Source organism: Xiphophorus hellerii, chromosome 23 (assembly GCF_003331165.1).
Source record: "Xiphophorus hellerii strain 12219 chromosome 23, Xiphophorus_hellerii-4.1, whole genome shotgun sequence".
Classification (NCBI taxonomy): domain Eukaryota; kingdom Metazoa; phylum Chordata; class Actinopteri; order Cyprinodontiformes; family Poeciliidae; genus Xiphophorus; species Xiphophorus hellerii.
Window position 1 is genome coordinate 26,267,501 of NC_045694.1, and position 221,912 is coordinate 26,489,412.

The 221,912-nt window shown below is 41.1% G+C and overlaps 10 protein-coding genes and 1 long non-coding RNA gene across 16 annotated transcripts; 6 read left to right on the top strand and 5 right to left on the bottom strand.

Moving 5' to 3' along the window:
• Nucleotides 1-3,546: 3,546 nt before the first annotated feature.
• Nucleotides 3,547-15,125, bottom strand: LOC116714528 (SH2 domain-containing protein 4A). Its single transcript, XM_032555154.1, has 6 exons — nucleotides 14,897-15,125; nucleotides 12,113-12,466; nucleotides 8,482-8,596; nucleotides 8,169-8,280; nucleotides 7,866-8,070; nucleotides 3,547-6,303 (listed from the first exon to the last, which is right to left on the bottom strand). Exons 2-6 carry the CDS (start codon nucleotides 12,291-12,293, stop codon nucleotides 6,140-6,142), a joined length of 777 nt encoding a protein of 258 aa, XP_032411045.1. The 5' UTR covers nucleotides 12,294-12,466; nucleotides 14,897-15,125; the 3' UTR covers nucleotides 3,547-6,139.
• A 12,163-nt stretch (nucleotides 15,126-27,288) lies between these two features.
• Nucleotides 27,289-71,095, top strand: psd2 (pleckstrin and Sec7 domain containing 2). 3 transcript variants are annotated; one of them, XM_032554766.1, is made up of 15 exons: nucleotides 27,289-28,305; nucleotides 40,327-40,905; nucleotides 42,413-43,189; nucleotides 59,360-59,548; nucleotides 60,819-60,899; nucleotides 61,613-61,725; nucleotides 61,851-61,911; nucleotides 63,926-64,016; nucleotides 64,114-64,157; nucleotides 64,271-64,461; nucleotides 64,567-64,637; nucleotides 64,908-65,065; nucleotides 65,777-65,921; nucleotides 66,025-66,168; nucleotides 68,041-71,095. In XM_032554766.1, exons 2-15 carry the CDS (start codon nucleotides 40,517-40,519, stop codon nucleotides 68,254-68,256), a joined length of 2,670 nt encoding a protein of 889 aa, XP_032410657.1. In that variant the 5' UTR covers nucleotides 27,289-28,305; nucleotides 40,327-40,516; the 3' UTR covers nucleotides 68,257-71,095. The 3 variants fall into 3 exon arrangements, with proteins under 3 accessions (XP_032410657.1, XP_032410658.1, XP_032410659.1); XM_032554767.1 differs by having other exon boundaries at nucleotides 40,435-40,905; XM_032554768.1 differs by lacking the exon at nucleotides 27,289-28,305 and having other exon boundaries at nucleotides 40,517-40,905; nucleotides 61,851-61,909; nucleotides 63,927-64,016; nucleotides 68,041-68,256.
• Nucleotides 71,096-82,047: 10,952 nt separating this feature from the next.
• On the bottom strand, nucleotides 82,048-83,259 carry purab (purine-rich element binding protein Ab). The gene has a single exon (XM_032555159.1). It carries the CDS (start codon nucleotides 83,201-83,203, stop codon nucleotides 82,358-82,360), a length of 846 nt encoding a protein of 281 aa, XP_032411050.1. The 5' UTR covers nucleotides 83,204-83,259; the 3' UTR covers nucleotides 82,048-82,357.
• Nucleotides 83,260-87,856: 4,597 nt separating this feature from the next.
• nrg2b (neuregulin 2b) lies at nucleotides 87,857-164,232 on the top strand. Of its 2 annotated transcripts, XM_032555157.1 has the most exons (12): nucleotides 87,857-88,285; nucleotides 123,374-123,536; nucleotides 124,509-124,627; nucleotides 126,070-126,193; nucleotides 138,108-138,166; nucleotides 142,321-142,344; nucleotides 148,301-148,403; nucleotides 149,815-149,944; nucleotides 152,931-153,058; nucleotides 155,501-155,716; nucleotides 156,245-156,428; nucleotides 158,497-164,232. In XM_032555157.1, the coding sequence occupies exons 1-12, from the start codon at nucleotides 87,874-87,876 to the stop codon at nucleotides 158,977-158,979; spliced, it is 2,145 nt and encodes a 714-aa protein (XP_032411048.1). In that variant the 5' UTR covers nucleotides 87,857-87,873; the 3' UTR covers nucleotides 158,980-164,232. The 2 variants fall into 2 exon arrangements, with proteins under 2 accessions (XP_032411048.1, XP_032411049.1); XM_032555158.1 differs by lacking the exon at nucleotides 142,321-142,344.
• On the bottom strand, nucleotides 92,347-97,129 carry LOC116714532 (uncharacterized). The gene is made up of 2 exons (XR_004338072.1): nucleotides 96,626-97,129; nucleotides 92,347-92,594 (listed from the first exon to the last, which is right to left on the bottom strand). It is a non-coding gene; the product is annotated as an uncharacterized LOC116714532 (long non-coding RNA).
• A 632-nt stretch (nucleotides 164,233-164,864) lies between the features above and the next one.
• LOC116713952 (N-acetyllactosaminide beta-1,3-N-acetylglucosaminyltransferase 2-like) lies at nucleotides 164,865-168,550 on the top strand. Of its 3 annotated transcripts, XM_032554231.1 has the most exons (3): nucleotides 164,865-165,459; nucleotides 165,824-165,941; nucleotides 166,974-168,550. In XM_032554231.1, exon 3 carries the CDS (start codon nucleotides 166,978-166,980, stop codon nucleotides 168,388-168,390), a length of 1,413 nt encoding a protein of 470 aa, XP_032410122.1. In that variant the 5' UTR covers nucleotides 164,865-165,459; nucleotides 165,824-165,941; nucleotides 166,974-166,977; the 3' UTR covers nucleotides 168,391-168,550. The 3 variants fall into 3 exon arrangements, with proteins under 3 accessions (XP_032410122.1, XP_032410121.1, XP_032410124.1); XM_032554230.1 differs by having other exon boundaries at nucleotides 164,865-165,941; XM_032554233.1 differs by lacking the exons at nucleotides 164,865-165,459; nucleotides 165,824-165,941 and adding an exon at nucleotides 165,950-166,818.
• A 2,469-nt stretch (nucleotides 168,551-171,019) lies between these two features.
• On the bottom strand, nucleotides 171,020-174,719 carry eif1ad (eukaryotic translation initiation factor 1A domain containing). The gene is made up of 5 exons (XM_032554236.1): nucleotides 174,558-174,719; nucleotides 173,319-173,437; nucleotides 173,118-173,226; nucleotides 171,968-172,076; nucleotides 171,020-171,894 (listed from the first exon to the last, which is right to left on the bottom strand). The coding sequence occupies exons 2-5, from the start codon at nucleotides 173,403-173,405 to the stop codon at nucleotides 171,660-171,662; spliced, it is 540 nt and encodes a 179-aa protein (XP_032410127.1). The 5' UTR covers nucleotides 173,406-173,437; nucleotides 174,558-174,719; the 3' UTR covers nucleotides 171,020-171,659.
• A 1,328-nt stretch (nucleotides 174,720-176,047) lies between these two features.
• On the bottom strand, nucleotides 176,048-183,366 carry ctsf (cathepsin F). Its single transcript, XM_032554229.1, has 14 exons — nucleotides 182,974-183,366; nucleotides 182,168-182,278; nucleotides 181,631-181,712; nucleotides 181,002-181,063; nucleotides 180,829-180,901; nucleotides 179,088-179,201; nucleotides 178,795-178,943; nucleotides 178,595-178,691; nucleotides 178,393-178,473; nucleotides 178,149-178,268; nucleotides 177,576-177,640; nucleotides 177,358-177,448; nucleotides 177,194-177,252; nucleotides 176,048-176,598 (listed from the first exon to the last, which is right to left on the bottom strand). Exons 1-14 carry the CDS (start codon nucleotides 183,208-183,210, stop codon nucleotides 176,524-176,526), a joined length of 1,416 nt encoding a protein of 471 aa, XP_032410120.1. The 5' UTR covers nucleotides 183,211-183,366; the 3' UTR covers nucleotides 176,048-176,523.
• A 748-nt stretch (nucleotides 183,367-184,114) lies between these two features.
• On the top strand, nucleotides 184,115-195,345 carry aup1 (AUP1 lipid droplet regulating VLDL assembly factor). Its single transcript, XM_032554234.1, has 12 exons — nucleotides 184,115-184,375; nucleotides 185,526-185,663; nucleotides 185,763-185,913; nucleotides 187,230-187,417; nucleotides 189,220-189,292; nucleotides 189,686-189,759; nucleotides 190,005-190,071; nucleotides 191,061-191,163; nucleotides 191,251-191,388; nucleotides 192,305-192,444; nucleotides 193,739-193,827; nucleotides 194,932-195,345. The coding sequence occupies exons 1-12, from the start codon at nucleotides 184,335-184,337 to the stop codon at nucleotides 194,975-194,977; spliced, it is 1,248 nt and encodes a 415-aa protein (XP_032410125.1). The 5' UTR covers nucleotides 184,115-184,334; the 3' UTR covers nucleotides 194,978-195,345.
• Nucleotides 195,346-197,066: 1,721 nt separating this feature from the next.
• On the top strand, nucleotides 197,067-204,406 carry fnta (farnesyltransferase, CAAX box, subunit alpha). The gene is made up of 9 exons (XM_032554235.1): nucleotides 197,067-197,259; nucleotides 197,667-197,752; nucleotides 198,561-198,675; nucleotides 199,491-199,595; nucleotides 200,985-201,111; nucleotides 201,270-201,418; nucleotides 203,140-203,202; nucleotides 203,459-203,648; nucleotides 203,760-204,406. The coding sequence occupies exons 1-9, from the start codon at nucleotides 197,132-197,134 to the stop codon at nucleotides 203,901-203,903; spliced, it is 1,107 nt and encodes a 368-aa protein (XP_032410126.1). The 5' UTR covers nucleotides 197,067-197,131; the 3' UTR covers nucleotides 203,904-204,406.
• Nucleotides 204,407-218,160: 13,754 nt separating this feature from the next.
• On the top strand, nucleotides 218,161-219,892 carry tmem271 (transmembrane protein 271). The gene has a single exon (XM_032554145.1). The coding sequence runs from the start codon at nucleotides 218,708-218,710 to the stop codon at nucleotides 219,494-219,496; it is 789 nt and encodes a 262-aa protein (XP_032410036.1). The 5' UTR covers nucleotides 218,161-218,707; the 3' UTR covers nucleotides 219,497-219,892.
• The last annotated feature ends 2,020 nt before the right edge of the window (nucleotides 219,893-221,912 follow it).

Here is a 221,912-nt window from a genome sequence, read left to right on the forward strand (position 1 = left end):
TGTGTGTTGTTGTTGTTGTTGTTTATTTTTTTCCGGTTTTATTCTTCGAGCTAACTCCCAAACACACACACACAATGGTCTTCTTACATCTCCACGAAAAAAAAAACCTCTTGCTCATCTGCCCCTCAGGTGATATTTTGGTGACACAGAGGCCAAAGGGGTCTCTTGACCTTTGACACTTAAATCTGTTAAAGGTGGATACAGAATAAGCTGAAATCTCAAACAACACTAGGTCTGTCTCGTTTGGCTGCTTCCCGAAGCAGAAAAAAAAAGTGAGATAAACGTAAAAAAGAAAAAAAAAAGAGAGAGAGAGACGCATTTATTCTTGGTGATGATGGGTACGCAGAAATCTGTTAATCTTTAGCTCGCTGCTCTTTTTTTTTTTTTTTTTTTTTAAAGGCACGACGGTTCCAGGAAGTTAAAGCAAAGCGATAACACCTGCTGGCTGCAGGGATGTTTCATCATGGCTTGTCTGGAAGCCACCTCATGATGTCCAACTGACGTTTTCCCCTCCGTTACTAAGCAGGAACACTCTTTCACTACGCACTTCAACAACGGTTTAAATGTAATAGAACCCGGCGAGGTGTTTAAACATTACATTTTAATAAATGAATCTGCAACAGGTTCATCTTTACCAATGACCTTCAACTGTTGATCTAAATCAGCTGAGAAATGTCATGTTGTTAGCATTAAATTACATTGAGGATATGTAATATGTGGAAGAAAATATTAAAACAAATTGTGGATATAAAAAAAAAAAAACTTAATTACTCATCTAGCGAAACCCGTAAGTCAGAATGCAAACATAATGTCAGCTAGCAAGTGTCTGTCAACTCTCGGAAGCTAGCACAGTGCTAGCATGCTAACAATGGGTAACTGGCGTCGCAAAAACAATTTCAAGCTGTGACGTAAGACATGAGATGTGACACGTTGTTGGCCAGCAGCAAAAGAAAAGTTAAGGAGAATCTAAATATGTGAAAATAATATAAATCATGTTTTTTTTTTTAAATTCTCAATTCCATTTACAAAATAATACTTTCCACTTTGACAGTTTAATTATAAGCCAAAATTAAAATAATAATAAAAAGTTTTGTGAAAACTCAATTATTTAAGACAAAACTGAACTCATTAACAGGACGCTAACTTGCTGCATTCAGCAGGTTAGCTGCCAAGTCATGCTTGCTAGCCGTGTTGCCATGCTAACGGCTGCTAATTAGCACAACAGACAAACTTATGATGGGACTCGAGCTTAAAGCTGAGTTCAGCAGTGTCATTCATTTGCACCAGTTGAATGCAAGCTACAAAAAAATCATACATTTTCCATTTATGAAAAGTAATTAGATTTTTATCTCTTTTTAAGATGTTTATTGGAGGGCCTACATGCCACAATTGCCAAAAGTCTACTATGAATTCTTACAAGATTAATTTAGGTGAAGCTGTTTAATGGTAGAGCTTATTTTTGACTAAATAAATACAATTAAAAATCTGGGATTGACAGCAAGTCAAAACATTTGCCAGAATAGACAGATTTCTACCTTGTTCAGTAAACAAGTCCAAAGTCCAGTTAATTAATAAAATGTACTAGTTTTGCCTGAAATAATGAGCTCCTAACTGTAGCATACTGTCTGCATTAACATCTTGCGATCCTAATAACATGGTTTCAATGACTGACGGAGTTCAGCAGCAACAGTATGACGACAAGGACAAATTTGCACTATTTTCCTTGACTGAGTTTTGTTTCTTACCATCTCTTTTAAGTCACTTAAGATGTTAAACGACATTTGAATAAATTATTCTGCAACCTGGGACCATTCAGTCACCTAATGGCTGATTACTAGTGATTTAATCTCCCTTTGTTGGCATGCTTTTCAAAGCTGCTGCCAGTTTCTGCTCTGCCGACTCTCCCTCTGTCTGTTTAACCCTCATTCGGTTCCCACAACAACTGTCACAGCCGAGGCACTCTCAAGGCCAATTACCGTGACTGGCTATATCATATTTGAATGAGGCAATTTCAGTTCGAATCTTTCACTCAGCCGTTTGTGGAATTTGCTCTTTAAAAAGCTGCATAAACGCCTTTATTAATCACTTATTGAAGAAGAGGAATATGCCGGGCTAAGTGAGGGAGTTTCCCTAAATGTGACTTAAAAAGTAGTTTTGCTAATCCTACGTTGTTATGTTGTGTTGCGAAGTATCCCTCACTCTTACATGACAAAGATTTTTGTTAGACTAACACAAAGCTGTGGATAATTGTCAAGCGAATGTAAAACAAAACTTTTCTTTTTTTTTCCAAAAGAAAAATCTCAAAAGTGTGGTGTGCATTTGCATTCAGCCTTCTTTGTCCCAATGGTGAAAATGACAGAATCTTCCATTTATTTACCATTGAGCATTCGAAACAAAACAGCGCACATGTCCCTGAATACATCATTCACCTGGTGAAACACGGTGGTGGCAGCATCATGCTGTGCTGATGCTCTTCTTCAGCAAGGATAGGGTTGCTGGAGGCAATCAATGTAGCTAAGGTAACCCGAGAGGAAAGCCTTTTAGGAACTGCAAAAGAGTTGGGACAGGAGAGTAGGTTTGTCTTTTAGCATGCTAACTACTCTTAGCATAGAGCTAAAGCCACAATAGGATACTTTAGATCTAAAATCAATTAAAAAAGAGATGTGATCCTAGATGTGCGAAGCTAATAACAACAATCCTCCACAGACTTGAGTCAGTAGTCAGATTTTTATTTGTAAAACAAAAATGTCAAAAAGCCTGTGTCATTTTCCCTTCACTTTGTGTTTAAACCAAATCTGAGTGTAAAACAGTGATGTTTGTGGTTGTGATGTGACAGAATGTTTTTAAGAAAAAGACATTTTTCACAGTATTATAACGTAATTGATAAACTTGTTCAAATCATTAAATACTTTGTAATGACCACTCTTCTCTCTGATGTCATTTGTAGTTTCCCGAGGAGTCGCCAACACGACCTCAGCTAGCTACCTGCTAGCCCCCGCTAGCATCCATGGACCCGAACCATCTACAGTGGGCCAACTGCATTACAAGAAGTCAATAACGGGCACTTTCTAAGAGAACAAAGATGAAGCGACTCCTACAATGCTTTGCTGGGAAACCCAACACTGTCCTACTATATATAGCGGGGCTTTTCACACTGTGTGCATGACTGCTTGTGTTAAGTCACATGATTCAAGATATATGGGTGGATAGACAGGCTCACACACACACACTCACAGGCACACGGGCTGATGGCGTGGAGGAGGTGAGGGAATGTGGTGAGGTTTATTGAGTTGAGTGTGACGTTTTTCTTCCCGTGACCAGACTCTCATTTGCTCTGTCTCCCCAAGCGTCTCGGCCTCTGTCTCAGCCCAAACCACATGCTAATCAGCTCTCCGCGCCGTCCGTTTGATCTCCACCAGGCGCTTTTCTGATGCATCCCGCTGAATAGATAATCACTGTGCAAATCACCGATAAAACTCGGCTACGTTGTTGTCGCATCTATCTAAAAATTAAAATCTAAGAAGGGAAAAAACACGCAGAATACAGTTAACGTGTTACGATTTGTTCCTTTTTCCTGAGATAGACAACAGATAAATAGCACAAATACTTATATTTGGGTATAATACAAAAAAACAAACAAAAAAACAAAAACAAAACATCAGCAGAGCCAGCATGAGCAGGGATTCAACTGGTGACCAAGTAAAGTGAACACATGACCCACAAGTTAGGTAGTAACTACATCTCAAACAAACCATAAAATACAAAGACTGTTGCTTCTGTTCTGTGTGGCTTCACGCTTTTCACAGCTTCTAATATCTGATGGAGTGTGGCGCTGTCCACACTCGGGGTTCTGTTGGAGTCTGTACAGAATTTGCTAAACATGTTATGACAAAAATTATGCCAAGAAGATTTTCTTTCTTGGATGATAGGAATTACATTTTTCATTTAAAAAAAAAAAAGTAAAATAAACAGAACTATAGCTTCACCATATGGCTACACCTGTTCTACCACTCTCAATTTGTTTTTGTTTTTAAAAAAAAATCTGACTACAAATTTTGAAGTTTCAGATAATTATAGTTTGTACGTGAAGTCGCGAGCTCTCTGGGGCACCCTGCTGGCTCGGAGGTGTCATGTCTTGGGCTGGCTCCAGCACGTGATCACAGGTGTCTGACTCAGGTGTATGACAGGTGAGTGTTCAGGATTAAAACTAAACGTTGCGCCTAAATACACAGAGACTAGAATTTCTTGTAAAAAAAAACAAAATCCTTCTCAGTGGATGACAACAAGCAGGTATCATGAGCTTAAAGATTCAACAAGTTTTTATACAAACAGGTTTGCTTCTCTTTCTGAGCTCCTTTAATTACCCCAGCACAACTGTTTCTTTGTTAAGGATGAAGACGATGCAAACTGTGCTTGTGGTAGCCACAGCTGAGACAAGAAGATGAAGAGATCTCATCAGGCAGCGCAAGCTTCATGCCATCCTAGTGCAAAATATGTAAGTGTCTTCTTATTTTAAATATAGGCATCTTCAGGCCTGTATTCCAGTCTATAAAGTCAACTTCATTGTGGAGGTTTGTCCTGTTTTAACTATGCTAATATATCCCTTTGTGCCTCCCAGGCCCCGCAGTATCACTTGGCCGTTGTTTAATGCTAGCGTTAGCATGCTAACATATACAGGAGAATGACTGAATATGTAAAAATAATATGTAGGCATCCTCTTGCTTCACATATAGGCATCCTCAGGCACGTATTCCAATCGATAAAGTCCACTTTATTATGGAAATTTTGTACAGTTTTAACTGCTCTAACTTGCGTTTGTGCTTCCCAGGCCTTCTGTATCATTTAGCTAACACTTAATACTAGCGTTAGCATGCTAACACGTCCAGAAAATCGCATTTAACGTCATAGCTTGCTAATGTGTTGATTGGCTCACTAAACGACACCAGAAAGTGCAAATTTAAGGCTATAAATATTTATTTGGGAATGTCAATATCTAAAGTGCTGCTGAAATTTTCCCCATAGAGCAAAATTAAGAGAAATAGATGTCCTATTGAAAGTTTTCTTTATTTTAAAAAAAAAAAAAATCCTTTTCTCTAAAAGTAAAATGTGGTTGAAAAGTTAAAGTTGAAACTTGTTACACATAAAGAGATCTATTTTATAATATGGTTGAAAAGATGTTTAGAGTTGATCAATCGAGCCAACATATTGACATATTTTCTGGGCTAAATTCAGAAATTGACAGAGTAGCCAAACTCGTGTTGGGAGAGTTAGAAGATAGTGAGATTTAAGACAGCTTCTTGCTAACCTTGTATTAAACAACTTCCCTTGTGGCTGAGTGGCAGCTCAAACATGAACCATTAAGTCATTTGCAATGGAGTATGAAATATGAATCAACAAAGAGGCGTTGCTGTCCAGAAACTGCTCAGTGGTTTTGTTCTAACACTTGGACAAGTTCTTGAGCAATATATCTGGAGCCTCAAGGGCTCCTGATGAGCAGGTCGGTGCTTGTCAGCGAACGAGTGCAAGGGAGCGTTCCCTTGTGAATGTTGAGATGTGTAATTAAATAGTCTAAAATCCCTTTAAGGATAAAGGTACAAGAAGTCCGTTTCACTGTGAGTCCATTTGTTTTATTTCATTCCCAGGATCCGCTGAAAAGACAGAACGCCCAGAGCTTATATGAATATGAACATGAATGAATATATGTGACTGATTGACGCTTTTTGGTTTCCAACTTCAGCAAAGGTCATCCCAGTATAAAACCACTGTGTTTTTCCATTCAGCAGCGTGTTTGTGTCCACGTCCTGTGGACATGTCCCCCCTCAGTGTCTGCCTCGAGATCACAGACTCTGCGAAAATATAAGAGTCTGAATTTCAGTTTCCCCCACTTTAAGTACACAGTCTCGCTCTCCTCCACAGACGCTTCTCCATCTGCAGGTGGAAATTTTAAATTAGGTTCTTGGAAAAGTTCAAAAAAGGACACTTGTCCTTTTTTTTTTTTTTACTTTTTCTTTTGCAGTGTATTTATCCCCCACTTGGGTCCTCAAGCAGGAGTACAAATGAGCTGCGGTGTTTGCGTCAGCTCCCACTCCTCAGGGGTCGGGCGTGTTGACGTACGGGAGGCTGGAGACACGGCGGCTTCTTAATGGACCAGCGCCGTGCCGCTTTTCTGTAGATGAGCCGGTTTGACAGGAATGGGTGGTTTTTTGCAGGCGGGTGGTTTGCTGCAGGCATCGTCCGCAAACGCCTTCTTGAGATGAGCCACACGACCTTCGTTTTCTGACGTCTCTCTGCGCCACCGAGTTTCTGAAGAAAAAGAAAAAAAGAGAGAGCGAAAGATCAGAAGAGTTCCAGGAATTATTCCTCTGTTGGTTTTGACTAAGAGAAATTTCAGTTACGGTAGATGAGGAAGAACTGAGCAGAATAGTCATAACCTGGGTGAAGTTCAAATTACAACAAACCTTAATGTTTTTATAGGGTTTTTATGCAATGGGCCAACATAAAGTGGTGTATAATTGTAAAGAGGAAGAAAATGATGTATGGTTTTCTATATTTTTAGCAAATAAAAATCAGCAAAGGGTGGCAAGTCTTTGTATTTAAGGTGCCCATTCTTTTTGGCAAAATCACTCAAACTCAAACTGACTGGCACAATTTTCAAGTCCTGCAACCGAATTTCATTTGGATTTTGGTCTAGACTTTAATTTGATATTCTACTGCAACTCTGGCTACATGTTTAGGGTCCTGTTGGAAGGTGAACCTTCACTCCAATGTCAATACTTTTGTAGCCTCTAAGCCAAAGACCGGTATATCCGTGGTCCTCCACACCTTAATCATCTGTAGCCTCATTAGCTTAAGCCTGGTAGCAACCAGCCCCTTGTTCTACGCTTTGCTTAGTAAAGAGCATCTGGGATATTAAATATTGAGAAACATCACGTTCTGCAGGCGTGGCCTCTGTTAAAGTTTTAAATGTTATCTAATTGCTAATGTTCGGTCGGGCCGTATATAATGTGCCAGTTTGACGCTATGAAGCTTACCAGAAATTGCCTGCCCTATAAACAACCCACTTCCGAGAGAGAAGTGCCGATCCAAACGAGGCGGCTGTTTGTGTCAATTCAATATTTTAAAGTGTGACCAACACGGACTGAACAGCATTGTTCACTTCCTCCGCTGTCATTGCCAAAACTACAGGCAGACTACAGTTCAGTAGTCTGCACAGAAAATTGACGTCATTGTTCACAACTTCAACATCTGCTCGCTGATTGGCCCGGTAGCAAAACTACAGGAGGAATCCAAATAAATGGGAAAAAGCCCAGATGGGCACTGAAGGAAGATTTGCGTGGAAAGGCAATGACCAGGCAGCCTTGGCTGTCAATCAGGTTCCATATTGCCCTTCTAATGACCTAATTATTTGATATGGTTGTGATGAAAATGAGACTCCTGCTGTAATGGGTTTCTTCTAGGGTTGACCTGTATTTAAATCAATGAATGTCTCACTGTTGGAATGGTGTGTTCAGGATGATGTGAAAGTTAGAATTTCCTTCTTTCACATTGTTTGAGTGACTAGTGGCACGCTTCCTACATATAACTTTAGTTTTCATTTTGCAGTGTTTTCATCCACACACATTCACTGTGTATTGTGGCAACTTTATATGGCCTTTTTCTTGCTACTCTTCCGTGAGGACTAGAAGTGATTGTCTTGTCAACAGATTTCCCCACCTGAGCACACGATCTTTCCAGTGACAAGCTATTTGGCAGTGGGATACCTTGAAGTTTGTAGCTACAAATGTGAAAATGTTCAAGAGGTGTGTACACTTTAGCGAGGTGCTGCATATTTCAGCTCCTATAGGCAGGAATCATCCTTCTCTCACCTCCATCCTGTGGAGTGACTCTTTCTGCTTCTGACTGGTGGCTTTGTAGCAACAGGCTTCTACGAAAATGCGGCCTGTAGACGAGGTTCAGGTCAATTTCGTTCTCCGAGCTGTCGTCGTCGTCGGGGTCCTTGGGGTCCTCATCAGTGCTGCAGTCCGCCACCTCCTCCTCAGACGACTGGTTGATTAGTGTACCTGGATCCTCCTGCGTGTGATTGAGGATATGCTGATCAGAATCCAACGGCCGTTTTTGTATTCTAAAACCCGCCTCCCACATACAAACTCACACGGAGGGGGACTCACATTAACATCTGTGAGAGGGAGCTTGGCATCGTCTTTGATGCTGAGCTGCTGGGCATCACTTCCTGGCAGCAGGTCCGCCGTCTGGATGCAGTTCCTGTTATCACTGAGGAGTCTGTAAGGGAAAGATATCCATTGTTGTTTTTGCAGACCTCCCAGCTTACGGATAAATATTTTGACCTGAGCATAGCAAAACGGGTAATATTACAACCGTTAGCTTAGAATCATGTTATTTTAGAAAGCAATTTCTTTTATTGTTTTACATTTTTACTGCCCTATACGTTTCTAGATGATTGGCAGAGTTTTCTATTTCTACCTGTTCATGTGGTTCTGCAGAACCTTGGAGGACCTAAATTCATCCACCTCTCCGATTATAGTCACGCTCACATCGCCGTCCCGACTGAGGAGCCAGCTCACTTGTTTACTGGAAGCTGGAAACAAAGAGACAGAAACAAAAATGTAAAAAGTGGTTCATTTGTTTGTTTTCTACCCCCCCCAAAATTGAAGACACTCAGCAGGGTTCTGCCTGAAGCAGACCTGTCAATAGCTGATTTCAGCCAGCAGGTGGTGCTGTCGCACAAGGATAAATTCGGTGAAACCGAGTATGACAATACATTATTTGGTCATCTTGGTGTCATTACGTATTTAGCTTTATTATTCCTTGAGTTAATTGCCAGTTTTCTAATACAACATGTAATACACAACATAATTGAACCTGAGGTAGTAAAATAATAAGAAAATATAGGAAGTAAACAGCAGATGGTGTTTCTTTTTAAATTAATGTTTCACAGCTATTTTAAGTAAATAAAACATACGTTACAATTTTAAAAACTTTATAGATAAACATCTCAGTCACACCCTGGAGAAATAACAATAACGTAAAATTTTTCCCTTATCGTGACGCAGTGTTTAAAAATAAGCCACCCGTCACAGTGAGCGACAGCCCAGGTGTTTTCCATGACCGTACGGATGAAGATGAAACAACCTGCCGCGACGTCACAGACGGGGGGGGGGCGTGGCTTCAGAAATTCAAACCCAGAACGTAGCGCTGCGCCGTCTGCCGACTGAAACGCGGTTTAAAAGGCCACATAGAGCGATATGTTATCATCAGGGACACATGAGCGACGGTCACATGAGCTCTGAACGCAGATTTCCAACAAAGGAGGCCGTGTGTCTCACCGGCGAGCACCGCCGCGCACAACGGGGCATTGTGTGACGTCACTACAGGCATAAATCTCCGCGTAAACACATCTCCGTGTTACTGAGTTATATCAGTCAGATAGGGAGACAGAGAGGCCGTTTCCATTGCGTAACGGAGACCTACTGCCTTTGTTACCATCAGCAGGAAAAATGGAATACGAGTGTTGGGGCCATACTAAGAAAAATAAAGAAATCACGAGAATAAACTCGTGTAAGAATAAGAGACGTACAAGAATGAGGTTGTAGCATTATCAGAATAATGTTGTTGTATTGCTAGAATTTAATCACAATATTATGATTTTATATTGGTAATATTACCAGAAAAAAAGGGAAAAAATGGCAAAAAATATACTACTTTAAAACTCAAAAGAAAAACAGTTTGTATTATTTGGTAGTATTTCCAGAATAGAGTCGTAATGTTGTGACTTTAATCTTGTAATAACTTCTTCTGGTAATACTACAACTTTGTTCTCGTATTATTTCAACTTTATATTCAAACGACTTCTGACTACTGTGACTTCATTCTCATTCGAGTTTATTCTCACAGTTTTGAATTTGTTCTCGTATTATTTAGTCTTTATTCTCGTACGACTTCTCGTAATATTATTACTTTATTCTCAAAATATTCTGACTTTATTCTTGTATTTATTTTCCTGACAGTTTGGTATTTTCATTCATTACTTAGCAGAGAGATTGTAAAGTATCCAAAGTAATCTCAAACCTGTCAAATAATCTTATCTCAATAAACAACAGCGCTCCACTGAAAGACCAAACCCACAGTGAGACATGGCGGTGGCAGCATCATGATCTGAGACGCAACCATTAACAGCTCTAAATATCAGTTTTGACCCCAATTTATCAAATATCTAGTAAAAAGTAGAAGATGGGGGGAAATTTGGATCTTTTTCCCCTACAAATTCATAACAGAAAAAATACATTTTTGGACATGTTGAAGTAAAGGTCCGGATTAAAGTTAATTTTAAATAATCTGAGGGATGGTGGACAAGCGGGTGTCATGGCAACATGATTTATTTGGAGAATTTCTTCTGGGTAGAGAATACTACCAACTCCAACAAAGGAAGATTGAACGCTGAAATCAAATCCTTCCAGCAGAATTTTGTCTCTCAGTTAAATTGTATGGGATGAAGGTCATATTAAAAGTGATAAAAGTCTTTAAATTATTTATCAAGGTTACATTTTTTTAAAACACAAAAACATTAATTTTGTAAAGCGACCTAAACACCTTTTAGAGTGACGGAAATAGGTTTAACAGTGTCGTAGTGTGACATTAATAAGTCTAAACGAACATGTTGAAGCCCGTCAGTGAAGACGTCTAAGTGGAGCATATCTTCTGCAATGCTCACACACGCACGCCCACGCACGCACACACACACACTCAGTCTCTACTCAGGTGACATGGCAGAGATTGGGTAAACAAAGATGGTAACTTGATATGCGTTCTAAAGCGTGGCGACTCCCGAAACCACAGGGTTTACTCAATCTTCTTCAGCTTTCAGCCCACACAGCAATTGGGCTGCCGGAGACAGAGGCTTTCAGTTACACACACACACACACACACACCAACACACCCACACGCGCACCCCCACACTGTAAGTACACTCCCTTTGTGCAGCTGAACTAGTTAAGATGACAGCGTCTTTGTAAGATAGATCAGCACTTCTAATGAAGAAGGGTTGGGTTTGATGACTAAAACACAAGCTGAAAAAACCCCAAACACTTAATTTGATTGGTAACATTAGAGACACAACTCCTGCTTCATTACTTATGCACACTTTGAGTTTAGAAGATTACAGAATTAATTATTTGTAAAATAGCTTACAAGTGTCGTCTTCACAACATACCTATAGATTGCTTGTTGCACCCAAATATTATAAATAATAGATAGTTGGGGGAATTATAAAAACAGCTTTCTTGTTGTCATTGGTTATCCTCTGAACCCTAAAATGTCTTAAATAGTAACTAACTTTTAAGTTAAATTGATGTATTTTTCAGCCATTTTCGGGCTATTGCTGCCCTTTTGCTAACTGTAGCTAGTTATTGCAGAGTGGCATCTTATAACTTAGCTTTAGCTTAGACTGGGAAACTGAACAACAGCTGACAAAACATTGTTATTCAGATCAAACTAAGAAATAAACTAACTACAAGTATATATAACTTCAGCAATTTGTTTTCAAAGTCAAAACAGATTGACTTTTTGCTAGCTTAAAAATGTATAAAGCTGGGCTGTCAGATTTTATTAGCTCCTCTCAGACAAAAAGCAATGGATTGGTGGATTTAAGCGGAATTACCTTTCAGGCCTTAAGATAACCTTTAATTCAGTCATAGTTTTATGAATAAGGAAGTTATTTGAAGATTTTTTTCACTTCTAGGCAGTATTAGAAACGCCATTTTGAAAGTTACAGCTACAAATTGTGCAAAGATGTAGTTGTAGACCAGTAGGACATTTTGACAGTATGGTAACCTTTCAGTAAAAGTACAGCAGTTTTATTGCTCATGTTATATCTGTCTATGTAGATATATCTGTATAGATAGATAGATAGATCTATCTATATATAGACAGATCTTAAACAAACACATAGCAAAAAATGTTGCTCCTCCTGTTAATGCCTCATCCTTTTTGTATTACTGAGAATAACTCTTGCTCAGTATAGCTTACTGTAATTAAATCATGAGCTCTCCCCCTGCCAGTCTAACCGGTACGACATAAGGAGCACTGTGCTCCATACCTTTCTTGGGCTTTGTGTTCCTGTTGGTCCTCCCTTCTCTCTCTTCCTTCTCCTCGCGCACTCTCCAGCGCCGTACCTGCTCCTCTCTCATCTTCAGAAACAGAACCCTCTTCTGCTCCTCGCTGAGGGCCTCCAGCACCTCGGGGTCCACCCACATCTCCTTGAGGATCTGAGCCAGCATCTCGTCTCTCTGTCCGTCCCGCAGTCGCTTCTTCCTGAGTTCGAGTTCCCTCGGATCGGGGGAAGGAGGAGGAGGAGGAAGAAGAAGTGGTCTCCTTTGTCAGTTGTGTTTCTCTGGACGTGGAAGTCAGGAGTATCTGGATCGGTTTTGGCCGTCAAGACTTGTTGCCTTTGCTGTGAATGTTGGAGAGACAGAGAGATTAGATTGACTGCATTGTTCAGTCCCTCTCCATTCAATTGTGTTTTGGCTGGCAGGACACAATGAATCCAAGCAAATAATGCCCCCTCTGCCACACAAGTGTGTGTGTGTGTGTGTGGCGGGGAATGCTGCTGGGTTTCTAAACACTGAAAGGCAAACAGGGGCAGGTTCAGTATGTCAACACACTCACAGGGTGGGGTGCTAATGACTCCACATTATCTGTGAGTAACAGACACTGAGACGAGAAACCCTGTTCAATAATTTATTTCAACAGACATGCTTGGGTTTTTTTTTTTTTTTTTTGCACCTTATCGACCCACGTGACGCCGACGCTCTCTTCCAATCAGGAACTCCACAAGTTGAAAAAAAAAAAATCCAGGAATTGCCCCTGACCTCTTTCTCGCTCTCTGTGTGTGTGCATGTGTGTGTGTCAATAAAAGCAGTCTCGGTCTTGCACGCACTTTTGAAAAATACCCAACCAAAGAGCCAATAGGGTTCGAGTCTGTGGTAACTATTAACCAATCTACACTTGTAGAGGAGGCTGGGGGCAATATAGTTTCATAGCAAGAAAAAAAAATCAAAGATGAAAAAATTGAGAGCTTACGATGAATTTGCACATTTGTTTAAATGGGCAAAAAGTAAATTTAAAAAAAGAAATACAGTTGAATTTTTTCTGTGTAGAAACTCCCCATTTTATGTGTCTGAAAGTCTTCAGAGAGTTGATAAAGTCAGTGGAGCAGTTTGCCTCTCATAGTTTATATCCATATTTTGCACACACGCACTTTGCAATTTCATCGCTTTCTGCTTCCATTTTATCCCCATAAACAAATCATTTCAAGCCCATATACTAAAACCAATCCACATCAGGTAGCTCTGCTTTTTTTTTTGTTGATGAATTGTGGCAATAAATAGTCATAAAAGTCTTCCAGTCTAACACATAATAAAATTTATTATACATCATTTTCAGTAAACTTTGCATTACACCCCGTTTCCATTGATTATGGCTCCGATCCCGGGTCGGCCCCTGTTAACACTCATGAAATACGACAGATTACGATCAAACCGAAACATGCCACTTCCTATTTACTGGAGTCATATAATCATATTTCATCACAGCAGACTAGAGGTCGAATGCAGGAAAGCGATCGCAAATCACTGGTTGTCGAAGCCGATCCAGATCTATTAACACGAACGTGGGCGGTGTGAAACGTCCCGCTGCAGAAAGGTGTTGGCTATGAAACAATAAAAGCTATTAAAATTATACATTTTCCAACAGTCCAGAGCATTTCTGTGCACTGCCATCCAGCTGGCTTATACATTTTACTCAACCATTACAATAAAATAACTGTTTTAAGCATACATATGTATGTAAAAGTCTGCACAACATGGTCAAAATAGCAATAAGTAAACATCATATAGCATTTAAACAGCTGTAATTATTCAATTGTTTTAGCAACAGAAGGAATACACTGCAAAAACACAAAATCTTACCAAGTATTTTTGGTCTAGGTTCTAGTGCAAATATCTTAGTACACTTTAAATAAGACTAAACTAGCTTGCAAGTAACTTTTAAACAAGATCTAGGAGCTTGTTTTAAACATATAATTCCTGAAAATTAAAGGAAAAGTACTAATTTTAAGTTAAATAATCAGCTAGTGGAACAAGACATTTTTCCAGTATTATAAGTTAAAATGTCTTGTTCCACTGGCTGACTATTTCACATCTAGCTAGTACTTTTTTATTAATATTAATGAATTATCCACTTAAAACAACGTCTTGCTAAAAAGTTACTTGTAAGTTAGTTGTCTTATTTAAGAGCACACTCATACATTTGCAGTAGAAACTAGACCAAAATCAGCTGGTAAGATTTTGTGTTTTTGCAGTGTAATTCAAAGAAAAGCAGTCGGCTCGCTTTGAAGTCTCATGTTAAATGTATTTATTTATATCATGCCTAATCTCTACGAGCACTAAAACTGTATTATTTATGACACCCGTTTTTGTACATCAAGCACATAAATTCATTAGGAACCATTCAAAATCAAACTCCTTCGACTTTAGCTTAAATTTACCATTTAAGCTAAAAACATCCACCTGTGGCTCAGTGCCCGCGTGCTAATTAGTGCCGGGGTTTCTTTTTCTTTTTTTGCCTCCTGCCTCTCTCGCTTGGAGGGGACAGAAAAAGAAAGCCGGGGGAGAAGGAGGGAGGGGAAGAGGGAGGTATGTGTGCGCTGCATACAGAGGGGATAAACTTTGAAAAGTCTCTCAGTGTGAGCCAACAGCGGCCGTTTGAGAGCGACGGACAGGCGCGCGAGGCGAGCGGTAAATGAGCTCGGACGGACCGTGGAGCCGCCATGACACAACAAAGGAGACCGGGCCGAGAAAGAGAGGAGGGAGAGCGGACTTACTCAGCGTCTGCCAGTCGGTAGCATCTCCTCGCTCCGCTCTTGATTCCCGGTGCTTCTGCGGGCTGGGATAGATGGGTGTGTGCGTGGCGTGACAGAGCACGCCTCTCTCTCTGAGTGTGTGAAAAGCTGAGGTATGAAAGCTGAAGTTTTCTGGGCTGCATTTGTACTCACCGGGAGTGGGACGGGCTGGCAGTCATCTTTTCTTCCTCCTCCTCCTCTTTCCTTCTCGCATCTCCAGCTTGCGTCGCTGCAATGTTAGCTTGTAACTAGTTACATTTACTCTATTACATTTACTTTAGTCACTTTTTGGAAAAGTGTACTTTTACGAGTAATTTTTACTACCTTTATTGCCTTTGACTTGAGTAAATTCATAATGAAGTGTCGCTACTCTTATTTGAGTAAAATTTGTTTGAGTTTGTTTTCACCAAAAATTCCCCAGACGCAGACACACACCTGCATTCTTTGTTGGTTTCATAAGTATTATATTTAAAAACAGTTATTTGGAATAATGTTTCTTTTGTCTAATTTTGTCATTTTGTAAGTATTTTTATTTAGGCCCCTTAAAATACAAATATTTCCACATAACTTTATATTTTGGCGCGTCTAATTATGTAATTTTTAAACATTAAGTGACACTCGAGCAGCCTTTTTACCAAATACTTTTCTATTCTAACTTGAGTAATTTCTTGGAGAGCTACGTTTTACTTTTTACTTGAGTAAAAATATGTTGAATTTGTGCTACTCTTACTTGAGTACAATTTGTGGGTACTCTACTCATCTTTGAGTGTTGCACAGAAAAAAGATAAGGGGATAAAATGATCAAAATGGCACATGACCCGCCGTAAAACACTGGTGTGTTTTACTGCTTCTAATATTTCCATGCGTCACACAGGACAAAAATGTAATCATCCACACAGGGTCAGTAACGTTTCTCCCTGTAGAATCAGAGCAGAATCACTTCTTATTATTTCAAATCCGATCAAATTATATCTCCAAGGCTCACTTTTCTTTGATTTCCTTCGTTGTCTTCCTTGAGGGAAATCCTGCCAGATTCAAAAACCGCCGATCACAGCAACACATGCGCAGGAAGGAAGCATGGGCTGCTTATCCTTTGGGATTTTTTTCCGTCAACAGGTTGTTGACACAGTTCTGGTACCGGCGGCCATTGTTTTGGGTTTGCTCTGCTGCTGCCAGATCTGACAAGCCAAAGTGGATGGCGTGAATATCGGTCGCATACCTGAGAGTGATTAAAGCTATTCATAGCAAGACGAAGAAGTCACATGTTCATAGCCAAGACGGTTCCTGCAATCTGTCATTTAGTGTGTGACACAGATTGCATAAGTGCAGGGATTTTTTTTTTTCAGGGACTTTGAAAGGAGCCTGAAAAATGCTCCTTTCAAGCCATCATATAGTAGTACAAACTACTATTTCCCTTCAGTGTAATGTATCAGACACAGCAAGAGCTTAATCTGAAGGAAAAAAATCTGAAAAGAAAGTCACCTGAAGCTTGAAACATGAAGATAAACACACAGGTTTTCTTGTTGCTCCCATTTTGAAGAGTGCCCAAAGTAATTGGGTCTTTGTGTCATGTTATATTCAAACTTCAGGAAAACAGGAAGCTATACTGTAGACTGCTTCAAAATGCAGAGATGCACCAATCTTGTTTTCTTGCCAATTTCTGCTCTTCTCTGATCTCTAAAATGCAACGGTGATGCATTTACTGACCAAAAGCAGTGGGAGTTTTCACTTTTTATAGGAATGTAAATAACTTAAAAAAAAAAAAAAAAAGCTTCAGCAACCTTTCTTATAATAAATATTAGAAGATGTGACTTATGGACGGAATAAGTAAACAAAAACAACTAGTACTAATGTATCTTATATTGCTTAGTGTATAAAAAAGAGGACATTTCCTAAAAATACTGGCTTAAGCGATAGTGAATACATACATTTATTTATATAATATATTTGAATATCTTTCTACTGATCCAAATAAACTTGATTTATTGAACCTCTATTGTGGATCTATAAAGTTTGGGTTTTGTTCAGTTTGATTTAATGCAACTGGGATAAGAAATTACTTTATTCTAAGTCTCATGCAAATCTTTACCAGATGTCTAGATAAATGTAGAGGGCATTATGTTACAAAATGTTATAAAGATGCTAATTTTCCAGCTGCCTAAATAAGTACATTTCAATTTTTCAAGAAAATATTGACCTGGTGAAACAAATTAAGCTTGCGAACTGGTTTGTAAACGTTTTATCTTTGGATTCTGTAATTATTCATTGAAATGTGGGAAACACCTGACATCATGAGACCGGCCGTGCCAACACAACTAAAACAAATCCACCATGTGAGCTAACAAATAAAAAAAAAGAAATGTTTTATTTAAATACATTTTCTATGTTGTATTAATTTGGAATAACACTTATTTCTACATTAGAGATGCTAGCTAAGCAAATTAGCTTTCTTGCTAATCTTTTTCTTGTTTCAGTGGAGTAAAGGAGTGAAATCACCAAATGTCCAGTCCAGGAACATTCACTCTGAACCTCCACTATGTTTGACATTTCGCAAAATGAAACCAAGCAGCTGCCGCCAGTAGATAGCACAGAGTTTCCACCAAAACCAGTGTTTTCAGTGATACCAGACACCTGTTTGTTTACTCCTCAGTCCGCCACTAAGGGGGGGCAAGAACCTGGTGGTCAGGTCACGGATCTCGGACAGCAGGAAGCCGTTACTTTTACTGAATTACACTGATGTGTCAGGGGTTTTTATCTGTATTTACACAGATTAGGTCTACTGTAGTGTGAATTTTAATACTCTCCTAGGTATTAAGGTGAGCCTGTAAAACTTTCTGCGTGATTTCATTTATGAAATGCCACCCAAGTGAGGTCATGCTTCTTTATTTTTCTTTACAACTTTCTTCCTTGAGTGTTAACGCTATTTCCCACAAAGAAGTCACCTCCCGCTTAATTACCCACAGGCCAAGTTCACTCAAAGCTAAAAATGCTAATGACGAACAAGCAGCCGGGAAATGTTTTCCACCGTGCTGCTTCTGTCACTCTCATACCTTTCCGACACACCGGCACGAGAGGCACACCTTGGAAAAGTACCGAATTCAGTTGAAAAGAGAACAAAAAGATGAAATAGTGCGCCAACAGCACCCTCTGCTGGAGACAACCAGGGTAGCAGGTTATTTTGATGTAACGGGTTAGTTGAATTAGTTTGCCTAAAACTCCTTCTAAAAAAATAAAATAATCACATCCACATCTTTGCATTATTTATGTGTACTTAAACCTTAAAAATGGAATATTTATTTTTATGAATTACTAGGGACGTATTGCATTGAATAGTAAACTCCTGTTCACCTGTAACAATATGTGATTTCTTACTAATATAAAATGTACAGAATAAAAACAAAATGTCAGCTGGCATAAACAAATTGTATTTTCCTGCAGCTACACTTTATGACAGTAAACAATTATCTGAACATAATTTTTCAGATGGCTACTATTAGCATTTGCACTAGTATTTAATAGTAATCATAAATAAGCTTCTGGCATTAGTCTTGTAGGATTTTAGTCCATTTTTATTGGCTGAGATGATGCCATTGGTTTGAAAATGTTGGTTTTACACACTTTAAGCATGTGTAAAATGCTTGAAGTTGTACATTTTTGAAAATGCTGCTCATTTTCAAAAGAGTAGCATAATACTTTTACCATGCTTAGCAGTTGGATACATTTTCTTTCTATTAATATCCTCACTATAACTCCTTCAAACATATTTCTGGACACTGCATCCAATTAGCGAAATCGTTCTCCTCTAACCATAATAATTTCCCTCTGAATGCATTTGAGGAATGTTGGAAACTTGGTTTTTATACTTGATTCAAGCTTTATGTTCTGTAATCCTTCCATCCTGAAAGAAAGAACCGTTCAAATGGATAGCAGTACAGCCCTGGAATAATGACAACATGAATGATTCCTTTTGAACTTTACTTTTAATCCATCAAATTAGATGTGATGCTATTATATGCATGAAAGCCTTAATTAAAGCTTGTTCCACCCAGTCATCTGTTTGACCCACATCATCCATCAGCATTTTTTTTGTCCTTTTGTACTAGTTAAAGGGCCAGTACTATGTAAAATCGACTTTCTGAGCTTCACGTCATGTCATAATATTATTCCCTCATCAAGGAGGAATGTTGATTTAATTCTTTAATGAATTTTCTTGAGAAGTCCTTCAATCTGTATGGCAACAATTCAGCTGTGCAGAACGCCCAGGTGGACCTAGCTCCGCCTTCGAGGACGAAGCTCCTCCTCAGAGATGCTGTTTCCGAGTTTCCACCTCACAGAGCAGCTCTAACCCAGGGCTCCTCCTCTCAGCTCCTTCAGACTAGCCAGCAGCAATTTGCAAACAGCTGGTGGAACTGTGGAACTACAACCATGTTGTAATGACTTCCTGAAGGTGGAGTTTCAGAAAGAGCAGGAGCTTCTTAAAGAGACAGAGGCCCAATTTCAAGGCGCTAAATTACGAAGTCAAATATCTTTTAAGTCAAATTTGATATTTGTAGCATTTTCATAACAACTGGAGGGGACATACTGTAGCTACTTGACTGTGCTATAAAATGGCACTGTGTGCCTGGAAAACACTTAACACTGTCCTTTTAATATCAAAGCAGGATTAAGCACGGAATATTGTCTCTCCTCCCCAGGCTTACCAGATGCAGATTCTCTACTAAACCTAATGGGAGCGGCGAGGCGATGACAATCTACAGGTCTTTTTTTTTTCTTTTTAACCAGACTGCTAGCAGGTTAATCAGGTCAGATTTTTTTTAAAACCTGTTTTTACAGCTTGATTTATGTAAAAAAACCCACTCACACATGGCATAAAAAACATCGCTATGACCTTTCACCCCGGTAAGATTGAACATTCACTTTTCTGCGAGAAGGCACCGCTGAAACCGACCCCGCGCATACTGACGCTCTCGTTACAGGATGCAAATCTCACGTTTTTCATCTACGACAAGCCGCATACAATAAGTCTCCGGTGACATCAGCGGTACACGCAAAGCATTCTCTGTTAACCTTGATATTAACGGCGGGCGCCGTGTTCCTGCAGACCAGGATCACGGCCAATCTGATCCTCCACGGCGAGCAGCGACTGGTCTTCCCCAGCTCTCTCTCTCTCTCTCGCCCCTCAGCTTCCTCATGTTTAATGCATGTGCTGCAATACAGTCGGCTTTATGAAAAGGATAAGCATTTGTATACACACGAGAGATGGACGCGGTCAAACGGAGCATAACGAAATATCCAGAAAGGATCCACGGCCAGGATAAACTTAGTCGAGCCAAGTCCTCCATCACTTAACACCCTGCCACGACGGTGTGTTTTCAGAACAAGACGCAGGCGGCGTTTTGTGTAGAAATTTGCCATAAGACTGATTTTTACTTATGTTCCTGAATGTAATCCGGCAGATGCGTGCAGAGTTGTGCAGGATTTAAGAGGAGAAAAATGATGTGGGATCCTTCGTTTGGTGTAAGAATCTGCTTCGATTTAATGGATTTTCACGCCTGTTATAAATCCCACTGTTTGTAAATGCACCACAAGTCTAGAGCAAATTTCCAGAAAACTACAAACCTGCTGAAACACTGATTTCCTTTAAATCTAGACTATACCCCCCTCTTGTTTAGAGCTGGTATGTAATACTGCTTATTAGTTGTAAGTTATTTTTTTTCTTCTTTTTTTCTTAGTTAAGATATTTGCGCTAAACAAACTAAACCAGAAATACTTGGTGAGATTTTGTGTGTTTTTGCAGTGCGGATGGAAATTTGCACTCATCCGCCACTAAAGCTGTTCAGATTATGTGCTTGTGCGTGCCAAAGTGACAGTGATCCAAAACCTGATGCCAGCTGTAGATGAGGACTTCACTATCTGAAGTATTCAGACATATTCTCCCCAAAATCAGAGAACGTATGAGCACACAAAAAACACACTCCTACAGTGCAAAAGCACAAAGTCTTACCAAGAATCTTTGCTCTAATTTCAGGTTCAAATATCTTAGAAAGCTTGAAATGAGACAAAACTAACTTAGAAGTAACTTTTCAACAAGATATAAAAGATTAAGTCAATAATTTTTGAGTATTTATTTAAAAAAGTACTAGTTCCACAGGCAGATTATTTTACTTACTTAAGTGAAACAGTCTAATATTCAACAATTATTGACTGAAGCTCCTCTATCTTGATGAAAAGTTACTTGCACGTTACTTTTGTCTTCTTTCGAGTGTACCAAGATATTTCCACTAAAAGCTAGACCAAAACTACCTGGTAGGACTTTGTGTTTTTGCAGTGTGCCATGAGGCGGTTCCACTGGATTCCTTAAAACTCACATGTCTGTTAATAAACGAGCTGCCGTTCTGAAAGTTTTCAGCTCTTCAGGAGAGCTGCGGTCCTGTGGGTGAAGCATGTTATTGTGGGCTCCTTGTTTACAGCCTGGCGCGCAGCGGCGGCGACGACAGCGGCAGCCCGCTTCACCCTCAACGTGCTGACCAGCAGGCCCGGCAGATTCCCGATCTGCGCAAACACAGACACGTGCCACGTTTTGCCACCATGTTGTCAAGGTCACATGTGTTTTCTTCTTTCCCCTCGTTCTCCCCACACACACACACACAGATGCAGTCTCTCTCTAAGCAGGAGCTGAAAGCACTTCACGGTTTCTGTCCTGACTCTGGCGACTGCGTCTCCCAGTGGATCTGTCCGTGTAATGGGGAGTAGTAACGTGTCAGCTTTTTCATGCTTATAATGATCCAAACGAAAGGCGCGCTCGTATGGCAGTGTGTGTGTGTGTGTTTTTTCTGTTGCACACACGTCACCAGTGCTGACATCCTGCCCCCCACCCCTTCCTCACAGGCGGTAATGAATGCTGATGAGGTATAGTGGGAGGCGATGGAGTCGGACACAAAGGCAGCTAAATAACGATGTCCATCGTGAAGGTGGGCTTCAAGGTTTCACTTCTTTTTCTTCCCTTTGAAGCCGTCACATAAATCTTATTATACAAGGCCATCATGCCATCACCAGCTACTGAATGGCTGCTAAACACACACACACACCCCACTTTTCCCCAAGAGAGCATTTCTGAAAACACAACAATGCTCCCGTCTATTGTTTTGTGACATTCACAAACACGTTGTTATCCTAATTAACCTTTTTTTAATTTTTTTTTTTTTTAAGTCTTCTTTTGGACAGAAAGAAATGCCTACAGTAGACCCTCCAGGTCTTTTGTCGCTTGTACTGCTGCATCAAGCAGACTGGGGTCTGGGCCGTTTGGGGGCCGTTTGGAAGCACCCTGGGCTCTCTGGCTGTTTCAGCGTTGGCAGTTGTCCAGCTGCGGCAGGTACACAGAGTGGGGCTTTATACCGAAGTGGAAGCAAAAAAATAATACATTTGTTTGTTCATTTTTCCACAAAATTCATCTGGAAAGTGTGGCGTGCTCTTATATTTTGTATTCTCAAATTCCCCCGTTGAGTCAATACTAGAGATGCACCAATCATCTATTCCGATATTGAAAACAATTCTATATAAGGTATTGGTGACGATGAGTGCAAATGTATTCAGTCTGATTATTTATTTTACATTATGCTTAGAGTCCATAACTTCATTTTCTGAACCATTTGAAGGAAGATTTGTTGCAGTTTATCTTTTACATTTGAACAGTCAACTTATTGTTTTTGTCAGTTTCAGTTTCCTTATTATTTGTTATACATTGGCTCTTGTACTCCTGATTGCACTGACTGGACAAATGAAAGTTGTTTTTACATGTTTGACCAAGCTTGTGAAGCTATTGGTGTGTTAAAGTGTGACGTACTGGAGCAGACGTATCAAATGCATTTTTAATCTAGTATATTTATGTCTGTGTTCAAAACAAGAAACATTGGAAGTCTCTTCAGCAGAGCGTTTCTGTATCAGATCAGAATCGGCCGATGCCAAACCTCCGATATCAGTATCGGAAGGGAAATAAAAAAATCTAATGCTATTTGTTTTGAAACTAAAAACGAGTTTTCTTGGGTTCCTGGAGACTTTAAACACAAATCATCTTCAAAGCACATCGTGACTTCTGCAAAAACAAGAAACAACTTTGAAGAGAAGCAACTTCTAAGCATGCTGTCCTGAGACTCTGGGTTGAAAACGGCTCTCTTTGCTTCTGTTTATGTTCCGCACTTAAACGCATGTGGACACGTTTTTTTACATTTTTTTATCGTGTATTAAAGATGTCAGCGTGCTTTATAGACACTCAGGCTGTTATTGCTGTGAAGTTCGGGGATGAAAATCACATATACACATGCTCTCTGTGATCTGTGTGGGAGTGCGTGTGTGTGTGTGTGTGTGTGTGCTCCCCCAGCTGTCCCATAGAGCTCCCCGTCGTTCAGCCTGCAGACATTGAGGGAACCGGAGCTGCAAACTCTTCTGATCAATACTTGTTTGGAGGATTTCTCTGTTTGAATCCACTCAGCTGTGCAGCACTGTTTCATTGTGTGTGCGCGCGTGCGCGCGTGTGTGTGTGTGTGTGTATATTTCAGAGCCTGATTAAGAGCCCATGAGAGAGCACCGTTTGTATCTGTATCTTTTTAATGAGTTTTGCATGTAAGCATGTGCAGAGGAATGCTTGCTGTGGGATGAAGCTTGCACACACACACACACACACACACACACACACTCAGAGCCAGGAGTCTGGAGGTATAGAAGCGAAACACACACTATCAGTCTCGTCTGCCACCTCCCCCTTGCTTTGATTGTGAACGCGGTGTTATTACTTCACTATATTGATTTATGTCCTCCAAAACCTGCATTCAATTTTTTATAAACAAACACACACACAGACCTCACACGACTGCAAAATTACACACACACACATAAAAAAATAAGATGCATGCATCCGACGCTTGCAAATGCATGTCCTGCCAATGCACATTAACGTACTTATGTGCACCATTACAGGAGACCACCCCTCTTCCCGACAAAGCAGAACACAAGCTGTTTGCTTTTCTTTCTTTCTTTTTTTTTTTCCGTTTTCCCCCCCTCATCCACCGGTTTCTCCTCCTCCTCCCTCCATTGTCACATCAGGGATTTGCAGCGTTCCCAACACGTTGCCTCCATCAGGGCCCCGGCAGATGTCACTTAGCCGCAGACGCATCTCTTCATTTCTCCGCGTATCCATCCCTCTGCCTCTCCTGGGACGCAGACGGGGTGGAGGAGGAGGGAGGTGTGGGTGGAGAGGCAGCAGCGGCTGCGTATGTGGGAGTGTCTGACTAAAAGAAAAAAAAAAAAAACAGAAAAAAGGGGGATGGGAGTTGGAAGGTTAATGAATTAGTAATTAGGATTGACATTGCATCTTCAATGGGTTTCCAATAAAACTGCTAGTCAGTCTGAACTCCCTTTGTCATCTTCAGATGGCTGCGCTCCTCCTCCTCCTCCTCTTCATCTTTCTCCTTGGATAACCCCCCCCCCACACACACACACACACACCCACACACACTACCTGTGCTCCTTGGCCAACCTTGCCTCTCTAACCTTCAAAAACACACCCAACCTTTTCTGTTGTTATGCTTTACTTCTACCTTTCTCCTCACTTTTCTCATCTTCTCCATCTTCTCTCAGTCTTTGTTTTCACTTGCTCTCTTCGTCTTCTTCTTCTTCTGTGTCCTTCTATCGATCTCCTCGGCCCACGCTCACGTTGCATTAGAGCTAGTCAATGTTGCACGTTTGAGGAGAGTTGATAAGAAAGCGTATACCAGAAAGTCTTCAGCGGGGGGAAGATTCACAGGGTTCAGTATGTCCTGTGCTTCCGAAATGACTTTGAGCTAGAATGTGTAATCTGGTTGTTGCAACATAAAAAAGAGAACACAAGCATGTTAAAGTGGCTCTGGTTCTACTTGGACTGTAAATACGCAATTTATTCTCGATTTTATGTGAAAGAACAAAGAGGAAATTCTTAACCGAAACGTGGAAGCCTTCTTATGAGTGATTTCAGCAACTATGACATTTAAAAATCTGTAGTATAAGTAGTGTTGTAGTCAAGAAGACCACCTAACCCGAGACAAAGACCACTTTTTCAGGCCCAGACCGAGTCAACATGCTAGGTGATGTTAGCTTTTACGCCAGACTAGATGTAAACGGCTGACGAGATGAAAACTAATGCCTTAAAATATACAAAATAAACTGTACACGGGTAGCTAACTTTAGATAATATTGATTAAATATATTTATGATAAAGGCCGGGTACAGGATTTTGGTACAAAGGCAGGTAGCTAACGTTAGCTGGGTAGCTTTGCTAACACCTCCTTTGTCATAGCATATATATAAATTCTCTGTAGAATTTCAATTAATATGTTACAACAACTTTTAATTTCCCTGTGGGATCAATAAATTTTAATTTAGATTTTTTTATAATTGAATTTCTTAATATTGATAAAATAGTAGTAGATACTGGCAGATTATTTCACTTATAACAAGAGATTTTCCCCTTGTCCTATGTGAAATAATGTGGCTGTGGAAGTGTTACTTTTTTAAAAGGAATTATTTACTTAAAACAAGCTCACATATCTTGCTGAAAAGTTACTGGTAAGTTACTTTTGTCTCATTTCAAGAGTACTAAGACATTTACACCAAAAACTAGACCAAAAATACTTGGCAAGATTTTGTGTTTTTTGCGGTGTGGGCTTTGTTCCTCTGACGTTACTCTGGTTTGTATGTTTAGGGATGTCATCTGGACGGAAGGCGAACCTCTGCATCCCCACACCATGATGCTGCCACCACCACGTTTCACGGTGGAGATGGTGGAGTTTTTCCCACACAGATACCAGTTTGCCTGCTGGTAAAGGAAAAAAAAAGTTTTTCTTTTTATCTAGCCTGAGCACATTCTTCGTTTTTAGGACATATTTATGGAGTCATAACTACAGAATATCCCACATGAGCTGCACAGAACACTTTTGAGTGTTTTTATTTGTCATGCTTTATTCTTCTTGCACTAATTTGTCTTGTTTATGGCGTGACAAACCTTCACAGTAAATTCTGCAGAGTTAAATCAACGCTATGCTGAGTCCATTTGGTCTTTATCAGAATTGGTGTTAATTTAATTCTTTCCAGAGTTATTTCAACAAGAAATTGAGTAATTTTAACACTTGAAAAAGTTATAACTACTCAAACTATTGTTGAAATAACTGTAAGAGTTAAATTAATGCCAATTCTGAAAATTGGCATTGCCAAGTAGACTCGGCATTGTGTTGATTTAACTCTGCAGAATTTGCTGTGTTGGAATAGTCGAAAGGGTCTGAATTACTTTTGGAAACCACCGCATCTGAGCTCTTTCTATATTTGGGAAAAGCATGAAGGATGAAGGTGGCGCGACAGTCTGGTTTGTCGAGAAAACAGGGTACAGGCAGTGATTCTCACGAAATGCTGACAGGTAGCATTGCAGCGTTAAGATTTTTTTACATTCTGTTTGAAACGGTCCCCTGTCTGACAACATCGCTGCTTCATTCCAGCATCAAAGGCCAAATACCTTTCTGACGGCTCTCATTTACAGATGTCGCTCACGCGCACACAAACACTTTCTACATGTAGACAAAAACTCAAGACGCTCAGCTGATGCTAGCGCCGTTGCTTTTCGCTGAGAATGTCACATCAGGACTTGGATTTATCTTTGTTCTCCATGGTGAATGATTGTGCTCTTCAGTGATTTAATCAGCGACGGTTCTCCTTTTAAATCTTGCTCCACATGTAAAGACGGAACATTGGCAGCAGCTTTGTCGGGAGTGGGAACTCGAGATAGATTACAAAGATTAATAATCAAAAACAAACACGGCGAGTGTTTGATCTTCTGCTGCGTTTTACACTTGGATTCTTGGTGCTCAGTCGGGTCTTTGCAGCCAGAAATGAGACCCTAACAAAGTAGCTTAAAGTACTGGTAAGTAGCCATGATGTCTTCACACGAGGGCTGACCAGATTTCTGTCCATGCCAAGGAAATCACACAGCCTGGTACTGCCACCACCGCCGTTCAGGGTGATGTGCCCATGTTTTGTTTTTGTTTTTTTTCCCCCACACATTCCACACAAGCCAGAAAGTTATCATGTGACAACAGCAACGTCTTCCGCGTGTCTGCAATTTCCCGTACATGACCTTGTGGCAAACAGGAAAGGTGACTTCTTATGAATTTGTTTTGATGAGCTGCTTTTTGCCCGTCTTACGTAACAGAAAATTTCCTAGTAAAAATGTCTTTATAATATGCTAATGTTGGTGTGCTATGACGTAAGTAAAATCTGTTCACCTTTTTTGGTTGGAGTGTGACAAAATACATTCAAAAAGACTCTATATTGAGAGGGTTAGTGGAAACAGGATATGCTGTTTGTATCTTTTTCTTCTAGATCTCGGTGTACAGTCGTAGTGCTAAACCAGTCCTGCAACATTTAAACAGGACTGAGAGCGGGTAAGAAAAGGAAGCCATAAACCATCGAATGGAAACCGAAAGGTTGGATTTCGTTTGAATTATTTTACAGTTTATGTTATAAGTATGTCACATCTTTACGGCGTCAAGATACAAAGCTAAATGCAGGCTTTATCTACAGTTGCAAAGGTCATGTTTTCCCTCACAGACATACAAATCCTGTTCAAACCATGACCAGTGCAACATCCAGAACATGTCAGCTCCAGGACTTTAGACCTTGGACAGCTCTAGATTACTGCCAGTAAATCATCTGAATGTTGATCTTTTTTTTCTTCCTCATTGTTTAGTTCCAAAAAAACAACAAAAACGCCAGTTAATATTTTTTTTCTTAATGTGTCAAAATCTGGTGAAGAAAATGACTTTAGTCCATCAGAGGACATGGTGAAACACTTTCACGGTCCTCGGGCGATGTGTGAAATCTCAGATTGGGGTGACAGAGGACAGTGCAGACACGTGTGTGAACACAACTGATGGCCGGGTGCTAATCTGCCCCTCCAAACGCGTCCCGTTCACTCCGCGCTCTGACCACGCGAGGAGTGACGGCTGCTCCGGAGCTCTCCGTGGAGCAGCAGCGTTTCCATTTTCCGAGCTGCCACTCAAACGCGCCGAGGCTCCGGTGGAGAGGAGGGGACGGGGAGGACGCTCCTGTAGCCATTCATCGGTCCGCCGAGGAGCCGCGCTCCGCCGCCCGGACCGCCCGCGTGCCCCCGCCTGCCTGCCTGCCAGCCGGAGCGGAGGCGCGAGACTCGGTCATTCGGCGGCGGACGTGAACGAGGAGGTGGAGTAGGAGGTGGAGGAGGGGGCCGAGCGGAGGAAAAAGAGCCCGTCTGTCAGAGTTATTACCCGGTGTGGATGTAAAGAAGCAGACGAGGAGTCTCTCATTTCCAGTTCCTGACAGGACGCGTTTTCCCGGTGAGTGAGGATAGTTTATCAGCTGAAGCTACAGCAGCCGTGTCGGCTCTCTGTGTCTCTATTAACCGGTTGTTTAGGATGTAGCCCGTTTTATTTTAAGCGCCCCTCCACCCTCTAAAAAGTCTTCATGGAGGCTCGGGGTTTGGCATCCCTCCGTTTCCTTTTCTCTGACCAAACACAGCAGCGGCTTTCAGTCTACTCTCCTAAAGGACAGCAAATGAAAGCTAATGAAATGTAGCCTGGAAGATACGCACCGCCCGGGCCGTGGGATTTTTTCCCCCCTTCTTTTTATTTATTTATTTTTTTTATCGAGGTGTGTGTGAATGTGTGCTTTCTCCTGCTCCGTACCCCCCTGGAGAAGAGAAGAAGGGGAAGAAAAGCGTTTCCTCTCCGCTTTTAGGAGGACAAGTCGCTCTTGAAACACGACCAAGGTCTATTTTAGAGGATAGACACCGGCCTCAATTGAGCTTTAACAGTGTCTCCCAGCCATCCCGTTGTCATGGTTACTGGCTCGAGGAGGCTGGGAGAACATGGCTGTCTAGCGCTGTGGTCTCCCTTTCTCTCTCACACACACACACACTGGGAGAGAGACAGGCGAGAGAGTAGGATAATAACCCCGGTCCTGTTTGTTTAAGTCCGTGTATTTAGGAACATGTTTAAAAACCTTGGCGAATGCACTCTAAAAACTACTGGGCTAAAAACAACACAATCCTGATTACTTCACAAACCCAGACCTGGATTTAGAATAGAGGAGGACTGTGGGTCTGTCGCGATGATGATAGAAGTGAGCATAAGAACTGTTTATTACTTTTTTTTTTTTAGGTAACTGTATCAGTGTGGGCAGCACAGTGGCGCAGTTGGTAGAGCTGTTGCCTTGCAGCAAGAAGGTCCTGGGTTTGATTCCCGGCCCGGGGTCTTTCTGCATGGAGTTTGCATGTTCTCCCTGTGCATGGTGGGTTCTCTCCGGGTACTCCGGCTTCCTCCCACAGCCCAAAAACATGACTGTCAGGTTAATTGGTGTGATTGGTTTGTCCTGTCTGTCTCTGTGTTGCCCTGCGACAGTCTGGCGACCTGTCCACGGTGACCCCGCCTCTGACCCGGAACGTTAGCTGGAGAAAGACACCAGCACCTCCCGATATCCCCACATATGCTATACTGCTCTTGAAAGACATTCCCATACATGTATAATACGCTGCTTAAGAACTCCAGTCACATAAAGACATGATTTGTATCACTAAACTGCTCACAGTAACTGCTTTTAGGCATATGTTCTAATTAATTAAGTGGAGAAAACAGCAAAACTTTCTACTACGACAAGGACAGTTTTATTTATTTATTTCTTTTTAACTTAAGACTTTATCGTGACAATAATGAATCAAGATTCATCTAATCACAAGAAATTTAGCACGGTAAATGATACAATAAATACCAACCCCTAATATCGTAGCTATGGACTAGTCAGGTCCCGGGTTAACTTAACCCATGCTAGGGTTACGTTAACCCATGCTAGGGTTACGTTAACCCATGCTTGGTTTGAATTTTCAACCGCATGATGTTCCTCTCAGTTCATTCTTGTTTGAATCTGAATGAAAATTAAGTTTATTACTTAATAAATTCAGTCAAAACAAAGAAAGTTGTTAAAACACAACTGCAAGAAAACTAATAAATAATTCTAGCTTGTCAGCCTGTCTGTCGCCTGGACCAGCTCTTCATCCTCAGCAGGGTTCTGGAGGCTGCATGGCAGTTCGCTCAACCAGTCTACATGTTTTGTGGGCTTAGAAAAGGCGCTCGACTGCATCCCTCTGGGAATCCTGTGGGAGGTGCTTGCCTATAGAGTGGGCCCGTTGAAAGGTCCCAGTTAGGTCCCTGTACAACCAGTGTCAGAGCTACAGCCCATAAAGTTTATGGACAGAATTTCTAGCAGAACAGGATCCATTTTGGTGGCCTTCGGATGGGGTTTCTGCTTTGTGCAGAAAACAGTTCTGTTGGCTTCATGGAACCGGGGTCTCCAGTTTTCCACTGGAGCGGTTCGCAGCCAAATGTGAAGCGGCCGGGATGAGAATGAGCAATTCAGGGTCTTGAGTTGTAGAAGGGTAGAGGTCCTTCCCCAAGTATCTTGGGATCTTGTTCACGAATGAGAGAAAAATGGAGCTGGAAATCGGTAGTCGGATTGGTGCAGTGTCTGCAGTGAAGTGAGTGCTGTAGTCAATCCTCATGTCTACTCTCATCTGTAGTCACGAGCTCTGGGTAGTGACCAAAAGAATGACGTCACAGATACAAGTGGGTGGTGTCTGGGCTCTTCCTTAGGTAGGATGAGAAGCTCCATCATCGAGGAGGGACTCGGAGCAGAGCCGTTGTTTCTCCATGTCAAGAGGAGCCAGTTAAAGTGGCTCTGGCATCTGGTTGGGATGACTCATGGACACCTCTCTGGTGAGGTATTCCTGGCATGTCTCACTGGGAAGAGACCCAGGGAAAGACCCAGAGGAAGACCCAGGGAGGGAGGGACTATGTTACTCGGCTGGTCCGGGAACACCTTGGGAGCTCCGGAGGAGTTGGGTCCAAGTGGCTGGGGAGAGGGAAGTCTGGGTCTCTCTACTTAGGCTGTTGCTACTCCAACTCGATCCTGGATTAACCGGAAGATTGTGGAAGAATATCAAAACTACTGAAATAGCATCAATACTTCAAAAATAGCTAGATACTTAATTTGCCCACATTTTTCAGGTAATTTCTTTTTTTTATTCTAACACTGATATTCCAAAAATTAGACAAAGTTAAACCACTTATACCTGCCAAATTGAACCGTTGCACTTTTCCATGTTCATGTAATAAGAAATTTGAAAGGATAGATAGCATAAGTCCTAAACGTCACATTTGTGTTTTCATGTACATACATTTTTTAAAATGTATTTACATGTATTTATGTAAATACACACGTTTACATAAATACATGTACATTTATGTATTTATAAAATACATAAATGTACATGTATTTAATGAAAATACATGTACATGTGTATTACAAGCACTGAAAGAGACAAAATGCGAGTGGACAGTTGACCTTGATGGCCTGGAAGTGACACACTGGGGTGGAGCTGGGCCACTGTTAACGCTCCAATAGGCTTGCATAGTCAGACGGAGGCTGTGCGCTGGTGCTGTAAGCAGACACAGAGACTATAGCAAAACACCCTGGACTAGACCCAAGCTAATTTCTCCTTGCTTTCCTGTCTCAGGCTCACAAGTAGGAAATGATGAAATGCTTTACTTCCCCTCTGCACCTGCACCAGTATTTTTAAAGGTGTCTCTATATCTGCATTGTGTGTGTGTGTGTACTTGTTTATGTTGCCTATATACACCCACCAACCATCTGAAGAGCGATGGGTCTTGGAATTGAGCTTCGGTTAAGGTTAGAGTTAGGCAAATATACAGTTAAAGAAATGAATGGAAGTTAATTCAAAGGCCTCATATGAGTAGAAATACAGATGTTTTTTTTTTGTTTTTTTTAGGCTTTCTCATTTTGTTCTGCCCATTTTTCCAATAAATACTACATTACAGAGACCCGCTGCTCCTTATGTTCTGTTTTGGGTTTAGAGGTTAGGTGTGGGATTAGGGTCAGAGTTAGGCTATAGGAATCAATGAAAGATGAGTGGGAGTCAATTTATTAAATAAAAGATTATGTGTAAGACTATCAGAAAGTTGAGTGTACCTGTCAAGTGAAAGGAAAATGATACATAGTTTTCATATCTGTATAGATATATTTTTACAAACGAATATCATAAAAGCATTTCTTGCATTTATATACAGCAGTAACTTTAGATGAGAAGTTTAGAGGAAGCCATTTTGGAGATTACCTGTTTTCCACCATCACGTAAATGTCCTAATAAATGCCCTCAAAAGCTCCACCTGGCATGTAATTAGAGCCACTACATGGCTAATAAATGGCAGCGCCACCTGGTGTTTAATATGTATTACCACCAGACAATAATTAACCACCTGATGCTGCTTAAGAAACACCTGGTGGTGTAGCTTTTAACTCTGCCCTCCAATTTTGACAGCCAGTTTGTTTGAACAGCTTTGTAAGATTGATAGTAGTAACGTGCAAAAGTTTTAAACCAACACAAGTTTATTTTTAATTGAGCCATTATGGATGAAACTTGACAATTTCTCAATCTAAGAACCTCAAACCAATACATGAAGAAACCAGTTGAATATCCAGATATATCTTGTTAGATTATGCGTTCAAGCACAGATTATTGAACAGTAACAACCTGTGCCTTTTGTGACATAAAGAGAGCTTTTCTTTTGAAAAATGAAGTTCTTACATCTGCTGTTCTGACTTTTTTCTAGTTAAAGTTGAGAAAATAATTATAGCAGCCGTATAACAGCACTCTTTTTCTGTAATTGAATCTAAGCATAAACCCAGTTGTTCTGTTAAGTCCTCAGAGGTATTTCAGGGAACATTAGAGAACAAACGGCATCATGAAGACCAAGGAACAGAGCAGACAGCCCAGGGAGAAAGTTTGTGGAGAGGTTTAAAGCAAGTTTATGTTTATAAAACAATATCTCACAGAGCTTGGTTCAGTCCATCATCCTGAAATGGAAAGATTATGTCAGTATTGCAAACCTACCAAGTAGTAGTCATTCACCTAAAATAGCATGTTGGGCAAGGGAAGCATTAACCAGAGACGGCTTAGGTGGGAGACTTTATTCACCTACAGCTGATAATCATGCGACTTTCACTGATATTATTCCATATTGCATGTTTTCCTATTGTCCTGCGGTCCCAGTCTTGAGCTAAATGTCCGTGTCTCGATGCACAGAGCTGGTAGAGGCATACCCCAAAAGACTCGCAGCTGCAATAGCAGTGAAAGGTGTTTCTGCAAGGTCTTAACTCAGAGGAGTTGGATAGAAATGAATACCACACAGCTGTCAGATTTTTCTTGTTAGAAATTTGGAAACCTATGTATCATTTTATTTCCTCTATTTTAGTACCAAAAAAACCGAACACAGAACACATTATTTTTAGCTGCAACACAACAAAATGTGAAAAACTCAAAGGGGCATGAATAATCTAGTTAGCCACTGTGGAGGGATACAAAAAGGGAAGCACATTGGAGGTTTTCCTTTGGTGTCTTTAGTATGCAGATCTTATATTACCAATCATTTCACCTGGCAGCTCCATAAATTAATTTTGACAGCTAATTACTTCCTTATAGAAAGTATTTAGAGAGTCATCCTGGTGGGTCTTTGGGTTTACAGTGGCTGTAAACCCAATATCACAATATTGTTGTGATATTAGTGGCAACACTTGACCCGATAGACGTTCACTGTGGTTGCCTACATTTTTAATTTTCCCACCAAAACCATGTGGTATTAGCCACTTGTCATTGTTTTCCGTTTGTTGGCTATGAAATACGTATTTAAAAAATATATAAAAATGGCGTAATCATCTCGATGTTGGTGAGTGCACTAAAGCAACGCGTAGTGTTCATCGTACCTTTTGTTTTTGCTGCATGTTAGAAAGAAACTCAGTGAGCCACGCAGCAGAACCAAAAGAGCTACACACAAACATTTGTGTTTGGACTGACTGTGGGCAGCACTGTGAATGTAATGAGGTCAGACAGGTTGAATGTGGTCAACTGGTGGCGAACACTTCAACCCACGAAGAGAAACTACAATGATGTTTAGTAAAACTAGAATAGATAGATAGATAGATAGAGGATTAAGGAGATTAAGTCTTTTTAGAGCAAAACACGATTTTCTCAAACACCATATTTAGGCTGTAATTTGCTGTAACATTGCATTGTGTCAAATTTGCTGCTTCTGGATTTTATCCTGTTTGTCTCATTTGTTAAACTCTCTGGGAATCCAGGATAATCCCCATCCACTGCATCACCTGACAGCCAGTAACATCTAACTGCAGCGTACTCCCCACAGTGCCCTGCTTAAAGGCACTATAAACTCGTTGTTTTTATTGGTATAATAAATATTAAGTGGAAAATTCCTGAACAGTTACACAGGAGATGGTCTTTTATCGTCTGTTTTTCATCTGGGAATGACATGATTCCCTTTTGGAGTTACCCTCATTAGACCAAGTATTGTTGCATTTCCAGGAATCGCACTTCATAACTATGCAGTAGTGTGACTTACATCAGCAACATCTGTTTTGAACCGTGGGGTCATCTCGTAATGTAGTGGCTTATTATAAGGAACGGGTTCATTCGTTCAACTGGATCTACGTCCTCCATTCAGCTCAAATTAAAATTACACACCAGTTTTATTGGTGAAACCTGATCTAGATTCAGAATCAATGTGTCTTGAGAGTACAGTGCCCTGTGGTGCTGCTGGCCACCTGGTTACACACTCAACCCTTCAGTCTAACAAACTGTGTTCTGCACATCATGCTGACCTCATTATGACTTCTAGCATCTTAGTTACTACATCGTACATCACAACTGGGTTAAAGGCAGTGAAAGTCCATGCAAATGTCCAAATAGTATGTGAATGAATGGTATTTACACATATTAGAGCCTGCTTGGTGTCCAATGGATTCCTTGTTGCACATACAGATATTGAGATGTCTGATTGGAAATGAATATATTGAGCAGTTAGGTATTACTAGATATTTTAAATTCACAATCAATATTCCAGCCCTGTTCAGTCAGCATACAACCATTACTGTCTCACTTTGGTTCTACACAATACACCAACCTGAACATTTTAAAAAATGCTAACACTTTTAATAGAAATCATGTACTGTGATGATGACTAGAAGATTTGAAAACTAGTTTAGCAAAACAGTTAATGGTGAAATATTTACCATTTTGAACAAATGAAACACAGAACTGGTTTGTGACTTTAGGGGAGCTGTGACCACTGGACCCCCATATGGATGTTATATTTTGGACAAAGTTGAAAACATGTTGAATTAGAGCTTCTTTAAATCCATCCATAGTGTTAGTTTTGTTAGACTCTGGATCACTTTGACCCTTTTTCTCAATAATTGGTACCCTGATATTGTCAGTGTACAATATCATTTATTTCTCTCTCTACTTTCATTTTCTACCCGTACCAGTCACATAACTGTGTGCTTAAACAATGGCATAGGAGTTTATTTTTTGTTATTGTTGATAACAAAATTGACCCAGAAATTATTGCGGTCAATGACAATATTGTTGTTTCAAGAACAATTTCAAATACTATATTGGTAATGGCCTATTAATGCGAGTTTGCTCTCTCAAAGACTAATAAAGTTTCATTTTTATAAAGGACACTTAACCCTGGAACTGAAATATATTTTAAATATTCAAAATAAACACAACAACCAAAAACAATAAATGAAATGGAAGTGAAAACCACACACACAGCAGAAACCATGAGTAAAATGTGTTGTGATGTCTCTGTGAGCAAATTTCTCTTTCAAAAAATATTAATCACAAGAATGGAGATTATCAACTGATTTTAATTTATCATGTGATTAATTGATTAATTGCTTGTTGTTTGTGAGTATTTCCATAAATATTGGAGGTAAATCATCAGACCCTGCGTAAAACTTTACTTAATTCTGGGTTATTATCTGAAATTTTTGCATTACGATGTATTTCTCTTCATTTTGGTTCTAATCACCTTCTGGCTTGACAGATTATGACCCCTAATGGGATATTATTTATTGGAGTCACATAACCACACACAGCTACAGAAGACTGTATATAGATTATAGAAAATTACTTTAGATGGGAGATTAATCACAGCAGGTGTGAGATGTCCACCTGGTCGTTATGGTACAAAATGACCGAAACACGTTTTTCTTTCATGCACTATAAACAATAAGACTGTCTTATGTTTTGTCCACATCAAAATGACCAATCTTATTTTACTTTAGTCTAAATATTTGAACACTTACATCTTTTTGTGAAAAGAGGGAAATTTGCTCCTCAATGTTTTTTTTAAAATTGCTTTGTAATGGCCGTCGTGCCTAAATCGACATTAGATTAAATAAACTCTGAAACTCTTCCAGATGAGCTCTGAGATTTCCCCCCCGAGCTGCTCTGGTTTCCAAAAGCTTCCAGTTTCATTACTTCTGTAGCGTTGCCTTTCTGCTGCTGCCTGTAGAGACCAGTCATGCTCATCAGCGGGGGATTCTCAGCGGACTGCGGCACGCCATCTCACAGATCAATAAATTAGAGCACGGTGTGTGTGTGTGTGGGTGTGTGTGTGTGTGTGTGTATCTGGCTCTATTCTTGGAGTGGTGTGTGTACCTCTTTCTCTTTGTGTGTGTTTCTGTTTCAGGAAAAACTAAACTGATGGCAGTTTGGCCCTTTGTGCTGCAGCGGGTTTTATGTGTTGTGCTGGTGTGCTGTCCGCATGATTGGCAGGTGGTCTGATTCCAATTAAAGGAAATTGATAAGGCTTTAGAGCCTTGGCGTTTGACTGACAAAAGTAGAAGGCGCAAAGTCCTTCCTGTCTGGCACACAAAGATGCAGCCACACACACACGCCCACCCACACACACTCCCTCTCGCCATCTCTGGCTGCATTTTCTACTTCCGTCCATGCGGGATGCCTGCGCACATCTGCGCTCTCTCTCTCATTTCTGCATCCAGATTCGTACTTCCTCTCACTTCCACAGCCTTTCTCTCTCTTTTTGCTTTTGTTTTTTTTTCTCCACCCCGTTGGATAAGTCCCATTTAGCTCAATCAGAGCTAAATGGGAGGCTGAGATGGAGATGAGAGAAAGCGGAGTTAGGCTGTGTGAGATAGCAGCCAACCTAATGTGAAACAGATGAAGAGGGCAGAGTGGGAGGAAAACAGGACGCAGGAGACTCAAAGAGGGGGAGAGAGACAGAGACGGAGAATTCCCACTTACCGTGTCTGGTTTCATAACCGGTTCACTGTTTCCATTTATGGCGACGTGTCACTGCTCCACTTGCGCATATCTGGGAGTCCATTTGACTGCATGTTAATATTCCTCTTTGAGAAGCAGCAGAAATGGATGCAAGTTGCTGATGTTTGGGTAGAAGTGGTTCATATTAGAGCCGGGCGATACGACTTGAAGTTTTATTGCGATATTTTGCTGCTCTATTGTGATAACAACAAAAGTGAGGACAAGTACTATTTATTACATCTTTTTTAGGTAACTGTGTATCACAGCAACTATAGCTTCCCAAACACAAACACTGCTGTTGAAAAACATTCCCATTTGGGATGTGCTTCTTTAAGACACCAGCCACATGAAAAAGTGTGATTTATATCGCTGTAAATTTATTGCCATTCATTGATGCTTTCATTGAACAAACAGTGGAGAAAATAGTAAATCTGTCAAACCCAACAAGAAGGACAGTTTTGGTGGAGGTTTAAACATCCTTAATTGGAGTTTATCGTGACTACAATCAATCAAAATCCTAGGAATTTATCACGATAAATGATAAGCGATACGATAAATGCCCAGCTCTGGTTCACATGCAGTGAAGTCAAGTTGGGGACATCTTTTGAACACTGAGTACCTGAGGTTGGGATTATGCTGAGCTCATCCTAATGCAGCTTTTGAAGACAGTCAGAAGATACTAATCCATGAATGATTTAGTGCCAGAGACACTTTTAGACTCATTACGCTGAGAGGAACTTTTCTCACTGTGTGAAAATGCAGTTAGTAACGGCAAAAACGAGTGACGCTTCTGCAGATGGCGTCCACTAAAAGCATCTGGTTGCAAAATAGATAAATAAATAAATAAATAAAAGGAGGAGGCTAATCGCTGGTTATGGATTCAGGAAGAATTTGTTTGAGCAATCTGCCAGAGTGTCCTTTGAGATCAGAGCAGCATCAGTTTGAGAGAGGGGGATTAGAGGACTCATTAGCAAGACATAAAAGCTCGTAAGTGTGATATCTTTATTCTGTATCTCATCTGTGTTTTTTCATCGGCGTGACGCTTGAGAAAGCAAAACGTTCCACTCTTAACCGGGAGCTCGAAACGAGGGGACCGATTTGTTAAATTATTCCAGGCTTCTGCATAATTTGCATCGTCACTTTGCAACTCTGATGAAACATTTAGGGGGGGAGGAAGCCTTGGCAACCTCGCATTCAAAGCGTTCGCAGGATCAGAGAAGCGAAACCGGTTCACATCCGAGCCCCTGCGTATCCCGCCGCTGCATGTTTTGGACTCAGAAATGCTAGAAATGCTCCTGAGAGGCCGCAGCGATTTGTTGGCAGATTGGGAGAGTTTGTTCCAGACGTACCAGATCCCTACCTGCGTCTGCATGCAGCCAGAAAAAAAGGCTCGGAGTGGCAGTAAATATTTTACTGCAGTTCTGCTCAGACTCCCTCGTTGCAGATGAGTCAGCAGAGATGAGAGAGGATCAGGCAGATAGAGTTGCTTCGCGGCTCTACTTCAGCCTGTCAGCGGACTGTTGTAATTACAAACACACTGTTCAGTCAAAGTTCAGACTGGATGTTCTTCGTCTTTACCGTCACAGAAATAAAAAAACATCCAAAAGAAGTTTGAACTTCACTTTTATCTTCACAACATATTGTTTATTTCTAGCTAAATACCAAAAACAATATCAAACCTGGGAGAAATTGATCCGATACAGATGCAAAATCTAGATCAGGTATCTGTGACAGTTATTTAGATCTGCAGAGTCTAATTCTATGTTTTAAACTGAAGAAATTAACCCTTTATGACCTAAGTTTCAAATCTCCGCCTGGATATTTTTGCTTATTTTAATTGTACGCAGTTCTTTAAATGTCCTGTGAGTAAATATTTCTGCCCATTTATCCGTAAGGACTGGTACTTTCAATCTCTACCAAGTTATTTTAGCAATATACTGTCTATTAAAAGAGTGCCCATCAGAGTTATCAAATAAATTTGTAATTTAGTATATTTATGGCTGTGTGTTAAACAAAAAAAGAAACGTTTGAAGTTGATTCAGCTGTTTTTCTGTATCAGATCGGTATCGGGTGATACTAAACCTCAGATATCTGTATCGGAAATGAAAAAAGTGAATCGGTGCATCCGTAAATTTTAACAATCATCCCAGTGTTACCAGCTTAGCAACTTTGTTGCTATATTTATCAACTTTTCAGACAAAAAAAACGATACCTTCCAAAATTGGATGTAGAAGGTCAGACCTTTTAAAAATCAGTGATTGGCCAGAAAACTGCAGTCGGATCACCTCTGGTTAAATGTTAACTGCAAGGTTTCAGACAACAATTTAGGACATTAGCTCCCATTAAAAAAAAAAAAGGCAATTGTGTGAGACACATTTTAATGTTTCTGCCAAAGTCCAGCCTTAAATCCAGTCTGTTACAGAAGATGCAAGTCGATGTTCACAGACGCTCTCCATCGTGTCTGACGGGAGCTTGAGTTGTTTTTCAAAGAAGAATGGGAAACGTTCAGTGTCTGAATGTACAAAGATGCCTCAAAAGACTTTCATCTGCGACTGCAGGGAAATGTTGTTCTACAAAGTATTGCCTGAAGGGTTTTGAATATAAATGGATTCTGCTTTTGACAGGTTTTTTATTTGTCAAAGAAAATGTGAAAAGCATTTTTAGTTTTCCCTCCACTTCACAATAATCCACTACTTTATGTTGGTCTGTTATATAAAAATCTCAACAATATTTAGGTGCATTTTATGCAGAAATAATTCTCTAAACGGGTTAAACTGCTGTGATCATAATGGAGCTAAATTGGAGCCATAAAGTTTGTTCAAGATAAAAAAAAAAACAACTTTAATCTGAAAAGTAGTTTTGAAAAAAAAAAAATAATTTTCATGTTCTTTTTTTAGTTTCAAAACATTTTTTTTAAGTTTTACATTTTTATTTAAAACCACTTAATTGTTTTGTTTCAAACCTTTTTTCAGTTTCAAATCTTTATTTTCAGTTTTTATTTGTTCATTTTCAAAACTATTTCATTTTCAAATAGTTTTTTTTTCAGCTTCAGATCTTAACTTTTCACTTTCAAATATTTTGTCCAGTTTCAAAACTTTCTTTTTCTTGTGAAAAACTTAATGGCTTTTTTTTTCTTTTTTAGCTCCATGGATCACCTCTGAACGCTCCGAAGAGTCACATGTAGTTTATCTTCAGTCTTTCTCTTCAGTGCAGTTAGCGTCTCTCTCCTCTCTTTCCTCTTTTGCTCCAGCTGCTTCCCTGGCTGCTGATTTGCAGTGCTGGTATTTATCTGCAGCCAGAGTGGACTGCTGCGCCGCTCTGAAAAGGCCACCATGACCCAGGAGGGGCAGGCTCTGCCCTCTCCCACCCCACCTGAGAACACGTCGGAGCCCGACACGACCGCAACCACGACCGACCCACCTGCGGAAACGCACAGCGAGGCAGTGGAGGACAGGCCAGAGGCCGTGGAGAGGGACAGTACAGAGGAGAGGCGACAAGAAGAGGAGAGCATAGGAAGAGAGGAGGAGGAGGCACAAAGTGAGGGAGAGGGGAGGGCAGAGGGAAAAGATGAGGGAGAGGAAGAGGAGTTAAATAAGGAGGAGGAAGGTTCAACTGAAGAACAGCATCATCGGAGCAAAAGAGGAGAAGACGAAAAAGGGGACAATGAAGACATGCAGCTATCTGCAGAGACAGAGGGAACTAAACCTCAACCGACTGAACGGTGAGTGAATGAAACCATGCGTGTTTTATAAATAATGTAGATTGGTGTTAAATGTTTAGAGTTTATTAGCAAGTACTTGTAATGTGGGGATGTAATGAAGTATTTAAAGGGCCAGTATCGTGTAAAACCAACTTTTTTGAGCTTTGCATCATCTTATAAGGTTATTGCCTAATCTAAAACGTACCTGGAGTGTTGCATGCTTGAGAAATCATTTATTCTCCATGGCAACCATTCAGCTGTGCAAAACACCTGGTTGGACCTAGCCTCGCCTTTGAGGCGGTTTCCAAACTGAGCTTCCACCTCACAGAGCAGCTCCTCCACTCAACTCCTTCAGACTAGCCAGCAGCAATTAGCAAACACCTGATGGAGCGGCGCATCTGCCGAGCTCATTATAGGAGCAACTTCTTAAAAACTTTGTTAAAGTGTTCATAGGGGAGCCATGTTGTCTTGACTCCCTGATGGTGGAGTTTCAGAGAGATAAGCAGCTTCTTAAAGAAACAGAAGCCCAATTTCAAGGTGCTAAATTACAAAGTGAAATTTCTGTTTATAGTCATGTTTGATATATATATATACTGTATATATATAGGAGTTTTTATAACAACTGGAGGTAACATATTTACTTGATTGTGCTGTAAAACGGCATTATGTGCCTGGGAAACACATTACTCTGCCTCTTTAATGTTGCTGTTTCCTCAGAAAGCCTCTTGTGACTGATCTTTTTATTGGAAATATTTTTTCTTCAAGAGGTGTTCTCTATGTGTTTTCCTCACACATTACTAGCCTGAAGTGCGTCACTCACTGTTTCTAACAGAAAATCTCCAACCAATTGAGCTCAGAAAACAATATAAAAAAAACTGACTCATCTTAAAACCACTTGTCTTGTTGTCTTGAAAAGACAATAAAGATTAGGAAGCTGTGGATGAAAGAAAGTGAAATATGAATTATACTTGAGGTTTTTGTTGAATAAATTGGAAATAAACAAGATAGCACACCAACGGCAAAACAGAGTTGAGATGTGTTTGCATTTTGCCAAATCCACATTAAATTCATTTTCTCCCCCCAAAACTCTAATTTTTTGGGATAAGACCTGAAGTTAATTATTCCATAATCAAAAAAGAACTGTAATTTTATCTTTCATAAAACAAATTATATTCCCAATTCATGAACAACACAGTAGAATATTATTATTTTAAATTACAGCAGTGGCCGCTCAGATGTTAATTCAGACGGATGACATCACTGTCATGAATGATAAGGATTTCATGTAAAAAGAATCCTTAATTCCTGAAACTAATCTGCTTTCAAAAAGTTCCTACCAATTCCAGTCAGACCAAAACTGCCCACTTTTCCACAATTTCTGTCACAGCAAGAACAGATGTGATGGTTGCCACTGGACTCCCTCCACCTTTCAAATGAATGAATATTCTTAATGGAGCAAATGGAGCAAAAATGGAGTGTCAGAATAAAAGAGGTCATCTCAAGATATTTTCTGATTTTCTTTTTACAGGCTTGAAAACGGTACGAGCGGGAACGATGACGGGGACAGGCTCGGCGAGGAGGACGGCGGAGAAGAGAGGGAGGGACGTACCAACCTGGATACTTTCAGCTCCAACTTTGAGATGACTGTAGAGCAGGCCGACACAGAGGAGGAGGACGAGGACGAAGGAGCCCAGGGAGACGAAGAGGAAACGGAAAACCAGGACACCTTCAGCTCGGCGTTCGAGCAAATCGTGGAGCAGGTTGATGCGCACGACGACGAAGAAGAAGAAGAAGAAGAGAGAGAGTTGGAGAAGGAAGATAAGGAGAAAAACAAGGTGGTGGACAACAAAGATGGCTTCAGCTCCACGTTCGAGCGCATTGTGGAGTCCGCTCTGCTGAGGGGCGGCACGTGCTACAGCAGCCTCGACTCCCTGGACGTGCTGTCGCTCACGGACGAGACGGACAGCTGCGTTAGCTTCGAGGCGCCGCTGACCCCGCTCATCCAGCAGAGGTCCCTGCTGCAGGGGCCCGAGCCCCTGGAGCTGGAGCTGGCCACTGTTCAGGAGCAGGAAGGGGCCGAGCCTGGAGCCGACGGCCTCGATGGCGACGACACGGCTGGCCAGAGCGCGGCACGTGCAGGTGGAGCAGGCGGCGCTGCGGGGGGGAGTCCGTTAAGGATGACCATACCAGGCAGCAGGTCGGAGTTCACGCTGAGCCAGCCCGGACGCTGGGCTATTCCCAATGGATACCACTCAGACTCCCAGGGAGCCGGGGAGCGCACTGGAGCCATGGTCAGCTCTGTCAGGTAAGGACGAGGCAGGTTTCACTCTGTAGCTTTTACAAATGTGAAGGTAGAAGGATAAAGGTTCCCGGTTATATTCAAGAGTTTAAATTTGGCTGCTGCAAACCAGGGCTGGGCAATAAATCTATAATAGTATTTATATATAACATGATAGATGCTCATAATACATATCAATGTATTATCAGCCTGGCAGGCCACCAGGCTTAACTTGCTCCCCCAGAAGAGCGTCTGGTGAAACGGTTTTAAGCACAATGGCAGCATAGTATGGTCAGCATGTGAACATATAGGAGACTGAGGTCAGAGGTCATTTTTTATATGCAGGAACTCTAACCACTGACTGTCTTTACAGAGCTAAACACTAACAATAACAGTAAAAGTGACAAGTCATGGATAAAGGGTAAAAAAATTGCACACACTTTAATTAGGATGAAACAACTGAAGTGCTAAAAAATATATTTTAATTATATTTTTTTTATGTTTGCCTTTTCTAAAGCTTTATGATTGAAATTCATCTCTGTTCCTGGTTCTAGCTGATGTTTTTTTAAAGTTTGGTCCCAGTCAGTAGAGCTGCATCAGAATGTAGAGGCAAACTCCCAATTTCTGCTTTTTGACCAGCAGATTTGAACTGATTCCAATTTCCTCTTGAAGAACTATAATATATGAAGATAAAAAACAGAGAATGATTGTTCCAGCTCTCCTGCCAGGAGTGGTTATTAATTATATATATTAGGAGCAGCTGTGGTGTCACGCTGCATGTTCAAAGAGGAGTCACTGTAACACAGGGTTTCACTGTCTCATACCAAAGAGGAAACCTTTTAAATGGTCTGTAGTATCTTTTATTAGCAGTTAGCACAGTTAGCGTGACCAGCTTTAATAACTGTAGATTCTTATATTAATTCAGAGATTTCCAAACCCAACCCAGTATCAATTGATACTGAATGTAGTCTTTTCCGTCTCTTAGAGATGTGGTGTGTTTACTGATCAGTGAAAGATAGGATATAGGAATCTCCAACTGGTTGAGCTGAAAAAAACAGTTCTCAGTCACCAGTAATTAATAAAAATAAAATGTGTTGTGGGAGTTAGTGGTTATGTTTGTTTGAGTTGTGTCAAAAGGATCAGCAGGCTACATGTATTAATCAGAGATGTAGAAAAGTCTCTAGTACTCTAATAATCTCCTAACTATGGAAATTTGAGTTGTGTTTTCTGTCTTGTGAGTGTAAAAGTGTTGATAATGTTTTATTTTTCTACTTTTTCACAAAAAGAACAATCTTAAGACCATAAAAAATGATTGTAATGCCCTTCTTTTCTGTTAATGTGATATATGTTTCATTTTTATCAAACAAAATCTGCGCAGCAGACTGGCAAAAGTGTAATTAACGTGTTGTAACCTTGACTCAACCAGCAGGTGGCATTAGTAAAGTGAAACCCTGCAAGTGGGTGCTTAGAGAGAGAGAAACGTGTGGGTTGAAGGTGGATATGTGCTCTTCTTTTCTTTTCTTTATTTTAAAAAGCAACTAACCTTTCAGTACAGACAGATCAATCTCACTTTTCTTCAGGCAGCTCTTGGAAAAAAGAGCTGCTGAAAGCAGTTCTCTTTTCAGTAAACAAGGAAAATGTAGGTCGACTTCACACATCTTAATGTCTTTAGTCTTTTTTCTTCTTTGTATATTCACGGCTGTGCTTTCCTTTGGCAAGTAAGAGCTATATATTGGCTCAATTGTGAAAGACTTTAATGTGAAAGTAGCTTTCTAAAGAAGGGCTTTTTGCATTTGAAAAGAGAGAAGTTGGTGACCAGCTCATCTTTTTACTGTCTATTTAACCACTTATTATATTTGCAAAAATGGTAAGTGGTACTAAATCGATGAAGATGTCCTGTATGTAAGTTTAGGATCTGCAGAGATATGGTCAAAAATCAAACTGTACTTTCTGAAACCAAAGGTGCTACAATTGCAGGGAGTCTAAAACACTAATCTAAGAATCTGCTGAACCAACATGGAAGCCATAAGCATGCCGGAGGAAACTCCATAATGCAACGAAAGGCGATGACAACATGAAGCACTCGACAAGGAGCAGCAGAGAGAGTAAAAGTCAGAGTCAGAATGTTAAGTAATGAAGACCAGCTGTACAGGAACACACAGAAAGAGCGAATCAAAAACAAACTACATGAAACCAAGGCAGATTAGCCAAATAGAAAAGGGTTATGGTTAGGAATCGGAGGAAAATGGTAGCTAAAAGCACAATGCAAAAGTCTCTAAACCACAATGTTCTCGTATGGTGGAGGATCCTTACAGAGAGAAAATCTTTTGAACTGGTTTAACGATTTTCCTCTGCGATCGTAAACTCATCCACTCTGAGCATCATATGCAAAATCCCCATGGGACTGTGGGAATACAGCAGCAGCTTACATTACTTCCTTACGTATAATTACCTTAATAGCCCTAAAAGACTCGAGGAAGACGGCGTAGAGCCACCAGGGGCGGGGGTGGCTGTGTGGGGCAGGGAGGGAGGCCGTAACCAGAACCATATGGGGAAAACCTTGCTGCTTCACTGCGACTTAAGGCCGTAGGTCTTCCTGGCTGGCATTTCCACCGCCTCTGAAGTCTGTTTTCCTGCACTGCACGGCTCCTGCAGTTCCAAACGGACCACAACGCCAAACAGTCCCTCCGACATGATCTGCTCAGCAAACCGTGGGGATTCGCCCGGCGGCTCTGGCCGACTCCAGGCCTCTAGACGGCGGCTCTTCTCTGCTCCCGGGCTCTCGTCTCCTTGTCGATCCAGTCCGCAGACGTTGTTCTTTAAGGACGGCCTGGCTTCCTGACCACCAGCGCCAGCCTCAATGAGCTATTGTTTGTGTCATGACATCATCGTCTTCAGCCTCCCCTCTGCCTGGCGGGGTCTCGGAGCGAATGTGAGCGATTATTGCTCTGCGTTGGCCATGCTTTGCCAGATTTTGTGCACTTAAATGTGGAGTGGATACATCTGTTTGGCAGTGTTAAAGGGAGAATATTAAAGACTCAACAGCATCCTTTTTCACATTGATCCCGGTTCTGCTTTGGTCCTGTTATAGGATTAAATGGGGAGCATTAGCAGTTTTTGAGTAAGTCAGGTTTAGTGTTGTTGGTAGTATTTATTAAAAATTTGTCTCTAAGCCTTGTCGCAATAAGCCGTTAGTCAATTAATTAACAGTATAATCAATTAAATTGAGCTTGATGGTTTTCATTGTGATGATTAGTATTTTTTGAAGCCTAATGTTTTGTTTACAGAGACTTCGTTATCCATTTTATTCATGGTTTCGGTTGCATGTGGTTTTTATTTCTGTTACATTGTCATGTTTTATTTATTTTGGGTTTTATAAAATATCCTCCAGTTCCAGAGTTAAGTGTTATGTAGAAAAGTTTATTGGCCTTTGAGAAGAAAAACTTGCATTATTACGCCATTATCAATATATTTCTTGAAAATGGTCTCAAAACACCAATATTATCGTTTATTGCAATAATTACTGGAACAATTTATCATCCAGTAAAATGTATTATCATGACAGCACTTTGTGTCTCGTTAATGGAGATCTGCAATGCACTGACCTCGTTATGAACTCCAAAATAAGGGTGGAAATCTGTTACGATCTCACGATTGGATTCCCGTTTTTAGGACCACGATTCGATTCAATTCTTTCATAAATGCTTGTTTATTGTCATAAAATATAGCCTATGTTCTCCATCCACATAGTTTTTTGTATTTAAAAGGATATTCTTTAGTTGGACTTTCTTGTAAATGGGCATTATAAGACGTCAGTGATGTTTATTTTAAACGTATGACTTGCACTGTTACAACATTTTGAGCTTCCTTTTCTGTCACCCTGCTGTTGCTGACAGTCTCACCTTCCATTCATTTCTCCTCTTGAGATAAAATGGCGTGACAAGGCTCATCTAAAATCACCTACACTCCCCCCCTCGGCCACAAACACACCATCCTCCACTGTTTATCGCATCCCACTGTTTTCCATTTTCCCTCTCAGTGTTTTTCTTCTGCTCCTTCTGATCCTTCTTTCCTCTCCTCCGTTCTTTCCAGTGGCTAGCCATTGGTTGCACATCTCGGCTCCCGGAGCGTCACGGGCAGCTCGTCTTTTTCACCGCAGGACAGAGCGGCTGTGCAGCAATAGATACAGTGTTTTTCAAAGATATGTGTAGCCTTGAGCTTTTTCACATTTTATCATGTTGAGCCGCAAACATCAACGTGTTGTGTTGGGATTTTATGCGATAGATCAGCAAACAGTAGTGAGTAGTTGTAAAGTGGAAAAGAGTGAAAGTGGTGATAAGTTTGCATTTTATTTTGTTATCAACCTGCACAAAACCTCTAGCAGGTTTTCTTCCTGGACTGTCCTGTATATTGCTTCCCATCACCCACAGGATGATGCTCCCACCGCCATGCGCCACAGTGGGAATGTGACAGCATCAATAGTTTTTCACCACAAAAAGCGCTTTGTGTGTAAAGTCTCGCCTGATCAGGACACCTTCATATCCTGTGAGCCCACATAATTTGAGGGAAACTCCAAACATGACTTTTCAGGAGCTACTTCTCAGGTAAACGGTGGTAAAACCTTTTCTTAAAGGGTAAATAGAGGAGTCATATTGTGACGACTTCCTGAAGGCGGAGTTTCAGAAAGAGCAGGAGCTTCTTAAAGAGACAGAGACCCAATTTCATGTTGTTAAATTATAAAGGGAGATTTATTTTAAGTCATATTTGATTTAAACAGTATTTTTTATAACAACTGAAGTTAGCATAATTATGTGATTGTGCTACAAAATGGCACTATGTGCCTGGACAATACATAATACTGCCTTTTCAATGTCTGTATGTGACATTAATTACTTTTACTAGGATTGATTTAATAATTTTGCTTTCTCCTAAATAGTGTCGATTAATATGACTGTATATACGACCATGCTAAGAAATGTTTTAAAAATTCAATTACAGGAATAAAGTAATAAAATTACAACTTGGTTCTCATAATAGTTTTACTTTGCAGTCTTAATGTTATGACCATTCTCATAATTGTATTTTTTTATTTTTTGTTTTGTCTCAGTATGGTCCTAATACTCCATCATAGATTAATAAATGGTGCAGAGTTTTTTGTGGTTTTTTTTTTAATCCCTAGAGAAGGGAAAACAGCCTGTAAAACTAGCAGATCTGAAAGGCTGTCCTCGTCAGCCGCCGTGACAAACAAACACCAGCCATTGTTCTGGCCGGTGGCCACATACAGAAACACAAAAACACGGGTCGTGAATGAATTTGCCATTTCCTTGAGGAGACATGCAGCTCTGGATGTGGATATTTGACATTTGGTAGAACGTGCGATGACGCCGACTGAATATCAATCACACAACAGCTGAAGTGTGTGTTTGCAAGAAATCATTAGCATGCAGCGTGAAGCAGTTGGAACAGCATATGTGACTGATGAAGCTGCAGAAACTGTTAGGGAAGGATGATACTTTAGTTTTTTTTTTTTATATAAATGCGCCTCCACTGAATGCCTTCAGGATTCTAACCTGGTTGCAGTTTGGCTTCTTATTTGTACCAATTATATGAAACTTTGCTGCTGACATTAGTCACAGCAATTTACACTCCGAGATGAACTACGGCTCACACGATCACATTAAACACTAAACTTTTCAGGTGTTACTATTAGCACACACACAGACAGATGCGTCTCCCCACGTTTCTCGGGTTTGTTCCCGGTCGGTTATTTGCGTGCATGCGTTGCGTTGCGTTGCTGCATGCGTTCCTCCCCGCTGCCTTCCGAGGCCCTGCAGATCAGAGCGCCAGGCAAAGCAGATGAAAGCCAGGCGCAGTTGTTTCCATATCAGAGGAGCAGCTCTGGCGTGTGGACTAATCTCTTTCATGTACGTGGAGTGAGAAACGCACATCGGCATAAAAGACTCACGGGCCGGCAGCAGCGCTTACGTAAACAAGGGCTGCGCTTAATTCGCTCACATCCCGAAGCTTCCTCAACGACACACATAGGAAGTGTCTCTCTCCCTCTCTCTCTCTCTTTCATGGCATTACTTAGGAAATAAAAACCTCAGCATGGTTCTATAGCTGAGCTGAAACATCCTGCAGATGATCTTTTCCTGGCTCTCACACAGGCAGCTATATAGACACACACGCACACATACAAAGACACAAAAAGATGACTACACACTTTCTTTTTTTCTTTTTTTTTTTGTTCCAAAAACATGCAGCAGCACAAAATTTCCTTCCAGCCACTTCCCGCAACGCACACAGTAAGGGACTCATTTCAACGCTGGCAGATTTAGCTGTCTCTATTTATAGCTCGACTCCGTGTTTAATGACACATCCCACATTCTTACTGTAGCAACGACTGGTTTGGCTGGCTGAGGTTCTTCCCACCGCAGCCCGGGACGCTGTTCACTGTAAAAGCGTGGCTGTTTTGGTTTGTTTGGTTTGTTTTGTTTTCCCAGAGGTTAATCTCTGCGAGTCAGACGAGGCTGCCGTTCAGCGTTTCACCCAACACAATCCCACACCTGAGCATAATTGGTCTCACTCAGCCAAAAGAGGTCACCATTGTTCATTGTTTGCAGCTAAGTGGTGATGTTGTGTTGCTGTGTCTGTAAAGGGAGACTGACAGAGCGAGACGGAAAATAGATCAACACTATGGTGAAAAACCAGGTTTGCAGGTAAATGGTAGAGCTTTCTTTCATTGTGAAAGTGAAACGTTTTTGTTGTTTTGAGTTTCATGGCAGATACCAGAAAAAGCTTAGCACTTGGCACTGAGGATTCTTATTATTGTCTGTGATGCAGAATTGATGTTAAAATCCTCTAATTAACAGCTTCTGTTCTTAGAGAAATTTGCTTTTCTTTAATTAGGGATTCACTGATCCACTTTTTCACTTCTGATACTGATATCTAAAGTTTAGTATGGCCCTATACCGATCCAATACAGGACAACAGAGCTGAACTGACTTTAAATGTTTCTTTTTTTAAAAAAAACAGGGACATAGGTGAACTGAATTACAAATGTATTTGCTAACTCTGTCCCAGTAGAGCACACTTAAACACATCAATAGTTTTACAAGCTTGATCAAACATGTAAAAATAACAAAACTTTCATTCTTCTGTCGGTGCAATCAGGAATTCTAATGTAAAGTAAAATAAGTAACAAAGCATAGAATTAGACTGGATAGAACCGCCCTCATTGTATGATGCTCAGTCTACAATTTTTTTCAACATCGGGCCCAATTCAGATATTAATATCAAATTGGTTTGTCTCTTATTTTTAAAAAATTGAACAAGAGTGCTTAAACTTTGATTCAGTTCATTTCTGTATTCCTCTAATTCAAGTGTAAGTGTGTAAAAGCGAAGCTACAACAATTTCTGTTAATTATGAGAACAAAGTTATAATATTAATGGAAGAAAGACACAATGTTACCAGAAAGCTTGGATAATTGTTTTTCTCTATTTTTTGTGTTGGAGTTCTCATAAAATTGCTTCTTCATTCTCCTAATATTATGACTGTACTCTTGCAACATTGCGACTCTTTTCTCATAATTTAAGAAAGACTCTTTATAATTCTTCGTAGAGTTACAGCTTTTGTTTATTTTGTCCAAATAAACAAAAGCTGTAAAACACGCTTGTCAAACAAGATGCCAGCCCTGCGTGCATTGACGCCAGTCTGAGCTACGGAAACCCGAAGAGACCAAAAATCCTGATATGTTTTTTTTTTTCTCCTTCCGAAATTAAATCCTCAAAAACCAAAAATTTGATTTATCACCCAAGCCTAATTCCTGTCCTCCATACTTTGACACACACCACCTACTTGAGGGTTGTTGCAGACCACATACCTTGTGAGCATCTCTTTTCTTCCTCTTTCTTGATTTTAATCAGTTAGCGGTCAGGGTTGCTGTGATCATGGATATATTTGCTCTTACATAAAGAAAAATGCATCACATTGTAATTTTAGTAACGAATATCAACCCCTTTTTCACTCCCTGTAAATGACTGGTGTCAGTGTACATTTTAGAAAAAAGCCTTAATCACAATAAATAGACCAAAAGAAAAAAAATAACTACATCCAAAAAAAAATGTATCAGCACCAATTTAATCTCATATATGTCTGTGTTCACTGAAAACACAGGCAGGTGTCAGAGTCTATATTGGATATAATACAGATGGAGCCAAAAGCCCAAAAACGCTCAGATTGCTTTCGAATAAAGCTTTACGTCATGGCGATGTTGTCTGGCCATTTAAAGCAAAAACATGGTGTGAGGACGACTTTATTAGGCTGCATATGATTTCCGTAACTTCTTCCGGTTAAGCAGGAGACTTTTCCTATCTGACGTCTGCTGTGAAAATAAGCTGTCGTCGGGCAGGTCTATAAATTCTGCCGTCTGGTCTATTGTCAGTGAGTGACAAAGAGTCGGTGAGTCACGGCAGACTGACTTGTGACCAGAGCTCAGCAGCAAAAACCTCCACATGCTCCTTATAGGTGGCAGACGGACGATTTGAGACGGACAGAAATCTTATTGTGACAAACTTTACTGCTTCATTTAAATTTGCATTCAGTGTGTTTTCAGTGAAAAGTGCTCTGATGAAATGAAATGACTCGTCAGTAAAGATAATGGAAATGAACTCGATGAGGAAAAACTGGATTTGTACTTGCGATGCCATAAATCGATGCGCTGGCATCAATTCAAGCTGAGAAGTGTCTTCAAGTGGACAGGGCCGCTGATTTCACTTTGTCATTCTGACTGAACTAGAAACGCAGAATGATTTATTCCAAAATGAATCATTCTTCTGCAAGGAAACACTTGCACACTGCAAAAACACAAAATCTTACCAAGTATTTTTGGTCTAGTTTCTAGTACAAATATCGTAGTATACTTGAAATAAGACAAAGCTAACTTATGAGAAAGTTTTCAGCAAGATATAAGAGATTAAGTCAATAATTCCTTAATATTCATAAAAAAGCTCTAGTTCCACTTGCAGATTATTTCACTAATAACAAGAGGAAACTGGCTTGTTATAAGTAAATTTATCCGCTAATGGAGCTAGTACCTGTGCATCAGTATTAATGAATTATTTTCTTAAATAAGCTCATATCTTGCTGAAAAGTTACTTATGATTTAGTTTAATCTTATTTCAAGTGTGATAAGATATTTGCACTAGAACCTAAAAATACTTGGTAAGATTTTGTGTTTTTGCAGTGTTCACATTAGTCATTAGTTATCGTAAGGTAGACTCACACAAAGCTTTGCCTAACATTATTGATATAAATAATGGGATCAAAGCATTCTCGAAGAGCAACTGTCCCCAGTGATCCAGCAGCAACTCAATAGTCCATGGGGGTTTTTTTGTTTTGTTTTTTTGTTCAGCATGATGGAGCACTCCGTCATGAGGCAAAGTGATAGCTAAATGTCTTTGAATGTCGGGTCAGTGGCCGGGAAAGTCCCTTCAAGAACCTGATCAATATTCAAACAGCCAGTCGTCGAAAAATTAATAATACAATAAACTGAAATTGTTGCTTCCTCCAAGCACTGATAAAGTAAGACAAGTCTCCATCAGTCAGTATTTGTGCCAGTTGCTAGTATCCAGGTCCAAAAACTGACACTTAAGACATTTTGCATTTGCTCTCTCCTCTCACACCTGCAACCCGTTAGCTCATCAGCCCCAGTCTGTTGTTCCAGTGTTCACTCTGCCAGTATTTAAACACCTCTCACTCTCGCTCTCTGTAAACCAGGGGTCTCAAACTCCAGTCCTCGAGGGCCGCTGTCCTGCAGTTTTTAGATGTGCCACAGGTACAAAACACTGGAATGAAATGGCTTAATGACCTCCTGCTTGTGTAGATCAGTTCTCCAGAGTCTTAATGACCTAATTATTCTGTTCAGGTGGTGCAGCAGAGCCACATCTAAAAGTTGCAGGACTGTGGCCCTCGAGGACTGGAGTTTGAGACCCCTGCTCAACAGTCCCTGTTTGTTGCTCCCTGTCACCGCCTTGGTTTTGTTAGTTCATGTTTATCATTTTGTCACTAAATAATTCACAGCCACTCGTTGCCTCTGCCTGCTCTGAATTTGGGTCCATCGTCACCACTTCACACCAAGACTGTTTTATTTTGTTGAAATGAAGACAAAAATGGCTCCTTGGACTGAAAAGGTTGTAGACTTCAGAACTAGACCGGTCTAACCGACTTTGATTAAAAACCCTTTGGCTGTTACTCTGGCTGTATTTCTGGTCATCCCGATGGAACGTGAAGGTCTTTTTTTTTTTTGTGCTTTGCTTTTCGTAAAGGTTCTAGTTGATTGTCTGAGCTGTGAAGAGAGACTGGAATCGAGTGGAGTGGTGAAGGAAGGCAGGGCTCACTGGGGCAACAGCCCAGGGCAGAGAGTTTTGGGGGTGGCTAAAAAAAAAAATGTCTTTGTTGTTGTATACTGTGCATGTTTTACATTCTACCTCATATTGATGTCAATGGATTATTTTGCATGTGGTATTTTATTAAAATATTGCTGGATTTAAAAAAAATATTTGAATACTCTCATATTTAAAAAATCTATTTTTGGGGGGTTGCCAACATGGAGCCATCTGCTAGATGTTTGAAATGTTTTTTTGTTTTGTTATTTTTTCGTGATGGGGTACCAAAACTGGCTCCAGCTCAAGGGCTAATTTAAATTAATTTAAATCCAGCCCTGTAGGAAGGCAATCAAATACTCAGCAATAGTAGCACGATTGGATGTTTTCCTGATATTGTTCGTCCTCATTGCTTATTAGGTTGGTGATTTTTAATACAAATACCGGCCAGTATTTTTTTTTTTTTGATTGCGCCTCCAAACATGCAGAAAAAGCAACGTGGTATCCAGAAGTCGGGACACCCCGCGCACACAGACCCGATCTGTTGGCCTCTAGTCTCTACATTTTAGCGCAGAGGAAGTTGTGCTGGCCCGGACACACAGGGCCATTGTAAAGCCACAACTACGAACAGCGCAATCCCGTCCAGCCGGTCGCTCCGCCTCCAACATCCTCTCCTTTGTGAAGAGTCCACACCGACCAAGAAACTTCAAGGAAAACCTCTACAGTACGACCTCACCCCCCCGCCTCCTGCCGCAGCGCTAACCCTTCAGGTTGATCGGGAACCGTCCGCGCTTTTATCCTGGGATCCGGTCGGTCGCTCAGCAGATCGCTTGCAGCTTGACGTCAAAAACCCGCAAACCGGGACGATGCCCGTTTTCCCGGCCGCTGGAGGATGAGGGGGTCGGTCCGCAGCGCGCCTTCCCCCGCTCACTTCCAGGATCCGAGATGTGGAAGGAGGAATATGATGTTCACTTCGACTTCCTGCTGCAGCTCCTGTGAGTTTCGCGTTAAGATCCGTTTGATGGGTTTATAGTTGAGGGGAGGCGACGTTAAAAAATAGGATGCCCCCCAAAAAAAAAAAAAAAAAAAATTGAGAATGAGTCAGTAGGTCTGCTAATATTTTACTGGGATCACAGAGTAACCTCTGAATAAACATTGTTGACTCTAACACAATGAAAAAGCAATGATCCTGGTGTATAACTAAGCTGATATTTATTTTTTATATAGAGCTATTTATCCAGATTTATGACGCTGTAAGACATGAAAGTGTTTATCTCTATTAAATCACTCAAGATGAGAGCTGCAGGCTCTGGCTGCAGCTCTCATCAAAACAGAAATCTCTGTATTTGTCGGGTCATTACTTGATTATTCAGATAAAAATCATTGCTAATCACATGTTTTCAGAGCCTCGGGTCCAAGATGTATAACTAATTTAAGAACTAGCAAGAATGGTACTAAAGCTTTCCATAAAATGATCAAATATTCTGTAATTTGTATTTAAACTTTAAATATTCTTAGGAATTCACCACATTTAATGCTGCACCATCAGATTTGACTAGAAATAAGTTAAAAAAGAACAAAGAACGGTTTATGTGAACAGTGGTAGACGTTGCCATTAGCAACTCTCTGTAAATCAGTCTGGAGGTGTTGCTTGTTTTGAATGTTGAGGTCCGGTATTGCAGCAGCGTTTCCACATAATTACATCTACAAGCTGCAACATATCACATGCAACAACAAATGCATGCTGTTTTTTCCCACAATGCTTCTGGTTTCCCTATCAATCATTGTTCATGGGGAAAAAAAGAAACCATGTGAATTGTATAACTTGGCCAGTTCCCTATTGGGGATTATTTCTCCACACACACATCACCTTTTAAAATGCCACGGCGACCACCATCCACCTCCCTCCCAGTCACGCCCACTCACACCTTGCATGGCTTTTTTAGGTGTGGGTGCCGGCGGTACTCTGCAAAAGATTAGCATGTGAGTCACAGGCGTGCCTCTTCATGCTCTCTGACTCTGACACAGTCACACACGCACGTGCAGACTGAGCGGCAGCCACGGTAGCTGAGTACGCTTGGCCTCGGGGTACAGAATTGTGCTTTTAGATATACTAATAGCGTCGCTGTGTGCCACTTGGCCTTTGGCAACAAAAAAGTGTCTGGTCTCGAAATCTGAGTCTAATTCTTTAATATTGTGTCCAATCTCCATCGTTGTATGTGCGCGCATCATGTTTGCCCCATGACTGATATCAGTTTTGAGTGATTTATGAGGTCTCTCTGAAGCTTGGGAATTAATATGGTCAGACAAGCGAGAGCAATTTCTACTGCAGGGACGGCTTAGCAGTGACCTCTTTTTATTACGTTTGTGGTTACTCCAGTGATCGGAGTCTGTAGCTGAGGCCCAATGAGTTCAGGGTGTTTCTGTATCTCTATATGGAGTTTATATGAATTTAAAGACTAAATAAGCAGCAGTCCCTACAGGTTTTATGCTGCAGATTGGAGGGATTCGCTCTGTCGGCCTCCGCCCTGTTTCACGTGTCTAGAGCCTCTCCGCTGGGAGCATCACAGGAAGCGTTTAAGTCCCATCTCGAAAGAAAATCAGATGACTTCTCCTCCACTCCAAAGACCAGTGGGTTTTCTTTTTAGTTTTATTCAAGCCTCTTGGAAATTCCCCACCCCGTCCCCAAGGCTGAGCTCACGCTCTGTTTCTACCGCCTCTATCCGCCATCTCGACACGGTTCGTGCGACTGATGCTTCGCCACGATAAGGTGGAGGAGTTTACAAGAGGCAGCTCATCGCTATGCAGCCGTTTATGTTCCCTGGGGCTGTGCTGATACGATAAATAACTTTTTTCTAAGTCCGAAGAAGTAGATGAAGAGCGACACTCGAGTGAAACCTTGCAAAGAGCATCAACATCCAGGCCCTTCACGAAGGTTGTAGGTCAAGTGTCTTAACATGTCATTAAACTTTCTATCCTGTTGCACCAGGATAGATTGGCCTGTGTATGACGTCAGGATTTTATCTGAGATCCACGTTTGCACGGAGACGTCCCCCAGTTGAACCGTAACATTTTTGTTGCGATCCAAACGCAAAAATGCTACACCTGTGACCGGCGTCTCTCACACCGGCACTTTCAGAAGCCAAGAGTGTAGCACCGTTTCTGTAGCACCCAGTGCCGAGGCGAGAAGGAGGCGTGAAGGCGCAGAACGCACGGCTGTGGCACTCATTCTACATGTGGATGGGCGGATGACAACAAAAACAATGGCGGCTAGCGTTGTGCTGCTGAACCTGTTCGGCTTAGCACGATTTCTGATGAGGAATGAATGCGAGACATGAGCATCTGGTTCATTACTGTTTACAATGAAGTGGAAGGTAGAGGTGGAAGGCACTGATCAGTGCACAGTATCAATACTCTCATTACTTTAGATTACTCTCTAGCTTATATTTAGGAACTATGGAGTGCTCACTATTTAAACCAACATACTTTTTATATTACTTTGTAGATTATTATACAGAGAGACTCCTATTCTTCTAACCCATAAAAGGAATTAGACCAGAGGATTATATTTATCTAGCAACACTGAACAGGAGTATCTGGTTTATATACCTTGGATCAACATTATTAGATTATTTTTCTTCTTTTGCACTTTCCTTTGGCTTGTTTTATTTTATTATTATTTCCTTTTAATTCATGTAAAGCACTTTCAGTTGTCTTGCTGCTGAAAATGTGCTATATAAATAAAATTACCTTATCAAACCAGTACCAGTATGGGACCAATACTGATTACTGGATGCGGTAGTTTAGTTTCAGATTAAATTTTTTTCCAACTCTATCTCAAAAAAGATTAGCCTTTTTTTTGTTAAAGTATTTGGTTCTGCAAAGTAGTGATTTTGGAGGAATACACATTTATTTTTATTTGTAGAACATTTTGAAAACAATGCATTGTTTTCCTTTTTACTCCATAAGTATGCAGTGGCTTTGTCACTTGATAGTCGCAGTAACATAATATAGACGTTTGGGGTTTTAACATATGAAAAAGTTCAACATTTGCATTAACACATAAACAGAAGAAACATTCTCTGCCATCTTTATGTTTCTGTGTTACGCTCCAGCCATTGTTCTGCTTGGACAGGCTACTTAGCGTCAGCTGCTTCCGTGGTAGCCATCTAATCAGCCGGTCTGTCATGTATTGAATTTGTCATGGTAATGAAATTTGGCTGATCAGATTAAGCAAGAAAAAAAAAACCCACAAAAAAACATCTGAATCATCTGGTGAGAATGCCGGTAGGCATGCTCCAACAGGAAATGAGGAAACGCCAGTCAGATTAGTGGAGGTGAATAAATCTGTGCCATTTGTCATAAATTGGTAAGCAAATGCCAAAGCAATGCCCTGCTTACGCTCACTCTGTGTGGCGTTGACGTTGAAATAAAGCGCTGTTAACACACAAGTGTGTAATCCAGAAGAAAGCTCTTGGGACACAAATCAAGTTGCTTGGTGCAGAAGTAATTAAAATAAGAGCATTTTTCAAACTCGCAATCGAACACAAACACGGCTTATTAAAATGTCCCTGAAAAGGCTCATTCACTTCCTGGTTGACTCAGCAGTGAAGCACGTTGCAGAGTAAAGTGTGTAATGCTCTCTGACTGCAGTTCAACATCATTTAGGTAGGTCATAAATAAACAAGCAGGGCACTAATTAATACTTGCACATTGATTCTCTGTTTACTTGACAACAGCGTAACAACTGTGTACAGTATGAGGCCGACCCGCAAACAGTTATTAGAACTGAGCTGCTTAGCCTCTCTGTGTTTTAGTTTACAACAGTGCATGGTTATTGTAACGCGGGACAGGACGTCTGAAACGGTGTCGGTTGCTTTTCTTTCTTTTTTTTTCCCATGCTTTATTTTCCAGGAGCTTTCAAATGTGTTTGTCGTGTTTAAAACGAGCTTTAACAATTAATAGGTGTCATTAAAATCCAGCGGAGCAAAAAATAACTGACAATGGAGATGTTTTTATGATTCATCCTTATCCAGCCATTCGCTGGAACGATTATATTGTCTAAATTATGATGTATTACTCAAAAAAAAAAATCGTTTTCGTCATCTTGTGGAGCTGTCATGTTGTTGCAAGCAAATGTGTTTATTTACAGTTTTCCTGCTCGTTTGTCTTTGTTTTCCCTTCTTCAGTGCTTTTACGGGATTGGACGTTTTGTTTTTCACTTCGCCAGACAGTCGGGGGAAAAACACAAATTGAACGGCTGAATAGTTCATTTTGACTTTGAGTGTTACCCTTAAGGACAGTTTCATGGGAGCTGCTGAAGTCAGCATGCGCGTACGTCTTGTTACCACCTACTACTACGAAGCTGCTGCTGCTGTTTTCACCTTGCCGTTCTTGGCACAAACCCGTGTGTGTGTGTGTTGGGGTGTGTGTTCCTGCTGTAACGGGAGATTCACAAAAAGCATAGTCGTTGGTTCAGAAACCTGGCAGGTGTCTGACATTATCAGGAAAGCTTCATAACAGTCAGACTTTGCAAGTGTGCAGCTAGCATCACCGCTAAGGTCAAGTGTTAGAATGTCTCCCCTCCGACCTAAGGATACTTTGACGCTGGAGGTGGATGGATATGTGCACCTGTGTTGTCCTGTGCTTTATGACACGCTACCTCCAGGCAACGTCAGGCCAGAACCGGAGGAAAAGGCATAGAACAAATCTTGAGTGCTGAGGTAAAAAACTGTTTTCTTTTCATCCCGTTCATTAACTTGAGCTCTTGCATCTGTTGTGTGTGTGTCTGTGTGCGTATGTTGCCTTTCCCAGCGATGCCGACCTGTCAGACGTGCCGTCTGACTTGGAGGAGAGCGATCTGGGCAGTCTGGAGCGCGGCAGCACCGACACTCTGGCCAATGGCTGCCGAGTCGACAGCGAGGCCGCCAAGAGGCTGGCCAAGCGCCTGTACCACCTGGACGGCTTCAAGCGCTGCGACGTCGCCAGACACCTGGGCAAAAAGTGAGTCAGTGTAACACATGGACAGATAGCAACCAAAAAACTGAACTCGAGGAAGAGTAGCACTGCTTCAACATGTTTTCACGCAAGTTAAGGTAAAAAGTAGCCGTCCAAGAGATTACTGAAGAGTAAAAAAGCATTTGGCTACTAAAGTACAGAGGAACTGATCAAAACATCAATCATTTAATATTTAAGAACCAGATGGACTGAGATATAAAGTTATGTGGAAATGTTGGTACTTTAAAGACCAAAATTAAAATAATTCCCATAAATGACATGATTACAAAATAATAGAATCAGGCAAAAAAAAAATAAAAAATTTCCAAATCAATTTTTTTTTCCAATACGAAACTTTTAACTTGGTTGTTCCTTATTCAGTGAAGTGACTCACAGTGGCTAGAAATTTTACTAAAGTAAGAGTAGCAATACTTCATATCAGTTAATCAATCAAACTTGATTTGCATAGCACGTTTCAATAGCAAGTCAGTTTTTACATCATAAAAACACAAAAATCGACAAATGAAACATTTTACCAATTGCTGTCAGTACGGATAAAAAATTACTCAAGTAAATGTAACTAGAGTCTCTCAAATAAATCAGCCAACTTTCCTTCTGGAAGAGAAACATATTCTTTGGAGAGTTTATGAGTTAAACCCCTAATTGATGTTTTTGAAAGTGTTTGTATATGTCGTGACATACACAATGGCAATGACTGAATTAACACAAGGGATAAACTAAAATGGCCGGGCATAATGAAACAAGCTATTAAGAAATGATAAAATTGCTGAAGCTACAAGTCCGAACACCTATGGACCATAACGGCTCATGTTGTTGAAGGAAATACAAAAGAAACTCCATTTGCAATTTGCCACAAGCCGTGTAGGAAACACAGCAACATGGACGACGACCCGCTCTTGTTGGGCAGGTGAGACCAAAGTTTAACTTTTTCACCAGCTCACAAAAAACCCCCGCATGTAATGAAAAACTAGCACTGCACATCAACAGAACAAAAACAAAACTACTTCCTTTCTGACGAGACTTTAATGATCTTAGATTCATGCATTCGTTCCAGCTATCATTTCACAGATCAGCACCACATTGTGTTGGTCTGTTCCATAAAATCCTAGTAGAAAATACGTAGAATCTTGTGGTTCCAATGTGGAGAAACTTCAAGAGATTTGAATGTTTTAATAAGAAGCTACATCCTCCGCAGCCTGGTGTCACGTTGACCTTCTGATGCTGATTATTTCTCTCTCTCTCTTTCTCTCTGCAGCAACGAGTTCAGTCAGCTGGTGGCTTCAGAGTACCTGAGTTACTTTGATTTCTCCGGCCTGTCCCTCGACCGAGCCCTGAGGTAACACTTACTCAGCAAATTTTAGTGGCAAATGGGTGACACAGAAGACCTTTGCATACACACACACACACGCCTACACACACACACACTAGCTCTGAGCTAATCACCTCGTCAGTGTTGACGTCAATCATCCTGTGCAACTTACGGTACATTAGGGCTGCAGCTGATGATTATTTTAGCTACTGATTAATCTATCAATTATTCTGACGATTAATCGATTATACTGTTGATCAGTCAATTAATCGGATAAAAACATTTGGCACATTCTACAGATTTTTCATTTAACCACTTGTGCGTTTTCCTACACAATACTGGAAATGCATTAAAAGATGAAAATAGTATTGCTTTCTTAGTGAGTTTGAACCAGGTGAAGCTACTTGAGAAGTTTTGGCTAAAAGTTATTTACAGACAAAGATTTATTTTTTTTACCCTCAATGCAAAATGTATGTATATTTTGTTCAACTTTGGCTTAATTACTGCTCTGAATGTGCTTCTTTTTTTAAGAGTCTATAGCGATTGATTACTAAATTAATTGACAATTGTTTCAGTAATCGATTAATCACAATTAATCCGATTAATCGTTTCAGCCCTACAGTATATCAGACGTGATGTAGGGTTTTCAGCTCATGGTAACAGCGGCTGTAGTTCTCATTATTGAAATTAGAACAGATTAACATCAGTTCTGATTTCATTGGACTGTTTTTATGTTACAGAAACTTCTTAAAGGCCTTTCCATTGATGGGGGAAACTCAGGAAAGAGAGCGGGTCCTCGTCCATTTCTCCAGACGCTACTGTCACTGCAACCCACTGACGCCCACTTCTGAAGGTTTGACTCAACCTGCCTCATTAACACGTTCGGGATTTGCCTTATTTTATTTACAGAGCAATTCGACTCACTTCGATCCCCCGACATCGACCTTCTTCTTCTTCTTCTTCTTTGTCTTTTTGCAGATGGAGCCCACACATTGACCTGCGCGCTAATGCTGCTCAACACTGATCTACATGGACATGTACGCACCGTCGTCTTCCCGCCTCTACGTTTTTGCTGATTTTTAATTTATAAAGTCTTCTAAACGTGATGCAAAATATCTGAGATGACTTACCGTCAGGACGGCATGTCCTTGATGCGTTTTCTGCATTTCGTTTTTTTTCTACCCGTCTATCCTTTTTGCTGTTTCATTCTCTCCTCCTCGGCCTACTTTATGACCTGCTTATGTCTCGTCTAACGGACCCGTCTCCTGTGTGCGGTGTGAAAACTGGAGCGCTGTCAGTTCACAGTTTGCCTCTCCTTGGCCCTGCTCTTCACTTCACTTCTACCCTCACTAGCAGTATTAACTAATATCCTCTCTGTCTTTTCAATTCCCTTTCCTCCTTTTCAAACCCTTCCCCCTGCTAACCAAATCTGGCCCCTGGTCTCTCTCTGCCCCTGCAGGTGGTGAGTATACTTACCAACTAACACTCTACCTGTAGACGTGTTGCCCTCCTTTAACCAGCTAAAATGGCACAGATCACATTTGTTGGTGTCCCCCAGTGAAGATGTGTGAAAAAATAAGTTCTCCTTTTATTGAATTTTTGTCTCGAAATAAGACAAAACTAACCTGCAAATAACTTTGCAGAAAAATATAAGAGCTTGTTAAGTCAATAATTCCTTAATATCAATGAAAAAGTACTATTATTTCATTTATATTTTGGAAAAAATGTCTTGTAATAAGTGAAATAATTTGAACAAGCTCTTTTCTTTCTGAAAAGTTACTAGGAAGTTTGTTTCGTCTTATTTCTAAGTTTTCTAAGTTATTAAACTAGAAGCCAGACCAAAAATGCTTGGTGATATTTTGGGTTTTTTTGCAGAACAGACTAGAAGCTGGTAAACTATATACAAACACATCTAAACTTAAGAAAATCCAAACCCAGCACGAGACAGGAGAAAGTCTGAGACATTAAGAAAACAGGTATTAGCTGTACTAGCCAGAATAAAACAGGAAGCTGCAAATAAAAAAGACGACTGTAAATGAAAGAAACGTAGCTACATAATAGAACAAACCAAGTCCAACACATGATGGTGACAGAGGATAGTCCACAAAGACTGGACTCTGACACAGTTTTACTTTAAATATGCACAGTGAGGACATTTTAGAAGTTACCGTTGGAGAACCACGTATCCATAGCGACCATTTGATGCCATCTAGAAAAGAGAGTGGGGATTAAATATTCATCAATCAGAAGTGAGGACTTTGCTAACCTTCAGTGTGTTGTCCTGCTGGTGAATTTCAAGATTCAAAACTGGTGATTTTGTTGTTGTTTTTTTTTGCTTTTATTAATTTGCTTTCTCTCCTTTCCCCCACTAAATAAATCTGGTCAAATCAAATGTTTCATTTTCTAAAACGTTCAGAGATTAAACTACAGTAACAGATGAATATATTTTTTGCAGACATTTCATTGAAGTGAAATATTTTTAAACTGCATAGCATACAGCAAAGCCTATAATTAGTCATACTCATGTTGGAATTAGTAGTTTTATTTTTAAATTTGACTAACAAGTTGTTGTCTTCTTAATTGCGTTCTACCAATAAACCAGAGTGCCAGTTATTGTAATAACTAAATACCTAAACCTGAGTATGAATCCATTCAAATCTCATAATTTCTTTAAAAACAGTAGAATTGTTACCTGAGATTTACTTTTTCATCTGTGTTCAGATAGTTTGACTGCAGTTACAAACAGCTCTCTCTCTTTAATGTTGGACCATAATTACTTGCTAACACTCCCTCTGTGGTAGGTAGCTGCTAGCTAACCTCTTATGAAAGCAGACGCGCTGCTGAACTCTAGCAGCTTAACACTGCCACCCAGTGGGGAAGCTGGGAAACTGCAATCAAGCTGAAGGGGGAAAAATGAACCACAGAAAATGCCTTATCTTTACATTTTCACATATATTTCCACTGATCTGACCTTCATTAAGGCTGAAAAAATAACTCTTCAAAATAAAACTTTATTGACTCAAGCTGCTTGGTTGCTTTTCCTCCTGTCCTCAGAACATTGGGAAGAAGATGTCTTGCCAGCAGTTTATTAGTAACCTAGATGGCCTCAACAACAGCAATGACTTTCCTAAAGAATTATTAAAGGTACAATAAGCTTTTATTTCTCTTTATTTATTATTATCTTTCCCACCAGAACTGAAACTGAAACAATGGATTTATTTTCCTTCTGTCTGTGTCACAGGTCCTGTATAACTCAATCAAGAATGAAAAGCTGGAGTGGGCAGTGTGAGTTCACCTTTTAGAAGTATTTTTTGGAATATGTAAGCTTATTTTTATTTTTTTGCTTCTTGGTGTGTTTATCTCAATGTGTGTGTGTGTGTGTGTGTGTGTGCACGCAGTGAGGAGGAGGAGCTCAGAAAGAGTCTGTCAGAATTAGTGGAGGACCAGTGTGAGGGCGGGAGCAAGCGTGTTGCCAGGGTGACGGACGGCACTAACCCCTTCATCGCCATTCCCGTTCAGCTGAACGCCGTCACCTACAAACACGGGGTGCTGACGCGCAAGAGCGACGCCGACATGGACGGCAAAAAAAGTGAGAGCGCCCACGAACCCACCGGCGAACCGCAGGCGACCAAAGATCTACATTCACTGACCGTTCAGTGAAACAGATTTTTACTCTAGTTTGTTTCTCCTCCAGCTCCGAAGGGGCGGCGGGGCTGGAAAAAGTTCTACGCAGTCCTAAAGGGGATGATCTTATATCTCCAGAAGGTACCAGATCTCTTCCTCTGCTCCGTTGCCATAGAAACACATCCACCACCGCAGCGACAGCCGTGCTGGATGCTGCGATCTGCTGCGGTTTGTGTGCGTGTGGTAGAAAATGTGTTGAGACAGGGAGGCATGGCGTGTTTGTCTCCCTCTGCTGGCTGGACGCCTGCACTGACCACATGTTCAGTTGTTTGACTTCCAAGTAAAGCTGGTAGATTTACTTTACAAAAAAACCTAATTATTAAACTGATTTCCTCTTTTGTTTTTTAACAGGATGAGTACAAACCTGACAGTGACATTTCCGAGGCGGACCTGAAGAACGCCGTGAGGATTCATCACGCTCTAGCCACTCGTGCCACCGACTACAGCAAGAAGCCCCATGTGCTGAAACTGAAAACTTCAGACTGGAGGGTGTTTCTGCTGCAGGCCCCGTAAGAAACAACTCAGACATGAAACTAAAAAAACATCTGCAGGGACTAACGTGTTGATATTAATGAATGTTAAAATAATTAACATCAGCTCCGTGGAATTTTTTTTTTTTTTTAGAGATGCACCAATCTGATAGTAATATCTGTATCGGTCCTGATATTAAAAATGTTCTAGTTCGGATATTGGTAACAATGTTTCTATTAAGGACAGATCTAGTCAGTCTAATTCTATGCTTTGTTCTCTGAGCGACGTCATGATTTATTATTTATTTTTACATTATATTTGGGATCCCTAACTGAACTTTCTGAACCATTTGATAGAAGGTTTGATGCTGTTTATTTTTACATGTTTGACCAAAGTAGACAACCTGTTGTTTCACTTTATTTATTTCACATTGTCTGACTGAACAAATTAAAGTTGTTTATAAATATTTGTCAAAGCTTATCAAATAAAATCAGCACATTTATGTCTGTTTTTTTTCTTTTTTTTAAAAAAGAAACGTTTTAAGTCAATTCACCTGTTTTTTTTGTATCAACTGATATTAAATCTCAGATATCGCCATCGGAACTGAAAAACGTAGATCGGTCCACCCCTAGTTTTTTTTATTTTATTTATTATCGTTAGTTTTTTTATGTTTGAGAAAAAGCTTCTAAAAACTGGTGCTGCTGATCAAATACCGGTCAGGTCATTTTTATTCTCCGTTCTCTCTGCAGGAGTGAGGAGGAGATGATGTCCTGGATCTTCCGGATAAACCTGGTGGCGGCGCTGTTCTCCGCCCCGGCTTTTCCCGCCGCCATCGGATCCAGGAAGAAATTCTGCCGGCCCATCCTGCCGTCCTCGTCCACCAGACTGAGCCAGGTACAAAGGAGCACGCCTGATTTACTTTGTTTGAAACACAGCGTTCAGCAGCTAATTTCTGAGCCTTTTTTTCTTTTTTCCGGGCCGTCTTTGGTTGGTGCAGAAGGAGCAGCTGCTGAGTCACGAGAACAAGCTGAAGCAGACGAGTTTGGAGCTGGAGGAGCACAGGAAGCTGCAGCCTTCGGGCGACCCAAAGAGCCGCGACCGGGAGGAGTACCGGCTCAAAGAGCACTACCTCACGTACGAGGTAGCGGCTTCCTGCGGCGCTCACCGTCTGTTTGATCAGCTTCAGCAAACAGGAACCAGAGAGATTTCTGTTATTATTTGATCAGCGACAATCCCGGGTTGTCTAGAGCGCCTTGAAAAAGTATTGGGTTCAACATTTTGTCATCCTTTACCCACGAACTTCAATTAATTTTAGGTCATAGATCAAAATCAAAGCAGCACATGACTGTGAAGTGGAAGGAAAATAACATAATTTTCAACCTTAAACGGAAAACCTGAATTTAAAATATAAATCTTAACAGCGCGTCTTCCTGGGTCGGTACTCTGCAGAACCGTGTTTTGCTTTAATTAGAGCTACAGGTATTTTGGGCTATATCTGAAGACATTTATTTATCCATTCATCTTTACAACATATTTCTTTACACATAAGTAAAATGTCTAAACTGTTCCATTGTAGATCTGGATGTCCACATGTTTCAGGACAACTGTTTTTTTTTAGTTTAACCAATTTGATTTAAAAAAAATTACTTGACTTGTTTAATAACTAATTTGAATCTAAACAATTGGATTTCATTTTTTTAACCCTGCTTTAAACTTCTGAACATCTTTCTGTTTCTGGGCATTCTAAGCAAATAATCGCATCAGACATTTTTCTTTTTTTTTGGTTCTGATTAATATTTTTGTGAAGGTCAGTTTTGTTTTTCAGACATCCCGATTCATTTTATTTATGATTTCAGTTGTGTGTGGATCTTAGTTTTGTTTGGTTGTTGTGTTTTATTCATCTCGGACGTTTAAAGTATCGTCCAGTTCTAGTGTTAAAAGTTCTTCACAAAATTAAAGTCATTGGTCCTAGAGAGGGAAAACTTGCGCTATTAAGCCATTATCAATACATCAGTTGAAAATGGTCTCAAAACAACAATATTATTGTTTATCATCGCAATAATTACTGAGGTAATTTATTTTCCAGCTAAATTTATCATGTTATGACCTTCATGATGCTGTTTTATTCTCTTAACAAGCGTCTGAATTCTTCACAGATCAGTCAGTTTATACTGAAATAAAATTACACACAGCTTTACTCATTAGGCGACTTCTGAACCCCAATTAAATTTAGGGTTGTCAGAGTAAACGGGGCTGATTGCAAACCCGCAACACACTTCAGATTTCTGCATTTTGTAATTGTTGCATCGTTTTCCTTCCACTTTTCATACAAAGTCCTGATGAAATACTTTGAGGTTTGTGGTTATAATGCGAGATTGTGTGAGAAGATTCATGCGGTGGGTGCTATAAATGTTTAAATACAATTTGTAGCCTCACAATATACGCCTGGGAACATTTCCTATTTGCACAGTGGAGTTGACGTATATAACGTTTATGAAATAAGTTTTTCTTTTACAAATGGTAAAACTGTCACCATGTCATGAGTATGATCTGTGGGAAAAATGTAGCTCCTCTGCCTAGTCCCAGCATTAACCAGAAACAACTAATCAGAGTGAGGAGGAGGGTCTTAATGCTGTCAATGAAGCTCATGTACACGCTGGTCACATACACGAACTCTCTGCTACCCTACAGCGTTGGTATTCCTCATCACGAATGCTAACGCAGATAAACAGTTTTCCTGTAAAGACAGGTTGTTTCTTTCTTAACAGCGCATTCATGAGGTTGATTAGCAGCGCTAAGACCATTCTCCTGATTCTGATTGGTTGTTTTTGGATGGAGTTGGGCATTTCTTCAGGAGAGATTATACTATTGTGACACAGTGACCGTTTTTAACAAATGTGTAAAAAAAAAAAAACAACTGATTTTTAAAATAAGTTAGCTACTGTAGCTTTAAGTTGAGTGATTCTGATTGTTTCTGAACCCTCTTCTCTCCCCCTGCCCTGTCTCTGAGCAGAAGACTCGCTACGAGACGTACGTCAGCCTCCTGCAGGCCAAAATCTGCGCCGAAACGGACGACCTGGAGAAGATCGAGGCCGGCGTTCTCGGCGGAATGATGTCGGATGCTAACTTGGCGGGACGAGAGTGCGTCCTGCGGAAGACGCGCTCCTCCCCGTCCATCAGCCTGTCCCACGCCGGCCAGAACGGGAGGCTCCCCGGATGCACTGTTTAGTCACTAGCCTGTCGTGTTTCGTGGCTCCTCGGATCTCCCCCTCCCCTCCCGGCGAACCGTCCCGCTCCCTCCCAGATGTTATTAAACCTGATGAAAATCCTGACCTTGAGCAATAGTTGAGGGAAGCTGCTGTTCCCTTCGTTCTCTCAGCTCCTGTTGTCGCACATTCGGCGCGATCCTAACTGTGATCTCTGCTTCGAAGCAGCACCGTCAGTATTACTTTTTATCAGCTCAGAGTCGGGCAGTTGTCTAGTCGAAGTGCCATTAGCTCGGAGAAGAACTTGAAGTGGTTTGAGTAAGTCGGAAAGCAAGTCGGAACTGTCTGGTTTTTATTTTCTGACCTTGTGCTTCAGTCCTGAAGTGAGTCGGTGGGTGTAGTGAGGTAGGCGCGGTACCGCTGTAGCATTGGACCGTTTTCACTCATCTTGACTCATCCGGGCATGTGTAGCGAATGGACCTACAGTACGAGAAGACTGTATTAACTCAGAAGGATAAAGTCCCTAATTATCATATTTATTTATTTATTTGACTTTATTTAGCCCAGAGAAGGTTTGTCGTCCTGTTTCCGAAAGGTTTTTTTCATGTCTCTGGAGGATGTAAAATGGGTAAAACTGTTCCTAGTGAGTTGCTCTACTATGGAGCTGGAGGTTTAGTGCCTTACTGGAGGGCACCTTGGCTCAGAGAGATCAAACGACTGCTTAAACTGCCCAAAATACTAACATTGGTTTCATATTTTTCACATTTTCAGGAAATAAAACGGGTCATGAGAAGTGCTGATCGGATAGAAAGACCATCCCAGCTGTTATCCTCTCACTGCTGCATCTCTGTCCCAATTGAACAGAAACAATTCTGCAGCTCTCTTGGAATTTTTTAGCATTTTGTTGCGTCGCAAACCTCAGTGCGGGTCGTCGGGATCGTCTCTGATAAATCACGACGCGTTTCGTGCGTATTTGTAAAGTGGGCAGTAAACGACGTTCTGAAATCTAATTCTTGCTCCTTATTTCTTTGTAAAATGGCTCCAGATTAGGTAGAAACCGGATCATGAATGCAAATTGTTTTGGGCCATATTTATTCCCTCGTTAGAAGAAAGTTACGCTACGTTACGCTTAATATTTTTGGACTCGATTGAGGAAAACAGGAAAAATATTTTGTCCGTTCCCAGCAATAAAAACAAGATGTAGGTCAGTCTGCATTTGAAAACAGTTGCTGTATTCAACTAAGTTTCAATACAACAATTAAAAGCGGAGGTGGATTTAGAGTACAACGAGAGGAGGTGTCCCTGGTTACCATGACGACAAAGGGAAACCAGGTAGCTTGGAAAAGATGATCGCTTTGTGTAGCGTCTAACACTTTTGTGAGCAGATTTCAATTTAAAAGTGGTAGTTTTGTTCTAATTTACATCAAATTGTGGTCGCACAAAATCTGATTCTCACATAGAACTCCAATTAAACACACTGAAGTTTGTTGCAGTGACAAAATGTGGAAAAGTTCAAGAGATAGAAACTCTTTAGCTTGGCGCTGCAACAGAATATGTCTGGCTGTTACAAGAGCAGGACAGGAAGGTGTGGGCGATGCAGGTCATGTTGGTCGTTGTGTGTGAATGTGTTCCAGTTGGCATATTGAAGCTAAAAGCAGCTGAAGGATTTTTTAAAGTAAAATACCCGGGTCTCGTCGTCGTACGACGAGCTGATTGAGCGCGTGTGACTTCCCGCCGGCACAGTCAGGCCTGCGTCTCTCCAAAGCCTCTCCGGCCTTTACCTTTGTGACTGAACATGCACTATAACCCCCTCGGATCTATCACCTGTCATAACTTTCTCTGGCCTGTTTCCAGTATCCAGCACTGACTGAAGCTGACGTCTCACTTCGGGGAAACGGAAACCGGCCGATTTGTAGAGCGGAGCAGCGGGACTGCTCCAGTTTCGTGTTTCTAAGTCGATAAGCCCGTCGGTATCCGGCAACATAGCCATCAAAACACTTTTTCTGTTGGTGTGAAGCGTCTTCTAGGAAAAAGGGACTAGTTTAAGTTTCTTAGTAGAGACCAATAACAGGCAAAGCAGATCTACGGCTCATGTGTTTTTAGTTTTTTCCCCCCCCAAACCAAGAGATAAAAAGCAACCCAATGGACCTGAACTTCCTGGAAGAAGACGACGGTCGTTGGAACAGGAGATGCGCTAGTACATCTGTTTGTGAGCACCTGATTGGACTGAACCTAAGCTCCCCCAATCACACACAAACATGTTTTGTTTCCCCCCAACGTAACTGTTTATGACACAACTGTAGATCAGTAACTTCGGTATCCGCTGACTCGACCCGGATGCGGTTCACGTTGGAAACGCCGACCGTACGATCTGGACGCCTCCGCCGCGTTGGAGAACCAGGTTTGACTTAGTCCGGGATCCTCGTTTGGGACTTTTGGCTGGAATAACCCGGATTCTCTTTCAGACTGAAAAGCATAAACCGCTGAAGAAGAGCCGTGCTTCCGGAGGAGGAACTACCCGTTTTTAAAGCCGTTTGGATGAAAAGAACCGCTTCGTTACAGGGAGACTTCCCCGGCGTAGTCCCTTTGTCTGGCTGTCGTGCTAACCTTCGATTCCTCGTGTTCTAGGTTCTAGGGTAGGCCTGTGCTGTAAAATAAGGTTGTGACAAAAATAAAAAGTGGATAAAAAGAAAAAAAAACCTGACAACTTTGGCACGTTGGTGTCAGAATTTGATCTGTCATTTTTTTGTTTTTTGGTTTCGTTTGTATATTTGAACTTTTTTGACAGAATGCGCATACTATGTAAAGGACATATTTACTGAATATTTAGTCTGTGCTTCATAAAGTAAGCTTTTATACTTACTCTGGCTTGACTTTATTACCACCAACACAGAGCAAAGCAGATTATTAGATTACTGAAAAAGGTTTAGGATTTCTTAGAATCTGATTTGTTTTATCGTGGAGGAAACAGTGTGAGAATTGGTAAGTGGTTGAATCATGGGTACGCACAAAAATAATGCATTATATGGGATATAATGCATATCTGCTAAAAATGACAGATTAAAAAAAATTTTTAAATAAATACTAGAATATTTCTTTTGAATTTGAAGCAAAATATTCTCTTATATTTAAAGCTGCTCGCCAGACATTGAAATATCAAATCCATTCACTTCACTTTGGAAATAGTTTCACATAGTTCATACATATACTGTAGCTGTGTATTTAAAATATATTTCAACATATTTACCCCCAATTGTAAAGTAATTCCAAACCATTTAATTCAGAGAATTTGCAATCACTTTCCTCAAAGATTCAAAGGGGATTATGTAAATATTTCAGCAATACTCAACCTCTTTGTTACCATATAGGCTACATATAAGAAAATCCATAACAAAGTTGTTCACCCAAAGTTATGTTTACAACAATAACAGCGGTCCAACATCACGGATTTTTTTATTTTGTTTTCTATAAAAATTGAATTGCCACAAAGCAATTAATTTACTAGTCAGTGCAGAAGAGTAATAGAAAACCAAACGACATGCCGCTGTTTCTGTGTAACAATCATTAATCAGACGTGTTCACGACAACAGAGTGGGCTTCAATCAGGGACGTCACTCGTTTTGTGAAAAAATGTGGTTTGAAACGGGTGTTTTTTTTAACTTTTATTTAATACCTTTAATTTCACAAATCTAAATGCTGGCTATAGAGAGTCTGTACATCTGAGTGAAAAGGCTCGCTCTAAATATTAAGTGAACACTGAAAAGTTAATTGGAGAGAAGAAAACATACAGTGAAGCACAAAGATTATATAAAATGCTTTAAAATGAAAGTCACAGGGACTTCAAGGGAAATGGAAAACTATCAAAGAAGAGCCAAAACAGTAAAGACTCAGCTGACGGTCGCCTCCAAAGGTGGTCATGGAAACGTCTGCAGCCTACCTGTGAGTGTTGACCTCCCTCCTTTGTCGCTTACCAGGGATGATGGTGGCAGGTTGGTTCCAGAACAACCAGATAAATGCTATGAAGCAGCCAGCATACCTGGACCTCAATCCATTACGAAACAAATGGGTTGACATCAGAGAATCCCACTGAGTGTGATACATAGTGATGGAGTGGACAGTTCGAGTTGCTCTGGTCCTTTCTCAGAGCTGAAATCGTAATAAACGAGCTGCGTTCCCCCTCTTTTAAAAAAATACTCCTTTAGAAACTTGTTTTCCCTTCACAGCTGTAAAGTTCGGGTAGAGTTTGTCTCTTAAAATGAGCTCCTTCAAGAATAATTCCAGAGTTTAGTAAGATTTGCCCCAGAAAATAACTAAAGCAGAGGAAAAAAAAGAGTAGAAAATAGCAACTGGTGCAAAAATATTTATTATTCCTAAACAGTCTATTTAATTTATGATGTAGCAAACCAGAGATATTCGTTTTGAGATTTATAACTGCGGATTACTCACTTGCCTAACCTGTCGCCTACATTACCCACAATGCACCTCGCTCTCCAGCTAGTTCGGCGGGGTTAGCTAGCTAGGTTAACTAGCTAGCTGCTCTGGTTGGCTAGTGTAGCTAGTGCTCTAAGTCCGTGACGCTGTAGAGCTGGCCTAATTATTGTATTTGCTCTTTCGCTCATTTTTCTTCCATCAATTATCAACTTGAAGTAAATTACTTATAAAACTCGGAGTCTTTCAAGTGTAAGACATGTTCAAATGAAGCTGTAAAAAGTTGCATTTTAATAAGTAATTTGCTTATTGAGTTTGGTCACGAGTTACGTCTGACGTTTGTAGAAAATAAAAATGAAATTCATTTTCAAATATGAAAGAAAATTTAGTTGGGTGTCAAAAATATTAGTGAGAGCTGAGGTAGTTTGTAATACTTTATTCAGTGTCAAGATGCTTCATTGTATTTTTTTTTTTTAAAAGTTGCTTCACCAACATGTCTTTCGCTCAATATTTGTCCCATAGAAACCTGTTTATTCCTTTTTAAACTCAACAAACATTAAATGACTAAAGCTTTTATATCACTGCCATGCAAATGTTAACCTGTAGCATAAACCCAGGTGTAAAAGTCATTTTAAAGTAGGCTAAGGCTAATTTCTGGTATCACCTTTAGCATTGTGGGCTAGTGATTTAATAAAAGTAACTGCACTTGTGTTATTTAATTATGCAAGGTATGATATACATGAACATGTTCTAATAGCTTTTAATAAAACAGAAGCAATAGAGCTACAGCTTTGGAAAGAATTAAGAGAAAATGATCCGTTTCTCTGGTTTTACTTTTTATAGGTATATGGTTGAGTAAAATGAACATTGTTCTTTTGTTGTATGAGCTACTGACAGCATGTCTCCAAAATTCCAAGCAAAAATGTAGTGTTTATTTGCAGATTTTTTTTTTAATCAAAATAGCGAGACAAAAATTTCAGCAAAGAATTTTGCCTCGAAAGCTGCTAAATTTCTTACTGTATCCAAGTAAATATGTTTATTGCGTGCACCTTTTAGTAATTCAATGGTTGAGGATGGATGGTTTCCACATCCACATTAATATTCACAGTTCTTCTCCACTGGGAACATGAATTGTTTTTCTTCCAGACGGTTGGAATAGGCTGACAGTGGACTCAGACTGACCATGTGGCTTTAATTGCTTCTGGTGCACTGACCTGTTGCAGGGAGAAACGTCCTTTTCCTGGATGATACCGCTCTGTCAACAGTGTGTCCGCTGTCCTGCTGTGGCGACAATGTGACACTCTGCCTTTGATTTCCCGGGTGAAAATTAAAAGCACACATGTCCGCAGCACTGGGTTAAACCGTGATATTGGAGAGGGGTCAGAGCCGTGAGCTGAGGTAGCCTCAACCAGTCCAACTTAGCTGGACATTTGCAGCACATTCCCCTTCTTAAAGGTGTGGCATGGGCTTGTTTGAAGAGATGTTCTGTTCAAAGGTAGTTAAGCAGTTAATGTCTCACCTGCAGGGGATAAGACTCTGAGCATCATCTTTTGGTGTAAATGCAAATTAGTTGGATGCTAACTGTTAGCATAAGCAACAAGGCTGACTTTTACCATCGTAAAGAACTCTGGTCTCAAAACTTGAATAATAATAATACCAATACTTATGTATGGACTGTTAACTTGTTGCTATGTGTGCAGTAGGCTGCATTTACCATGAATCAAGTGATTATTTACCTGATAAAAGAAGGCAAGAGGACGTGCGCCACCAATTATCGTCCCACGTGAAACGTGTTCTGTGAGTAACTGTCTGATTTATAACGTGTTGTGAAAATAAAATAAAACATTCTCACTTGAAGTTCTACGATATCTCGATTTTCGGACATTTGTTCTGACCGGAACATGTTCTGTTCTCAGTTTGTTTCACACAGGATGATCACCGGTGGCGCACCACTTCCTACCTCCATTTATCATGTAAAAGAAAATTGTCAGGTTCATTGTGAATAACCATCCAAGTCAAGTCAAGTGCCTCAATCCACAATCATGGAAATTTACGCAAAACCATTGTTTTATGCTGTTTCTTAATTGAGTTAATTGCAAAAATGCCAGTTGCTAACTCCCACCTGTAGGTGGCAGTATTTCTTACTTCTACGACACTGCTGCCACATCCTTACTTGATGTCAAGTTATAGTCTGTGATCGATAAACAAAAATCAAGCTACTGAAGTTGTTTAAAGAATAAAAAAGATTTTTTTTTTTTGTATCCAGTCTGCTTGATATTTTCTTTCTCATCTTTTTTTGTAAGGGGTTTTAGTAAGGGAAAATTTTTTTTAAAATTCACAAAATTATTTGCAAATATTTCTAAAGTTACACCTCAGAATCAGTGATTTTGATTAGAAGAAAAAAAATCACAAAAACAGCCGTGAAATCCCGGAGGGACACACTAATGCAGACGGACACCAAACGACGACTCTGCGTTACCCACCGCAGATAAGATACTGACTGCACACGATGCTTCAACGGAACCTCACCTCGAGAAACCCCGCACCATCCCTCCCCCTGCCCCTCCAAAAGCAACACTGTGGACAGTTTCATGTACACAAAGGCAACCCGTGTGAGCGGATAACCGTGGAGTCGAGACAGTTGTGCGGAGACGGGGGACACGTGGAATGACATTTTATTGCGCGATTAGTCGTTTTTCAGACAACAAGGCTCCCAAAAAGAAAACATTGAAAACAAACAGCAAATGTACAAAACAGCACACCCTTCTTTTTATTTGCCATCAACAGAAATTTAATAAGGTTGCGAGAGTACATAACAGAAAGTAACGGTGTGTGTTTGTGTGTGTGTGTTTGTGTGGGTGTGTGTGTGTGTGTGTGGACGCGAGGTGTGATGACGTTGAGATGAATGGGACGAGCTTGATGTCAAAAGCCAAAGTAAGCACCATCGTCATGTAGTCAGGGAAAGGCCATATTTCAGTAAGAAATATCCTAGAACGGGTGAGGAGAGGTTAAACATGATACAAGAGGGTTGTTATCACAGTTTTCAGACATTTTTTCTTCTTTTTTTTAATACCAACTAAAGAAAAAAATCAGAACAATAATTGGTGTAGCACTACTTTATCATGCAATTTACTTTAGTAAACCTTCTGACACACAGACAAAATATACTTCAGTAAGTAGAACTCAATACATCTCTGTCCAGCAATAGTCACAAAGCCTGTAATTTATACTCTTTAAATGTGAGATCCCTATCAAAAATAATATGCAGATTTTTTTTCCTTTTTCTTAATATATCTAAAGTGCAAGTATTCTGGGTTTTTTTATTTTTTATTTTTATTCAATGCTTTCTGTAAGTATAAAATACAAAGGAAAAAAAACAGCAAGATGTTTTTCCTGTTTACATGTTATATTTTCTGAAAGGAGGAGCATCATATATAACAAACCATATATATATATTTATATACACACACATACACGCACGCCCACGCACGCACGCACGCCCACGCACGCCACAGATAAAATATGTTTGAAAGATACAACATATGATCTCAAATGGGGATGGGTAAAGGGATCAAACGGTGTCATGGGATATGTTCATTGTGCATTGACCCCCCCCAAACCCCTCTTCCCCGTTCGGGTGACCCCCCCCCCCCCCCCCCCCCCGCCCCCACACACCCGAACGAGGGTCTAGTCGTTCCTAACAGCATCGCGACACTCGAAGGAACGTCTCTACAACTATACACAACAGTAGCCTGTACAGTCTGCAGACATCATGGACCCTACTGCTTTGTGCGTGTGCAAACCGAAGACGTGCCGAATGGACCCAACCTCCCTACACCCCTTGCACTCCCAGCCCCCCCCCGGTCCCGGCCCCCATCCACACCTGTCAGGGGTTTTGTGATGAGTCACATAAAGTGCTTGGCTTTGACAAGAGGTTATGATTGGCTGTGATTTTAATTTATTTGTCTTTTTGATTGTTCACTGGGAACTCCATAAGCAAACAAAAAAAACAACAAAGAACATTTAGTTGTTGGAAGTTTTTGTTTCTTTCTGAACTTTTATTTTTGCAGAAGCAAGTCGCCGCCTCCTGCATGTGTTCTTTTTTTTTTGTTTGTTTAATCTGATTTGGAGGTTTGTCGTTGGGCCGCCGGTAAGAGATGATGAGCTTTCAGTAGAAATGTCACCAACGCCACATTTCAGTCAGAGAGAGACGATCGGATTGGTTTCATTTAAAAGAAAAAAACATGCAGCCAATATCTCTAGCCCTGCAAAAGTCCTACATTGATTACAGCAATTGTAATGAATGTATTGGTGTTATCCATTAATATTAAAGTTGGGTGATAACTAGTTACATTTACTCGGTTGCATTTACTTGAGTAACTTTTTTGGGGGGGGAAAAAAAATAAATTTTAGGAGTATTCTTAATATGCTGCACTTTTTATTTTTACCCCGGTAACTTTATTACGAAGTATCGTTACTTTTACTTGAGTAAAATTTCTGGATTCTCCACCAGCTGAATGAAAACAAACATTTTTTTACCCCACAAAATTTCACCATACTCGGACACACCCACACGCACACGCACACACACACACACACCTGTGGTTCTTGTTAAAGTTTCACAAGTTTTCAATTGAAAGAATTTTGTTTGGAAAAATGTTTGTTTTGCCTGATTTTATTTATGTATTTATTTATTTGTAATTATGTTATTGATGTGAATTATTTTCAGTTTGGTCTTGTAAAAAAAAAAAAAATTCACATAACTTCATATTTCAGTCCATCTGGTGATGTAATTTTTAAATATCAAATTGATTGATCATTTGAACAGTTACTCAGTACTTTAGTAGACTTTTTTTTAAAAACTTTTTTTCTTTTACCTGAGTAATTTCCTGATTGGATACTTTTTACTCGAGTAAAAATACATTAAAGTAGTGCTACTCTTACTTGAGTACGTATCTTTGGTACTCTCCAATCCTCTGGTATTTTGATTCTTACAGAAAGACTTAATAAGCAAAAACAGTAGTGCTTACTGCTCAGAATATTTGAGCTTTTTTTTATTGAGATTTCTTGGTGGCGCTTCATTAAATGAGGCTTAGTTTGTTCCAGCTGAATTGGTTCTGGTGGGGGGGTTTTTTGGGGGGGGGAGGGGGGTTTCCCAGCCATCTAACTGGCAGTGCACAGCAACAGGTGTGGGTGGGGGGAGTGCCACAGAGCAAAAGACATTCACTCTGGTACTTTCTCTAGGATCGTTTTTTTCAAACATCAAAACAATAGCAGCTGGAAAATCTTCCGGGTTGGAAACCTTAAGTCTTTAGACCCGTCGGCCGTTCCCATGCCTACTTGTTGCCAAGCGTTCTGCCAGGTGTTCTGTCCGGATGCAGACAACAAGCGCCGAAAGCTGGAGTCAACTTTGCAACCTTAACAACAACAGCCAGCAGGAGGCTAAGTCCTTCACTTTCCCTGTTTTTGCTCAACAAGCATTGCATGGTTCAAGAAAACAAAAAGCTCATTTGACAAAGAAGCGCTGCGGTCGATAAACACGAAAAGGCCGGGAAACGGCGCGTTAGAGGTGCTGCTGCGAGGCCGCCTGGAGTTTAATTAATCAACCCATCATCCTCATCAATGCTAACAGCTTCGGCGCACGCTGAACTTCGGCGCAGAGCCTGACCACTGACACACAAAAGCAGCAGCACACAAAACGCCGGCCTACCATTTTGCATCCCCAAAAAAAGCTCTAATCTGGGCAACAACATAGCTGCAAGGTCACTCCGGGTTTGTTTTTTTTGTTTGCTTTGAGTCCGTGTGATCTCCCGTGAAATAAGAAACCAGAATCAATCAGCAAAAAAAAAAAAAAATCAATCCCACGTGCGTCCCCCTTCGCCTCCTTTTTTGCCGCGTAATCCGACACAGAGCCGCGACCCAAAAGAAAAAGGGGCCGAGTCACGTTTCAAGACAGAACCGCTCTGTGACAAAAACACAACTGCCCCCCCGCGGCGCTGGCCTGTACGGTATACGTGTCTTTCAGAAAGAAAAAGGTGCAAGTTTCATAAAGTCTGAGCAGGTTCAGCCTCTCATTAATGGCTGCCGGGGAGATGCGGGGGGCGGGCTGGGGGGTTAGCTGTGTTGCATGAACCTTGCGGAGAACTAAATTTAATCAAGCTAAGGAGAGAGTACTTTGGAGGATGAGTGCTGCCACACAACAGAGAGTCTTGACCCTCAGGATGAACTCAGACTGACCTCAGATGTGCTTTGTCGGGCACACAGTCATCGGTGGCTCATGTTCAATAAATACCGGCGTTTTATTTATTTTTTTTATCATTCACAAGCCGGGGTGATGAAATAATCTCTGCAAGCGAGAGAAAACGGTCCTGCTAGGATCTGAAAGGCGGCTGCTGGTAAGCCCAAAGCAGGGCAGTGCCAGGCTTTCGTCGGGCCTTTCATCGTCTCTCTCTCTCTTTTTTTTCTCTCTCTCCATGAGCCAAAATGTCTTTACATGAAACAGGCGGCGTTATCAGAAGCATCTCTCTCGGATGCCAGAAGGGTGATGAATCAAACACAACTCCGCCTTTTTAAAAACAAAAATCGAAGCGGACCCGTCGTCGTCCTGCTGCCGAGGTGTGTCTCGACTTTCCCCGACGCTTTTTATTCCGGCCTGTCTGCGTCCCCCAACCCACCGCAGCCACGTGACGGGATCAGTTGAGCTAGCCGCTGTGTGCCAACTGGCCTTGCATAAACCTGATTGTGATAGAAGCGTTCTTAAGTCAGCACAGAGAGACCGGACCGGACCTGGGTAGAAGAATCTGAAAGCTACGTCCGACGGACATGCTGTGACCCTCACCGCAGCAACGACTGGAAACACCCTCCCTCCATGCTTTAGCTGATCAGCTAGCAAAATGCTTCCAATAATCAAATAAAAGCCCAAGCTGATTTGTAGTTCACCTGTCCTGCAGTCGACCGTTCCCAACAAGCTCTCACTCCAAACACACAGCTTTCCTGGCTCCTAGTGACAAGAGGCCTTGTGCAGTTCAAGACACCATTCAACATACTTTAGAGATCTCCCAAACACTCAGAGAGCAACGGGGGGCCTCAGCAGGGGGAGGCTGGATGTGTGCTGTCAGCCTCCTCTGGACCCCTGCCTTCAAGAAGCGGTTGAAGTCCAGCGGAGACCAACGCGGAGGGTAGGGGGGGGGTCCAACATTACCACGGATAGGGGCGGTTGTGTGTCTGCATTGTGTGCATCCGAAGAGGAGCGAGGAGGGGGCGATCTCATTGGTGAAGGACACATGAAAACACTAAACTAGTGTATGCGCACCAAAAATAAAACCCAGACAAGGCAGCCTACCGGTTTTACAGAATGGGAAGGGAAAACGAGACCTCACTACGACGTTTTGTCAGCTTGAGCAGTCTTCACATTTGGGAAATATAACGCAGAAGCATCGACCTCTATCTTCGTGCTCTCGAATATCTACCGATCACACAGCCTGTACATCTTCTTCTTCGTCTTTTTTTTTGTTTTTTCTTCCTCTTTTAATAGTCTGTACACTTGATACAATGCCACCATTGGCACGTACACAATATTGCACACTAATATGAAACGTCCTACATCAGCCAGGCGGCTTCTTCTCTTGCTGGGAAGGAGAAACCCGAGACGTTTTTGGACAATGTATACGTGGAGACATAAACAAGGAAGACAGAAGAAAAGGATAAAAAATAAAACAAATTATGCAAAAGTGACATGTTATGAGTGGCGAGAGGTCCCGAGGACCCGGTCAAGGGCTGTAGCACCATGAAAAGATAGACACTGCCGGGGCCCTCCGTTGATAGGCCTCTGCATCCTCTGGTCTGCACTCACACTCTCTGCATGGGGCAAACTTCTCAGCTCCTACCCGGCAGCTCTTCATCCTTTATTTTATTTTATTTTTTTGTCAACATCATGGTGCATATAGTTAGCAAAGCCATCTCTTGGGTCTTTCTGCTATGTCTACAAGATGCCACACCACTAGTCGTATAGCAGAGGGGTTCCTGAGCTCCCTGTTGGCATAATACAGTGAGCACCCCCTCGAATTTCATTGGCCCCAACCCTTTCCAGCCACCCACCGACCCACCACCGCCGCCGCATCTGTCCATCCCTCACGTCCCTCTCAGCTGACTTTTGGTGTTGCCGTGCTCCATGCACCGCAGGGGCGAGCAACCCGCAGCCTCCCCCGTCGGTGAGTAGGATATATATATATATATATATATATATATATATATATATATATATATACATATATATCTCTGCCTACTGTTAACAACACTCGTAAATAAAAACATACAACGGTCGAGGTCACAGACCATCCATGTGAGAACACGTAAACGAGTGGAGTGTATAAGGCACGGGTCGTAATGACGTCAGAGAGGATGCTGTTGCCTCGCCGCGCGCTGACGCGTCTCACTTTCTTTTTTTTCCTTTGTTTTGTTTGTTGTTGGGTTTTTTGTTTTGTTTTCTGCGTCTTGTGCTCCCACAACTGGACCTTTTAACCTTTTTTTTCCCCGCTTCCCCCCTCCCCTACCCCATCCAGAGGAAAGAGCAACAAAGTAACAAATAAGACAAGAAGAAGAAGAAGAAGAAAAAGAAAAAAACGTTACCCACTGAAAACGTGGGTATCTTAATAAGGATTTCTTTTTTACAGCTGATTCACAAAATCATAATTAGTACATCTAAGTTAGCACTTTTCTCCTTTAGGTTTACATGGACATGGTGCAAGAGAGTTGATATTCAATAGAGAAGCTCAGCTTTATCCCGTTTGCTTGAGCCCCCGAACCCCCCCGACCCAAACCCCCGAACCCCCCGACCCAGCAAGGGGGCTTTTGAATTCTGTCTCAAACCTTTTCCAGGATTGCATGATAGAAATACTGTCGTTAGCTGACCATGCGTCCGGTCAAATCATCATCTACTCCACCAACTTCTTTACAAAGCATGAGCCTACACACATGCTGACAGGTGTTTACAAGCCTGCAGTGCTTCTTATTCAATAAGAGTGCTTTTATATATATATATATTTATTCTGCGTACCTTTTTTGTTGTTTTTTTTCTTCATATAAGTAAACTTTACATCTTCTGGTTTCTGATTTTGGTTTCATAAAATCCATTGTACATTATATTCTCTTTGTGCTGATGTCAAATATTAATTCAACATGAAGACTGTCGATTCATATAATAGACCTCTGTGGTTTTTCTTTTCTTTCTTTTTTTTTAAAACTTTGATTAAATCTTAGTATATATATATATATATATATATATATATATATATATATATATATATATCGCAGGTTGAAAACATTTACTTTTCGAAATAGCTTTAACGTGTGCAAAATCTGTCATCGATAGAGATAGACTATAAACACTCTGTTCATTGTCGTTTAAGTCAAGTAGGAAACAGTTTCATATCTTACAGTTCGGTCCTTGATAGCAGCGGCTTACTGTTACATGGGTGGTAAGTGGGGTGACATCCAGTAAAATGAGCGAGGAGGCAGCAGAGGTGCTGCCATGTCTGTGGAGGTTGTGTGTGTGGGGTGATTCCCTTGGAAAATCTCGATCTATTTTACAGTTAAAAGTCTGGTGTGTGTTCTCCCCCCACCCCCTCTATCTTTCTCTCACACAGTTCAGATTTCGACTTTGCTTGGTTCACCTCGGCTCCTCTTTAAGATCCCCAGTCAGTCGTCGTCGCCGTCGTCCGCGCCGTGCGGGCCCTCAGGTAGCAGTTCGGAGGCCCGCTTCTCTCTACTCCGCTCCTGGATCTTCCGCATCTCCTCCGCGTATTTACAGAAGGTGTTGCCGAATTTGGACCACACTTTGCAGGGCACCGTGATGGAGTTCCGGTACGTGGGCTTCACCTCGCTCACCCGCATGAACACGCCGTACTTGTTGGAGCCCACGTCGAAGAAGAAGCGCTTGTTGTCGACCGTGAGCGAGGTGCCCTCCGGGAGCTCCGCCGGCTCCTCGTCCACGCCGTAGTCGTCGATGAGTTTGGCCAGAGCGTCGCGGAACTCGATGAGACCCTGCGCCGGCAGAGCGATGGTCTGGCCTTGCGCACTTCCCAATCCGGGGCCCCGATTAACGGTCTGCCGGATCCTCAGGAACCGCCCCCTCTGGTTCTCTTTCAGATCCATGTAATATTTCCGATTCTCCCGCACCAGGAATTCGCTTTTCAGCGCCCGCCGCGGCTCATCCTGCACCATGTCCGGGTTCGTCGGGCCCAGCTGGGCGTAATGTTCGATAAAGTCCCCGAGGTAGTCGCGGAACTCCACGGCCACGGACATGGAGAGCGTGAGGCGGCTCTTGTTCCCCCCAGCGCCGACCTCGGCTATCTTTAGGAAGCGGCCTTTCACATTCTGCTTCACGTCAAGGTAGAAGCGCTTGTTCTGGATGTCGACGCGCTTGGAGGCGAGCTCCTCGGTGTCGTGCTGCAGCCGAGACATGGCGCCCATCGCGCCCGGGGGCAGCGAGCCGGGGCCTGCGATGGGCCCTCCGTGGTCACTGCCACTGTCTCTGTCCGCCATGATGCTGCCTCCCTGCGTTACCTTCCACCGTCTCCCTCTGCCTGCTGCAACCTCGACTGCCCGTCAAGCCGCTCCGCTGCTCTATCGCGAGACGACAGAAGGGCAGGAGAAAAAAAAAAAAAAGAAAAAGAAAGTAGCAGGAATCTGTGCTGCGTTCAAGAAACACACGCTGCTTTCGCAACACTCAGCAGACGTTTTAGCTTTTAATAAAGCCACGTACCGCGGAGTAAAGTCAGCTTTGGTCAGAATCCAGCTGAAACGTCGCAGTAAAAGTTTCGCCTTAACGAGATCGGAGGGGTTCGTCACATGTGCTGCCCTCGTGTTTTGGTGTCTGAAATCTTCTTTGTCCTCGTTCTCATTCTGAAATCCGATAAAAGGCAGAGCCCGGACAAAGCCTTACCTGGTGGTTACCGGACGGGTGTTTCAGCACCAAGGACAGCCGTTCGGGGCGGTCAGCACCACGGACAGTGAACCCGCACAGTCCCAGTGGAGGCGGATGAAGAGCGGGATGAAGGGGGGATTTGTGAATGAGTCCGTGTGGGAGTCCGCGGGGCGGGGGGCCCGATGAGCTGCGGAACATCATGAATTATTTCACTCACATTTTTTTCTTCTTCTTCTAGCTGTGTCATTCTTAGGAACAGCGCAGTTCCCGCTTGCCAACATTAATAAATAGATTTTGTGTTGGAAACGGATTTATTTTTGTTAAATAAACCAAACCTTTTTTTTTTTTTTTTTAGTTTCGGTTGTACTTTAATTTGACATGCGCATTTGCTACCTTTTTGAACCTTGATCTATTTCTTTTTATGCACGTTTTATCAATGAAATTGTTCACATGTTTTGGTAGTTTGTTTTGTTTTGTTTCAGTTAGTTGAATATTTCAGGTTTTTGTGATCTTAGAGTGTACTCAGATGTTTTCAATTTTTTATTTTATTTTATTTTATTTTTTTAAAGAAACCTAAATGATCTATTTCTATATTTTGGACCTCGTCGTGAGTTTATAACCAAGTTTTGTGGATGCAAAACAAGCCAAAATTATCACCAAACAGATGAAGATGCTACTTTATTATTATTATTTATCATTATTATTCTGTAACTGCAAGTTTACCACGTAAGTTGATTGAGAATAAATTCTCATTTTCAACAATGACCTGGCCATGAAGCAATAAAATATAATAATATATTATGATGGACTTCAAATCGTTGTGAAATGCCTTCACAGATTGATGGGCTGCAACAGTTGCCTCTCTAAAGTCACAGCGTTTGTCTCAACAGGAACACCTCCTCTATAACTTTATATGTAAGCTAATTAGCTTTGATTAGCAGTTTGCTTCTTTTCTCATTAGAGTTTTGACAATCCTGGAAACTATCATTTTCACATTAGTAAAAAAAAAAACTTTTCCGAGAGTCTGATTGGACAGGGTCTGTTTTGTTTTGTTTCTACTGATGACGTTTTTGCATGCCTGATGAAATCTTTAGCATCCTCCTTCTTTCCTCGAGATATTTCTGTAAAATAATGTGGTTTTGTGGCGAGTTCACATTTGATCAATTTGCTCCAGCCACGTCAAAACGTGGCTGAGCTTATTTCCAGATATATGTATAAAACAGGAACAATGCAGCATTTTATTGAGACGAAAAGTACAAACAAGTAAAGCTAGCGTTTGCACAAAGATGATGATTAATAAGTGTAATTTAAGTATTGAACACTTTGTGTCCTTTAGTTAGCTTTAGTCTGTGAGTATTGTCAAAGTTTCATCGATCAAAGGACAGAAAATTGCGCTAATATTGTAATTAATATTTTTAAATATGCTATATAGTACCACCGCTGCTTTTTCGTCTCTTTTCAAACGAGGCCTAGTCTCTTGCTAGTGACTAACCATGGACAGGAATGCTCTTGCTAAGCTAACGCATTCCTTTTCGGTTGAGCTTTAATTAGCTTCTACTGGAAGCATGTTAGCTCCCGTTTACCCACCATCTACATTTAGATCTTTTTTTAATATTATTTTTCAAAACAGACAATCCAAGAGTTTCTGTCCCTGAACTAACAATTTGAATTTCCCATTTGGTAACCTTTACCGTAACCCTAGCGACGCTAACAGTGAAATATCAGCAAACGGAAAGGAAGGAGAGCTAGCGTTGTCCTAGCACATACGGGTGCCAAAGAGGGTCAGTACAGTCAGACGTGCATGAATTGGATTTTTTATTTTATTTTATTTGAAGAAACAAACGCCGAGTCCGATTGTTCTTTAGAAATGAATAACACATTTATGTGAGTTTATGTTTGGAAGTGAGGAAATATCAGAAGGCGTCCAAAAGAAACAAAGCTAACTTAATTGGTGATTGACATGGGTGGAAGATAATCGCAATATTATTTTTAGACCATGATATGTATTGTAATTTTGGTATCATATCAGAAGAGATTTTATCTTACAAAAGAAAAATAAAATTTCTTACTTTCGCAAAAGAACAACCTCCTACTTTAGCTTATAACAAATGTTCCGCGTTCTAAATTAAAAAAAAAAAAAAAGGTTATTCCACGCTTTTGAACTTTATCAAGAAATCAGATTTGGACCTTCGAACATGACATTTGAGAACCGCTGATCTACAACAGCGACGCATCACATCAGAATGTCAATCAAAAGTTTATTGGTTTCAGTTGAAATAGTGAAACTCCTGCGGCTTAAAACACACACTGAGGACACTGAACATGTCCAGCATTTGTTTATGTTGATTTTGGGTGACGACGGTTTTACAGTTTAGGAAAATCCAACATTCATTTTCCCAGAAAAGTCTAATTTAAAATGAAAGTACATTTACTCAAAATGCGCTGGATGACGTGTTTTTTTTTTTTTTTTTCTGGTCATACCGAAATAGATGTATTTCGCAAAACTTGCAACAGAAACACGTGATCGACAGCCTGACGTCACTGCTGGCGGGGAAAAGATGAAGTCGCTCCCAAGTAGGCGGGGCTTGTCGCGCCCACGCCTGAATAAGATGCCGATGTCTGCTCTGATTGGCTGATAGATGATGAACGCTTTGGCTGAAATATGAATATATCTCATGTATCTATTAACAACATGACTTTATGACTTATTGCCTGAACAAGATTGAGATGTTAATTGAATTTCCTATTTAACGGAAACACAGCGATTACAAAATTGTGTTTTCTATTTTACTTTATTTTTATTTATATTGTTTTTTGTTTTTTTTTACATTAGCAGAATATAGACAAAGACTTGCTAGTGATGCTGCTTTCACCCATACCTGCACACTTCCTTTTTAGCCAAACTTTTTCCCTCCACTCAACTTTCCAAGCCCATTTTTGGATACAGAACTTATTAAACCTTGTGTCTCCAACTGATTTGGGTGGAAAAGCGGGGATTTTTTCTTAATTAGCAGCACGTGAGGAGCGGAAACGCCTCACGGCCGCAGACAGTGGCAGCTGTTGAAAGGGTGAACTGCAGTGACTCGCGTATTTCGGGGCGTGCTCATCTTGTAGCGGTGAGGACCGAGAGAGAGAGAGATGGGGGGGGGGGGGGGGGCGGCTGAGTGTTTCTGACGTGAACGTAAAGATGAAGTCCTGAAGCCCCTCTGCACACATCGGGGGGGATCCATTGAGAGAGTTTCGCAGCGTTAGTCATCCTTACAACCATCCGCAGCGCGTGCGTGTGTGAGTGTGTGTGTGCGCGTCTGTTGCGCGCCCTCCCCGTGTACCCTGAGACCCACAACTGGAGGGGGAAGGGGGGGCACGGTCGCACGCCGGCGGAGGGCGTTTCGCCCCGGGTTGTCAGGCTGTTTGCGCAGGACGTGGCGGGCCGGCGACAGGGCAGGTGATGTTTGCTCACGTCAGCCGCTCGCGTTTGATGCGGGGCGCAGGGGACGCGGATGGAGGGCGCGCGCTACTGTTGCACCGGATAACTGCTGCTGCTGCTCATCCTGTCCGTCTGTCCCCTCTCCCCCTCCCCACCCCTTCTCGTTTCTTTTTTTTTTTTTTTTTTTTACTTATTTTTATTTATTTTTTCTTTTAGCTTGTTTTTGGACCAGCGGAACTCTTGAAGAGCGAAAAGACGCGGGACTACAGGATTTATTTTTTCGTATTTATTTATTATTTTTATTTTTAGGCGCGTGTGCGTGGAGTGCGCATCATTCCCTGTGATTCCCCCTGTACGCGCAAGAGAGGCAACGCGCCCACCCATGCGATGCTAGCCTATTAGCTGAAGAGAGAGGCAGAGGGAGAAAGAGAGAAAGAGAGAGAGAAAGAAGGAGAGAGGTTTCAAGTCCTGGATCTTATAGAGGCGGCTAATTTACGAGTCTTGTTTTGCCTTTCAGGAAGGGGGAGGGGGGAAACCGGGAGAGATAAGAAGGGGAGGGTGGTCGGTGAAGGAGAATGCAGCAATCACATTTTTAAGCATGCAGAAGCGGGCCGTTTCCGGTTCCTAGGCTCGCCGTATCATCAGCCCCCATCCGACGCCAAGCAGCAGCCGTATGGGGAAAGCAGAGCCAGACCCAGATGGCATGGACACTTCCACGACGTCTGCCGCTCTGCCCCGCCTGCCCTGCCGGAGCCCGTTCGCTGCCGCTGCAGCCGCTGCCGCCGCCGCCGCCGCCGCCGTCTCTCTCCTCCAGCTCGCTCCGCCGCCCAGCAGCACTGCAGCACAGCACAGGCTGACGGCATGAGGCTGGATCCGGTGCATCTCTCCATGCTGGTCATCGGGGTCTCTTTCGCCTGCTACGCCCCGAGTCTCAACTCCCTCCAGGACCAGGCGTACCGATCGGCCGTGGTCATCGAGGGCGAGGTGCGCTCCTCCCCGGAGAACGTCTCCGCCAGCGAGCCCTACAGCGTGAATGTCAGAGTGCTGGATGTGTGGCCCGTCAACAGCGGCGGCCTCGAGAGGGAGCAGCTCGTGACCGTCGGGGACTTCGGCTCCGAGACGCCCTGCACCACGGTGGAGAAGGACCACAGGTACATCTTTTTCATGGACCCGACCGCCGAGCCGCTAGTGTTCAAGGCGTCCTACGCCCCCGTGGACGCCAGCGAGCCGGAACTGAAGAAGAATGTGGAGAGAGTGCTGTGCGAGGACTGCGGTAAGTTTAACTCCCCACCCGACATACACACACCACCACCACCACCACCCACTCGTTTCTCCTCAACCTCAACCTCAACACAAACACCCCCTTTATACCTGCCGTGCACCTTCAGGTGCCACGGTGATGTAAGGCGATCTGTGGATGCCTGGCGTCTGGTCCGCACAAGCTTGTCAGCGGGGAGGAGGAAGTGGGGGAGGGAGGGGGGGGCAGAGACGCCGAACACCAGAAACCTCCACAAACTCCAGATTTTTTTTCTTTTTTTTTGTCCGAATCGCGAATGAGAAATGAGCGACGGGACGCGCCGAGCAAAAAGTTGTAGATTCCAGTTTCGGTTCCGTGTCTGGCGGAGATGCCGCGTGTCACAGAGTCGGACCAAGTGTGCCAGAATCACGAGACGGACGCCTTAAGCCTCCTCCTGCAACTTTTACACGGCTGCCCTTTCGTTGGAGCGGCTGCTGTCGGATTTGGTGCTAAAATGGTGCAAGTCCTCCAGAGCTCGTCGCGACGGCAGCATGTCGGTGGAGGCAACTTGTCGACAGCTTCTGCGTGTAAATATGACACAAACGTGCCTTTGTTTATTACCCTTTACATCACAGAAGCTGTCGTACATAATGTCTTATGATTAAATATGTATAAGAAACTCCCAGTATGTAATAGTGTAGTAGAAGTTTACGTTAAAACAAGAGATTTTGTGGGGAATAGACTCAATTCTTCTCAAATTTCTCTCTTTTTTTTTCCACGGATGGGGATCAGCTAATTAGCTCAAAAATGAAAAGGCGTGTTTGTTAAAAGCAAGGTTGGGATGAAAACAGCTGACACCACGCAGTTAAACAAGACAAAAATAATAACAATAATAATAAAAAAGCTTTATATTCTCTATATGTAGCATGCAGAATAAACACGGCTGCTGTCTGGAGGCAGCAATACCTCCAGAAAAGCTCACTCGGATGTCTAAACAAAGGATTCAGCGAGTGTTTGAAATGACAGCTCCTCGATCTATTTTTACATCGGCGACCTGCTAAAATTATCAAGCCTTTAATCCGTTTTGACAGCCGCTGTTGTCGTCAGTCTAAATATATTTCCGTAAAGGAGGCAGGAGTTCAGGAGAGGAGCATCTACTCAGCAGATGTTAGCTTCAGCTTTGCCTCTTTTTTTTCTTTTCTTTTCTTTTTTTTTTGCCCCGTGTGTGTGTGAGAGAGAGAGTCCCTGCAGCTTGGCTTTGTGAATAATGCATGTTTTTCACCACAGGAGTAACACACACACACACACACACACACACTCACATGAAGAAGCAGCTTACAGCGGACGCAGAGTGAATTAGTGACTTTATCACCCTGCAGGATGGCAACAAGTGGCATCGTTGCAACTTAGGGTTTTTTATTTTACCTTCCATATTAAAGTGCTTTTAGGTTGCTGGATGGTAAATGAAATCATACAGGCGTAAACAATAACATCTCAGTTAAAAATAAAGGTTATTGCTTTTAAGTTTCGCTTTACTTTTAAAGTTGACCAGAGCTTTTCGGAGCTTCTTAATTGTCATCGCTGTATGTACACGTGTATATGAGATGATGCTTTTAGCCGCACTTTTAGGTTTTCAAAAGTGCAGGGGATGTGAGTGGATTGGAAAGGGGTTGTGGCGGGGGATCACATCATACAGTAGCTCCAAAAAAATATAGAAATGCTCCCTGAACGGCACAAAGCAGTCATGAATACTTAAAGGGGCAGAGTTATGTGTTTTTCAGGCACATAGTGGCATTTTGCAGCACAATCAAGTTGCTAAAAAATGCGGTACACTGCTGTACAAAGTCAGTTTTACTTTGTAATTTAGTCTCTGTCTCTTTAAGAAGCTCCTGCTCTTCCTGAAACGTCCGCTTTTAGGAAGTCATCAAAACATCACTCCTCTGTTAACCCTTTAACGTCGTTTCACCAGCAGTAGCTTGTGTAGTGACTCTAGCAGATGTGCAGTTCCACCAGGTGTTTGCTAATCCCTGCTGGCTAGTCTGAAGGAGCTGAGTGGAGGAGGGGGGCTCTGTGAAGCTCTGAGGAGGAGCTTTGTCCACGGAGGTGGCGCCCGGTCCACCCAGGCGTTCTGCACAGCTGAATGGTTGCCACGAGAGATGAACAATTTTACATGATATTGCCACTTTGACTACGCATGATCAGGGATCAGAATTCAAATGTGTTTTTCTTAAGCTCCCAAGTTTTGTTTTGTAATTTCTGTCACTTCCTGGAATATTTTTACTTGTTGGTTGTGACTGGGGATTGGATGAGAGCGATCTGTCTATCGTTCGCTCGTGATGTGGTTCTGTTACGTACTCTGCATACGTTTTGGCCTTCTTGGTGTTCCATACGTAGGAGCCTGTGTAGGAGACGTAAATTTAGTGAGGTAGAAAAGCTCAACGCTACAAACTATGTGTTTGTTCACAAAGATGTACAGTATGTGCGCATAGCAGTTTCAACAAGTCTTGCAGATTTTGAGCAAAGCTGCATGAAAAGTGAGGGTGTTAAAACTCACTTTAACCCCTTTGGGATTTGACCGCCGGTTTGAACAGGACCTATGCTTCACTTTAACCCTCTGGCAGAATTAGCAGGATGTTAAGGCTGGTAAAAATGTCCAAAGGTCATTGTAAGAGAACTGCCATCTTGGGTCCACCAAATCTCCACAACAACAACTTAATGTCCACTTTTTGGGGAGAAATGCCAGAGAAAGCCTTTTCCGTCCTACCGTCACAAACGGAAACATGTGGAGTTTGTTGAACTCTGTAGTACTGTAACTGGAACAATGTGCTAATTAGATTACAGTTGAGCTTCTTGGCTATGACAAAAGTCGAATAGCTTGTTTATATCTGTCCAAACAGGCTTTTTATAGACAACTTTTTAGCACCGTTTGTGCTCGGCCGGTCTGTCCTGGTGTAGCCCCACAGAGGTTGGAAAGTGGACTTTTTAACTGATTTAAACATTTAACCTAAACAAAGACGTTTAAGGTCAGGCGAAGTTAGTCCATTTCATTAATCAACATTCTTCTTTTAATCTTTCACTCTTCTGCCACATTTCCACATTGTCGTCTTATCTGTGTGGATTCAATGGAATTTCCTAAAAAAACATGGATTACGTTACAACTAAGAAATATCGTAGGGTTTGGGCGATATGGAATTTTATCACGATATCTTGTGACGCCGATAAATATTGTAACTTAAAAAACAATTTATTGCTGACTTTTTTTTTTAGATAACTGTGTGACTGCACAAGCACAAATATTGTTCTCGAAAAACATAAAAAATAGGCTTCTTATGATGCCACTCATTTCAAAACGTGTGATTTATATCACCGAGATGCACAGTATCTGCCTTTAACTTTTTTTTATTTTTTTATTTTTTTATTTACTGATATTTATCGACGCTCTTGTGGAGCCAAAAGTGGAGAAGATGGCAAGAATAACATTTGAGATCGAACTTTGACTAACTTTTTATTTACCGTTAGTAACTGATATCTGCCATGACAACAATAAATCAAAATGTCTCATCTTGATAGGAAGGGGGGAGGGGGGAGGTTCTGCGATAAATGACACAACAAATGCCCAAACCTATAACAGTAAAACAGTTTGAGGATCTCTGCATCCTGATCACATGCAGGGTATAGCCACAGTTAAAGGAGTTGAAGGTCCAACATATTTATCAGCATGGAAAACTTGTCAGGAAGAAATGGAGTTACTGCTACTATTATTAACTATCTTGTCACATTCTCACATTACTTGAGAAAAACATTAATTGCTGTTCTTTTATATCGTCTTAACTATTAGCTCTAATCCTTTTCCTTGTTCTCGTCCTTTTCAGCGGCGTCTCTCTCTGTTGCAACAACTTTTTGTTGAAATAAAATCCTCAGTTGCGTCCACGACGTCTGTCTGTGCTGAGCTGAAGTCAGAGACGATCTAAACTATTTCCATCGCTCTAATTTGTTGCCTCTTCCCCCGACGTTTTGGGTTTTCATCCTTTCAGTGCCTACTCCCTGTCTTCTCCCTCCGTCTCTGCTTCATTTCTTTCCAGAATAATTGTCTCTCCAATAAATTAGCCAGTTTTTAGTGCTTCCTTTGTTCCTACGGAGGACTGGTCCTGCCAAGATAGGCACTAAAAATCCAAATAAATAAATGGCTTGATAAAGTAATTAATTCATCTGACAAACACTGCATATGAAAAATAAATATAAGAGCTTTCCCAACTCCTCCTCAAGTTGACCAATAGGAGGGAAGGTGACTCTGCATCTGACCGGGCTCCTTTACCGTCTCCTTCCTCCTTTGTCACTTTGCCTCCTGCGGAGAGTCAGAGGAAAGAAAGGAAATATGAGGAAAAGAAATATGTAAATAAATGGACAAAGGAAAAAATTGCAAAGAGATGATACTGTGTGATTTATAAAAGTGACGGCAAAACAAATTAAAAACAGAAAATGAAAAAAATGAGGAAAGAAAGAAATATTTAAATAAAAAAATCTTTAAACGAACTGGATTGGAAATAATAAAAAATGTGATAATACCAGGATACATGATCTATGGAATAATGGAAAATTCAAGACATTTGAGGACTTAAGAACACAATATGACATTGTCTCCAGGGACTTTTATAAATATCTTCAAGTACGGCATTACGTTAAGGCAAAAATGGACTCACTTGAGCTCCCAGGGGATTATTATTTACTTGAAAAAACTATTCTTGATTGTCATAAATGTGGGAGATTTGTGTCAAGATTCTATGCTGAATTACAAGCCCTACGGAAAGATAATATGGAGAATTTAAGATCAACCTGGAACATAACTCTGAAAAGTACAATTGATTCAGAAGCATGGGAAGACATTTTGACTCTGCCTTCCAGAATCTCAGTATGTAACCGTTATGAAGAAATGCAATATAATATTTTACATAATGTATATATACTGCTCAAAAAAATAAAGGGAACACTTTAAGTGTTAAACACCTGTTTAAGTGTTCCCTTTATTTTTTTGAGCAGTGTATATCTCCCTATATATATAGCAAGTACATACCAGGAAGTTCTCCAAATTGTCCCAAATGTAAAGTAATTACAGGGACTGGAATTCACTGTTTATGGGAGTGTAAAATTATAGAGGCATTCTGGCGAGGAGTATGTCGAGAAATCAGCTCCGCTACAGGACAAACACTTCTCCCTAGTCCAGTCCTGTGTCTCCTTGGGTTCATACCCAGTCACCTGGATACTCACAAAGAGACTGTGCAATTCCTATTGATGTTGGCCAGAAAATCGATAATGCTTAAATGGGTTGGTTGTGATGCCCCTTCGATCCGGCTATGGAAAAACTTACTTTCTGAAGTTGTTGTATTAGAAAGATTGAGATACTGTATGAATGGGAAATTCTATGCTTTTAAAAACAGATGGGAACGTATTCTTGAATACTTCAAAATTTCAAAATTAAAAAACCAGTCATGAGAATCCGAATGACGTATATGTTTAAGTTTATGTATAAATTGGTTACGTTTCTCATACGATTTCTGTAATTTATGTACACGCCTCCGGTTTTGTTTTCTGTATCAGTGCTGTATAAGTTTTGTCCTGTTATTGTTCTTTCCTTTTCTCTTTTTGTATAAATGTACAAAAAAACCTAATAAACATAATATAAAAAAAAATGTGATAATGCTAAATTAATACTTCATACTTTTGAAAATTATAAGAAAATATTGCTTTATCACACACTGTATAATCAATTAAATTGGAAAAGTTTTATTATTTTATTTTTAATTTACAAACATCATTGGCACCTGCACTGGTTCTCCTGGAGTTTTTCGGGAGCACGTTCCCCTTCATCTGATAGAAAAATAAATTCATATTTTGACAAGTGGTCCACGTTTCCATTACCTAACAGTTGAAAGCTTTGTTCAACAGTTGTTGATTTACTAGCAAAAGACATAATGACGCAACAGAGAGAGGTAGTAGTTTAGAATGAGGAGGACCTCATTATCCTCACATAAAATGGATAAAAACTAATATAGTCAGCCACATCTTTAAAAAAAAAAAATTGTACACACGAGGTCGGATTCAGAAAAGTTTTCGTCCACATGAACTCGCACAAATCTGCCCCTGGGTGTTGTTTTACACATGCCACACCCGTAGGGGGCAGTGTAGCGCAAAGCTTAAATCTGCCAGCCAATCAGATGGCTTCAAAAACCCATAGACATGAATACTTTCAAAACAGCCACGACTTCCTGTTGGGAATAAAACATGGTGCCAGGAGGTTCATTTATGTGAACAGACATATGGGTTGAAGTACCTTTAAATAGCATGTTAGAATAGAAAGTTACTAAAGCATAAAAGTATGTCGATTGGGAATCTTGTCAAATCAAGTATGTGGATATTTGGGCGCAATATTTGTCGCAGGCCAAGGGTGTAACTTTGTGTTGCAAATTGGTGGGGAGGAAGAGGAGCGGCAGGGGGCTCCTCTTACTGGAAGGCCTTTTCTTTTATTGGTGCTAAGAATAAGGCCAAAACCTACATGTTAATGCCAGACAGTCTTATTGAATAAATTAGGATTTACGTCCTGATCAGGCTTGTCAGATGAATAATACATTTTGAAAATTATCTTTTAGGAGTAATTAAACATACTACGAAATATAAATATATTAAGACATACGTAATCTAATTAATCTATATAATGTCTTTCACTTGGTGATGGATCTGCTGACAAAGGAACTTTTCAATCATATTCTAATTTATGGACTCAGCCTGTATTTGCTGAATGCTTCCCTACATTTGAAAACAGTTTCACAATTCAGTAATATTTTTTATAAAGAATTATCACATAGTTGCCTTTTATTGTCTGATTTGATCAAGTGCTAAAAACGTCAACAACATGAGATTCTGTAACAATCAAAATGTTTTTAAACATTTCAAAAGCAGAATAAGGAACTTCTGTGTAAACCAAATGAATCCTTGTAAAAACAAACTGTATTTTTCAATGATGTGATTCTGACTCCACAGCTGTCCCTCAGCAGGTTGGCTAAACCTTTTTGTCCTGCTGACTTACACATAGCAGGTGATATGATGTGTCTTTAATATAGCAAATAATAAAGACGGAAAACCTTTGTTGGGTCTGGTTGGAGCAGTTGGTGAATAGAGTTATTACTGGATTCTATCAAATGTGGCTTAAAGCTGAGATGCTGATGTTTGGATATGTAAAATATATATTATCTCTGCTAATAAATCTATAGTTTGGTTTCTGTCAGCTCTAGAAACAAGAGAGAACAAAGCAAATTTCTCTTTATTATGGTCCATAATTTAATTTTACTTAATAGGAGCCATGATTTAAAATGTAACAAACTTTGGTTTCTATATGCTTAATGAAATATTTCATCCTATTTGATGATTGCTCTGAATATCAACACGTCCTACGATCAAATGATGTAATTTGTCCGGGGGGAAAATGTAGAAAAACGGGTGACTGTTATTTTTTTCTGTCTGTCAGCTTTAGATTAGTGAAAGATTAGTTCAAGTGCATCAGGAATTAACACAAAAAAACCACAAAAAAGGACATACAAACACCAAACAGAACATTCTGTCTGTTGCAGATTTATGTTTTTGAATTTCCATTTTGCAATCACTAGGAAGTGATCGCCTTAACATTCGCGGTGGTTGATTAGCTAATTTAAACACCTGCACTTCTGATGATCTGTCAGAAAATCTATGTGGGTCGCCTTATTTTGTGTTAATTGAACCAAAATACTCCGAACTGCGCAGCAAGAGTGCATGTTAAGGTGATAAAAGTTAAGCTAGCACAGCTAACCGACTCTCTCTCTCCACTTTCTTTATTTTAATTAAAGCTTTTTACTGAAATGTGATCCCTTTGCACCTTGTTATCTTGCTGTCGTAGTGTTGACAATATCAAAACTTTGGGTCCCCTTCTCAGATTCTTTGCTTGATTGTGTCATTTCCCCGACCACCGATATTCCTGACTCGATGCAAAGCAACAGCAAGTCACGTGATGTCCAATCCACTAGATCGCTGAGTGGACTTGCCGTTTACGTTTTACACAGGAATTTTAAAAAGCACCACCTGTCTGTTAATGCTTTGAGTACAACGTGCATACATAGATGAAGGCACATAAAGAAAAAAAGGTGCAGGAAATATTGGTGGGGACACGTCCACACCAGTCCTTCAGGAAGTTAGCAGTAAACGCTGGCAAACACAGCCAATTCAAAGTCAGCACTAATTTAAAACAACACCAGCTGCGGGTATTTTGAGTTTGTGCTACCTTGAAGCTAAAAAACACCAAACAAACAAAAATAAACTGAAATGATTTGCAGATCTCGGCCTTCTGCTTACTTGAGCTGAACGCCGGACTGATTCTCTCGCTAGAGTACGGATCGTCACGGAGCTCTGCTGCATTCCACTTCTTTTCTTTCTAATCTCGCGAATGCTAAGCTACAGCTAAAATGTTCGTTTGTGAAAGCACAAAACAATCCCTGACATCCCGAGCGCAAGGCAGGTCTCCTCTGATCACGGCTGCTGGCGTGCCGTTTCAGATGCATTGACAGTTTGTTCCTAAAAATAGCTTCATCTGATGCCCAAACATGTTCCTGTCACTGAAGCCAAATCTAACGCTGCGTAAACTCCCTCCCCCCCTCTCTCTCTCGTCCTGCTGTAGCCGACTGTAGCTAGCGTGTGAGGTTCAGCTTCTGCCTGCCCTTCTGTCAGTCACTCAAAGCGTGGAGCAGAGGAAGGAGACGGGCTGAGGGGTCTTTAGCTTTAGAAACTACAAAGACATGCGGCAGTAACTTTCACTCATAGCGAGGCCTTTGCTACCCCGTCAAAGCTGAAGACACAGAGGTCAGGGGTGAAACTACTGTACGTGTGTGTGTGTGTGTGTGTGCGTTTGTTTCTAATACCTTGTGGGGACCATCTTTCTGACATATACTACGTTGTGGGGACACACTCTTTGTGGGGACTGAAGCCTGGTCCCCACAAGGGGAAACGCTGTTTTTGGGTAAGGGGTCAGATTTAGGACTAAGGTGTGAATTGAGTTTTGGTTAGTGTCAGGTATGTAATGGTTAGGGTTAGGGTAAAGTTAAGGATAAGGTTTACACTGTAGAAATGAATGGAAGTCAATGGAAAGTCCACGCAAAGATAGCTGGGCAAACATGTGTGTGTGTGTGAGGGGGGGGGGGGGGGGGGGGCGCGCGTGTGTGTGTGGTTCATGGATTCGTCTCAACACGTGCACAGTATGCACTGTTGGTCCAATTTATTCCGAAATGAGATGGAAACGCGTCCTGATCCACGCATTCCTGTGGGGTTTAAAATATACACTCCCCGCAAAAACAGAAACTCTTACCAAGAAATTTCAGTCCAGTTTTGTTGTGTAAACATTTCCGCACACTTAGAAATGAGACGAAACTTAATCAGCTGACTTTTCAGCAAGAAATAGGAGCTTGGTTTAAGTCAAGAAGACTTTCTCAATGTTGATGACAAGGTTCTAGCTATACTTGAAGTCATCTGCCAGTGGAACAAGACATTTTCCCTCTATTATGACTTATAATAGGGGAAAATGTTTTGTTTATCTGATAAAATTAGATATTAAAAAATATTTTAACGACTGGTCTGTGATTACCTAACAGTTGGAAGGGTTTGGGTTAGCAAGGGTTAGGTAACCAGCAGTTGTTGAATTCAACAAGTGTTGGTTTGCTAGCCGTCAAAGCAACAAATAAGAGACATTTTTCCCATATTATGACTTGTATTAGGTAGATAGTTTTTTAAATCAATATTAATAACCTATGCAGCTATACATATACATATTATTGAACTATTTGTTTTGATTTCGTGCTGGCTCCTACTAATGGTGATAGTTTCTGCTAATAGTGTTGCCTCCTGCTAATAGTGTTAGCCTATGTTTTTAGTATTACCTAATACTAATGGTTTTAGGTCCTGCTAACAGAGCTAGTATCTGCAACTAATGTTGGCTCCTGCTAACAGTGTTAGCTCCTGCTAATGTTGTTAGCTCCTACTAATGGTGCCAGTTTCTGCTAATAGTGTTAGCTTGTCCTAATGATGTTAACTCCTGCTAATGGTGTTTCTGCAGTGTTCAAGATTTCATGTTATAGACCAACATTATTGGTTTTGCAGAATTTTGCTGAGTTTAGATGGGAAGCATCTTTGAAAGCCAGTTTCCCAGTTCTGTCAGATCTCTGGACGAATGAACACATGAATATGTTTTGACCTGAGCTATTCCAATGTCGATTTAGTGTTGTTGTCCTGCTGGAAGTTGTTAAAATACTGTAGACTGTGTCTTCTTTTCCTCTTAACAGAGTTATGCACCAGTGAGTTGGTCTCCCCTTTAATAAAATATGTTAGTTTGTGGTTGTGACGTTACAAAACGCAGGAAAGCTTAAGGAATCAGAACACTTCCCTGAGCCCATATGTATAATCTTCAAGCAAGGTTTAACGTTTATGGCTGTCTTTCATAATCCAACCATTTCTTTTCAGTGTTTTTGATCTTTGCTCTTAATTTACAGAACTAATCCCTTCTGTTACTTTTTTCATTCAGTGCTTTTTTCTCTCTTTCTTTTTGCAATCCAGGAAATGAGCCTGCAGCTAAAATAGATATTTCTTTCTCTTCTTCACTGATGAGTGATTCAGTCTCCCTCAAGAAAATATCACTTTTTCTTTTATCGGAGCTTTTTTTTAAAATCATGTCTGTGTACTACAGGTGCAATTGTTTTACATTTAGATGATTAATTTAGAGTTGTATTGTCAGTGTGCACACTAGTTACGTATCCAGTTTGACAATGATGGAGATTTACTAAATTTACTTAAAAATAAGGCTGGTCTTGCATAAGTAAAAGTTAAAAAGTCTTATGTTCTTTATGAAGCCCAAATTTGAACAACACCCCTTTTTTTTTTAACAATTTACGAGGAACATTTGGTGTTTTTGCACAAAGTCTTTGTATCAACTGGAATTTTACTCAGTATTGCTTCAGAAAGGATATTGCTGGTATCAAACATCACTAATATTTGGAGGCGTGGCCAACGCGGACTGGACGGCTTTGTTTACTTCCTCTGCTGCCGTTGCTAAAACCACAGACTACAGTTCTAAAACATCATTCACAATTTCTCCTTCTGTTCGCTGATTGGTAGAATTGTACCGGAGGAATCCAAGTCAATGTGAGAAAGTCCAGACGGACAACTGGAGGGAGATGAGAAAGCGATATCCAGGCTAGCTCCATGGCAAACAGAGGCTAAAAGCTGAAGGGGGTAAAGCAAAAGCTAGCTCTTCTACAGTTAGCTTAGCTAACTGTAACGCTTCCTTTCAAACTGTTTTTGATATCTCTGTGCTTCCTCTGACTTTGTTTTGAAATCCGCCACTGACAACGGAAATGGCTAACTTTGACTCTTTCTTTCTGAGAACTAGCCACCACACCAGAGTGTTGCTATCAGTCAGACCTGATCGCACTTAGCAAGGCGTGTTCATAAACTGAAAAAAGAGTGGGGTTTTTGTGTTTCTGACCAGCTCGTTTCTAATCGAGCAGAAAGTTCTCTTGATTGCGAGTCACCGGCTAATTTCTGGTAGCGTCTGTAATCGTGGCCTACAGATCTGCATTTCACTTCAGGCTGAACCTGGGCTGCTATGTGGACAGCATGCTGGCATAAACCTGCATTCAGAGAGACTCGCTGGTTCGATCTATGACTTGATGAGTATGTGTGTGTGTGTGTGTGTGTACCAGATTTTCATATCTTTACGAGAACCTATTTCTGTCTACAATGTGGGGTTATGGGGACCATTGCTCCTTGTGGGAACATTTTCTTGGTCCCCATGAGGGAAATTGTTGCTTTTGGGTTAGTGGTTAGGTTTAGGGTAAAGGTTAAGGTAAGGGTTAGGTATGTGATGGTTAGGATTATGGGTAAGGGTTAGGCTGTAGAAATTAATTGAAGTCTATGTGAAGTCCCCACAAGTGATGAAAACACGACTGTGTGTGTGTATGTGTGTGTCTATGCACGCACCGCCTCCCCTCACTTGTCTGCCTCGTCCTTTCTGCCTCTTTGTTGTGTTATCTATGTCTATTTCAGATCCCCTCTGTGTGTCGCTCTCTCTTCTGTTACCCTTTTCTTCTCGTCTTGCTCACTGTCCTAGTCTCAGCAGAGCACACACACGCCCCCCTCCACACACACACACACAGCAATGCCAGTTAGCTGTTGCAGTTGCTGCTGTGCTGCAGATGCCCCAGTGTGCTGTCATTAGCAGAGAGATCTGGGGCTGCTATAAATTATGCACGCAGAATAACAGAAGGCAGAGGAATTCTCCACTGCTGCCTGACTGCATGCATCTCTGTGTGTGTGTGTGTGTGTGTGGGTGTGGGTGCGTGTGTGCGTGTACCACAGGTGGATGTATAGGCCACGTCTCAGCCCAATTATGTTCTCCTGATGTCATAATGATCAACTCCGTTTGCCGAGGAGTGTGTATTAGCGCGCCTCTTTGTCACACAGCTCCCTCCTGACGCCAGAGTCGTGTAGCTTCATGTCCTTCAGTTATTCAGTGTGTTTCCATGGATGTGTGCATGCGTGTGTGTTGTGTTGTCTGTGAATAATGTATCAGCACTCATCTTTTTCAGCAGTCAGACTTAGTGGAAAACTCCGACACACACCTCTTAAAGGGACGTTGCCACATGGCTTTGTTTGTGAATGAGAGAGGTTTTAGTGTAACCCCCCCCCCCCCACACACACACACACACACGTGCACAGATGAACTGCACACACCACCCATCCCATTTACTGCATCAGTAACAGTGCTCTTTTCTGACCGGGTGGATTTGTCTGATGTTTTTTCCTCTTTTTTTCTTTTCTTCTCTTCTTTTCTCAGCAGAGATGATCTCTTCGTAGAATCAAATTCCAAATTAGAAAGCGTTTGTCTCGCTGCTGCACGTAAAGCGTTTTAAGGCGACAGTTTCAGTTAATCTGAGACATCTTACAGTTTTCTTGGAGAGCCTTTTTATTTTCCTTTTTCTTTTTTTTCTGATCTTTTGGCATTCTCCTCCGTTCCCATCTCTGCTCTGCCAGACTTTAAGGGGGTTGGCGTTCAGTCAGCGGAGCCGGATATTTGTGAAGCTAGCAAAGTGACATGTTCTGCTGCCACTCCGGCAAGGACTCTATTTCTGTCAAATCCCCGTTGCTTTTGAGCAAGGCAGTCCGCTGACGAGCTCTGACCCAGCGCAGTTTCCAGACGAACACAATGTGCAGAGCTGTGGAAAAAGTATTTGCTCCCCCTACAGGCTTCCTGGGCAGCTTTGTTCTCACTTAAAGTTTCGGATCATCAAACAGATTTTAATATCGGTTAAAAGATAACCAGAGTAAAACAATAAATAAAATGCAGTTTGCTAATGAATAAAAGCGATCCACACCAACCTGACGCTATGTGGAGGGAGTAATTGCACCCTAGGCATAATCCTGTCACAATAATTAATAAATCATCTAATCGCATGAATTAAAATGAGCGCCAATAATTTCCATTTGTTAAAGAGATGCTTCAGTTTAAATATCGTCGAAAAATCGGCTGCAAACATTTGACGCCCAGTACTAAGCAGTTAGTTTGCACTACCTGCCACTTTTGCCTGTTTTCCAGGTGTTATTCTTTTTTAATTACAGAAACGTCATAATCCATTTTAAATAATGCTGTTTTGTTTATTTATTTTAGATATTTTCTTGTATGAAACTTTCTTAAGAAATTGAAGAGTTTTTTTTCTCTCTTTCTTTAAGAGGTTGCACTGGCATTAACACCCCATCACTAAATTAGTTAAAAATGGTTTCAAAATGTCAACATTCCTGTAAACTCTTCAAAATCTGAAACCGTTTCAGGCCCACCTAAGCATAAAAAACGAGTTCTGGCCTCCAGACACAAACATCTGTAATAATTGTCAATAATCTTTTAACATCGTCGTCGAGATTCTTACCTTTGCAAGATGGTTTAATTACTTCTGAGGGTTTTATAACACATTTGTCCTGTTTTAGGTCACATACAGCTTTTACTTTTAGTTTTTGTTAAGATCATCGTGTAAAAAAAAAAAAAAAAATACAGAACCAATTTCAGCGACTCATTCGTCAGTCTGGAGGCATTAATGGAGTCTTGGCCCCTAAATATGTCTGCATGCGGCTACGGCTGCTCTGCCTGGGAACCAGGATAAACATGAGATCAACAAAGTATCATTAATGTTGACATGTAGCAGCGACAGCAGCACCGTGGTTTTACAGCCAGCTGCTGGTCATGTGTTGAGCTGACAGAGAGGAGCTCAGCTCAGCTGTTATGTAACAACTACAGAGGCTGAATCTGCCGCTCTGGCAACAAATTCAACACAAATTGTACGATTTGAAAATTCACATCCACTGATTTCTGAGTGTGTTTTTTTGATTTTTTGCAAAAATCGTATTTAGTTTTGTCAGTGGTGGTCAAATTCATGTCTTTGTTATAAAGCAACATGTCGTCCCGTCCTTCCAGCTTATTTGAGTCTTAACGGAATAAAAATCTCAAACTGTTGCAACGTTTTTTTCTTCTAAGTTGCTCCAATAAAAGCACGAAAACAAACGACAGAAAATCAAATATTTCAGCATGGATTTGAACAGAGATTGTTTTCTGCCAGTTTCATCCAAATATAAATAGTTACTGAAATGTTTCCCACCCATCATGAACAATGTTTCTTACTGTTGAATGTTTGACTTCTGAAACCTTCCACTCTAAGGTTTCCTTGTCAAATATTATTGCTGATGTGTTTCCATGTTGGCATTGTATTAACCCCATCTGCCTAAAACTCCTGCTTGCTAATGGCTCATTAGCGAAGTGTTTTATTTAGCAGCAACTAGCGGCTAATTTTCCTCTTTAACCCTACTGAAGCGGTGAAGGTGCACTAACTTTCTCCTCACCCATTTCTTTTCTTTTTTGGCTTCCTCTTCGATGAGGAAATAATGGCCGTCTCCAACTTGCTCTAGCTCACTTTAACTTGAGATCACGTTTCAATAATTTAAGAATGGCATGAAGACCAGATTGTTTTTTTCCCGGCCCCTTTTCATAAATTTTGCATGTGAAAAATCTCTTCACCATGACAGTAGGAGCCTTGTTCTCCATGGAGTCTCCTTCACCCGTTTTTTTAAAATGATCCACGACTAGTTGAACACGTTGGCCTAAATATGCTGTAATTTCCCAATGCGTAAAAACTCATGATTGTTTCAAAAACTGTATACCTTTATTATGTTTTTCACCTATGGATTTTCACATATGGATTGGGGGTTTAAATTTTTTCGCCTTGGCAATGCATTCTGGGCTGACGACGTGCGTAGGTTAAAGTGGACTTATGAAAAAAACACAGGAAGTTGGGGCGTGCTGTGGTGGCGCAGGGGGTTAGCACCCCCCACGTTTGGAGGCCTTAGTCCTCGACGCGGACGTCGCGGGTTCGACTCCCGGTCCCGACGACCTTTGCCGCATGTCTTCCCCCCTCTCCTCACTCCCCTTCCTGTCTGCCTACTGTCGAAAAAATACGAGCCACTAGCGCCGCAAAAACTCTTCGGAGAAAAAAAATGGGAAAAAAACCCCCAAAAAACCACAGGAAGTCAAGTTTGTGGAGGCTAACGTTACCGACATAAACATCTGGGTTGTTTCATCTGCTGTTACACAAGAGATATCTGCTGAAATAAACAGCCATGATTGGCTTCTGAGCTACTTACTTGGCCCATGCTAGAGCTAGTAGGAGCTAATACTATTAGCATTAGGTAACACCTTTAGCAGGAACTAACACAATTAGCAGAAGCTAGCATCATTAACATAAGCTAACATTATTAGCAGTAGCTAACACTATTAACAAAAGTGAATCGTTTTAACAGGAACTTATTCCATTAGCAGAAGCTAACATCATTAGCGGGAACTAACACCATTAGCAGTTGCTAACACCATTGGCAGAAGCTAACACCATTAACAGAAGCTAATACTATTTGCAGGAACTAACGCGACAGTGAGGCATCTTTAAATCTTTGTAACATTCTAATAGGGCTGTTGTAAAAAAATATTTTAGTTATCGAGTATTCTATAGAATATTTTTACGATTATCCGAGGAATCGGTTCTTTCTCTCTCTCTCACTCTGTGCCATTCCTACCTTTCGCTCCAAAACCGTGACGCCGCGATTCTGACACCAGAAAAGCTGCCGTAGCTTTTCTGTAAGCTTCAGAAGCAGAAGTAAGAGCGCTGCCCTCCACAAATAATGATCCGGGCGGAACACGGTGCGCTACATAATAAAACATCATTTAACCAAGCTTCGAGGCAGACCAATTTTCCTCGAGGAATTTTAATAATCGAGGTACTCAAGTCATTCGAGGAATCGTTTCAGCACTACATTCTAATATGTTTGAGAAAATGTTTTGATTCCTATGCTAATTGTGAGCAGCTCTAGAGACTCTTTGCAGCATACTGTTGGACTGGCATTTCCTAGCAGCACCAACACCAATCTCTCCTCTTCCTCTGTTTGGTCCTCCTCATCTTCATTTCTTCTCATCATTTGTCCATTACGTCCTATTTTAATGCTCTCTGCTTGTAATTGAAAGAGCTGAACTTTACTTGTTGGACGGAGCTAACGAATCACGACCTAGCATATGTCATGATGTCAGTGCTTTACTATTTAAACTCTGTCTGTACTTCTATTAAACAGAAAGCTCTATGGTAGAGTCGAAATGATAAATCGGATTAATCGTGATGAACTGATTATTGAAATAATCGTCAACTGTTTTAGTCATCGATTAATCGTTAATTGGAGTATAGACTCTAAAAAAGGCCATTTGATGAAAAAAACAGCACAGTCAGAAATATACAAGTCAAAAATGTAGTAAATATATTTAAGATAAAAAAAGAACTTTTATCTATAAATATGTTTGACCAAAAATTCCCAAGTGGCATCGTCTTAGTTTCAAATTCACTAAAGGAATGCTGTTATTGTCATTATTGTAGACAATTAAAGTTTTTTCCTTATTTAAAAAAATCTGTTAAATTGCTTACTTGCTTCTTTTAATGCATTTCCAAAAGTGTACAAAAAATGACCTAAGTGTGTAAATGAAAAATCTGTAGAATGTGACGAGTTTGTATCCGATTAATCGATTAATCGTCAGAATAATCGACCACCAAATTAGCTGCAGCCCTACAGTATGCTATCATACCGTACCGCATAGGCGTAACTTCCTGAAGGACTGGTGTGGACGTGTCCCCACCAACTCTGGCATGACGGGGACAATCCCCACCAATATTTCCTGCACCTTTTTTTCTGTATGTGCCTTCATCTATGTATGCACGTTGTACTCAAAGCATTAACAGACAGGTGGTGCTTTTTAAAATTCCTGTGTAAAACGTAAATGGCAAGTCCGCTCAGCGATCTAGTGGATTGGACATCAGGTGACTTGCTGTTGCTTTGCATCGAGTCAGGAATATCGGTGGTCGGGGAAATGACACAATCAAGCAAAGAATCTGAGAAGGGGACCCAAAGTTTTGATATTGTCAACACTACGACAGCAAGATAACAAGGTGCAAAGGGATCACATTTCAGTAAAAAGCTTTAATTAAAATAAAGAAAGTGGAGAGAGAGAGTCGGTTAGCTGTGCTAGCTTAACTTTTATCACCTTAACATGCACTCTTGCTGCGCAGTTCGGAGTATTTTGGTTCAATTAACACAAAATAAGGCGACCCACATAGATTTTCTGACAGATCATCAGAAGTGCAGGTGTTTAAATTAGCTAATCAACCACCGCGAATGTTAAGGCGATCACTTCCTAGTGATCGCAAAATGGAAATTCAAAAACATAAATCTGCAACAGACAGAATGTTCTGTTTGGTGTTTGTATGTCCTTTTTTGTGGTTTTTTTGTGTTAATTCCTGATGCACTTGAACTAATCTTTCACTAATCTAAAGCTGACAGACAGAAAAAAATAACAGTCACCCGTTTTTCTACATTTTTCCCCCGGACAAATTACATCATTTGATCGTAGGACGTGTTGATATTCAGAGCAATCATCAAATAGGATGAAATATTTCATTAAGCATATAGAAACCAGTTTGTTACATTTTAAATCATGGCTCCTATTAAGTAAAATTAAATTATGGACCATAATAAAGAGAAATTCGCTTTGTTCTCTCTTGTTTCTAGAACTGACAGAAACCAAACTATAGATTTATTAGCAGAGATAATATATATTTTACATATCCAAACATCAGCATCTCAGCTTTAAGACACATTTGATAGAATCCAGTAATAACTCTATTCACCAACTGCTCCAACCAGACCCAACAAAGGTTTTCCGTCTTTATTATTTGCTATATTAAAGACACATCATATCACCTGCTATGTGTAAGTCAGCAGGACAAAAAGGTTTAGCCAACCTGCTGAGGGACAGCTGTGGAGTCAGAATCACATCATTGAAAAATACAGTTTGTTTTTACAAGGATTCATTTGGTTTACACATAAGTTCCTTATTCTGCTTTTGAAATGTTAAAAACATTTTGATTGTTACAGAATCTCATGTTGTTGACGTTTTTAGCACTTGATCAAATCAGACAATAAAAGGCAACTATGTGATAATTCTTCATAAAAAATATTACAACATTTTACAATATTACGGGACGTTGTGGGCCGGTGGGCAGAGTACTTCGAAGACCTCCTCAATCCCACCAACATGCCTTCCACTGAGGAAGCGGAGCCTGGGGACTCTGGGTTGGGCTCTCCAATCTCTGGGGACAAGGTCGCCGAGGTGGTTAAAAAGCTCCTCGGTGGCAAGGCCCCGGGGGTGGATGAGATCCGCCCGGAGTTCCTTAAGGCTCTGGATGTTGTAGGGTTGTGTTGGTTGACGCGACTCTGCAATATCGCATGGACATCGGGGGCAGTTCCCCTGGATTGGCAGACTGGGGTGGTGGTCCCCCTGTTCAAAAAGGGGGACCGGAGGGTGTGCTCCAATTATAGAGGGGTCACACTCTTAAGCCTCCCTGGCAAGGTCTATTCGGGGGTACTGGAGAGGAGGGTCCGTCGGATAGTCGAACCTCGGATTCAGGAAGAGCAGTGTGGTTTTCGTCCTGGTCGTGGAACACTGGACCAGCTCTACACCCTCGGCAGGGTCCTGGAGGGTGCATGGGAGTTCGCCCAACCAGTCTACATGTGTTTTGTGGACTTGGAGAAGGCGTTCGACCGTGTCCCTCGGGGAGCCCTGTGGGGGGTTCTCCGGGAGTATGGGGTACCGGGCCCTTTGATACGGGCTGTCAGGTCCCTGTATGACCGGTGTCAGAGTCTGGTCCGCATTGCCGGCAGTAAGTCGGGCTCGTTTCCGGTGAGAGTTGGACTCCGCCAGGGCTGCCCTTTGTCACCGATTCTGTTCATCACTTTCATGGACAGAATTTCTAGGCGCAGCCAAGGTGTTGAGGGGATCCGATTTGGTGCCCTTAGGATCTCGTCTCTGCTTTTTGCAGACGATGTGGTCCTTTTGGCTTCATCAGATCGTGATCTGCAGCTCTCGCTGGAGCGGTTCGCAGCCGAGTGTGAAGCGGCCGGGATGGGGATCAGTGCCTCCAAATCCGAGGCCATGGTCTTGAGCCGGAAAAGGGTAGAGTGCCTTCTTCAGGTCAGGGGGGGGTGTCCTGCCCCAAGTGGAGGAGTCTAAGTATCTCGGGATCTTGTTCACGAATGGGGGAAGAAGGGAGCGGGAGGTCGACAGGCGGATTGGTGCAGCGTCTGCCGTTAAGCGGGCGTTGTACCGGTCCGTCGTGGTGAAGAAAGAGCTGAGCCAAAAAGCGAAGCTCTCGATTTACCGGTCGATCTACGTTCCCACCCTCATCTATGGTCATGAGCTTTGGGTCATGACCGAAAGAACGAGATCGCGGATACAAGCGGCCGAAATGGGTTTCCTCCGTAGGGTGGCTGGGCTCTCCTTTAGAGATAGGGTGAGAAGCTCAGTCATCCGGGAGGGACTCAGAGTAGAGCCGCTGCTCCTTCACATCGAGAGGAGCCAGTTGAGGTGGCTTGGGCATCTGGTCAGGATGCCTCCTGGACGCCTCCCTGGTGAGGTGTTCCGGGCACGTCCCACCGGGAGGAGGCCCCGGGGAAGACCCAGGACACGCTGGAGGGACTATGTCTCTCGGCTGGCCTGGGAACGCCTCGGGATTCCCCCGGAAGAGCTAGAAGAAGTGGCTGGGGAGAGGGAAGTCTGGGCCTCCCTCCTGAAGCTGCTACCCCTGCGACCCGACCTCGGATAAGCGGAAGAAGATGGATGGATGGATGAAAAAATATTACTGAATTGTGAAACTGTTTTCAACTGTAGGGAAGCATTCAGCAAATACAGGCTGAGTCCATAAATTAGAATATGATTGAAAACCTTTGTCAGCAGATCCATCACCAAGTGAAAGACATTATATAGATTAATTAGATTACGTATGTCTTAATATATTTATATTTCGTAGTATGTTTAATTACTCCTAAAAGATAATTTTCAAAATGCATTATTAATCTGACAAGCCTGATCAGGACGTAAATCCTAATTTATTCAATAAGACTGTCTGGCATTCACATGTAGGTTTTGGCCTTATTCTTAGCACCAATAAAAGAAAAGGCCTTCCAGTAAGAGGAGCCCCCTGCCGCTCCTCTTCCTCCCCACCAATTTGCAACACAAAGTTACACCCTTGTCGTACCGACCAAGGTAAATAAAAAGAAGTCGACTCTGAACCAACCTCCTCTGCTCTTCATCCTCCCTCTGTCCTGGTTTCCATCAATTATTACTGTGAAATGAAAGTTTTCATTAATTTTAAATCAACTTGTAATCTAAACCCCTCGCTCCACACTGCACACGTCCACACTGAGAAAAAGAAAGTGAACTGTGACCCTTACATTAAGCTCCGAGCATCATTTCATTCACGCTGTGGCTCCAGACTGGATGCGTCCTATTAACAAGGTGTTAAGAAGATCCCAGAGTCACGAATGCTGTCCTTTAAACCAATTAGGAATGACAATGAGCCTGGGACCGTCTCGTTGTACAGTCTGTCCAGAGACAGTTGGACTCGCTCGCAGTAGATCCCTCGCCGTGCTGCTCTCTTCATCGCGTCAGAGACGTGTGTTCTGATGGAAAGCGCTGATCGGCTTCCTTGGGCTGCGCTATAGGCTGCCTGAAATCAGCTTCACGCAGCAAACCGTTTGTTCACAGCCTCGTTTGGTGCTGCCAACGTGCAAAGACGCCAGGGTGAGACGAGATCCTCGATGAGTGACTTTCGGTGGACGGGGCATGGCGGGAAGGCCAGGGAGGTTTCACTGTTCAGCAGCGGCCTGTCGAACGACGATCAGAGTCACTTCTCCTGCTCCTGATCCAACATGTAACTTCGTTTTTAGCACTTGATCGGGTTTATGGCCAAGGATTTTCCGTACGCTACCTGACATTTGCCAAACATTTCAATCTGGAGAGACTCAGACGGAAAAAACAGCGATTAAAAAGGTTTATTGACATGCATGAATTTAAAGTTCTTTGGCGCTCGGGCCCCGGCTGAGGACATTGAGCTGTGAATTGCAATAAGCTCGGATGAGCATTCCCCATGTAGGTTAGGAATGTCATCCCCCGGGACCCGACACTGGTGGTGGAGGTCGGTGAAGGATGCGAGCCTGAAGAGTGGAGGTGGAGAAGGGGTGGAGGAGGGTTGAGCGCAGCTGGAAAGCGGAAGATGCCATGAATGGGGGTCCTTATCAACTGGGCCTTGGTCGGTGATTGGACGTGACGTGGCTTGGTCCAGCGTTGATAGGTCGGCGGCGATGAGCGGGACGCGCCGATTGGATGATGCAGGTGGGGCTAAAGAGTCTTCCAGTTTGAATTTGCGCCTAGGCTTCATTTCATTTGGCCTGGGTGAAACCTGTTGGACACTGGGGAACAATGCGGTGGGGTTAGGTGCAGTCAGACGTACATCTCTGTCAAGGTTGGATTGTGATTTCATGAACCTTGATGATGCAAATATCCACGCAGGTTTTTTGGTTTGGGCCTTTTCATTATTAGCCTAACTAGAAGTTCAGTTTAGTGTGTCATCTGTGTCACTGTCTGTAATCTCAATTTATCTGTTTTGTCAAAGCCTCCTCTCTGGTGTTGGGTTCTTTAAAAAGGAGCAGTGGTTGATCGAGAGACGACGTCTTTAGGTAGACTCTCGTCCTAAAGACGCTTCGCCTCCCTACAGAGGACAGATCTGATCGATGCCTCGGTCCTCTTATCGAGACAATTGTGCCTGTTGGTCTGGGTTTCCAGCTTGCGGTTAAACGTTGTGCGTTTGGCGGTTTGGTGGTTGGACGGCGGGCGTTTTGGACGGGAGAAAAGTGAGGATCGGTGGGGTTAGAAAAAGAAAAGGGAGGGCAGGAGGGACGGAAAGGCGAGATGCCGGGATGAATGAAAACAGAGGAGGCAGAAGTCAAAGACAGAATGCAAAGTGTTGACACACACACGCGGGAAAAAAAGAGCAGGTAGAGATATGAAATGAAAGAGGGATGAGCGGAGGACTGGTGGAAAGCAGGATCACTTGCAGAAGACTCCTGAGTGGAGAAAAGGAGAGATAGAGAGAATAGCTTTTCTCCACCGTTCTGCCCGCAAGCAGCCCTTCATTAACTACTCTATCTATCTATCTATCTATCTATCTATCTATCTATCTATCTATCTATCTATCTATCTATCTATCTATCTATCTATCTATCTATCTATCTATCTATCTATCTATCTATCTATCTATCTATCTATCCCTGAGTCTTTCTTTTCTTCCTGGCTGTCTCACACCCACAGTCCTTTTCTCTTGACTGTACATCTAGAGCAGAAGACAGCCCCTCTCTCTCTCTCTCTCTCTCTCTCTCTCTCTCTGTATGGCTGTGTGTAGTTAAATGTGTATATCTGTAAGAGGGGAAAAAACCCTGATTTCTGCTGAATCTAATGTTTTTGTGTGTGTGTGTGGTTTTTTTTTTTTACCTAAATAGATCTCTGAGCCGCAAATAGAACAATGCACAGCAGCCAGGATAACACACAAGGTCGGGTCGGTTTGTGTTGTTTGTCAAGAGTCTTGGAAAAAAAAAAACCCAAGAAGGTATAGACAAGGGAAAACAAAGGAGGGAGTTATTGACAGAAACTGTTGAAAGCGCACACACACACCCACACACACACACACACACACGCCAATGCACGTGATTATTTTCTTAACTATGTGTGTGTATGACAGCCTTTGCACACATTCTTACTTCCTCACGCCTACAGAGGGTTGCCCGGGGCTCGCTGTTAGCCGGGCGATGCTGCATGCAGCCTGATGTGGCTGCCATCACTCACCACACACACACACCAACACACACAACACACACACACATTGCCTTTCCTACTTCTTCCACAATCTTATTTTCTACCTTCTTTCTTTCCTTCTTTCTTCCTGCCTGCCATCCTCTCTCTCTCTCTCTGCCGTGCCCTCCCCGGTTTCTATGGTGACAGCTGTGCGCTGCAGAAATCACGCTGATTGGAGAAGGAGATAGAAGGAGCTTCTCTTCCTTTGTGCACGCACGCACGCTCGCTCACGCGAGCGCGTCGCCTCCCGCCTCACACGCACGTTTTATGAATGTACTCCGGTTCCTCCCGCGGGGTTCAGGCATGTCGTCGCCGGGATGCCAAACACACCTAATCGGCCATGGCATCCATATCGCTCACTGTTATTGGATCATGCTAAGCGAGAAATTAGATCAAGTTTTTGTTGACGCTCGCTCTGGCGGACAGAGACGAGGCTTGAGGGGGGAGGAGTAGAGGCAGCGGAGCGAGAGAGAGAGCCGACCTTGAGAGGAAGACCTCTTGACGGACGGCTGATGGGAGCGCTGGTCACGTTTGATTGGACGCCGAGGCAACCTGGTCACAGGTTATTGGCCAGACACCGTTTCATAACCTCTCGGCGTTCCCGCTTCTTCTTAGTTCTCCACATCACTCAGCGATACAGACAGCTCGAAACTCACACACACACACACCTCCCCCCACACACACACCGTCATGTTCAGCACACGTATATATCCAGAGACAATCACACATCTCCATCAGTGCAAACACTGAATCCTACCTGCTTGGATTTGTGTGCCTCGCGTCATGTACTGGTGTGTGTGTGTGTGGGGGGGTGTGGGTGGGTGTGTGTGTATGTGTGTGTGTGTGTGTGGGGGTGTGTGTGTGTGTGGGGGTGTGGGGGTGTGTGTGTGTATGTGTATTCACTCCCTCCCTCACACTCAGCGGTACACATTGGTGGTGCTGTGGGAAAAATCTTTGCCGGGGTGTAAATTGCAGCTGCAGTTCGCTGAGTGAGGTCCTGCTACGGCTTGCTGGCTCGTCTGGGCTGCGTGTGTGTGGGATGTGTGAATCTTCTCTAATTGGGTTTGTGCACATGTGTGTTCAGAGTCGCTCTTTCATATTTTCTTCTTTGAGGCGAAATGTTTAGCGCGGACTTGTTTTTTTTTTTTTTTTTTTTAACACTTTCAGTGTTAAGAAGTCGTAATATTATGTTTGTCTCCCGGTCTGAAAGTTTTTATCCCTGAAATGTTCATCTGTAGGCTTTTTTTTTTTTTTTAAAAAAGAAGATTTACCCAACTCAAAACACAACATCTTTCTCCTGTTGACTAAGTTCTTATTGCTGAACTGCTGTGCAACTGTTAGCATGTTTGCTGTCTGTTCTGTTGATTGGGCTTGCAGCACTTCAGGCTCCAGTTGCTTGTCTGGAGACACAACTTGCGGTGGAAAGTTGTTTCCCCCTCTTTATAAACGTTAATGTTTTTGCTTTTAACATCTTTGAAATGTAATGGGCAGGTTTTTTTCCACCCTCGCCCCCAGCAGACGGTAATCTCGCAGAAACGGCTGTAGGGGTTGAATGATTTCATATTTTCTAAAGTCACGATTAACATGATGAAAGTTGAGTCGACTTAGTTGCTGTGACGTCACAGAAATGGAGTAGAGAAGACTTTACAGCGAGTCACAGGGCCGGCTTTATTAGCTTTATTCACTGCAAACATAATTTTTTTAAAAAACGGGAAAAAATCCGCTTGGACAGAAGTCCATAAAAGCAGAACCTTACCCCGGACAGCTGTGGTCTTCTGACTGATTTGTCCGAAAAGTCGCAGAAAGTCAAGCCTGACTTCCCCCCGCTCACACTCATATGCTCATCTTGGACAGCTGCACCAACAGGAGTCAAATTATTGATCACAGTTGTCCATGTTGGAACATTACAAGCTGCACGTTTTATAACCCGGTCACCGTTGGTTACGGTTAAATTCAGCAGAGCCAGGCTGTTGGACCCGGTCTGCTCTCATCAGTCCTGCTCCCCGAGCAAAAAGAAGAACTTCAGCTTTGTCTGCATTTACTTTGCCTCTGGTTCATTTGTCTTAATTGCTGTAGGTGACCAAAAATAGCGGCGTTGTGTTGTGTCTTCAGCTTTGACGTTTGTTTAAAATAACCTTACGAGAACGACCTCTTTATTTCCCACAATGCTGGACACATTTGTAAGCATGTTAGAATATGCAACGTGCATACAGCTTAAAATTGAAATGAGTTCGAATCACACAGAGAGTTAGCTGTAATTCGGTTTCTCTGACCTTTTTAAAATCATTATTATTATTATTATTATTATTATTATTTTGGTGTATGGAAGTTCATTTTGATTAGATTTTCTTAGCTTAGCAAATTCTCTATTATTGGATGGAGCTAATTGCTAATCAGGTTCATCACCCAGCAGGAGACCAAGTTCAAGAAAGTCTCCATCTTGAAGAATGTTCCAAAGGTAAATCTTGTTCCCTGTGTTTATCTGAACAGACAAAGGTTAATCCATCATATATAATTACCCGTCACTTTAAAAGAGACTGGTGGCCGCTTGCTACAGATGAGTCCTCATAAATACATGAAAAAGAAAAGCTAGATTGGACTCATGACATTCAAGCAGATAAAGGTGCATACGACGGTGGTAAAGGTAAATTTGATTAGATAGACATGTTACCGGGTATTTCTCTGCATCCCTCGTCTCCTTCTCATGGCTGTAATGACAGCTGAACGGGGGGGCAGTGGCTCCAACGTCCTGATCATGTTAAAGTAAAGGAAACTCGTACTTCTGCTATTACCGGAGCCACTCTAAGAGCTTCAGATGGCAGTGATATGATTCTGAATATGTCCACTTTATGAAGCTGGATACAGCAATCACAAGAGGGACAAATGAACATCCGGTGTGTTATTTTTAAATTACTGCGACCTGTGAGCGAAAAAAAAAAAAAAATCAACAGTTAGCTTTTTTTTTTTTTTTCCCACATCCTAAAATGTGACGATAATGTTCTGGTTTTTCAGTTGTCTCTTTGAGTTTTAGGTGATTTAGAGATGGCCTACTGTCTGTGATCGGTCAGCCAGAAGATTTTTAAAGTGTAAACACGAAGAACAAAAGCTGTTCACAAAAAGCTGAGTTTATCTGTGGCTATAATTTTAAAAAATATAGCGAAGAGATTTCTGACTCGACTAGAAGCGTCTCCTCTGGCTTCAGGAAGCTAACGCCATCATGTAAACGATCATGTAGCTCTTTTCACATTGTCTCTTTAAGCCGTTTCACCAAAGATCCTCAAAACTTCACACTTAATGAGTTATTAAAAACATTCAAAGTAATTTTTGTCTAGCCTTCCAATTGTTAGCGGATGCTAATTATTTGTATCAGAAGTAGAAGCAACACAGTGTCAACTGTGGGTCTGAGAGAATGAAATTGCTGCAAAAGAAAAGTTTGACTTTCGTTTTAAGCCAAAAACTAGATGATTATGCAGTTTCCGTGGCTAGCGCTAGCTAAAGACGTCAGTCTCTATAATGCAGTTTCCGTGGCTAGCGCTAGCTAAAGACGTCAGTCTCTATAATGCAGTTTCCGTGGCTAGCGCTAGCTAAAGACATCAGTCTCTATAATGCAGTTTCCGTGGCTAGCGCTAGCTAAAGACGTCAGTCTCTATAATGCAGTTTCCGTGGCTAGCGCTAGCTAAAGACATCAGTCTCTGGAGAACGTACATCCTCACCTAAGATTTCTTGGCTGTCAGCATTTTCAAATCCAACGTTTTGCATTACAGAAAAATGTCTTATCTCCAAAAGATAAAAGTATTTTTTCTGTACCCTGTTAGCCGTCATCTGATGAAACTCTCCCTCATTCTCCAAGGGTGCATTCACACCAGCTCTATTTAGCCCGCTTTAATCAGACTCTGGTTCATTTGTTTAGAAAGTCCGGTTCGTTTTGGGAGATGGGAATGAATCGAACTCTGGCCCATGTAAAAACCATTGCATTGATTCAGCTGAAGTGAATTCTGGTGAGGTTTGAATACAGGCAATCGCTAGGAAAGCAGGAAACGGACTACGGCGCTTGGCATTCTGGGTAAACACAACCGAAACAAACATGCTTGTCTTGTGCTAGCGTGAAAAAAAACGTCGTCTTTTACCAGAGACAAAGCAGAAATCCAACAACTCCAAAAGATCTGATGCTACTCCATTGTTGTTTACATTTCATGAAAGAGGCAGTTGCACTCATGTCTTCTTCTGAGGTTTTTGTGTTGTTTCCTTCAGTCGTTCTTGGTGCAGCGCCCCCACAGGCAGGGGAGGGAAACAGGTGTTTCAAAAGGGTTTGGTTGGTTTGACACAGTGCAGAGTGAAGGCAATTAATAGTCAGAATAATCGATCGAATAGTCTGTTGCTAAAATAATCATTAGGTGTAGCTCTAAATCAGACCAGGACATTAATTTTTACCCACTCTTTCCTTGCTGCTAAATAAACAAGATTCATTAATTTGATCATCTTTTTTAAGCACTAAATGTTTTCCGTAGAGGGGTCTGTGTGGAAGCAGACTGACCTGACACCTTGAGACAGTTTGTAGGAATCCATTACCAGACTGACTGGTTGTGAACAAGGCTGGATGTACGGTCAAACTGCATGTGTCCACCCACCCCACCTCCTCTGTGTGCTAACCTCCCACTCATAGTGTGTGTCACCAGACTTCGGGAAAAAAAACCCTCCCGTCTGCGGAGGCCCTACATTTTCAACTTAACGCCTCACTCCGTTAACTCCCACACGGATTTCAGATGAACCCTGTGGTCTTGGGAGACGTCAGAGCTAGCGTTGCTGCAGGATTTTTGCAGTGCTGCATTGCTACAGTGAAATCATTCATATAAAAAAAAAACAACAAAACAAACAAACTGTAACTCGGAGCCATCCAGACTTTGAAGCAGAGTAAGAGCAGCAGACTCTTTACAGAACTCTTTTCACGTTCGTGTTTGGCTTCCAGCTGCCGCCGTATCTCAGTGCGGCCTGTTCTTCTTCGTGTGCGTCTTTGTGGCGGGGGTTTCTTTTTTGGGTGGCATTTCTAGTTAACTCTTAATCATTCCTAATGTATTTACTTACAGCGAAGCTTTTCGTAACTTGCTTTTGAAAAGTGCAGCACAAAAACAAAGATTATTATTCTCTGAGGTATTTTGTCATCGTGAAGCTAAATGCCAGATCCGAGCAGCTGGAATAAGCGAGATGTCGCCTCCTCCCTTTGTAGAATCTCATCTCTTTTCCACATATGGTACATTGTTATTAGATTACAGTTGCCAGGATTTCCTAATTGTCTCCAGCAAAAAAAAAATAAAAAAACACACACACACAAAAATCCAAAGCAAAACACAGGAAGATCACAGAAAGCAGGCTGCTCCGTGCCCTTTAGAAAACTATTTGTCACGGCGAGACTGTAGACAGCAAATGAGAAAGCTCTGCTTTTATTCATATTTACCAAAAATAATAAAAATGCTAAAAGCTCATTTTTATTTAACATGCTTTCTATGATTCCTTTGGTCATTCATAGCAAGCAATATGCGATTTTAAACAGCCTGAAGGAAAAATAAAAATAAAAAAATAAAAATGACAAATTGATTAAGAAAATAAATAGATAAAATAAAATAATTTATTTTTTAAAAAAGCCATCCAGAACTGATGCCCAATTCGCCTTCTGAATTTGTATACAATTCAACAGCTTTTCATTTCTGTACATATTTGTTATGGAATGTGTCTCCGTGTCCTGTTTAAGAAAATTAACCGGCTTGTTCAAGAAATCTCCTTTATTCCTGGGAAACGCACGAAGAAAGCAAAAAGCTTTTGCCACAACGAGAAGCCGCCAAAGGCGTTAGCCTGAGGAGAAACGTAAAAGTCAAGGCTACGCAGACGATCTCAGGACTTATCTCTCAGATTCTCCACCGAGCGGCAGGAAGGACGAGGAGCTGAACTCGGGCAAGATGCCGAGCAATAAACTGTACAAACAAAGGATCAGAGCCATTTCTGCAGCCTTTGAAACAAGCAAAGAGAAAGGAGCAACGAAGCTGTTGCACTTTATGAAGGAAACTAAAACACAGGACCTAATATGTGAGTTTAAGCAAACACTCTGGGTCAGGGGTCTCAAACTCCAGTCCTGGAGGGCCGCAGTCCTGCAACTTTTAGATGTGTCTTTGCTGCACCACCTGAATAGAATAATTAGGTCAGTAAGGCTTTGGAGAACTGATCTACACAAGGAGGAAATTAAGTCATTTCATTCCAGTGTTTTGTACCTGTGGCACATCTAAAACCTGCAGGACTGCAGCCTTCTAGGCACGGAGTTTGAGACCCCTGCCTGGGTTCATTTAGTCAGTTTTCTGGGAGTAAACAAGTTATATTACAATATTTCACCAGAAACTCTCTTTTACAGTCTGCGTTACTAAAAGAGGTTTGGTAAGATGTTGGGATAATAATTGATGAAGCGGCATATACTGTATATTTGGATAATATCAACGCACATTTCGCTGAACATAAAGTTGCAAGACTTTTGAGTTAAAACGTTTTCACTAACTGTACTCTGATCAGTGACGTGCGACGAGGTTCCTGACTGGCACCGGCTTCTCTGGAGTCTGATGGAAAAATACCAAATAGAAGATGAGGTATTTTATTTTTGTCTTTGATTTAAATATTTGGTTGTTTTAAAGGCTTTTAATTGTGCTTTTACCAATTCCACGCGGTTCAACATTACAGAACTTTCTCTAGCAAATTTTTGGGACTTTTCAAACCCGGAAATGTTCGAGTTCTTTCTAAAAATTTCTGAGATTAACGTAGAAAATCCCTGAATTTTTTTTTTTCTTGCAACTTTTCGACTTTTAATTATTATTTTTAATTTAGTTATTTTTTTCTAGAAAGTTTGTGCGATTGATGTCAAAATTTCAGGGTTTTTTTGGGACAGAAATTTAAACCTTTTTTTCTAACCATAATGGCCGTAACACGCCGCCGTTACGTGTTACGTAGGTGGTCGGGGTGATTCAGGATGAAGTGTAGTTGCGTAATCTGGTGTAATCTGACGCCTGCAGCAGTGGGCCTGCCATGTTCTTTAAGTTGCTCAAAGGATTTTATGATCACAGACACTTTTGTGTCAGACTTGTTGTCGTTTAACCCCTTATCCATGCATTTCTTGGGGAATGGGAGGATGGCGTACCGTGTTGTGAATCTGAGTCAAGATGGAGCTATGTTGATCCGCACAGATCCTCAGGTATGAGGCGGAGACGTCACGGTCCGCCGGCGCTGAAATATTACATCCTCCTGCTGAAAAGCTTCTAGTTACATAGCTTCTCTTAGCTGCCTCCATCTCCTCGCTCAGTTTGTTCACACAGGGCCTTCGAGTCTCTTCCTTGCTCTGACGCAGTTTCCCCGGATGTGAAGTGAGCCGGTTTATTATCGTATGCGTGGAAAGTCTCGGCGCGGACACACAAGTCCTCACAAAACCTGATGAATGACGTCACGGTGGACAGATGGACAGATAGATTGGGTTCTCACCTGAGGTTTTGAGTCCCACTGGAGGAGACGGCTGGCCAGACACGGGACATGCTGAAGGAACCTCGTTGTAGAAAACCTGTTTCCATATATTCAATAAAATGTTACGAATAAGAGTTATTAATGAAATGCAACTTGGTAATATTTTTGCTGTCTGTTATTTAGCTTCCTTCAAGTTGGAGGAGGTAAATAGCGCCCCTTATAGGCGAAACAGTATGGACAATTTCTTGTCTCAGCATTTTATGTTGTGACAAATTGTTGTTTTGAAGTATTTCAGTATTATGTGTTTCCAAGGCACATATAGAGACATTTTATAGCCCAGTCAAGTGACCATGTTACCGTCAGTTGTTATGAAAATGCTGCTTATATCAGATATGACTTAAAAGGAGTTTGACTTTGTAATTTAACTCCTTGAAATGGAGCCTCTGTCTCTTTAAGAAGCTCCTGCTCTTTCTGAAACTCCGCCTTCAGGAAGTTGTCCCAACATGGCTCCTACTATGTTGGGACAACAGTTGAAGTAACTCTTCAACAACATTTTTTTTACCAGCGCTGCTCTGAGAAGTAGCTTCTATTATTAGCTCAGCGGTTCCATTATATGTTTGCTAATTACTGCTGGATAGTCTGAAGGAGCTGAGTGAGAGAGTCCAGGAGAGCTAGGTCCTCTCCGGCGATTTGTTCAGTTGAATGGTTGCCCTGGAGATGAAAGGGATTTCTCAAACATGCGTGAAAGAATCGAGGCGACACTCATGTTGTCACGATGTGACGAGGGAATTGCATTATGACATGATGCAAAGCTTAAAAAAAAAGTCGATTTTACGCAATACCAGCCCTTTAAAAACGAAAACACGCTGAATGTTTGCGCTCAGAACCGAAGTTTATGTTTGACGAAAGCACCAAACAAAGGCGGACTCTCAGCGATCACAAACGTCTGCTGTTTGTGGGAACGTCGCGGTTCTTCGTTTGTCTGCAGTGATGATGGAAAACGACAGGCAGACAGAACCAAAGTTTTACATCAGGATTTGTTTTTAAAGTGATGAAGTATGCAGCTCGCTCCACCGTGAATGTAGCTCGTCTTTGCAAGGAAGTCGAGGTAAATGTGAACATTTGTGGTCTGGAGAAAAACAGACTGAAGTCCAAATCCAGCAACCAAAGCCACACTAACACTGTGTCCACATTCATCCGTCTGTCCATAGACAGATGCATAATTGTTATATTGTTGCTTAAAGTAAAAAAAACAAAAACACTTGTTTTGTTCTTATTTAATGAAAGGTACCAAGCTGACTTTTTGTGATTCTGCCTGAATTAAAAGGGATTGTATTGATTATACCACAGCAGAAATGTGACCGTTTTCATATTTATTATAAAACCTTACAGTAAATTACCCTACTTTCAGCTCTACATTAAAATCTGTCATAAATCATAAGTCATGTATGTTGTTATGCTAATTGTACTTTTTTTTTGTTTTATCTCTTCCATCAACCTGCTGGGGAGCTACAAATGGAGATTAGCCTCTTTGGCTAAATCTCCCATCTTTACATCATGTAATCATGATGATTAATATCCATTGTCTCCTTTTATGAAATAAATAAAAAATAGAATTTCTTTCTAACCTTATTTATGCTACAAGACAAAAGGGACTACTTCAAATATCTTTAAAATGAAGTTACTTACTTAACAAATAACCAATTTATCCACCACCTGAGTCCTAAAAGTCAAACAGTCATTTGAAGGTTTCAAAAATCCTTTAGCTTGTAAAACTGTTTTATTTCTATAAGCAACAGCAAGTGAAAGACAGCTTACCGTCTGAAGCATAGACACGTTAAAATGTTTTTTTTTATAAGTTCATGTCTGCATCAAGCCTTAGTGGAGATCCACTGAACGGAATCTGGTCCCCGAGTCTGTGACATCTGGAGTCCCGCTCAAGAAGCTGCTAAAATGCCTGGCAAATTATTCAGCAAAAAAAGGGGGGAAAAAAAGATGATGGCTTTGACACTCGCTGCTGCAGCATAACTCATTCTGGGCGAGGAGTCGTGGAGGCAGAGCGAGTCAGCATGTGGTGAATCGAAGGTGATTTACTGAGATGTGATGTGGATTTATACATCAGCAGTAAGAGTCTGTGACAGGACTAACGCTCACAAAATGTGACCACTGGATCCCAACGATGTGCTGCTGCTCATTCGTTTTTTTATTAATAATCCTGTTAAAGGGGACCTGTCATGCAAAATTCACCTTTTGCACATTTTGAGTCTCAACTGCTTCTAAAAACAGTCCAAGTGCTTAAAAAACCCTTTTGGCTGTTCTTTTGGCGAGAAGTTTTTTGGTGTCTGGAAAACGAGCCGTTACCATTGCCTAGCAACCCAGGCGGAGCCCCGACACATGTGTTCAGCTGGTTTTACCACCGTACAACGGCTGCTGGAAAAGACACGTGTTTTATTGTCGACTTACCATTCCGAAACCACTTGCAGCATTTCTGTTGATTGTGCAGGAAGCTCCACTTCTGCTTTTCAAAGATGCTTGGTCATATAATTGCGCACTGGTTTGCTGCCATTTTCACATGCGAGTGTAAACGTTGTGTTTCTTATTTGGATTCAAAGTGACAACAGGCTTGAAAACAGCTCATAGACAGAACTGGCCAGACGAAAATTTCACTAAGACTGATTTTGTGCACAAAAAAAAAAAATTAATGTAACATGTTTTGTATAACCCATCAACCTATCCTAACCTGTTCAAGGAAGCGCCTTTAACAAAGTCTTGTTGAACTAACTGCAAGTTGTGTAAATAAGATTTTCTTCAAAAATTAAATTGGTCTACTTATGGGTTTTTTTTCTAGCTAAAGTCCAAATTTGTGAAGCGCTGACTCTGCTGACTAAGAGTTAGTAGAGTATTAAACCTGAGCTGAGGATCTCTGCAGCTCCCCCAGAGTTACACATGCACACAATGCTTCCCAGGATTGAATTTGTGAAAAAAAAAAATTAGAAAACGATGTCAAATTTTCCAATCACTTCATCATTTTTGAACTACTTTGTGTTGGTCTCTAAAGTAAAATCCCAGTTTAAACACACTGCAGTTTGTTGCGGCAACTTGACAAAAAGTGAAAAAGCTCAAGCCGTGTCAAAAAGTTAACCTGAAGCAACCGACACATTGAACAGCAAAGCAGTGATTGCTTAAGGCTGCTAGCTTAGGCGTGTGTGTGTGTGTGTGTGTGTGTGTGTGCGGGTGTGTGTGTGTGTGGACACAGTAGCGTTGTCAGCATATGTAAGTTGATCTAAGTCGCTCGCCAGCTTGTTGTAAATCGTCACTTATTTGACAGATTTTCCTGTCAGACCTTCAGTTCCACAAAGGAAAACGCGCATCGGCTCACATGTGCTTGAAATGTCGAAAAATAAACTCCAGACTCCATTTTGATACGTGTTCTGCCAATCCAGCACTTTTATGTTTTCAGTGTTGTCACGATGTCTAATAATGACAATGTGTGTAACAAAAACAAACATTTAGCCACATTTAGTTGTTTGTTTTTTGGGGGTTTTTTTAATCTCTTTTGCTTTTAGTTATTAATAATGAGAGCACGTCTGGAAAGTAAGAACATTTTGACAAATGTTCGCCTTGTAGCACTCCTTAATAGGCTTGATTGAAGGTTAGAAAGTAGAGCTGGCCGACACCGACTTTACGTTTTATCACGATATTTTGTGGTAGCATCGTGATAACGATAAAAGTGACGATAAGAACCGTTTATTACTTCCTTCTTTGGGAACTGCATGGCACAGCAATCAGACAACTACAGATAACGTTGTTGGAAAACATTCCCGGGTGTAATACCTTTATTTAGGACCCCAGCCACATAAGAAAGTGTGATTTATATCACTAACCTGCACATATTAACCACGTCCAATCACATTTTCAAATGTATTGATATTATTGACGCTCTCATTGAACAAACTGGAGAAAAACAACAATGCTGACACAAAGGGCATAATTTAATTGGATTTTTTCACAGCAATAAATCGAAACGCTTATAAGAAATTTATCGCGATAAATGATAAACGATATGATGTATGAAGTTCTTCTAAAAGTGGTTCTAGTGCTTAAAATATTTCTTACACACACACACACACACACTGGTAAAAAGACAGAGCAATGAAAACCTTTAGTTTGTCAATGACGAAAGCTTTTGATTTTCCATTTACGTGTTTCCTCCTCTCCGTCTTTGTGTGTGTTTTCTCTCTTTGCCTGTCCAGCGTCTGCTCCTAAGCTGAGGCCGATGCGAGGCCAGTCTCTGCCGGAGGGGGGCAAGATGTACTTGAAGTGCGAGGCGTCGGGGAACCCCAGCCCTTCCTTCCGCTGGTACAAAGACGGACGCGAACTCCAGAAAGGCAGAGACCTCAAAATAAAAACCAACGTGTGAGTGTCTGAGCGAGTTCAGTGTGTCTGGATATCACCTGGAGGAAACGAAAACGGAGACACCTGGCGAGTTCATCCTCCACCAGATGAGCTGCTACCGATAAAAAAAAAAAAAAAAAAAAAAGGAAGGGTGTTAGTCACAGTAAGATAATATAATGAAGTATTAGGGCCAAATTAAGAGATTTTTAAAAATGTATAACGAGAATAAAGTCATCATTTTACGAGAGTAAAAGTGGAATGTTACCAGAAGAAAGTTGTGAAAGAATGAAGTTATTTTAACGAGAGCGATTAAGATCTCTGATTCTGGAATGGTTTCCCCCCCCCAACATTATGCAGGTGCTGCAGACGCTGCTTGTTTAACAGAGGCCTATTATTTGTCATGTGGTCGTCAGTTACTAAGGCTACGCTCACACAGCAGGCAAATGAAAACTAAATCGACTTTTCTTTTCTCTTTTTTTTTGCCCAGATGCGACCCATATTCAACTTTTTCACCTCAGTCTGAACGTCTCAGTTCTGATTTTTTCACCCTCCCAAAAAATCTGGTCTGCTCCACGTCCTTATGTGGTGGCAATTCGGACACGGCCGGTTTCAAAGTGTCCGCAGTCTGAACGGGCCGCTTTGGGATCGTAAACTGTTCACACAGAACTTGCTTTGCGGTCGAGTTTAAAAAAGAAACAAAAAAAACCCCCGGATTTCAGCAAAAAAACCAAAAAAACCAAATGGGAATTGCGCATCAACACCTGCTGTGTGAACGCAGCCTATGTGTTCGGTGGTTTTCAGTGTCAGTTTAGCTGCGAAACTGGTGAATAATAGTGATCATAGTTCCTCCATGAATGATTCATATTCTCTGGAATATTTCAAAGTCTCTCTACAACCAGTTTATGTGCCAGTTGCTAGAAAAGAAAACGTAGTTTTTCATTTTACTGTGACCAAGAATAACTGAGCGTTTCTCTTGTCTCTTCCCCTCTGAAGAAAAAATTCAAAGTTGCAGATCACTCGTGTCCGTCTGGAAGACTCCGGCAACTACACCTGCGTGGCTGAGAACTCATTAGGACAAGAAAACGCCACGAGCATAATCACCGTGCAGATCTGTAAGCACCGGACCTGGGCGCCTTCGTTCTGCATGTCTGTCTGCGAGGCAGTGTGTGGCTGAAATACGACGTAAACATGTCGCAGGGACAATGGAGAGCTGTTGATGAAGGGGTTAGAAGTGCATCGGTTTGGGTCGGAGCGGCGTTTTGACGCTTGAACTTGTCATCGTTTTATGTAGAATACAAAGTGAAGAAGCGCATTCGATCGAAGGAGTCAAACTGCTCTGAATTTGATTGAATCAAACTTGACTGCTGCGGCTTAATATGTGTTTCACTGAATGTACAGAGACCGCCAGACATTTACATGAACGTTACGTTCATTTTAGCTTCTCAATTAATTGTTTTAGCTGCAAATTTGACTGTAAGGTTAAAGACTCGCAATTTCACTGAAGCCAAGCTGACCTTGAATGTGATGCTGGCTTGACTCCTCCACACACGCTGGATCGATTTCATTTGAATGCGACAAAGCACCTTAATAACAAACGTACAACATTATAAAACATAAAATCACCAGGACTTCCGTTTGTAGGCCTACCTGTCTTTGTCTCACCCGACCAGAATTTGTTTCTCCAGAAACTTTTTGACTCGTCTTGTCTGGCAGCTGAAATTCTGCTTTTTCAAATTTACTGGAGGTGTTTTGTTTGCCGTTATAATTGGCAAAATTATTTATTTCTAAGTGATAGAATGAGTTTTACAGTAATATTCTCGAGGTGTGCTAACTGCTAAGCGTCACTGTCCTTTTTCAAGACGCGTTTTTTTTCTGCCGTTTTCACTTCTTGGTTGATCTTTTGAGATGTTGTACGTAAAATTATTTCCGTGCGACCGCATCTATTTTGAGAAGTGCAGCAGTCTGTCATGTAGCGAAGCGACCCGACGACATGACGCCGCCACGCCTTCGCTAAAAGGAATAACAACATGAAAAATATACCTTCAGCTGAAAATATTAATTGACTCTGGAATAAATGTGCTGAAAAATGTCGTGTTGAAAGTGAAAATGGATTCACTGAAACTTAAAACAATAACAACCAAGTGTTGTTGTTTTTTTTAAATCGGTGCTACTGTTCAAATGATCTCGCCGTTTTGCCGCCCATCTCCAAAATGCTTGAATTTTGCTGTGGGGAAAAGTGTACGAACCCCGACAAATTGCTTAAAGGCACAAAAATCTAAATGTATAACTTCTGACTTGCGAGAGAAACGTCTCTAAAATATTCCCGTTTTCAACAGGTTAGCAAACAGAGTCGCTTTGTGGTCCTGGCCGACCTAAAGCGGGAAAATTTCAGTCTGACTTATCGTCGGAAGCCAAACGCTGTGCACTATTTTATTTATATTATAGTCTGTGAAATATGTTTCAACTGCATTTTCAAAGTGTCATTATTAAACAGCGCACACACCTGGAGTGCTAACAGCCCTCTGTGTCTTTGTTTTGTGTCAACCCTCGCCAGTGACCACCACCACCCCATCTCCAGGTGTGAGTCACGTGAGGCGCTGCAACGACTCAGAAAGGGCCTACTGCGCTAACGGAGGAGACTGTTTCTTTATACACGGTTTTAACCAGCTGTCCTGCAAGTAAGTCCTTCCTTTTAAAACCTTCAGCCTCCATCTCTCCACCCCGGTGCCTTTCATCCGTCAGTGTCTCTGCTGGGTCCCCGGACCACCATGCTCTCCGTGTCATGCGTGTTAAACGGCGCCACCGTGGCTCAGGGGGTCAGGTTTTCCCACTCACCGGGCTCTCATGGCAGCTTGCAGTTGCAGAGGTTAAATGTTCATACCATACGCAACCAGAAGTCTTCGTTCCCCGCTGCAGCGGCGTGGGCGTTCTGGAGCGCTCTTCACCGCAGAAGTGTTGGTGTGGATGTCTGGCATTCTGGGAAATGGAGTCTTTATCTTCCCGTTTAGCATCCAATACGCTGGATTTCGACGGTGGCCGATCGACTTAGTGAAACATTTAATCATCAGTCAGCAGTGTACATTTAATCGTCATAGATGTGAATGTGGTGTTGATGCATTTAAGACGTTTATTTTTCTGGTATGACCTGATCTATCTATGCCTTCCCTAATATTTTAGAAAGCATCACCTAAACCTCGCATGTGTAACTGTTGTTGGATATTGACCTCTCTTCGTTTCAGAAATATTGGAGCTCGTTTTAAATGATGGTCTCCCTGGAACAATAGTTATGGGTTAAAGGTCACGGCCTTTTCAGAAGCTTGTTTTTTTTTTGGTCTGTTTTATACTTTAAAGCTGTTATATGTAACTTTTATAACAATATGTTTTTTACATATTTGTTAAAACTGTCATTATGTCATGACATTATAGTATGTGACAGATAATTCGTAAAAATACATTTCTAACTAGAAACAGCCAATCAGAGCCAGGAGGAGAGTCTTAGCGCTGTCAATCACCCTACTTTACATAGTGCTCAAAACCTCACCCTTGCTCTTTGCTAAGCTACAGCTAGCTCACCACAACGAAGCCTGTAATGAATGCTAATGCTAGTTAGCGTGGCAACCGATGATGGTGGACATATTGTTTTCCTGTAACGATGAGTTGTTTGTCCGCCATTAGCACATTTAGCAGCACGCACATGAGGTTGATTGACAGCGCTAAGACTGCCTTCTGGCTCTGATTGGTTGTTTTTGACTAGGAGTGGTGCATTCCTTCAGACGGCAAAGGTAGCACTGGGAGGAGGTGGAGGACATCGATCTTTTCACAGATTATCTGTTTCATAACAAACTGTCACTTCATAGTGACAATTTTAGATAATATGTACCAGTAGAGCATTTAAAAGAAATAAAAGTTAACCCTATAAGTCGTAAACGGAGCAATGGGAATCCAGCCAGATGTGCAGTACTGTAATTCCTCCACACGTTGCGCTATCTGAAAATTCAGAAAGGGGAGACGTTGCGCTTTCCAGCCGATATCGGGTTATTACGGTAATTTCACCCTCGCTGTAGCAGGAAGTGAAATTAATCTGAGGGGCGCTCTTTTAATAGACGGTAAATTGCAAAAATAACTTGCTAGAGATTGAAAGTTCCAGTCGTTATGGATAAATGAGCAAATATATTTACTCACAGGACATTTAAAGAGCTGTGTACAATTAAAATAAGCAACAATATCGATTAAATATCCCAGCTTTAAAGCAAATGCTAAACTACCTTCGCTGTGGACGGTGACACTGGTGTTGCTAGAGCGGCTTTCATTTTACAAAAGACTTGAAGCAGCTTCAGCTCTGTTGAACATTTGTGGACTGAGCTTAAGATTGTAGCTACGAAGCTAAACAATTTAAATGACGTGTACCAATTCTGGCAACAAGAGCGGCCAAATGTCCAACCAGAATTATGCCAGAAGCTCGCTGGTCTTTTCTGAAAGAAATTGTGTTTTTGGTGCTTGTTGTGGAGGATCTCATCTAATGTGTTTGAATTTTTAGAAAAAAGAACTCAACAAGGTCAGATTGGTACTCCCTGTCCTTTGAATGGTTCATTCGAAAAGTGATTCTTAAAAAAATAAAAATCACTTGCATGACATTTGCACCTGTGGTGGTGAATATACAGTATATGTAAACCATTCTCAGGTACTGTAGCTGTTCTGCTTTAAGGGATCCCAGCAGGTCCGTGTCAGGTTGCAGGAAGCGGGTAACGTTACAGTAAACTCTCTACAATGCTACTCTGCTGGGTGAAGCAATGAAAAGTTAAACAGGGCGTCCCGCTGACACGGAGTGTTAGCTGCTCTCTCTGCTGGCTTGTAACCAGGAGCCACTTTGCGAGCCGAGGGCAGCGCAGAGGACAGAGCAGGAGGCAAGGCTGTCAGATGACTCGCTCCTTCACCTTTAACTGAGAGTTGAGCCACACCTGCGAGTTACTCGGTCACTGCCAGCGTAATGAAGCTGTGTCTGTTGGACAACGGCGAGAAGTCCAAATTAAAAGTGTTAGATTTTTTGTTTTGGCTTAAATAAATGTAAGCCAAGCACGGGTTTGACGAGTCTGTCTTTTTATTTGTCGTGGCACACGTGATGTTAGTCAAAAGCACATTTCTGATGTATTTTGAGAAAAAAAAAGCACAGCATATTCCATTTTTTATTTTTATTTTTTTGTTCGTTGTACACACGGCAGCCATCGATTATCAAAAGTGTGTACAGTAGAAACAGTGTACGATCGTTTTAACGGAAATTTAGGCCTGTCACGATAACGCGTTTTGACAGCCGATAAATTGTCCCAGAAGTTACTGCGATAAACGATAATATTGCCATTTTTAGACCATTTCTGTCTAATATAATAATAATAATAATAATAATAATAATTGCAACAATGTGAGTGCACCCTCTCAAAGACTAAACAAAATCAACAAATAGACAAAAAGGTAATACATCAAAAATACCAAGACATTACACAACAATGCATTTTGTATTTTTGTGTCATTATTCCTCATCTGATGGTGTCATTTACACATTTGAGATATTTTTTTACTTACTACTTTTGTTAATTATTTTCACAAACCTCTGTAACTTATTCACATGAATAACTTTAGGCGTTATGTTTCGGAGCTGCAGATTGGCTAATAAGGTCACGGATCGTTAAATTACATGTAAAACCTACTTTGCAGTCAATTCTGCACCTAAGGTTAAGCGTTAAGACACTCAAATTAGTTCACAGTCCATTAAATTCATCTCCAGTTATAAATTTGATATCCTAAAAAAAAATTGACCTAACCTGGACACGGAGACTTCCCTGTCAGGTCCACATAGTTCCTGCACTTGTGAGTGATCCAGTCCTCCTTGTGTAGAAACAAAACTGCGAGCAACTTTCTCTGAGTAGGAGGCGTCTTCTCAGGAAGCAGCCATCAGACTGGTAGGAGTTTAGAGCAGCAAGTGCAAGAGTGTCTATTAACTGAGTATTAAATGATTCAGCGGTGACTTAGATTGACGTTTTACACAAAAAGGGAAAAATGTCTGTCTGCCTGAAATTGGAGAAAGAAAAAAAAATATTTCTCCAAAGGAAGACAAAGCAATAAACTGAAAAACAATCATGCGTAATCACAGCTAAAAGTAATTACTGACATTACAACATATGACATTTTGTATTATTATCTAAAACTAATAATACAAAACCTGAAATATATTAAGAATTTTAAAATTTTCTTCTTTTTTTTTTTACAAGTTTGCATTTCAACAAGACATTATAATTTATATTTTCTATACTGGCCTTAGATGTTGTATGTTGCTCTCTCTACTGTCCAGGTTTTATTTTTGATCCTATTTGTGTTTTATTTGACATAAATTATTGGTGGAAAAATAAGAGAAAACATGAGGACAGGAAAAGGAACTGCTGCGTGAACAGTCTTCGCTCACTTCAAAATAAGAGCATGAACATGAACATCTAGCTAGCTGAAGAATTCTTAAAAGATTACAATCAAAACTTCGACACAAAATGTCAAACTTTATTCAACTGAAAGTGTGTAAAGCAGCAACGTAAATCGGTGCTTTTTAATTTATCCAGAAAAGTTCATTCAGAGGAAGCCCTAACCTTGTTAAAGTTTGCAAAAATGCTAAAGCACTAAGCAAAAAATTAGCTCATTAGCGAAAATCTGCACATCTCTGCTAACAAGGAATCCGTTTTCAGTCTTTTTCTTATTGTACTGTCCTAAAGTTTAACAAACAATCTCCCTGAGGGCTCGTATAGTGTGAGGTTTGGCACCATGCTAACTACCACCATGCGTGCTATTGTGGCGCTGCCCACGCTTGCTAATGATTGGTTAACCACTGCATGTGATTAGCAACATCTAGCTGCTACTTCCCTTCTTACTTCCTGCAGGAGGTAAGAAGGGGTGTATGGTGTTTTTCCATGACTGTTTCAACAATCATAGATAAAGTATTTCTTCCATGATTGTGTATTATGAGGCATAAACAGGAAACGCATGAGATAGATAGATAGATAGATAGATAGATAGATAGATAGATAGATAGATAGATAGATAGATAGATGCCTTTCTGTTTTTTTAACTTCTTGGATAAGACAGCAGAGTCGTAATCTTTAAATTCCAAGCTGGATCATTTGGAAGACGTGTAGCGTTTCCTTCCCCCGACTGAGTGGAGAACAGATGGTATGTAAAGTCCTGTGTGATCAAAAGCTTTATTATAATTCTCTCTGTACAACTGAACACATCTGAGAGAAACTCGTCCTTAGATCCGCTGTAGATGTCTCGTACCTGCGCTCGTTGCTTCCTTTGCTTCCTTCTCTCTCGCTCTCTCTCCGTCCCACGTTTCCCTCCTTTCACTCGCTGCCGTTGTCTCCGCCTCCCATCTGACATACCTTGCGGACACTGCTGAAGGATAATTCAGGATTTATTCTGGTGGTGCTGACAAGCAGAAAACATAGTTTGAAAGGGTTGACACCCAGACGTTACGGGCGTGTGGGGGGGTTTGGGGGAAGAGGTGAGCGATTGCACGGCCTCGTGTGCGTATACGACTCCGCTCTGTGCTCAGCATGCTGCACGGCCAGGAACCTGCAGGGTTTTTTTTATGGGACCCAGCGTGGGTTTCTCGGCTCTGTCATCCTTTGTTGGCCCGTCTGCCGGGGTCGCTGGATAACAGGATGTAAATAAGACCGCTGTCTGTAGACTGTCAGTGCTGATTGCTCACTTCAGAGATATGTAGACCCTAACTCTCCCTCTTGTTCTGTCTCTCATGAATCTGCACAACTGCTGCAAATCATTCCAGCGCATGGCACTGGCAGGCCGCAGGAATTTATGATAGCTCTGAAACTTGAGGGGGTATTTTGTTAGCTGTTTTACTCCCATCCTCCAACCTCCCCATCTGGGAAAACATCTAATATCCTCTTCCCTAAAGGGCAAATTATTGCTGTACAGCAAAATGCACTCTGTAGGTTAAATTGGAGGACAAACGATGCAGAAAGAGATTGTGTTTAAAACACAGGTGAAAGTGGAGAAGAGCTCATTAATGGATTTCACCGACTTAACATCCCTTTGCGTTCATGCAGATGCGGAGTTTTGCAGAAGCGTTACTCAGATTGGGAAGTGTTTTCTTGATTTGGACTGACATCACTGGGGTTAGCCCTGCTCTCTTCCTCTGGTGATTCTAGACTAGCTTTGAGTAGCTTTGTCCTAGCAGAGGGTTGACAGTGATCCAGGCAGAGAGAGGAAGTGACAGCTAAAGCCACGTCAGCAGGACTCGTTGCCTTGCCAACATCTAGTAAAAAGTACGTAAAGACCAGCAAACTGCTCCAGGAAACTCATTTTGGTTGATGTTTGCTTCACCGCTAAATTCGATGCTAGTCCATTTCTGGATATCCTCTCAATCATCCCCACCACCTCACAGAGATAATTGTGGCCGAATAAAAGTGACACACTCCCTACCAGACGTAACAAGAGAGAAATGACGGTTCAAACACGGTACTTATGCTAGCTTTTAGCATAACATTATTGCGAATGCAGGATACAGGGCCTTGTAAATGGATTAAAGCTGCGTTTCCATCACAAATGTGCGCAGAGCTTTGTCGATATTCCGCTAATGTTGATGAAACAAAATTTCACAGTTGTGGTGTTGTTTAATAGGAAACGGCACTAAGACACGGCACTGGGGTTTGCCTCAGAGTCCGAAAAGTAGTGCGACGTAATCCGTACGTGACAAAAGTGTGTTGAACAGTATGTGGCTTTTTGTCTTACTTGAAAATGAAAATGGCAAGAAAACGTGATGCAGTTTGGTTACGCAATCTCACCATCTAATCAGTGACCAACAGTTCCTGAAGTTTCATTTTCAGCCCGATTCAGCTTGGAAACGCAACAAAGTTGGTTCAAAAAAAGGTGCTGGTACCATATAACCGTTACTAGTGGAAATCCCTTGTAGCAGAGATAAGTTGTGGTGCTGGCGGAAAAGAGTATTCAGTTTTGTCTACCAACTTTTACTCTTTGCGTCAAATAAATCTGGTGATTTTTTGATTCTGAACTTAAATATGTGAGTTTGTGGAAGATGAAATTATTACAATTGTGAAGTTGTAAGTTGTATTATAGTATTATTCAGTTTCTCATATCGCCAAGAGTTGAGTAGACAAGGTTTTTTTTTATAAGGTAGCCCTGGAGTGGCAGCTAAGCACCCTGGGAAATAGTTCCCACTCCAGGGTAACTATTTCCCAGGGTGCTTAGCTGCAGGTTTTTGTACATTGTTTTGGCACCATGAACGAGATGGAAGTGTTTTACTTTGACCTGCCTTTTGTGTGTTTTTAAGGCAAATATTCATTTTAAAGCAGATGTCAGCCTGCAGTGACGGAGGTGACAATGTCTTCAAGATTATCTAAACTTTATTAATAAAACACTATCAGATATCTGTTCATGCAGGTCAAATCCTAAAATAAGAAGCTGTTTTTTTGTTTGTTAACCCTCCGGGGGTCTTTTTGTGGGCTCTGGTGCCCCTTATATGACAGTAGGCTGACAGGAAGGGGGAAGGAGAGGAGGGAAGACATGCGGCAAATATGGCCAGGTCCAGGAGTCGAACCCGCGACGGCCGCGTCGAGGACTCAAGGCCTCCAAACATGGGTCGTGCTAACCCCTACGCCACCGCGGCACGCCCCACACGAAGCTGTTTTGACTCGATGACGTAAATAATACAATGAATGGATTTCCAACTACCTAGCTAAAAATATCTAATTTCCTCTCAAATGTCATTAAACTCCCTTTAATCCAATATACAAGCGTTATTAGTTCAGGCCAATATTGATGCCTCAATAGAATGTTGGTGCGCACGTTTATGTTGGGATTAATGAGGCTTTAATCAATTGACGGAAACCGAAGAGTTTGCCTTCGTGTCGTCCAACGAAAAAATGTGCTTTACTTTGATGGGCTCTCTGCTCATTTTCACTTATAAACAGTTAGGAGGGAAACTAGGAAGAAGGTTTAGGCAGGTAAAGAAAGACTAGAGAGAGAGAGGGGGCTGCTTCACCTCTTTCTCTCTGCTCTATTTATATCTCTGGGAAATTGCTGAGTGGGCTCTACTGAGGGTTTTTGCTGTAATTGATTCAAAATGCAAGTTCTCTCTTTCTCGGTGAGAAAGAGGAGCGAAGGATACCCAGTCAGTTTGTGCAAGAGGGCAAGAGGAAGGTCCTTGCATTTTAATCTGGATAAATGTGTTGACCAGGCACTACATCAATGGAATAAATACGGCACGGGTTATTACTGCCGGGGGCCGGATGGAGTTGCCGAAGAGCCTCTGTCATCATCGCTGGAATAGTGCCACGTCAACAGTATCAGAAGTACTCTGGTCAATTGTTGTGATCCATCCAGAGGATAATGTGCGCTGCAGTCGGATCAGATTCTCTAAAGCGTGCCCGTCTTTCACTCGGCTGCGGTACGAAGAAGAAAAAAGGCGCCTCGGTATCAGTTGCGGCAGGAAAATTGATCAAACCAATTATGCAAAGCGGGGTAAGAGCTATGACATGCGTTACAGCGTAACGTTCGTGATGATTTTTGATTCACATTCAGATCTGTATTTATGTCCCAACAAAAACAACAACAACAACACACCTACAATTAACATTTAGCTGGAGGACGTGGCACTAAATTCCCCCGTGCTTCAACCAACGGAGGCTAAAGAACACATACCTTGTCGATCAAAGACATATGACTGCTGGTATGGCTAAAAAGGTGAACAGTGCATAGTATGTGTGAAAAACACAATGTCCAATTGTGAGGAGAAGTAAATTAGCAAAAATTATAAGTAAATAAACCCTGGGTGTTTCCCTGCATGTACTTGAATCAATCTCCTGTTTCTTGTGATGCAGTGAGGAGTCCTGCTTGTTAGTTTCGGCGCTGTGAGTTTGATAGCTGATAGCTGATGCCAGGGAGAGAATAGCCGATTCGCACCCCCCCACCAACCCCCACCCTCACTTGCACTATTCGCTGACAGCTCGCCAACCATCCAGAAACAGAACAGCACTTTCTGCAGCTGCATGTAAACTCCTGTTATTGTTCGTGGCCAAGAAATCCGAAAAAAAAAAAGATCCATTCCAACCATTTTTACGCTCACACTCTGTGGAGAGCTGTCTGTGTGTGCATTTTATTTTATTTGCGCTGTTTGGTTTTAACCCCATTTGAAACTCCTTAAGGATTTTAACTCTCCCGCGGTCATAGTGCAAAGCTCGGTGAAAATCGCGGCAGGTGTCACGGTCGGACATCGCTTCCTCCGTTTCTGAAAAACGCTACTAGTATTTTTGTTCCCGAAGCCACAAAAAAAAAAAAAAACGCACGTCGGGTCAGTGTAACCCATCCTGGATGGTAAAAAGCTCACGCCATCCCTTCTATGGACAGCGCGCCTGTACACTGAAGTTCTATCACTGAGTGAATTTATTACTGAAAGCACTAAAACCTTCATAATACAAATCAGTTCTGCTCTTTTGAGTATTTTGTCTTTGTAGTTTTCGTAAACTTTTCCCCTTTGGTTTTCCAGCAGCAGAACCCCAGGGACACCATAGAAGTAAATAGAAACCCAGCAGAAATGTATGCTAAGGGTATATTTGTAACTCGAAATAAACGCTGCGTATGCCTTCCTGTGCTCTCTCCAGTGAAAACATTTTAATGTGGAGTTATGGGTTTCTTTGCGATCAAATGCTCCGTTTCCTCGTGGACAGCCTGATAAATCTAGGTTAAACTCTGAGTCCGCGTCAAAGATCTTGTTACTGTAATGGCGTTTGAGTCCGATTGATTTGTTATAACGGTACACTCAGTGGTCACTGTTTGCAGACGCAGCATTCAGTCTCTGCCCTCCCTCGTAGCTGGGAGAGTGTTCAGAAAAGACGAGGCTGTTCGAACGCACCAACCCGCTCTGGTCGCTAAATGAAAAGAATAGAGCAAGGTGAGTATAGGCAGTGGATGTCATGGTCCAGGACATAAAGTTTATTTGAGGGCTTTTCTTGTTACCTTTAATCTTAGATGAGCCATGAAAAGAGGAGCAAAAATTTAACTGGGCACTTTTCTGTCCTTGTAATGTTTCTCTGGCTTTTAAAGAAATCACTATTGTAAGCAGAAATGTTGTTTTGTTTTTCTTTTAAATATTTTCTGTATATTTTGTCGTCCGGACAGTTTAACAAATTTTTGGAAATCTTTCAGGTTAAAGTAAAGAACTCGCAAGTGAAATGTTACATCTTGGACATTCCAGGGTTTCCCCCAGAAAACTTGCTAAGCCCGGTGTTTGGGCGCCGGGGCGGTCATTCATCCAGCGGCCCGTCGCGTTTTTGAGTTAATAAATGTTTAAAGTTGACAGGGAATTTGAAAATATCATTTGATTATTATGTATTATTGGGAGATTGGAAGATTAACACCTGAACACCAACTATAAAGTCTTTTAAAAAAAATGCACACATTTTAAAAACACATAAATAAATAAGCAATGCTAAGCCTGGTGGGGGCACAAGTAAAGCCTGATGGCCCGCCAGGCTTATAATACACTGGGGGAAACCCTGCATTCCCTACGTTTGGGATTTCAAACTTTTGCAACTGTCTCACCTGGCAGCAAAATATTTGCTTGATTTCTTTCTATAAATCACAATAATTTTTCAACTAGCTTTACCAACAGTAAAAAACACAGCTTAAGTCTAAGGATCATAGCTTTCACATATTTTATACTTAATGAGTGAACAGTGTTTTGTTTTGTTTTTATCTTGTCCAAAGTTGAAATCTGAAAAAAAAAAAAAAAAAAGACACACAAAGCGAATCTCAAGGGCGACAACAGACTCTTAATTAACCCATAAGTCAGTGGCCATCTAAGAAAAGACTGCTGGAGAACTTTCCAACTCCAGACATAGACCCATAGATTTCCTTAATTATGTTTTTAATGCTGTCTGAGAGGCAGTCGCTTGGAGACCTAACAATCAGGCACAATGCCTATGGTTTTAAGTCCAATGTGCCTGGACTGATGGCTTGTCGCAAAAATTGTAATTCAAAGTACTGAAATTCTGCCAACCTTCAGGTACAGAAATTATGCTTACTCCTTTTAAATCATTTTGACTACAGAAACTACCCAAATGACTGGTGAGAAGTTTATATAACCCCTAAAGTTTTGACCTAAAAACACAAAAGCTGACATAACTAAGTTTAAATGGCCACTATAGGTAAACAGCCTCAATTGGGAGCCAGTGTGTGCTTGTAATTTTTGTGTGTGTATAAAAGGTCGTTGAGTTACCGAGTTAAACGTTTACTACGGTGCTGCACTGATGCTGCTGCATTCAGGGTCAAAGGATCTGCAGGAAAAGGCAGTTGAACCGTATAAAACAGGAAAAGGACATAAAAAATATCCAAGGAATTGAGAAATCCAACGAGCAGCGATTAAACTCTAACTAAAAAGTAGAAAACGAGGGATTGTGTTGAAGCCAAGCCACGGTCAAGGAGACCAACACAACATTTCGGCCACAACTGCCAGGGAAATTTGGAAGGCAAACAAAAAAACCCACAAATATCTCCAGCCGACATAAAGGACTGTCCAAAAAAAAAAAGTGCCGTGGCAGTTTTAAGATGCACAATAAGGCCATTTTTTTCTTCAGGCTTAAAGAAAAGAATGGGCTGCATGAGGCGAGACGCCAGAAGGAAACCATTACTACGTCGGGACCAAAAAGCAGCCAACTTTTCAATAAGCCAAAAAAAAAAAAAAAAGCGTAGAGAGACGAGCCTGAGCGAAGGAAGTTGTAAAATACAGGAGGAAAAGTCTCTCGCTAGCTCAGAATCAAACAAAAGCATGAGTGAAAGAAAAGTTTTAGTTTTTCTATATAAATTGCATAGAGGTATGAAGTAACATACTGTATGTAAAACCAACACTAAACTTCTGCGTGTGACACAAAAGAAAGCCATTATACTTTTATGTGAAGTGAATGCTAGAGAACACATCAATAACTTGTTCATTCAAACTAATATCTCAAAACTATAAGGGATTTGAAAAAAAAAACGCCATTAGTCATGTTTAAAGACTTAGACTTAGACTGACTTTATTGTCATTTTGCATGCACAGGGTGTATACAGAACGAAATTTCGTTGCATACGGCTCAGGACAGTGTTTTGAGCTTCCAAGCTGGAAAGACATTATTTCCAGTTAATTTACAAAAGTTTCTTGTCTTAAGTTCAAGTGACAGAAATAACAGAAGGGAAGTGCAATTTCAAAAGTAAAACTGTGACTTTAAAACAAAGCAGCGTTTTGACGCATGGAGTGAAACTGGAGCAACTTGGATAAAAATGCTCCGCTGTGAATCAAGTCAAAACACTTAAGAATAAAGTCCTAATAATTTGAGAATTGTCACACCAGTAGGGAAATAAAATCGTAATGTTACAACAATAAAGTTTCTCTGTAGTTGGTGGTTTGTGCTGTTTCTAATCCCTCATCTCTGCTCTCTTTTGTCTCCCCTCCCACTCCCTCCTTTCTCCCTCTTTTTGTCTCTAACCCCCCCCCCCCCAATCCCACTCTCCTCCCTCTGTGTCCTGTTTTCGCTCCATCAGGTGTCCCAACGACTATACGGGGGACCGCTGTCAAAACTCCGTCTTGACCAGTTTCTACAGTACGTCCATTTGCTCTTGTCTGTCTCCTTCTCACTGAGATGCTGCATGCCACATCGGAGGGGTTGGATAATGTGTGTGTGTGTGTGTGTTTACTAAACTGCTTCTCTGTTTCCTGTACGTGTGTGAGGGTGTGTTTGCATGAGGTTTTGTCTCCCCCCCCCCCACACACCTCCCTCCACCCTGTTTTTCTCCTTTTCCTCAGGTGATCTGCAAAAACCCAAAATCTTACCAAGTATTTCTTTTTCGTCTAGTTTCTGGTGAAAATATCTTAGCACAGTTAAAATAAGACAAAACTACCTTACAAGTGACTTTTCAGCTAAATATGGGAGGTTTTTTTAAGTCTTTTTTTTTTACTTATTGGGTTTTTGGGGGGGGTGGGGGGGGTTAACCAGGATTTTTTTAAAAATCATTGAGATTAAAAATTTCTTCAAGGGATTACTTCACTTTTAACAAGGCATTTGTCTCAGTAAAATAATCTGCCAGAGTAACTAGGCATTTTAATTTGTAATATTGTTGTTTTTTTTTCTTTTGGCAATAAAGAGGTTTTTTTTGGGGGGGAGAAAATGACTTTTGGCACAAAAATGACATAGGCTGTTATTTTAGGAAGTCCGATTATTTCACTTATAACTAGAACTTTTTCATCAATATTAGGGGTTTATTGACTTACAACAAGCTCTCATATCTTGCTTTAAAGTTACGCATGTTAGTTTTGTCTCGCTTTAAGCGTACTGAGATATTTGCACCAGGAGCCAGACCAGAAATACTTGGTAAGATTTTGTGTTTTTGCAGTGAATCTGAAACAGCCGGCGTAGAAATGTTCTGATTTTCATATTATCCTAGTCATGTTCATGCTAGCCTGCATGCTTGACATCGCATCGATTAAATGTTGAAAACCTGAACTGAAAATGCTACGAAAGGTTATGGGTTTGTAAGCAACAGATTTAGTTCATGTCTGCTTCTGTAATCCAGACTTACAAGAAACAGAGAGCCGACTCTCTAAAGAAGCTCGAAGTTGCTTTTTTTTTTTTCTTTTCTTTTTTTTTTGCCCAAAATGTTTCATTGCTCGTCCATGTCGATGCTCCGTTGGTGCTGGTATCTTCCTGCGTGCGCAGTTATTGGGCAAGTCTTGTTTTTCAGGACTGTTTTTTTATTAATCACCGACTAGAGTGATCTGTGTTGATCCAAAATGGCAACTCACACCTCAAACATGAGTTTTCAAGAAAGTGAAGCTTTTGGCTTTTATTAGGAGAATATCTACACTATTGCCGTGCAGAATTATTATGCAACTAAATGAAAAACCGACGTCTTCCCACCTTACTTTTTGATTTTCGTCGGTCTAAGTGAGACTTTTAAAACAAACATCTCAAAACTTTACAATAAGCATTTCTGGCATTAAAAAAATCAGTTTTAAAAACCTTCCCACTGGAACTAGAGCTATTTCATCAATATTAAGAACTTACTGATTTAAAACAGGATTTTGTATCTTGCTTAAAAGTTACTTGTAAGTTAGTTTTGTCTTAATTCAAGTGTATTAAGATATTTGCACAAAACACTAGACAAAAGTATTGGGTAAGATCGTATGTTTTTGCAGCGAACTTGACACTCATCACCTGCTAAGTTTAAATGCATCAAACATTCAAGTTTATCCAGAAAATATGTTTAAAAATGATGATGTGGTCATACTTGCCCAATAATTGTGCACACAGTGCAAAGCAAAACAAAAACAATCTGTCTGGGAAAAGCAACTTTTCTGTTCTTCCATCTGGCCTTTTAGGCATCATAGTGAGTTTTTACTGCTTTGATGGGAGATTTAGCTGCAAAAGATGTTTTTTGTTTTTTTTTCCAAGAGATTTGTATGAATTTGATCCGGGCAAAACCAGAAATCCCCAAATTCAAGTCTTCTGAGAAGTGCAGCACACGTACGTGCGTTTCAGAGAAACCTCTGAAGTGTTTAGAACGTGAGGGTTTAATTCTTCCACTGACGTCCACGCAGGTTGAAAACCTCAAAATGATCAGAAAAGTAAAGCATCCTGACCTTTGGTTTCCGCCGCAGCGTCCATGGATCATCTGTTAGAACGGCTGCTTTTACAGCATGTGGTTTGAATGCTGCTTGATCATTTCTTTAAACTTGTAACGTCTTCGGGAATTCTCATTTTGGGCTCATGATTACAGTGACATTAATTTAAATGAGTAGTTTCACATTTTGGGAAATCCCTGAAAAAAAAAAAAAGTGAGCATCGTCTAATACCTCAGCCAGGTTTAAAGTCCCGTTAGTAAAACTCTGCCTCACTTCCCTCTACATTTAAAGTAATATGTAACTTTTATGAAAAATATGTATTTTTACATATTTGTTAAAACTGCCACTACGTCCTGACGGATAATGTGATCGAGCTCCTCTGCCTCCTCTTCGTAGTCCTGCAGCCATCTGCAGAAAAACACAGCTCGGTTATAAACGACCAATCAGAGCCAAGAGGAGGGTCTTAGCGCTGCCAATCACCTTCCACGCTTCCTCTCTGCTGAGCTACGGCTAGTTCCCCAAATCGGAGGCTGGCATGAATGCTAAGGCTAGTTAGCATAGCCACTGACAAACAGCTTTCCTGTAACGGTAAGTTAGTACGTTGAGCAGGGTGTACACGAGATTGATTGACAGCGCTAAGACCGAAACAAAATCTGCCGTAGTGTGAATTGCACACTTCTCATCCCAATGTACTTCAAAATAAGCGACACTCGTACTTTGTAGACGGGACGGGAGCTTAGCGTGACACCAAGTCATCATTCAACCAACGAAAACTGTGTTACCAGCAGGTTCAGAACTTCAGCTGGTTCTGTTTCGGTTTCATCCAGACTCGTCTGGACTCTCGGCAAGAACGAGACGACGGATGGATTCCCCCAAAATGTTGGACTACTCCTTTAAATAACATTGATGCAAATGGGGTGTGCCTTGTTGCTTTTCCTGCGATTGCAAGGACAGCTTCAGAGTGAGACGCATTCAGAGTGGGCAAAACTCACACGAGGAGCTTTACGTTCTAGCTTGATTCTGAGTTTCATGTTGTCTTCGCGTTGCTGTCCAAGCAATCCCAGGAATGAGACCTTGTGTTTCCAGAAGCTCCATGCCATACCGTCCTGGTCTGCTGTCATGAAAATCTCTCAAACATTCGGAAGAATTCGAAACTGGCTTCACGTCAGAAGATGTCGGAATTAACCGGACGTTTACCTCACACCCAGTCACCACGCCGTGTCTGCATCTGAAAACCTGTCTGTGTGACTTTTCTTTTTCTTTTTCTTTTTTTACTCTGTGTTGGAGAAGATTCACTCTCAGCCATTCGACCGGCTGAGCTCTTCCTCCCTCCCAGTAAAACAGTAAAATTGGGAACTCTGGGATGATTTTTCCCTGTAAATTATGCGCAGGGTTATAGACAGCTGTAAGCAGCAGTAGCGGGACAAAGAGAGGTACGCTGCGGTCGATACGGAGGCACACGACTGCCATTAGTCGAACGAGTCACAGCACTCACCCCCCATTTGCTGTGTCAGCCTCATCAACTGTAGCGTTTGTGTGTCTGTGTTTTGTTTTTTTTACGTTGGAGAATAACTCACTGCTTTTTTATATCTTTTGTTTTCTTGTTCTTCCTTTCCGTCTGTGCTTTTACTTTTGTTTTTGTTTCTTCATTTGTTTTGTATTTCTGTCCGATGTCGTTGGCTCCAGAAATGAGGTCTATTAACTATAGCAGTAAGTGACGTGGCTTCTTGTCTCGTTGTCGTTTTTTGTTTGTTTTTATTTCATTTTATTTCTTTCCAGTCTTCCCGTGCGTCTGCATGCCCTCTCCCCGCCTGCTGCTGGTTTCTCTTTCCTTCAGCTTCTGGTTCATTTTCCTCCCTTTCGCTGCACATTTTCTGTTTGCCTTTTTTCTTTCTTTCTTCTTTTTTTTCCCCCCTCCTCGCCCACTCCTCCTCCCCGCCCCGTCACTTCCGGGGGTCAACCAGCTGCTTTATCTGTCCGTTACTAATACGGTACATTCGTCGGTCCAAACGACTGATGTGGAAATTATAATTTGTTTAATGTATCTGCCTCCAAAGTGGACTGCACAGCTGACCATGTGTCTCTTTCTTTTTTTGTTGTTTTTTTTTTTACCACGACAACTTTCTGTGCTGGCAGATCTTTTCAAAAATGGATTTATGGGTATGAAACATTATTATTCATTTTTATTGTGCTTTAAATGGCTTGCCGAGTTCCTCTCACAGTCTCACATTACTGTAACCATCTTCTTTCCTGAACCAACAGCTGGGTCTCTCTCTCTCAACCTGTCCGTCTTTTTTTTCCCCTCTGCCCACTAACCTGATTAGAAGAAGAAACCTAACCTCCTTTCTTTGCGTCCATTCTGCCCGTTTTAACCTGACAACTCTGGGAAAGCTGCCGTTTTACACAAGGAGACGCGTTAACGACAGGAGAACAAAGTGTTCACACCCTTTGGACTTTTACATTTCGTCATGCTTCAGCAACAAGCTTCCATATGTTTTTATTTGGATGTAATGTGATAAATCAACACAACGTAGTGTATTGATGACGGGAAAAGGAGAAATATGCGCGCCTTTCATTGTTTTCTTTGCATAACAAAAACAATTGTATGTGACTGAGGCAATAGTGGCATCCTGAAAAAGGGGGTGAGGGGCCCATGGCCCCATCTTGAAAAATGTTGGCCACCCCAGAGAATCTTCTCCAGGCTGAAGAAAGGCAAACTGTCTTCTTCTTCAACGAAGACGTAAACGTAAAATCCAATAAATAAACGTAAAATAAATAAAACTAATCACGATTAACATATGTATGTATATAATTTTTACTTCTTTTTATATATATATATATATATATATATATATCAATGCTGCACTAATGATTTTACTGTCCAGGTCTGGCCACCCCTTTGAAAATTTCCATTGACCTTTAAGTTGTGCAATTTGAAATTGCGAAAATAAATTTGCTCTATGGAAACGTGTACATTTTGAAAAAAAAAAAAAACAACTCCTTTTTCCTCCTTTTTCAACGCAAAGTTTGGCGCTAGGATGAGGTGGTTTTCCAGCTGTAGGAAAATCTGTGTATTTTCCTACAGCTGTTTTTTTTACGCATGACACGTGACCGACAGCCGGATGTTACTACTGGCGAAAACAAAAAAGAAGACAACAGGAAGTGACAGGAGGATGATCTGGAAACTGAAGATTTTGCGTCTTCCTTTTTACAAAGTAGCTCAAACTTAGTCCAGCAAATTGACTGGAGCATCAATTTTTATGCTTTCATTCTCATTTGGAACCGGGTTCTGACGTCTGTCACGTGAACATGCTTTGATCTAAAACCGTTTTATTTGACCTCTGGCTGAAATCCAAGAGACGTTGTCCTCTGCACCGGTCTCAAGTGTTTTACGGTGTCTGAGAGTATGGAACTAAATTAGTGGCATAGTTTTCTTTAAGGAAAAAAAAAAAGTTCAATCTGAAAAGAAGTTTTGACTTTTTTTTTCAGTTTCTATTTTGTTTCTCCAGTTTAAATTTTTTTTTCTATCAAACTTTATGACCCTAACTTAGCTCCATATGAGAGGCTTATACAGCCGTGTGATGTGCAGTGCTAGTTTTCCTCCGTGGTTAGCTGGGGTTTTTCTGTAGGTTATGCTCCTGGAATCCGTCTGGCTTCTCCTCCTTCATGGCTGCTGCTGTGTGGGGACAAAAATCTCTGCAGCAAAGTCCAAAACGGGATGAAAAACTGCGAAATCAGACAAAAACACTAATATGATGAGGTTGTTCCATAGTAGTTACAGCTTAATAGCCACAGAGTGCCACTCTAAACTGTATATAAATTTTAAATGAACTGAATTACTTAAAATTGATTTTCAGAACTTTTTATATTGTTTTATATCCTGATGCTGCTTTAATTTTTCCACAACCTGTCAGCTCGGCCTTAAAGATGCTGTTTGTTTTCTGACGCTCTCTAGCAAATCACTTTACACACATCAAGTTCTGAAAGTCATGCATTTCCCTCAGTTTTATTTGGGGATATCAGAGTAAAAGGGGGCTGAATGCAAACAAACAGTTCAGATTTTTGTTTGTAAGATGAATGACATTTCACAATAGTGTCGTTTGCGCTGGTCTTTCTCGCAAAAAAAACCAAAACAAAAAAAGCAGCAAAAGAACAATGAAACGCGACAGCATGTGAAAATGTCCGTTGGGTGTGAATATTTTTGCGACGGAGGTGAACGTAACAACCGGATCAAAATTTTTGCTGACGTGGAAGCATTGGCCCAAAACAGGAAAAAAAACAAAACAATAAAAGGAAGTTTCAGAGTCTGCCTCGTCCCCTGGGCTTTGGCAGTTTTGGCCTCAACAGCCTGCCGTAGGACGCCAAGCTGTGAGTATTTTCTCTGAGCTTTGCCAGAAGCAGGCAAACAGCTTGGCGACATATAGGCTGTCCTTATTATTACGCCCTTGACTGACTCTCTGTCAGAATCGAGAGCTCGCCTCTCCTAAGTCACAACTGCTGTTCGGCCACTCGACGCACACAAACACACACACACAGACCCACGCCCACACGTACACACACACACACACAAGGCCCCTTGATCAGGCCCTGTTTAGAAACTCTCTTTGTGTCAGTTTGTGTCCTTTTTTTTTTTAGTTTTTGCAGAATGTGATGTGACAACATTCACAAAACACGAGACATTTTTGGCCAATACGTTTGTCTTGAATCATCAAACAATAGATAACAACTTCCTAAGTTTTCCACCATATAAATGAAATTTTAGCAGCTGCGTTTTAAAAAACTGCGAGCCTTAAGGGACTGTAATCTAACCAGAACTAACATAAAGGACCTCTATAATCCAGTTAACTGAAAAGAGGACAAAGTCAGGTCACTATCTGCTTCCTGGGAATTAGTTTCTCTCCTGACGCCTCGTCCCCTTCCTCCTCCTCCTCCTCCTCTTCTTCCTCCATCCTGTGTTTTCTTCTTCTTCTCCTCCTCCTCGTCCTTCCTCCTCACTTTGATTTGATCTTTGCTTCCAGTCTCTCCCTCTTCCCCTCATCATCTCCTCTGCTTGTCGCTCTCTCCATCATTGTGTCGTTGAGCTTGCTGTTCAGACACAGAGCGTTACGCCAGAGCAGCAGCCAGACTCGCCTTCAACGTCGTCACAAACTTATTCCTTCCAAAATCGCACACACAGTTTTTATTACATGTACTGACACCCATGGTGAAGCCAAATTAAAAAAAAGCCTTAACATGACTCCAGCTGTTATATCTGCAGCATTTTATGATATAGCCGTTTTAACAAACTCACCAATGACTCAATTGGAAAATATGGGAGTCCAGAAGGGCCGCAATTCAATGAGACTGCTTAAAGGGGTGGTGCTATGTAAAGTTTTTTGAGCGTTACAGCATGTTACGATGTTATTCCCGCATCAAAAACAGACATGGAGCGTTCCCGTCATTCTTTCATTTAATCTCCATGGCAACCATTCAGCTGTGCAAAACGACTGGGTGGATCTAGCCCCGCCTTTGAGGACAAAGCTCCTCCTCAGAGCTACACTACACAAATTTCCAAGCTTCCGCCTCACAGAGCAGCTCTCCCCTGTTAACTCCCCCCACTCAGCTCCTTCAGACTAGCCAGCAGCAATTAGCAAACACCTGGTGGAACTGTGCGTCTGCTCAGCTCATTATAGGAGCTACTTCTCAGTTAAATGCTGGTAAAAACGTTGCTAAAGGGTTAATAGAGGAGCCATGTTGTGATGACTTCCTGGAGGCGGAGTTTCAGAAAGAGCAGGAGCTTCTTAAAGAGACAGAGGCCCAATTTCAAGGTGTTAAATAATGAAGTCAAGTTTTTTTTAGTCATGTTTGATGTCATTTTAATAACAATTGAAGTGAACATAGTTACTTGATTGTGCTATAAAACAGCACCATATGTCTGGAAACTACATAATAGTGCCTCTTTAAAGGTGGAATGGATCCGTACAAATATAAAGCAAAGGCATAAAGGATTAATTAAAGTATACATTTAAATTTAAATGTACACAAAGCATATGCAGTTATTTTATTGTCTACGTTTTATTTCATTGTATCATTAATTTAGAGGCTCAGATTGAGTGGGCGGAGCTAACTGGACTAGAACGTTTATCTTAAAATCAATATGAGTAGGATGCTAAGCGATCTCAAATATACATCCAAAGCTTATTGTTGAACAACTGCAACAAACACGACAATTTTGTGGTCAGAACGTCGCCATAACAACCATTTATTTTAAGGCTTTCAGACAAATCTGTTATATTTATGTACACTAATGCAGAGAGAGATCGAGATGAGATTCTGCAACATGTGGCAACCAAGACTAAATACCAGAATGAGCTGCTTTTTCAGACAATATTTGACAAGTTTTTTTTTTTTGCTTGTTTGTTTATTGTTGTTTTTTAGGAGCACAGGCCACATGCTCACCACAAAAGCTTTTTTTTTTTTTTTTTTTTTTTTACAAATGTGGCAAAATTGAAGTAAAAATAAACAGGCCAGGAAGCATTATCTGTCCAAAACACAAGTTTCTTTACTCTTCCTGCTGCATTTAAGCGACTCATATCTTCCTAGAGCCACAATGGACACAATCAGGCCTATCACAATAACAAAGTTAGAGATAAATTGTCATAGAAATTATTTCAGTAAGCAATAATATTTCAGTAAAATGAAAAATGTCATTTTGAGACCATTTTTAACGATATAATTATGCAAGTTTGCCCTCTCAAAGACTAATAAACTTTCATTTTGTACAGAATACTTCCCCCTGGAACTGGAGGACATTTTATATAACCAAAATAAATAAAATGCAATAAATAAAACTGAAATAAAAACCATACGTAATCGAAACCGTAACTAAAATGGATTATGAAGCCTCTTTGAACAAAATTGCCCTTCAAGAAATGTTAATCCTTGTGGAAATTGCCGAGCTCATTTTAGTTTATCATGTAATTAACTGATTAATTATGCAGGTCTCATAGGACTGTGATGGTGGGGAAGAGTTAATGGTACCAAAAAACAAAAATAGCCCATCTTTGTTAAGACTTAGTTAACATTAAAAAAGCAACAACCCACATATGGTGTTTATTTATTAGTTCTTTAGGAAATTATCATACTTTTTCCACATCGTTGCCTGTTTAGTGAAATTAATAACCAAAACATATTCTGCTCCTACAACATCATGATCGTTAACACTGTAAAAACACAAAATATCACCAAGTATTTTTGGTCTAATTTCTAGTGCAAATATTACTGTACACTTCAAATAAGACAAAAATAACTTTTCATCTTTATAAAGGAGCTTGTTTTAAGTCGGTAATTCCTTTAACATTGATGAATAAGTTCTAATTTCACTGGCAGATGAAACATGAGAAAAAATTATTATATGTGAAATAATCTACCATTGGAACTAGAACTTATCCATCAATATTAAGGAATTATTGACTTAAAATACGGGCACGTATCATGCCGAAAAGCTGTTTGTAAGTTAGCTTTATCATATTCCAAACTGTCAAGAAATGAGACCAAAAATCCTTGGTGATATTTCGCGTTTTCTCAGTGAAATTCATCTACGGTGAATTAGAGTCCAGACACTGGCTGCTGTGGCGTTAACAAACTGTGTTTGTCTTTTTAATCCAAATTTGTATCATTTTAAAATGTTTGTTTTTTTCTTTTTTTACCTGGAGGATTTGTGTTCTTTTCATCCCATCCATCCAGGCATGTAGTCAGACGCCGGTCCCCGCATCACGCGTGTCATCACATCCCCGCGGTCATGTGCAGCTATCAGATAGTCTGGCGGGACGCCCGCCGGGCGTCGTGCAGCTCAGACGTTGGGAGTCGCTGTGTGTGTTGTGGAAGCTGGTTATCGCAGCCGGCACCGTTAGGTGTCAGACATGTGATACGAAGCAGCGGGAGTCGTTCAGACAGCGCAGGGGGGGATGTGATGTAGAGAGGAATAACAGTGAGAAAACCTGCTTCTGTAGTTACCACAAATGGAGTAGCACTCATTCGCTGTGTGTGTGTGTGTGTGATCTCCAATGCACGGACGTTTGTGTGTGTGTGAACTTTGTGCGTCTGCTTGTGTGCGTGCGTGTGCTTTCATCCACAGAGGCGGAGGAGGTCTACCAGAGGCGGGTGCTGACGATCACAGGCATCTGCGTGGCCTTGTTAGTGGTCGGCATCGTGTGTGTGGTGGCCTACTGCAAAACCAAGTATGTGTTCGAAGGAAGGATAAGCGCTCTCTCCTTACATGAGAAGGACTTTGTAAACCCTCCTGTTAACCCCGTATGAGGTAGCAGCAGTGATAAGCTGCTGCATCTGTTCCCGATGCGGTGGGAGAGAAAGGAGAAACATGACCGCACTGCAAAAACACTAAATATTACCAAGTGTTGTTGATGTAGTTCCAGTGCAAATATCTGAGTACACCTGAAAGAAGACAAAACTAACTTTATAAGTAACTTTTCAGCAATATATGGGATCTTGTTTTAAGCTAATAATTCCTTTGTATTGATGAAAAAGTTCTAGTTCAACTGGCAGATTATTTCACTTTATAACAAGACATTTTTCCCAAATTGTACGGGAAATAATCTGTGAATGAAACAAGCACTTTTTCATCAATCTTATGGAATTATTAACTTCAATCAAGCTTCATTATGGCCATAGTAGATAGAATAAAAAGTACATTTCCGCCAAAAAATCTCTGAAATTTTAAGGTTATTCTCTGAAATTTTCAAGTAAAAAAAAAAAAAAAAGGAAATTGCTGAGCTCCCAAAATTTTAAATATGCTAGAAACAAAATACAAAATTTTGACTTTAATCTCAGAAAATGTTTAGAACAAACAAGGAAATGTCTGAGTTTGAAAAGTCAACAGAAAAATTGTTAGAAAAAGCTGAGAAACTTTCTACAAAAAAAAAACTTTGAAACTGTTGAGTTTGAAAAATCGAAAATGTTCAACTTTGAGAAATTTTGTGAGCTTCCAAGTTTTTACTAAAAATTTTCTGAACTCAAATCTGACGAATTCTGAGGTGTTTTTTGGCAGAAATTTACTTCTCCCTTTTTGTTTTTATCTACAACAGTAGCTTAGAAACCAAGTTCTTATCACCTGTGGGTAAGATACTGACTTCTTAAACCACTCAGCAAAGCCCCACTCACAAACTTTCTCTAGAACTTGGAAAATTAGAAACTTTAACTATTCGTAAAAGTTTCTACACTGTACGTATTGTCAAAGTCTTTTTTAAATAAAGCTGCTACTTCTGCTGTTCTTGCTTGCTATTTGGTTTGCTGACGAGGGATTCTGGACGCGTTCTTCAGTCAGTTACAAGCATCATTCTTCAGTAAATCCTAGCAGGTCTTTTCTGTGTGCGGCATTAGCTAATAATGATGTTTGCAGCATTTTACAGTAACGTGCAGCAGAAATACAAGAACATGTTTCATTTTCAGATGAAAACAATACTCTAGCACGACAGCTTTGCTTAGAAAAAAATTATTTCCTTGCAAGACGTGACAGAAAAAACGCAGAGAGCAATAAAAACGATTCTTGAAAACAGAGCAGGACGTCGGGGGAAGGGAGGGGAGTAAAGAGTTTAATGCTTTCTGTCGTCTTTACACATTATTTTTCTCCAGGAAGCAGAGGAATCAGATGCAGCGTCACCTACATCAAAACCAGAATCAGTTCGTGGAGCAGCCAAACCGCGTGCTGGCTAATGGTCCCAACCACCCTGGGCCCGGTCCGGAGGAGATCCCCATGCTCGATGTGAGTCCACACAGCGGGAAGTACAAAAAAAACCCACATTTTTTTAAATACGCATCAGGTAGCCACAAGCTAGACACAGGAAACAAAATACAGGAAGAAAAATCACCCGGTGGAAAATCTGAAAACTAATTAGGTTATCTGGCAACAGGTCAAGTAGCATGATGGAGTGTTAGGAGCATCGAAGAGAGGAAGAGTCTGTCAGGAGGGGGCGTGATGAAGAGGAAATAGCCACTCTGGAAGATTTCACGGGCAAATAGTTTCATAACTACAGAATAACGTTTTTCGGCGTGTGATTTGGCGGCGGCGGGGGGATTTTTGTCACTTGCGGCAGAAAGACGCCGTTGGAGAGTCGTGGAGGACGGAGCCGAAGAGTGGAAACGAACGGCCGCGATCTCCAGGTGGTCGGGCAGAAATTCATCGGCAACAGACCCGGTTCAAAAACCAGAAAACGACCCGAAACGTAAAGCTGATGATCACGGCGCACAGACACAATATCTCACCGAGGATTTCTGGTCCAGTTTCTACTGCAAATACCTTAGTACACTTAAAATAAGACACATTTAACTTTTCAGCAAAGTAGGAACTTGTTTTAAGTCAATTATTCCTTGATATTGATGAGAAAGTACAAGTTTCAGTGGCAGATTATTTGATTTATAACATAAGAATAATGCCTTGTTATAAATAAAATTATCTGCCAGTGGAACTGGCACTTTTTCATCAATATCAAGGAATAATTGACTTAAGACAAGCTTCTGTGTCTTGCTGAAAAGTTACTTGTAAGTCAGTTTTGTATTATTTAGGTGTACTAAGTTATTTGTACTAGAAATACATGTCAAGATTTTGTGTTTTTACAGTGTATGCCATCAGTATTCGATCCCTTTATCTTTTTACGTTTTTCACATTACAGCCACTAACACCAGTGAATTGCTTTGGGATTTTATGCGACAGATCAGCTTGAAGTGATGCATCATTTTTGAAGTGCGCAGAAAGCGATTCATGGTTTTTAAAAAAGTTTTATTACTAAACATCTGAAAAGTGTGGTGTGAAGATGTAATTTCCTCCCTTTATTTTACGAAATCCAGAACGAGGTTCCTCCTGACGCTGCTACGTTGGTACACAAAGTCGACCTGTGCGTAATTTATTCCCGTATGTTCTGCGAAGGCGTCCGAGGTTCATTAGAGAGCAAACAGAATCATGAAGACAGTGTGGCGGTGGTAGCATCATGCTGTGGGACGCTTTTTTTCAGCATCTACAGAGAAGCTAGTTAGTGCTGATGGGAAGCCAAATACAGGGAGATGATGGAGGGAAAAAACTCTTACAGGCTGCAAAAGACTTGAAAGGAGGTTCAACTTCATTGAAATCTGTTTAAAAATCTGCAGTAAGATTAGAAACGAGCTCTTCAGAGACGGTCTGAAACAGCTTGAGCTGTTTTAAATGTTCAGTGTAAAGCTGGTGGAGACGCACCCCAAAGGCTTTCAGCTGGAACTGCAGCCAGACCAGCAAATTATCCACAAAGGACAGGGGTGGAGTCCATACTAATGCCTGATTTTTATTTTCTTGATGTGTAAAAACATAAATCAAATTAAATCAAACTACTAAGCAGTTTTCCATTTCATGGTCATGTGGCACTTTGGATTTGACCGTCATGTAAAACTCCAATAAAATACTTACATTCTTGTGGTTGCAACATAACTAAATGTAAAAAATTAAATAAAATAAAATATAATCGGTTGGTGTCTAGCAAATCAAGCTAGATTTTTTTTTTTTTAAAACGTGCAGCTCTGCAAAAAAATTGAGAGACCACTTAAAAGAATCAGTTTCTCCGATTTTACTCTTTATAGGTCTGTGTTTGAGCAAAATGAACATTGTTCTTTTATTCTATGAACTACTGACAGCATGTCTATGAAATTCCAAGGAGAAAGTTAGTGTTTATTTCCAGAAAATGAGAAATGGTCAAAATAGCAAAAAAAGATACTTTTGAGAATTATTTTTCTATTGATATAATTCTACACTGCAAGAAGAGTAAATTTCACCCAAAATGTTTTGGTGTAGTTTGTAGTGCAAATATTGTATTACACTTAAAATAAGACAAAACTAACTTACAAGTAACTTTTCAGCAGAATATAGGAGTTTGTTTCATGTTGATGTAAAAGTCCAAAAATATTTCATAATTCTATATCAATATAAAGGAATTATTGACTTAAGAGAAGTTCCTCTATCTTGCTGAAAAGTTGCTTGTGAGTCAGTTTTGTCTTATTTCAAGTGAACTAAGACAAACTACACCAAAAATACGTGGTGAGATTTTCTGGGGGGTTTTTCCCACGAAACATGAATGTAGCGTCACGTTAAAAATAGCCATTATTTTATCTCTTGTTTGGAGCTTTTACAGGGTGTCCACTCTTCAGCGAGGCCTGCAGCAACCTCTCAAATAAGAGCAGATATATCATTGTGTTTAATTAAATTTTACTGCCCTTTAATTATAATTTTGGTGTCTATAAGAAATACCCCGGGAAATTCATGAATACTAAAGCAAGGACAAAGGAGGCAAACTGCGCAGTAAGCCTCGGCTGCCTGCTTAGCCGCTGCTGCTGATGGAGACTGTTTCACTTTGGGACTTAAAATTTAACATAACAATTAAAGTTCTTTTAGCCCTCAGCGCAGCTCTGCCTCCAAGAGGGTGTTTGTGTTAATAAAACTCTGATCCGCTGACAACACGGGGGAAAATTTAGTGCCACATGCTTGATAGATGTTAAGGAGAGAGCAGAAAAACACCTACCGCTCTCCTGGAGACAGAACGGCCATGAGTCAGCAGCGACGGAAGCCGATAAAACGCCGAAGCATCTCCTTGTAATTGCTGTCGGATTTACATTTGTGCAATTTGCGCGTGTTAATCGTCCGCCCCGCATCGCCGTGTGTATTTTTTGCGCTTTAGAAGAAGGGAGGCAGGAAATGCAGGAAGTTATTGTTGTTATGTTTGACTGTGCAGTACATCCCAAAGAGCGTCCCGACGACAGAGTGTGTGATCAGCCATGGAGCTGAGGGTGCTGGCAACTATGCAGGCAGTCGAATGTCAACCCGCTCCCATCACTCCACCACTGCCTCACATGGTTCCAGGTAGACCAAACACACACACACACACACGGATGTTTGCGCAGCTATCGTTGCGGGGACTTTCCATTGACTTCCATTCATTTCTACAGCCTAAACCTTACCATTACATCCCTAACCCTAACCAAAACTCAATTCACACCTTAGTCCTAAATCTGACCCCTGACCCAAAAACAGCGTTTCCCTTTGTGGGGACCAGGCTTCGGTCCCCACAAGGAGCAGTGTGTCCCCACAACGTAGTATAAGTCAGGAAAATGGTCCCCACAAGGTATTAGAAACAAACACACACACACTCACGACGCGTGCTAGAACCCGGACACAATAAACGCAGCCAAGTGTGTTGGCAAAGGCACCAGCACTGATGCAGCAAAATCAACCAATCCAATAAAAGTTTTGTACTTTAATAATAAATAAACTGTGGCGTATTAAAAGTTTTTATGTTTTATGGAGCAAGATCAGTGCCAAAATGATGACAAAAAACTTTTTATCTTGAACTATGTAAACCAAGAAAAAAAATGTTTCAAAACCAAAAGAAGTAAAGCCAAATTTGATATTAGTTTGAATGAAAATGTAATTCCATGTAGGGTTATAGTATTAAACTTTTTATATATGGAGGCCTAACTTTAATATTTTACTATGTAATTTTTTTTGCCAAAAGTGATTTTTTTATTTTTATGTTTCCTTTGGTCTATATCATCTTTTGGCAAAAACTGAAACAGGCGGGTGGCGAAATATACAGTAAATATTTCTCTAGCAACTTTCAATTTTATGTTTTTTACATCTACATGCTTTTTTACACTTTCAAAATGTATTTACTTGTAAGTTTAATGTTTCTGTTTTTCCAGAAAGTAGGATGTCTGCAAACAGACTGTGGTTTGTAAGCCTGGCAGTTAGCTTGTAGAGCTAACAGCGCTACGAGCTAATGTTGTCTGTTGTGGCACTATTTTACACAGTATCAACTTTTCATCATCGCTGGTAGCTAAACCTAATCAGCAGACAAAGACTTGTCCCTCTTGTCTCGTCACAAGAAGAAGATAAAGGCGTCTTGTAGCAGTCTGCTAGCTAGAAAGCTACAAACACCACAGAGCTGTTAGCTTGTTAGCATGTCAGCTTGTCTTTATTTTGATGTAGCTCAACTACAGTTTACAACTGTACTTTTCCTAAAGAACACGTTTTGGTATTAAAAATAGTCTGATGCTATAATCTTAAATATGAAGCCTAGGCGCAAATTCAAACTGGAAGACTCTTTTATCCCCACCGGGACCCGTTAATTGAAGCGACCTGCCCACAATCGTCGACCTATCAACGCCGGACCAAGCCACGTCACGTCCAATCACCGACCAAGTCCCAGCTGATAAGGACCTTCATCCATGGTGTCCTTCGCTCTCCAGCCGAGCTCAACCCACCACCACCCCTTCTCCTCCATTCGCCCGGTCCTGAGGCCCGCACCCTTCTTCAACCTCCACCACCAGTGCCGGGCCCCGGGGGATGACGTTCCTAACAGCATCGGGGATGCTCATCTGAAGCCTATCGCTAACGCTGCGATAACCGTTATCCCCAGCCGGGGCCCGAGCGCCAAAGACTTTAAATTCTGTTTGTCAATAAACTCTTCTAATTGTCTTCTCATCTCCGTCTGAGTCTCTCCAGATTGAAGTTGTGTTTTCACTAACTGTAAGCAGAAAATTACAATTAAATAACAGCAATAAAGACTACAAGAATTACTACAAATATTTAACATAAGAAATACACTTAATGAATCCATCCATTTATCCATTGTCATTATCTTGTTGTGACTGATATCGATATCTTTGGGTGAGAGACTGGATCCACATGGACAACTTTTCATTGATACTCTGATCTACTGAATATGACAATATATTTATTTTATTAGCTTCACTCCCTCTAACTTTATTTTTTTTTAATTCATTTATTTATTTATTTTCATTTCGGAGTTCTAGATCAGAAGTTAGCTTTCAGCTTTAGCTCTCATTTCTGTCAGTTTTCAACCATTTATTTTCAAGTTAGCAAAGATCAGGAGGACCAAACGTGGAGAAGCAGCATGCAGCTTCTGTGCACCACAAATCTGGAACAAACATCCGGAAAACTGGAAAACAGGCGAAACACCGAGTTCCTTTAAGTCTACTCTAAAAACCCCAACAGTGGCTTTTGAACCATAACGAAACACTGATCAACGTTTTGACGCCAACAGTGCCGTAATGACGGCACTGTGCAAAATGTGACGTTTCAGTTGTTGATGACGTCGTATTTTTGTGTTTTTTATGATGCGAAGCACTTTGAACTGCCTTGTTGTTGAAATGTGCTACACAAATAAACTTGACTGATTGATTTGATGTTATGGCCCTAACCTGTCGCCATAGATTTTAGACTTAACACAGCTCAGCGTTGCTTATGCCGCTTTAACCTTTCACGCCCGATGCTAACCTGCAGACACGAGGAGCAGACGTGGAGCATGGAGCGGACAGAGAGCGTAAACTCAGACTGCCAGTCGGGCGGGCTCTCCAGCTCCGTGGGAACCAGTAAGTGCAGCAGCCCGGCATGCATGGCGAGGCGGGCCGCCAACTACGGCTGCACAGGCGTGTCAGGAATGGGGATGCAGTACGGGGACTCTTACGACTCTCTAAGAGACTCGCCTCACAGTGACAGGTAAAGAAAAGCTTCTTTTGGGACAACGGGTTCAGAATACTAAATCATTAAGCATCTGTAAAACTGAATCAACAAGTGTGATGTAAGCAAGAGCTGACATTGACATGATTTTGTCTATATTATGAAACATATACTCATTTGACACAGTGCAGTGTGAAAGCAAAACTCAGCAGCTTAACATGTAACAAATGTTGCACCTTTGACCCCCAATGGAACCGAGTCTGCCGCACTATCAGGTGTGAAAACACCCAGTGTCTGACGTCTCTGCAATGTTTCCATCCAGCTTTCTGTTTTGTTGTTCTCAAACTACCGTAGTAGAAACACACAACTCGGTAAAAGTTACCCCAGCTCGCACTTGAATTTATAGTTACACAAATGTAGCAATAACTGAAGGATAAAACTAATTTATTACAGTCATGGGAAATGTCTGCGTTAAAGCACTTACTCATGATTTGAGAGTCAGATTCATGTTTTCTGCTGCTACAGTTACTGCTCTGTTTGCTTTTCCTCTTTATTTTTCCCATCCAGATACGTGTCGGCGCTGACCACGCCGGCACGGCTGTCTCCTGTGGAGTTCCACTACCCGCCTCTGCCGCCCCAGGTGCCCACCTTCCAGATCACCTCGCCCAACACAAGCCACGCCCTCTCCCCGCCCCCTGCTGCCGCGGCTTACCACAGAGACGACGACCAACCGCTGCTAAGATGCCCCGAAGTACGTAGGCAGACGTGACGCACGCTTAGCGATGTCATTAGGCGGTAGCAGGGAAAGAAGACGGGGAACAAGAGACCTCTTAAAGTACATTACTGTGATGTGGAAGACAAGGATGTAGGATTTTCAAAATTCTTTACAATAAAATCCGAAAACGGTGGTTTTGACTTCTGTATCCGACTGACAGAAACGACCACCAGGTCACGTGTGCATGTGTGTGCGGTTGGCAATAGTCGCCTCCCTGTTGCCAACTCAGCAACGTTGTCGTTGTATTTAGCAACTTTGCGGGCAAAAAAATTGGTATGAGCCCAAATCAATCTTTTTAAAGATCGGTGATCGGTTAGAATAGTGTTTTTCAAAGTGACGGGCCACCAGGGCCCGCTAACGGCCTAAGAAAGATGGAGGAAAGATGAAGGGGGGAAAATATGCAAAATTAAAAATATTGACTAAAAAAAAGTCTAATCAGAATTTTTTAATTCTAATTTTTTATGTTGTAATCTAAACTATTTCTCAATCGTTATTGTAAAATAATGTTATTTGCCACGCTCATCTTTTTTGCTTGGCTGCCAGTCAAATGTATGAAGCTGCTTTTTGTTCCTCCGGCTAGCACAGCTAGCTTAGACAGCGTTGCTAGCAAGTGTGAAATGGAAAAAGTTTCTGACGAACAAAAGCCAAAGGACCCGTCCAGCTGCCCGGCTGTGGAGGACACTGCTGCAAAAACCCTAAGCACTCGCGGGAAACGAACATAGTAAAACATGAGGCAGCATTAAAGCAAGATTTGTTGGTAAAATACTTTCCCAAGCTTCAAACATTACAGTGACCGGCCAGGCAAGGAGAACATTACTAGAAGAATTAGCCAAGAAGTTTTGTTTTATCTCTTGAGGAGCAGCAGAAATCCACAGCTTAGGTGGGAGGACTGGCCGACAGGCCGACTCTTCTCTCATTGGACGAGACCAACTGTGAACTTTTCTGCCTTACAGGGCGAACACCGTGTGGCAGAAAGCCAGCACTGCACATCGCCCTGAACACACCATGTTTATGGTGAATGATGGTGGTGTTGGTAGCATCATGGTTTGCTTATTTTGTTTTTTAGCAGGAACAGGGAAACTTTCCAAAGTTATTGGGAAAATGAATGGAGACAAAATACAGGGGCGTACCAGAGGAAAAAGCCTTTCTAGAGGCAGCGACAGGAGGTTCACCTTCCAGCAGGACAACAACAACGCTAAACGTACAATGGGATGGTTTCAATCACAGCATGTCTGTGTGGTACAATGGCCTAGTCGATGCACACAGATTGTCTCTTTCCTTTCTGATAAAGCTTGAGCTACTTAAGAGGAATTAGCTAACATTTTAGTCTGTAGATTTAGGCCTGTCGCAGTAAACAATAAACCATTGAATCTTATGGTAAAATTAAAACGAGCTCATTAATTTCCATTTGTATGATTTAACATTTTTCTCTCTTTCTACTAAAAACTGAACGATAAAAGTCTTCAGTCTGGTGTTCTGGTCTCAACTAGCCCTTTTGGTGAAGGACAGTTTTGTGTACAAAAATAGACTTCATAATTCATTTTATTTATTTTTTGTTTCTCTTGTTTTGCTTATTTATTTTTGGATATTTCAAATGTTTTCCAGTTCCAGTGTTAAAAGTTTCAGTAGAATTTAAAGTTCATTGATCTCTGAACATGTTTTTTTTTTTTTTTTGCATTGTTATGCCATTATCATTATATTACTTGAAAACCTCAAAACATGATCGGTTATCACAATAGCCACTGGGATGATTTATCGTCCAGCAGAATTGTCTATCATGACAGGCTTAAGTAGACGTAGAGACGTGTCACAAAAGACTAGGAGCTGCAAAAAAAAAACTTGGAATACTGTGAAAATATGTATTGTGATTAATATTTTTGTCACTCACTGCTTTATATATCGCAAATACGTTGAAGTTTCTGCACCCATTTAACATTTCAAGGATTTCCAGATGTTCAATATTTATCGAATATTTTAATCGATTAACTGTTTCTGAAGTTTCGTTCTCAGATGTCACTGACTCGCTCCCCTTGTTTCGCATCAGGACGGAAGTTTATACAGGCAGCCCAGACGACCCCGGCGGCCCTACCTGACAGAGAGCACAGGGAGTCTGCCGTCCAGCCCCTACCACCTCCCGGACGACGAAGCCTACGAGACGACGCAAGAGTACGCCTCCTCCCGGGAACCCATCCGGAGCCGGCGCCGGCCGCGGCGCAACCGCCTCAACGGACACGCGTCCCAGCGCTCAGCGGGCTTTCGGGACTACAGCTCGCAGAGCTTCAGTCAGTCTGAGGAGGAGGAGGACGAGGAGGAAGAGGAGGACGAGGACGCTGACGGGGAGAGCACGCCTTTCCTCAGTATGCAGAACATGAACATGGACCAGCCGCTGACCGGCTCGGGGTACCGCTCGTCGGCCGGCGCGGACACACGGACTCACCGCGGGCTGAGTCGGCCGAGCGCGCGCAGCAACGGGCAGAGCCGCAGCTCCCAGTCACAGCGCTCCAAAGCCGACAACATGCCCCTTTAAGACTGGACCTCCACCCGTAAGACCTCCCCCCCCCCGTCCCGTCCCGCCACGACCCCCGCCACCTCACACACCTCCTCCCCTCCTTCCTTCACAGAACCAGTGGACTAGAGACCTGCACCTAGGAGAAATATTTTTATTTTGTATAACAGACAGATATTCTAAACAAATGAAATATTTATTTTCATTTCAGCAAAAATTGTCTACTAGCTAACAGCAAAGACTTTTTTTATAACGGGGGGATATTTATATGTGAGGTTTTTTGATTTACAGCATTATGAGAGATGAAAAAAGGAGAATTACGTGCCAATTTTTTCACAAGTTAGATAAATAGAATAATATTGTGGTGCCTTTTGCTGTATGCTGAAGTCGGAGGTCCCATTGAGTTTTTGTAGCTTTTCTTATAAAGACTCCTCATTTTTATAGAGACCAACCCTCTTCCTTCCTATTGCTTTGGTTTGGGTTTTTTTAATTATTATTATTAATTATTATTATTATGTTTCGCTCTGATTTGGGATCTTCCTCTTTTTGAACTGTGATCTGATTATGTCATCATGCAATATCGATTCCTTCTGTGTACAAGGTGTCTGTTTACACGAGTTCGCCCCGCGCGGCGGTCCAGCCGGGTGTGCAGGGTGGATTCCTCTGATGAACACGCATCTGTCATTAGCCGCGTCCGTGTCTGCTGCCTGTCACTCATCTTGTCGTAGTTTCTGTCGGAAAGAAGGGCGGTCAGGTGTTGTATGTAGAGGATCGGCGATCTCAGATGTCCGTCTAGATGTTCAGGGTTCTGTCATTACATTAGTGTGGGTGTGGGTGTGAGAGAGAGATTTTCATAAAGCCTAGTTTGCGGCCCCTCACCTGACGCGTCCGCCGGTCGCCAAGCTGCCAGAAGCTCCACTGCACTGTAAGCGGCTCCCTCGCGCGAGCCAGGGAGCCGCTCGACCCGAACTGAACCCGACCAGTTCAGTTGTAATATCCAGCCTGACTCTGGCCTCCCGTGGACTGCCTGCCCACCTCCCCGCCCGTTTCCTATGCCAGCAGCTTAGAGCCGCACTGTGTCTCAGGACTTTCCCCCATCGCATCACAGCCGAACGACTCGCAGCAGACAGCGCCTCCCCGGACCCCTCCACCGTCCCCGTCATCCCAGTCTCAGATCAGTCCACGCGGCCAGACCCATACCACCGCCCACCCGCACTCACTTCCGTCGAGTTAACAGAAAGAAGAAAGGAAAAACAAAATCATAGCCACAAGTTTAGGGCGCTGAAGTTGGGAACGGGATTGGAAATTCAGAGATTAAAAAGAAAAAAAAAAAGATTATTAATATTCAGAAAGTTGTATGTATGTATGTAAGTGAGCACGTGTAGATGTTTTGTCCAAAAACGTTGGAGGTGAAGTTGGAGAATGCCGTTGTGCTGAGGGCACATCCGGGGCCTTGCTAGGAATTCTGCCGCACGCCACCCCAGCACCGAGAGGATGACGTCATCCCGGCTCCTTACTCCTACAGGTGCAGCTCAGAAAATTACAATGGTTCGCTCACTAACTCAATTCAAAAAGTGGAACTCATATATTATGAAGAGTCATTACACACAAAACGACGCATTTCAAGCATTTAGTAGCCTGGTCGTTGCCTTCTTCTGCTTCTCCGCTCCATTAAAATCTCGCCGCAGACAGTTCTCCCGTTTACCAGGTTTACTTCCGGTAGAATTTCTACTGGGCCAATCGGCGAAAAGAATGTGAAGCTGTAAACAATGACGTGGATTTTGTGCGTCTAGTCTGCCTGTTAGCGACTGGGTAACATTTAAAATGTCATCAGAGTCCATGCCCAACTGAATTTTGGTGATTGTAGCTTAATGCTAGCCACAATAAGCGCCTTGTTCCGTGTTATTTGCTTCGTACAGAGCTGTGCTGCGAAGCGAGATCGTAATTGAGCGGAAATGTGCAGGAAGGTAATGGCTAGGCTAGCTTGCAGCTAACGAGGGCCCAAAATGTTGGTTTCCAAAATTAGAATATCACAGAAAACAATTTGAAAAGATTTCAAATGTAAACATGTTCAGCTCCCTGTCGGCTGTGAAATGTCAAGTCAATGCTAATCTTTGAACAACCTGTTTTAATCCCGCTCTGAATGCTGCTTTAATTGGGATCAAGGGTGTGGAGTTTACAGAGCGGAGCAAGCTACTACCTTGACATTACCATCTCTTTATGTTATTATTTTTTCCCATATTTATGGATCAAATACCCATCTAGAGGTTATTCCTTTAAGTAATTAGTGGGCCAGTTAATAGGAAGGTATGGCAAGCTTCCAGTTTCGAGGAGTTTGTCTTGTTTCCATAACGGTTGCACATGTCTATAGACATGGTGTATAAAAGCATTCAGCATCCATCTTTTGCAAACAAAAAGACATCGATGGCAGCCAGTGATCAAATTGTGTATCTCACATGCAAAAGTGATGCAGGAGCGTTGGCATCATGTAGTCATATGCCAATAAAACCAACGTGCTACGGGAGTACTATGTTATGGCCTTCACAGTGAACTTCTGACTCGACAGTTGTCCAGCAACGACCATCAATGAAAATACAAAAGGTGCTGTGCATTTTGCATTTCACTTTCAAGTCAATGTCCCAGAGTTTGTAGGAAGAATAGAGAGGCTCAGAATCCACTCTGCTTAAGGTCCAGAGTGACGTTCCTGCTGATGTGAGCCTGCTGTGCTTTATCAATTCCAGTCAGTACAGAATGTCTCCCATTCTTATTCATTTTCCCGCAGGACTCACACCACACTTTAGAAAGGGCTTACAGGGGCAGTAGCCCAGAGGCCCCCAACTTTTTTGGGGGGAGGGGTGCCCCACCCAAAAAATTGGGGGCACCCAAAAATCTTGGGCACCCCAATATATATTTTTTTCTTTAGTTACTGAATGCATGTTTTGCAAACACTACTTTATGTAGAACACGTAGGCCCAAGATTTATTATTTTTATATTTGAACATTATAAAGTAATAGCAGATTTGTTTGGGAACAACATGGAGTTGTTGGCTAGAGGACGTATTAAACCTACGATGCATCAGTTCATACCTGCTGGTGTTTAGGACTACCTATTGATTCACTGTAATTTGCATTAGTAATTGAATATTTCCTTATCAGATAGGGTACCAAAACTGTCTCCAGCCCAGGGGCGCACATCCTTGTAAATCCGGCTCTGGGCAGGACTTGACACCCCCCCCCCCCCCCCCCCCCACACACACACACACACACACACTTCCAGTAGTACCAACACCTGCTTTAGCATCCATGGTGCGACTGCACCAGGCTTCCATCATTCCATCATTCCGCACCGCATTGCTGCAAAAGAAGTCCAGCTCAGCTACTGAATGCATTCACTCTGCGGTACAAGGGCAACCTTCTTAGAATATGGTATTTCAGATTTTCTTTTAATTGGTCTTATGGCATATTCAAACTTTCCAAGCAACTGAAATTTGGTTTTTCATTAGCTATCAAAATCAACAATAACAAAATGGTTGGACTGCATCGCTCTAGCCTCGTTTCTGCTAGAAATGGGCGCAAAACTCTGTCGACATTTCTGCTCATGTTGGAACAAAAACACCCCACAATTTTGTAATTGCTGTGTTTCCATGGAATGAGAAACGCAATTAAAATAACATGTGAATAAACTTGTTCACATGAGTCGTTAGAAACATGCCACTACTTCCTGTTTTCTTCTTAGTGTTTTGCGCCAGTGGTAACGTCCAGTTGTCGATCTCATGACTGGTGTGACGTGAATAGCGTTCCCATCGAGTCACGGCAGTTTTCCAAAAATAAACCAGCTTTGATTCGGTCAAATAAAACAAAAAAAATACCCAGAGCGGCAAAACGTTTTATTTAAAAAGCGAGAGTTGTTTTGTTTTTTTTAAAAGGCGTGTTGAGCAAATTTATTTTCGAAATGTGAAACTGCGCAATCATTGGTCAAAGGAAACGCAGCTTCTGACAGACTATATGAGTTTCACTATTGAATTCATTTGAATGACGTTTGAATTTACTGAGATGCACCTGATGGTTTTGTCTTTTCTTTTCCAAACTTCCACGTGTTTTCGTCACGGTAGCGGGTGGCACAGCTTGGACGTGAATTAAGAGGCGACAAAGCACACTTGTGTGGCGGTGTGTGTGATAATCCAGGTTAACACGTCCTCAGTTGTGATTCCGACATTTCGATCGCCTGAGCTACTTTTGCTTCGTCATGGCGCCTGACAGAGGTTGTTGTTGTTGCTGTTGTTTTCCCGCCGTCATGTCTTCCTCTCACCCTCTTAGGACCTTCCGAAAGCAACCAGCGGAGGAGTTAAAACCCCCTCGTCTGGAACACACAGAGCAGCACACTCACATTAGGTCGACCAAAACTCTTCCACCCCTTGGAGACTCTTTGAGGATGAACGTCACTGTGTCCCATAGAACTCGTTCCCCTGTTTAGGTTCCGTTTTCTTTCCTTCCACAGACGATGCATGGACCAGACATATAGAGTATCTTTAAAAAAAAAAAAAAAAAAAAAAGACCAAAAAACAAGGTGACAAATCCCGCTCAGAATCCCAGTAGAGGTGAATCATTTGGGTATTTCCCCCCCCCAAAAAAAATGTTCCGCTTATAGTTCTATCGTATTGTCACTGTAATCAGTCTGGGATTTTACAATGTGGAAAATCAGCAAGTGAGGATAGTGTGCTTCTAGAGCTAGTTGAAATGTTTAACTACTTCTCTCCCCCGTCCCCACCCTGTTTCTCCTCACCCTACACTTCCCCACCCACCTGTTCGCATTTACACACACTGACACACACCCCAACTTTAATACACACACACACAGAGAGAGAGAGAGAGAGACACAGCCCTTCAACGTTTGTTTGTCAAGCAGTTTGTCTTTTTTACCTTAAAACTCCCTCTCCTTTCCCTCACTTCCAGCTCCACCCTTTTCTCTCCCTCCTCCCCCCCTGCATGTCCTAGTGGTACTGGTAGTTGGGTGCATGGAAAAAGCAGCAAGCAAATTGTTTTTCCACTCAGTTAAAAATAAGAGAGAGAGAAGAATATTAACAATAAACGAGTAAAAAAAAAAAAAGTCATAATTTTAAACATCCAGCAATAAATTCCCCTTCTCTTCATGTCCATCATTCTTGGAATATGCTAGGAAATTTTTTGCAAGTTTTATCAAAAACATACTACTTGTAAAAGAAGAAAAATCCAAAATCACCCCTTCATATGGAAAATAAAACTTTATTCCTACAATTTTGAAAACGTCCTGTCATCTTTGCAAAAGTTGCCAAAATCTAGACTTGAGTCTGGGGGGTGAAAAAAAAGAAAAATTTAAGAATGGGGTTCCAGTTTCAAATTGCATCACTAGAGGGCAGTGTTTACCTTGAGCATAATCTGAACTGAACTCTTGGTTCATGAAATGTTGGTTACTGAAGTATACACTATTTGTATTCTTCTTAGAAATGAACATTTTCAGAACAGTTTGAAAGCCTCTGATGGACAACTGTTCAAGAAGAGTTATCTTACATAGTGCAAGTAAGCAAGTATGCCTGTCAGGTTTAGATTTAAGATGATTTTTCTTTCGGCTAAGAAGTTTGTTTCTGATCAGAAATCAGATGAAAATCTCACAAGGAGTGGGAGATTTTGGGGAGGGGGGCAGTTTCGACCCCCCCCCCCCCCCCCCCTGCCCCCAATCTTGGAAAAGTCTAGAGTTACTTTTTCATTGCAACTTTTTATTTTTATTTTAGAAAATTTTTGTTGCCAAACTACATCACTTTCTAGTTTTCAGTCAAAAGGTTCACTTTTTCACACTTTATGCTACAGCCTTATTCCAAATTGTATTAAATTAATCTCTTTTCTCAAAATTCTACACACAAAAACACCATCATGACAATGTGGGGGGAAAAAAAAGTTTTTGAGATTTTTAATTTTTTTTCACATTTATTAAAAATAGAACACCCCATTTAAACGGTCTCGGTAATTACACTCATGCTGTAAGACGTGGTTTTGAGGAGCACACCAGCATGGACTGGGCTCCTGCTGATTCCCCCTGAATCTCGATCCAAATCAGTAAATGTGGAAAAGGCCCCGCCTCCCAACCTGCAGCACATAAACAATGTCCTGCACTGGTGGTTAAAACCTTCTGTTTTGACACCAATAAACCGTCTCAGTCACGGCTACAACATTCTTGTTCTGGAAATTCCCATGGGCTCGGTTTTTCTTTCTACAAGTTTCGCAACACAAGTATCACAGGGTTTTTTTTTGGTTTTTAGGAGGGAGGAGGGGGGACAAACATTCTAAAAATCTGTATTTCCTGATTCCTCTTCGCCCTGCAGAGTGCGTGGCTTTGGCGGGAATCTGCTCAACGGGATGACGTCTCTCCAGGAAGACGGGCCTACTTGTTTGGCGGGAATTCAGGTTTCTACAGGAGGAATGCCAAGGAGGAGGTTTCTTAAGAAATGCCTCCCAAGATCTCTAATTGTAAGCTGTAAGACTCCTTTTACAATTGGATGATGTGATATTTCAATTATTTAATCGCTTTGCCAAGTGCTATGACCAAATAACACAACCATGCAGAAGCAAACAAAGAGCCCTGCAGGGAAACCCCGTCAATCTTAGAAGTAAAATCTAACAATGCAAATTGCTGTAAACTCTATTTGGAATAAAGACGACCCGACAGCTGCGACTGCGGTTCAGCTGGCGGTTTCACCCTGGGCCGTCAGTGTCGGAGATAGAAATCACAGAGCACTCCTTGCTCTGTGATTTCTGCTGGCCAGTGGGTGTATCCACCAGCAGCCTGACAAATTCCCAATCATCCAAAGCCGCCTCACAGGTTGGTTCTTAGTTTCAGGCCACACTCCCTGCGAAACATCTCCACCTCACGCCCGCGGCGCCAGTGGGAGCTCTGGCCCCAGCAAACGGATGAGTTTTCACTGCGCGAGGAGGTGCTCCGCTTGAAACGGGTGAGGAAACCTTTCATTCAGAGTCGCACAAAGTTTGGATCGTCAGATTATTTCTGTTAGAAGTTAGAAAATACCTCAGGAGTATGTTTTACACTTTTACGGTGCGTGGAGTATTTTGTTTTCTTTTTTAATATGTGACTTTACACCAGCTTTGTGAAACTGAAGGTGTGCCTTTACAGCATAGTGGATGTCACAGGCAAGGTGATGAGGAAAAATCAACTGTGAAATAAAAGCTCTACTCTTTATTTGTAACAATTCCACCTTTTTTAGTGTAGTTTTTCCTGCTAAGGTGACTCCAAAATATCACTGCGCTCTAAATGTGAATTCTCTTGTTTTGCTACTTTGATGTGTTTTCAGGCTTCTTTGTGTTTTCAGCACTTTGGAAAGGTTTACTGTGAACATCACCTACAAAGCAAAAACAAATTACAGCTATTTTGATTTATTTATTTCCCTTTGGAAATTTTAAAAAAACACTGAAATCTGCAGTCTGGTTAAATTACACAATTAGTGCTTTAAACACATTCTTCATTTTTCAGGAATGATTCTAGAAGCTAAGTTAGTCCAACATATGCCCAGTTGTCCAAAGTGATTCACTGTTTTTTTTTTTTGTTGTTGTTTGTTTGCTTGTTTGTTTGTTTTTCCATATTTTGCCACATTAAGATGATAAATCTTAAAGTGTTCTGTTGGGTTTCTGTAACAAGCAGCAGATTGTAGTGAGTAATTGTGAAGAGGAAGGAGAAGTTTAATTTGATCAGAACTGTAGTGAACAGCTCAATTTAACTCAAAAATGACTTATTTTTTTCCCAAAGGGAAATTAAATGTTGCAGCTCTTATGATGAAAGCATCCCCAGAGAGGCAGGAAGGATCTGCAGTAGCAGTCAGTATTATGTATTGAATTTTTCCAGAATGTTTGACTAAACGTAACATAATTCATGTTATTGTAACTCCAAACGAAGGTAAATGTGGAACAGTTACTATCAAAAGAGTCTAGCGCTTTCTCCAAACTAACACAACTTTTCTATTCATTGTCAGCTGGATGGCACGACGCTGCTGTCGCTTGAGAAACATCTTGATCTGCGTGTGTACGCCATGCTGCTGCCTGACCGCGCTCTCCATCTACGCCGTCGTCACCATTTCCCTGCAAGTGAATTCAATGATGTTGGGACACGTCCCCATGGTCTCCCCAAATCTGGCGAGCCCCCATTTTGTAGCCGCGGGTGCTTCGAGAAATGGCAGCAGTCCCTCCGTCCCTAAAACCTTCTGGAAACGACATCTGCGAAGCGATGCCTTGTGGAACCGGCTCCAACGGCACGTCGACCGCCGTTTCAACCCCATCGTCCGCAAAGAAAAGTCCGACACGTTGTTAGAACGAAGTAGCTTTGACGAGTCTCTGCTGCCCCAAAGCTACTTTGAAGTTACGGGCATGGACAGCGTGAGGGAGAACTTTGAGAGACTACCAAAGCAGGTAGGAGAATTTGCGAGCAACATGCACAAGAGGAACTACTCTATCCTCATCCGACCAGATGGAGAGTGTGGAGCTCAGTCAAAGCAGGAGAAGGAGCCTCCGCTGATTCTCTTTGCCATCAAGTCAACGGCGCTAAACTTCAGGAACCGACAGGTCATTCGACAGACTTGGGGTCGGGTGGGATGGGTGGAGGGACAGAGCATCAACAGCAGCGACGGTGATATGGGCGGAGGATACATCCGAAGGGTATTCTTACTGGGCAAAGAAACCCCAGAAGACCTGGGTGTAGACATATCCCATTTACTAAGAGCAGAAAGTAAGCGTCACGGAGACATTCTGCAGTGGGATTTCAAAGACACTTTTTTCAACCTGACTTTGAAGGACGTGCTCTTCTGGCGCTGGTTCTCACGCCACTGCAGTAAGCCTCTCTTTGTCTTGAAGGGAGACGATGACGTCTTTATCAACACCCCAAAGCTGATCAGCTACCTCCAGGATCAGCTAGAGGAGCACAGATCCCGCAACACCCTGCATGAGTTCATGGTCGGCGAGGTGATAGGGTCTGCTTTACCCAATCGAGTGAGGAGATCAAAGTATTTTATCCCAGAGGGCTTCTACAGGGGGCTCTACCCCATGTACGCGGGCGGAGGAGGGGTGGTGTACTCGGGCGAGTTGGCTCGACGCCTGCACAACATCTCTAAAACAATTCACCTGTTTCCTATTGACGACGTCTACGTCGGAATGTGCATGATTCGGCTCAACGCCCATCCCGTCCACCACCCAGCTTTCTGCACCTTCGACTTCACCGAGAAGGAAGAGGCACAGCCGTGTTCGTACCACACCATCCTTCTGGTCCACAAGCGAAGCCCCAGAGAAGTAGTCGACCTGTGGGCCAACCTGAAAGACACGAGAGAACAATGTCAGGATGTACCTCTGAGGGCGGTCGAGAAGAAAAAACAGAGAGCAACGCCACCACCGAGTGTTTAAGCGCAGCTCAGGACTCTTATCTGAAAAAACAATGTTAAAAAGAGTTCTGATCAACTGTGACTGCTTCAATGTGTTTTCCACACATTGGAAAACTTTTCGTTTGTTCATTGTACTTCCTTTTGTTGGGTTATTAAAGTAATTCCAGGAGTTCCACTGACAATCATGGTTTCTTGAAATTACCTAAGCAAATAGATATTTGTGTTGTACCTCTGGAAAGGTCTTTGGATGATCCATCGTAGGAGGTTGGGTTTCGTCCAATAACCGGTGGGTTGCCAGTTCGAACCTCCCCCCATTTCAGTCATGGTGTCTTTGAGCAAGACACTTCACCCGCTTACTGGTGGCGGTCTTCAGTCCCAGTGGCCCTGATTCAAGAGCAACTTTGCTAATGCCAGCCTCTTTTAGGGCAGCTACGGCTACAATATAACTCACCACCATCAGCGTTTGAGTGGGTGAGTGACTGACTGTTGTGTGAAGTGCTTTGGAGCCCTCAGACTTGATAAAGTGCTATACAAATGCAGGTCATTTACATTTTTTGAAAGTTTAAATAAAGCATGAAAGATGAAGATCGATGGTGATTAAAAGATAAGGACAGTTACCACTTTGAAGGGATTTTTAGGAGCACTAATACTCCCCACTGGATATTTTGGGGAGTATACTCCTAAAAGTGGAATTTCCCCCCCAAAACCTAATGAAATTACATGATCTCCGTCACAATATAACCTTTCAGTTCAGAGCTTTAAATACTCCTTTAAGAAACAATCACAGTCCAACACAGACAGTTATTGCAGTGAAGTGTCTTTATCACGTCGTGGAGTTTTATTAACAAGTTCCCCTCCCGGTTAACACGACCTTTTCAGAGCAGAGAGTTACGGTTTAGAGGACTTTCCTCCCCACTGCGCCCCGCCTCGGAGGAAAGAACTGCTGTGTTCGCAGAGATCAGCCCTCTGATCACATCACAAAAAAAACTCTGTCAACGCAACAGAACGTCAGCCGTAAACAAAAGGCTGCATTATGCCAGGAGTTGTTTAACACAATACAGCTTCTTTGTGAGAAACATTGAGTTGCTCTTCTAAGAAATGCTCTTCTACCTGTGTAAGAAGCTCCAGCACTCCCAGTGTTGGACATTTAAAAAGAAAAGAAAAAGAAACAATTTCCTTTTTCCTCGGAACAACAACTTGTTCCTTTATTGCACAACCTTCGTGTGAATCACAGCCGTTATTGGTTTTTATATGCTGGTTTTATCTAGTTTTTCCCATTATTTTTGAGTTGTTGCAGGCTTCTGCACAGAGCCAATTTCTTTCTTTTAAAACGTTCAATTAGGTTTTAATTTAGCACCGCCTCTGTAGCTGGAAATTAGAGTTCAGCGTCAATAACCATGTGTTCTTAAACTGGACAACAATACTCTTTGGTAACTCCTGACACACCGTCCAGGCTGCGTTGCTCATATAAACTGTATGAGTAGCCGCCGCTGTTTGAGTTAATGCAATCAAATTAAAGATCTGAACGATTACTGTCCATTTTAAAAATGATACAGGAAAAAAAACCTTGTATTTTAAGTGGAATCATGGAGCTTTGTCGTGAGTTTAAACATTTTCAGCTTCAGAATGAGAAGCGTTTACCTAATACTTGAGATACAACGAAGGCTGACATTTGGGGACGAATGCACAAACTGGATTCACTGGTTCAGCTGGATTCACTGGTATTTGGAATTCTCTGATTCATGGAGAAATACCTCGGTCTTGTAGGCGCGTGTAACAAAACCCACAGCATCATTGCTTTCTTGCATCATCGTTGATGGTTACATGAGGAATGCTGTTTACAATAGACGCTAAATTACTGGTAATAGTAGCGAGTTTTGGTCACGCAGCGTCAGAGGGAATGTCTCTGCTGAACCTGAAAGTGCTGCTGGGTCAGAATTAGCATCACAACCGAACAGCTGGAACTGAGCAGAACGACTTGCGTTCATTTGATAATGACAGCATCTCCGATAAAAAGGTGACAATGGCATGTTACATCGCCCAACAGTTCACCAGCTATATCAGTTTCAATTTTGTCTGCAGTAACTTTATCAATGTATATTTTTTCAAATTGTTTCTAGATATTTTTATATTCAGTGGGACATATTTTGTTATCGTTTTAACAAGTGATACATAGTATCATTTAGCACAATCGAGTAGCTTGCTATTGCCAGAGGTAATTTGTGTTGCCTTCAGTTGTTTAGAAACAAAAATGCTGTACATATCAAATATGACGTAAAAGAAATTTGACATGGTAAATTAACGCCTTGGTTTAAGCAGCTCCTGCTGTTGCCTTCAGAATGTCACATTTCTCCGTTTGACATCGTTTTTAACCAGCGCCGCACTGAGAAGCGGTTCTTATGCTGAGCTCAGCAGATGCGCAGTTCTATCAGGTGTTTGCTCATTGCTGCTGGCTAGTCTGAAGGAGCTGAGTGGGGGAGGGAATATGTAAAGCCAAAAAAAAAGAAGAAAAAAAAGTTATTTTTACATTATATTGCCCTTTATAAATCCCCCAATTTAGTTTGGTTATTTTGAAGACACCATATTTTAAATGTAACATGATCCCCGATAGCCAGGATCGCTGATCAAACCAAAGTAACTGAACGGTAAACACCTGTTGGTAAACACCATTTATTGAAGTAATATAGCCATAACATACAGTAAATCATAGAAAATCATTTTGAATAATTGCCTATAAAAGCAACTAGGACATTTCCCTGTCTGGGACAAATAAAGTTGGCCCAAATCATCTAGTGGCAGGTGGCTCCTTTTTGAAACTTGACCAAAAACAGGAGAATGGCAAAGGGGCAAAGTAACTATCAAGCTGACAAAATATGTTTATTTCATTAAAATATTGTTTACACTTTTTATTGATTTATTTATCCCATTAAAGCAATAACTGGAGATTAAATAAATGTTTTACTCTATTGTTGCAGTCGCAGTTGAGGACTGTTGTAGAAACCGACCAGAAAAAAACGAGGCTTAAAAGTTTTACTGGGAATTTAGAAGGAAAGACAGGAACATATCTGGTGCTTCTTCTAGTTGTATTTCAGTTTCACTGGAACATTTTAGATTGTTTTTGGTAGAAACAGCAACAATTAGGTTCACTGAAGGAGCCCAGCCACTCCAGCCCTCGGCTGTTCTCTCACAGCTGGCCTGCAGAGGGAGCCGTTGCACAAGAACAAACGTTTGAAATCATCGTGGAATCAAGATCAGTCGGAGAGTCACTGGATCTTCCCAGCTCACAAGCTGCTATGATCCATTTTCTGTCCTTTTCTCCTCCTCGTCTTCTTCTTCCTCCTCCTCAGTGTCGTCCTCATCTTCGCTTTCACTGTACTGGTAGTTACAGCGGTTTGTGTTCACAAAGAGGTCACTGTCGTCGTCTTCGGAGTCGCTGCCTTCCTCTTCGTCGTCTCTCCCTTCCGCCTCCGCTTCCTTGCTGCTCGTCTTGCCCTGCGATGACGGCTCCTCCATAAAGCCCTCGGGCCTTAAAGGAGACACTTTGTGGTTTAGGAGGCGTCCGCTGCTCTCCTTCTGAGGGAGTTTGGGATTCTACTTACCAGAGTTGCTGTTTCTGCAGGTACTGAATGTGATCTTTGTAGAGAATGAAGCTGATCTCTGCCTTCACCTTCTCCCCTTCTTCAATAGGATCCACGATGACATAATCACCTGAGAAAGAGAATTTAATTATCCAGGAAATTCATCTATTAAAAAAAAAAAAAGGATTTAAGGCAAATATTAACTTACAGTGATCGTAATTTAACTTATTAACACAATATAGGGTATTCCCCTGTAATACCCATATTCCCAAAACAAGATATAGCTGCATTTTGGTTACAAAAGTGCATAAAACTTTGTTGATATTTTGCTAATGTTGAATACACACAATTTTCACAATTGCGGCATTTCTTTTAAATAAGAAGCACAACTAAGATCACATGTGAATATGTTTGTTCACATGATAAGTCGTTAAAAGCGTGCCTCGCATCGTTCTCCTCCCACTTCCTGTCGTCTCCTTCATCTTTTCTGCAGTGACTGCCTGTAGCAACATCCAGTTGTTGATCATGTGACGCAAAACAAAAGTGTCTCCATCAAAGTTTTGTGAAATGCGCTAATTTCAACATGACCAAAAACGGCTTCATCCCAGCTCAATTTTTTTTTTCTTTTCTAGGAATTGTGTTTTTTCAAAATTGCTGCGTTTCCATTGGGCGATTTTTTTTCGGAACTAATTTGCGCAATTATATAATTGCTGGAAACGCGTCTTATGTTGACACACAGGCATATCTGCTGATCTTCATCATTTTTTTAACACATCAGTCTCACTCCAGTAAAGAAAACTGGGTCGCTATTACCAACAGATATTTATTTCCATCATTACGCCATTTGGTTCTGGACAGGGAGGAAGTTGGTCATGGATACTTGGGTCATGTGACAGAGATAGTGGTGCAGAACAGGATTGTGGGGAGTTTAAATGAAGCAGGGAAGCAATGTCAGTAGTGTGAATGTTTCCTTGAAGATGTTGAAAGGGTAGTAAGATATATATAATGTTGGTAAATATCGGCCATGACAACAATATTATCGGATATTGATATTGGCCCAAGGCTAGATTGAGTATATTTAAACACAAATCGCCCCATTAAGCCTCTTTAAATACTCATGAATGGCTCAGTGACTTCGTTTTCAGAAAAATAATCCTACTCTAGAAATTACCTCTCTTGATCCAGATGTTCTTGCGGAACTTGGTGGGCATGCTAACCAGGAACGTCTCGCCCTGAGCCGTGATCGTTTCGTGGAGGTTGTTACCGCGGCTACCAGTCACCTGTTAAGAGCGTGCAGGTGGAGAAAGGAGATAGGAAATGGTTAAAAGGTCCTCCTGAATGTTGTTTCTGACCTGCACATTAATATGTTTACCTTCACAATTTGCTGGTTCTCCGTGGGGGTGATGAAGTCTCCCAGAACTTCCTTCACAACATGTTTGCGTTTAGTGGCCTGTGACATTTTAAGTTATGGGTAGCAGTTTCCTTCGCCAGCTTGAGGAGAAAACAGAGGAGAAAAAAAGAAATTACAAAAAAGTCAGAATAGATTCTGTACTTGTTCTGCAGACACTTTAGCACACTTTGTCAAACTCTTAATTCTCAGAAGGGGAAAACAAAATCAGTACAGGTCAGAGGTTGCGTTAACGGAATATTTCCCAGCAAGTGAAGTGCTTGGAAATTAACTGGAGTCATTTAATTTAATTTATTATAAGTTATTGTCACTATGGAGAAAAAAGTTAGATGCATTTATCTGCTTTATGTGTGATGGGATCTGGATTCACGGTTCAACAAGGTGAATATTAACTGAACCACATAAAAATGCGGCTAAATAGCCTAATGTTACTATGATTATATTTTGACGGGTAAAAATAGTACATGACCGATTGTTTTCAAATGCTGTCGGTCAAAATGACGGAGAACAAAAAGGTATAGCGCGACCTCTGGTACAAATAGAGATGGGCATAACTGTATGATTTATCAGATAACAGAAAGCAGATTTAAAAAATTAGTCATGTTGAAATGCTACTACTAATACGTAAGGGTGGGCGATATGGTCTTTAGAGTTTTATCACGATATTTGCGATATTATTGTGACGACACAAACTATTTGTCACGTCTCTTTGGTAACTATATTGCTGCCACTGCAAGGGACAACATTCATGGGGCAACAAACACAAGTACTGACATAATTTGCACATGGCTGGTAAAAAATAAAATCACAAGAGTTTGACACACCGATAAATTAATAGACGTGTAGACTTAAAGAAAAGCTGGATAACTACATTTGGAAACTCCTAATTAAATGTTTTCAAATTAAACGGAAATCCTTTCATAGTCCGCAAATTGCATGATTACAGAACGTTGTACTACACCTGGAAACGTTGCTGCACATTAACCAAACTTAGTTAGCTATGCCATATCAAAGTGTCGACAACTACAAAAAGTTACAAAAGTGATTTTAAAAAGCAAACACACTCGAAAATGCTACCTTTGAATGCGGTCATATTCTTAATACCATAAATAATTTATTAATTATAAGAAGAACTTAGCTTGATATGCTAGTACTGCTAACACTGGCTATGTTGAAAGCTACTCCTTGTATTTCCGCTCCTACCTTGAAAACTACAAACAAAAGTCTCGTTTCAAAACGAAGTATGTTTCCTAACAGCGACAAAAAGAGGAGCAGAAAAGCTGAGCAGAATAACAGGGCCTTTTCTACCAATGAATATGCCACATGCTATCGCGTTTTCCGAAAACACCAGAAACAAACGTCTCACTTCCGGTGTTAACGTGCTTTTTACTTTCAAAGTAAAAGCACCATGATTTTATTTACCTTCTTTTTAAACAAAAAAACTTTGCTCTTTTGTCGCATGCTTTTCTGATAATTATGAGTACATTGAAATGAAAATTCAATACAATAGTAATATATTGTCCTCCATTTAAATATTAAACATTATTGCGAGCTGGGAAACAATTATTTTTATTTTACAGGTGTCTTTCTGCGGAAGGAAGGTTTATCTGTTTCCTGGGTAATTGTTACTTTGCATTATGGGATTTGCATTTCTTTCAGAAATCAGAGCAATGTTCAAGATCACCAACATTGAAATGCTTGTAAGACGCAAATAAGTTTCCAGAACGGGTGCTGGGGCTTCCGAGTCCAAACGCAGAAATGTTAGGTTAATTTATCTGTACTGTATAGATGTGGGTAGTAAATACCTACAATTACCTCAGTACCTTTTGGGTACAGGAATACTTTTAGAAGCAGTTTTTACTACACCCTACTTCTTACTTTTGCTTGAGCAATGTTATTGTGAAGCATTTCTTCTTCTATTTGAGTAAAATAGATACTCAGGCCTTTACTGAATAAAGAACAAACATATCTTTTAAATACAACAAACACAGATCTACCATTAATGTGAAATGCAGACATCTCGTTTGCGGACAAGCTTTGTTGTGCTGATGTAATTTTGTATCTGCTAATGGGGCATTTGGAGATTAAGTGAAGATTCAGTTAACACCATGCATTGTCACTGGAAATACTTTTTCTTATTCTGTGGATTACCTGCTGTATTAGTGTCCTAAGTTTTGTATTTTTTAAAAAAAAAAGTTTAGCATTTCTTCTGCTTAAATTTGTTGTTTTGTAATTGTCATTTGTATTAATTTGTACTAAAATACCAAAATTTGCGCATAACTTCATATACTTGTTTCTCTTCCTACATAATTTGTAAATATTAAATCACATGGTATGATCAGTTACTTTGAGTAGTCTCTTCACAGAATACTTTTTTTCTTGAGTAATTTATTGCAAAGCTACTTTTTACAATTACTTGAGTGTAAATATGTTGAATGCTTGTGTGAGTGTGTGTGTGTATGCATGGTTGTGTGTATGTGTGTGTATTGCCTTGTGATGGACTGGCAACCTGATAGCGCCTCTTGTCCAAGGACAGCTGGAGATAGGCACCATTTAGACTGGGTATAGACGACGGATGATAATAATTCACTGTGTCCATTCATGATTCCAAATGTCTAAGCAAAGTGATTTATTTTGGAAACTGGAAGAACTTTTTTTGAATTCCCACATTTTATTCAAACATCGTTTTTTTCCCACTCTCACAGCAGTTGTTATTGGAGTTTAATAGTCCTGTGCAAACCTTTCCTTGGAAACAGAAATCTCAATTAATACCATTAGCACAACAACAAGTAGCAGAACTTTAAAAAACAAAACAAAACACTGAGTAGACATGGTCTAAGTTTCACAATACCTCGAGCACAAGCACGTTTATTGCTAGTAGAGATGAGTTACAACCAATACTGCCTCTGCTGAAACAACGGAATAAAATGTGCAAACGAAATCCAGTTTCAAATTACAGCAAAGTTTCACAGTAACATCAAAGCTAACGTCAGTAGAGCTGGTCTGACAGAGTAGATTGGCGTGAGGTGGGAGGAATGACGGTAGAATGCAGCAAATGGTTTAACGGAACATTGTTAGAACTTGGAAGTGTCTTCACTTGGATCCTCATGCAGTTTGTTCCTGTGCGTTTCGTGAGCTGACATAGTTGTACCAGATACAGTACAGAAGATTAGTTGACAACAGCTGAAGAGCACATCTTGTTGATTCCACATGCATTGGACCCCCTGTAAAGGTAGTAGTAACCCTGCAGAAGAGACAAACAGAATACAGAAAATAACGTATTCTAGTTTAATGCATTATGACATTAAGCAGAGTTATATTTACACCAGACCTTGACATATTTGCAACACGGTACTGGATTCATTTATTGGTAAAGCAGCTGAAAAAGCCTTGAAATAAATTGAAATTTTATTGCACTAGCATTACCTCCTACTGAAAAAAGAGAAGAAGAAAAAAATCAGTAAAAAGACAAAAACAGGATGGTAAAGTAAATTATATAATTAACCACTGCGAGTGATGCTGGTACTTACAAAATAGTGCCGCTATAATTGTTTGTGTGCTAAGAGAAATGAACTATCATGGAAAAATGTGTTATTTGAGCAAGAAGCTAATAATTTGTTATTTGAGTCAGGTTGTAAATATTAATTTATATGAAGCAAGCCGACTGAAATTCAGCGCTAAAATATCGTCCGATAAGGAAATTGGGGCTGATTTATCAGTGCACCTGCAAAACAATATAAATGTAGGATTCTACACATCTGCCAGCATATCTGCATTCCTGTATCCTATATTTAACTTGAATCAAATAAAGCTAGTGGTAGATGTTGTTATTCTTGTACCTCCTCTCCATAGTCCTCCCCCCAGCTGTTTTTGATGGCCCAGAATGGGATGCCATTTCCTGGAAGAAGAACATCATAATGAAAACAGTTTAAAATACCCTGAATCACAAACTAATATCAATAGATGTCATGAAACTACGATGGGGGAGGTGTAATTTACTCACGTTCGCCATATCCCACCATCAGCACAGCGTGGTCGATCATCCACGGATTGCAGAAGATCTTCATTGGGTGACTAACACCCTTTCTATAGAACTACGGGAATATAAAAGACAACCGTAACTGTAAAGGCAAATTTTACTTTTTGATAATACAGGGAAAAAAATAGTATGAGTTCCATCAGACCAAACAGAGAAATGAAATGAGGAAGTAAAGTACTCGCCTGCATTGCAAAGGCATTCAGAGCGACAGAAATTGGTCCTTTCTCTGCCAACCAAGCAGCAATTTCTGAGAAGAACAAAAATAAAGCAGTACAATATTTGCCTGCATAATGATACTTTGATGCCCTACTCGCAGAATATTGACTCTCTTACGATATGGACTTGCGGTTTTATCACAATATTTTGCGGTACTATTGTGATAACGATAAAAGTGACGATAACGGTTTATTGAATCCTTCTTACTTCTACTGTGTGTTGCAGCAATTATAGGCCCCACAAACATAAATAATGCTCTTGAAAAAGCATTGCCATTTTGGGATACGCTTCTTTAAGACACCAGTCACGCAAAGAAGTGTGACTTGTATCACTAAACAGTAACTATTCTCAAATTTATCAGTCTTTATTGATGCTTTTATGGAACAAAGAGCGAAGAAAAGAGTAGAACTACAAAAGTCAAAAATAAGAACATCATTAATTGGAATTTATTGTGACAGAAACAAATCAAAATTCTTACCACGATAAGAAATTTATCGCAATAAATGATAAACAATGCGATAAATGCCCCCATTGCTTACCTTTTTCGTCTTTGGAAATCTCCAGCGAGCTGTTGATGTAGGCAGCCACCTTCCTGTCAGTGAAATCACACGTCTGCTTGTGTCCTTTGTAGGAGTAATCTGTTTCTGTCTCCAGGCCGCCTTAATGGCACAGGAGAGACAAACATACATGAAAAATATATATATATAACTTAAGCTTATTTAAACTTAAATCCTCCCTTTTCAATTTTCTGTTTGTTACTGTTCCCGTGAAGCTGTTTCTTACCCAGCTTTTCAATAGCTTCATAAGCGTTTGACGGCAGTCCACCTCTGCATGCCTGGTCCATTCCATCACAGTCAACCAGCTCTGCATAGGAGAGTGTATGAGTGTATGATCCATTGATTTAATGGAAAACTGACTGTTTTCATTGCATTTCGAAGACTTCAGTGGTGAGCTTTTTCAGTCAGAATCTGTGAGGATGAATTACCCTGCTCTGAAAGTGACAGCAAAGTCCCATTTTTCAGGAACCACTGGCCCTCGATGTTTCCTGTGACAGAAAACGCCCAGCAAGATCCACACATGCCCTACGAAACACACACAATGAGGGTTCAAAAATATCCCTGCGCTACATAAATTTATGCCCAACAGGGTGAGCCCTCGGTTATTAACTCTTCTGCTTGGCATCACCTGGTTCTTCACAGGACTAACGGCTCCATGATCCCTCCAGTCCCAGCTGTCAGGGGCGGGGCCTTTGGCAGTGGGGGCGGGTTTCATTGGACGATGAAGGGTCCACTGACTGAGAAGCGGGTTCAGGTACGTGGAACGAAACTCCTCCTCTGGACGAAAACAGATGGAGAGAATACAAAGCTGAAACGTTTGCGATACCGGAAAAACGTCGAGTTGACGCAGAGCTGCAATGTTAAAAGCAGAACAAAGATTTCCTCGTCGGAAATAACCAGACGGCGCCCGGTTGCACGCACCAGTTAGGTCGCTGAACTTGGTAACACCGTACTCAGCTGAACCTTGATCCAAAGTCTGGAGCTTCTCGGCCGTTTTCAGGTTCTCGTGAAAGATCCGTAGACGCCTGTCAGCCTCTGTCGTGGAAACACACACAAAGACAATATTTGACATCCCAACATGCAATGTCAGATTAATACTTCATGTGATTTCTGTCTATCACTCTTTTCTAATCAACCTTTCTAAATACTACCCAACAAACGTTTGTCATCTTCTTTGATTAGCACTTCAGGTAAGCTAATCATTGCCCAAATTGAGCCCAGAATTTGAAGTTTGAGATTTGACTCCTTTTGGCTTCTATGTCTTGGCTAAAGTTCTACAGTAATTAAACTTTACTGTTGCTCCACGCTCCTTTTCCATTAAACTTATGTATTCTGTTTAGGGCTGGATGATATGGCTTAAAAACATATCACAATATTAGGGTTTCATATTGGTCGATAATGATAATTATCTATTAGTTTTTTGTTTTACATATCTGAAATACTGCCAACGGGTGACGTGATCTTTCTTGTTTCATCCAGTTTCGTCTGGATGTGTTGTACTCATTTTCTTCCTTCACTCCTCGCCGTTGTTTTCCAATTTTAAGCACTAAGCAGTTATGCGGCACAGTGGAAAAGCCTGATATTGCTGCTGCTCAAGTTCCTCAACAGCTTGTTGCTAGGTAACCAAAGAGTAAGTGAGTTTGTTGATGCCACCAACATTATAGCTGGTTGTGAAAGGTTGAGCAGCGAAAGCCTTTCCTCCGCTTTCGTCTCCCAGAATGCTGTTTGGTTCTGGATCGGAGGTCAGTGAAATTATTGTATGTTGTATTGGACATATTATCTACAGACACTGATCAAGTATTTATCACTATATATGATGTTATTGATGTATTGCTCTTATCACACAGTGGAGAAAATAGTAAAAATAGCATTTACAATTATGTCAGTTTTTTTTTTTTACATCATTCATTGAAATTTATTGAGATGACAATAAATCAGAGTTCTTATCATCAGACATTTTTACAGTAAATGATAAACGATACGATAAATGCCCACAGCTAACTCAGCGGTCAAGAAAATGTGGATAATCACAGTTGCTGCGAAATTTTATAAAGTGGATAACTAGTTTTTCAAATAGTGGCAAGTTAATTTGGACCAACTTTTTCCTCTTAAAAAAAAGTAAAACATTATTTGAAAACTGCTTTTAATAATTTCTCTTAATAAGATTACTTTGACCCTTTAGGATTTGCGTGTTTAACTTTCGCACAGCATTCTACGTATACATGGAACTGAATGTGGGCTGACTTGTGAGAGTGTTTTCCCTTCGGGGCGAACACAATGAGCTGCAAGCACAAAAGGTTCAGTGTCTGTGCACCAGAATGTGACTCTGTGTGTGTGCGTGTTTGTTTGTAATACCTTGTGGGGACCATTGTCCTGACACATACTACGTTGTGGGGACCCACTGCTAATTGTGGGGACCGAATCCTGGACCCCACAAGGGGAAACACTATTTTTGGGTCAGGGGTCAGATTTAGGAGTAAGGTGTGAATTGAGTTTTGTATAGGGTTAGGGTTAGGGTAAAGGTAAGGGTAAGGTTTAGGCTGTAGAAATGAATGGAAGCCAATGGAAAGTCCCCACAAAGATAGCCACGCAAATGTGTGTGTGTGCGCGCGTGTGTGTGTGTGTAGGTGCTGGATTGTGTGAGCGTGTGCAAACCGCTCACCTTCCTGGCTGCTGTAGACCTTATTGTATTTAACTATGAACTCTTTAAACTGGCCCAGCAGCTCCACGGATTCCTACCACAGAGAGAACAAAGAGAATAAACGACTGCTGGGGCACGCGGCGAAACACTGACCAGGCCCTCATTAAGCTGCTTTTTTTTTTTTTTTTTTTTACCTCTGAGGGCTGGACGGTGGATTGAGCGTCCGCCTTGTTGGGCTGTTCTGAAGCTGGACCAACTGAAACAAGGAGAGCATATTAGTTGATAAACACGTGCTTCAGTTTCCCGTTGTTAAATGTCGATTTATTTTAAAATCAACAGCACTAAGTAGCAGTAATGGAAGCTTTAGCGAGGTGAACGCTAACATTAGACATTGACTCATCACCCTTTACCTAATTTACCTCATTGATCCCGGTTATGTAACATGAAGGTCAGATTGAACAAACAAGACCGTGCTGAAAATACGAATAAGGGTGATTTTTGTTTGTTTGCTTGTTTAATGTTAATGTGGATCACCTGATATTGCAATTAGCCTAAGAATACTTTAGCCAGAGAAAAAAAAAGACCTGTGTGTGTAATTTGGTTTTGCTCTCTTTCTTTCCAGGTTTTGTTGTTGCTTGATGTAGGAAACCAGGTCTCTTTTGTGCATTAGATCTTGGATCTCAATGAGACAACATGTATAAATAAATAAAAAATATATATACAGAAATGAAAAAAATAAGATGAATTAATAAAAATAAAAAAAAAGGAAAGATGAGATCTATAAGAAAGAGCGATCCGCTCGTCTGGTTGCTGACTGACCGACCTTTAGGCTGGCACTTCTGTTTGAGGAGGGTGGTGGTGGCCTGCCAGGGAATGTCCCACACTTCAAACACACACACTTCAGTCTGATTCAGGAAAACACACCAGAACAAAAAAACAACAGACATTAATATCATCAGAATCATGTGCTTGTTCATGTCCTGTAAACGCTAAAAATAAGGAAACGAGAGGAAGTTGCTTGTCTGTCTTCATTTCTTCTCACAAACTTTACAAATTACTTCAGTTAAGTGAGTGTGTGTGTGTTTCACTTTGATTTATTATTTTTTAATTTTCTTTTTAAATTTTCTGTCATAACTGGATTGTAGAAGCATATATATATATATACATGAGAGTTGCACAAGCATGCCCAAAGCTACAGCCAGTCATGTCACAAGACTAGATCAGTGCTGACATTTCTGCCTGAACAAACACGAGGCACTGCTGCAACATTAAACAACACAATCAGTTAGACATTTGGTATCCATTCCATAAGGCTGGCAACTTCCTGTTTGTTGCCTAGTCTGTCATTCTCACAGCGTACCTTAAGTTTCTGAGGCTCAGGATAGAAGTCACAGGTCCTGAGCATGGCAGCTTTCTTACACTGGGTGTTGCTCAGTTCCAGTGTTAAGGTGTAGCGGATTCCCTTCACCAGCTGCAAAAACAGATGACAATGTAGAATTTGCAAGAAAGAAAGGTAGTTCTCCACAAAAAAGGATTTAGAAACCGACTGATGTTGGGGCTGCGCAATTTACTGCAAAATTAGTCACTGCAATATCAGTGTTGCATGAACTACTTCTTAAAATGCAAAATGTGCCTGTTATTAGACTCCAAAGTGTTAAACAAGATGCCAGGCAGTAATATTTATTTGTTTATTTATTCAGACATAAGTTCTTGAGAACGGTAAACATTTTTAGCAGAAAAAAAAAAGATATTTTATTTTAGGAATATGGCTTCTCTGGTGGTGGTGTGTCGATGATGCGCTGATAAATCGACCCTTCCTGTTAGGAAAAGACGCTTTTAAGAATTGAAGTTTTACACTAATAGTACGTCTATTTCACATCATTTAATGGGTAATTATTATAATCATAATTAGATAGCTTTTAAATAAATATATTCTTTAGGAAATGTACATCAGCATCTGTTCTGTACTATGAAGTTTGTGCTTTTATTTTGAAATGATGGATTTATCCTTCCGTCTAGACCTCACGTATGTTAATATGTCGCAGGGTTAATAATCGTTGTAAACACAGACATTTAATAATACTGAACTGACTCTTAAATGATTAAAAGCACCGATAAGACTCAATAATTTAAACAATGAAGAAATAATTGTTTTTAAGTCTTAACCTGTTTAGTGGCAGAGACGAACCGGCTGACGCGGCGGACGTGCATAGCGTTGGAGCCCCGGTTGTATCGCTCCTCCGCGAAAACCAGAACCTTCTTCAGGTCCGGGTCGGACTCATGAAGCCGGATAGGAGAGCCGGGAGGCCCGAACAGAGGCCGGTCGAGGTCTTCACCCAGCCCGAACACCGAGACCAGGGCCAAGCAGAGGATTAGAGGACAGCAGCGGACTCCGACCCTCATTTTGACTCCTGAGCGCTGGCAGAAAGAAAAGGGACCGGCGTTCAGCTTGCGCTGGATTTAAAAGCGCTCTGTTTGTTTTCCCAGAAATCTAAATCAATAGCGGGTTAACTGCGGCGATTGCACAAACGAGTTGCTCTTGTTGCCAAACAAACTGGACCGCATGTGGGAGGAGCCTGCGAGATTTAACGAGAGGATTTTGTTAAAGGGAAAATGCCCTTGGCCGCCTGGGGAACACCAGGGGGCGATAGAGAGCCTCAGCTAGTTGGAGAGAAGAAAAGGAAAATAAAAAGTCTTTTTATATACATATATTAACCGTAATGTTTATTTGTTTCCATAAACAATGTGTGATTTACAGGGTGTTCATGAATCATTTTCAACGATATATCCAATAATTTATTTACAGTGTATAAAATAGTTATATTTGCGATCTGCAATATTTGCACATTTTTAGGAATACATTTCTTGAAAAAACAATTGATCAGGAGCGAACTCAAAGTTCTGAAGTGGTTCAAGGTATTAACGAGTTATGAATTAGTTACTCGTTTAATTTCAAATTGAACTACTTACATTTCACTAGGTTTCTTTTATATGTACAACATGTATAACATGTTTTAATTTGCCTTCTGATTTTTGTGTAATTTCAAATCTCCCAATTCAAACACCAGAGGGAGACAAAAAGTCCCTCGTTTTTTTTTTATACCACACTTTATTTTGAAATTAAATTACTTGATCTGAAAAAAAAAAACCCACTAGAAATTAATAAAATGTGTAATTTAGAAATACTGTACATAAGTCCAAGTTGAACTTTCGGAGTCTAATCAGTAAAAACCCACAGCTCAACTTAAAAAACAACAACAACTTTATTTTAGAGGTTCCTAACAGGAACTGTGGCCATACTACAGGAAGTAACATCTGTTGATAGCTGCTATGCTAACCTACCTAGCCGCTCGTTCTGTCTGACTGTGTTGCCAGTTTATCGATTGAACGACGAGGCTAGCTGGTTACCAGTTCACCCAGTGGAGGACCATAGCGCTGCTGTGAACGTAATGACTCACCCATATTTAGAGGTCAGGTGGTATTCTTAGCATTAGCCTGTGTGCCAAGCCAAAGTCCGACAGGCAGACATGGAGACTCGGGGGATTGAGGACATGTTTGACTTTCGTCGGTAAGTCAGCTAACGGCAGGCTAACTAGAACTCCCTGGTTAGCCAGAACAAAGCTAACGAGCCACTGGTGGAGGGGCTGTGTTCCTCATTGCGACAATGTTTTATGAAGTTATCGGTGACGGATATGTGATACATTTACAGGTCAAACGTGTCACAGGGAGTTAAAACATTCGAAAAGAAACACGATAGGCTAATTAGCCAAGTAGCAGAGACATCATGTTGCTATTAGTTACTCTGGAACTTTATTTAGGGTGCACGTCCCAACACTGGTAAGGATATGCATCACTATTTCATTTAGTTAGATATATCAAAAATAACGCTGCCTCTGTTGAAGTTTGTGTTCATGTCCACCTGCTCTAGGAAGTGTTTAGTTTAGGTAAGTTTAATAAACGTGTTGTTTTACTGTTGTATAAAAGGAAAAACTACTTCTGTCACGCTTCAATGAGAATTTGATGTCAAAGAGCTGCACACGAAGGACACGTGTAACAAGTTATTGGAAATGAAAGACAACATTCAGTAATGTCTTTTCAAATGCTGAGTCTGCTTCTTTTCACATTGGTGTGCGGCCATGATTTTTTTTTAAAATTGTAAATTTCTGCTTATGTACTTTAGTGTCAAACTTGCAATAAATGTAACTTCATGACTCGCTGTCAGGCCCAATTTACATCTGGAAATGTATGAGCAGGTCAAACCAGCGCGGGCCAGCATGACGGTAAATCAGAATGAAATGTATTTGTCAAGTTTGAGGCACATACGAAGAGTTTGACTTCAGTTCTGCTTTGCAAGCTTTAAATGGAAATATCTGTTGCAAAAATAAAGGTGTTTTTTAATGAACTTATTTTGTAAACAAGTGTATACAGTCATTTTCAAAAGAGGGAGTGAAGTTATTTTATCCCTATTGATCAACTGTAGAACCACGGTAGGAATGTCAGCCATAAATCCACAGTGAATTTTATTAACACATGAAAACGGTCCTAAAAGAAACGGGGAATTTTGACATGAAACACCTGGAGACTCGCCCCATTTTAGTCCAGCAGGTGTGTTTGCTTACCTGCGGCATTTGTAAGAAGTTAGCCTTGACTTAGAGATGTTAGGTGTGTTTGATTTCATTTGATTTTTCTCCTGTGGAATTGAAACAATCTGTGTGCAGGTTTCCCAAAGATGCCGTGGCTCTCCTGCTGTTGCTCATCTACTCCCCAGTTGGCGTTTGTTTGATGCTGATGCGGATTTTTATCGGCGTTCACGTTTTCCTGGTCAGCTGCGCAATCCCAGATAGCTTTGTGCGGAGGCAAGTACCGGTTAAGGTGGCGTGCCTTCGCCATTGTTCTTAATTGTTTTCTTTTTTCTTCTTTAATCTGTTGGTGTTGACATCTATTTTCGCTTGCAGGTTCGTTGTCAGGGTCATGTGCTCGGTCCTCGGGATGCACGTGCGACAGAGAAATCCTCGCTCCCGGGATAAAAACACCAAGCTCTGCGTATGCAATCATGTGACAGAGTTTGACCACAATATTATCAACCTCCTGACCCCCTTCAATACTGTGAGTGTTCAAGTTTTACTTTAAAAAAAAAAATCAGAAAAGGGGTAAAAAAAAAAAAAAATGTATATAATTTTTTTTTAACCCCTTTTCTGATTATTGATCGCTTTTTCACTCCTTTTCATCTCCGCATTGGGGCTGCAACTAACGATTGTTCTAGTAATCAATTATTCTGACGATTAATTGGATAAAAAAATTGCTCTGTAGATTTTCCCTTTAAGCTCTTTTTATACATTATTAGAGATTAATTAACAGATGCAAATAAATAATTTGGCTCCTTTTTAAAATATAAACATTTCTTGCTTAAAATGCAGCAAAGGAACCACAGCAACAAAGAAATGTACTTCTAGTGTCAATACAGTGTAGGGCTGATCTGTTGACTATCTCTTGAATAGAACCAATTAAGTAAATAGCAAAAGGTGTTTTAAAGGGAGATTTCTTTAGCACAATTTGAACCAAGTGAAGTGTCAGTTGTTTTCATTTTAAATGCAAAATGTTAATATTTTTTGTAAAGTTTTGTTTTAATTGTAGGTTTGTGTTCTTTCAGCAATTTGCCTTTTTTTTGGAGTCTCTATACTCCAGTTAAGGATTAATCTGCTACTAAGCTATTTGACGATTGTTTCAATAATTGATTCATCACGTTTAATCTAATCGATCGTTTCAGCGGTACTCGGCTTATTTCAGTATATTGTTCAGTCTGTCCATAAACGAACTGAGGACACCAACCAATCGGATGCTTAAAGGAGAAGGGATAAAGAAAGACTGCATGGTTTTAAACAAATGTTTTTTTGCCAAATAAAAACCTGGCATGCATTTGCCATCCCAGCCCTAGCTAAAACATGTAGGATTTCCTTTCACTTTCACAGTTATGGGCTAGTTTGTATTGATTCTGTTACATCTTATCTGAATGAAACACACTGAAAATATGCAAAGAAATGAATTCTTTCGCGAGGCAATATGTATGCACTGTGGGGTAAAATGTAAATTTTTTTTCTGCGATGTGTGACGAAGCGCTGCAGCGGTCGGGGCCGTTTTAATCCCTCAGAGGTCGGGCTTAAGGGGTTTAGCTAATAAAGCGTTGCAATAAAAGGTCAGAAATGTTTGAAAGGCTGAAGAGACTCTGCTTTAGAACACAACGTGAAGTTTTTTTAAATCTTAGCTTTAAGTGCTAAAATTGATGAAAAAATGTAATATTTATTGCTGGTTTCATGACACTGAAACGTGCTACACAAGTAAACTTGACTACATCTGCCATGTTTCGTTGTAAGCGGTGAGTCCAGGCTTGGGTAAGCTTGATTTGTTGTTCCTCTGCTCCTCAGCCCCAGCTGGAGGGCTCCACGGGCTTCATGTGTTGGGCCCGGGGCTTCATGGAGATCCACTCGGCCTCCAGCCAGGAAGCGGTAGGAGAGTCTCTCCAGAGGTACTGCTCCGCTGACGGCGCCCCGCCTTTACTCATCTTTCCCGAAGAAGACACCACCAACGGCCGCGCCGGTCTGCTCAAGTTCAGGTCCGTCTGGCTTTCTGTTGCTTTTACCTGCGTGACCGTTTCCTCTAACCGAGGCCAACCTGAATCTTGCAGAGGAACACGAATATTCACAGCATTTATCGGCACGTTTACCTCTGTTAATTTTTTACTAGAAATGGTAAGGTCGTCTTTTACTGGGAAGCTTAAAGCAACTTCTCATTAGATTAGTTTTTTCCCTCGCAGAAATGTGGATAAATATTAGGACTGCAACTTACGATGATCTTAGTAATCGATTAATAATGCAGTTATTCTGAAAATTAATTAGATAAAAAAAGAACTGGCACATTTAGCAGATTTTTCCATTTAAGCCTTTTTTTTATACAATATTAGAAATACATCAAAAGATGCAAATAAACAGATAATCCAATTGCTTAAAAAGAAACTTTATGTTGCTTTAAGTGCAACAACACATTGTTTCATTAGCTAAAAAAAATACTTTTAATATAACATGAAAAGGTCAGGTCTTTCTGCTTAACTTAATATTAGTACAGTGACTATAGATTACCTGATAACTGGATATCAAAAGCCGCTTAAAGAAAATTTGTTTCTTTTTCAAATTTTTTCTTTACAGAATTAGAACCAGGTGAAGATAAAACTGACACTTGAGGAGTTTTGGGTGGAACATATTTACAGATATATATATATTTTTATCTTAAATGCAAAATGTGTGTGTATATATTATATATTTATATATATATCTTTTCTACAATTTTGGCTTACTGCCCAGAATATGTTGTTCTTTCAGCAAATGGCCTTTGTTTTGAGTCTGTATCCTCCAGTTAACGATTAATCGATTGCTAAATGACAATAATTTGAATAATCAATTCATCATGATCATATGTATGGAATAACACGTATGCTGGCTGGATTTCTGTACTGGAGCCGATTTAACCTTTGAACTTTGCATTAACATACATCCTGCACTGGTTGCTAGGGTTACGCCAATAAGTCGGTGCTGATTTCCTGAGGTTTTGGCGATCGGCTGATGCTTACACGCGAAATCAATCTTTTCTTTTTACTGATCTGCTCCACATCTGCAAGTGTGTAAAAATCAGCCACTGCTTCTTCTCTGGTGATTATTAATTAGGCTTGGGGAGCAATTACTTTTTGACATTGGTCCAGGTTGGTTTGTGTTGCTTTATCCCCTCGATGAAAGAAATCATTATCCAAAAACCACTTTGAGTCGGCTTATCTTTGTCCGATTTTAAAATCTGCTTAATGTGAAACGTCTAAATGGAGCAACAAGGTAAACGCTGCATGATAACGACATTATTTTACCATCAATTAGTTTTCTGTTTTGCATTTTTTATGCACTTCTGTTTTAAATGTTTGTTTTTTGTTGGGCTTTTTTTTAAAGGAAGCCGTGTGATATTGTATCATCTAACCTTTACCTCAAGGTTGACAGAATACTTTGTAGCGATTCAGAAATGTGAAGGTTGGGTTTGCTTCTCTCGACGCTGTGCCTCAGCCACATCCAGGTGCTTCCTGTGTGGGCGCCCGGGCTTCAGTTTCCTTTTCCAGCTCAGCGTTTCGGTCACTTTACTGACTCATCCTCAGCTCCGGTATCGTGAGCCGTCTAATCAGCTCTGCTGCTGATTTCAGTCAGAATCTACTCATTTCAATTTGCCGTCTCAGCCATCGATAATGAAATGAGCAAATAACAGTTTGTTCATGTTATCAATGGGACATGTATTTTAATGTTGTTAATATCAGGAGGAAAGTTTTCCAAATAGTGTTTGCTTCAAAGTAAATGTGTATTTTTGTGTGTGTGTTTGCTATTTCAGCTCGTGGCCTTTCACACTGACTGAATCTATCCAACCTGTGGCCTTACGGGTGTCCAGACCTCTGCTTTCTTTGGTAACCGGATTTTAGACTTGTGTGTCAGGTCAGAATAGATGGAGAACATTTGCCAACTAAATCATCTGCTGCTTTATTAGCGTCATTTAGCTTATCGTCTTTCAGGAAATCAATAAAACGCATCTTGAAGCGGTTAAAATCTTCAATGAACAAAATATGACTTTGTTCCAAATCTGATGATATTACACATTTGAAGTTTAATCTGATCTCAGTGCTAAGAATAATCCAGTCGGGCGTTACGGAGAGCTCTACCAGCTCCATGATGAACTCCTTCAATATAAGTGAGGATGTTTGTATACAGATAATGCAGCTTCTCTGTGTAATCCTGGTCATTTTTTTCACATCTGTAAAGATAACACAACCGTCTTTGATGTGTTTCGTTTCTTCCAACAGAGCACAGTAGAGTCCAGCTGGCTAACAGACCTCCTGTGGACATTTTTCTCTCCATGTACAGTGTATCATGTAAGGTACTACATATTTTATCACTACTTACATCTGTTAGACAGGGATAGGGCCAAGGTAGAAGGCAGTGATGGTTCCATGTTGCCATGGCAGCACTAACAGCCTCTGGCTCACCTACTCAAAACTAGTAATGCTGGATACCCAGCTGCAGCGTGAGATAGTTTGAGAATAAAAGTTTCTACAGTAAGTATCGACATACTTTGCGTTCTGACTTTAAAAATAAGGTTTTTGACATCGCCTTTTATTTCAGTTGGCTCCCACCAGTTTCCAGACAAGATGGTGAATCTACGCAGGAGTTTGCCAACAAAGTCCAAGAGGTAAGACTCCCTCATTGGAGTTTATGAACATAAATCACACGTCTAAAACCAAAAGTGGAATTTATTGGACCTCCAGATGCCTGGCAAGCAGATTTAAGATGAACGGGCATTTAACACCAGGTGTCCGCGCATTTTCAAAAAGTTTCAAACTTGTTTCTCTGAAATGAAAGCCTTAAAAAGTCTTGAATATATTTATATGAATTAAAAGCCTTCAAAAGTCTTAAATGTATTTATATGAATTAAAAGCCTTGAAAAGTCTTAAATTCATTCATATGAATTAAAAGCCTTAAAGTTTTGAATTTATTTATATAAATTAAAAGTCTTAGATTTATTTATATGAATTAAAAGCCTTGAAAAGTCTTAAATTCATTCATATGAATTAAAAGCCTTAAAGTTTTGAATTTATTTATATAAATTAAAAGTCTTAGATTTATTTATATGAATTAAAAGCCTTGAAAAGTCTTAAATTCATTCATATGAATTAAAAGCCTTAAAGTTTTGAATTTATTTATATAAATTAAAAGTCTTAGATTTATTTATATAAATTAAAAGTCTTAGATTTATTTATATGAATTAAAAGCCTTGAAAAGTCTTAAATTCATTTATATGAATTAAAAGTGTTAGATTTATTTATATGAATTAAAAGCCTTGAAAAGTCTGAAATTCATTTATATAAAATGGAAAGCCTTAAAAAGTCTTAAATTCATTTATCTAAAAGGAAGTACTTAAAATGTCTTAAATTCATTAAAGGAAATGTAAGTTGGCCTTACATACATTAATCACAGGTCTTACATTTTGTCATGGCAGGACCATTTAATCTCATACATTTTATGTAGGTTTTTTCCCGCGGGACTTTTCTATGGCTTGATTTGAATTTATTGTCAGTTGGTTTTTAAAAAATAATAATTTTAGTCTATTTTAATAGATTGCTTTCTTCTTGTTTGGCTCTCTTTTCCTCTTTTAACTCTAACGTGTGTCGTCTTGCTCAGCTTCTCGCTATTGAACTGGGGCTGGTCTCCACCAAGATTACTAAAGCGGATAAAGCAGAGCACATTAAGAGGAAAAGACATTCAGTACCACAAACGACTACAAGTAAGTAACTGAGCTGTTTTAGACAATCTACCCGTGTGGCACATTCACAGTTTGGGACTTTTTCAGTGGCCGTTTTGTATTCTACAGGTGCCACATCTGGCTCCATCGGGCTGGGCTTCATGGCCCAGAGTCTGGGCTCAGATGACCACCGGATCGCCAAGATGGCCCAGCAGGTGAAGGATGTGCTGCCACATGTCCCAATCAGTGTCATTACAAAGGATTTAGGTACGGACCGGTTTTAATTCTCGTTATTGTTTGTGATTTAACACATGCGTTCATCTTGAAAAGTGAGTACACTCTCAGAAAATGTTGAGGTTTTACGGAACCTTAAAATGGTGAATATGTAACATCAGATGCACAACAATGCATGACTTTTTCGTATCATTAGAAATTTAATAAAGAAAAAACTAGGGTAGAACCATGTGTTATTTTTGCAACAAAATTGAGCGGTGGAATAAAAATATTGAAGCTTTTTTCTTACATCTTTACTGTTAGTTATTCCAAAAGTATTGGTTAGTTAGTATTTTTTTTCCACACTGAACTAAGACAACTTGTGCTACAAGTGCTGTCATTTTTCTCAGTTTAGGCCTGTTGCAATAAAAAAATTGTCCCAGAAATTATTGCAATAATATTGTCATTTTGAGAACATTCTGAGCGAATATAATAACAATAACCCATTATTTATGCAAGTATACCCACACAAAGATAAAAAAAAAAGGTTGAAAGAACATTTAACACTGAGAATGAAAAAGTATTTTAAATATCCAAAATAAGCTAACAAAGCATCCAAAACAATCATTAAAATGGATTATGAAGTCTCTGTAACCAAAAATTGCATTAAAAATAACAATCATTCAGCTTAGACAGGGAAAACAGGCAAAAGTGGCAGGTAGTGCACTCTGACTACTTGGTGTCGAATGTTTGCACCGTTTTTCAAAATGGCGGCTTCCCAACAACATTGAAAGAGAAAATCTCTTTAACAGCTATTCCCCAAATCAAAATTATCGAGTTAATTTTTAATTTACCATGCGATGAATCGATTTATTATTTATTGAGACAGGCTTACCTGTCCTGCATTGTTTCCCCCGTAATTCAGTATTCTTCCAGTTGCCTATTGGTTTTTTTGTTGTTTTCCTTTCAGCTAAAACCAACTGTGTTGACACCACGATAACAAACCTGCTAGAGAATAGAGAGGAAGTGTCGATGGAAGCTACTGGGACGTCAACATACGGAGCCTCCAGGATCAGCTCCTTTCCTTCTGGATCCTCTCCTGCCATAAAGGTTTGACCATTCAAAATGCTGCCTTCACTGACCTCTTGGAACCTACACTTCTTTTTGATTGTAGGTTACAATCATAAAATTGTCTGCTGTCTAAAAAGCAGTAATCCCAGCATCATTCCTACACCTGGCAAATTCAGGTTTAAATTAATCTTTCAATTTGACCAACATCTTTGTTGCAGCAATGCAACAAAGATTTTACGTCCTTTTTAAAAAAAAGCTGTTCTACGGGTTCCAGTTTTGGCCGATGCCGATTTTTTTAATTATTTTTTTGTCTGAAAATTTACTTGGCAACAGAGTTGGTAAAGGGCACAAGTCCTTCCAACCTCAAAGACATGGAGGTCATCACCGATGTTAACTTGTCAGAATACGTTGAAAAGCTGGTCATCCATTAAAAGAAATGATTGACTTCTTTAATGCCTAGGAAGTTTCTAAGAAGGGCATAAATAATCAACATGATTTCTTTCTTTTTTGTTGTTTTTACATTGTATTGTGTTTTAGGACATTCCTGTCTCGCTTCCTGTCAGAAACACATCTTAGTTGCTTCAAAATAATTCCAAATGTGGCAGTGGTTTGAATAAATTTAGGCCTCTTGGTTCTTCATTTAGCATAAATCTAGATCAGCTAGTCCCAGAGTCTGAAGCTAACGCCTTGTGCCAGAGGGGATGAGATCAGAGAGGACTTCCAACAACATCCTGAAACAACTTCAGTCTCACAAACATCACGGCGGTTTATGCCTAAAGGATCTTTGGATTGTCATGGCGTTAGCATCGGGCGGTACTTTACCCAGAAAAAAATGATTATTTTCACGGAAAATGGAGGCAGGCAATGGTCTTCCTGGTCTGAACGTGTGCTAAGAATGAAACTTGTGCAACATTTCTGGCCTGAGTAACTCAAAAAACTAAAGCAATGTAAAAATTAATCATAGAAATAGTGTTCATACAAACTGCTGTGATGTTTTTGAGATTAGCGTTGTCGTACGTCCCCTCTTGTACTTCCTGTTGGCTTAAATCTGGATTTACATTCAATCTCTGCAGGTAAGCTACTCACTGCTGATAGCCATTTAGCAGAACCACACACCAAAAATCCTAAACTGTCCCTTTAAGTACTAAATTGTGAGTTGGAATTGTCTCAGATCGGACTGTGGACTCCGACCTGCAGCCCAGATATATACAGACGCAGTAATCTGTCCCAACGTTTACGTGGTAGAACAAATTTCATATGTATTCAAAATCCTGGGAAGTCCAAATTATTATTTGACTAATGCGGTTCATGCTTTTACCTTTCCTCTCCATAGCCTGCTGCCAAAGCGTTTGGGAGATCGCCAGCTGACAGACACATGTCTCTCCAGCAAAGAAAAGAGGCGTTGTATAATTATGCGAGAAGGTGAGAGGGTTAGAGGAATACCTGCAGGAATATCATGTTTTAAACGACTTGGCACCCAAAAATGGCAACGCAGAACATTTTTACGCCGTAAACGTGAAAAGTTACTGAACAACATCAGCGGGTTCCCATTAAAAGTAGGTGGAGTGTTTGGATGCGCTTTTGCTGCCCTCAAGTGGCCAAAAAATAAATAAATCCCAGATTTTTTTATACTAGAAAAAAAATACAATAAATGGGGGTGATGTGGGGAGGAATGTAGTTTACCTGCAGTGTCATTCAGAAGTTTATGAATATTTATCATCAGCATGAATATATTATTTAGTTTGGGTTTTTAATTATGTGTTTGATTCAAACATTTTCCAATGTGGAAAAATGACTAAACAAATTGAATTCGTTTCTGAAGTAAGAATTAGACGCATACGTTTGAATGTGCTGTGCAATTTTTTTTCACATTCAAACCTAAATAAATTATGCATATAACCTCAAGAATGTATTGATACACCCTCACAAATCTAGTCTGTTTTGTAGCACATTCAAGCAACATGGCAGTTCACAGTGCTTTACGTCATAAAAACATTAGACGGCAACCATCTATGAAACCAAAAATAAACATGACATTTTATCAAAAATCAAACGCATATGCTGATCAATGTTCCAGTTACTACTATTTAAAAGCAACTCTAAACAGGTGGAGGGTTTTTTAGCCTTCATTTAAAGGATGTCAGTGTTTCAGCAGTTTTGTAGTTTTCTGGAAGTTTGTTCCAGATTTTTTTGTGCTGCTTCACATTTAGACATTTTCTTCTAACAAATATATAAATGCAAATTGCACCACAACCACCTGCTTTATGGAAATATAGAGGGGAAAAAACATAATAAATTAAAACCTAATATATATATATATATATATATATATATATATTTATTTTAATTGAAGATGTTGAATCGTTAGTCACTCCTGGAAAAAAGGAACAATTGAAACGAATCGCTTGAAATACATTCATGCTGACGAAGAGCGGACTTAAACCTCCGTATGCAGACAGTAAACAATAACGCCTATGTTTTGTTTGAGCGAGATTAATTTCACTAACCAGCAGTGGTCTTCTGCAGACGTTACATCGAGAAGCACGGACTGGACCTGGAAGACGGCCACTGAACAAAACGTCGGATCGTTGGAAACTGGTCGGAGGGAGGGAGGCATCTTCAAGCTGTCCTGCTGTCTACTTTTGAAAAGTGATTTTTATTTTCTATCAACCCCGTCGAGCTGGAAAAGGAAAAACAAACAAAAAAAAAAACTAAACTGGTTTTGTTATCCGCAAATAATGGCAACAAAGTATTCAGAACATGTATACATTCATTGAATGGTGATTTTATGCATGTGTTTAATTCTTCATCCTGGCTGAGACATAATTTTGATAACGGTTTGTATAACAATCCACTGACTGTAAATCATCTATTTATTTTTATAATGTCAGAGTTGTTGATGAAAATAAAGTTCAGCTTGACCTTGCTTTCAAGAAATTATTTCAAACATAAGGTTTGTGAGCTTTCTTTATATTTATATATATAAATATATACGTATATGTGTGTTGCCTTTAACTTTGCTGATTTAAAGTTTCCAGTTCTGCCCCGCTGTCACGCCTTTGCTCTTCAAAACAAGAGTTCCTGGCAACCTCATGATCAGGCACGTGCAGGGGGGGGGGGCAAAAGGGGCTTGAGCCCCTGCCCCATTTATCCTTGATGCCCTCAGTGCCCTTTTTTAGGCGTTCAGGCAGAGCGTCAATAGAGGTGAAGAGCGACAAATTATTTTGCTATTTTACACTTTAAATGACACAACGTGATTTGGTGCAACGTCTTTAGGCGAGAATGTAAGTGTGTCTGTCTCAAATATCTACTCGGTTCATCAACACGTCACCTAATTGCAATGTTGCTCTGACATTTTCGGACAGCCAGCTCCCCTGGTCAGCTGTTAGCTGGTCGGGCGCTCCAGGTTCGGTACTCTGGAGAACGCCTGACTCCTGGTACATAAAAACTCCCGCTAGTTTTCCCCACTGATAATATACTACATTTGCTTTGCATTAGTAGGATCCAATTAAATTCTTGATTAATATGGGTTGTTGCTCTGTTGCTGTACAGTGTTTTAAGATCTTGTTCAATGTGCCCTTTTTAACTTTGAGCCCCTGCCCCTCCAAAGTTCTCTGCACGACCCTGCTCATGGTGCATTTAAGTGTGCCTCGTACACGACGTTGTTAGAACCTGGCTAAGCGAGGGATAAACATTGTTTACCAGACGGGTCGTACCATATGAGAAAGTTATTAAATCGTCTTTTATCATCAACTTGTAAACAGTTTTTGTTTTTTTTACAACACTTCCTTAATGCCACCACTGAACTTTTAAAAATGGGTTTAATTGATAAAATAGAATAAAAACGTTTTTACTGTAGAATGGTTACGTTTTAAAATGTCCCCAAAAAATTCAAAAAATATAACTTGCCTAATAAATCATCTCACTAAATTACAAAGTGAGATTTTAATGCACTGTTTATATGTCTATATTTCAGGTACAGCCAATTTAAAAACTCAAAATTTTGTTCCTCAGAAAATAATATTTCAAATGAGCCAATTAAAGGAATGGTTCTTGATATTAAACTGACACCACAGATATTGTCAACAGGCCAGATTTCATAATCTTCCACAACAGAGCAGAAAGATTTCATTATTTCGACTGAAGTTCGTTTGAGCCCATATAAAAATATCTTCAGTTTCATAATCATAGAAAATAGTACATTTGGATTAGAGCACCAATTTAATTTTGCACCTATGACCACCATCGTCAAATAAATCTGCCAGTCAACCTGCTGAGTGGGCTACTTTAATTGATTTTCTGTCAAACCGTCTGAAAGTTGTGACGAAAGTGTTTCGTTTTAAAAGTGAGCGGTTGTGAAATTATGAGAAACGAATTTCAAATAAAATCCGACCAAAACTAGGACAATTTCTAGAAAAAAAAATGTTTTGTTGCCATGAAATTAAGGAGATGGTGGCATTTAGAGTAAAACAGAATATGTTGGTTTGGACTAATAAGTCCAAGCCAACCGTAGTTGTTAACTTTTGATCTTTTCGTGTTATATCTGTGTTAGGTCAACAATTACACACGATGTTATCAAAATACAGTTGCACCTGCGGATGTTCACACTTTCTTCCTGCAGGTGAGGAGGAAACTGATATTTCCCACCGTCCGCAGAGGCACCGGAAGCTGCGTCCTCCTTCCTGAAGAAGCAGCGCTCTGGCTGAGACAAAGCTAGAAGTTAGCCATGTCAACTGTTGAGGAGCCCTCCAGTGAACCCCTGGGGGTTAAAGAGCAGAAAGAGCTGGATGCAGAGGTCGGGGACCACTTCGGGGACAATTATGGCGCCGACCCAACCCGATACATTTTGTACAGGTACTTTTCCCGTCTTGTCGCTGGCTAACCTAGCCTCAGTAGCTACTCCGTTAGCAAGGAGGCGTTTCTTGCAAGTTTCTCGAGACGCCACTTTTTCCATATTACTTCTTTAAGAATGAATATGTTTTAAGTGTCGTAGCGATAATAATTTTAGCATGTCAATGGTCATTTATCAGACGGTAACAATAATTAAGTCGCTACAGGCTAATATAACAGCTTTGGTTTGGCATTTCTGCCTCTATTTGTGCTCGAATAGAGATCATGGTAATAAAAGAAATGACAGTTTCCGCTGACGGTCAATCTAGTTTTGTTAGTAGCCCTCCTTTAGTTTTCAAAGTTGTGGTAAGCTGGTTTCCGGGGGTATTTGAGGTATGCGGTTGGATCAGTGCTGTGTTTTTATCTTTCAGAGACCGGAAGGAGTGGGCTGATCTGGAGCCTGTTCCGCAAGACGACGGACCAAATCCCGTAGTGAAGATCGCCTACTCTGACAAGTGTAAGGTGGTTGCTAGGATACCACAGGAGTGCATCTCAACTGATTAGATTATCATCAAAACGTTGAGTTCTTCAAAAAGTGAAACTCTTGTTGTATAACAGATAATTATTTACACTGGAAAGTATGTCCGTGCATTGTACAGTATATGCAGTAACTAATTAGCGGAGAATGGAGGATCTCAGATTTGATTTATTTATCCAAATTTCGATTTCCGATTTTGATTAATCCCCCCCCCCCAATTTTCTGAAGAAAAAAAAATCAAAAAAAAAATCAAATGTGACAGAATATATATATATTTAAAAAAACGGACTTTTATTTATTCAATGCTTTTGGAAGTTGATCTAAATTCAAAGTTGAAATAAATATAAACTATAAAACACGCATGTCAAACAGAATAATAGTTTTTAGGTGGGCTGACGTCACTCTGAACTATGGAAACACTAGAGTGCGTTGGTATATGTTTTGTTTTTTTTTCCCCAAAAAATTACGTGCTCCAAAACAAAGATTTATTTAATCATTAAAACCCTTTTTTTTTTTTTTTTTATTTCAATATTCTTATTAGATTTTTTTTTTTAAATCATCTGCTTGCTGCAACCTTAAAAATGAATATACATAAAAACCCACATGAGTTTCACATTTTGAATGAAAGGACTTGAACTGAAACTTTTCAGTGACATTCTAACTGATTGAAATCGCTGGGAAACATTTTTGCAGTGTGATGCGGCACTCTGTGTGTTCCCATTTTGGAGACTGAACGTAATGGGATTTGAACGTCGCGCCACTCGTCACCGTGTGTTTTGTCCAACAGTTGCTGATGTTTATGACTATTTCCGCGCGCTCCTAAAGAAGGACGAAAAGAGCGAGAGGGCTTTCGCTCTGACAGCCGACGCCATTGACCTGAACGCAGCAAACTACACAGTGTGGTGAGCGTCACTCTTGTGAGACAACGGCAGTTTAAAAAAGTGAATAAAAGCAAGAAAAGTTAAACTATTGAGCTTAAAACGAGGGAAACATACAGTGTAGAGTCTTTTTTTAGGTGTTTTTTGGGGGTAGGAGTTTATACCATTTTAGAATTTTAAAGTATACAATTTTCAACTGGCTTTGAAAATGGTACTTCTCAGTTCAGATATTGAACCTTCAAGCTGGCAGTTAAATGTTATTTTATCGGTCAAATCACAATAGTTTTATTCTTTGTATTCTGCTAAATTGGACCAAGTTGAAAAGATGCTTAATATTTTTTTTATTTTAATATCTCATCCAATGCAGATTTATTCATATTTCAACAGTTTGTTTATGAACTTTATCTACTCTTTTCTCCCATAACCCTTTAAACTTTCTTGAGGCGGCCTAAGATGAAAACGGGTTTCACTCTGGTTTTTATTATGGATATTTCCCAACCTTATAAATGCACTAAATATTCTGTTTGGAAGTTAATACACTTTACATTTGAGATTGGTTTTCATTATTTTTGAAACAGAATTTATTTGCGTTAGTTAAGATGCCAAGAACAGTGAAACGGCCCTTTAAGACTACTACCCAATCAGAATCCAGCTTCAGTGTTCGGTCATCAAATGTACAGGTGATAAAAGTAAACGCTTTGCACTCAAATATTTAAAATGTTTAGGGAAAAGGCAACAGGCCTGAGTTTGGGAAAAGCATCAAAGCTCAGACTGTGTAATGTTTCCGGTTACGTTCTGAGGTCGTGGTGCGATCTAACGCTGGACCTGCTCCTGTTCAGGCACTACAGGCGAGTTCTGCTTCAAGCTCTGTCCAAGGACCTGAGGGAGGAGATGAAATACATCACCAACATCATCGAGGAGCAGCCCAAGAACTACCAAGTCTGGTGAGTCGCGTTTCCACTGATCACAACAAGTCGCGCACAATATCACTAACATCGGTATCGGTCCAACATTTGTCTTTTTTGTTTTTTTTACGTATCGGCCCGATAAATTGGTTAACAGCCAGTATTTGTTTTCATCTTGTTGCCATTTGTTTCTGGTCGTTTTCTTTGCAGAGGTGTCAAAACAGTAGAGAAACATTGTATGATACCGGTTATTGGCCATAACAGCAGTATTAAAATCGGATATCAGTATCGGACCAAATGTTCATATTGGTGTGTTGCTAATCACAATCTCCAATCTCCAATTTAAAGACGTAAAAATTAGAGGAGAGAGTCAAAACGTGGGCTTACTCTATACATCTTTGTTATTTTTACTTCATCTTGATTTTTAGAATTGAGGTTCATAACAAAACATCCATTCATCTACCCATTTTCTTCCGCTTTATCCGGGTCGGGTCGCGGGGGTAGCAGCTTCAGAAGGGAGGTCCAGACTTCCCTCTCCCCGGCCACTTGTTCCAGCTCCTCCTGGGGAATCCCAAGGCGTTCCCAGGCCAGCCGAGAGACATAGTCCCTCCAGCGTGTCCTGGGTCTTCCCCGGGGCCTCCTCCCGGTGGGACGTGCCCGGAACACCTCACCAGGGAGGCGTCCAGGAGGCATCCTGGCCAGATGCCCGAGCCACCTCAACTGGCTCCTCTCGATGTGAAGGAGCAGCGGCTCTACTCTGAGTCCCTCCCGGATGACTGAGCTTCTCACCCTATCTCTAAGGGAGAGCCCAGCCACCCTACGGAGAAAACCCATTTTTGCTTGTATTTTTGCAGCCCTGGCGGAGTCCAACTCTCATCGGAAACGAGCCCGACTTACTGCCGGCAATGCGGACCAGACTCTGACACCGGTCATACAGGGACCTGACAGCCCGTTTCAAAGGGCCCGGTACCCCATACTCCCGGAGAACCCCCCACAGGGCTCCCCGAGGGACACGGTCGAACGCCTTCTCCAAGTCCACAAAACACATGTAGACTGGTTGGGCGAACTCCCATGCACCCTCCAGGACCATGCCGAGGGTGTAGAGCTGGTCCAGTGTTCCACGACCAGGACGAAAACCACACTGCTCTTCCTGAATCCGAGGTTCGACTATCCGGATTCAGGACGGACCCTCCTCTCCAGGACCCCTGAATAGACCTTGCCAGGGAGGCTTAAGAGTGTGACCCCACTATATTTGGAGCAAAACAGATGTTTTGATTTCATTTGGATTTTTTTGTTGTTGTTGCAGTGAGATAAAATGACTAACGAGGGATGAAAAGAAAAAACAGAATTATTGGGAAATGAATCCATTTATAGAAATCAGGAGTCACTAAGAGCCCGTATTTGCGTGTTTTCTGACTTCCTGTCCAGGCATCACAGGCGCATGGTGGTGGAGTGGCTGAACGACCCCTCAGCGGAGCTGCAGTTCATCGCAGACGTCCTCAGCCAGGATGCCAAGAACTACCACGCCTGGCAGCACAGGCAGTGGGTCATCCAGGTCAGCGGCGCTCCTCATCCTTCCTTCGCCTCACAAAACCTCAGAGAGAATCTTTTCTCCTCTCTTGTGTTTTTTTTTTTCTGTTAAAGTTTGGGGGTGTGACGGTGTGTCTGTTGGGGCTCCACGTCTGACGTCGTTTCTTTGTGCTTGACCTTCAGGAGTACAAGCTGTGGGACAACGAGCTGGACTTCGTGGAGAATCTTCTGGACGAAGACGTGCGGAACAACTCGGCGTGGAACCAGAGGCACTTTGTCATTTCTCACACCACGGGCTTCTCTGACCCGGCCATCGTGCAGAGAGAGATACAGTAAGCATTTAAAAAATATATATTTTTGTTTTCTTTTAAAAATAGTTCCTAATGAAAGTATCCATACTCCTTGAGCTTTTTTCTTCTACAGTTAGTCATGTTACAAAAACAAGCTTTGATATGTTGTACAGTTTCTTGTGCAAAATCAACAGATTAATTGAACTGCACATTTTTCAGAGAAATTGTCAAGAATAGTTTAGGTGGCTAACTCCGACCTGCAGGTGGCAGTATTTCTTACTTCTACCACTCTGCTGCCTCAACCTTACTTGATGTGAAGTCTTCCTGAAGGCTGAGGCAGCAGAGTGGTAGAGCAACATGGCGAGTAACAAAAAGTAACATTTACTGTCACAAATTAGTGCAAATATTTGTAAAGTAGCAACATAATAAGTTAATGAATTTTATTGGGGTAAAAAAAAAAATCACAAAAATAGTAAAATTCTGTTTTAACTGATTAATATGAGGTTTTTATGTGATGATTCAGAGAGACCTTAGGAACATTTTTTACCTTTGATCAGCTAAAACCAATTTTAAATCTGCAAAGCAGCATTACACTTCAAAACAAAGCAGCCTGAGTTTAGTCTGTTTTATAGGAAATCTATTCAGATTTCTAAATTAGCGAACCGTTTTCTCTTTGACTTTATACATTGTTTTTAGTTAAGGGTCATAGACCTTAACTGAAAAGGTTAGTTAAGGCCTAACTAACCTTTTTAGTTAGGTCAGTCCTCAAAGTTTGACAGTTTGAGGACTGTCAAACTCCAGTCCTCAAACTATGCTGCAGTTTTTAGATGTGCCACAGGTACAAAACACTGGAATGAAATGGCTTATTTTCCTCCTTGTGTAGATCAGTTCTCCAGAGCCTTAATGACCTAATTATTCTATTCAGGTGGGGCAGCAGAGGCACATCTAAAAGTTGCAGGACTGTGGCCCCCCAGGACTGGAGTTTGACACCTGTGTCATAGAGAATGACTTTTATAAAAATCATGTTTACAACATATTGACAAAAAAAAGACTTGACTAAAAGAATATTTCCCACACTACTAGTGTTTTATTCATATATGGGGAAAAAAAAAAATCAATTCTCTAGCGAATCATAAGTCCTTGTCCTGGGAATTCTGAATCGATTTTATTCTGCTTGATTTCATTTTTTTTTTTTTTTTTGTAAAATTATATTCTGAATAATAAAGAAAAATCCAGGCTAACTTCATACATAATTTAAGTAACAGAAGCAAAACAGATTTTTGTTTGAAATGTAAACTTATGGGATTCATTACAGTAAAGAACCATTTAAATAAATACTGTGTCGTTTTCTCTCGTCAGTCACATCATTTAAATAGAATCTCTTAAACATTTGAATAAAAAAAACTGGTTGTGGAATCAAACATTGTTTCTGAACCGAATTGTGAACCTAGAAGTCAGAATCAAATCACTAGATGCTAAAAGATTATCTTCTCTAATATATTGCATGAAAACACTTCAGAAAAACTTCCAAAATTAGTATTTATCAAAGATCCACAGGTCTGAGTGGAGGAGAAAACAGCACAAGGATTTGAAAATGGTTCCCAGACGAAAAACGACATGAGAACAGCTGTTAGCATGTCTTCCTGTTTGAGAAATCCCAGAAATTCCTGGTGTTTGCTGTCAAATAATGCATGCAGCGTTTGTTCCACTGTGTGAATCTTTCAGCTTTCATTCATTTTCATGCCTTCTTCTCTTTGTGTTAGGTATTGTCTGAACCAGATCAGGAAGGCTCCTCACAACGAGAGCGCCTGGAATTATTTGAAAGGGTGAGAAGTGAGATTTAACTTCCTGGAAACCCTGAAAGGGAACAGTTTTTTCTGGTTTTCTCCAGTTTAAGAATGAATTGGTCCCTTTCAGTGTGGAGGACAGGAATGTTTAAGCGTGCAGCGGGAGCCCACTGACACGGTTGTGATCCAGTTATTTAAAATGTAGAGGCTCTGAGGTGCTGTTTCTTCTTTTTATATATATATATATATATATTTTTTTTTTTTTTCCACCTTTTTTGTTTGTTGTTCCCATCAGGATGCTGCAGGACAGAGGCCTCTCATCTCAGCCGGGCCTGCTGGAAAAGATCTTGGAGCTGAAAGAGACGCACTGCTCGCCTTACCTCCTCGCTTTCCTCTTCGATTGCTACGAAGACGCTTTGGAGTCCAGCTTCCAAAAGGAAAATCTGGAGCAGGAACATAAGGAGACGTTAAAAAAGGCTCTGGAAGTGAGCACTTGTTGACACTTTGAGAAATTAGCACTTTTTGTTTATTTAATCAATTTCGGAAGCTGCAGTCGATTCATGTTTCTTCCGTTTCGTGTTTGTCTTCCCGCTAAGATCTGCGAGCTTCTGGCCCAGGAGAAGGACACCATTCGTAAGGAGTACTGGCAGTTTTTGGGACGTTCACTAAAGAACAAATATGGAGGAGACGGCCCTTCGAATGAGGAAACCAAGCCGGCCGACACCCAGGAGGCCAGCTAGAGCTCCACGTTAACACTCCCCTCCATGTTCCATTAACATTAACCAACACATGGAGTTTGATATCGCTGTAAAGTCTTCTGTAAATCCCTTCAGTCTTGGAGTAAACATGCCGTCACTTAGAAGAATGTATACTCCGTATAAATATTAACTCCCTGTTCTTGCTTATTTCATCTGAAACAGTTTAAAGAAGTACAGTTATTTTTTTTAAAATATCATTACACATCTTATGTGTGTGAAAGGACTCTTTGCTTTTGTTTGCACAACAGCATCCAAGCTACAGCTCAGAGGGTTGATAACGGGCGATAAGTCGGTGGCAGAAAAGACAAACGGGACTTTAAGTTGGCTGCTAGTTTGCAAACTAATGTGGAAGATTATTAGTGTGAGTGGAAGGGTAGGTCATGTTTAAACATAACTTGAGATAAAATACTGACAGTTGTTAGCAGAACCTTTTCCTTCTGTGACAATAAAGCAGCTGAGCAATAAAACACTACTGTGCTGCTGGATTCTGATCATTGATTTATCGCGTTGCAATGATTTAAAATATCAGAAGTCAAATTCAGCAATTGATGCATTATGGGATGGAGGCTAATATCAGCCTGTGACTCTGCTGACGTGTTAAGGAAGCTAATTTGTATTGTTTGCTCTGGTGTCTGGTTATTTCTGGTTTTTTGGGGGTTTTTTACCACTCAACATTCCACTAATATAATCTGTAAACAGCGTTTTTAAGTTGTGCACTCAATGAGTCCAGAAAGGTGGACACTGAGGCAGCCCTGAAACTGCTACATAAAGTGTCTTTGAGCTCATTTTAGTGTAATTTAGGGCCATGGAATAACATGACGTAGAAAATTATATCAAATGACGCATTACGTCAAAAGTTAGTCCAAACAAAACTTAGAAAATGAGGTCAAACGAGCCGTGGTATAACGTGAGTCCAAACACAAGTAGTATATAGTATGACGTAAAAAATTAGCCCAAACGAGCTAGTGTCTAGCATGACGTCCGAAATGAGAATAAAATGAGTCCAAAGGAGACAGCATGACGTCAATAATGAGTCCAAATGATGCAATATAACATGACGTCGGAAATGAGCCCAAATAATTCATGAAAAATTACTCCAAAGGACACACAAGGCTACGGCTAACTAGCTAGCCATGTGGGTGTAAATATTCCCAGTTTGCTTGACGACGTTCGTTTTTTGTACATTTATATCTTTTCAATCTTAAATTTAATTCAAAGTGGTATTTAAAAAGTCTTAAGAAGTATTTAACTTGTTTAAAATTTCTTGGACAGGCTTTGCTCCGTGCCGCCAGGAGAAAAGCGAACCTGGAGCCCCTGCGGGCCCTGCGGCCCCTGCGGGTCCCGCTGCCGCTGCTGCACACGGACCGCCAGCCTTAGCTTCACGTCCTGGACTCCCTCCGAGCTTGGAAATGGATTTACTCCACTAGATGCAGCTGCTCCTACTTCTGCTGACACTACAGCCCAATCCACCCCTCTTTTCATTTTCTGCATCCCAGCAGTGTGTAATTATGTCTTCTGTAAGGCTGCTCGCCATTCCCTCCATCTTCTCGGTGTGGAGGATCGAGTTATTGGAGAGTTCACGTCACCGGTAGCTGTGACAGGACCGAGCATGAAAACTGCCTGGCACTTGAATTACTGAATGAAAAGTCAACTCGAAATGATTTCTTTTCTTTTCTTTATTTCTTTCTTCTTTTTTTTAAACAGCAGGATGTTACGTTTTAGGCTTCGGGTTCCCAGCTGCACCTGACTCTTAAAAAAACCAAAATAAAACACCATGACACACAATCAGGCTGACATGCCAGTGTCGGTTTAGGCTACACTTACATTTTTATTAAACAGGAAGCGACACCTGCTGCACCTCATTAAGCGTTGCTCTGAGGACAGTGCTCCCTAGTGGTAAAACGCAGAACTAAAAAAAAAAAAAGAAAAAGACTTCCAGATTATAATTAAAATACTAATTAATCCCAGCACTCCTCCATACAAACCACTCGGTTTCATCACAGGCACACGGAGTCAGTCGGACGCTTGTCTCCGGATCTGAGGCCACATGTGAGTGTGAGCTTACAGCGGCCTTCATGAAACCCCGTCCAGATGCAGCCGCCGGCGGCAGCGTGGATTTAACGTGGATGAGTCCTGGACCCCATCCATTCTGGTTTAGAAACATCTGTTTCCGGTGTTGCTATCACTGAGACACAGAAGGGGGCTACATGTGGGGTTGCTTGAGGTGACGTATGTGTGCCTGGACTATTGAGCTTTATAACCACAAAAGAAGAAGGCAGTATAGGCAAATGCTCATGGCGCCAGTAGTCCAGGGGGCGCCATAGAAATGGGCAAGGAAAAATATTTTTCACAATTAAAAAAACAACAACATATAGGTAATCTAACTTCCTAATATGAAAGATTCTGTCTCAATTTAGCTGCATTGAAAAAAAAATTACATATAAGTGACTGTTTGCAAAAGGCTCTAACTGTGGCAAAACACTTAAAGCATGAAACAATGTAAGTCCATTTGGTTTCAAAACACTTCTAGAGAAAATTTTTTCCTTACCCGTGTTATTTTAACCTGTGAAAAGGGTTTTAGGTTTCAAGTGTTATGAACGATTTCCACAAGAGGCTACGAACCACCAGACTCATTTTGGTAATCCAACGAAGCTCTTTGTGCATCAGGAATGCTTTACGACGACGTTCAGACGTTCAGACGACTCAGCTTCCTATTAGCACGCAAATAAGACCGACAAGAAAAATCAAACATCGATTAAGCGCCTCGGCGGAATTAAAATGTTTGTCTGTTGCTTGAACAAAACACAAGAGGAACGCTTTAAAACAGAAAGGAAACGCACTCAGAGGCAAACAGCTAATAATAATAATCAGAAATTAGATTCACAATTATTCATCTAAATGTTGTTCCTCTACCTCCTAGCAATATATATATATATATACAGTATATATATATATATATATATATATATATATATATATATATATATATATATAATCAATTTGATTAAGTGCAACATTGTCTTCAATAAATATATTTCAGTATTTTTAATGGGTCTAATTTAAAGGACTGTTTGTTTGGAGAGAAAGCAGCGTGTTAGTTTTGAGCAGCACAATGAAGAGTAAATAAAAAAACACAAAGAGTTGCTTTGAAAGGCTTTCATCAGATGCAGGGGGCCTTACTTCTGTCTGAGCTTTGAGTCTTGAGGGGGGGAGAGAAAGATAAGAGAAAAAATCAAGTTATTGTAGGAAAAAGGATCTGAAGGATTGACGCTCCAGCGATTGTCAGAGGGGCTGGAAACGATTGCTTCCAGTTCACAGGCGGAGCAGGGCCGGGACCCAGCTTCCCTCTTCAGTCCGTCTCCCCACAACAATCCTGTAAAGCCCACACGTCCATCTACGTAAAGGGTCGGTGGTGTGTGGCGTATAAAACGGCCCCGCAGCGCCGCTGTGCTGCCATGACGGTCGAGGTGAACCTGTTGAAACACGGGGCCCTTTGCTCAGATCCTCGGGTTTCAGGGATCAAGTTGATTGAGCTCATTTCTAATTCCCTTTTAAGAGCAGGAACAAGCTGAACATCGGCCCTCAGGCACCAGAGGGCATCGTTCATAACAACGGCGTGTGAGTGAGGTGGAAAACCTCCAATTTCACCTTCACTGCAGCAAGATTACAAAAAAGAAGAAAAAGAAAGATTTTCGGGGTGATAGGATAATCTTTTTCACTGATTTTGGAAATGGTTGCGTATGCTATTTTCTTTTAGCACTTCTGTATTTCTGTATGTGACATGTCTCCCTGGACACCTGCATATCCATCGCCGATGATTCCATCATCAATAAATACAAATGCACTGTTTTGTTCTGTCTTTCGCTGCATGCCACCAGAAGCCAAACACTGAAAACATGTCATAGAAAAACAAAATGTGAATTTTTGGACTACAAACTAAATGTCACGTGTCAAAGAAAACGTACTGCACATTACCCTGAAGATCATTTCGATCGCGAACCATGGCGATGGCAGCATTATTCTATGGGAACGCGTTGGTGCAGAGGAAGCCGGTCAGAGGTGACAGGAGGAGCCACATCCTGGACAATCCTGGAAGAAAACCAGATTGAGGCTGAACAAGTCTGGAGAACGGAGTGGAGCTTCAGCTTCCAGCCGGACAAGAAACCAATGTACAGCCAAAGCTACAAGTGAAGGGTTTAGAGAGAAACATGGTGTTAGAATGTCCCAGTCAAATCCAGTTGAGAATGTGTGGCATCTTCACAAAACATTTCAGTCTCCAGCTGTAGATAGCTACCAGAGCTGAATCCCAAAATTCATTAGGCTAAGCTAAGCTAAGCTAAGCTGAGAAGTTCACAAAACACTGAGGCAAATATTTGAGTCTCTACATGTAGCTAGCTGACAGAGATGTACGCCAAAATTCACTCAGCAAGAATGAAACCATGTTGAATGAATTAGCTAGGCTAAATTAAGCTAAGATAAAATGATACTATGTGGCATGATCACAAACACAAATATTTCAGACTCTAGATAGCTGATGGAGGTGTATTCCAAAATTCCTTAAACTAAGCTAAGTTAAGCTAAATTGAGCATATGTGGCATGTTCACAGACACTGAGGCAAGTATTTCAGTCTCTAGCTGTAGACAGCCAACAGAAACACATCTCAAAATGAATTCAGCTAAGCTAACATGAGCTAACCTAGGATGCACTTTCCTAATTCCAGAATTACGACGTCACTGGGCAGCAGCACAATATACAGAAAACAGAAAATATAGCATGCTAAACATAAATAATAATATTAAGAAAATATATATAAATAATGTCTATTTCTACTAAATTAAATAGTGATCTAGGAATATATTTAAATATTCTTGTGCAAATGGAGCAATTAGAGTGAGCGGTATCCAGCAACAATTAGACTCAGTTAATGTACAGAGTTATGGCAGGAAAGATTACCTATGGCTATAATTACAGAAAAATGGTTCTAACAACAAATTAGGAGAGGTGTGTGTGCGTGTGTGGGTGTGTGTGTGTGTGTGTGTGTGTGTGTGTGTGTGTGGTGTGCGTGTCTGTATGTGTGTGCGCTGAATACACACTATTTTACAAAAGTTTGTTTTGCAAACAGTGGCATTTCCTTCCACTTCACAACTGTACGCCACTTTGTGTTGATCTATTACGCAAAGCCAACAATAAAACACACAAACTGTCGTCATGTGCCAAAAAGGTTTTCAAAGGAAGGCAACGAAGCTGCGACAGCTTCCACTGTGATCCGCTCCCTCTTCATCCAGACGTATTCCGCTGTCTATGTGGAGATGACATAATTTAGCCACCAGTGGGGAATCCCGGCCCAACAGAACCCGTGTGGTGAAGTAAGCCGGTCTCGTTAGTTTATTTGTGTCTTTTAACGCGCCTCAGTCGTGACCCTGCGGCTGAAACCTTCCCGTTCACTGTGCCGTGACCTCGCACAAGTTCATTATCATTACGTGGCCTTTTATTTCCCCCTCTTCCTCCCCACTGATGAGCCGTCCTAATGGTCTGATCATCATCATTACCATCTTCACTGCTCCGGAAGGAAACGCGAACAAAGTTTTAAGTGAACGTTAAAGCACGCAGTTTGGACAGAATACATAATTCGCTTAAAGACATCCTGGAAATCGCCCTTTGTTTTTGTTTTGTTTTCTTTCCCTTCCACTGACCAGACAGTCTGTACCTGAGGGATGATGGCTAATTGCCTTTTTTTTCCAAATTAAGTTTTTTTAAAAAGCTTAACAATATAAAGTGAGTTAGGCAGGAAATGAAGACTTGTTGCTACGGCAAGGGATGCTATCGTTGCTTAAATTGTGTTTTGTTTGCCTACCTGCTTCTTTGGTTGTAAATGAGCTAATTGAGAGCTTTGTATCTCAAAGTAACTCTACAGAAACTACATAAAATAATAATAATAAAAAAAACCCTGCAACATAGAGTTAAAGTGAAAGGCATTAACTTTCAAAAGTATTTGGATCATTTGAACGTTTTCACATTTTGTCATGTTATAACCTTTTGGGAGAATTTTTGCTTTGATAGATCAACACAAAAATAGTGCTTGATTGCAAAACAAGAAGGAGAAAAACTGATCAATATCAATAATAGATGCTGTTGAGGTTTGTTTCTAACAGCTTTCACCCATCATTCGTTGCAAAATAGCTCCAACTCAGCCGTATTCAAAGTTTAGCCACAGTTTAACCTAATTACATTGCGGTCTGAGCTTTGACTGGGCCATTCTAACACCAGTCTATCAGAGCTCTGGTTGTATGATGTATGCAGAAAAATCCATTACATCACATAGTGAAACAAGAGCAACATAACCTCGCACACATTTTTTTTTTTTTTTTACATCTGACAAATAGTGAAGCTGTGTTCATAATAAATGAACAGGATTTTCACTGAGATGTTCAAATTTCCTCTGCAAAAACGTTACATATTGATCTCATCCAAGCAGAGATGAGATCAAACCTTTGAAATGTTTGCTGTAGGACTTTTATGAACCATGACGAGCATCGTCACCTAAACAGGTTGCATGCCTCCTTTCGGTCAGTTGGGGGCAGCAAAACAAACTCCAAACACTTCACTGACAAATTAACACTATTTAACTCCTCAGATATTTGCATTTTTGGCACATATCTAGTTAATTTCTTCTTAGTGACTCCAAAGATAAAGTCCGTCTGGTTTGTTAGCTGCTGCTCTTTTGGCCATACTGGCTGCTGATCTCCTCCGTTCTTTGCAGGCGTTTTAACTGGGCCTGTTTTTAAATGACAATACCCACCTGCAGGGACCGTGAATGAGGCTGATGAGCGCAAAAGGTGAATGGAGGGAAATCCAGCCGAACCACTAAAAACAGGCCTCTGAGAGCAGCAGTCATTATGAGATGAATTTTAGCGAGTTTGTGCTATCGATGCGGTTACACGCAGTCGTTTTTAGCTACCTGTTCATCGAGCAAAATCTCTATGACTCGGTAGATCTTTAAATTCTGACCACCTTATTTAAACCTGGTTCTGACCAGGGCCGGATCTAGTAGACTGTGGGCCTCTGGGTATGGCTCCCGACTCCACACACACATTTCTTTTTCATGTGAACACGATATCGGCTTGACATCCTAAGCATTAGTGGAGATGTCAGATGGTTCTGCTTTTACTGAAAAGATGTAGCAAAACCCAGAGAGGCACTGAGCAAAGTCATCAGCATCCCTCCTTGGAACGGCTTCATCCATGCAGAAGAAAAGAAAGCAGAATATTTTCATTACAATCACTGGCCTGTTTTTGTTGTTGCAATCACTAAAAATAATAAAATTATTTTATAGCACAAATAATTTTTTTGCTATAAAAATTATTTGTTTTATAGCACAATCAAGTAATTATGTTAACTTCAGTTGTATATACTGTATATATATATATATATATATATATATATATATATATATATATATATATATATATATATATATATATATGTATATACAGTACAGACCAAAAGTTTGGACACACCTTTTAATTCAACGAGTTTCCTTTATTTTCATGACTATTGACATTGTAGATTCACACTGAAGGCATCAAAACTATGAATAACACATGTGGAAATATGCACTAAACAAAAAAGTGTAAAACAACTGAAAATAGCCCTTATATTCTAGTTTCTTCAAAGTAGCAACCTTTTGCTGTGATTACTGCTTTGCACACACTCTGCATTTTCTTGATGAGCTTCAAGAGGTAGTCACCTGAAATGGTTTTCACTTCATAGGTGTGACCTGTCAGTGGGATTTATTGCCTTATAAATAGTCATGAAAATAAAGAAAACCCCTTGAATTAGAAAGGTGTGTCCAAACTGTTGGTCTGTACTATATATATATACTGTATATATACACTGCTCAAAAAAATAAAGGGAACACTTAAACAGGTGTTTAACACTTAAAGTGTTCCCTTTATTTTTTTGAGCAGTATATATATATATATATATATATATATATATATATATACTGTATATATATATATATATATATATATATATATATATATATATATATATATACAACTGTATATGTGTCTACCTTAGGATAGACACAAAGTTATGATGTCATATTGTTCAAATTGATTGATTTAATTGAGACAGTGCAAATTACTGAATGTATAATATACTGGATTTAGCAAAAATGCTCATTTCCATCGATAGTCCTATAAAAACACAAGACTCAAACATTTATTCATAAAAAAAAAAAAGAAATACAGTAAAATAAAATTTAAACAAATACACATGGGCTTTAAAGCAACAATGTATGGAAAGCATCTGTTGACCACCAAACAAATCAATGAGGCCGTCCCCCCAAAACCCAGTGACCTGAGCCCCATCTAAATTGTGACCCAGGTTCTGACCCCTGGTCCTCCAGTCTGGTCCGGTCAGACTCCGTATTGATTCCACGTCTCTCTGCCTTCAGGATGAACGTCGTTGAACTCCCTTCCCAGCCCTGCAGAAAGCCGGTCCAGACTTTTTAATATTCATGGAATCAAACGAGGTTTTACGGTCCGTCCGACCCGTCACCGCCGCCGTACAACTGCAGTCCGGTTGCCGTGGCAGCTGGCTTTTTGGCACGGCGGAAGCAACAAGCTCCACAGATACGTACTGTGATTTATATTTCAAACGCTGCTTCTAGGAGGATTTCACTTCTTTGTCAGGAAGTCTGACTTGAGGACACTTTTTTTTTTTCCTCCTAAATCCCACCTGGTGTTAAAAAAAACAAACAAATTAAAAATATATCGTCTGGTTCAAAGAGTGTTCTGCACATTAAAATGAAGCCGGCTTCGGCTCGTTCTGCTCACCGAGCGCCGTGTGTGCGAGGGACGATCTCGCCCGTGAGGATGGGAATTACTTTCCTCCTCAGTAACACCGTCTCCCAGGTTTGTGACCATGACGAGTAAATTGCCTGCGTTATGCAGGAGAGCGGGGACGTGTTTGTGTCCCGATGAAAGACATATGCTGTTAACAACTTCTGCTTCATCAGATTTGTTCAGGCAATTTAACGCGGTGCGTCACACCGGGACTGAAATGCTCTCTGTGTGACCTGCGACTGCTGCAGGTTAACGCAGGTTATTCTCTTAGACAATGTAATTCGCACAGCTCTTAATCACAGTTAGGCTTCTTTCCCCCACATGAAAGGCCGGTAGACTGAGCTCAATTGGGGAGTAAAAAAATGCAACATTTGTCACATTTTCAGTTGGTGAGTTTCACTTTCGTGCTGCACTGTGTCAATCAAACAAAAACCCTTTGAAAAACCTGTTCCCCTCCTCACCTGTGATGGCGCTGCACCAAGAACTACAGAAGGAAATGACATGAAAAACACTGAAGAAGACACTGACACTTCCTTCTTCACAAAATGTAAACAAAAGTGGATTAGCGTCAAGATTTAGAGGTGGTAGGATTTCTCTTTAGTCTTTGATAAAAGGCCACGAGCCATTTCTCCTGTTATGTTTGTTTTGGTTGTATTTTAACCAGAATGCCTTGTGCTGCAGTCCGCCTTTTTGTTTTGGGAGCGGCCTCTGGTCCAGATGCGTTCACATATGCATTCAGACCACATTAGAGTTCACTTTAACTGGACCCAGACGGAGGTTTTCAGGCGGACGAGAGTTTGCTTTTTGGTCCACATCAGAGTCCGATTGCGCGTTCACACCCTCCCCAAACAAACCAGACTTAAACCAGACAAATTAGAGTTTGATTAAAGCGGACTAAACAGAGCAGGTGTGAATTCACCCCTAGTCACTAAGGGATTCACAAAGTCGAATCCTTTCAAATGTAAAATCAGGTTTAGATCCGTTGCCTCCTTCAAAACTCAGATTTGTGTTTCCTCCCTTGCTGAACGGTGGCACCGTTGCTGCTGATTGTGGCGACATCAGCGGACCGACCAATGCCGACAGAGACCCCCAACCCTCCCGCCTCCGCCCCGTCACCAGCCAGCAGGACTGCAGATCCATCAGCAGATCATCAGTTTGTCATTCACCGCTTCTTATCTGCAAACCTATGCAAAGCAGTAATGACCTAATTAGAGTGGCTCTCAGACTCACTGGCAGCCGTACCACTATAGTCAATGAGGTGGCTCATTGTGATAAATGGAAGTGAGAGGTTTGTCTCTGGTGTAATTTTTCTGATGGGAGCAGTCAAATCTTTTGGCTAATTTTTCACGTTGAGACGCAGCGAAGTGACAACCACGACAGTCCTGGGTGTCCTGCCAACGCGTCTCACCGTGGAGTCCCTTCACAGATCAGGGGACTCATCCTGAAGACTTTCAAGAGTTTGGGAAGGATTCAAAAGCTACCCAGTTTAATTTCTGTCCTGAAACAAAGAAGAGCAGTGTCCACTGACCTGAACTGTTGGAAAGGGCATTGTGACATGTCCACACACTGTTTTTTCTTTTTCTTTGCCTCTCAGATGTTTGACTTTCAGTGACTTTGGTTCTTCTCAAACCTTTTGCCCAGCCAAGAAGTTGGCTGTTGGCTCCATGAGGATTTGACTTGGGGCTACAGCACATTAACTGGGCATTGACTCAAAATTGGGTTACCATATGGAGGGCACTTACACTGACTACATGGAATTATACAATACGTTAATTTTGGGAGGAAAAAAATACCACGCCTAACCATTTCTTACTCCAGTTCCAACTTCTTCGGCTTGTCCTGCTGACAGGGAAAGCCAATCTGAAGTTTCAACTTTTCTCCAGAGTTTTTTCTTGTTCCTCTTCTATCTCTCTTTCTCTGTGGTCGATTAAGACAAATTCATACTTTCTAGTCTGCTCTACAAGTTTGGGCGCCCACTGAGGGTCTGCTATCTTTTTGGACATCTGTGTGCAGTTCGACTGTTCACAGCTGCTGGGGTAGTAATGTCCCCTGGCACCAAAACAGGAAATATAGAAAATGGTCAGCTCATGATGAGAAGAGAAACTGCAACAAAGCTTATTTTACAGGATTATAAAGAGGATAAATTCATTTAATTTGTCAGAGACAACAAGAATACAGAAACCACATACTTCCTGAGGTGGACACATCATAGGCACAGAAACAGAGAATGCCGACCAGAAGTAATTTTTCAGGAATTGCTTTGGCGCCCCCTCTAGCACAGCACCCCGCAAAAGCACTGGACTACAACTGAGGGTAGTTTTTTCAATAGTTAGAATGCTTGAAAATAGCATAAAATCAAAAGGGCGTTACACACCACTGATGTGTATCTGGGTGCCTCAAGCAGTTAACATAAGTTTGCTATCTATTATCGTACTTAACACCTGTCTGTGTTTTGGTTGCTATATGACCTGATAGTCGCTGCATTTCCGTTACAAATGTGTGCAAAACTTTGTTGATGTTCTGCTAATGACAAACAAAACCAAATGTCAAAATTGTGGCGTTTCCATTAAATAAGAAACAATTAAAATCACACATGAATAAGTTTATTCACGCAATAAGTAATAAAAAAGAAAACATGCTCCGTCATCCTCCAACCACTTCCTGTTGTCTTCCTTCGTCCTTTCTGCTAGTGGTAACATCCGGTTGTTGCTCACGTAATGCAACCCCCCCCCCAAAAAAACTGTTTTGTGAAATACACTAATTTCGATGCAGCTGATAAACCGCCTCATCCTAGAGTTAAAACTTTTTACCGTAAAGCCTGAGCTTTCTTTCCCAAACTGCCGTGTTTCCATTAGGCTAATTTGATTTTGCAATTCCAACTTGCGCAATTATACGGTCAAATCTTACATCAGGGCACCAAACATAACAATGGACGAAGGACCAAAAAGTTTAAACTTAATGTTGAATGTTGACTATGAGGCCTCAGAGTTAGTGGAGCTCCCGTTTCATCTGTCTGCGCTAACATTATGAACCAAAGGTTTTCACGCTCAAACATTTGGCTTTTAGACTGTGGGTTGTGAGCCTGTGCTTGGCGTTACAGCGCTGGCTGTGGGTGACTCACACCGTGTGTCCTTCTGAAATGAAAAGACCGTAATGCAATTCTTGTGGTCCTGTCTTCACCGGTGCCAAGGCCGTTTGGACTCTGAAGAGAGAAAACAAACTGCAGATACTGTAGGCCCGCCCACGCAATTCTATTAAATCGCTTAAATAAAATCCCAGGGGATAGTTTGTTTCTTTTTTTTCTTTCCTTTTTTATCTACACTGTCAGCATGCTCACTCTAGGGGAAGATGTGGAGGAGTTTAGCAAGCGGGACAGAAGGCCGCGGACAGCTCAAAGCCTCGGTCCGGCTTCAAGTCGGCCGCTGGATCCTCTAACTGTTGCTCTCAAGCCCCAAAAACCGATTCCACAAAATAAGAAACCGTTCAGGGACGCCGACATGCTGCGTACGCCGAATGTGTCGAACGTGTTACGCGAAAGGAGCGGGTTGTGGTTCCACTAAAACTCCATTTATTTAAAAGATTACTTGAAGAAATGAGATTCATAGTCTGTCCCTGCTGCTGTCAGATTGTGTTTTAGCATAAGACTGAGGGCTTTGAGGGTGTGCACAGAATCAAACCTTCTGTTGAGCAAAGTGTTTCTGCATCAGAAGGGACACTCCAACTAGTATTGGGTAGTTTGTTTTAACCAGATGTAGGTTATGCTTTTTGGGACAGAAGTTAGGCAGTTAAAGCCAAGAAGCACGGCATCCGTCTTCAATGATGCAAGTTTGTTACCAGATCTTGTAGTCCGGTAGACTCGGTTTGATTGGTGACCAAAATTGCAACATTTGTTACATTTTCAACTGATGTGGTTCGCTTTCACATTGCACTGAGTCAAACGAACTAAAGCCTTTGAAAAACCTGCTCCCCTCCTCGCCTGTGGTGGCGCTGCACCAAAAACTACTGAAGGAAACGACACAAAAGTCTCAGAAGATGCTGAGCGCAACTTCCTTCTTCAAAGAATGTAAACAGAAATGAAGTGGTATAGTCCACCTTCTGCTTTTGGAGTGGAGTCCAGTTGTGTCCACATAACCACACCATCAACTGAACCGAGACCAAGGTTTTTAGCCGGGTCAGAGTTTGATATTTGGTCTACGTCAGAGTTTGATTGCACGTTCACAACCTCCCCAAACGAACCGGAGTTTCAAGGCAAATGAACTGGAGTTCACTTAAACAGGGCTGGTGTGAAGCAAGATTACATTAGATGTTTACCTGCTAAGTAGCTAACCCAAGCTCGTTATAGTCATCTTTACCTTTTGTTCATTGACCAAAAAAAAAAAAGGGTTTTAAAGTAAGTATAGAAAGTCAATATTGATACCAGTCTGGTGTTGAGTGTGAATTTTGTTTTGCAGATTGAATTCGTCAGGCGTGGTTCAGTGGTTGTAGCGGGAAAACCTGTACAGAGGCGACAGGCCCCGAGTTCGATTCCCACCCTCTGTTCCTTTACCGCCGTCCTGTCGAATTACAACTATTGCCAAAAAAGTCTTCAAAAAAATTCTTTGTCAGTGAATCTTAGACAATATGAGATTGTCTTCAAGGAACCACCTGGAGAGTTTCGCCTTGCGTCCCGTCAGCTGGTGCTCACAGAACCGAGTCTGGACTACCGCTGCAAATAAACACATCAACACTTTCTGGGTGGAGTTTGCATGTTGTCTCTCTTACCAAGTATGTTTGGTTTAGAGTTTGCTGTAAATATCTTTGTGCACTTAAGATAAAGCAAAGCTAACTTACAAGTATCTTTTCAGCAAGATAGAGCAGCTTGTTTTAAGCTCATTCCTTAATATTGATTTTTCTTTTTTTTTGGAAAAGTACCAGCTCCTTTCGCAAATTCTTTCACGTATGGAAAATAAACTATAAGTGAACTAATCTGCCACAGGAATTAGTACTTTAAAAAAAAAAATCAACATTAAGAAAACAAGCTATTATATTTTGCGAAACAATATTTATATTCCTGTTAAATTTGAGATGGAATATTTTCCTTTAACAATATACATGAGGATTCAGCCTTTTAACATGTCGTCACCTTCCTAAAATTCAAAAGCACTTTATTAATCGCAAAGGGAAATTAAATGTTGTTGAGCTGCAATAAGACAATAACAACCCAAGTCTTTTTTTTCCAATGTCAATTTTGGCTAAAACGACTTAAGCCATTAGCTTTGGAAGGTGACAATGTTTTACATGTGAAAAAGTTTCACTCGAAAATGTCACTCAGGTTATTAGAAGTAAGTTTTGCCTTATTTCAAGTCTACTAAGATATTTTCACTAAAGGCACTTGGTATGATTTGGTTTTTTTTGCAGTGTAGAGAGCTTGAACGCCCCGGGTCATTGGTCACCCCCTATAATCTCCTCCCTTTCTGTCACAAAAAAAAAGAAAAAGAAAGAAAAGAAACACCCCACTGCCTTCCAGGCGGCAGGCTCGGCAGTCCACACCGACTCAGACTTCTCTCTCCTGCTTGGAAAAACCGTGGAGAAGTTTTAGTTCAGAGGAGCGTCTGGACGTTTGGGATACAGCGATCATTGGCTGCGTGTGGATTATCGATAATTGCCGACGAGGGCTGGAGGGGAGCAGGGTGGTAGAGGTGGTGGTGGAGGGGTGGAGGCGGAGGTGGAGGGGGGTAACGTCTCTGCTTTGCCATTAATTATTTATAGGGTTCCTGTAAAGCGGCGGGGATGCGCGAGAGACGCCGCAGCGGCGAGGCTCGCCCGCTCTGAACCGGAGGACTCGCCGGCAGATGATGACCCAGCCTGAGAGTGTTTCCAGAGGAGACGGAGGAGAGCACGAAGGAGGATGAAGAAGGGGGGAGAGGGGCCGAGAGCGGCAGAGGTGGGCTATAATGAAGTTGAGTGGGAAAGGACTGTGCACCGTGTGCTCCAGCGCCCTCCTCTTCGTGTGCGCCCTGAGCGAAGTTGTCGTTGGATTAAGATGCGTCTCGCTGGGATCTACGGTGAAGGCGCACTTCCACCTCGGCGCCGCCGCCGGGGCTTTCTACTCCGGGCTGCTGGTGGGGACCGGCCAGGTGCTGCTGGGCTCGGCGATGGTCTGTTGCGTGCGGAAGCCCGGCTGCCGGAATTTCTTCCTCCTGGGTGTTGTTGTCTTCTTGCTGGGGGTCCTCACCGCCTTCTCCGGCGCGGTCGTGGACGGGGACACGGCTTCTTTGGTGGAGAGGAAATTTTCCCACTACTGCTTCCACTCCGTGTTTGTGAACTCCGCCTGCCAGCAGCTGCGGGAGTACCAGCGGACCCTGGTCATCTCCACCGTCCTCAGCACTTTGGAGTGCCTGCTGGGGCTCCTCAACCTGGTTATCATCAAGCGCTACAAGGCGGAGCAGTTCTCTAGGAGCCGGCAGCGGCAGCGCGGCGGGGGGCCGATCGTGTTCAGCGAGGAGCGGGACTGCTCGGCGGCGGGGCTCCAGCCGGTGTCCTACATCAACCTGGGGGTGTTCAGCGTGCTGGACGAGACGGGGGCCGAGGTGCAGCGCGGGGGCCACCCGTCCATCGACCTGCCCGGATACTGGCCCTGGGACCCGGAGCTCAACCACTGCTTCCCATTCTCATACCCGATCCCCAGCGAACTGCCGCCGGCCTACGAGGACATTTTCCCCGCCGAGGCATGCAACACATAGCCGCTCCGGAGCCAGCCCTGGCCTCTGCTGTGACAATCACTGACTTTTTTCCTTTTTTTTTTTTTTTTTTTTTTTTTTTTTTTGCTTAAAACAAACAAACAACCATCTTCCTCCAACACACACAGTATAACAGTGAGTTGCACAGGAGGTGTTATGTCAGCAGACCATTATTCTCATGTTTTCTGGTAACATATAATTGAGGAGCCAGATTGAAAGCAGATAAAACATTTAAAATATCAAATGAAAAGTGGGAGCCTACGGGCCCAGATAAGTGCAGGCGCATCCAGGCCCATAAACGCAACAGCTTGCTGGAAGAAATGAAGTGGGGAGTTGCTGTTTTCCTGAATGGTTGCTGTTACCGTTTTTACTTGTGAATAAAATGTGTATTTAACCTCATCTGAAGTCCCGAAACTGCTGCCAGTGTTGAGCCTGAACTTCCACGATGTATTTTTTCCCCCTAATTATTACTGAGCTGGTTTAAACAGCGGCGTGGTTCAGGTTGGTGCCCCGCCCCGCTGGTCAAACAGGGCCGGATGTAGAAGGGGGGCAGGTTTGGTGCCCTACGCTCTGCAACTTTCTTTCACATATGCGAATTACAATAGATCTATTTAAAAAAATTTTTTACTCACATCTATATTAAAATAGTTATTTTTCTCCTGGAACACTTTTGTATTTTTTCTTTTTTAAAAATAGAAATAACTTCATCCTGATTAAAAGTTGATGTCAGATCAATTTAAAGGGCCAGATTTAGAAGGACGTGGGCCCCAGTTTTAGTGCCCTATCTGGTGGCCGTATACATTAGTGGGTATACATTTATGTATGCTGGTCAGTAGTTACATATTGTTCCAGAAAACTGTACTATAACCTCAACATTCTCTAATACTTCAGTATTGTGTGATTTTCATGACTTTGTTTATATCCTGTGTTCTATATAAAGTAAAGTGTTTGTAAAACACACATTCATAAAACAAACAACATAAAAAAGACAAATGAACAATCTTTTCTTTCCACCCCTAAAAGGTTGTTGCCCTGGGTTACTGCCCCTGAAAGCCCTTTCTAAACTCTGGCCCAGCTGATGTGTAACAAAGTCCCTGAAACACACCAAAACTAAACACAGTACGGAACCTGTGTTTAAAGCTATGCCTTATATTTTTGGGTTCATTGAGTCAGAGGTGGGGCTACAAAATTATAAGTTTTTGAAATAGTTGACTAACCTTTGCAAGAGACAGGGTCATAAAGTGTTTTTACTCGGTTTTACAAGTTTTTATTGTGTGTGTGTGGTTCTGGGAACTGACGGCCTGACGGGACAATTCCCCGCTGTCTGACCGTGACATTTGCCGCACTCCTCCTGAGAGTTGCACTAAGACCGCAAGACAGTTAATAATAATAATAATAATAATAATAATAATAATAATAATAATAAAGAACGTGTAATTATGAAAACATCTCACATACAACTTATGTTTGCTAAACATATTCATTCTCAGGAAACCTGGGCTTATGCCTCCTATTTAAGTCGGCCAAATTCTTTAAGCTGAATGTTTTCAAGACAGGAGAGAATGAGCTTTGCATTGCAGAAGTTATTTATTTAAGTTTTTATCATTGTGTGCCACCACAAGACTGTTAGTGGCCGCGCCTTTCAAACCTTTCCGGGCTCAATATCCAACATGTTGTTTTCAAAGATATAACCTGTTATTGCCAAACCATCTTTAGGTTTTTATAGTAGTTAAGGTATGTTTATATATATACATATATATATATCCCCCCCCAGTAGCACGACGGATGATCCCAGTGATAAGTAGCATGTTTGCTTTCCAGATGGGAGGCATTTTATGTAATCCTTAATGCACTGAAGGTGGCATCCTGCTGTTTTCTCTTTAAATTCAAACTGCGCAGAGCTGCCTCACACTCTGTGCCATCTGATTTGACTCGAAGTGATTGATTAACTGCGCCACACACAAATAACTGTCATCAGCCTCCAGCATGGGTCCTCTCCCGACCAGGAGAAAAAAAAGCCTTTCAGCCTCACCATCACCAATTTCACTTAACCGCTGGAACAAAGACGGGGGGGAAAATAAGGGGCTCTGCCGTCATTAGTTTGTACCTTTAGTCGGCGCGGCTCTGCGCCAAATTAAAGCGGTTCCCTATTCTTCAGATAAAGGTTTTTCAATGAGCATCTGTGGCTCGGTGTTTGAGGTTTTTTTTTTTTTTTAGCACTTTGATGAGCACTTTGTGATGAAGAAAGTTTAAAGAGGAGGCTGCTGTCGTCAACAGGCTCAGGGCGATCGTTCGCAGAACTATATGATGATGCTTTCTGCTCACTCATTCTGCTCAGCGTGGGTTTGCCTTGCAAGAGATGAATGCATGAGCAGGGAGAAGTAGAAAACACTCCGGCTCTAGACGTTTTCTGTGTGGC

Excerpts from the sequence above, each read along its gene's own strand:
- tmem271 (XM_032554145.1), top strand. The coding sequence starts at position 218,708 with ATGAAGTTGAGTGGGAAAGGACTGTGCACCGTGTGCTCCAGCGCCCTC.
- aup1 (XM_032554234.1), top strand. The coding sequence starts at position 184,335 with ATGGAGACTCGGGGGATTGAGGACATGTTTGACTTTCGTCG. Across the intron at positions 184,376-185,525 it reads GACATGTTTGACTTTCGTCG|GTTTCCCAAAGATGCCGTGG; the intron begins GTAAGTCAGCTA and ends ATCTGTGTGCAG. Across the intron at positions 187,418-189,219 it reads GCCGGTCTGCTCAAGTTCAG|CTCGTGGCCTTTCACACTGA; the intron begins GTCCGTCTGGCT and ends TTGCTATTTCAG.
- LOC116714528 (XM_032555154.1), bottom strand. The coding sequence starts at position 12,293 with ATGCTGGCTCAGATCCTCAAGGAGATGTGGGTGGACCCCGAGGTGCTG. Across the intron at positions 8,597-12,112 it reads GAACACAAAGCCCAAGAAAG|CTTCCAGTAAACAAGTGAGC; the intron begins GTATGGAGCACA and ends CTTTGTTTCCAG. Across the intron at positions 8,281-8,481 it reads CTGCAGAACCACATGAACAG|ACTCCTCAGTGATAACAGGA; the intron begins GTAGAAATAGAA and ends TTTCCCTTACAG.
- fnta (XM_032554235.1), top strand. The coding sequence starts at position 197,132 with ATGTCAACTGTTGAGGAGCCCTCCAGTGAACCCCTGGGGGTTAAAGAG. Across the intron at positions 201,419-203,139 it reads ATCGTGCAGAGAGAGATACA|GTATTGTCTGAACCAGATCA; the intron begins GTAAGCATTTAA and ends TCTTTGTGTTAG. Across the intron at positions 203,203-203,458 it reads GCCTGGAATTATTTGAAAGG|GATGCTGCAGGACAGAGGCC; the intron begins GTGAGAAGTGAG and ends TGTTCCCATCAG.
- LOC116713952 (XM_032554230.1), top strand. The coding sequence starts at position 166,978 with ATGGCACGACGCTGCTGTCGCTTGAGAAACATCTTGATCTGCGTGTGT.
- ctsf (XM_032554229.1), bottom strand. The coding sequence starts at position 183,210 with ATGAGGGTCGGAGTCCGCTGCTGTCCTCTAATCCTCTGCTTGGCCCTG. Across the intron at positions 181,713-182,167 it reads CTGAGCCTCAGAAACTTAAG|ACTGAAGTGTGTGTGTTTGA; the intron begins GTACGCTGTGAG and ends TTCCTGAATCAG. Across the intron at positions 176,599-177,193 it reads GGGAGGACTATGGAGAGGAG|GGTTACTACTACCTTTACAG; the intron begins GTACAAGAATAA and ends TCTCTTCTGCAG.
- nrg2b (XM_032555157.1), top strand. The coding sequence starts at position 87,874 with ATGAGGCTGGATCCGGTGCATCTCTCCATGCTGGTCATCGGGGTCTCT. Across the intron at positions 124,628-126,069 it reads CATAATCACCGTGCAGATCT|TGACCACCACCACCCCATCT; the intron begins GTAAGCACCGGA and ends AACCCTCGCCAG. Across the intron at positions 148,404-149,814 it reads GTGGCCTACTGCAAAACCAA|GAAGCAGAGGAATCAGATGC; the intron begins GTATGTGTTCGA and ends ATTTTTCTCCAG.
- purab (XM_032555159.1), bottom strand. The coding sequence starts at position 83,203 with ATGGCGGACAGAGACAGTGGCAGTGACCACGGAGGGCCCATCGCAGGC.
- eif1ad (XM_032554236.1), bottom strand. The coding sequence starts at position 173,405 with ATGTCACAGGCCACTAAACGCAAACATGTTGTGAAGGAAGTTCTGGGA. Across the intron at positions 173,227-173,318 it reads AGAACCAGCAAATTGTGAAG|GTGACTGGTAGCCGCGGTAA; the intron begins GTAAACATATTA and ends CGCTCTTAACAG. Across the intron at positions 172,077-173,117 it reads GAACATCTGGATCAAGAGAG|GTGATTATGTCATCGTGGAT; the intron begins GTAATTTCTAGA and ends TCTCTTTCTCAG.
- psd2 (XM_032554766.1), top strand. The coding sequence starts at position 40,517 with ATGACCCAGGAGGGGCAGGCTCTGCCCTCTCCCACCCCACCTGAGAAC. Across the intron at positions 64,462-64,566 it reads CGACATGGACGGCAAAAAAA|CTCCGAAGGGGCGGCGGGGC; the intron begins GTGAGAGCGCCC and ends TTTCTCCTCCAG. Across the intron at positions 65,066-65,776 it reads GTGTTTCTGCTGCAGGCCCC|GAGTGAGGAGGAGATGATGT; the intron begins GTAAGAAACAAC and ends TTCTCTCTGCAG.